The 220,354-nt window shown below is 41.2% G+C and overlaps 3 protein-coding genes and 2 non-coding genes across 17 annotated transcripts; 2 read left to right on the forward strand and 3 right to left on the reverse strand.

Annotated features, from left to right (window-relative positions):
- Window positions 1-288: 288 nt before the first annotated feature.
- On the reverse strand, window positions 289-15,437 carry PIGP (phosphatidylinositol glycan anchor biosynthesis class P). Of its 6 annotated transcripts, none has more exons than XM_055313582.1 (6): window positions 15,210-15,343; window positions 14,249-14,352; window positions 8,664-8,736; window positions 7,997-8,115; window positions 6,533-6,666; window positions 317-3,024 (listed from the first exon to the last, which is right to left on the reverse strand). In XM_055313582.1, the coding sequence occupies exons 2-5, from the start codon at window positions 14,328-14,330 to the stop codon at window positions 6,536-6,538; spliced, it is 405 nt and encodes a 134-aa protein (XP_055169557.1). In that variant the 5' UTR covers window positions 14,331-14,352; window positions 15,210-15,343; the 3' UTR covers window positions 317-3,024; window positions 6,533-6,535. The 6 variants fall into 6 exon arrangements, with proteins under 6 accessions (XP_055169560.1, XP_055169557.1, XP_055169558.1 ...); XM_055313583.1 differs by lacking the exon at window positions 317-3,024 and adding an exon at window positions 4,078-4,350; XM_055313585.1 differs by lacking the exon at window positions 6,533-6,666 and having other exon boundaries at window positions 289-3,024.
- An 84-nt stretch (window positions 15,438-15,521) lies between these two features.
- TTC3 (tetratricopeptide repeat domain 3) lies at window positions 15,522-133,559 on the forward strand. Of its 8 annotated transcripts, none has more exons than XM_055313574.1 (46): window positions 15,522-15,714; window positions 28,045-28,199; window positions 28,814-28,856; window positions 29,362-29,512; window positions 30,011-30,098; window positions 30,886-30,939; window positions 32,610-32,730; window positions 35,047-35,132; window positions 36,311-36,405; window positions 37,503-37,565; window positions 47,554-47,608; window positions 56,606-56,768; window positions 57,705-57,750; window positions 58,565-58,685; window positions 60,021-60,084; window positions 63,049-63,109; window positions 64,839-64,923; window positions 68,949-69,083; window positions 69,744-69,824; window positions 72,283-72,395; window positions 75,445-75,565; window positions 77,798-77,920; window positions 78,679-78,780; window positions 80,530-80,622; window positions 81,270-81,334; window positions 82,993-83,129; window positions 85,044-85,370; window positions 87,883-88,134; window positions 91,175-91,221; window positions 92,160-92,216; window positions 92,730-92,803; window positions 94,152-94,316; window positions 100,487-101,549; window positions 102,504-102,569; window positions 102,717-102,866; window positions 112,941-113,080; window positions 115,913-115,981; window positions 116,951-117,047; window positions 117,377-117,477; window positions 120,514-120,604; window positions 121,040-121,141; window positions 124,652-125,013; window positions 126,482-126,608; window positions 126,924-127,064; window positions 130,763-130,855; window positions 132,009-133,559. In XM_055313574.1, exons 2-46 carry the CDS (start codon window positions 28,056-28,058, stop codon window positions 132,060-132,062), a joined length of 5,988 nt encoding a protein of 1,995 aa, XP_055169549.1. In that variant the 5' UTR covers window positions 15,522-15,714; window positions 28,045-28,055; the 3' UTR covers window positions 132,063-133,559. The 8 variants fall into 8 exon arrangements, with proteins under 8 accessions (XP_055169549.1, XP_055169548.1, XP_055169553.1 ...); XM_055313573.1 differs by having other exon boundaries at window positions 15,522-15,708; XM_055313578.1 differs by having other exon boundaries at window positions 15,522-15,708; window positions 94,155-94,316.
- Window positions 73,219-73,321, forward strand: LOC129502262 (U6 spliceosomal RNA). The gene has a single exon (XR_008662915.1). It is a non-coding gene; the product is annotated as a U6 spliceosomal RNA (small nuclear RNA).
- Window positions 133,560-146,565: 13,006 nt separating the features above from the next.
- LOC129502257 (U6 spliceosomal RNA) lies at window positions 146,566-146,672 on the reverse strand. Its single transcript, XR_008662910.1, has one exon. It is a non-coding gene; the product is annotated as a U6 spliceosomal RNA (small nuclear RNA).
- Window positions 146,673-169,531: 22,859 nt separating this feature from the next.
- On the reverse strand, window positions 169,532-219,146 carry VPS26C (VPS26 endosomal protein sorting factor C). The gene is made up of 8 exons (XM_055313431.1): window positions 219,015-219,146; window positions 189,300-189,443; window positions 187,745-187,894; window positions 180,429-180,509; window positions 177,329-177,403; window positions 173,118-173,268; window positions 172,713-172,865; window positions 169,532-170,798 (listed from the first exon to the last, which is right to left on the reverse strand). Exons 1-8 carry the CDS (start codon window positions 219,069-219,071, stop codon window positions 170,716-170,718), a joined length of 894 nt encoding a protein of 297 aa, XP_055169406.1. The 5' UTR covers window positions 219,072-219,146; the 3' UTR covers window positions 169,532-170,715.
- Window positions 219,147-220,354: the final 1,208 nt, after the last annotated feature.

Genomic DNA, 220,354 nt, shown 5'->3' on the forward strand with positions numbered 1-220,354 from the left:
ATATGCAGTCCATGGCCTATTTCCAGCAGAATCTCCAAGGAGGTTTGTTAATAGGGCAGATTCCAGGACCTTCCAGACTTACTAGAGCTGGGAACCTGCATTTTAACAGCTCCTCAGGTGATTTTTGCCACTTCAAGGTTGAAATTAGACATCCACGACCGTTCTGGCAATCAGCAGGACAAAGATGATGGCTTTGTGCCTGAACGCTGTAGAGAACTGTATTTTATTGTTAGGCTTAGATTTGGCTATGATTGGACAACCCAAAATACGGTGGCTGAAGCAAGATAGAAGGACATTTCTCTGGCCAAGTCCAGAGGTAAGCCATCCAGGGCCGGTAGGATGTCAGGATTTGGGCTCTTACAATCTTTTTGCTCTGCTGCTGTGTGGTTTCTATTCTTAAGGTCACTTCACAGTCTAAGGGGCACCTTGATGTCCACTCATTAAATCTACACCCAGGCAGCGAGCGAAATGAGGAGGGCCAAAGCAGGGCATGACTCTTCCTTGAAAGACGCTTTACAAAAGTGTCCTTCCTTCCCCTTCCGTCCAATGTACTGCCCAGAAAAAAAACTGAGGTCACAGTGTCCTGCTGCAAGGGAAAGCGAGCTTTATTCCAGGTCATCATGTACCTCATTGAAAGTGGGGAACCACTTCAGAGAAGGCTGAGAGATGGAACACCAGGGGATGCCAAAGCCCGTCTGTTGGGTTGGGTGCCCACCCCAGCACTGATGCCTGGGTGTCCCGAGACAGGGACAGAGGGACAGAGGTCTGGGAGAGGGGGGCCTTGAGTAGGTGTGGTCAGCAGGCGGTCTGTGGACCCCGAGCATGAGCCTCACGAGCCCAAGGCAGTCTGTGATCAGAGCAAGGAGGAGGTGTGGCAAGAGGTCTGGGAAAGGCACAGTGGCAGAGAGCTAACAAGCATGACAGATGAAATGCTTGTTCTTGGCTAGCATAAGCATACACAGCCCAAGGAAGAGTGAGGAAGGCCCCCTCCCCCTCATCCCTGAATGAATGATTATGAAATTCCTATCAACAGTGGACAGTGAGAAATCAAAACATACTTAGTAAGATTTGGAAAAGTGGAACATGGTGGCATTGCATATACTCCAGAAGCGAGGAGCACTTCATGGCCAGTGTTAGTCATGGCTTTCCAGAGAAACAGAACCAACAGCAATACACATAGATACAGAAGAGATTTGCTTATACAGAAGAGTTGGCTTATGTAATTATGGGGCCTGCCATAAGCCACCATCTGCCATCCATGAGCTGGAGAACCAGGAAAGCCTGTTGTATAATTCAGTCCAAATCTGAAGGTCTGAGAACCAGGAGTTCTGAGGTCCAAGGAGAGAAGACGGATGTCCCAGCTCAAGAGAGAGAGAGAATCCACCCTTCCTCCACTTTTTAGTTCTATTCTGGGTCCTCAAAGGATTGGATGCCCACCCACACTGGAGAGGGTAGGTCTAATTTACCCAGTCTGATTCAAATGCTAATCTCTTCTGGAAACACTTTCACAGACTCATTCAGAAATACTGTTTTACCAGTTGCCTGGGCTTCTTTTAGCCCAGTCAAGTTGATGCATAAAATTAACCATCACACCAGATTAATGTTAGTGAACTGCAGGGATCGTGTTTATAGATACCACCTTTTTGGAGATCAGTCTATTATATATTAAGTATCTTAATTTTATTTTTTTATTTTTTTATGATAGTCACAGAGAGAGAGAGAGAGGCAGAGACACAGGCAGAGGGAGAAGCAGGCTCCATGCACCGGGAGCCCGATGTGGGATTCGATCCCGGGTCTGCAGGATCGTGCCCCGGGCCAAAGGCAGGCACCAAACCGCTGCGCCACCCAGGGATCCCATATTAAGTATCTTAAAAATGTTCAAGCCCTTTGACCCTGTAACAAATCCAACATCAAGAACCTAGCCCAAGGACACAACTTCACAAAGCTTATCCACAAAGAAGTTGTTTATAATAGGGGAAAACAGGAGACAACCTAAATGTCCTGTGTAGGAAACCATGGTCTTTCTCCTCATATTTCTGCCTCAGTGACTAAAACCATTCTGCCTTCCTGGGGAAGGATTAGGGAACACACTCCTGCACTCTATCCCACACTCCTTAACACTCAACGGGGAGGGGGTGTGACTTATCCAATGGGTGAGAAGATGGGTGAGAAATGGCAACTAGTGGGATGTCTGCTATTTGCCAGGACCACCCAGGTGGCAGCCCTCCATGGTCTCTGGTGCATGCAGATGGCTGGGACAAGTCTAGAGCTGCAGGCCCAGCCCTCCTCACATCTGACTTAAGGAAGAAAGTTTGGTTTTGGCTTCATTTTTATGCAGCACTTGACCATCTGGCCCCATCAATGATAAAGTGGACACTGAACTTTAATTCCTGTTGGGTGCTTGTCCTTCATGGGATAGTGGTGAGGGGTGGCTATGCTTACTCCAGCGCATGCCACCCCGTGGTTCATTGAGAACAGTCAAAAGAGGGGGTCCTGGAAACCAGTGTCAGAGGGCAGGATGGGGCCTCTTGAAGCCGCCGCAGCAGCTGGTGCAGACTGACTCACAGCTGTTTGTAATACGCAGGGGCCATGTAAACAGGCTTTATAACGCAAGTGAGCCAGCCTGGCCAACCATGGTGAGATTGGAGAGTGACATTTGAGTCACTCTGAGGCTCTGGCTGGCGTCATCCTGCTCTGGCCATATGGCTTTCTATGACTGTGACCTATACAAGCAGAGCTTCAACACTGGATTTGCAGAAATAGCCTGAGACAGGTATTAAATTATTGGAGAGAGTTTTTCTCCTGGCCCATGTGAAAGATATAAAATCTCAGCCCACAAATGCCTCTGCTCAAGAATTTTCACTGATTTTCAATAAGGTCATCACTTCGAACTCCGTGGCTCCTTTGGTTCCTGAGATCTCTATTGTATTTCCAGCAGAGAAGAGTTGGTTGTTGGTCATAAGTCCACACAGGTGACCACTGAGATATCCACTGGCTCTATGTGGCTCCATTCTGATTTGGTGGCTATTTTTTGAAAAAAAAAAAAAAATAGTGTTTTTTGAAAAATGAACTTTGGTTGTGTCTAGAACAATTAGAAAAGGATGAGTAAATTTCTTTTGAGAGGGCGATTGAGCGAGCAAGAATGAGCAGGGGAGGGGGATGGAGAATCTTAAGCAGCCCCCACCCATGCCCAGCGGAGCCTATTGCAAGGCTCCATCTCATAACCTGAATCGAAATCAAGAGTCAGATGCTTAACTGATTGAGCCACCCAGGTGCTCCTAGGGATAAGTAAATTTCTGCCTGTTCCAAAGTAGTACCACAATTAACCAAACGGAGTTTTACGCTAAATGAGAAGATCTTGACAACTGCCACAGCCTGACCTGCACCTTGGGAAGACAAATCAAGAAGAGCCCCTTCTTTTCCGCCTCCCCTTCCCCACATCCCATCCAGGCTGCACTGTAGTGACTGGCTAGGAGGGGGATCTCTATTGTCCAATGTACTGGGTTTGGGACAACTGTGCCAGCCCTGGATTTATTCAGGTTTTCTAAGTTCTGTGGGTATGGGGCTGGTATTATATATTGGTTGTCCCACTGACTCCCTGAGAAAGTGGGACATAGAAGTTTGGGGTTGGATCAGTTTGCTGAAGAAGTGACACCTATTCAAATGAGACCCTAGGCATCAGCTTCTGGGGAAAACCTAGGCTCCTGACTGAGATCCTGCTCAAACAGGGAAAATCAAGAAATTAGGGTGGGAAGGATTTTGGATTTGAATTCTCTTGGCTTATCATTAAGGTGGTTTCATATTTGGACTTCCATAATGAAATTCTTATTGAGAATCTAATTACTGGAGGGGGTTTTCTTAAGACTGGAAAATGTTTATACTGCATACATTTTGGGGGTATTTTATACTATTACTTGGGCTTATTGTAAAACAGTGTTTTTTTCAAACATTTTTCTTAATTACAATATGCAGCAGGGAAATGCATTACATATCCTGGCCCTGTAACTGAAGCAGTTTTTTACAAAATAAAAACATCTCAGCTGGGTTTCCCATGAAAGCAGAGCCTATGACAAAAGCTTGTGTGTGGGCAGTTTATTTGGGAAGTGACACTGGGGAGGAGTGGGCAGCAAGGGAGCAAAACTGAAGAGCCAATACAGGCATGCATTGCTGAGGTCACCGTTGCCATGGTGACTGCAGCTCAGTCTCCCAAGACCTTCCGGAGCTGACGAAAATGAAGCTCACAACTGCTTTGATGGGGGATGGATGCCTGCCACAGAGAGCTCCATGGGGTCCTTTGGGTGTTGAGCCGCCTTTCTCCAGGGTGCACTGCTGAGTGGCACCTGTGCTGACCTGATCAAAGGGCATCAGTAGCTGGAGTAAGGGGTGGACTAGAAAGGATCTGACGTGGCCAGGTCTTCAATCAAGATATTTATCCGTACCAAGTACAATACTGTATCCTACGCTAGTTCATACATACACACACACACACACACACACACTCTCATCACTCACTCACTCCTTCTTTCTCTAGTTGAGGCCCACTAAGCGGCGGTTCTCAAAGCGAAGTCTGGAGACTCTGTTTCAGGGGGTCTGTGAGGTCAAAACCAATTTCATAAAACCATTAAGGTGCTATTTCTCTTTTCCGCTCTCATTCTCTCACGAACGTGCAGTGGTTTTCCAGAGGCTTTGTGACATGCGCTATTGGAATGGATTGAATACAGAAGCAGATAGGAGAACCCAGCTGTCTTCCATTAAGGCAGACATTTAAAGAGATTTGCAAAATTGTAAAATAATGCTACTCGCCTAGCTAAATTTTAGGAAATATAGTTATTTTTCATAAAATGTTATTTAAATATATCAAAATGTAATGGGTTTATTATTTACAAACAAGTATTTTTAAAATTCCTATTTTAGTCTACGTATATCCACATATATGAAAGCTCTTTGGAAACACTCTGAGTACAAAGGAGTCCTGAGATTTTTTTAAAAATAGTGAGAATCGTTGCACTAAACTGACCAAGGCCCTGGAAAGAATCGAATCCCATAATTTGAGAAACATGGACATAATCTCTTGTGAGCTATAAAAACAATGTCGTTGGGAAACAATGAAAAGTTAATAGGAGGCTTGAGGTGGGTGGGATACTGGAGTTAATTAAGGGCCTTTTCTGACCCCTTTCAAAACCTTCTTAGGCCTATCACTGGCCTGAGGGGAATACAAAAGGATGATTCTGAACTGGGCAAGAGTCTCACAAAGGTGGGAGGACTGCTCTGCTAACTATTCATTCTTCCAAAGAAACAGCTGCTCTCTGTCACAGTCAATAATACTGTAATACCTTTACATGGTGACGGATGAGAACTAATCCTGTTGTGGTGAACATTTTTGTAATGCATAAAAATATCAAACTGCTACCTTATACACCTGAAATTAATATAATATTGTATGCCAAATATAATTCAATGTTAAAAAGCACTAGTTACATGATATTGATGCTATGCTTCTGTTATAGGCAAGTAACTACAACCCAGATCAAGACTAACCTCTCAGCAGGTTCCCTCATGCCTTTCCTGGTAAATACTGCTATTGTGTATTTATCACCAAAGGTTAGTTTCTCCTGCTTTCGAGTTTCATATAAATGGAATCATACAGTATATATTCTTTTATGACTATTTTTTCCCCCTAACATATGTGTGTGATATTCATTCATGTTTGGCTCAGGTAGTGATCCCAGGGTTCTGAGGTCGAGTCCCACACAGGGTTCATTGCATGGAGCCTGCTTCTCCCTCTGCCTGTGTCTCTGCCTCTCTCCCTGTGTCTTTCATGAATAAACAAATAAAATCTTTAAAAAACAAAAACAAAACAAAAAAAAATACGTAAGCACTTTCAGAAAGAATCTTAACATTGCTACAATTAGAAAAATACCTGGTATGTGCTAAGTACTCAACAAATGATTCTGAGACGCAAATCTGATGGCAAGAACACACAAATTAAACGTACCCTTCTCCCAAATCTAAGAGTTTGAATTCTAGGCCTTTAAGAAAAAACAGTAGGAAGGACATAATTGCCATTTAAAAATTGCAACATGAACGCTTCTCTGGAGGGACTTCTTGCTTTTACTGATATTTATTTTTTAAAAAGTCTGCTATATGGTAATGCAGTATTTTATTTATTCTGTTCATTAATAACTAATATTTTAAAAATTGGTTTAAAAGAAGCAATTTACTTTTTTTTAAAATTTTTATTTATTTATGATAGAGAGAGAGAGAGAGGAGAGAGAGAGAGAGAGAGAGAGAGAGAGAGAGAGAAGCAGAGACATAGGCAGAGGGAGAAGCAGGCTCCATGCACCAGGAGCCCAACGTGGGATTCGATCCCGGGTCTCCAGGATCGCGCCCTGGGCCAAAGGCAGGCACTAAACCGCTGCGCCACCCAGGGATCCCGTTTTTAACATTTCAATATGGTGTGTAAGAATCAAAATAATTATGGTTAAAATCATTACATCAAAAACTTAAATGCGTGTAGTGTGAGTCTACATACAATTTAGTTTTTGGCATAATGTTCTTTGGTTGCAAGGAAGAACATCTGGTTTACTTCACTAATAGGAATATCCCTTAATGCTGGGATGGCCTCTTCTTGATATTTCTTCTGCTGTTGATTTTTAGCATAGTTATCTGTAAGAAGAGGACAAAAAGTTCTGTTTACCCAAGCAAGTTCTTCTATTCTTTCTGTGCCTTATGGAGATCCACCACATAGTTTACTAGGCTAACATCTGCATAATAACAAATACCATGTTGAACATAATTAAAAGGCTACTTAAATTCTCTCTTTAGAAGAAATGTCCCAATTAGAATGAAAATCAGGAAAGTACTTTCTGCATCTCTAACTAGTTTGAGAAATTAATATTTCATTCATCTACACAATGATGATTAAAGTCCCATCTGTGGGGATCCCTGGGTGGCTCAGCGGTTTAGTGCCTGCCTTTGGCCCAGGGCGGGATCCTGGAGTCTCGGGATGGAGTCCCACGTCAGGCTCCCGGCATGGAGCCTGCTTCTCCCTCCTCCTGTGTCTCTGCCTCTCTCTCTCTCTCTCTTTCTCTATCATAAATAAATAAATAAATCTTAAAAAAAAAAATAAAGTCCCATCTGCACATTTCTCATAGGGACAGAATTATACCCAGGCTTAGAAAATATATTTAACCCAATACCCCCACATTATTAAATCATTTGGTACATTTGTGCAAACTTAACAATGTCCCCTCTTTGCACAAATTGTCTATTTGCTGTAATTCTAGGCGAGAATGCAGGGAATACACTAGCTTACCAGAAAGAAGTCTAAAAATACTATAACTGGTTTTCAAAATACATTGTATAGGCTGATGAAAAAAAGGTTTTGAAAAGTTAAAAAAAAAAAAAAAGAAAAAAAACAAAACCACACCAAGCAACTTAGAAACATTTCACTTCCAAAAAAAACCCCCTTTACTTCCTAGAATCTAAGCAAGGTCAGTTATTTATTTTAATCTTTAGACTTAGGGGAATTAAAAAAAAAAAACCCTCCAAAAACACACTGTGGCTTTTCTATCTACCATCATTGGGGTCAGGTGTATACAAAGATCCTGAGAAACATGCACACTCTCGTATCCTTCTATTGCATAAGGTCTGCATGGACCTATTTGCTATTCTTTGATCAACACTGCCCATTTAGGATGAAATATTTTTCTCAGGCACAGTTGCTAAGGAACATATATACTTGTGGTCTTTATGGAAAAATATACCTGGTGACTGCTGCTGTAAATAGCATATTCATCAGAATTTATTTCTGCCACATAAACATTTCCTCTGGTATAACTTTGTATTTATTTCTCCTGGGTTCTTTTTACTGTGGTGATGTGTATTACCTACTGCAGTCTATTCTTGGTTGCTTTTCTTGATAAAACTGCTAATACCTTGCTCTTCCCTCCCCGGCCCCCTCCCCAGCAGCTCCCTTTGATATTCATTTATTTACCTGTGATTGTATGAATGGAGTTGAGTGGAGAGGTACTCATCATGTTTATTCCAAATAAGAGTACATAACCAATTAATATAATAATGAGGAGGTAGACAGGCAATGCAACTGCCCAATATCTGCAAAAGAATATTAAAGTAGGTAACTGTCTAAAAAGTCATCATTCTCAAGAGTCCATCACCAAGTTAAAATGCTTTTTAAATTTGATTTTTTTAAGGTAATACATGTATATAAAATAGTCAAATTGTTCTACAAAGTCTGTAATGAAAAGCTGCAGTCCTATATCATTCTCTACCACAGCACCATGGAAAAAGTGGGAACTCAGTCAGTTACCTCTCACCTGTCTGCAATCCATTTCCTTGAATTCTTTTGATACTTATCTGCTATCCCATTATGTGTTCCTGTAGGTTTATATCTTAAATATTTTCCTTCTATAGTGTTATCTTAGCAAGATGTTGGGAGGAAATGGAGAAAATGATGTGTGTTCACCTCACTATCTTGAATTAGAGGTGTATAGATAATGACCTTTGAAAGCTTTACACTTCTATACGGCTATTTGTGGATCTTAAAAGAATAAATATTTAAAATTAGGGTAGTCATAAGGAAAAATTATGATCCTTAAAAACAGGATTAATATATATTTATTTAAGAAAAACATTAAACTTACTTTTGAGGCCAATAGGTTAAGCCTAAGGAGTTTAGCCAAGATTCAGGAATAAAAGCCCACACGAGATATAGTACTGCAGAAAGGAACAAACACAAGAATAAAGAGAAGTCAGTAAGGCAGGCATCTAATTTATCAAGGTTCAGATAAAACAGTAAGCTCCTGGGGTGCCTGGTGGCTCAGTCAGTTAAGCATCTAATTCTTGATTTTGGTTCAGGTCATGATCTCAGGGTTGTGGGATGGAGCCCCCATCAGATTCTGTGCTCACCAGAGTCTACTCATGATTCTCTCTCTTCCTCTCCCTCTGGCCCTCTCACTCACACATGCTCTCTTGCTCTTTCTCTAAAATAAATGAATCTTTAACAAAAACCAAAAACCTTTTTGAAGGTTTCCTGATAACCTCAGAAATGAATTTTCTTTCCTTTCAGTCTCCTAGCTCCTTACTTACATCATTCTTATAATATCTGTGATAAAGTGGTATGTTTTGCCTTGCTGTGAAACGGACGCCTAAAATATCACCATCTTGCAAATCCAAAACTCTGCGCCCATTAAACAACTCAGTTTCCCATTAGTCTTTTCTTTCTTTTTTAAAGATTTTATTTATTTATTCATGAGAGACAGAGAGACAGAGAGACAGAGAGACAGAGAGAGAGAGAGAGAGAGAGAGAGAGAGAGGCAGAGACACAGGCAGAGGGAGAGGCAGGCTCTATGTAGGGAGCCCGATGTGGGACTCAATCCCAGGACTCCAGGATCATGCCCTGAGCCAAAGGCAGACGCTCAACCACTGAGTCACCAGGTGTCCCCCATTAGTCTTTCTTTTAAAACATGTCTTAACTCTCACATTGTATGTTAAGCAATTTAAGGGCAGAAATCACGTCATAGCAATTGTTGTGTTACTTGTAGCACCTAGCAATTGGCTATAAATAAATAAATAAATAAATAAATAAATAAATAATCTACCGTTGTTCCAATCCACCTCATCTTACAGAATATAATCTTATTTCCCTCAAGCCCAGTCTTTGTGACACCTTTTATTGGTGTAAATACGTAAAAACAACAGCTAACCCCCAAGCACTCACTGTGGGCTAAGCACACTTCAAAGCATTTCACACGCATTATTTAATTCAATCCTTAAAACAATCCTAGGATATGTATGCCATTTTTGCCATTTTTACAGATGAAATGAAATCTCAGAAATGTCACGGCATCTGCCCAAGGTAAGGGGCAGAGACAAATTTCAAACTATCCATATCAATGATGTTGAAGGAGTCATATTCTACATCGGGAGCATTAGAGACAACGCTGAACCCAAAAGACATGGCTCTGCCCTTCCTGAGCTTAAAATCTAGGGGAGGGAATAGAGACGAGTAAATTGGTATTTTCACCACATTGTGGTAAGTGCTAATGCGTAATAAACGGTGATAAAAGAGCACATAAGAAGGACCTTAGCCGAGCAGCTTGGGTGGCTCAGCGGTTTAGTGCCGCCTTCAGCCCAGGGTGGGATCCTGGAGACCCGGGATCGAGTCCCACGTCGGGCTCCCTGCATGGAGCCTGCTTCTCCCTCTGCCGGTGTCTCTGCCTCTCTTTGTGTGTGTCTCTCATGAATAAATAAATAAATAAAATCTTAAAAAAAAAAAAAAAAGACCTAGCTCACACACTAGTGCTGATAGAGGTGATGTTAATGGTTTCCTGGAGGAAATGACTAAACCAGGGCCTAAATAATCAGTAGGGGATTAGCCAGGTTAAAAATGTATACATCTGGGGCCTGAAGATAAGGAAGGAAGGAAATACATGAAAACGGTGATCCCTGCCATGATCCACAGAGAGAACACAAGGGATCTGGTGAGGGAATTGGTGTGATTAGATAGTAGAGAGAAAAGGTGGCATGGGACAGGGTTGCAGCTTGTGATAGCTTTTAAGATGAATGAAATACAAAGAGTAGGGAAGCATAACCTAAAATCATAAATGGAAGTGACTGACTTTACTTAATTGACTGAATGAACATTTATTCAACATCTACTCTATGCCAGGCACTATGTAAAAGTCAAGGCTATATAGAAATAAGAGAGTCCCAATTCTCACAAACTAGTGTGTAGGACAGAAATGAGTCAAATGTGATGGTAAGAACTTCCCATGCCTTAGCTCATTTGACCCTTTCCAAACTCTCTAGGGTGCACGGTATTATTATCCCTAATCCATTAATGAAAAAAATCAAGGCACAGGGAATTTCAGCAACTTGCTTCAGATCTCCCAGCTAAAAGTTACTGCACTGGAATGTGAACCTAAGCAGTGTGTTCATACTATACTTTCAGGCATAGCAAGAGCATTAGTAAAAACACGCAAGTGAGGAGGAGTATGATGCATCTTGGGGAAACTTTAAGCCATTTAGAGTGAATGCGGCATAAAGTGTAAGGCTCTGAGTGCTGAGAAATAAAGATGGGAATGTGAACAGGTCCCAGATCATGAAATATATTGTACAAGGAACTTGGACTTTATGCTGTAAGCAATGGAGTGAACTGGATATTTTGTCTGCTTTAAACTTTAAAGATATAAAAACTACAAAGAGAAATGACTATTCATACCCCAACCAGGGGTTTTAAGCAGAGGAGTCAGGGGATCAGCCAGATTAAAAAGGTATATGGTTGGGGTCTACTGATGAGGAAGAAAGTAAACAGGAGAAAATGGTGTTTCCTGCCATGATCCAGAGAGAGCGCTGTAATAATTTTTTTTTAAGATTTTATTTATTCATGAGAGGCAGAGACACAGGCAGAGGGAGAAGCAGGCCCCATGCAGGGAGCCCGACATGGGACTCAATCCCGGGACCCCGGGGACCATGACCTGAGCTGAAAGCAGATGGTAAACCACTGAGCCACCCAGGCATCCCGAGAGCTGTGATGATTGTGTGCAGGATGGATCTGTGGAAGAGCAGAGGCAGTAAGAAGCCCCACCAGATATGGCAGAAGCGGATGAGTTACGAGAAGAAAAAGTGTACGTGAAGAACAACTCCTAGGTTTTTAGAGTGGATGTCTAGAAACTTCAAGCCATGGGGCACCTGCGTGGCTTAGCTGGTTAAGCATCTGACTCTTGATTTTGGCTCGGGTCGTGACCTCAGGATGGTGGGATCAGCTTCATGCTGGGTGAGGAGCCTGCTTAAGATTCTCTGTTCTCTCTTTCAAAAAAAAAAAAAAAAATCAAGCCTGAGGACACAGAGTACCTGAGCACTCCTCTACACAGCAATAAGTGATCTTCCAGAAATATAAATCCGACCAGACTGCTTGTCTGCTCAAACTCTTAAAATAAATTAGATACCTTTAGAATAAAATCCAAACTCCTTGCCAGGGCTTGCAAGAACTTAAATGTCCTGCCCACCTCTCCAATGTCCAGTCTTGGTGCCCCATGCACCAGCTCCAGACAATGTCTCAAGGCCATTGAGACTGTCTGCCTGGAATGTTCTTCCTTTCACTCTTTTAATGGATGGCTCCTTCTCTTCCATCATGTCTTAGTCAACTATCACCTTCTTAAATGAGGTGTTCCCCCTCACTTGCTATTCCAATTGTGTCCCATCCACCACACTCTCTTTACTCCCTATCATTTCCCTTTATTTCCTTCAATGTTATCATCAAAATCCGTAATTACTGTTAGGGACTGGATGTGTTCATGTTCCCCAAATTCATACATTGAAGCTCCAATCCCTAAACCTAACTACTTCCCAAAATCACGAGGGTGGTGTCCCATAATGGGATTAGTGCCGTTAAAGGAAAATAAGAGACCAGGGCTTCTGTTCACTCTCCCTCCACTCTGTAAGGACACAGCAAGAAGGTGGCTGTCTGCAAGCCAGGAAGAGGGCCTTCACCAAGAACCCAACCTGCTGGTACCCTGATCTTGTACTTCCTAGCTTCCAGAACCTTGAAAAATAAATGTCTACTGTTTAAGCCTCCCAGTCTATGACATTTTGTTATAGTGGCCTGAGCAGCCTGAGAAAATTGCCTTGTTTTTAATTCAGTAAATATTTAAATGTACAGAGAATTGTGTAGTCCTACTGCACCCACTACCTAGTTTTATCATAATTGCCAGGTATGGCCTCTGACTTCTCTATCCTATTACTTTTGCCTCACTTTCTCAGGCTTCAACCTCACTGACCTGCACCTGTTCCGTGAACCCACAGGCATGCTCTTCTAAAGGCTTCTGTACTGGCTATTCGCTGTCTGGGTGACTCTTTCCCCAGATTGCCCCATGGCTAACTCCCACTTTTCATGTCTGTGCTGAAATCTTATCTCTTAGTGAGGCATTTCCAGACTGCTGTATTTAAAACAGCAACCTCCTCCCATTTCTTATCCTCCTTTCTTAATTTTTCCCCATGGTACATGTTATCGTCTGACATCCTATTTGTATTACTTATTTAATTTGTTCATTGGCTATCTCCCCCTACTAGAATGAAAACCCTCTGAGAGCAGGAAATTTTTGAATATTTTGCTCCTCCTTTGCCTATAACAGTGGCAAGTAGTAAGCACTCAAGAATTTGTAGCATTAATTTTTGGTTGCGGGCCATAACAACTTCTTACTAGGTATGTCTCCGGAGGCAAGGGAAACAAAAGCCAAAATAAACTATTGGGATGTCATCAAGATGAAAAGCTTCTACTTCTATAGGGAAGGAAACAATCAATGAAACTAAACGGCAACCTACAGAATTTTATCACCACCCTTTTAAGATGAAGAATCTGAAGGTTGAAGAGCTTAGACAAATGGTCCCGGGTGACACAGCTAGTCCCTGGAGGAGTCAGGATTTGAACTCAAGTCACAACTTCTTTAGTCCATACACTACCCTTGCCAACAGCATGGCTGGCTGTACTGATGAAGTCAGAGTTCAGAAATACTACAGTCCCTCACCTCCCTCGTATTCCACAAAATTCCAAAAAGTTGGATGGGGACACTCAATCTTTCTCCTGTTTTCCTTATAATTCCTACATCCTTTAGAGGAGAGACCTTGGGCCTGCTGTGCGAACCTGGGCACATTACTGTCTCAGTAAGCATCAGTTTTCCTTATTGGAAAATAGGATTTTCCAAGAACTAAGCCAGATCTAGCAAAGTAAAGTGCACATAGCTTCTCCAGCCCTATAATTCTCTTCACTTCCTGGCTCCCATAAGCTGCACCTGCACCAACTTACTCACTCTAAACCTGTCATTCAAAACCTTCCCACACCTTTCTTCTTATTGCTGGGGAGAAACCTCACCCTGATTTCCCAGTCTGATTTCAGGTCTCTCTACTGGGTTCCCTTGGCTCTTTTCACACTGTTAATTGTAGATTTACTGGTCTTGTCCAGAAAACTATGACCACAGGGACCGGGTATTACCTACTTTGCGATCCTGTCTGGTGCTGTATAAATATTTATTGAGATTATTTACGCTAGTGTCGGACATATCAATAACACCAAGTGCAAATTCCCTTCAGGTTTTCTTAAAAAAGAGACAGAGGAGTAGAAAAGAATCACAGGTCATCACGTGCACATTCTAAGAACAAATGCAGTAATATCCTTGCCGTTGAACACAAGAACAAAAAGGCACTGGCCATCCATCAGGGAAGTACTTACTGAAGCCAAATTGGGAGCTTAAGAAAAGAACAAAGCCATAAATCGCTCTTTCTGGCAATGGCGACGGTGAATTTTCCACCATTTTCCCTGTGGCTTTAGACAATCTGTGGGAAGGAAACACAACCATCATCAATGATTTACTCCCCCCTCCTCACATTGGTCTGTTGCAGCCTCATCGCTTTGCTAGGGGCACAGCCTCCGCAGCTTCCCGCCCCCACCCCCCAGCCTAAAGCAGCCCCCTGCACGCACACCTCCAGCACGGACTGGCCGTGCACGCGCACGCTCCCCCCACACTGGGCGGGCGCGCGCTCCCTGCGGCAGAGGGGAGGGGAGAGGAGGGGAGGGGATGGGGAGGGGAGAGGAGGGGAGGGGATGGGAAGGGAGAGGAGGGGAGGGGATGGGAAGGGAGAGGAGGAGAGGAGAGAGAAAGGGAGGGGAGGAGAGGAGAGAGAAAGGGAGGGGAGAGGAGGGGAGGGGATGGGAGAGGGGAGAGGAGGGGAGGGGAGAGCAGAAGAGGGAACAGGAGAGGAGGGGAGGAGAGAGAAAGGGAGGGTAGAGGAGGGAACAGGAGGGGAGAGGAGGGGACGGGAGGGGAGGGGGACAGGAGAGCAGAGGAGGGGACGGGAGGGGAGGGGACAGGAGAGCAGAGAAGGGGAGGAGAGGGAAGAGGAGGGGAGTGGACAGGAGAGCAGAGGAGGGGAGAGGAGGTGACGGGAGGGGAGGGGGGAGGAGGTGATGGGAGGGGAGAGGGTAGGAGGGGAGGGGAGAGCGGAGGAGAGAAGAGGAGGGGAGGGGAAGGTCGGGGAGGGGAGAGGAGGGGAGGGCCGCGCGCCGCTCCCGCCCCGCAGGCTTCGCCTCCCAGCAGAGAGGTCACAGCAGGGCGGGGACCGGTCCTGCCCCCCCGGGGGAGCTTCCGTTTCTCATTCTAGGGTAGAGACGTGGGGGGGGGCAGGCCCTCGACCTGAGGTGTTGGAAGCGCCCACGCAAGCCCCTCCCGACAGCTCGGCCGCCTCCGCGCCCAGTCCCCTGCGCAGGCGCCTTCCGAGGAGCCTCCGCGGGGGCGAGAGGGGAAAGCCGAAGGAAAGGCCGGGCGGCCGCGGCGCCCCCTCCCCCGACCCCGGCGCAGGCGCAGGCGCAGCGCGACCCTCGTCCGCCGGATCGCCGGGCTCGCGGCCGCGGAGGGGGCGGGGCGGCGCGCCTGCGCCTGCGCCTGCGCCTGCGCGCTGCCCACGTGACGCGCCTGCCGCCCGCGCCGCCGCCCGCTCCGGCCCGCCCGCCCGCTGACGTGGAGGGCCCGAGGCGGCGGCGTCGGCGGCGGCCCGCGTCCGAGGCTCGCGGGCGGCGGGCCCCGGTGAGTGCACATCTGGCGCGCGGCGGGGCTCCCGGATGTGTCACCTTGTCGCGCTGCAGCCGAGATGCCCGGGGAGAGGGGCCCTGCACACCCCCTCCGTGGGTGTGTGGTGAGTGTGGGTGTCGCTCGCTGTGGTGCCCGCGGTGTGTCTGCGTGGGTCGGGGTGCGGGGGCGCTGGGGGGTGTGGCCGCTCCTGTCGGACCCGGGGGGTGTGTCCCCTTTGTCTCACGGTCCCCTCCGGCGAGCTCGGACCCCCCCCCGCCGCCGCCCCGGGGTGAGGGTGGGAGTGGCCCCTTTGTGCGCGCGTCCCCCTGCCCCGCCGCCCGCGCACTCGTCGGGAGGGCGACCCCCCTGCAGGCCGCGGGGGCCGGGGCCGGGCTGCGGGCACGCGCCTGCGTGTGGCTTCTTTTGTGTCGCGCCCGTTCTGGGTCGCGGCGGGGGCGCCTCGAGCTCGTTGGGGGGGGGGCGCCCTCTGCGTGTCCCCGCCCCGCCCCCTCCCCCTTCCGGGGACTGCGCCTTCTGCAGTCCTGACCCCGTCCTAGAGCATCCCCCACCCCCGTGCCTGGGCCCTGAACCAGGGTCTCCCTTCCCCCGTGCGCGTTCCTGAACGCTCGTGTGCCTCCCGTCTGCGCCCCCGGTGTTGGTGACCACCGCAGTCGAGGCCCGGGGGCGGCTTGCCTCCCAGGGAGGGGACCTGGAGGTGGGAGGTGGGGGTGGGTGGGAAAACCAACCCAGCGCTCCCCCCTCCCTCCTCCCGGGAGCATCCTCCCTCCCTCCCTCCCTCCCTCCCTCCGCCCGCCCCCGACGAGGGTGGGAAGGGGGAGACGGCGGCGGGAGTGTTGACGACGTCGAGTGTGGCTTGTGCAGCCAGCTTTTTCTGGGGATGGAATTGGGGGGGGGGGGAGTCCAGGGCCAGAAATGGAGCCAAAACGTAGGTGAATTTTGGCTGGTGACGGTGCAGAGTGCTTTTTCCAGAAGCGCCGTAGATGCCCTGAGCCCTTCAGTTGCAAAGACTCCTTTTGCAGAATACACACACGTACACGCCAGTTGGGCAAATGCGTTGTCGCTGTGCCTGGGCGTCCTTGGTATATACTACGTAACGGGTTCGTCTAGCGTTTGATGGCGTTCGCATAAATTCCCTCTCTCGATTCTGCCCAACATCCTGGCGAGGGCACTCAGTAGACATCGTGCGGATTTTTTACTCCTCCCTTGGCAGCAGTTTTCTCATAGTCACAGCTCTAGTTAGGACATTTTTTTTTTTTTTATTGCAAGAAATGGGCATTTTATCCTAAGGGAAATGGGGTTTGTTACAAGGACACACAGGGAAAGAAACCTCTCGGATCGGTTAAAGATCCACCTCCTACGCTGCTTCTTGCTCAAAGGCTCGTGCTCTGCGCTCGAAGGCTGCGTTTTGCTATTATTTCTTTCTGTTCATTTGATCAATTTTCTTACCTTTGCCTAACTTCCCTTTTTTTTTTCTTTTTAATTTCTGGAATATTTCTCATATACGATACAAAGGGGGAATCTAACCAACCCACGATCAGATTTGCAAATGTAATTATTTTGCCAAATTTGCTTCAGATCCTTTTTTATTTTAAGAGATAAAATTGCAGATACTGGAGGCGCTCCGAGTACCTGCCCCTCCTTCTCTAGAGGTAGCCACCGTCTTCAGATTTGTGCGTATCATTCCCTTGCGTATTCTAGAGTTGGTTCACAGTGAATCCATAAACAATATGCAGTGGTATGTGTTTTAAATCTGAATGGTATTAAATGATATTAAATCTTTTTGCAACTTGCTTTTTTTGATCAGCATCAAATTTGGGGTTTTATATACAAATTGGTTAATTGTGTGATCTCTGGTTCATTCATTTTAATTGCTGGTATAGAATTCAATTGTATGAATATACCATACTTTATCCATTTCCCAACTGATGGACTTTGAAGTTGTTTCTGGTTTTCGACTCTAAAAACAATCCTGCAGGAAACACCTTTGTACTTGTCTGCTTGCGCACACATTTGAAAGGTGTATCTAGGAGATAACACCTCATAGTCGAGTTGCTGGATAGTAGAATATGTGCATCTTCAACTTAACTAAATATCACAGAAGCTCTCAGAATGATTGTACTAATTTTCACTCTCACTGGTATTGAGTGAGGACACCCATTTCCTCACATCCTTGCTAATATTTTATGTTACTAGACTTTTACTTTTTTTGTCTCTGCTTTACTGACCAGCTTCCTTATAACTTTAGCTTATGGCTAAATTTGCTTGTAGCCACCTTGGCTTTTGCTCTAGCTATGTGTCAGATGGGTTCATCTCTCACAGCTAACTGGCTCAGTCTTTATCTCAAGTGGTCTTCATAAGATTAAATCCAGTAAAAATTTATTTTGCACCTATGGTTGATGTAAAGATAGTAATTTCCATAGTATGTTTTATGTACCTCTCTAGTGGCAGTTGAGGTGATGTAATTTTAAAAATATGAATGGTTTTGAAAAATCCTTTTTTCTTCTTTAATGTAATATTTGGTACAGTCAAACCATACGTAACAAAAATAAAAAATTATATGTGACGTATATGCAGGTTGTGAAGCAAAACAGTAAAATGAACACCAATCAGTACACCACTCAATCCAAGAATCAAAATGACCAGTATTGTATGTGCTCACCTCCAGAATGACTATCCTGAATTGTCTGTCATTCCTTGCTTTTTAAAAATGATTTTGTCAGATATGTGTGTATCCCTCAACAATGTATTTTATGGTTTCTGTTGTTTGAGTTTTTAAAAAAAGGAATTCTGGATACAGTTTTCTAAGACTTGCTTATTTCATAAGCTCAATGTTTCTAAGAGTCACTGATATTGAGTAGAGATACAAGTCATTAATTTTCACTGCTGTGTAATATTCCACAGGTGAATATAACACAGTGTATACATTCTTGACGGTTTGGCTATTTCTAGGTTTTGCTATTATGAAGATTCTTGTACCTATCTTCTGGTACACAGTTATAAGAATTTCTCTTAATTTTCATCCTGATATATGACCCCCAACGGGATAATGATATTTCTAGGGAGTACTTGGGGGAGAGTAATATTATTGAATCAATTTCCACTGTGTACTCTTTCTTAAAATTGATAATGCCCGAGGCCTGTGTTAGAGGCCTCCCGTTCTACTTTCCACCTTATCTTTCCTAGTAGCACTTCTACCTTAAGATAAGGAAGGCATACCACTTGTCCACATGGAGTATTTCTAAGGCATTGTCCCAAGCAGAAAAACTCCATGGAAAACAAAGAGGTAATTCAAAATCCTATATTCAGTATATAAGTAAACATATTGTATATTACATATATAATTAAATATATTGCAGGTCCGGTATATAAACAAATCATATATATATGTAAGTCATATATGTATATAGTGTTAGAGAAAGCTTTTTCTAATCCAGGTGCTTTCCGTCTCAAGAGTGACATTTGCAATACATTTCACATTTTATGTCTAATTATCGGTGTATATAGTAATTTTTGATCAATTCTATGCTATAACAGTTTAGGCCAATGGTACGTCAGTTTTTTTAAATATCCCAAGAAATTCATCATTTGCAATTATTTAAACTTGGGCTGAACACTTTTAGATGTCATCTTAGTGTGAAAATGATTTAAAACATTTTTAGTGGTTTGTGAGTAAAGAAAGTTGGAATACTACGATGGTAAGCTATTTGCTAGAAGTCAAATCCCTGGGTTATGGGGTATGAATGTTCAACTTTACCAAATGGTTTTCTGAAGTGATTGTACCACCTTGTATTTTGGCCAGCAGTTTTGTCAATTTATATACTTTGATAAGCAGTGTATAAGAGTTATAGCTGAGTCATATCTACTTCAACACGTATCCTCAGATATCTTGATATTTGCCAACCAAATGATATGAAAGAATGTGTCATTGTGATTTTAATTTGCATTTCTTTGTTAATGAGTTTGAGCATCTTTTCATATGTTTATGAACTCTTTCTCTTTTGTGAAATATCTGGTCATCTTTTACCCATTTTTCTCTTGGGTTGTCTTTTAAAACTAATAAACTGGTAACACTGATCTTTTATTGATTGTATGCACTGTAAATATCTTCTTCCAGTTCATGGCTTGTCTTTTTACTCCTTATGGTGTGTTTTGGTGAACAGAAGTTCTTAATTTTCATGTAATCTAATTGGAGACTTTACCTCGCTTTGGAATTATAAAGACATTCTCCTGTGTTTCTTTTTAGAAGTTTTAAAATGATGTCTTTCACATTTAAATTCATAATTCATCTGGTATTGATTTTTGTGTACAAGTGAGGCAGTGATCCACATTCATTTTTTTCCTCCCTTTGGCTGCAGCTGTCTCATACCATGCATGGAATTGGCCCTCTGTTTACCAGCATGGTTTTGTTTCTGACCCCTTTCTGTGCCACTTGTCTCCTTCACTGTCTCTGTGTTAGATCACGCTGTCATAATTAGTCCTTTAGCTTTACCAGAAATCTTGCTATTTGGGGGGGGCAGGAGGTCTTGAGTCTCAGATGTTCTTGGACCTTTGTTCTTGTTTTAAGAATCAACTTATCACATGATGTGAAAAACTCTTTGGGAATTAATTGGAATTATTGAATCAGTATGAGGGAGAATTGAAATCTTTAAGATTTTGAGCGTTCCTGTCTGAGAACATGGTATGTATTTCATTTATTTAGGTTTTTAATGTCTTTTAATGTGGTTTTACGATTTTCTCCATACAGATCCAACAATTTTAAAATGTTGATTCTGATGTTTCTAGTTTTGTTGCTTTTATAAATGGTGTTATTTTTTAAGATTCTATTTTCTCACTTTATTGTTAGCTAAATAGAAATTTAATGGATTTTTATATTAATCTTTAGCCATCACTTGAAAAACTTTCATTATTTCTAATAGAATTTCTGTAATTCTTTTGAGTTCTGTGTGAATAATTGTATCATTGCAAATATTGACACTTGGTTCTTCCTTTCAATTATTTTCCCTTCAAATTTTTTTTTCTGGTCTTAATATGATGGCATACTTTTACATCTGTGTTCAATAGAAATGATTATCGTTGTTAGAAGTGATTATAGTAGGTATACATGTCTCATTCCTGATTTTAAAAGGAATGTTTCCCCATTAAAAATGTGTTATTAATTAGGGGAGTCTTTGCAATTTTGTCACATGCTTTTCTACATGGGATAGAAAAACTGAGTATTTTGTGGTTTTCTTTTTTAATTTATTAAATGTAATGGGTTTCAATTAATATATTTTAAAATTCTTAATTCTCTTTTGTGTTCTTTACTAAGATAAACCCAAATTGATTTTAGTGAATTGTCTTTTCATGAACTACTGGAATGAATTTGCTAATATTTTATGTAGGATTTTTGTATCTGAGTGAAATCGTCTGTCATTTTTCTTTATTGACAATTTTGTCTGATTTTGGCATTAAGGTTACACTGGCCTTATACTAATCAGACAATAGTTCTTTTTGTTGTTCCCTGGGACAGTTTGCATTAGAGTGATTTGTTTCTTAAAAGGTTGGTGGAATTTACCTCTAAGATCATTTGGATCTAATGTTTTCTTTGTAGGTGGATTGTAAATTGTTAATAATTTGGTAGTGATTAGCAGTTGAGTAGTAATAGGACTACAGATTTTGTTTCTTTTTAATTTGGTAAGTTTAAGCAATTTGTCTTTTCAACAAAAATTTTAAGTTGTCATCAGGTTCATGGTATTTTCTTAATTACTTTTTAAATTTCTGCTTTATCTATTGTTAACGTTCCCTTTCTCATTTTGAATATTATTTGTGTGTGACTTTTCTTTTTTCTTTATTAATTTTGTCAAAAGTCTAGTTTAGTAATCTAGGCAAGTGATTAATTTTTGGCCTATTTCTATTACATTTTTGTGTTTTAGTTCATTGATTCTTTTTCTTTTACTTACCTCTTTTTCTGTGTTTGGACTTACCCTTATGTTATTTTTCTAACTTAAATTGCATTCTTAACTCATTAATTTTCAGCCATTGTTATTTCCTAGTGTAAGGAAGTTATTAATAGGCTGTAAACTTGCTTAAAATTTATTTTGATTTATCTAACATTGTTTAATTTATAGTGTTTTTATTGTCAAATCTAAGTACTTTTAAAATTTTTCATTTTGGTTTCTTTGACTTACATGTTTTAAACTTTCCTTTGAAACATGTTTTTTAATTTCTAAATGTATCTACACTAACATTTCTATTATTCATTTCTAGATTGTGTTATCAGAGAATATAGTATGTATTTTATCTTTTAAAAAATATTTGCTTGCCCTGGACTTCTGGCCCTGTACATAGTGAATTATAACTTTTCAGTGTGTACTTGTGACAAATATATATTCTCTAATTGTTATGTTTCTGTTAGATCAAGGTTGTAAATTATATGCTTTAGACTGTCTTTATTAATTTCTGCTTCACTTGTTATTGAGAGAGATGTGTTGCAGTCATCTTTTTCTTGACTTTTTGTAGTTTTAACTTTTTTTATGTATTTTGAGACTTTGATTAGATATGTAAAAGTTTGACATTATTTTCCTCATAGATTGAACCTTTTCTATTATGCTGTGATCCTCTCCTTGCCTAATTTTGCTTTCTGTCTTAGCATCTATTTAGTCTGTCCCACCTTCGTTTGGGTGGTAATACACCTGGAATACCCTTTTCTCTTATTTTACTGTCATTTTTTTTAATGTCCTTAAATTTTAGGTGTCTGTTATAAAGAATATATTACAGGGCTTTTCTTTTAATCTAGTCAGCTAGTTTGTGTTTTAATTAGTATTTTTTTTTTTTTAGAAATTAATTCAAATCTATTGATAGCTCAATTTTTATCTGAAACTACTTTCCACGGTGCCTGGGTGGCTTAAGTCAGTTAAGTGTCTGACTTTGGGTCAGGTCATGATCTCAGGGCCCTTGGATAGAGCCCCGAGTAGGGTTCCATGCTTAGTGGGGAGTCTGCTCCCTCTCCCTCTGCTTGTGCGCATGTGTATTTTTTTTCCTCTCTCAAATTAAAAAAAAATTTTTTTTTCATTTTACCCTTGTTCTTGAGAGATAGTTTCATTGGGTATGTAGGTCTATCTAGGTTGATAGATTATTTTCTGACCACATGGTAAAGATATTCTACATTCAAAGCCTCTTGCCAGTTTTATTTTTTTTACTTGGAAGAAAATATTCTTTTTCTTCTGGTTGCATTGAATTTTCTATTTTTGGTCCTATGTCATTTCCTTTCTAAGTCTGCTGGAGATATATTTTTATTTATCCTCTTTTGAATACACGTGTTTCTTGATTTTGAATTTTGTCTTAAGTCTAGAGATTCTGAGCCTTGTAATAAATATTATTTTATCTCGCTTTGATTTTATCTATTTTCTTCTTCTGGAAGTTTAATTGGATGTACATGTGTTGAATTGTTGGCAGATCAATTATTTTTCATCTTTCTTAGTTTTCATTTCCTTGTTTCTTTACCAGAATTTCCTGTGCTAGGTGATTTCATTAGGCACATCTTGTAGTTCATAATTTCTCTTCATCTGTGCTTAATTTTCTTTTAAGTGAATCTATTTTTTTCTTTTTACTTTTAACAGTTATATTTTTTATTTCAGAAGTTCCACTTCTTTTTTTAGATTCCCAAGTCTTTTATAGTCTTATGTTGCTTGCTCTTTTTTCTGAATCTATGGGTATTCTGTAGGCTGTATATGGCAGTCAATCCAATGTCTGATGTCTTTAGGGGTCTAAATTCATTGCCGTTCTTTCTGTTGTCTCTCCCTCATGGTGGGTTGTCACCTCCTTTGCTTGATGATCTTTGGTTATGAACTCCTATTTGATTGATCTTTCCCTGAAGCATCTTGAGTGTTTGATTTGTGCTTTCCTCCTGATTTGTATCTGCTTCCATTGGAAGCCAGGGAGTTTGCATGGCTCAGTTTCCTCACTTTGCTTCTGGTCCAGAGCTCAGTGTCCATTATTGCTCTTGGCATTACTGTTTGTAGCTCCTGACTGTCAGCTTTAGTTTTTAGCTAGAGGTTTATTCCTTTTGGGGGGGGGGGGAGAAGGGTGGCTTTAAATGTTCCCTATTTCTATGAGCTATGAGCTCAGCAAAATTATAAATTTTTAAAATCTAGAACCTACTTTGTTTTGCAATGAGAGTCCCCCACTAGTTCTTTGTAACTGTTGGGATTAGAAGTCCTTTACATTAATGTTTAATTTTAGCAGTGTGTTTACTTGAGTTTGTATTAGGAAAAACAAACAAACATGTCCTACCAAGTGTAAGATTTATTGTGATACCAAATTTTCTATTAAAACGAATTTACATCTAAGTTAGAAGTTGAGTTAGTCTCAAGAAAAAATATTGAATAACAGTACCATAGGTGGTGGGGTGGATTTTGCAACATTAGAAAACGTTTATTTATTTAAACGTAGAAACTTGGGGAGTGTGAATAAAAGATTTGGGAAACACTGAGCTAGGGAATCAAGATGAGTAGGGCACAGTGTATCCTCTGGGCTTAACAAAGATAAACCAGTGATGACCAGTGTGAGAACTGCTGTCAAAGAGATATGGACCGGGTACTCTGGGTTTACAGAGAAGAGATGCAGAAACTTGGTAGTAGTGAGAAATGCATCCCAGAATTAAGTATTAAGGATTGGTAAACAGGTGGTTGCAGAATAAGGTTCATGAATCAGAAGCAGTTGAGTATGAATGGCTTCTAAGTTGCATGGCATGAAGTGACTGAAAATAAAAGCAGGAACAGGATTACAAAGGCCTTACATGCTATGGATGGGAGTTTGAACCTTATTCTGAAGATGAAGGGAAGCTACTGGATGATTTTTAAGCACTGAAATGTTACCAGAGTTTTAGAGGGTGCCAGAGTCAAAGGCAAGTCACCAGCTAGAAAGCTGCTTGTTCAGTTAGTTCAGAGGAGAAAAAATGAAACAATTAAGGCAGTGTCACTGGCATGAAGAGGTGTACGTGTGCCTATTTTAGGTTTCTTTGGTGGATGAAAATGACAGGGTTTTGTGGTCAGGTGAATAGGAATGTTGAAAAAGACTGGGGAGCCTAGATTGAATCCCAGGGAGCTACTCTGGTTAACTAGGTAGCATGTAGAGCAACTGACTGCTAACACACAGAGGAAAGAGGAAAGAACTTGGTTTCATCCGTTTGTTTTTGAGGAAAAAGATAAGTTCATTTTTGAACTTAATCCGAGAGGCTTGTGAGACATTTTAAGATTCAATAACATGTTGACAGGGACTATAGAGATGCAACACAGCCTGGAGAAATTAGAGATTCAGCATTTGGGCATGTGTAGCCATTGTTTGCTACAATGAAATATGAGATATTTAAAGTGGCATGTAGATTTTTTAATAGTTAAGAATTTAATGTGTATGAAAAACAGAAGTTGTACATCAAACCTATGATGTCATGGATATCATGTAGGCCAAGTGAGCCCAATAAAAGAGAAATACTGGGTGAATAAAAATACATGTGTTATGTGGAAATGGTAAAAATCATGGTGAAGCTATGCAAATGATGGAAGTTCAGAAAGTGCTGTTTTAAGCCATGGGTGTGGTGGATAAGGTCACCGAGGAGAGAGTAAGCCTGAAAAGAAAAGAGAGTTAACATTTGGGTGGCGGGGAATGGAGAAGAAGCGCCCATGGAGACTGAGGAAAAGCAGCCAGAAGAATAGGAGGAGAACCAGGAGAAGATGGTCTTTGGAGTCCAAATGAAGAGTTCTGAGGAGGAGGAAGTGGTCAACAGCGTCAAGTAAGTTGTAAGCTGAAAAGTGCTCTTTGGACTTAGCATTAAGGCAGACCATTTAGCTGGAAGCATCCAAACAGTGGATTTTTAGAAATACTCCTCTAATATTAATGTTAACAATAGCTGATATTTCTAGCATTTCCTATATGGCATGTACTATTCTAAGCACTACAAATGTGTTAACTGGTTAATCAGGTAGGTAGTATTGCTCTTGCATTTGATACATGAGAACTGAAATACAGAGAGGTTAAGTAACTTGCCCAAGATCACACATTCAGGAAATGGGGGAGCCATGATTCAGTCCCACGCAGTCTGGTTCCAGAGTCCATGCTCTTAATTAACCTCTGTGCCAGTCACCTTGTTGATTAAAACAAAATAGAAAATAATCATATCAGTGTCTAATTACAGTGTAGTGGTATAGGGTGTGCTATCACTAAAGTCAGCCAGGCTGTGAATGACCAGCATGATGTCACAGTGGCTTAGTCCGCTGTGTATGAGCACATTAACTATATTGTAATCCATGCCACAATGGTGATGTGTGGGTTGTGACAGAGTTTTTTGTTCTTTTTGTGTGTATATGTATATATATTTATATATATATATGTATATTGCTGTGAGGATATATATGTATACACATACACACACAAAATGTAAAGCGAATGAGTTTAAAAGTGTATTTATTTCCCAGAGAGCATGTGTTCCATTTTACATGCCACACTTGGGTCCTAAAGTGTCTGTTTTTTTTTTTTTTTCACTTTTGGAGTTAAATTCCCTAAACTCTGGAAATATTGCTCATCCAGAACAGGTCAGGTTCCAGACCTGATAACCAGTTTATTGTAGAAGGTCACTAATGATCTCATTGTAAGCAGTTTCCCTTGAATGGCAGAGGTGGAAACCCATTTGCAGAAAGCCAAAAGTGAATGAGAATGGAAGATTTGAATGGGAGAGAAGGGAGGAACAATTCGTGATGAAGATGAAGACTGACTGTGTAGGAGATAAGGGGACACAAGAGCTATATGACTCTTGGCTGTGGTCAAAGGAGCTAATCAGAGTTAAAGATTTAAAAACTGGTTTAGACCTGCACCATGATCTGAGATGTAGCCTTGGGAAGGAAGAGCCTGGGTGTCCTGGGCAATGAAGATCATTTTAATCAAGGAGGTGAACAGGAGGCTGGGGTCTTGAAGGGATTGTCTTCATGGGCCTTGATGTGGCTGGGATGTTGAGAGTTTGGAAGAGAGAGGGGAACACTCAACTAATAGCCAGTGTTCTTGAACAGGACAACAAGTGAGAACTAAGTAGGTGGCAATGACAAGGAAAGGTAGATGTGGTGAAATAGAGTGAGACTATGGAATCAGAGGACCTATGTTTGAATCCTTTTAGCTTGATGAGCTTGAGCAAATTACTGAATTTTACTCAATGCTTCCCAGCTGTACCCTGCAGGTGATGATAATTGGACCTGAGAATTGCTGTGAGGATGAACGAGATAATGTATATAAAAATAATTGGTACAATGTGTGACAAATAGTTAGCTAGGAAGATTGTTATTGTTGTTCTCATACTCTGAGGTTTTCAAACAGCAAATTGGACCTAAGAAGAATTAAACAGATTTGTATTTTAAGGACTGATGGTGGTTTTGCTTAGGAAAAAAGAAACTTGGTTTGTCCTAACAATAGCCGGATAATAGTGGTGATATGGAAAGGTCTAAGAAATGGTGTTGATGTGGTTCTAGTGATGATATGAAAAGGCGGCCATTACTTGGGCAAGAGTTAGAAGTGCTGCCATGCTGCATTTTTCAGTGATGTTTAGGTTTTGTAGCTATTCTCTGATAGCTACAAATCTTTATTATTGAACTTTATTCCAGAAAGAAGCCTTAGTCTAAAACTCCAGCCCTAATTTCCCTTTTCCCCCATTGAAATAATCCTTTTCAAAACACAGATGATATGTTTGATAATACGAGGCTGTTGATAATATGAGGTTTTTGCCCACCTTTGCAATCTAGCAGTGTTCTGTGTTGCAGTTGTGAGAGTGCCAGATGCAGCAATTGTTAGGAGGATGGAAGTCTGGATGTGGCTCTGGGGAGTTAGGAGATTGACGAGCTTGCCCTGTACCACTCCAACTCTGCCCCTTTGCCCGAGACAGGAACACACATAGATGGACGGATAGGAGAATGAGCAGCAAATACACCATTTTCTCAGTGGAGTCAGGATTCACTTCTGGCCAGGGGGTCGAGAATATGGCAGAGTTTGTGTGTGGTGAAATGGCATATTTCACAGGATGCAATAAAAGCAGATGGGGTAAAAGGGCAGCAATGGAAAGATGTCTTTTGTTCATTCAGCAATTATTCAAGGGTTTTACCATGTGCTGGGCACATACAAAAGTGAGTAAGATACCCTTAATTATCTTCCATCTAAAGGAGACATGTAAACAAATAAGTTCAGGGAAGAGATGGTGACTGTGTGATCCTAAGCGAAAAAAGAGATTAAACTGATATTTGAAGAGAGTTGGGCAAACAGTAGCTGAGGATGAGAATCTTCCAGAGCTCAGTGTTCTTACTGATTTTTTGGGGAGGCCTAAGTTCGAAGGATTTTTCTAATAAACCATATAAGCCAGGAAAACTGCTTCTCATATTATCTCGAATGATTTAAGTACTGATTTGGGTTTGTGTTGTTTCCTTAGGATGGTACAGCATGGATGATTTTGCCCTGGGAGATTTCACTATAGCAGATGATGCTTTGTCAGAAGATTGCCCTTATGTGGACGGTTGTGTCTTTGCTCCTGAATTTATGTCCAATGATTATGTTCGTGTGACTCAACTTTACTGCGATGGGGTGGTAAGATTTGTTGCTCTTTTGTTTTAATGCTGTGTCTTAAAGGCTTATTATTTTGAGAGATTAATGTGAGATTGTATTAGTTTCTGGCATACAACATAATGACTTAAAATGTGTATATGTTGTAAAATTATCACCCCAAGAAATCTAGTTAAAACTATACCCATCACTATTCATAGTACAGATCTTTTTTTTTATTATTATGCTGAGGACTTAATGTCTACTTTTTAAAGGTTTTTTGATTTAGAGTTATGGGAGTAAATATGTTTTTGTGCTACAAAACTTTTCACAAGGAGGTACAAATTCGATTTCATAAGGGAAAGGAAGCAGTGCCTTAACAACAAGAATGTGCAGTACCAGAGAATGAGTGATGGGGAAAGATGGTTTTCTGACTGGAGATTAGAAAGGCTCTCAAGAGACAGCTGTAGATGCAGACCCCGGGGGAAACACTTGGGAAAAAAGCCTAAAGATTCACCGGTTGAAGATATAATCAAAGTATATAAGTAAATGTGCGCTGAAAAATTTATTAGTTTAGTACTGATAGTCCTCACATTAAAAATTGAAAACTACTTTTGCATTTCACTAGAGAAAAATAAAAAGAATTTTTTTTTGTTTAGGGTATGCAGTATAAAGATTTTACCCAAAGTGAGAGAAACTTAGGTAAGTACATTGGTATTTTTTATTTTATTTATTATTATTATTTTTTACATTGGTATTTTAATTTGTTGAGAGATTGTTGTAGGAAGTTCACCCATTCACATCAATGTAACAGTCCTACATAGTTTTCATTTTTATTTTTTATTTTTTGATTTATGTATTTTTAATTGAAGTATAGTTAATATGCAATATTTATTAGTTTCAGGTGTACAACAGAGTAATTGGCATTTATACATGTAAATGAAATGCTTACCATAAGTGTGGTTATATGTTACTGTACAAAGTTATTACTGTTACTGACTATATTCCCTATGCTGTCTGAACTTTACATTCCCATGATTTATTTTTTCATAAGTGGAAGTTTTACCTCTTAGTCCTCTTCATCTATTTTGCTCATCCCCTTCTTTTTTACCTTTCCATATCCATTGTAACCTTTTCTCTATTAACAGTGTTGATTTATTCCAAAATGAGGCATAAAATATTTATTCAAAACTTTTTCTTAATTAAGAATTTGACATCTGCAATATGTGGTGTAGTAAACCAGTTTCTGTCCTGCAAGATTATTGTGATGCCATTAAAATATACATCTTCTGGCCACTTCTGTTTCAACGTCAGCATAGTTCTATAATATCACGGTTACACCCCTGTGTGGAGGCCACGTAAGTTGCTATATGTCATTTGTTTTGTATAAACACTAATAAACATGTTGACCATTCTTGAGGAATGCCAAGTACAAGGGAGGGCTTATGTCTTATTCTTGTATATACTGTTCAGCTTCATTCTTACGTAATCATGTGGGAAAAGTTAATGTTTTGGATTTCTTTCTTTCTTTTTTTTTTTAATGTTTTGGATTTCTATATGTATGACTAATCATGGTGACATGATGAATGAACCTCTGAAGAGCGTTAGATGGTAGACTTGAAACTGAGTTATGGAAAATTAATATGCTTGTTTATAAGTAGCAGCATTGTAGTATAGAAAAGAGAAAAAGGTACAGTATTTTGTCAACTTAGTAAACAACTTATGGTTACCTAGAATGAAGTAAAAGAGAATTAAATTTTTTCAAGTAGCTTAAATCAAGATATAACAAGTAGGATATAAAATTCAGTGAATATATATGAGAACCTAATTTTTTAAAAAATGAATTTGTATTTAAGCAACTCTCATGCTTCTGAGATAAGTTTGAAGAAATTACAACATCTAGAATTGATGGAAGATATTGTGGATTTGGCAAAGAAAGTCGTGGTAAGTGGTAGAATGTGTATTTCCCCCCCTATATCTAAAGAATATAAATATTTATACGGTGTCAAGCCCATGTTACTAATTTATAGTGGTTAATGGATTATGGTTTCAGTTTGGATTAATCTGAGATCATTCTGCTACCAGTGAGTTTATGCTATGTATTTGAGAAATTAGATAGATGGCTGTCTTTCTGGTTCTGACATGAAGGATGAGATCCAGGACCATTCCTTATCATTAAAGGATAGAAATTGGAATTTGTCACAGATGAAAGTATGCTCCTGGTTCACAGGAACTTTTGTCACTGAAAGTGATGGATTCTCTCTTAAAAAATCATGCCACTGTCAGCATCACAACAAATATTTGTTCTTTGGGATAAACTTTTATTATACAGTATTTGAGGCAGTTTCCTGTTCTGCACTGAGGATGTTTTCCCTTGGAAAACCTTTGATCCTTTTTCTTATTTCGATTGGTTATGAAGCCAAGTGTTTATTTCCTGATAATCCTTTGCTATACCTTGTATCAGCCAATGTAGTTTCATAAGAAATCTTAGTGTAGTGAACTTTAAAATCCATACATCTAAAGGTTATACTAAGTCATTTTATTTCTTGAAGCCAATGTAGGATTACTTCTATATTCTTAGGTAAATTGGGCATGAAAGCGCTTGTGGGAAGTAGACTTTATGTATACATAACAGTATTCTTGAAACGTAGGATTTTTTTTGTCCACTGGAAAATTGAAGTGTAACTGATTAAAGATGGAAATAAATGTGTTTTATTGTTTTGTTTTGCAGAATGATTCATTCTTTATTGGGGGCTTATTGAGGATTGGTTATAAAATAGAAAATGTAAGTGATTTTTTTTTTTTTTTTTTTTTTTTAGAAAATATAAGTGTTAAAACACAGGAAGCAAGCACAGTCATTGCTGATAAATGACAGTTGTCTCATGGCTCATTGCCACATGAATTGGGGTCACATGTTAGTGATTTACATGTATTTGCTAGTATTGATTTCTATATTTTGCTTATACAGTCTCCTTATTTTGGGGGTGTGCATCATGTCCCCCCATATGGGTAGTATAATTTTGGGCTTCTTTTACATATGATTGTTTTTTTCTTCTTTAGATTATTTATCTGGCATATATTCTCCCAAATGAAATTATTAGGTCCTCGGTATGAACATTTTTGATATGTCATTATTAGATAATCTCCAGCTAAAATGATAAGCCAATTTTTTTTTTTAATTTTTTTATTTATTTATGATAATCACACACACACAGAGAGAGAGAGAGAGGCAGAGACACAGGCAGAGGGAGAAGCAGGCTCCATGCACCAGGAGCCTGACGTGGGATTCGATCCCAGGTCTCCAGGATCGCGCCCTGGGCCAAAGGCAGGCGCCAAACCGCTGCGCCACCCAGGGATCCCGATAAGCCAATTTTTAATGCTACTGGTAACATAAACATGTTTCCCTTAAGCCTGACATGAGCATTGATAACTCTTCTAATTAACTTCTGAAGTCATTTCAGACTAGATGTATGAATAATATTTCTGTGAACTCCTACTCTTCATGAATATCTTTGCACTGAGTGCTTATTTTCACAGCTGCACTCTCCTATTGTTTGTCTCCTTACTCTTCTATTTGCCATAGACCATTTAAAATACACAGTCCCGGGGATCCCTGGGTGGCGCAGCAGTTTAGCGCCTGCCTTTGGCCCAGGGCGCGATCCTGGAGACCCGGGATCGAATCCCACGTCAGGCTCCCGGTGCATGGAGCCTGCTTCTCCCTCTGCCTGTGTCTCTGCCTCTCTCTCTCTCTGTGACTATCATAAATAAAAAAAAAAAAAAAAATTTAAAATACACAGTCCCTTTCAGGAACCTTAATCTTTACCTTTAACCTTGTGGTAAGGATGGAAGTCCTAGTTTAGATAAGTTCTGAGACCTCTCATTCACCTTGTATTATTGTACCCTCCTGCTATGCAGGGCAGCTCCTGGCCAGGTTGTAAACCTCAGCTTCTAGGTCTGTAATGATTGAAGCACCATCCTGGTCTCTGAGGGTAGCCTGAGGTTACTTGAAGATATACATATGTGAGTCCATGGTATCAGTTAACTTATATATATTGGGGTCCAGGTATTCTAGGTTGCGTGCTAGAGTAATGAAAATATGAGATTGTGTAAGTTTTTATTAAGAATCTGAAATACTTAGGGGGCCTGGGTGGCTCAGTTGCTTAAGTGTCTGCCTTTAGCTCAGGTCATGATCCCAGGGTCCTGAGATCCAGCCCCACATTGGGTTCTCTGCTCAGTAGGGCGTCTGCCTCTCCTTCTCCATCTGCCTTTCCCTCTCCATCTGCCTCTCTCCCACCTCGTGCTCTCTGTAGCGTGCGTACATTCTTTCTTTCTCTCATAAATAAATAAAATCTTCAAAAAAAATCTGAAATACTGTATGTCTAAATTTATGGTGCCGTGTGTAAATTTAAAATTAAAATTAATACCCAAACCACATTCTTCATCTTTTTGATACAGAAAATCTTGGCAATGGAAGAAGCTTTGAATTGGGTGAAATACACAGGCGATGTAACAATTCTACCTAAATTAGGAGCAGTTGACAATTGTTGGCCTATGTTAAGTATTTTCTTTACTGAATGTAAGTATAAATGCATTAAATTGTTACTTGACTCAGATTTAAGGCATTATTTGGGAAAATGAAATGTATGGTTATGTGATTTCTTATTTATCTAAGGATTTTAAAAAATCTTTTTCTCAAAATGCTTTTTATAAGAGAATTTTAACTTTGTAGTTAGCTTTATCCTAAATTTTCTGTCTTAATGATTTCTGACATCATACTTTTAAAAATGCTACCAAGTCGGGGATCCCTGGGTGGCTCAGGGGTTTAGCTCCTGCCTTCGGCCCAGGGCCTGATCCTGGAGTCCTGGGATTGAGTCCCGCATCGGGCTCCCTACATGGAGCCTGCTTCTGCCTGTGTCTCTGCCCCTCTTTCTCTGTCTCTCATGAATAAATAAAACCTTTAAAAAAAAAATGCTACCAGGTGAATACCATAGGTATTATATATGATACCCAAAAAAAGAGTTCATGACTGGGGCCTCATGTATTTTCATTCAAAAGAGAAGTAAGTAATAGAGCTAAGATTATAATTTTCATTTTCCTGATGACTGTTATTCTTTTGTATAATGAAAACTGCTTTGTATATTTTTTTAACTTTGTGAAATATGTTTCTTTAAAGCATTTGAATGTTAGCAGTGTGTTTATATTATGGCTATAGGGATCTTGAAGGAGGAAATACTTGGCTCTTTAGTTGGTGACTGGCACCAGTGCCATCACCACTTGAGAAGAGGCCAAATCTTATACTATTGATCTAAGTGATGGAGAGAAATTAAGCTTAAACATGAAGACAGTTTTTTCTAATATTACGTACTGGGCTATATTACATTGATAGATGTGGTTCTCATTGTTCTGGAGGCCTTTAATTATAGGTTTCTCATTGATCTGGAGGTCTTTAATTATAGGGTGGATTTTTTTTTTTTTAAGATTTTATTTATTTGTTCATGAGAGACAGAGAGAGAGAGAAAGAGAGAGAGAGAGAGAGGCAGAAACACAGGTAGAGGGAAAAGCAGGCTCCATGCAGGGAGCCCGACATATGGGACTCCATCCCTTGTCTCCAGGATCAGGCCTGGGCTGAAGGCGGTGCTAAACCGCTGAGCCACCCAGGCTGCCTATAGGGTAGATTTTATGGTAGAAGTAGAGGACCAATATCACGTGTTGGGCACCAGTGTGGGCTTGGTTCTGACATTCTCTCTCTGTTCTCTTTTATTTTTTTTTAAAGATTTTATTCATTTGTTCGAGAGAGAGAGAGAGAGAGAGAGAAAGGCAGAGACACAGGCAGAGGGAGAAGCAGGCTTCATGCAGGGAGCCTAGTGCGGGACTTGATTCTGGGACTCCAGGATCACACCCTGGGCCTGAAGGCAGACACTCAACTGCTGAGCCACCCAGGGATCCCCTGTTCTCTTCTTTAGAATAGCTCAAAGGTACCTGCTGTTGTACCTATTTTAGAAATAAGACTAAGGCATTGGCAGGTTAAATGATACTTCTGCAGTCGAGTGAGTGAACCTAGATGAGAAGTCAAGTATCCGTGATTTCAAGACTTAGGTTTTTATCCTGTAATCTTACTCTGCCCCTTATTAATTACTTTATTTGGTGACCTTCCGAAATTCCTTCTTAAATTTAGATTTTTAGGTACTTTTTTCACCTTGGAAATGTGTTTGGCTAGAGGCTTGACTAGTTTTGTTGGGATAAAATTATTACCACCTAAAGGAATCTATGGAACAGTAAAAAATATAGAAAAAATATAGAAAATGAGGTGTGGTAAACTTTTAACATTAATTTTGGTTATTGCCTACTTTAGTTCATTACATTTTTAAAAGAACAGTGTTTCAAGTAGCATTTTAACATGGCATTCATGAGTGTCAAAATGTTGAATTAAGATATTAAAATTATTATATTAAATGAAAGAAAGTTTTCCACATTTTTATCTTTAGACATTTTTATTGAACATTGTGCTGGGTACACCACAGGCGCTCAGTAATGTTTGTTGAACTAACTGGAGTATTTATGAGGCCTATTTGGAATATTATGTCCAAGCATTTGTTTTAACTACAATTGGAACTAATGTAATAATAAGTGCTTTTTTTAAATGCTAGAAGTAAAACAGATTAGGTTCATCAGCAATGAATCTAATATGTTGTAAAACATTTTTTCAGTTCACTTTAAGTTGTACTATTTGATACATGTAAAAGACTGCAAGAAACATGTTATTAGAAAGTTTAATAATTAATTGACCTTATGGACTGACCTTTGTAACCTAAGTTTTAGAACATTAACAATACCAATTTGCTTTTTTTTTTAAATAAATGTTCTCTCACTCTCTCCTAAAAATAAAATTTAGACAAGTATCACATAACTAAAGTTGTAACAGAAAACTGCAATTTGCTTGAAGAATTTAAAACTCAAAATTGTGCGGAATGTATAGAGGTGAGAATAAATATTTACTTGTAAGTATATTTTAAAATTTATCTGTTAGAACTTTTGTTAACATCCAAAATAAGTTCAGTAAAACTGCTGTTAGCACACAAGGAACAGCCGTAAAATTTAATAATAACACATTTAAAGAAAGATTTCAATACAATTTGATTGGAATATTTATTTTTCCAGAAGAGGAAGACATCTTGGTCAGAATTTAAAAATTTTATATGTGTATATTAAATATATATTTACATGTTATTAAATTTATAGAATATTAAATAATAAACATTTAAATATATGTGTTTTAAAAGTTAATTGAAAAATAGAAATTTGATTTTTTTTTAAACTAAAAGATTTTTAATTTGAGGAAATATAATTTTCTTTGGTAACAGCTTTTTTGAGATAGAATTCATATGCCATAGAATTCACTCATAGGAATTTTTTTTTTTTTTTTTTAAGATTTTTAAGTAATCTCTATGCCCACTGTGGGGCTCAGACTTATAGCCCTGAGATCAAGAGTCACATGCTCTATCGACAGAGCCAGACAGGCTCCTGGGAAATATGATTCTAACTAAAATTTTTAAAGGATTTAGGAAAATATTTAATGGTTCTATTTAATTCACTAACTAAAGTTATATAGTCCAGTTTATTTTAACCTGTTTATTTTGAAAATTAGAAAGTTTGAAAAGTTTCCATTATACTTACAGCATCTTTGATTTCATTCTTGCTGATTTTGCTGCCTCATTTTTTGGCAATTAACCTATTCAACGTTGCCTATATTTTTTTTTAGCAGTCAGGATTACTGAATAATACATTTTCTAACTTAAAATTTTACCTTGCATCTGTTTTATTTCCCTGCTATATGGCAGGCTCAGTAGGCATATTTAAAAGTAGGCCTGCCAAATAATATACAAGGAGATAAATTGTTAGTAGTTATCCATAATGTGGTGGTTTTATTTACTTTTGATATTCCTTTAACAAAGTTAGCCTTTAGTTATCAGAGATAGGTTTCTTTAAATAAGTATACCAAAATATTGGGTATTGGGTTCTTGTTTTCTACATAAAAAATCCCCCAGCTTATTTTTGTTATCAAAGATAAAAGCCCAGAGCCCTTATTTCTCAGATATCGGGGTTCTTGGTTGTCTTTGCTTTTAATTGATGGGTCTTCTTTCACCTTGGTTTCTCAGCAAGGAGAACTAATGAAAATGAAAGGAAATGAAGAGTTTTCAAAAGAAAGATTTGATATAGCTATTATCTATTACACCAGAGCCATTGAATATAGGTAAGAGCAAAATAGAACATTGCGATCCTTTTTTTGTGGCAAATCAAATTAGAATGCTAGTCAGGAGAAATAAAAGCAAGATGAGGAGCTGGAGAGAGTATCTTCTACTTGCTATGTATAATACTTGGGCATTAGAAGTGTTAGGGATGGCTGGGTAGATGAATGTAACCAAGTCATGCAGAACTGTGAATATGATTCTACCCAGGTGCCCCATTTTCTCAAGCTTTCCAGTATAGTGTCACTTGTTTCTTCTTGTACTCATTTTGCCTACAGCTAATCCCTTCCAAATTATCAGCTGATCAAAAAAGGGTATTTTGTTACTAACTAAAGGTATTACTAACACTTAAGATATCCCCTGTTCAGTAAGTTTTGCTAAGAGAGAACTTTTAAAGGATAATAGTTGGAATTGTTGAGTGTATATTTTCTCCTCCTCATCTTCTGTTTGCTCAGCTACTAGAATTTTGTAGCATTCCTGCACAGTGTGCTTCATACTTGGTTCCTACTGACATCTTTGCTGGGAGTTCTAATATTGTAGCAAGGCTTTGGAGGATGTGCTGTAGATAGCTACTCTCTTTCCTGCCTTGCCTGTTTCCATGGGGAATAAGTGAATCAGGGTAGCACACCACATCTGGAAGGCTGCTCTGTTCCAAGGAAAGAACAGATTAAACCCCTAGGAAAGACAAAATTTGAAATGAAGTTATTTAAATTATTGTTGCAGTTTACAGATTTTTTTTGTCAGAGTTCTTTGTCAAGTGGTATAGTCCTGACTTATATAATTCTGTCCTTTATACCATACTTGTGATTTGCTAGCTTTTTAGTATGTGTCTCATTTGATCTTCACCACATCCTTAGCAGTTAGGCAGAAAATGTAGGACATTTTGAATACAGTGAAGTGTAGGTTGATTTGAACAAAGTTACTGGTAGGAAATGAAGAAACTAGGACTTAGCCAGTTAGGTCTCCAAATCTTATATTCTTTCTGCTCTGCCACACAGATGTAAAGTTTTTGAGAAGTTTTTCATGCCCTATGTTTTCTGTGTGCTTTTTATTTGTTTTGTATGTGATGTCCTTTACTGACTAACCATTATTTCTTTTAAAGACCTGAAAATCACCTTCTTTATGGTAACCGAGCTCTTTGTTTTCTTCGCACTGGACAGTTTAGGTAAGTTGGTTAGAGTCACTGTTACACTAAATACTCAGTCACTGAGCTGTTATACTGAATACTCATTTTTGAGAAATATTTGTTCTGCAGGCATACAAGAAAATCCTTCAATAATTTTTTGGCAGAAATAGCCAAATGGTTAAAGGGGTTCTGTAGGCTTTATACATAATGACAATGGCAGCAGCAGCTGTTCTGAGTAGATAACGTATTATATGCTGTTTTAAGTACTTTACATATGTTCCTTAATTCTCACAACATACTATTAGGTAATGTTATTCACATTTACATTTAGGTGGACTCATGCCATTACTAAGTAGTGATGTCAAGATTTGAACACAGATCTTCTCTGATGATGTAGAAGTCTGTATTTATAATACCTGTGTTATATCCTTTTGCTCTCAATCTGTATAATTCTGGAAGCATTTTCACTGTTTCCTATATCTTGATATAAAAAAATTAAGTAAATCTCATTTGTAAGTGAAAGAAAGAAAAGAAATTTAATGGTTTTAACCATCAAAGTGAGATCATAATTCTTTTAATTTCTTACATAATTAATTCTTAGTTTCTTATGTTGCATTGAGCTTTTATTTATTGGTCAAGAAAGATTGTTGACACTGCACCAACCATGATTTTGTTGTCTCACAGTTTAAAATTTTTAGTATAGGGCAGCCCTGGTGGCTCAGTGGTTTAGCGCCACTTTCAGCCCGGGGTATGATCCTGGAGACCCGGGACTGAGTCCCATGTCAGGTTCCCTGCATGGAGCCTGCTTCTCCCTCTGCCTGTGTCTCTGCCTCTCTCTCTGTATCTCTCATGAATAAATAAATAAAATCTTAAAAAAAATTTAGTATATAAATTACAAGCATTAATATTGAGCAGTGTATATGCTCTTACATTTAATTATGTTCTTCTTAGGGCGGCTTCAGGAATATATCTGCTCAGGAGAAGAATATTAAAAATACAACAAAACAAACTAAAAAACCAGTTTAGAGCTGGGGATCCTTAGGAAAAAGCTGCATAGTCATAAGGTTCTGCAGAGTTATTAGTTATAATTTATATTTGTGTTTGACGTTTTTGTTGCTGAAAATAAAAGGAGAAACCTGACAAGTTATATGATTCTCACTGTCCATGAAGAAAGAGGACAGGAGTTGCTCAGGTGAAACAGTTTTCCTGATGCTTAGTTCTGGAAGAAATTTCTTACATGGCCTACAAGTAACATGACTGGGTGTTGGAGTAGAGAAGACCCTCAGCAACGTTCCTACTCAAAGCAGAAAATTCTCTGAAAGTGCACTTTTGGGTTTCTGATGAAAGCAGAGAGTCTTGTACTAGTGTTTTTTAGTTAAAGTTCTTATGTTGGAGTGTGGGAGGGTGGGAGTGGGAAAAAAGAGTATATTCCAGGTATGTAGCTTTTAAAAATAACATTTGTTTTTCTTTTATTATAAACAGAACACATTCTCATGGTAGAAAATTTGGAAAATACAAGAGTTTAAAAAGAAGAAAATAAAAATCACCAGTAATCCAACCACCTCGGAGAATACCGCTGTATTAACGTTATGCAGCTTTTAGATGGCTTAAGCCGTGGATAAAGCGAGGCTATCTAGACTAGAGGAATGGATGGGCTGGACACAGTCTTCCATCAATACCACTGTCCTCAACTGGTTCTGACAAGAAATGAGCTACAAATGTCCTTAGGTTATTGCTTCTGGCTAGGTCCAGAATTGCAGATATCCTATGCTGTTTGATGGTAAATCGGTGTGCTTTCAAGATGAATAGGTTGGCAACTTGACTAGCCTCTTGTGAAAATCGAAACCTTGATTGGGCGGAAGGTCATCCACTCTGCATAGGGGAGCTCCGAGAGCGGAGCAGCAAGCCGGGGGGTTTCTACCCTCTTTCATGAGTGTTGAATGCTAGACACTCAAGGAGGATCCTCTTAAAACTGCGCTGCAAAGGAGGTGCATCAAAGTAGAAATACAGAAGCCAGGTAGCCTGGTGAGGAAAAGGTCAAGAGCAGGGTTGTGTGTCCATCCTTGTACCTACTTCCTGATAGTCTAGCTTGTGGTTCAACACCATTGAAATTTTCACTAGAGGCAGGTCAGCCGCATTTTCTTCTTAGGGAATCACTGATATGTATTGGATGCCAATGTAAAGTCAGAAACATTGTGCCTCATAGTTTTGTTGGTGTTTCCTACCTTTTTGCATACTGTTTATATGACTTGTTCAGTAGGGATAATGTTTTCTGAGTCTATATAGTACATCTCACTCCTGATCAAGTGAGTAGATAATGTGACTTCAGAAAGGAACATGTTGCCAGCGATTCACTATTGCTATTGACAAAAGAGGACCCCAAGCCCTTTAGCTGAGTTACCACGATTGAGATGTTTTAAAGCTCTCACACCTGAGGTTTGGTAGATCTGTCAAGGGAATCTGGCAGAGCAGCTGTGGGACACCTGGGGGTAAAGCATCTAACCTCTGTGGCACTGTTGTGAGCACTTTATGCATTCAAGCTCAAAAAGCCCTTATCTCTGTGAGGTGGGTGCTGCTGTCTCTATAGATGAGGAAACAGGAATGGGGAAGTCAAGCAAAGTATTCTCAGAAACTAGGTGGGTGTGATGGAGCCAGAATATGAACCCAGGCAGCCTGGATACAGTCTTTACCATTAATCCCCATTGGAAGGGGATGGTAGACTTAAAGGACAATATGAAAAAAAATTTTTTTTAAATAAATGGTTCAAATAGTCAACAAACATGAGTATCCTTATAGAACATGCAGATTACAAACCTTGAGTCTCTTTCTCATGTCCATCAGATTGGCAAAAATTTTAAAAACCTCATAATACCAAGTGTTTGAGAGGATGTGGAACAAAGGAAACTTGCATACTCGACTGGAGAAAGTGTAAATTGGTGCAATCACTTTGGACAGCAATTTGGCAAGGTGAAGATGTGCATACTCTGCAGCCCACTTCTAGGCTCCTATTCTCCAAACTCAAATGTGTACCCAAGAAGATACATACAAGCCTTCATGATAGCACTGTTTGTAAGAGTAAAGAAATGGAAACAACTTAAATGTCCATCAGTGGGGGAATGGATAAATAAATGATGGTATATTCATACAATGGAATTTTATGCAGCAGTTAAAATGATGACAATGTTGAGTGAAAATGCAAGTTGCAGAATAATTTGTATGGTATGATGCAATTTATATAATGTCAAAATATGCAAAATGACATACATATCCATAGTTAATACATAGTATGTATTAAAATGTTTTTGAAATGCATGGGCATGTTAAACACCAGGGGAGTGGCTGTCTCTGGGGAGGGAAGGATGGGAGATGAGAAAGTGGAACACAGTGGTTGTGGACTGTAACAGTTCTGCAAAAAGATCTGAAGTAAATATGGCAAAATGTTAAGATCTTGCTAAGCTGGTACATGGGTGTTGACTTAATGTTATTCTCTGTATTTTTGTGTGTAATTGAAATATGTGATAAAAAGTGATATAGTGAAATTAAAAATGCACATGGTAAGATGAAAAAAAAAACCAAAAGCAATGGTCACTAAAACATCAAGGATAAAGTAAGTGAAAAGTAATCTTGTAAGAAGAGAAATAGAAGTGTTTTAAGACTGATGGTGGGGGAGCCTGAGGTGAGGTGTGTGTGGGGAAAATGCTTCATTAAGAAATGGTCAAAGTGGTGGTGGTGGTTTTAATGCCAGATAGCACAGTTTGTACCACCTCTGGGGGGATGTAGGTGAGGCTGAGAGCCCATCTGAACTCTTAACATTCATCAGACGTGTGCACCTCCAGATCTGCGGATGTCATATCTGGGAAATCTTTGGAATGGGGTTGGAATGGGGGGTGCTGTGTGTGGAAATACACTACCTTCTGCCACAGCTTCCACTGAATCTGAATCCTTCACACTCAGGACTGTGTGCAGTGTATCCCAGATGCCCGTTGTGGCTGAGATGTCCTTTTATTCAGGTCTTCCAGAAGTTCACTTTTCAAATACAATTTGCCATTTATAGGGCATTTTAGAGTAATAGTTTTAATTGAAGTAATCAGATATATTCTTGTTTGTTTTTTTTGTTTTTTGAATAATCAGATATTTTTAAAGGAGAATCTAGAATAGGCATTTAGGCATATCTGTGGCTTCTGTAGTTACAGTACTTACGCAAGGTATATCATTAGGCTGTGCCTCTTTATTGTTTCATTTCTCCTAGTTCTCACATGTGGAAATTTGAATTCTTTGATGGGACATGATAAACTGTAAGAGGAAATGAAATTGGAGAAAGGGAAAGCTCAGCCTTGGATGTTTTTTACATTTACTTTGGAAAATTATGGAATTTTAAACTTGGTATTTGCTTTGACCTTCAGTGTTTAACTACCCATCATAATATGTTCTCTTCTGTTAGATCCAACTTGTGATTAATCACCGGCAGATAGACTTTAAATGACTTCTGGTTTTTGTTTTCGTTTTGTGTTTTTCTGAATTTCTCTGAGGCCAGAGGTATAAATTAAGTCAATTGTATGTTCCTATGAGAATTTCAAAAATCCTAGTGTGGGGTGCCTGGCTGGTGCAGTCAGGAGAGCATACGTGACTCTTGATCTCAGGGTTGGGAGTTTGAGCCCCATGTTGGGCTTGGAGCCTACTTAAAGAAGAAAAATCCTAGTGTGTGTTTGTAGCTTCAGTGTGAGCATTTTGGTTTGGTAAATTACTAAGCTGCTCTCTTTTGTGGGCTCTTTATTTTTACAAGCTGCTAAATTTGCTTTTGAAGAAAACATTTTTTCAATATTGGTGGTGCACTCGCTTTTTAAAGAGCAGTAACAAATGCATATCATAAAAAGTTAAGAGTATGAAAGGATAAACTGAAAACTCTTGCCAAGCTCAGACCCCTGCCCTGATTCCTGTTTTCAGATACTTAAATAGTTCCATAATATTTTTTATGCCTATATAAGCACTTAATATGTTGAACCAAATGGAGTTGCCATTTTTATAAGTTAGAATATAGGCAGTTTTGTTTGATTCAATGTAATGTGTATATATGTGTAATCGTGTGTGTGTGTATATATATATATTTTTTAAATATACGTGGGAGCATACTATACATACTGTTGTCCTTTTGGTTTTTTAAAAAATACTTAACTTTTGGAGCTTGTTGCATATCAGTGTATATAGAGGTATAACCTTATTTGTATTCATGGCTCCATAGTCTTTTACTCATGGATTACTCCTGCTTTGGTTAGTTTGTATTAGAATATAAATTATTTCCAGTTAAAAAAAATTATGTACAGCTCTGTAATGATATCCTTTTACTTATGTTCTACACTCAGGTGCAAGTATATCTGAATAGATAAATTCCTGAGTGCTTTTACTTGGATGAAAGAGCTTATCTAATTTTAATTCCAGACACTGACTTTTTTTTTTTTTTTTTCAGACACTGACTTTTGATTTAAAGTATATGTGTTCAGTTGATGGTTGTTACAGCTGAGTCCTGCTTTTATTGCTTCATTGTAAGATCTAGGAACCTGGGAGAGTAGTAGTATTATTTATTGGTCTGGTCAGGTCTCAGAGGGATGATTTACAATAGGGAAGAAAAAAAATGATAATCCTTTTATGGCCTGTGAAATTCTTACATATATGGTGGTTTGAGAATCAGTAAATAGCATCTCCTTTCCTCCCAAGTCCAGAATCAGTTAAGAAATAGAAACAGAAGACAAGGCAAATGGTGATCCAATCTTGCCTCCAGTACTGACAGTTTTCAAAGAACAGGGCTTTATCAGAACAGTCTGATAGCCAAGTGACTTGTTATTAGTTCACCTATGGTCACAACCGGCAACAGAGACCTTTGTGAACTTTAAGCTTGGAGAATAGGGAATCTAGTATTTTGGTGCTCAGTATAAGATTCCAAGAGAGAAAAAAGAAGAGGCTAAGCTACATACGATTAGTGCCCCTCCCTACCATTAATTACGTTATTATCCTCAGGAAATGTTAGTGAGGGGTGGAGAAGGAGAGAGCTCAGAAATGATTAGCAAATCCGCATGGAAGCTGGAAGAAGGAGAACTACATATTCACTCCTAACATATTTTAGGGCAAAATGTGGCATATCCTATATGAAGAAATGGGTGAGAGGGCTGGAAAAGTAACACTTCCCCCATATAATATGTATTCTGTTGGAGACGCTGTTTGGTACTCTCACCATTATGTCACACAGTCTTCAAGAGTAGGTGACCATTTGCATCTCGAGTTTTCCTGTTCATAGATATATTATGCAGTTATATTGCTGTTGATAAAGTTGTCCCTACTCTTCACAGAGTGTTTATGCCTTAGCCGCACTAGGTTTGATGAGCAATCACAGTAATGTAATTTATTATGCCCACTTTGTTTTAGTAGGAGGATTTGGTCATACGCTAATAAATGTGAAAATATGTTAGTTTTTCTCTCTATATACATACACATACTAATAATATATATGGTATTTAGAATTCTGTGATTATAACATAGTACCTATAATTTTGTATATTGATTACAATAACATTCAGCATTGATTCAACAAATATGATTGGACTTCTGCATCTAGCTATGTCAGAAATAAGCAAAACCAGACATAGTCCCTGTATTCTAGACAGTGGGCCAGCACTGGGAGGGAGGATGTTGCATTCATGGAATTAATAGTATGGTGGATGGCCGAATACAGAGGAGGGGAGAGGTGGTCAGGAACTAGACCAAAGAGGCTCTTGTAGGCTACATAAATATGGCCTTGAAGAGCATCAAGAAGTAAAGGATTTTAAATCGAGATGAGATGGCATGATTAGTTCTTTAGAAAGATCAGTGTAGTGAGAATGGGTTTGGATGGGGTGCAACCTGAAGGTGGGTTAGAAGGCTGTTGCAGTACTCTAGGCCAGAAGTGATGGTAGCTTAGAGCAGGGTAATGGTAGTGAAAATGGAGAAGTGGAAGGATTTGAGAAATTTTGGAGGTAAAATGGATAGAAGTTGCTTATGGTTTGGTGTTTGGAACTATTTTGACGTTTCTGCCTTCAGCCACTTCATGGATTATAGGCTTGCTCCCTAACACTGGGATCACTGGAAGAGATACAGGAAGTAGAACTCAACTTCACTCTTAGACATCCTGAGTGGAAGTGTACTTGAAGGGTCTTAATTGGAATGTCACATTGGCAATGAATTATGTGGGTCTGGGACTCCAAGGAAAATATTTGGGTAAGAGATGCATATTTGGGATAGTTAACCTAAATGATTTGACGTTGCAAATGTGAATGAGGTTAGGTTATTTGGGGAGATGGCTCTCAACTTTGCACCCTGGAATTGACCTTGGAAGAAATACCCCCAACCCAGAGATTTTGGATTTAATTAATTGGGCATTGGGCTTCTAACAGCCTCCCAGGTGGTATTCGTGTAGCCAAGGTTGAGACTATTGGTGTAGAACAAGTATAAGCTGAGAACTGGGACTGCGCGTTGAGCGACACAAATAGCGACCAATTAAGGGAAAATGAACCTGCAGGGGAGACTTACGGGTAGCCAGAGAGGTTAAGAGGAAAACTCGAAGTATGATATGGAAGTAAGAGAAAGAGTGAACCAGTAGTACCTGTTGTTGCTGAGAAGCCAAATGTAATTTAGATTGAGCAATATGAACATCTTTTAGTTATCATAGGGAGAGTGTGTGTGGGAAGCTTGGAATAGATCCTGGGTTGGAGTGGGTTGAGATGAGAGGAAATGGAGATTGTATAGGCAGCTGTTAAAAGTATTTGCAGAGGGAAGCAGTGGGGAGACGAGTTGTGCTTTTGAATTAGGATGTGTTTGGTCGCAAATAACAGAAAACCCTGTTTAAATGGTGAAGAAAACTTAACCTCATTCAAGAAGTCCATATGAAGGTGGCTCTAGTGTTATATATTTAGTGCCTCAGCAATGTCATCAAAGACCTAGGATTTTTCTAGCCCCATTGGGTCACTTGGAGCTCAGGCTGCCTCCTCTGGCTATTGTGATTCAGATCATAAACTGGACATTACCATCTCTAGCAAAAGAATGGTTCTTGTAATCTTCAGAAAAAAATAACATACTGAGAAGTGTGTATTTCATAAGTATATAGGTTGAATTTTCAGAAGCCTTACATGTGTAATCAGTACCCAGAAATTCCCCTTTTCCCTCCTAGTCTACCCATCTTCTTCCCCAGGATAACTACTGTCCCATCTTCCAACACCATGGGTTAGTTTTGCCTGTTTTTGTGCAATGTAAACAGTCATGGTATGTGCTCTTTTATGTTTGGCATTCAGCATTGTTTTCGAGATCCATATTGTTGCATGGAGTTGTAAAGTGTTCATCTATTGCATGAATATACCACATTTTATCCATTCTAATGTTGATGGACATTTGGGTAGTTTCTAGTATTTGGCTTTTACAGATAGTATCATTGTGAACATATGTATTCATTTCTGTTGAGAATCTAATTAAGGAGTGGAGTTGCTGGAACGAGAGTATGCTTATATTCAGCTTTCATACATAATTTCCTATATGGTTGTATGGTTTTACACTCCTGCCAGCAGCATATGAGAGTTTCAGTTCCATGTCCTCGCTAACACTTATTATTTTGTGTCATTTCATTTAGACATTCTGATGGGTATGTAGTGATACAGTGCTGTGATTTTAATTTGCATTTTCTTAAGTCCATTAAGGATATTTAAGTTGAGCATCTTTTCATATGCTTATTGACCACTTAGATATTTTCCTGTGAAGTGCCTGTTTGGATCTTTTGCTGTTTTTTTTTTTTTTTCTTTCTTTTTTGAGTTGAATGTCTTATTAAGTTTTTAAAACTTTTTTTGGATTTGAGTCATTGGTCAAATATATGTATTAGAAATAGCTTCTCACACTCTGGCTTGCTTTTTCACTTTTGATTTTTTTTTTTTTTTCACAAACAGATGATGCCAACTTTAAAATAATGCCATTTATCAGTTTTTCTTTCTATAATGAACACTTTTTTGGGTTCTGTTTGTAGTCTTTGCCTTCTCTAACATCACCAAAATGTTCTGTGTTTCTTTTAAAGGCTTGATTGTTTAACTTTGTATTTAGTGAGATGAGAGGTAGAGTTCAAGATAGGTATGAATGTCTAATGGACTCATCACTCTTTCTTAAGAATATGTTTCCTCCACGCACTGCAGTGGTCATCTTTGTCGTATAGATCAGGTGACGGTATGTAAGCATCTGTTTCTGATTTGTTTATCCTAATCTGTTGGTCAGGTCATCTGTATTTAGATAGACTTTTTTTTTTTTTAACTATATATATATAGCCTTTTAGTGGGTCCTGCTGTCTGATAGTGTAAGTTACCTAGTTTTGTTCTTCCTTGTAATCTCTTTTTAAGAGTGATGAGTTCTCTTAGCTCTCATTGGCCAGCACTGGGTCATATGACTCCCCAAACCAGTCAGTAGAAAGGAGAACGAAATTGCCCTGATTGGCTTAAACTAATTAGAATTATTATCCTCATTTTACATATGAGAATGTGGGCCAGAGAGGTTAAAAACTTCCTAAATAATCCCGAGGAGAGTTAGTGATTGTATTGAACTTAATTCCCATCTGTCTCAGCTTTTATGCTCTGTCTACTGTAGTTTACCTGATGTATGAAAGATCTGGGAGTTATCTTTCTGGAGACCGGAAGTCTTGCTGATGTGCAAAAATAGTGTAGAAAAACTATGCAGATAGTAACAAGTTAGATATAGATAAGATGTAGACAAGATGTGTAGGAAACACTCCAGAAGTAGGAAAAGTACTTATTCCTGGGTAGTTGTGATTGTGACTCTGGGTGACTTTTTCCTTTTGTTTTACTTTTCTGTATTTTCCAAATTTCCTATAATGGACATATATGGATTTTTAAAAATTAAAAATATTTTTAACTAGGTTATTTCTAGAAAATTCAAGAAGTACAAATAGATACACAATTTATACTGCCTTTATTAAAAAATAAAAATGAATATTTCTTGTTTTTCTTTTTAGAAATGCACTTGGTGATGGAAAGAGAGCCACTATCCTGAAGAGCAATTGGACGAAGGTAGGTTTCTTTTATCTTTACATTGGGCAGGTAATGCTGTATAACTTTATGAAAAATCTGTGTACAGGATGTAAATTTATATGTAAAAACAGTGGATAAAATGCCAAACTCAAGAATACGAGAGGGGAATCTTCAGTTCCATAATCAGAAAGGAGACTTAATGCAGCAGTGAGAAGCCATATGTGTCTGAGGAGAACGAGAAGCAGGTAGAAATGTTGAGGATCTGGAGGGTACCTTAGTGTTTGAGATGTCAGGATCTGTACATCCTGGGTGGATTAAAGACTTAACTATGAAACTTAAAACTTAGGAGGAGAATTGTAGTAGGAAGCTGTCTTTACAGCCTTCAGGTGGGAAAGGATTTATTATGTAACATAAAATGCACAATTTGGTGTTGGGGGGGTCCTTATAAATTTGATTCTGTCAAACTTAAAACCTTCTGTATGTCAAAAGACATCATGAATGTAGTAGTCCTAGTCTGAGAGGAGATAATTTGTCATATAAATAACATATATAACTGATGGGGATTATATCCAGAATACACAAAGAATTGCAATAAATAGGAAACCCAGTAGAAAATGGGCAAGTGAATAAACAAGCGTTTTACAGAAGAGAAATTCTGAATGGGCAATAAGAATAAACTATGTTCTATTTCCTAGCACTTAAAATTGTACAGTTAGAAAAACAAAACCAAGAGAGCAGAATAAAGAGCTTCCAAACAGATCTGCAAGTACTAAGTAAAAGTAAACCAATATGATATTGTTTAGGTCTTTAGAGAGGCAAAAATTAAAGAGACCAGTAGTCCCAAGTATTGGTGAATGTGTGTACCAACAGGAACCTTCCATAAACCAGTGGGTGAGAATTGGTTGCAACTGAAGTGGAGAACACTCTGATGTGCATATGCTGTAATTATTTGATTCTGAGTGTGTGTACCCCACAAACATTTTTGCAGTGTGTACACATGGTAAGATATGCAAAATGGTCATTGCAGTGTTGCTTTAATGGCATAGAACTACAGATACCTACATATCCATTGATAAGGCAGGGATGGTCTGCTCTGATCTGTCCCTCTTCTTAAACACCCATTATGTCTCCAACCTCACACCTACCACTCTCTCCCTACTTCACTGTGTGTTGACCTGTTGGTCTCTTCATCTGTTTCTTAAATATACCAGGTCCACTCCCAGTTTTTACTTGTTCTGACCTCTGCCTACAATTAGAATGCCTTCCCCCAGAGTATGAGCTAGCTCCCTTATTTCCTTTCATGTTTTACTGAAAGTCTCTTAGGTGGAAGCTTCTTGGCCACATTACTAAAATGACAAGCCTGCCCCTGCCTATCCTCTTTCCCTGCTTTACTTTTTCCTCTTGGCGATTAACATTATGAACTACTGTTTGTATTATTTAAGCTATGTTTAGTGTGTGTCCTGTACAGTGTGAGCTCCACGAGGACAGATTTTTTTGTTTGGTTGATTCTCTCTTGAATCTGGACTGCCTGACAACTGCTTGGCACATAGCAAGCACTTAGTGAACGAACAAACCAAATACTGGATTGCAGATGGAATAAGTTAACTGGCTTATCAACATTTACAGATTTAAAAAATGGTGTTGGATGAAAAAAAAAAACAATAAAAGCGTCATATAGGCCAGAAAAACACTTAACTCATGATAATGTTTCCTCCTGAGCAGTTAGAGAAGGAAAGATAGAGAGGGTACAAAGAGGATTGCAGCCATATCTGTTTGGTTTTATGTCTTCTAGTAAAAAACAATCGAAAGCAAATATAACAAAATGTTAGCAGTTAATTCTGGGTGTTTATGATACTAATCACTGTATGTATTCCTAAATCACACAAAAAAAATTTTTTTAAAGTAAAGCTTTAGATAAGACACAGAAAGATACATGTTTCAGACTTCATTCCTGGCTTTACATTATTTGTTTTTAAATTAGAATGAATATTAGTCATAGAATTTTAGAGTCCCCCAGATAATGATTCATGTGGCCAAGATGTGTATTGGGGCCTAGGGATTGTGAAATGCCCCAGGTAGACTCCTGCATCTAAATTTTGGAGTCTTTTTAAATGCTTTATTTTACAGATGAAGAGATTAGGCCCAGAAAGGTAAAGGCACTTTTACAAATAAAAGACAAAACTGGATTGACTATCCAGCACTGGATATGCTTCTGTTTGAGAGTGAATAATTTGTTGCTATTTTTACTATGAGTCATCTTTGTACTTGATACAGAATCTTTGTTGATCACTGACCCTGACATTTGGCGTGTACTCCTAAAATACTTATTCTATGGATGATAGAATTTTTTTTTAAAGATTTTATTTATTCATGAGAGAGACAGAGAGGCAGAGACATAGGCAGAGGGAGAAGCAGGCTCCCTGCAGGGAGCCTGATGTGGGATTCGATTCCGGGACCCTGGGATCACGACCTGAGCCAAAGGCAGATGCTCAACCACTGAGCCACCTGGGCATCCTGGATGATAGAATTCTTAATACTGAAACCCAGACCCTGAAGTTAGTCTTCTAGAGTTACCATTTGGTATTTTAGTCTATTGTCAATTTAGAAAAATGCTGAATTACATTGAGGACTTCATGTAGAATATTTATTTCTGGTTTAATTTATCAAACGGAAAATTTTCATTTTTTTTAAAGATTTTATTTATTTGAGAGAGCATGAGACACAGCAAGAGCGCATGAGCTGGGGGGAGGGGGAGAGGGAGAGGGAGAAGCAGACTCTCTGCTGAGCGTGGGACCTGATGGGACTTAATCATGGCCCAAGCCAAAGGCAGATCCCTAACTGACTGAGCCACCTAGGTACCCCAAATTTTTACTTTCTAAAAAACCATTTTTAGAGCAAGTTTAGGTTCATAGCAAAATTAAAAGGAAGGTAAGCAAACCCCTTACACATGCATAGCCTCCCCCATTATCAGTATACCCCAGCTGAGTGGTAGAATTTGAAAATTGATAAACCTACACAGGTTTATAATTTATACCTACATTGTAATCACCCAAAGTCCATAGTTTATCTTAGGATTCACTTCCTAAGTGTTTTATATACATATATTTTAAGATTTATTTATTTATTCATGAGAAACACAGAGGGAGGGGCAGATAACAGACAGAGGGAGAAGCAGGCTCCCCGCAGGGAGCCCGATGTGGGACTCGATCCCAGATCCCAGGATCATGTCCTGAGCCGAAGGCAGATGCTCAACCGCTGAGCCACCCAGATGTCCCCCTAAGTGTTATATATGATGTGAGTTTAGACAAATGAATCATGACATTTACCTATCATTTAAACAGTATTTTCACTTTCCCCCAAATTCTCTGATTTGCCTGTCCAAACCCCTGGCAACCATTGATCTTCTGTTTCCATTAGTTTTACCTTTTCCTGCATATCATAGAGTATGTAGCATTCTTAGATAACCTTCTCTTTCCTTTAATAATATGCATTTCAGTCTCTGCTGTGTCTTTTCATGACATGATAGTGATTTCATTTTAGTGCTGAATAACAAATACTACATTGTCTGGATGCACCACCAGTTGATTTATCAATTCACCTACTGAAGGACATGTTTGTTGCTTTTGAGTTTTGGCCATTATGAACAAAGGTGATATAAATACCTATGTGCAGGTTTTTATGTAGACATGTTTTCAACTCCTTTGGGTAATTACCAAGGAGTATGATTGCTGGATCATATGACAAGAATATGTTTAGTTTTTTAAGGAAATGCCAAACTGTTTTCCAAAGTGACTGTACCGTTTTGCATTCCCATTAGCCACAAGTGAAAGTTCCTGCTACTCCATATCCTTCTTGGCATTTGGTATTGTCAGTGTCCTGAATTTTGGCCTTCCTAATAGGTATATGGTAGTATCTTGCTTTAATTTGCATTTTCCTAATGACGTATGTTGTAGAGTAGCTTTTCATATGCTCATTTGCCACTATATACCTTCCTTGATGAGGTGTCTGTTAAGATTTTTGACTCGTTTTTATATGGGTTGTTTTCTTATTGTTGAATTTTTTTTTTAAAGATTGTATTCATTTATTCATGAGAGAGACAGAGAAGCAGAGACACAGGCAGAGGGAGAAGTAGGCTCCATGCAGGGAACCTGATCGAGTCCCTGGGCCAAAGGCAGGCGCCAAACCTCTGAGCCACCCAGGGATCCCCATTATTGTTGAATTTTTAAGAGTTTTTGTGTATTTTGCATAATAGACCTTAACAGATTAGTCTTTGGTAAATATTTTCTCTGGATTGTGGCTTATCTTTTCATTTTCTTGACAGCAACTTTCAGAGAGCAGTTTTTAATTTAATTTAAGTCCAACTTATGGGGATCCCTGGGTGGTTCAGTGGTTTAGCACCTGCCTTCAGCCCAGGGTGTGATCCTGGGGTCCCAGGATTGAGTCCTGCATCAGGCTCCCTTCATGGAGCCTGCTTCTCCCTCTGCCTGCGTCTTTGCCCCCCCCCCCCGCCACCCCCGCTTCTCTCTCTCTCTCTGTGTATCTCTTATGAATAAGTAAATAAAATCTTTTATAAAAAAAGTCCAGCTTATCAGTTATTTCTTTCATGGTACTTGCCTTTGGTATTGCATTTTTAAAGTCATTACCTTTTTCTTGCATTTTTACATTTAGTTCTATGAGTCCTTTTAAGTTAATTTTTGTGAAGGATGTAAGATCTGGATGCTTTTTTTTTTTATGTAGATGCTTCAGTATCACTGTTGAAAAGGCTGTCTTTACTTCATTGTATTGCCTTTGTTATCATTGTCAAAGATCTGTTGACTATATTTATGTGGGTTCATTCACTTTATTTAAATAGGGATGTTCTGTGATTGTAGAAATATTTGTGTAGATGCAAAACACAAATCCTAGTACGTATTAAAAACATTTGGTTACTATATCTAGGTCATTTTTTTTTTCATTTTATTTTACTAGAAAGAAGTGCTCATTAAAAGGTGGCTTAAGCTTCAAAAGCAAAGGTGAACTGTGCAAGGTGCATTCTGTACTTCTACTTTAGATGAACTATGAGCCTATGTCTGTTGAGTCTCTCCTCTATGATATAAAGCTGTATAAGAAGGTTCTCTTTAGATTTCTGTGAAGGTGAGCCATTGTTCTTCCTTCTTTCCAGATAGAGAAGACTGATACAATGCCAGCTGCCCTACACGTGCTTTCAGGCTCAAGAGAGTGTGTGTCATTGTATACCAAAGAGTGGGAATTTTTCTGGTATTATCAGTAGACATTTGTTGACATTTCTTTTTGCATTGCCTTCTGATATGGTTATATAGCATACAAACTAGTAGCCTCACAGATGTCCACAAGAACCTTTTAATATTGAAGGGTATATTAAGACTCTTGTTTGTGAGTGACAAAACCTAACTCAGATTTGGCCTAAGTAGTTGGTTCACATAATTGAAAAGTCTAGGCATTACCTGTAGGCATGACTGGATCCAAATCCGTACACATTTTTTTCCCCATTTCTCAGTTTTGGTTTTTTGTTAGCTTTGTTTTCAGTCTCCTTTATCCCTTTTAATTCTGTGTTTCTTTTTAGGTGGGTTCTATTGCTGTATTGAGTTCACTGATTTTTTTTTTCCTTCTGCAATGTCTAATCTGCCCCAATTTTCTTCCAATGTATTTTTCATCTTAAATGATGAAACTTCCATCTTTAGAATTTCAGTTTGAGTATTCCTTATGTATTTCACATCTTGATACATTAAGTCTTTCTTTTAGTTTCTTGCACATATGGAATATGTTTATAATTGTTCTAATGTTCTTGTCTACCAATTCTATCATCTGTGTCATTTCTGACTCTTTTCGATTGTTTCTTCCTTATAGATCACATTTTCCTTCTTTGCATACCTAATGATATTTTTTTGGATGCAAGACATTGTTTTTACTGATATTTTTGTGTATCTGTAAATATTTTTGAGCTTCATTTTGGGATGCGGTAAAGTTACTTGGAAACAATGTAATTCTTTGGAGTCCTGTTTTAAGCTTTGATAGATTGGGAACATAGTGGTATTTGGTCAAGGGCTATCTTTTTATCTATAACTGAAGCAAAACGCTTCTGAATACTCTGCCTGTTATTCCATGAATTATGATGTTTTCCACTCTGGTTGGTGGAAACAAGTATTGTTCGTGGCCCTGTGGGAATGCTGACTGTTGTTTCCTTATTAACCTTTCTAGTGGTTCTTTCCCTGGTTTGAGTTTTGGGAAGTTGTCCCACATGTATGTACTGATTAGTACTCATCTCAAGACTTAACATGGGGGCACCATGTGAGGATCTCTGGAGTTCTCTGTGGAGCAGCCTCCTCTCTCTTCCTTTGTGCTGTGAACTTGCACTGCCTTGGCTCTCCTGGACTCCTGTCGCTGTCTCCTGAACTGAAATTGCAGTCCATGCCTGGGTTCCTTCTCCCTGTGCTATAGAAATTCTATTAGAAATTAGAAATTTAGAAATTCCATTCAGTAAGCTGGACCAATCAATCATAGGGCTTTTGTTTTATGTGTTTCTCATCTCTTGGGGGTCACTTTCTTTTGTTGCCTGATATTCAGTTTCTTGCCAACCTTTGTTTCATATATTTTGTCCTTGTTTGTTTGTTTTAGGCAAGAGTGTAAATCCAAATCCCTGTTAATTCCATCTTTACCAGAAGTGGTAATCATAGTGTAGGCTCTCTTGGCTTCATTTTTTAAAAGACTTTTACCATGTAGTAGGAGCCCCAAACTCATATCCTTAATAACTGTTAATTCTAGTGGCAAGGGAACCTAATCTTTTATTTTATTTTTTTAAAGATTTATTTATTTATTTATGATAGAAAGAGAGAGAGAGAGAGGCAGAGACACAGGAGGAGGGAGAAGCAGGCTCCATTTCAGGAGCCCGATGTGGGACTCGATCCCGGGACTCCAGGATCGCGCCCTGGGCCAAAGGCAGGCGCTAAACCGCTGAGCCACCCAGGGAACCCCGAACCTAATCTTTTAGTACCTATATATTACAGCTAAGGGATGCCTCAGACTGATCCTGATCCATGTATCCATGAATAGACTGATCCTATGACCTGGAAAATGGTGCATTTCGATTGGTCAGTCTCCTGGGTACTTCTCTCCCTTAATTTTTGAGATGGAGCACTAGTCCCAGTCCTGCCATTACTATGGGGTGTTGGGACATGGTGACACCTAAAAGGAGAGGATGCTAGGCAAATGAACAACAGGGAATTTCTATATATGTGATAGAATGAGGTAGTGTCAAATAAAAGCAAAACTGTATTTTTTTTTAAATTTTTATTTATTTATGATAGTCACACAGAATGAGAGAGAGAGAGAGGCAGAGACATAGGCAGAGGGAGAAGCAGGCTCCATGCACCGGGAGCCCGACGTGGGATTCGATCCCGGGTCTCCAGGATCGCGCCCTGGGCCAAAGACAGGCGCCAAACCGCTGCGCCACCCAGGGATCCCAGCAAAACTGTATTGTTTTGAGTTCTGGAAACTCTGAGATGCCTTTAATTTAAGCTTCATTCAGATAAATTTAGCAGTGAGATCTGAATAAACTCCTTTCTCAACCAGTAGACACTATACTACGTTTTACAGAGTTTAGGGAATCCAGCAAAAGATGAGGAAGATGGGAGATTAGGAGGTGGGGATGAGGAAAAGAAAGAAAAAATGTTTTCTACAAATTTAGCAGGTATGGTTTATAATCTATCATATTTCTTATGCTGTGACTTATTTTTTTTATGTAGTTACCTAAATTTTGAAGTTGGAATATTCCTGGAGGATAGGATGTTAGTCTTATAGTATATCTGAGAAATCTGTCTTCATATGCCTTTTGAGGAAAAGTGAAGTTTAAGCAAATGCAATCTGAATTGGAATCTTTGATCTGAGCCTAAATAGTCTGGCTAAAAAAGTGCTTCAGAATTTACAGATTGGGTTGGTACACAGAGCAGGATTATATATGGATGGAACCTGCATAAACAAAGGTCCCTGTGGTTGCTTCTGGCCTTTTTTTTAGTGAAAAGCTCATTTTTCCTAAAGGGGTCACTTATTTCTGACTCAGTAGTTTCTCATAGAGTGAGAATGTCCTTTGTTAAATCTGTAGTAAAGAGGAAGAAACTCTGGACTCAAAGTCATAAGGTCAGTATTCTTTGGTTTGCCTCTGAGTAAGTGTGACAGTAGGCCAATTTCTAGCGTCAATTCTCAAGTGGAGATACTGTGCCTTCAATGGAAGTTCAGTTTGTGAGTAGCTAGAAGAGGAGGTGGTTGAGTTAGTATCAGGTTTGGTTATATTAGCTTTCTAAATTAAAATATTCATCCTTGGTATAGAGATTTCCCAAAATGCATAAATCAGGCCAGACAGGACTGTGTGGTTCTGTAGCAAACAAAACAAAACCAAAAGCCCTGATAATTGGAATTGAGCAAATGAGTGATTTTCCGATCTTTTCTTAAAACCAAGCACAACACTAAGAGATGAAATAATTAAAAGTTGATTAAGAACAAGCTGAATGGAAGATCTAACCTAGATGCACCCCTTATTTGTGACCATGCTCTTCAGAGGGGGCGAAAAACCACTTAAAAGCTGATTGTTCCTTCCAGCTCTAAAATTTAATTTCGAAAATGTAGGGAATGTGATGACTTAGAGACTATTACTACCTTAAAATATTTTTGAAAAAAATAGTTATAATGAGTGTTTTTTGTACTTTATTTGGCACAAAGTAATATATTTTGTTCTTTACTAGTAAACTGTAATAAAGGTTGAATTATTTTCTTTGGGGTACAAAAATCTCATAAGCAAAAATACTGATTTCTAGTTAAAATTATTATAAATACTTTGATAATTTCACTTTTAGTTCATTTAGGTAATTTTATTTCCTGAGAGGTATTAACATTTAAAAATTTTTTTGGTAGGATCCTAATCTAACATTTTGAGTAATCAGTTTTCAAGCAAAATATTTTTCCTTATCTATTTTCTTTAACTTAAGCATATTTTTGAGAAAAAATTAAATTTATCTTTTGGAACAGGGTCATTATCGTTATTGTGCTGCTCTTTCTATGCTGGGGGAATATGACTGGGCCCTGCAAGCAAACATAAAAGCTCAAAAACTCTGTAAAAATGACCCTGAGGGAATCAAGGATCTAATTCAGCAGCATGTAAAGTTACAAAAACAAATAGAAGACCTGCAAGGTATTTCACCTAAGATTCTTTGGTTACAGTTGAATTCCCTTTAAAACTCTTGAAGGTGGGTTTCTTGGATTAATGGAGGATCATAAGTCAACTCTCAGGTGATTTGTGCTTATTTTGTTACATTATCTTGGTCAAGTCACTGAAGTTTTCCATTTCTGTTTGTGTGGAAGTACGTACATTAGTGTTATATTCCACTAGGTAATTATAAGTTATTTGTATTTTTATTTGAAACATAAATGATTATTTTTCTATAGAAAAATATGCCTTGAGATTTTGAAGAAAATGAAGCCTTTTGAAACAAAATTGTTTAAAATTTTTTCCTCCATTTTAGTAATTTCTTAAAGACCCTTCAGTAGAGTCGTTTGATGTTTTTGCACCAAGTGTGTGGTTCATTCTGTAGCATGCTGAACACATACGCTTATATACATCTGTATGTGGGTACAGACACATATATCAGAAATCAGCTGTTCGGGCTAGGAATTCTAGATTTTCATTCACTTGTTTTCTTTCTTAAGTGATTTGCTTTCTCCAATGCCTGAAATTCCCTTACTCTATACTTTGAGTTTATAGGTCTTTTCCTATGTTTTCTGCTTTGGGTATTTAGTGTCTTAGGAAGCTGAGCTGTTATCATCCAACATAACATGATTATAAGATTGTGAGCTCCTTGAAGACAGGTACCATCTCTGATTTGGATTTATATACTGCTGCATGTAGTCAATGATCAATGTAATGGGATGTCAAATAAGGCTGTGTAACATTTTGCTGAAGCTATCCTGAAAACTAAAAACATCTGGAAATAAGAATTATTTAGGTTTATTTTTCAGTTCTGTAAATTTGATGTTCTTACTGTCAACTTAAAGGATATTTGAAAATCTCTTCAAAGTATGTATTGCCAATCCACTGATTACTATGTATGTGTGTGATTGGTTTTTATAGGTCGAACACCAACTAGAAATCCAATTAAAGCCTTTTATGAAAGCAGGTGAGTCAATACCAATCAGATCAGTAGCTGTTACTTGGGATGGCTCTGCCCTATAAATTTCAGAATTACTGTGTCTGATGCTTTGTGGCTCATAGCAACCACAGTAAAGTTGGGGAGAGAAGGAAGAAGGGTTTGTGTCTAAGATCAGGTGACCTGTGAATGTCAGATATATTTTGTGGACTGTTTTATTGAGCCATTTGCATGTGTATTTATGGGAGATCAGTAGCCTAAACCTCTGGGAAAATATGGGTGAAGTGTTAATTGGATGTCATTGTGCTTGGATAGGAGTACTTTTTTCAGTGAGGGTCATGGCAGCAGAGAACAGAACACAGTCTGTACCTTTAAGCTCCTGTCCTGAAAACATGTACATCCAGCCTCTTGGTTCTTTTCTAAGACTAGGACGCTTTCTGTTAGAAATAGACAACAGACAGATTCAAGTATGCTCACAAGAAAACAAATAGCAGCCAGGGTTCTATATTTATTACTTGGCAATTAAAATAGATGTTTTTTTCCTCAACATATGTTAGATGCCTAAGATACTGAAGCTGTTAAATTTAAAACCAGAAGACTTATTTTAATATTAGAAACCAGAATATATTATTGAACTGTTGTTAATCTATTTTGAGTTTTTACTATGAAATTTAAAGTAATATTTGTATATGAAACCCAATGTCAGAGGTAGATTCTTTTTAAGTATTACCCTTCTTCCAAGGAAAAAAGGCAATATTTGCTGGAACTTGTTTATTTGAAGGATAACTTTTAAAAATGCATGCTAATGAACAGAAATAAATTATTTCTTTTATTTCCTATTCAGGGCCTACATACCTAGTTTATCAGCACCTGCATTTAGTACTTCACTTAACTTTGTGGAAACTGAAAAAGATTCCAGAAAAACTAACCGCGAAATGGCAAACGGTGGTAATCAGAATCTAAAGGTAGGTTCAGTAAAAAACGAAAATTAAAATGATTTCTTCAACTATAGATAGTCTCATGTTTTTACAATAGTATTCCAGTAATAATGGAAATTAAATATTTTGATGATATGAATTCCTTTTTCCAATGAAAGCAAAGAGAATGATTCCTTTTTTTTTCCTCTTAAAGATTTTATTTATTCATGAGAGACAGGCAGAGACTCAGGCAGAGGGAGAAGCAGGCTCTGTGCAGGGAGCCCGATGTGGGACTCGATCCTGCAACTCCAGGATCACGTCTGGGCTGAAGGGAGATACTCAACCACTGAGCCACCCAGGTGTCCCGAGAATGATTCTTTTAAATAAATATTCCACTATGTCCTTTGTCTACATGAGGAAAATATTTCAGTGTCACAGAGTTTTTTTTGAAATCACATTGGTGTGTTTTCAAAATGTGTTCTTCTAAATATCATTTTACCACTTGGGTAGTTCTCTTTGTATGCCTTTCCTGCTTTACATGTCTCTCAAACAGTCCCTTGGGAATGAGTGACAGTGAGATCTGGTGGCCATGTCACCTCACTTCTTACAGTGCTTCCGATTTTTCTTTTCCTCCCTTTTTTTTTTTGCAGTCTACTCGGCTGCCTGGCACCACATGAGCTCTCCCACAGGACTTGTGTTATATTGGGCCTGGGGGCATGCCTTCCCCATCTCTGCCTGAGACATTTGTGTGGCATTTGTGTAGCCTCCTGTTGCTCTTCCCAGCAGTGGTCTCCAGCCTTGACTCCCTACTGTGCTTACCAGCACCCAAGCCTCTTGGTTTTTGAGGCACCTCTAGGCCTTCTATCCTGATTCTAATTGATATCCTAGATATCCTGAATTGGAGTTTTCCTCTGACAGTTGTATACTAAAAGCTCAGCAGATATCACCAAGTCCACGTTAAGATTTCTCTCCAGGGTTTTCTAGGAAAAAAGGAAATGATATTTTGGAGTATGTGGCTGGTAGGCATTTAAAGGAGCTTTTCCAACTCACTGTGTAGTCCTTTTATTGTTAATAATGAAAATCTCGGAGGCTGTATTCAGTTAGAGAGAGGAGCATACAGGGAAGGATGCAATAGTATTTATTCAGTACACTTATTAAATAATCTGTCAGGCATCATGCCAGGTGTTGGAAGTAGAATTATCATTAGAGAATTTGTCATATTATCACTAGATATCATTTTGTTTGTTTCCTCACTTAGGCCTAATTATCTGTTGATTTTAGGCCATTGGGTAAATTCTGTTCCATTCTGTTTTATTATTTAGCAATTGAGTGCTTTATGGCTTTATTTTTTGAAAATCTCATGAATTTTGTTTTCATGGATAGGTGGTAGATGAAGCTTTGAAGGTAGATGATTGTGACTGTCATCCTGAATTTCTACCACCATCAGGTAAGTTTTTTCCTTAGTAAGTTGTTGCTGAATTAAGGTAGCGTTTTTAAAACTCCAGCCCCGATGTTTGCACGAACCTCACGTACATTTGCTGTTGCTCTTCTTTTACTTTATAATGCTTCTATGTTAAGAAAACATTGAATACTTATTTGAAATCAGTGCTCGGTCTTTTCATATGATTTAATACATTTAATTTCAGAAATTCAAATAAATCTAGTAGAAAGGGAGGATGAAACTCTTTGATCTGCTACCTAATTTCCATGAGGCCAGTTTTTTTTTTTTTAATTTTTAAAGATTTTATTTATCTAAGAGAGAGCTCAAGCAGAGAAAGAGCGAGAAAGAGAGGAAACACTAGAGAGAGAGAGAGAGAGAGAGACCTCAAGTAGGGGGATCGGCAGAGGGAGAGGAGAGGGAGAAGCAGACTCCTTGTTGAGCAGGGAGCCTGACTCGGGGCTTGATCCCAGGTCCCAGGGATCATGACCTGAGCTGAAGCAGAAGCTCAATCAAGTGAGTCACCCAGGTGCCCAAGGCCAGTATTTTTCAGCTTTAATTTCATTAGTTGCCCCTGTCCATGTCCCAGGTGGCTTTTTAGACATATTTTTTTCCTGTTTGCCCTCCTACCACAAATACTGTTTATCCATTTATGTCCTGTATGTACATTTGTGCTTTATATATTTAAAAAGTTAGATTTTTTTTTTCATCTGTTAAGAACTAACTTTCACCCTGTTGGGGGTGATGTTGAAAATGCTTTAGGCTGATACCAGTTTAACTTGTATGTGCTTAGTGCATCTGTTTATTTCTGCATCTAGTAAATACAGAGACACACAGTGGGACTTTGTTTGCTTGGCATCATTGGGAAATTAAGGGTCCAGAGAAGCAAAAATTCATGCTCCATTTATTTCTCAGTCTCCCTTTACAGGGCCAGTTTTTGTTGAAAATCATCCTAAACTGGATTATATGCTTCCCTGGCTTTTAAAACAGAGTTTAAGAAAAATATGGATTTTCTTGATGACTCAAGGTTGCTGTTAGATACAAGTATTTTGTCTAAGGCTTCCATGTGCTCATCCCAGGTTTATTTTGGTGAGATTGCTGACCTGGTTAGTGATCATCTCGCTCTCTTTTCCTTTTTCTTGTTTGTTGGCTCTTCTGTTTTCTTTTCAGTGTTTCTGTTTCTGGCAACCATTTCTGTCTTTTGCTTCCCTCAGTTCTGTCTTTTCTTAGGCTCCAGGGCCACATTTCCAGCTATTTACCCCTAGCCATTCCCATTTGGCTAGCACATTGGAAAACTGTAAAGAGGGAGACTCAGGTGATTCTCTTACCTGATGTAAGTCTAATAGCACGTGAAAATATCTTTGAAGATAAAACTTTTCTTTTGGAAAACGCCTTTTAATTTATTAATATTTCAGGGCACATGAGTGGCTCAGTGGTTGAGCGTCTGCCTTTGGCTCAGGTCATGATCCCCAGGGTCTGGGATCAAATGCCATATTGGGCTCCCTGCAGGGAGCTTGCTCTCTCTGCCTGTGTCTCTGTCTCTCTCTGTGTCTCTCATGAATAAATAAAATCTTAAAAAAAATAATTTATTGGGAACCCTGGGTGGCGCAGCGGTTTGGCGCCTGCCTTTGGCCCAGGGCGCGATCCTGGAGACCCGGGATCGAATCCCATGTCAGGCTCCCGGTGCATGGAGCCTGCTTCTCCCTCTGCCTATGTCTCTGCCTCTCTCTCTCTCCCTGTGTGATTATCATAAATAAAAAAAATTAAAAAAAAATAATTTATTGATGTTTCTTAGGCTGTTAGTATTGGATAGCACATTTAAGTAAATAAATACCATCCACATTTCAGCATCTGTGTTCAGTTAAAGAAATTGAGGTCCCAGGGTTAAAGTTACAGTTTTGCCCAAAATCAAACTGCAGGAATCAAATTAAAACTCTTTTGCCTTTCCAGAAGCCACTTTTGTTTTCTAAGGCCATCCACCAGCTTGGCTCTGATTCTCTTCTTAATACATTGGTTCTGACTTGCCTCTGCTGTCTCTCCCCAAAGTTTCCATCAAAAACACCCTGTCCCTATTGCTGTGCTCCCTTCTACTCAACTTTATGCATGTTTCCCCCAACTCTTGCCCATGGGACCAATGCTGGGCTCATAAAGCTGGAGTATCAGGAGCAAAGGACCTCCGAGCACTCCCCTCAGCTGGCCTTTGCCGCCCCTTTCCAACCTTCTCTTCTTACCCAGCTCACCAGATCACACAGGTTTATTACTTAGAGTTTCTTAAAGTGAATGTCATTCTTGGGTTTGTCCCATCCTGTCCAAATCCTACTTGTTTGTTTCATTTTTTAAGATTGTATTTATTTATTTATTAGAGAGCAAGCACAAGCAGGGGGCCGAGGAGTGGGGGAGGGGGAGACACAAGCTGACTCCCTGCTGAGCATAGAGCTGCTGCAGGCTCTGTCCCAGGACTCTGAGGTCATGACCTGAGCCAAAATCAGATACTTAGCCAACTGAGCCACCAGGTGCCCCAAGTTCTACTTTTTTCTTAAAGCTAAATACAAATGCTGCATCCCCACTAATACTTTTCCTGGCCACTCAAATTTAATGATTTCCACCTCAGTGAGTTTATAAGAGCAGTTAATATGGAATTAATATGTTAGTAATAGCATGCTATCTTCTCTTCTTCCTAAAGGTGGTTGTTGTGTAATTACTGGTGACTGTCTTTTTTTCCCATCTGATTATAGACTACCTGAGAATAGGAACTATGACCTATCTAAATAATATTGTGATTTACGTTCACAATTTTATAGTATACATAGACCTGCGTCATCGTAGCTGGTTTTTTTTTTTTACCTGTTTGTAGTTACATAAAATGTTGCTTCCTTTGCTGTTTATTCCAATTTACATATTTTCAATTAATTTGCTTTCAGGCTTGTTGATTTTTATGAACAGGTTTCAGGAACAAATACTTTGTATTCACAGGTCAGACTCCAAAATACAAAGGAAAACAAAAATCTCGAAACAATGAATTGGAGAAGTTCAGGTATGTTTTTTATTTGTGCCCCTCCCCCTCATAGCCTCCTCTTAAGAAAAAAGTGAAAGGGGAAAAACAAAGGATCTTTTATGTAGTAGCTATAATGAGTACTAAAATCCCTTTCAAATATCAAGGGTGTATCTTGTGGAGTGTGTCGGTTTTAGCCAAAGGATTATTAAATCTGAATGTTAGCCAATATCTGAAAGGCATAGAATATGAGATCTATCAGTGTTAATTCTTAAAAATCACAAAATACATGCTCATGAGAAGAAAAAAATATTCAGAGAAGTATAAAGTGAGAATTATGTCTTCTCCCTATTTACTTACTTCACCTCTCGCACAGTTGCTTCTCTAGTGGCTTCCTTTAGGAATTCTCCATTAATAAGTTCTTGGCCATCTGGTGCTTACTCTGCACATACAGGCATGGGTATGTGTGTTTTTAGGGGCCCTTTTAAAAAAGTAGTTCTCCTTAAAGGAACGTGTTCACTAATGAAACAACCACTTAAAAGTTCTATCAAATATCCCTTTCCCCCTGCAAATTAACAGTAGGAACACTTGCCACCTATCTTTATAATTAATGCCCCCCCATTGCCTACAAAGACATATATTGATTGCAAGTGAGATTATAAATCTTAAAATGGATACAGAAAATCATGAGGTCAAGAAAAGTGACTCTGGAGGCCCTGCAAAATCATTTCTGCCATAGTTACACCAGCTGTCAGCTTTCTCTTCTTCGTGTAAGGCTGATTCCTTGGTAGGTGCTTCAAGAAGGGTTTGAATAGCAAAGCACTAAGCGAAATAGTTAAGCCTCATTTTTTTAAAAAAATGATGCTGCTAGGAAAATTAAATTTAAAGCAGGGGCATAGGTACTATATTGTTCTATTATTCAGAAGGAAAATCCTAAGTCTTCCCCTTCTCCCTACTTAACCCTCAAAGGAGACCAAAAACATACAGGGTCATGCATAGTTATAATTCTAACTATAGAATTATATAATTCTAATTCTGTTCTGCTAAAGATAAATTTATTTTTCTGATGTTTTGATTTTGTTTTCAAATTGAGAATTGATGTGGAAAATGGCAACTATTTGGTGTCAGCAAACACCACATAGAATTCCTGAATCTTGCTTATTATCCTCACCAGCACTGGGAGTCAGACTTTAAGAAACAGTTCTATCTTATTATTAGATTTTCATTAAGAGATGGAGCATCTTTGCAGTGTTTAATGAGCACATTTCTTGTTTCAAGGCTGTGTTATTGATGACCATATGTGGAATAACTTTTGATGATCAGTGTAAATCCTCCCAATTTCCTATTTTTCTTTAAGTTATTGTATATTATCTTCATAATTTTTCTGGTCTCCCTCCATCTCTAATTTTATAGAGATTTTATTGCGATTTCATTGTATTAAGAGATTAATTTGAGGAGAATTGACTTTTTGGTAATATTTCAAAGGAGGAACTTGTGACTCCATTTATTCAGTGTTTAAAATGACCTTTACCTGCAGCACAGGGAATGTAGTAAAAAATATTGTAAAAATGTTTGGTGACATGTCATGGTGACTACACTTATTATAGTGAACTTTGTGTAATGTATAGTATTGCTGCATTGTATGCTTGAAACTAATGTAACATTGTATGTCAACTACAGTTTTTAAAAAATGGCCTTCTGTAAATATATTCTCTTTATATAAGCAAAACTATTTTATTTTAAGATAACTCAAAACATTTTTCTCTATTAGTTCTAGTTCACAAGGGAGTTTACCAGTAGATTTGAAGAACATCTTGGAAAAACAATTCTCTAAATCTTCCAGAGCTGCACATCAGGTAAAGGAAAAGGCTTATTTCTTTTTCTTTCTTTCTTTCTTTTTTAATTTTCTCCAAAGATTTTATTTGAGAGAGAGAGAGAACGAGTGATGGGGAGGGATAGAGAGAGAGAGAAGCAGGGCAGCCCTGGTGGCTCAGCTGTTTAGCGCCTGCCTTCAGCCCAGGGTGTGATCCTGGAACCCCAGAATCGAGTCCCATGTCAGGCTCCCTGCATGGAGCCTACTTCTCCCTCTGCCTGTGTCTCTGCCTTTCTCTCTCTCTTTCTCTGTCTCTGTCATGAATAAATAAATAAAATCTTAAAAAAAAAAAAAAAGAAAGAGAAGCCGAATCCCCGCTGAGCAGAGAGCCCATGTGGGGCTCAATCCCAGGACCCAGAGACCATGACCTGAAAAGGCTTTATTCCTAATGAAAAAAGCAGCCTTTGAACAAAACATTTTTCATATGAATGCTAATCATGTACATCTCTAAGATGTATTTTTTGTAGTTTAACTTATGGACATATCTTATATATGACTGCTAAGAAACCAAACTATCACTAATTTAAATTTTTTTTTAAGATTTTATTTATTCATGAGAGACAGAGAGAGAGAGAGAGGCAGTGACACAGGCAGAGGGAGAAGCTGGCTCCATGTAGGGAGCGCAAGGTGGGACTCCATCCTGGGTCTCTAGGATCAGGCCCTGGGCTGAAGGCAGGCGCTAAACCGCTGAGCCACCTGGGCTGCCCACTAATTTAGATTTTAACTTGATAATCACTTTAACCAGAAATTTAACTAATGGTTGACACTGCAGAATTGTTTGCTTCCGAGAGATTTAAAAATTTGAGATTCTTTGCTTTCCAGAGTTTTAACTTTTAAGATAATATACTTTAAGGCGTGCCTGGCTGACTCACTTGGTAGAGCCTGTGACTCTAGATCTCCCAAGTTGTGAGTTCACGCCCCATGTTGGATGTATAGGTTTATTAAAAATAAATACTAATGAAAATAGAAAAGCATTTTAAGAAGATTTAAATTATTTTTAAAAGTTTGAGCACTCGCAGTTTTATTATACCTACCTTAAAACTGTTACAGAGCAAACTTTATTCTTTGAAAGATTTAAGAGTAATCAAATAACTTTGTATATAAAATTCTGTAGTATTTAGGAAGTAATTAAAAAGTATACATTAAGGGGAAAAAGATTACTAGGCAAAGCACAGAGGATTTTTAGGGCAGCGAAAATTCTCTGTATAATATTATAATAGCAGGTATATGTCCTTGAACATTTATCCAAAGCTGTAGAAGTACAACACCAAGAATGTATCCTGTGGTATACTATAGACTTTGAGTGATTGGGATGTGTACATGTAGTTGATCTTTGGTAAGAAATATACTATTCTGGGTTAAAGAAAATGTGTACACACACACACATACACACTGGAGTATTACTTAGCCATAAAAAGAATAAAATATTGCCATTCTTGACAACATGGATGGACCTAGGGAGTATTTGACTAGGTGAAATAACTTAGAGAAAGACAAATACCATCTGATTTTACTAATATGTGAAATTTGAAAAACAAAACAAAAATGAACACACACACAAGGTCTCAAATATAGAGAACACACTGGTGTTTGCCAGATGGCAGAGGATGAGAGAATGGGTGAAATATGTGACAGTGATTGAGAAGACTTCCAGTTATGAAATAAATAACCATGGGGTGAAAAGTACAGCATAGAGAATATAGTCATTAACACTGCAATAACTCTGGATGGTGACAGATGGTAACTACACTTACTGTGGTGAGCACTGTATAGTGTTCAGCAGTGTCTAATCACTAAGTTGTATACCTGGAATTAATATAACATTGTATGTTAATGATACTTCAATAAAAAGTTACATATACTGTTCTGATGAGTGATATAGTGGGGTTTGCATGGAAGGAGGCAATGGGTATTTGGATATTTCTGTACCTCCTTTTCAATTTTGTTGTAAACCTAAAACTAAGAGAAAAAGTCTTCTAAAAAATGCAATGGATACAGCTAAAAGATTACTTTGAAGGAAGTTTATCAAGCTAAATATGTGTAGTAAAAGAACAAAACCTTTTAAATTAATGAAGTATTTATCCTAGGAACTAGAAAAAAAGAAAAATAGCAAATAAACCCAAAGAAAGTAGAAGGAAGGAAATAATAAAGATCAAAGTAGAAAATGATGAACTAGAAACAAACATAAAAGAAAGAATCCACAGAGCTAACAGTTGATTCTTTGCCATTATAAATAAAATTTATATGCTGGTGTTGTAACTGATTAAGAAAGAAGACATAAAACAATTTCAAGAGTGAACAAGGATGCATTTCTGAAGATTCTTGAATATTACAAATACATCAAAATACTATTATGAATGATATCATACCAAGAAATTTCAAAATGTAAAAAAATGAAATGGATGAATTCCTAGAAAAACCCAACTTCTAAAAACTGATTCAAGAAGAAATAGAAACCTTGATGAAATCCAGAATCTACAGAACCATGACTGATCTCTGTTTTAGTCACTGAACATTTGTAGACTATGTAGTACTAAGTGAAAGATTGTCTTTTTTTGGGTAAACATGATTCATAGTCTGCTTTGAAAAAATTCATCCTTTATGTAAATACAATTTTCTTTTTTCTAAAGTAGAATATTGGATTTAAATTTAACTCCAAAAAAATGTATATTAACCTAGACTACAATACTTATTTTAATATGGAGGTCATTTTAAATTTCGTCTATTTAGGTACATATGACAATCTTACAGAGGACTGTAGGAATGAAGCATGTTTCAAGCAGTTTATGAAAACATTTCTTTTTTTTTTTTTTTAAGATTTTATGTATTTATTCATGACAGACACAGAGAGAGAGAGGCAGAGACACAGGCAGAGGGAGAAGCAGGGTCCATGCAGGGAGCCTGACGTGGGACTCGATCCTGGGTCTCCAGGATCAGGCCCTGGGCTGAAGGTGGCCGTAAACTGCTGAGCCACCCAGGCTGCCCTGAAAACATATTTCTAATCCATTGCATAAAAGCATCTTTAGAATTTCTGACAGTTGGAGATTTTTTTAAGATTGTATTTGTTTATTCACAAGAGACACACAGAGAAAGAGGCAGAGACCTAGGCAGAAAGAGAAGCAGGCTCCCTCTGGGGGAGCCTGATGCAGGACTTGATCCTAGGACCCCAGGATTGTGACCTGAGCCAAAAGCAGACACTCAACCCCTGAGCCACCCAAGTGTCCCTGATTTTGTTTTTTATTTTTTATGCTTTTCCCTTTGCATTTAACCTGATAGTATCTCTCCTGATACTTTTATTGTGTTCAGGTACATGTTGTGTAGAAGTAGAGCCAAAGATTAAAATATGCATTTCTTGCTGAGAATTGAGGTTTGTTCCAGAGCATGAGGGCAGATGTTAAAATCTGATAGTGATCAGTAAATTGATTGCTTGTTCTTACTTGTCTAAATCTAGTCAGCCAGATAGTTATTTCAATGGTGGCTGGTGTTTTCTGTGCTGTTAAAACTTCTAAATGCTGTCTGTTCAGTGAAAAGTGAGCAAGGCTTAGAACCATGTAGTGTAAAATGAACTACCCTTTCTTGTTATGAGTAGCAGCAGGAGTGTTAGAAATAAGATGGTGAAGCTGTACCTTTCGATTTTCACTATAAAGGTGCCATGTATGGGCAGCCCGGGTGGCTCAGCGGTTTGGCGTCGCATTCGGCCCGGGGTGTGATCCTAGAGACCCAGGATCGAGTCCCACGTCGGGCTCCCTGCATGGAGCCTGCTTCTCCCTCTGCCTGTGTCTCTGCCTCTCTCTCTCTCTGTCTCTCATGGATAAATAAAGTTAAAAAAAAGGTGCCATGTAGAGAAAGGAGTATAATGCAAAAAGGCAGCTTTGGATATTTATTGACATATTTTATGATCAGTTATAAAATATAACTGTCCTATGATGAACCTTGGCATCTTAAGTTTTAGGCTAAACACATACAGCTCTGGATTACTTAATACAATTTTTTTTTTTTTTTTTGCAGGATTTTGCTAATATAATGAAAATGCTGAGAAGCTTAATCCAGGATGGTTACACGGCTTTGTTGGAGCAGCGTTGCCGCAGTGCTGCACAGGCCTTCACAGAATTGCTCAATGGTTTAGATCCTCAAAAAATAAAGGTAAAATTGCCTTGCAGTTTGTTTATCAGTGCATATACATTTCAGGTGAATGTAGAAGAGAACCAAGGCTTTAACTTCATTGTATGAACATACCTTAGTCCAACCTCAGATTGGCTGTATCTGCTCCAGGTTGTGAGAAGCTGTACTGCTCTCTCTGTCTGATTCAGCCTTTATGGTTTCACTTAGTATATTACCCAGGTTTAGACTCTCCTTCTCTACTTGGTGTTCATTAGAATACTTAGCTTCTCCTACAAAAGTCCTGAACCAAGGTTTTGGACTTGCGTTAGTTCCATTTTTTCATCCAGAAAGAATTAGATAGATATATAATTTATGCTAGATTGTAAGAGAGCAAATGTCTTAATCCATCACTAGTACCTACTTACAATGAAAAGAATATGACTCAGTTATTCTGATCTGCTGTGAACCAACGACACCTTCAAGGAACTGAGACAATGTTTCTGTGTTTTAAATCCATGATTTCATTATAACTGTAGCTTTGCAAAATATATTTTCTAATTCTGTTTGGCCTTTGTTTCAGTCATAGTGATTAGAGAGATATCGTTACATTTTTTTTTTCTCCTGTTGTGGCTAACAAGTTGGTATGATGTAAATTGGGCAAAATTATGTTCACATTTTTAACTGGACCATTTTTATTGACAGCAATTGAACCTGGCCATGATTAACTATGTCTTAGTAGTCTACGGACTTGCTATTTCTCTCCTTGGAATAGGACAGCCTGAGGTAAGATTTGTAAGAGAGATAATAAATAGTTAAAATGTGCCATTAATTTTAGAAGATATGTAAAAAAATTTTGCCACTTTGGCTTAATTCTTTTTGTGTATTTTCTTGATAATTTCTTCTGAAGTACCTGTTTAATTTGTGGTGTTTTTATTGAAAAGAAAATGTAGTTTGTGATTCTATTAGAAAAAAGGTGTGTCAGATGACCAGTAGGAATCTTTTTACTTGTATAAAAAGTAAAAGGCCTATTGTAGCATCATAGATTTAAGAAAATAGGTTGAGTGAAAAAGACAAGTTGCAGAACATAATACACGTGATAACACTATGTACAATTTGGAAAACATATGGAACAATAGCATACATTGTTTATAACTATCTCTGCCTCTTTTTTTTTTTTAAGATTTATTTATTCATGAGACACACAGAGAGAGGTAGAGACATAGGCAGAGGGAGAAACAGGGTCCCTATGGGAGCCCAATGCGACACTTGATCCTGAGACCTCAGGATCACAACCTGAGCCGGAGGCAGATGCTCAACCACTGAGTTACCCAGGCGTCCCTTATCTCTGCCTCTTGTAAAGGTGACAAAAAACATAGGCTAGCCCAACATCAAGTTTAAGATAACGGTTGCATTTAGTGATGGAAGGAATGGGCCTGGGGAGATAAGAAAGGAGACTTCAACTTTGTGTTAAGATCTGTTAGTTCTGGGTGCTAAGTATTTTGGTATTTTATTATCTTCTGGAGTGTAGGCTTCCCACAACCACAATCAGTGTATATAGGTGTGAGCACACATGGTTTCCATTACTCATGATTCTTCGGGCTCTCCTGGAAAGTGAGCTTATCTGCACTGTACAGTATTGTACAGTTGACCCTTGAACAATACGAGTTTGAATTGCATGGGTCCACTTACTTCTACATGGATTTTTTTTTTAAACATAATACAGTACTGTGAATGTATTTTCTCTTTATGATTTTCTTTTCTCTTGCTTTACTATAAGGATACAGTATATAACACATATATAAAATATGTGTTAATCCACTCTGTTATTGATAAGGCTTCCAGTCAAGTAGGTTATTAGTAGTAAAGTTTTTGGAGAATCAAAAGTTATACCTGTATTTTTAGTTGCATGACCCTCCATTGTTCAAGAGTCAGCTGTACTTTGCTTTCTATGGTTTTCTTTTAGTTTTTAATAAAAGTTAAAATTGCTCTAGAATTACCTCAGGTATAATATATCCTTTCTGTCAACTAGGGTTCAAGTGTCCTTGAGGAAATGAAGATGTAACCATAACTGTCACCTAATAAGGATCCAGTCATCTGTTAGGTTCTACTCTCAGTGTGGTCCACAGTGTCTGAGGTTCATTTTCCTTGTTATATGCTTCTTTCCTCGTTCTTGCTGTGACAGATGAATGTCTTCCATTTGTTGGAAACAGAACTTCATGATCTCAATTCTTCTATTCTTGGCGGAGTGATAATAAATATCTTATCATACTTTGCTTTATCAAAATAGAAGAAATAGAGATGCCTGGGTGACTCAGCAGTTGAGCGCCAGCCTTTGGCCCAGGGTGCAATCCTGGAGTCCTGGGATCGGGTCCCACATCGGGCTTCCTGTGTGAAGCCTGCTTCTCCCTCTGCCTGTGTCTCTGCCTCTCTCTCTGTGTGTCTCTCATTGATAAATAAATAAAATCTTAAAAAATAGAAGAAATAGTTCACTAAATTTTTAATTTACTTTGAATTACTGAGACTGATTAAAAAAAGAAAAAACAGGTATGATAGAACTTGGACATTTAAAAGAATGTCATCATTCAGAGTAGCCCCAGAAGTAAGCAATGTATTTGCTCCACTACAGCTCTTGCTTAAAACATTTTTGGAATGCTTCCTTTGGAACTGGCCTCAAAGCTTCTTAGAAACTCCCATTTTGTAGTGATACATCTTTTTTCACCCACAGTGGGGTTTCCAGGATTGCCTTGAGCTAAGTGTCTTTGTGGATTTTTTTCCAAAACCATTCATTCAAAGTGTGCAGCAGTTTCCACTGTCGAGAATATTCAAAAGAATGTACTCTAAGCTATGAAAAGCTTTCGTTAAAGCAGTAGTAAGGTTACATGTCATGGTGTGTTTACATCTAGTCAGTCTTCTCCTATGAATTCACACCTTTTAGTGTTAATGAGCACATACCAGGCCCTCTCTGTGTATTAGTAAATGTTCGTGTGGTTTGTTGTCTTATGTGTTCCATGCCAACTTTTCATTCTCAAGCCAGATCACTTTGGTTGTGTCTCTGTATATCCTGTCGTCAAAATTTGCATATTTGCTAAGAAAATAAAATGCAGAAGGTTTAATTTTGCCATAGAAATATTTGGATATACAGTTGTTTGTTATATTACACAAAAAAACCAACCTTCAGATTAAATCTGTTCTAGTGTTTCTTTTGTAGTTTAAGTGATCATTATTTTTATTGCTACTGAAGGAATTATCTGAAGCTGAAAACCAGTTTAAGAGGATGATTGAACACTACCCCAATGAGGGACTTGATTGTTTGGCCTACTGTGGAATTGGAAAAGTATATTTGAAAAAGAACAGGTTAGTAGAATCTGTACTCTTTTACACTCAGGGTGGAAAATTCATTGAAGTCTAATGTTGTGGAGATCCCTTTTCTGGAATTACATTGTTATCTTCTCTGTGGGATACTATTATTTCCATGTTTGCTTGGAGGTCAGCATTTCTAAATCAATATTAATTATTAAAATATGGCCAATCATTTCAGCTTCTAGTACTTCCTTATTTTGAATCTTATAAGAAAGTTAGGAATAAGGTGATTTGACACAAAGCATTTTGTATTTTTTCTGTTAGTATATGTCACTTATAAATGGTGACTGAATGGATATAAATTACTGCTTTATAAGTCTGATTGTATAATGTTTTTGGTTACCAAAATACTTATTTCCCCCCAAAACCTATATGAAAATGGTTTTATTTTTTTTATTATTATTTTTTTTAAATTTTTTATTTTATTTATTTATGATAGGCACACAGTGAGAGAGAGAGAGAGAGGCAGAAACACAGGCAGGGAGGGAGAAGCAGGCTCCATGCACCGGGAGCCCGACGTGGGATTCGATCCTGGATCTCCAGGATCGCGCCCTGGGCCAAAGGCAGGCGCCAAACCGCTGCGCCACCCAGGGATCCCCTGAAAATGGTTTTAATATGAGATACGTATCTGTTCAGAGACACCATGAATTAGAAATAAAAATCTCTTCTTTGAACTTCTTCTATAGTTGGTATTCTTACTCGAAGTTTAGAATGTGGTTGTTCTGCAAATGTTTCATATCTTATCTTCCCAGTTTCTGTATGACCCTTTGGGGATAGGGTTATACATTGAACTTAAAAAAAAAACCTCCCCTGTTCTGTGCTTGCTTGGGCAGCACATAGACTAAAATTAGAATGATACAGGATTAGCATGCCCCTTGTGCAAGGATTACGCACAAATTTGTGAAGTAGTCCATATTTTTGGCATGATAAAACAGTATCATTAACTGTAAAACAGTAGTGACAAAAAGAAAACCAAAAATCTCCCTCTTCCTGTACTTACATCCAATAGAGTGGTAGATGTGGTAGATTACTTTATAAAGAAATAATTGTTGACTAATTGAATATCATTTTATAGCTTTTGATTCTTGAATTTTCATCTGTCCTTTTAGAGAAAAAAATTTTTAAGATTTTTTTTTTAATTTTTATTTTTAAATAATCTCTATACCCAACATGGGTCTCAAATTTATGACCCTGAGATCAAGAGTTGCATGGTTTTCTGACTGAGCCAGCTAGGTGTTCCTAAGGAAAATGTTATCAGACCTTTGGGACTCTTTAGGAACCCAGTTTTGGAATGTGCCTAGAACTTCTTTATAGATTTTTTAGTGATTAAAGAAAGTTCTTTTACTTCCTGAAGTTACTGTGTGACCAGGCTGAATTATATTTAGAATTAGATAGAGGGAGCGGTAATGAGGATTTAGCAATCATCTGTATAGTAATAACAAATGAATTTAATTTCAAGCTTAACATAACTTGTTTAAGATATACATTTTTTTTAAAGATTTATTTATTTATGATAGAGAGAGGGGGCGGGGGGCAAGGCAGAGGAGGAAGGAGAAGCAGGCTCCATGCTGGGAGCCCGACGCAGGACTCAATCCCGGGACTCCAGGATCGCGCCCTGGGCCAAAGGCAGGCACTAAACTGCCGAGCCACCCAGGGATCCCCCAAGATACACATTTTTAATGTAGTGGTCACATGTAATTATTCATAAGACCTAGAGATGTATCATAAATATGGAACATCATAGGAATTATGGTAGATGAAAAAGTGCCATTTTGAAAAGTTTACATTTTAATTTCAAAATAGTATGGTGTAGGGTTCAGTGTCTGATAATGGTGGTTTTGGCTGTTGCAATGCGCAGTTTCTGGTAAAGGCCTGCTGTTCTCTTAATGGTGGTTGGTGGTCTAGCTTTTTGGCAGGTGAGTTTTTCTTATCCATTAGCAAAAAAAGTTCTTAAACTGGGAAATTTTTCAAGATTGGAGAAAGCAGGAAACGTTTCTTCTCTAGTCTGAAGAGAATAACAAAGACTTATTTAACTTTATAATCCAGTGTATTTTTTTAAATATTTTTTTTATTTGTATTTTTTATTTATGATAGTCACACACACACACACACACACACACACACACACACACAGAGAGAGAGGGGCAGAGACACAGGCAGAGGGAGAAGCAGGCTCCATGCACTGGGAGCCCGACGTGGGATTCGATCCAGGGTCTCCAGGATCGCGCCCTGGGCCAAAGGCAGGTGCTAAACCGCTGCGCCACCCAGGGATCCCCTATAATCCAGTGTATTAATATTCTTTTGTTGGATTTTAGGAATCTGTTGACATTTTTTAAAAACATAAATCAGAACCAAAACATTTCATGTAGTTAAAACAGTTTACATATCCATTTGTTCTGTTAAAATACTTTACTTCTTTATGGTTGAAGAATTATGTCTAGTATACATGATCTCTTTATAATTTTTTCAAAAAGATCTTTTTTTTTCCAGAATGATCTTTACTACAGATCAGATGTCCTAATAAAGTTTTTTTAAAAAGGAATTTATTTATGATTAATTAGTTGAAGTGTGAAGGGTTGTTATTTCTCTATAGGAATCTAATTAGCTTAGTAAATGAAACATAAAAATGGAACAACGAAATTCTTCAATTTTCTGTTGTAATTGTTGGAAACTTTAAGCAATAAATTACAACTTTAAAGGACCAGTATGCACCTACCATAATAAAGTCGGTGGCCAGGCAGATTTGTGTTTAATTTATATTATTTTTATAGCAAACAGTGATTAATGCCTTCTTTTTTCTTTAAGTTTTTATTTTAATTACAGTTAGTTAATGTACAGTTATATTAGTTTCAGGTGTGCAGTATAGTGATTCAACATGCCTTTGTTTTTTTAAAGAAACTACAGGTTCCATAGAATATTTCTCTACAGTGATTTATCACATGTACTCTTACTAGTAAACTTGAAATTTCTGTAACTTTATTGTGGGGAATTAAAATTCTTATCATAGCTTTAATACCTTCTTTCTTCATAATTATGACTTTAGATTTCTAGAAGCTCTTAATCATTTTGAGAAAGCAAGAACCTTGATTTGTCGTCTTCCTGGAGTGTTAACTTGGCCCACAAGTAATGTGATTATTGAAGAGACTCAGCCGGGGAAAATAAAGGTAACGATTTATTTCTGCAGAGAGCTTCTTATTAAATATAAAAGCCCATCTGCACTGATGACTCAGGTATCAGAAGATAAAGAGGTAGGGGCACTCCGGCCTCAGCATCCCCACGTGTTTCCCCTTTAAAGACAAGTGAGAATCATTAACATTTGTTAAATATTTCCTGTGTGTCAGTCACACAGCTTCCATTTATCATACTTTGAATCTTTACAGTATCCTACAGGATGATGACTATGATTATTCTCATTTTACTGAAGAGGAAGATTAAGTTAGAGAGGTTAAGTGATGAGCTCAAGGTTAAACGGCTCGAAGTAGTGGAGATGAAAATTGAATCTAGGCATTCTGACTTCACAGCATGCCTTATTAAGCAGTATGACTTACTGGTTATACTTAGAGAAAGGTATAGCATTATTGTTTCATCATAGTGACTATAATTATTAATATGGCACTTGAAGACTGGAACATATAAATTTGGTCTCATATCCAGAGACATAGGGTGCTTTGCTAATTCTAGAAAAACTAAATTATGTGTGGATTGACTAGAATAGGCCTTTACTTTTGGAGAACCCTGGCATGTATACAGAACTTGCTTTTGGCTAAAGCTTTTAAAAGCACTGGCGTCAACTCTTAAAACTCAATAATAAAAAGACAATTTAATTACAAGTAGCCATTATACTAGAATTAGAAAAATAAAAAAATAAATGAAAAAGTAGCCAAAGGATCTGAATAGACATACCTGCCAAGAATTTCTACAGATAGCCAATAAGCGTATGAAAGATGTTCAACAACATTAGCTATCAGAGAAATGCAAGTTAAAACCATAATGAGATACTACTTCACACACTAGGTTGGCTATTCTCAAGAAGGAAGATAATCAGAAGTGTTGATAAGATGTGGAGAAATCAGAACCCCATATGTTGGTGTTGGACATGTAAAATGGTCTGGCAGCCCCTCAGTAGGTTAAAGATGTAGTTACCATATGACCCAGCAGTTTCATTCCTAGACTTACACAGAGAAAGGAAAATGTTCTCACAAAACAGTGCACATGAATGTTTATAGCAACATTATCCATAACAGGTAAAAAGTGGGAATAACTCACATGTCCAAGTAACTGATGAATGGTTAAATAAAACTGTTCATAAGACCATACAGTGGCCTACCCATACAATTGAATATTATTTGCCCGTAAAGAGTAATGAAGTGCTGACAAGTACTACGGCATGGATGAACCTTGAAAACATGCTAAAAGAAGCCAGATACAAAAGGCCACATGTTGTATGATTGTATTTATCTAAAATTTCCAGAAAAGGCAAATTTATATGTAGAGAAAAACAGATTAGTGGTTTTGAGGGGCTTGGGGATTGGGAGGAAATGAGTTTTTGTTGGGTGATAAAACTGTTCTAAATTTGGACTGAGGCACTGGTTGTATAATATTGTGAATAGACTGAAAACCACTAAACTATATACATTTTAAATGTGTGGATTGAGTGGTATGTGAATTATATTTCAACAAAACTATTTTCAAAAAAATCACTGCATGTTCTCTTTATAGTAGATTGGGATGGAGACAGAGGAGCTCTTGATAACAAAAGCCAGCACTGGAAGCATGGCACGAGTATCTTGGGGGCTTCAGTAGTAGTGGATAATTCTCCAGGGAATGTACAAGATGCGTGAAGGTGGTAGGATCCCAGGTGAAGTGACATAGGGAAGGAGAAGAGTAAATTCCTAACAGTTATGCTTCCTCATTTAACTCTCTCTGAGTGCCTAAAGGACACTTCTAAGATTGACACCTTATGAAATGAGGCTTGATGATAATAACATGGGATAAGATTTTGATTCTGACTCTGAAATTCTGAAACTTTTTTGTTCAGTCTTTTTTTTTCTGGCTTTATCTCTGGATAGGCCTCTTTATCAACCTTTTTTTGAGAGAGAGAGAGAATCTCAAGCAGTCTTTGTGCCCAGTGCAGAGCCCAATGTAGGGCTTAATCTCATGACCCTGAGATCATGACCTGAGCCAAAATCAAGAGTCAGGCACTTAACCAGCTGAACCACCCAGGTGCCCCATGTATCAGCCTCCTTCTAAAAAGAAATTATATGTAGTTTATTCTTCACTAAAAAAACATTTAATCATTCCTATGCTGAAAATATTTTGATGGCAAGAAGTTATTGAAATCATAAGCATTTTTATTGACAAATTAATGTTGTAATACTGTTTTTATTTTTGTTTAGATGCTGTTAGAGAAATTTATTGAAGAATGCAGGTTCCCTCCAGTGCCAGATGCCATTTGTTGCTATCAGAAGTGCCGTGGATATTCCAAAATCCAGATATATATAACTGATCCAGACTTTAAGGTACATAATGTACAGTAGGACAGTAACTTGCAGAATTGTGCCTTAAAGTGGATTCAGAACAAATTCTCTAATTGGAGGTACCCAAGTTTTCTGCTGTCAGGAGTTTGATGTCCTCTTGTCTGTCATATCCCCTGGACTTCTGTAGGTCTGCATCATCTCACGTGGGGACCCAGAGTCACTAAACACTGAGGGCAGGGACAGTGACCTAAGACGTCAGGCTAGCTAATTCTATTTCCCCTTTCTAGCCACTGTTTATATAACTTCCCTATTTCTTAGAGGCACAGGAAAGAAAATGAGATTGTTACCTTTGATTGGTTGCAATTCTAATTTTTTGTAAAATTTGAGACCAGGAATATAAAGGCTGTTTTGACTACTGAATTAGCTTCTGGGAACCTAAGTCTAACACCAGGTCTGCCACTTAATTGAGTTATGGGCCTTACTTTATTCAAGAAGACAGTAACTGCCTACTCTCCCTGGTTAGTAGATCAGATGAATAATGTCTATAAAATATTTAATATTGTAAAGGATAATGCAGCTGTATACTATGGAAATAAACATGTCAGTCAAGTTCTCTGTCTCTAGCATTTAGGGGTATAGAAGTATTGTACTTACTTAGGAGAGGATGTGATATCATCTAGTTACGTTTGCCAGGTGAATGCAGACAGTTCTCTTGATCTTAATATGTGTGTTGTTACTGTGAAAGACATTATGTGTAGACACCTTTAAATGTTTATTAAACATTGTTTTAAATCCCCTAGGGTTTTATACGAATCAGCTGCTGCCAGTACTGTAAAATAGAATTTCACATGAACTGTTGGAAAAAGTTGAAAACAACAACTTTTAATGATAAAATTGACAAGGTAAGTTCACAAAATAGTCTGAATTTTGTAGTATTCTTATTGTGTGCTGATTTTTTTTCCTTGAGGATCTTTAATTTTAAAAGTTTTAAGTAAATATAAATTCGTTTCTGTGCATTCTAAGCATAACTAAAATGTTTTAAGTTAAAACTTTAATGATAAATTAGAAAATCAGTTCTTGTTTTTATTTTATATTGGCATAAGGGCAGTAACCATAGAGGCCGTTAATAAATTGTTTAACCAGTTTTTACATTGGGAATCTTATGATCAAAAATAAAAGTTTGGGATCCCTGGGTGGCGCAGCGGTTTGGCGCCTGCCTTTGGCCCAGGGCGTGATCCTGGAGACCCGGGATCGAGTCCCACATCGGGCTCCCGGTGCATGGAGCCGGTGCATGGACACCTCTGCCTGTGTCTCTGTCTCTGTCTCTCTCTCTCTCTCTCTCTCTCTCTCTCTGTGACTATCATTAAAAAAAAAAAATAAATAAATAAATAAAAGTTTAATTTTTTGTAAAGATTTTATTTATTCATGAGAGAGAGAGAGAGTTTGAAGCAGAGACATAGGCAGAAGGAGAAGCAGACTTCCTTCAGGTACCCTGATGTGGGACTTGATCCCAGGATCCTGGATCATGATCTGAGCCAAAGGCAGACACTCAACCACTGAGCCACCCAGGTGCCCCCAAAATAAAAGTTTAAATGTCTGATGTTAACGTTCTGATGTAGAATTGGGGTCTCAAATTTTTTATTTCTACCAAATTTGATGAAATAATTTGTACTAAAAAGTAAGTTAAATTTAGTATTGCCACTTCTCATTGTGGTTTTTCTTAATTAGTAAGGTAATAACGTTAATTACCACTAGCTGGATCTACTTTGAGAGAAGGCTCAACTTGATAATCTTACTTGCATTCATTTGTTTCTGATTGCTATAAGCTATGAACTTAAAAACATTTTTTTGTACACTGCTTAGCCTCATATAAGCCCCTATTCTTGTGTGGAAAAAAGAGTAATGTGCTAGTGTTAGATGTTTGTTAGCCAGAGGAATTATTTAAGGTTGGTAGAAATAGATTCTCATATTTTATGCATTTTCACATAGTTAACTAAAGATACAATGATATGACCAAGTAACTGTTGCCATTGAGTCAGTCACTTTTGCTATGTCTTTGTCTTACATTAACTCAGTTTCTCTAGTTACTTTACACATGCTCTCATAGTGGTTTTAACCATTCTTGTGGGTTGAAATACTATCTGTAAATTAGTCAGTTTGTACTAGGATATACTGAACTAATACACAACTCAAGTATCTCGTGATTTATAATAAGAAAAGTTCATTTCTTGCTTACGTCGATTGTCCTAGAGGTCTGCAGCTGTGGGCCAGGGTTGGGCCATAGCAGCTCTAGTCTGTGTAGCTGTATTCTTTGTTTCTGAATTGAGGCTAAAGAGTGACTGGAACATGTTCTTGTGGCAGAGGGTAAAGAGCAATGGCCAGTCCATTCAGTTTTCTTAAAGCTTTTGCATGGACACAGTTTACATTATGTCAGCTCACTCTGCATTGACCTAAGCAAGTCACTTGGTCAGCCTTACAGCTGGAAGTATATTCAACAAGGGAGGCTCCGAAAGTCAGAAGACAAGGAGCAGGAACTTTTAGTGCCTCCATAAAGAAGGTTTTAGATGTATTTTAACTGCTCCTGATTGTTAAAACAGTATACATATATAGATTTATTCTGAGATATAGCACTTGTTTTTTTAATCAAATAGGATTTTCTACAAGGAATTTGTCTTACCCCTGACTGTGAAGGAATCATTTCTAAGATTATCATTTTCAGCAGTGGTGGTCAAGTTAAATGTGAAGTAAGTATTGAATAGAGGGAAAATATTACCAAATTGTTAACCAAAACATTTGTGACTTTTAAGTATGATTTAAGTGGGTAGAAGTTTTATAATTTGGATCTTGTGTTTTCCAGGAAAAAAAGTTACTTAAGAAAATATAGAATGTCAGAATGTATCTTTGCAATGAAGGATTCTCACATTCTTTTATTTCATAAAAGGGGAGACTTTTTACATTTTAGTTTTACTGTTTGTACTCTTTTTTATAATCTTGTTTTCTTAATCCCCAGTAAACTTTTGGGTATTAATGAGGGTGAAATTCCTAGGGAAGGGGAAGACGGTTTTGAAGGATTACTTTTCACTTTACTATATGAGATGTGAGGAGTGGGTTGTTCTAATGGTATTTGTAGTTTATTCGATCTGCTTACTCTTAGGGGTTTTTTTTTGTTTTGTTTTGTTTTGAGCTTCCTAAATTGTGTCTATTGTTCCTCTTTTTAGTAAATTGCTTTGCTAAAATTTTCTGAGCTTTTGTCTGGGTCAGAACATCATCCCTGTTCTCTATCAAATTGAACCTTGACTCTATGTGCTTCTGACTGCTTGTTACTTGTGGTTTTGTGCTTTATGTCATGGGAGTATGAGACAAATTTTGGATGTCTTTGTTTTATTTAAAGTTTGAACACAAGGTCATAAAAGAAAAGGTTCCTCCAAGACCTATTCTGAAACAGAAATGTTCTAGGTAAGATTTTTAACAATCAATCAGTAGTTTAATGATGTCTAATTCCTGGAATATAATTCAATTAAATGCAGATTTCTGAATTACACTTTTTTAAAATTGGCTGTATACACATACCCAAATAAGTGATGTTTAAGTGAATTTTACGGGTATTTAAAACTTAAAGAGAACTAACCTAGAATGTTAAATACTACTAAAAGCTTGAATAAGAAGCATTATTTGGTGGTTGAATTTTTAGTAAAATTATGACACTTGATGCTATGAAATGACATGTTTGATTAATAGCTTTGGCATTTATCTATCTATCTATCTATTTATTTATTTTTGAAAGATTTTGTTTATTCATAGAGCGAGCGAGACAGAGTCACAGGCAGGCTCCATGCAGGGAGCCCGACGTGGGACTCGATCCCGGGTTTCCAGGATCACACCCCAGGCTGCAGGCGGTGCTAAACCACTGTGCCACTGGGGCTGCCCAATAGCTTTGGCATTTATTTTTTATTTTTTTTAAAGATTTTATTTATTTATTCATGAGAGACACACACACACAGAGAGAGAGAGAGAGAGAGAGAGAGAGGCAGAGACACAGGCAAGAGGGAGAAGCAGGCTCCATGCAGGGAGCCCGACACGGGACTTGATCCCAGGTATCCAGGATCACAACCTGGGCTGAAGGCAGAACTAACCGCTGAGCCACCCGGGCTGCCCAGCTTTGGCATTTAGATAAAATTTATCTATTTAGCTGTCAGCTGTTTAAACTTTAATTCAAAAAGCATTTTTCTTTTTTCTCTCTCTTCAGATATTTTTGAACCAATGACTATTTCTCACCCCGAAAAACTCAATATACTGTCAAAATTATTCACTTTTATATATTATTGTTTAGGTCAAATAATCCCAATCCTTTTTTTCTTCTTCTTCTTCTTTTAGAAATTTTTTTAAAGATCTTTATTTATTCATGAGAGACACAGAGAGAGGCAGAGACACAGGCGAAGGGAGAAGCAGGCTCCACCCAGGGAGCCCGATGTGGGACTTGATCCCAGGTCCCCAGGATCATGCCCTGGGCCGCAGGCAGGTGCTAAACTGCTGAGCCACCCAGGCTGCCCCTCTTCTTTTTGGTTCTGCTTCTTGTCCTCTATTCTAAGAAGTGATTTTTTTCATCATTTGTGACCAAGAAAAAAACAAGAAAAGATGAGCAGAATTATTTGTTGAAGAGAATTTACTGTAAACCATATCAACCAAATTCCAGTGTTGTGGGCCATTATTGAGATGTGAAAATAATATTTTACGGTGGGATCTTTCTTTGAAATGAGTGTACATATGTATTATGTTGCAGGGTAATTTTTATTTTATTTTTTATTTTATTTTATTTTTATTTACCCTAAGCAGTAACTTACATACATGGAAATAATATTTGTACAATATGTGTGTGCCACCCTTGATTTATAAGTTAGTCATTGAGTTCTTGCTTTCATGAAATAAGTATCCTAATTTTAACTGAACATGCATCAACAGTTTTGATATTAAAGAGAAGATGCAGGCCAAGTTCAAAATTAAAAGGGAAACTTTCTAGTTTACTACTTAGAGAATGGTTTCTGTAATAGGCAAAAGAAGGTAGTTAATTAGTTTATGACAAAGGTGGATTATCACTAATTGTAAATGCTTATCAGCCTAGAGAAGCTAAGACTGAAAGAAGACAAAAAATTGAAGAGAAAGATCCAAAAAAAAGAAGCAAAAAAATTAGCACAAGAAAGAATGGAAGAGGACCTAAGGGAAAGTAATCCACCCAAAACTGAAGAGCAGAAAGGTATGCGGAAGTTAAAGGCACAATGAGAATAATATATTCTAGCCTAAAAGTATAAACATAAATACCTCTCTTACTGGATATTGTGTTGTTACTGAATTGAAGTTTAGATTTCAATTAGTATTTTAGTACCATCACTTTTTTGTGTTGCTCTGAGATGGGGAAAAATTGGTGTAAAGAGCATCAAGTTTGGAAGCAGTGTGTACACAGGGATTCAGAATCCCAGTGCACAATAGCAGTGCACTAACTTGGAGCGAGCTCTCCGTCAGTTTGTTTATCACAGAAGTGAAGGTGGAAATAATAGCTGACTTGCATATTGTGTATTTGATAGTACTCTATGAACTCCATTGTGCAGATTTCGATTCTAAGACATTGAACGTGAGTTAGCTCCTAATTATCTGATATAGTCCTGCATTCAGATATAGTCCTTCATTCAGTCCTGCACACGGTTCATAAAGAAGCTGTAGAGATTACCTAGCTCAGCCTTCTGTTTTATGTTCATCTTGTCATTATTCCCTGATCACCCTGGGTATGTGATTATACTGTTCCTGTGAGTATATTTACTTTCAGGTTTTTTCTTAAGGTCTTTTTTTTTTTAAGGACATAACATTTTATGAGTTTCAGGTGTACACTGTGATGTATATATTGCATATTTGTATATATTGTAAAATAATCACCATAGTAAGTCCAATTAACATCTATCACAATACGTAGTTACAGAATTTTTTTTAAAGATTGTATTTATTCATGAGAGACAGAGAGAAGACAGAGACATAGGCAGAAGGAGAAGCAGGCTCCTCACAGGGAGCCTTATGTGGGACGTGATCCCGGAACTCCAGGATCACGCCATGTGCTGAAGGCAGACGCTCAACCACTGAGCGACTCAGGCACCCCCCAGAATTCTTTTTTCTTATGACAAGAACTTTGAAGATCCACTCTTTTAGCTACTTTCAAATTTGAAATATAGTATTATTTTTTAAGGTAAACTCCACACCCAGCATGGAGCTCAATGCAGGGCTTGAACTCATGACCCTGAGATCAAGACCTGAGCTGAGATTAAGAGTCGGACACTTGACCCAACCAACTGAGCCACCCAGGCGCCCCACAATGTAGTAGTATTAGCTGTAGTCACCATGCTGTGCATTACATCTCTAGGACTGGTTTTAGCTTTCAGTTGAAGGAAATTATTCTTTTTTATTTTCTACTGTGATGGCTGTTCCCAAAATGAAATACTTCCTCTTGTTTTTATTTTTTACATAGTATTCCATTAGTGTTTCACAAATAAGTCACAATTATCTTTCCTACTATAGAAGTCTCTGGTGAATGTTTGTGTTTTAACTTTGCATGCTTCTTGTTTGTGTTTTAACTATCTGCCATCTATTAGGGAGATGCCTGGGTTGGAAAGATAAACTTCGGAGAAATTTTCCAGTTTGGAATCAACACCATGGGATCCTGTGGTTTAGGATCCAACAATTAGATAAATAACATAACAATAACTACCAAATATTAATTGAATTCACAACTAATAAATTAACCCTTCAACTCCAGAAAAAATGCTTTGCATTCTTAATGATTAAACATAGTTATTGAATGTGAAGTATAGGTAGTGATGAGACTGGGTTAGGGTTGTTGAGGAAAGTAACCTTACTTTAGAGGAACTAAGTTTTTAGATATTGCATGAGTGGTACAGAGTGAAGGAGGTAAGATACTTTTGATGTTTGATTTAATGTGAACTTTGTATCTTGTCAAAGGTATTGTTAAGTATATTCCAAATTTAAAATTTCTTGAGTTTATTTGAGACATTAAGAATCCCTCTGAACAATATTTTATATTATTATGTAATACCATATTCTTTCTCAGTTTATATCTTTACAAATTAGTACATTGCTGACTTTAACCATTTTTATTTATCCTTAGAAACTGTAGACAGTGTTCAAAGTTGCCAGTTCCTTGACGACAGAATTCTGCAGTGCATAAAGCAGTACGCTGACAAGATAAAATCTGGTATTCTGAACACTTCCAAGCTTCTCAAAGAATTGCTTTCTTGGAAGGTTTTAAGCACAGAAGACTACACAACCTGTTTTTCTAGCAGAAATTTTCTAAATGAAGCGGTGGACTACGTCATTCGTCACTTGATTCAAGAAAAGAATAGAGTAAAGACTAGGATATTTCTGCATGTTTTGAGCGAACTTAAAGAAGTGGAGCCAAAATTAGCCGCTTGGATCCAGAAACTTAACAGCTTTGGTACGCCACTGAACTCTAGAGCCTATATAACTCAGTAGAAGGGTGGACATTGGCGTCAGATCCCCTTTTTGTTTTTCTATTATCATTGATGATTTTTTAAAGAGTAGGACTACAGAGTTGTATGGTTAAAAATACTATTTCCTCCCAACTCACAACTTAGGTTATTTTATAGATAGGTTACAGTACACTTTTCAAAAAAGTATAAACATGAAAAAGTTTAGTCAGAAAATCCAGTCCTGTAGTTTGCTAAACTATTTGTAAATGTGTAAACTAAGTAAATACAAGGCAGAGTCATGAGTAAATAACACTTTCTGGAGGCAGTTGTTTGAGTGCCCTCTGGGATTGTGCAGTTCTGTAGTCAGAATCCTTAGAAAACTTGGAAGAGTGGACGGAACAAACTGCTTAGGATCACTGAAGGCAAATCTGTATCTAAGGACTATGAGGAAAATACTTTGAGGTTGAATCACAGGATTATAGAACTCTGCTACTCTTCCTAATTTTCCTAATGTGGTAGAGGAAGACCCAAGCTGGCTCTTTGCCTAGGGCCATGCAGGGACTGTAAAAGCTGCCACAGATAGAGTTGTTGTCTAACATTAGATTGAGATTTCTCTGAGTACCTACCAGAGCACTGTTTATCTTGGTGACCATGGTGGTAACTGGCCTTGGACTAGGTAGGTGATTCAGTTGGTAGTTGTGGTACACAAGGCCAGCAGGAGCAATAGTGGAGCAGTCCAAAGAGCGAGCCAGCCAGGCCTCTGAAAGTCTCCCCAACCTGCCAGAATTTTTAAGGACATGGAGCTCTTAGAATTCTGGAATTTGAGAGAATATATTGATAAATTTCTGTCAGTAGAAACCATGTAAGGTGGTAGCAAGCTTGGCATAGTTGATAACTAAGTGTTGCTGCTTTAAGCACAGATCTGCACAGGTTTCTGGTCCCAGAAAACCACTCTTAAGTGCTAAGGTTGTCATCAGCGTCTATTAAAAATCCAAGTAAATTATTATGTTATTCTTAATTTTTATCTGCTCTGGAAGATAGACTCAGGAGAAGTAGGCTTTCTGGTTATGCTTACCCAGGCAAGAGTGCCTGTCACTGTTCTCTCAGGTAAAGGGTAGCATTTGAGCCTTGTAGCTCACTGATGGATCATTTTGTTATAAATGATATACCTTTCTGATAAAGGTATTCTGGTATTCTTTTAATAAGTATATGCATCCTATTTAAAGTTGCAGTTTCTTTTTTTTTTTTAAGACATTTATTTATTCATGAGAGACACTGGGGGGGGAGAGGGAGAGAGAGAGGCAGAGAGGAGAGACATAGGCCGGGGGAGAAGAAGGCCCTCCACAGGGAGCCTGATGCAGGACTCGATGCTGAATCCCAAGGTCACGACCAGAGCCAAAGGCAGCCACCCAACCTCTGCGCTACCCCGGTGTCCCTAAAATTGCAGTTTCTAGTTAAAGTTTTAAAATGACTTCAAGCATGTTAATTACTAAGGCTGTACTATATCCCTGGTGTAAAGCATATTTATTTATTAAAGGCAAGTAATTTCCAATTCCTGGAATTTTACTTCCTTCTCAATAAAAAAAATCGTCCTATAGGGTCACATCACGTACATATTTAACATGAGACGTCAGTTTATATGAGGGATTGGGGAGAGAGTATCATTTTAATACTAGAAGTGATCTTTTGCCTTCCCTTCAATGAGCACATTTTTCATGCAACATGACCTCTGCAAGGTAACTGTTTCATCTGGAGGAAACAGCCATCCAGGTTAATTCTGACTCAGTAGTCCGCTTCATATGCTGACTGAGAAACCATGACTGGCATAAGAGGCTACTGTACTATATTTGAGGCAGGTGGGAAGATAGACTAGAGATAGTCTTTGCCTTTTGGTGGCTATGTTAGTAAGGGTAGGGGCTCGCCATCCCTTCAGTAGCAGTGGTATGAGGTTGCCGCTACTTCTTTTTCTGGTTTGTTAGAAGTTGGAATAAAAGTGGGAATAGTGACCATCCTGATTTTTGGAGGGGGATAAGGAGCCATTAATGGAGGTGTTGTTTTAAAGGCATTTGGAATCATTTGCATATTATTAATGTTTTGTTACTATGGAATATATGTAGAAAAGCACTAAAATCTTGCTAGTTTGTACTAAGTAGAGTGAAAATCTTTTTGAATTCGTGAAAAAGTTGTTACATTTTTACAGGAATTTAATGCTTTGCTTTTACTGCCTAAGTCTAATAAAAATGACCGTAGAAGCTTATAATATATGAGCCATTATATAAGAAGACTTTGGCCCACCTTATTCAACTAATAGATAAGAACTGTTGTAATTAGTCTGTCCATATTAAGTGGTATTCCTAAAATGCAAAATAACTTGAACAAGTTTGTATTCAGGTATGTGTTTTCACTGAAAATGTCAGCAAACTATAACTGAACTGCTTTCAGAGATGTAGGATTGAATGTAATTTTATGGTAAATGATATTCCTTTTTTCTGATTTGGATTTTGTTTTTATTTACAGGTTTAGATGCCACAGGACCTTTTTTTTCTCGTTATGGAGCCTCTCTTAAGGAGCTTGATTTTAGCATCATGACTTTTCTCTGGAATGAGAAATATGGTCATAAACTAGCCTCTATAGAAGGAAAGCAACTTGATTATTTTTGTGAGCCAACATCAGTGAAGGAAGCACGGTGTTTAATATGGCTGCTAGAAGAGCATAGAGACAAGTTCCCAGCGCTACACAATGCTCTAGATGAGTTCTTTGACATAATGGGTGTGTGGGCTGAATTTCAATTTATATTATATCTGGGCTGGGGGGTGGGGTACAAATCTGTGAAGGATCTAGCTTATTTAATACTTGACAAAATAGTGAGAATTATTATGGTACAGCCAGCTTATTTGGAAAAGTTAGTGATTAAAAATAGTGATTTTTTTTTTTTATGTTATAAAATGTTTTTACTCTGTTGAGCTAAGTGGTAGGGTGCTCATAGGGGTGTGTTACACTGATTACACACCTAGTATTCTCATCTTAGATACATTGACAGAATCATGGCAAAGATTGCATATTAAATGGACAGAGTTTATTAGTAAATGGTTTAATTTGTAACCTTCAAGAATACATTGCCCTGCAGAGGAGGTGATGTTTGCAGAATCTGGAAATAGCACATCTGTTGTGGTGGGAAGAGCTTAGAATTGGGAGATCAGGAAGTCGACTGTGGCCCAGCTTCTTCTCTAATTCACCTCATTAAAAACTTTGTTTTTACTACTGCTTCAAGGTCCCCTCCAGAGCTGGGTGTTAACTAGGAACTCAGAAATGCGTATGCTAGCCCCTGCCCTCAGGAACCTTATATTGTAGAAAAAGGAATAAGGTGAATATTCAGTAACTATTATGAGCATCAGCTCAGTAAGAGAGGTCCAGAAAGGGTGCTGGTGGTTTAAATGGAGGATCAAGCTCTCGTGTTCTTCCTGGGGAAGACAAAGCCTCGATGCAGGGCTAGATAGAGTCTGAGCTGTGAACATGGAGGTAGTTGGACAGGTTGACATCTGGGCTTAGAGATAGGGTTGAGGGGAATTAGGTCACCTGTTCGGGTAGCAGCATGGAGCCCAGAATAGGTTTGGCAGAATAGGATAACTAGTAGTTAATTCTTTAGCTTCTTTTGTTTTTTTGTTTTTGTTTTTTTTTTTTTTTTAATTTTTTTAATTTATTTTTTTTATTTATTTATGATAGTCACAGAGAGAGAGAGAGAGGCAGAGACACAGGCAGAGGGAGAAGCAGGCTCCATGCACCAGGAGCCCGATGTGGGACTCGATCCCGGGTCTCCAGGATCGCGCCCTGGGCCAAAGGCAGGCGCCAAACTGCTGCGCCACCCAGGGATCCCCTTTAGCTTCTTTTGGATCTTAGTTTCTTCATTGTTGAAGTGATAGGATTTGGAGCCAGTGGTCTGTGTGGTCCCACTTTGCTTCAGAATTCTAATATTCTTAGATTCTAAGTTAATTTTAACTTCTCTTTGGTACTACATGTGTGTCTTATGGTAGCTCTCCCCCTCCCCTTTTCTTCTTCAGCATTCCTCAGCATCTGCTTTACAGACTGTCCAGAGCTAGACTTTTAAATTTCATGCTTTTTTTGAAAGGGCGCATTAAAAGGTCTGGCTTTGTACAAAGCTATCACATATTAAGGAGTTCATATGTATAAGGGACTGAAAAGCTTGTTGTGTTTCTTAGGAAGGAGCACATTCAAATACAGATGGCTTTATTTTTCTAGGACAGCTTCATGACTGGAAGTGACGTGCTACTTGATAGCCTGAATTTATTGCCATCAGTTTGCTGCTGCTGGTAATATAAAGCCTGATGCATGTTTGGATCACACAAGAAAATAACTAAAAAGGAGACCCTCTTAGTGTGGATTTTTTTCTGTAACTCAACTGTGCAGTCCATCTGGCTGTGACTGTTCCTTTTAGTCAGAAGCCACCAACCAAATGACCAGCCATCTCAACAGATTTTCCCTTCAGTAGTAGCTCTGCTTCTCACCATTTTCCTAGATATTTTCAATTTTATCTCTTTTCATTTAAATTGATGATTATAGTTCTTAAAACTCTTCAAAATCCACTGATCTTATAAATAGAAGTATTTAATAATGTCACCAATGCTATGATAATTTGGAGGTCCGACCTCTCTTCTGAACTCTGCATACAATTTTCTGTTGGTATTTCTTTGTAGACAGCTAAGACCCCCCCCCCTTTTTTCTCCCGAAAATGTCTCTTAAGAGCAATGTGGCTGAACCCACTTATTATATCCCTAGAAATCTGTTTTTCCTAGATTATTCCTAGTAACATGGTTGTAAATCTTCTATCTAAGCAGGAAACCCTGAAATTATTCTCAATTCTTCCTTTTTCCCGTTACCCTATATCTACTTTGTCATGTGTTCCAGTAAGCTGTATCTTTGATTTGTACTTTCTGTCCATCTCCACTTCCCTATGTCAGAGCCTTAGTAATCTTTACATGATTAGACCATCCTAATAGCCTCCAAACTGGTCTCTATGCCTCTAGACTTTCCCACTCCAGATCTTCGTCTTACTTTGCCACTAGTGACTCTTCTGGAACATCTGACACAATAATGATTCTGTTAGACACTTACTTCGTTTTGCCTACACATTAAATTCACACTATCTACCTGAGTTTATCATCACTCTCCCCATCTGCCCTCCGTGTATACATCTAACTTCTTGAAGATGTCAAAACCTTCCTTGTGCTTTTCTGCCTTGTGACTTTGCTCATGCATTTTCTCCAACCACGTCCTATTCCTTTGCTTGTTTATTTAAAGTCTTACTTTAATATTGCTTCCCCAGACCAAGCCCTCCCTGACCTCTCCTTGGGCCTTTATCCTTGAAAACTTTATTATTCCATCAGCTTTGTTTCCATTGTATTTATTGAGGCATGTAGCACAGTGGGTTGCAGGTATTTGCCTGTTTGAGTATTTTGCAGAATACAAGTTAAGAACACAAGTTTATCTGTGGCAGGGATTGTACTATGCGTTTCTGTATTCTTGGCACCTTGCATAGAGTTTGACACATAGAAAGCATTCAAATTGTGCTGAATTGGATTTACATTTTGCGATTATCTGTGGTTGTTTTTCACTTAATTGGCCATTTGTGTCAAAGCTGAATAAGGAATAGAACATAGTTGATGATTGTAGTATCTGGAGAATAGAACATAGTTGATGATCGTAGTATCTGGAGTGGTTCTCTTTAAGGGTTTAGTGTGTTTGGCAGTGTAAAATTATCATCATCTCACAAATCACTGGTGTTTTCCTACAGACAGCCGCTGTACTGTATTAAGGAAACAAGACAGTGGCGATGTGCCGGTAAGTTATTTGATCACTTTAACCTCAGTGTGCTAATAATCTGTGTTAGCCAAAGAAGAGAGGGGTACCCAGGCCAGTATTTATTACATCACAGCTAGCATTCTAGAACCAAGTCTAGAGGATTTCTGACTAATGTATGCTAATTTATTAGAAAGTTAATGCCCAGTCTTTCTCTTAGAGCAATAGTCAGCAAATTCAGAGGCTTAAATTAGACAGTATCCATAAAGTTTTGTAACTAATAAATGTTAATCTCAGAAATAGGGAATGAGTTGCTGAGTCATCTCCTGGCATAAAAATGAAAAGTTATCTGTAATTAAAATTTTAATGTTTTGTTCTGTAAGGAAAACAAAGAGACTTTGTTTTGAATGGTTCCAAAGTTAAAATAAATCCAGAGTTTTTCTTAGTAGGTTGTGGCAGTTTTCAAACAGATGCTTATTTACTGATCTTCAGGATCAGACCATCTGTACTTGAAAGTTTGTCTTAATCTGCTGTTAAGTACTGCCAGCTAAGTATGGAAACACCTGTAACACAGCCGTGGGAAGTTAAATGTCTCATCAGTCCACTATGCCTCAAAGTTTGGCCACGTGTAGAAGGTCAATTTAGCTTAGTAAGAAATGTCATTAAAATACTATACTAGTAGCATATAACTGGAATTACTCTAAAAGACTGATTAATTACTTGAAATAACATAAACCTTACAAATGAGTTTTAAAATGTTGGGGCAATTTTAGTTATTACACCTTTGTTATTGAGCTGTTATTTTCTATTATAAGTCATAACACCAGGGCTGACATTCTAAATGTTACTTTTGTTTAGCAATTTTGTTACTTTTGTTATGTATATTCAACTTGTGGCTGAAACCAGTATGATATCTTTATTTGGAGCTTTGTACTGCTGTTATTTGAGTTTTCATTGTTTTTCCCCCACCATTTTTCCAGTTTAATTCCGCCAAGATAAAAAATAAAGGCAAGAAAAAGAAGCCAAAAGATTCAAAGGTATATTTTCTATATTCTTGCATAAAATAATTGAATATATAAATTAGATTAACCAATTTTGGAGGATATTTTGAAGCATTTTTAGAGCAAGACTTTTTAAATATTTAATCTAAAGATTTGTTCCAAGCCCATGAGATAAATATCGTGCTGTTTGTCTTACTATGGATTCTCCTTGGCTCTCAATGTGTTAGGAGATCAGACAACAAGAGGGCAAGAGCTGAGGCAGGAAACAAATATTAGAGGATGAGAGCAGCTGTTTCTAAATTCCACTAAAACTTGTCTTTTTATCTTTGACATTAAAAAAATTTTTTGAGGCCTAAATGTTAATTTGGGCCTATTTGTAGTTGTTGAAACTTTTATTACTATGTGTTCCTGTTTACAAAAAAAATTTAGATAAGTCTTATATATTGGCAGTTTGTGTATTTATATAAGCATTCATCTGTTTTAATGCTAATTTTTTTCATGGGATTTTAAGGTAGAAAATCATTTTCATTTTTCTGTCTTTTAAACTAGCCTATGTTGGTGGGGTCTGGGACAGCTTCTGTAACACCAAATAATGAGACTATCACTTCGGGTGAAGAACATAAGTAAGTATAATTAAAATTTTTTGCTTCATTTTAACTCCTGTGTTAACTTAGCAAGTGGTGCTAATTTAATGTAATTTAAACTTGTATTTTATTTCCCTAATTTCACTCTCTAAAGATGTACATCTGTTATAACAACCTGATGTGATCCATCTTGGTTGAATTTATAGCAAGGCTTGTCCTCATTAGGAATTCATACAAACTAAATTAAAATCATTGGTCTAATGGCATTCATTAGATAAGTCTAGGAACTTACTATGCACAAGATACTGTGGGAAAATCCTAGAAAATAGTACTTAAAATATTCAGTGAAGAGAATGTCCTATTGACAATTACTAGCATATTTGCTGTAATAATAGGAGAGGAAGATGTTTTGGAAACTGTATATGATGTTGTGGTTTAACCTTAGATATGAGTGATTTTCAGTGGTGTCTGGGTGTTGAAATTAAGTTTTCAGGATATGAATAGGCATAGGAAGAAATAAAAGTAGTGAGTAGCAGTGACTTTTTGATGTCTAATTCCCTTACAGACTAGAAATCCACAGATTTTTTTTCTCATTTTTTAAAGGAGTTGTCATAACAACTGCTTTTACAGTTATTTTCATGGATTCTTTTAAGTGGAAGAATTATTTTGTTAAAATAGTAATAGCTTATTCTTATAAATGTGTCAGTTACTATTCCATTGGTTTTACGTATATAAACTCATTGAATCCACTCCTCCACCCTAGGAGGTAAGTACTGTTATTATGTCCATTTTATAGATAAAGAGACTTCTTATGCACAGTATAGTTGAATGATGTGCCCCCAAACCTGAAGCTTCTAAATATCAGAGCCAAGGAATTAAACCCAGCAGTCTGGTTTTAGAACTCACACTCGAACTACCACATCTCTTTAGAATGTTAGAATTTTATAATTTAGAAAAAAAGTCTTTTTATTAAGTGTCTCAATCTCACTTTAACTAATAGCAGTTACAATCTTCCATTTTTCTCTGTAACAAGTTATAAATTAATGTAACATTGATACTTTTAAAATCAGGAGTTTCAAAAAATTTGCTCTTGGGAGCAAGAATAGGTAGTTAATTAAAGGTGCTTACTCAGTGGTCAGGCATATATATATATATATATATATATACACACACACACACACGCACACACACATATACACACATGCATATACACACGTAATACGTATATATGTAATTGTGGAAGGATACCTTTTCTCATATAATTTTCTGATAGTATTTTTTTGCATTGTAAAGCTAAGTAATATGTTACTGTCTTTATATTTATTTCAGTTTAAATATTCTGGATCACCTTAAAAGTTTATGATTCACAAAGTTGTTTTTTTATCAGCAGACGCAATTCAAATTCTGCAGGGCCATTTGTGGTACCTGACCACCTTCGGCAAGATGTAGAAGAATTTGAAGCTATCTATGAGCAGCACAGTAGTGAATATGTTGTCCGTAATAAAAAGCTGTGGGACATTAACCCAAAACAAAAATGTTCAACTCTGTATGAGTAAGTAGTTTAACATTCCTACAAATAGTATTTTATACGAAGCTGCCAGTTAAAGATCTCAGTTGTTGAATTTGTGTCCCTTGTGCTTATTAAAGGAATCATTTATTGGCTCACAAACCTGGATTTACAGCCTTTGTCATGTATTACACAAAGTTTAACTCTGTTTTTAATTATTAAATTTAGAATTCTAATTATTATTGGTTTTGTCAGTTTGAGCTGCTTAATATAGATATTTTCTGTTTCTAAAACTGACCTGGTATATGCTAATAGGACCTATAAAATTTCCAGCCATAATCTTTTTTTTTTTATTAATTTATTTGAGAGAGAGAAAGAGAGACACATACACACATACGCATGTGTGTGCATGAGTGGAGGCAGGGCAGAGGAAGAAAAACTCTTCAAGCTGAGCATGGAGACTGATGCCAGCTTGATCTTACGGCCAATGAGACCATGACCTGAGCTGAAACCAAAAGTTGGCCGCCTAACCCAGCTGAGCCACCCAGGCGCCCCCCAGCCAGTCTTTTTTTTTTTTTTTCAGCCAGTCTTTTATCATGAATTCCAAGATATACAGTACTCTTACCTTATTCTTAGTTTCGCTTTTCAGGGTTTCACTTTACCCACAAGCAACCCCTGCCTAGAAGCCCATGATCCTCCTTCTGACATATTGTCAGAAGGTCAGTAGTAGCCTAACATTAGATCACATGCCTGTGTCACTCACCTCACTTCATCTCATCATGTAGGTGTTTTATCATCACAAGAAGGATGAGTACAGTGCAATAAGATATTTTGAGAGACACCACAGTCGCATAACTTTTGTAACAGTATTATTATAACTGTTCTATTTTATTATTAATTGTTGCTGTTAATTTCTTATTATGCCTAATTTATAACTTAAACTTTATCACAGGTATGTATGTGTAGGAACAAAACAGTATATATAGGGTTCAGTATTGTCTGTGGTTTCAGGCATCCCCGGAGGTCTTGGTATCTCTCATGGATAAGGGTGAAGTTAAACATTTGACAAGGAGTAGTATAATTATTTGATCTTATTGTTCCTTTGTTGATGGATGTGGATGTTTAGCATCTTATAAGTCCAGTGATAAGTTAACAAGTCTTAGTGGGGTGGATAAAATACTGGAGTAAAGAGTTCAGGAAAATCTAGGAAGCAGTTAAGCTTTTTGAGCTTGATATTATTAAGGTATTGCTACCTTCCTTAAGAAATGAGGGATAAGGGCAGCCCCCGTGGCTGCAGCGGTTTGGTGCCGCCTGCAGCCCGAGGCATGATCCTGGAGACCCAGGATCGAGTCCCTCGTCGGGCTCCCTGCATGGAGCCTGCTTCTCCCTCTGTCTGTGTCTCTGCTTCTCTCTCTGTCTCTCTCTCTGTGTTGCTCATGAATAAATAAATAAAATCTTTAAAAAAGAAAAAAAAGAAATGAGGGCTAAGACCTACAATAGAAAATTAATTTAAAAACTAGCTATTCTCCCAGAAAACCTGTCACTCATCCATAATTTGGTCATTCCTTCTATCCTTCCCAGTTGCATTATTCCTGTTCAGTCTAGTTATGCTCCTAGGTACTTCTTCATAGTTTTCTTTAGAGTTGAAATGCTGAGCAAATTCTATTTCCAGAGAACGCTCCTGGATGACCATATGGAAACAGTTATAAAACTATACTAGTATTTCTTAAAATATGGTGGACTTTGCTTCTGGCATCTAAAACTGAAGCTAAACTGTGTCATTTTGAGGACCTTGCTTCTTAAACAATTTATTACTGTTATAAGTGGGAGGAAATTAACTTCATGAGGAAAAAAATTAGGCTGATTTGTATTTTGAGATAAAATTTCAAGTCAAATTGCAGGAAGTTACACATCAAAATGGTTGTTTCTTTGAATTTTTGGAAGTAGACATGTGATAATGAGCTTAATGATTTTTTTTTAAGATTTTATTTATTTATTCATGAGACAGAGAGAGAGAGGCAGAGACAGACAGAGGGAGAAGCAGGCTTCCTGCAGCCTGTTGTCAGACTTGATCCCAGGATCCCAGGATCACAACCTGAGCCAAAGGCAGATGCTCAACCACTGATCCACCAAAGCTTTCCAAGAATGATTTCTTTTAGGGGCACCTGGTTGGCTCAAAGGAGTGTGTGACTCCTGATCTCAAGGTTGTGAGTTCAAGCCCCAACCTGGGTATAGAGATTATTTAAATGAATAAATAAATAAAAACTTTAAAAAGAAAAAAGAATGATTTCTTTTAGTGGCCAGTGGGCAAAAGAAATAAAAATGAAACTACAATTTTCTATATGATAGGAAGGTAGAGGAGTAGAGCAATTATTAGACAAGGAATTAGGAATACTGCGATAACTGCTATAAACTTGATCTTGAATTAAGTATTTCACTATGAAGTAGGGGAGTAGACTGATAGTTGTTTAATTGACCTGATCCTTCTAGTTCTAGCGTTTTATGATTTTAGGTAGTTGAAGCAAATGAAATTTCAGTGGTTAGTATTCTGCATTTAGCTTTTCCTAATACCTCATTAGGGGTGTTAAGTATTTGGCCAGCATTAATTAACCACTTAGGGTTAAGCACTGTGAAAGATTGCAGAAAAACTAGGAGATACAATCCTTTCATGCAGCTTGCAAGTAGTAGGAGAGCTGAATTGATCATTGGTCAGGTCACAGTGTATCGCAAATAAAATAACTTTGTGAAATAACAATCATGAACTTGGACAAAACAGTGATTTTTCAAAGGACCACAGCCAGAATACTAGGTTGGGGATGCTTTCTGAAATGTTTTCTCCATCCTTATCCCTTGCCCATGTGCCAGCAGTGACATGTAATGGCACTGTGGTTGGTATGACTAACCATGACCATTTCAGACACTAATGGTCGTCATCCAATGACAAAAATATAATATATCTACATACATACATAACATAAGAACTATTAATATCTCTGGTGTAATTAGCTTTTTTTTTGTTTTAACTCCTATCACACACAGTGTGCCTCATTTTTACCCCTGGTTCTGAAATACATAGTCTGAGACTTTGAACAAGAACAAGCAATGAGGGATCCCTGGGTGGCGCAGCGGTTTGGTGCCTGCCTTTGGCCCAGGGCGCGATCCTGGAGACCCGGGATCGAATCCCACGTCGGGCTCCCGGTGCATGGAGCCTGCTTCTCCCTCTGCCTGTGTCTCTGCCTCTCTCTCTCTCTCACTGTGTGCCTATCATAAATAAATAAAAAATTAAAAAAAAAAAAAGAACAAGCGATGAGAGCAAAGATGAATCTTGTGTAACTGGGTGGAAGTTGAGTCAGTCTCACCATTCCAGTTGTAACTCCGTCTTTCAGCAGAGCTTTGGCCTCTTTCATGTCTGCTAAGCAGTCACACCAGTACCAATGTTCAGAGTGCACTGATGGAGGGACTCCAACCCCTGTGAAGCACTGGATTATGAAGAAATTGTATTTATGCTGTTTGGACCCAGTGTTTATCTTACAGAGATGATTTTTCAAGGCTAGAAAGATGTATAGAGTTAAAATTCATTTTGTGTTGCGTTTCAAATAATAGTGACTATAAAAATTTTATTCGCAGTATGGTTATAAAATGGTTTCCCTTTGGGCTAGGGACCCAAGTTAAGTTAAATTTTGTTCTACTTCAGTGCTTGAAAAATTCATTGCAAAAAAAAGAAAAAAAGAAAAATTCATTGCCACTTAGCCAGTGGAAAAAATGTGGAGGCTCTCTTTGAGAAAAATTTTTTCTGATTATAAACATAATAATGTAAATTAATATGGAATTTTTTAAAAATAAAGGAAAAATTATGAATAATTCTATCATCCAGTTATAAGTACAGTTAATTTTTGGTGTATATTCAGGCTTTTAGAATGTATATGTGTAAAACGTAGGTCTTAACATTTATAAACTGATTTTACTATACATTCAGCTTTGTCATAATTTTTTTTCACTAAAAATGCATAGTGAGCATCTTTTCATATCCTTGACTGTTTTTCAAGAATGCAACCTTTATTAGTTGCTTGGTAATCATCACCAGATTTGCACTATCATTGACATTGCCAGCTATTGAAAAGCTCATTGCTGAATTACTTAGAGTGGTTTCCTTGTAGGTAGTCTTTGCTCTTTAGTTATCCTGTTTTGATTTAAGTGCTTTAATCCAGGTGGAAAAGCTTTGTTTTTCAATGATTCTCTTCAGTGTTCATCATGAAGAGCAAAAAGTAAATACGCGTACACCATTCATGAATTATTCTGCTGTTGCTTAATGGCAGGTAAACACAAATGTGGAAGGATCTCTCTTCAGAGAGATGGTAGAGCCAGAGTTACAGCAGTCAGCTAAAATCCTCAGCAAGGGTTACTGTTTCTGAGACTACAATGTTTTCTTTTTACCTCACTCTCCTTCAAGCCTCTGATTTTAGATTTCTCATTAAAAATGAAGTTTGAGGGGCAGCCCCGGTGGCTCAGTGGTTTAGCGCCGCCTTCAGTCCAGGGCATGATATATATATCATGATATATATATATATATATATATATATCTGTGTGTGTGTGTGTGTCTAATGAATAAATAAAAAATCTTTAAAAAAAAAAAAGAAAAATAAAATAAAAATGAAGTTTGAGGGGCACCTGGGCTGCTTAGTTGGTTAAGCAGCCATCTCTTAATTTTGGCTCAGGTCATGATCTCAGGATCCTGAAACTGAGCCCCGTGTTGGATTCTGTGCTCAGTGAGGAGTCTGCTTGAGGATTTTTCTCTCTCTTCCTGTGCCCCTCTCCTTCGGTTCACTCTTGCACATTCATACTGTTTCTCTCTTTCAAATAAATAAATAAAATATTTTTAAAAATAAAAGTGAAGTGTGATGGGAATCTTAAAGCAAAGACATTTTTTTTTAAGATTTTTTTATTTATTCATGAGAGACACAGAGAGAGAGGCAGAGACACAGGCAGAGGGAGAAGCAGGCTCCATGCAGGGAGCCTAATGTGGGACTCGATCCTGGGACTCCAGAATCACACCCTGAGCTGAAGGCAGGCACTAAACAGCTGAGCCACCCAGGCGCCCCAAAGCAAAGACAGATCCAACCTGCTATCTTGCAAAACAAAATGTATGTTATAAAGTTTCAATTGTAGAGATTATTCTAAGGGGAAAATAGTCATCAAAAAACCCTTTAAGTATTTAGAGCAGCATTGCTGACAAAAAAAGTAGTAGCATTTGGTCTTTGAGCTTCAGAGTATCAGTTACCTTGAATAGAGGTTAAACAAAAATAGTCCTATGCCTTTATCTCCAGCCACATCTGCACATAAAGTGGTTTCTTTTGTTTCAAAGAAATGTTTTTACCTTCCTCTAAATAAATTATCTTCTTGGCTAGTCTCAATTTACTAAGAAAATCCCTTTGAAAAAAAAGAAAAAGAAAATCCCTTTGGATATTTTTGCTCTGGAAAAAGCAAATCTTTTTGGTGGTGTGTGGTATATGTCTTTCTTGCTAGTTATACCACTGTTACAGACTGAATATCAAATTCAAATGGAGAAGTAAGGCTCTTTGAGGCAGACACAGAATGGGAACAGAAAAATAGCCCCAGAACTGGAGTGAGCCCCAATCCAGAACTGGTAGTAGATTAAAGGATTGCCCCATTACTGTGTGTCTGATCCTGTACTGTATTGGTTTATTGATCAGACAGGATTAATTTCAGTACCTCTAAATTATTGCATATTCTTAAACAGAAAAATATTAAGAGACTTACTACTTGGAAATTCCAGTTGGATTTTAATGAAATTTCATCTCTTATCGGGCATTCTTGTTATGTTTAATTAATTTTCTTTTCATTCCTTTTAAAGTAGATTGTGTAATGATGTAATTGAAATTTATAAAAGAACTTTTTAATCCCTTTTTTTTTCCCAAAAACATTTTTAAGGATTATTTTCTGAGAAGTAAACAAAATTTTGCTTTTATTTATTTATTTATTTATTTTCAAAATTTTGCTTTTAGAGTATCCTTGATTGCAGTTAGCTTTTGTCAAATTTAACGTGAATGTAATATGTTTATTTGGGAGATGTTGAAATCAGTTGGAAGTGAAATTGTATTTTGCTTTGGGAGAATTGTGGGGAAAATAATTTTTTTCAAATGAACATATAAGAGTACTTCCTTATAATAACATGTGAACATAATTTTTTTTTCAAGTTATTTCTCTCAGTTGTTGGAGGAGCATGGTCCCTTGGACATGAGTAATAAAATGTTCTCTGAAGAATATGAATTCTTCCCAGAAGAAACTAGACAGATACTAGAAAAAGCTGGAGGTTTGAAATCTTTCCTCCTGGGATGTCCTCGTTTTGTTGTGATTGACAACTGTATTGCTTTGAAGAAAGTTGCTTTACGGCTCAAGAAAAAGAGAAAGAAGAAAAACATTAAGACAAAAGTGGAAGAAATTTCAAAAACAGGGGAGTATTTACGAGTTAAACTACCACTGAATCCAACTGCTAGGGAATTTAAACCAGATGTAAAGTCCAAACCAATGTCTGATTTATCTTCAGCAACAGCTTCTGAGAATGTGAAGCCCAAACCTGTAGCTGCTAATTCTCCCAAATCAACCTGTGAAGTTACGAAGCCAAGACCAGTGTCTGATAATTCTAGATCAGTTTCTGAAGATGAGAAGCCCAAAGAAGTCTCTTCTGATTCTGCCCAACCTGTATCTGAGGATGCAAGTCACAAGCGAGTATCCTCTAATTCTCCCAAACCAGCTTCTGAGGATGTGAAACCAGCCTACTGGACTCAGCCCCATTTGGTCACAGGATACTGTACATACCTCCCCTTTCGGGGATTTGACATTACCCAGACACCACCAACATACATAAATGTGTTACCGACTTTGCCCCAGTACACTAACATTTACACACCTCTGCCCAATGTTTCTTCTGAATATCAGCTGCAAAGATCAGTGCCAGTGGTGCCGTCTTTTATAGCCAGTGAAAGACTAGATGAAAGTGCTACTGTGTACTTTGAGGGTCATCATTTGAATGCTGAGAATGCCCCTGGGAACCAGATTGTCCCTAAAACACAGATCCTTCAGAACTCTATGGAAGTGTCAGTAAAGACAGAGTGCAGCACAGATGGTGCTGATACAGCCCTTAGTGAGTCTAACAGATACGATGGTCACTGTGGAAATTCTGCCAACAAGTGGGAAGTAAATCCAGAAAAAACCGATGAAGTAACAAATACTCCACATACACAAATGGTTGCCATACAGGTAAGACTTGAATTAGAAAAAAGTCATCCTAATACTGAAATTTTCCCTCTCATCTTTTCATTGCCCTTAGGTTTTACTAAAATTCTTTTAAATTATTGGCTTAATATTGGTTATGAAGTTTTTGTCCCAAAATGTTTTAAAAATATATGAACCCTTTTGTAGGGCATGATAGGCAACCCAGAAAGAATTCTGGGGTCTAGTAAATAATGTACTACTTCCCTAACCAAGTTTTGTACCAATTGGAAAATAAGATCAAGGAATCAGCAGATGGAGCCAAAACATTACCTTAACAATGAATAATGGCATCATAAAGATGATGTGGTTTATTTCTGTACTTGAAGCCTATGCCACACCAGCTTACCCACCTAGTTACAGCAGTGCTGGACTAGGAAGCCTCCCAACTTGGAGTGCTGCCCCACAAGACCCAGTGCATGGAGAACGAAGGGAAATGTACTTTTTGCTCAGATGGCCCCAAAAAAGCAGAGTCTGGGCTGTATGTGACCAGTTTTCCTACCAAAACGGGAGGAATGGGGGAGTTAAAAGACAATCAGGTGGAGAGAAACGAGAGCTGCAAATGAAAGTTCCTACCTAACAAGCATAAAATAAATTGATGTTCTCCTATAGTTTATGCTATAGAATATGAATTCATTAAACCATTGTTGACTTATCCCCCTCCTTACTACATTTCCTGTTTTCTAGAAAGCTTTGAAAGAACGTGTTAAAAATAATGAACCAAAGTCATTTTTATTACATGATAATAAAATAAATTCTACGTGATAGCTCTTTCGTTACACAAGTATTTGTAGAGAGCATACAGCATTACTGAAATTGTAAAAAAAAAAAAAACTTGAAAAAATTGTGGGCATGTCTTAAAATGTCATTATATGATGGATTTATTTATTTTACTAGAGCAATTGAGGTAAATTGAATTTGAGTATTTGTTTTGCCCCAAAGGTGTCTTGGAATATAACACATCAAGAAGTCAATACTGAGCCATATGATCCTTTTGAGGCACAACAGGTAAGTCAAAATGAATTATCATGACATTTCCCTTGTAAATTTTCATCTGGCTTTTATTCCTCTCTATTTTAAGAGACTGTTCAGAACCAGATCAGAAATAGACATTTTAAACTATTTTTAATAGTTAATTTTGTAATTTGCCTTTAGGGAGATATTTCACAGATTGAGAAGGAGTTCCAGGTTTTACAAGAGCAGCTTAACGAGGCATGTGAAAATTATGAGCAGAGAAAACTCAAGGGCTCAGAAGAGACCAGGGATCTGGAAGAAAAATTGAAAAGGAACTTAGAAGAAAACAAGGTAATCCTGTCTGAAAGTTAGTAGCATATGTTATGATCAGAAGGTCTGTACTTTGGTAACCTCAGCTAAGCCACACCACATTGGCTGAGCAAAGGATTTCTAAAATAATGCCTACTTAAATTTCTCTGTGACATACTAAAGTGGCAGTGTTTTTACATGTTTTAGAACCTCTACATGTTGCCATCTAAGTAAAGGGTTATGAATTTGGGTTTTCATTTTTTATACTTCAGTTTACTTCCTTAACTAGCTTACTTCATTTCATTAACTAAACTTCTTTTCTGATGACTAAGTTTTGAGTTAATCCTTATTTATAGTGAGAAGCAGTGTAGCATTAGCGGTTCACAGTGTGAGCCTTGGGGTCAGACCGACTAGGTTCAGATGTAAGCTGGGCTCCATACTAGTTCTCATTTTGAGCAAGTTATTTAACTTCTTTGTGCTTGTTTCTGATCTGGAAAATTTGGTGGTAATAGCTCCCATTTCTTGGGGTTAGAGTAATACTTGTGAAGTACTTAAAACTGCTTGGTGCATAGCAAGGGCTCTGTGAGTATTGCCTGCCACTCCTACTACTGTCTTCATCTCACTGTTAAGAAAGTATAAGAATAACACATGGAGCTTAGGCATAGTAGATCTGTAACATGACTTAGAACATCTTGAGTCTATTGATCTTGAATTCCATTAGCTAAGATAGATTATAGTAATGTGTAACTGGTTATTAGAGTAACACTAATTATTGGCAAGGCCAGATGTGAATTGGTGGGGAAATGGAATTGTAGATGTAAGGGTATCATAGTCTGTTTCTTTTTTAAAACTGAGGTCTTCTGTATAAGTGTAACAAAGGGATATTAGTTAATTTAAGAAAGGAAGGATTTACACTTACGGGGGAGTATTACGAGTATTATGTAACATGTAGAATTATTGATTCACTATCTTACACACCTGAAACTAATATAACATTGTGCGTCAACAACACTTCAGTTAAAAAAATAAAAAAGGAAGAATTTGCTCCAGGAGTCTGGATCAGTACTGAGGTACCATATTCAACAGAAGAAAGTTAGCTTTGTGGGACCTTAATCCCACAAATTGATTTATTGAGATTCAAGTACACTTGGCAGAAAAGAGTCAGTTTGTAAAGGTAACTGTTACAACATTCCTATTATAACAGTTATAACATTCCTGTTACAACTTGTTTTCACTTGGGATGGGACTGAGGAAATTTGAAGAATGAGAAGAATTAGAAGGAACTACACTTTCTGGTCAGTTGTCTGGTTGAATGAGATCTTCCTAGTTGGGAGAGGAGGAAATGAGCAAAAATAAAACTCTGCATGGTGACTCATAGAACGCTAATTTGAATAAGCTGCTTGGGGGGGCTTAACAAAATAAAATATTTTTATAAAGTATTACCTCAGTAAAATTCAGTTTTACTAAGTTTGTATAAGAATGCTTGTGCCCCCCCTCCCCCGATTAAATGAGGAGAGCAGATTTTCAGACTGCCACTTAAGGTGGGCATCTGGTGAGTGAGGTTTTGTTCTGACAGGCTTGTCCAGCTTTATAAACTGCTGGTCTGACTGGGTTCTGTATTTGTGCTGTTTATCAAGGCATCTTTGTAAGTTTGACCAAGAAATGGGCAGTTAATCTGGCCCACAGGCAGGAGGGCTGCAAGACAGCAGCAGCTCTGACTGGGGCTGAGTTCCTGATACACTTTTTTTTTTTTTTTTTTTTTTTACCTTCACTGAGGCTCTGGGTCTGCTTTCTGTGGTTCTTAAGAATGTAGTCAGTCTGTGTTAAAAGAGCCATTATTGAGTCCCCAAATTTCAGGTCTGGTAGGTTATTAGACTGACTTCCCATATCAATTGTAGACCTGTTTCCTATCAGGATAAGTTGTTCGTCTTAGTTTTTAGATAGTTGTCCACACAGGAGCAGATAAGATGTAGCTGTGGCCATTTCTTTATTAGTCAGGATTATGTTCATAATTAGCTTATGGAGAAATCTTTTATATAAACATAAAAAGACTTTTTTGGCTTTTATTGATCTTTCCCATGGCCTTAGACCTTCTAGTCACTGAGGTTTCAGCTAATACTTTTACTTGAAAGTTGCTTGATACCAGGTAATGGATGTATTAGATGCAACAACCTTTCAGGCTACCTGGGTGGAACTCAGCACTCCCATCTCATACCTTTGTGACCTTAGTTCACTCAATCTCTTCGACCCTCAGTTTCCTCATTAGTAGTACAATCTCTACTTTGTAGGTTTGTGAGGACTCTCACAGGGTATTTGGACAGGGGTGGGGTGGTTGCCTGGAGATACTAAGTCTAGTAGAAGGAAGAATTGTCCCACTTAAAATGCCACTCATGCCCCTACTGAGAAAAACTGTTTACAAAGCAGTTAAAGAGTGCTTAGCACTTAAAAAGCATCAATAAAAATCTGAGCTAGCTATTTTATATAGCTAATGGGGTTTTATTATCATGAGCTAGGAATGGCCTTAATAGATAATTGGGCCAGTTATGTATTGTCAGAGGAGAGTACCTATTGTAAAGCCAGAGTCTCCTGTTGTTTTTAATGTACCTCTAACTTGCAACTGTCAGTTTGTAATTGCAGTATTGCTTGAGGGCATATGTTCTTCTTAGTTTATTAAGATAGAATTCATCACTTGAACCATTATAAAGTCTGTAATTCAGTGGTTTTCAGTAGACTCATAATGTTGTATGACCATTACCCCTGTCTTGTTCCAGAACCATTATAGCGCCAAAAAGAAACCCTGTACCCACTAAGCAATCACTCATCTCCCCTAGGATGTGTGTTCTCAAGGTGCTTTAATGAGATTTTCTTATAGCTAAGATGGGTATTTAAGTTGACTTTGGCTCTTAAAACATAGTCAAAATAATTTTGGCCTAGAATAATTTATGGAGTAGAATTTTGGAAATTTGTCCTATTTTTGTATTAAAACAATCCTGGGCCCTGCCTGCCAAAAATTTCTTACCCCACATCTTTGTAGAAGTGGAGTTATCCTATTCAATCACAATCTTTGCCAAGCTCAGCCTTTTTAAATCTAACATTTATGGAGTCATTATGTGCCATACTCAGTTGTAAATTTTTTACATTAATTGTTTTATTTAATCTCAATTGTAGTATACTAGTGCTATAGTATAGTACACCAGTATTGTCTCCATCTTATTGTTAAGGAAATGGAGGGAGGAGCCACTAATGCAACTTTCTCATAGTCACTCACACCAGTACTAAGCGGCAGAACAGATAGTGTCAGGCTCTAGATCCCTTGCCTTTGTCCTCCCTTAAGGGAATGTCAATTCCTCAAACAGTTAAAAAACATTTAGCACAAACAAAAAACAAAAAACAAAAAACATTTAGCACTTCATGAGCAGCATAGATGTATCAGTTAATTTATGCCATACAGTAATGCTGAGTAACAACCACCCACAAAACCTCAGTGACAGAGGATAGTATACATCCAGTGTGTGAGCCTGTGGGTTAGCTTATCCCACTTGGACTTGGCTGGACTGTTTCCCCTTTGGATCAGATAGGGCTCTGTTCTTGGCTGTGCTTGCTCACATATGTGTGGTCACCACATTCTGTGTCCGCCTGCATCCGAGGACATCAGGCCTGCACATTCTGTGAAGATTGTTGCTTGATTTTTTGCTAGTGTGTTGTTGAGGATATTATCCATTATTTCATTTCACTTGACAAAATTTATTGGATGCTCCCTCCAAAGAAGACATACAAATGGCCAACAGACACATGAAAAAAATGTTCAACGTCACTCGGTGTCAGGGAAGTACAAATCAAAATCAATGAGATACCACCCCACACCGATCAGAATGGCTAAAATGAACAACTCAGGAAACAACAAATGTTGGTGAGGATGAGGAGAAAGGGGAACCCTCTTACGTGTTGGTGGGAATGCAAACCGGAGCAGCCACTCTGAAAAACAGTGTGGAGGTTCCTCAAAAAGTTAAAAATAGAGCTACCCCATGACCCAGCAATTGCACTAGTAGATAATTATCTAAAGGATACAAGCATACACCCCAATGTTTATAGCAGCAGTGTCCACAACAACCAAAATTTGAAAGAGCCCAGATGTCCATGGACAGATGAATGGATAAAGATGTGGTATGTATGTATAATAATGGAATGTTACTCAGCCATCAAAAAAGAATGAAATCTTGCATTTGCAACAATGTGAATGGAACTAGGGGGTATTATGCTAAGTGAAATAAGTCAGAGAAAGACAATTATCATATGATCTCACTCGTGGAGTTTAAGAAACAAAACAGATAAACGTAGGGGAAGGGAAGGAAAAATAAAATAACAAAATCAGAGGAGATAAACCATGAGAGACTCTGAACTATGGGAAAGAAACAGGGTTGCTGGAGGAGAGATGTGAGGAAGGATGGGGTAACTGAGTGATGGGCATGACAGAGGACACGTGATGCAATGAGCAGTGGATGTTGTATATGATGAATCACTAAATTCTACCTCTGAAACTAATACAGTAAATGTTAACTAAATTGAATTGAAATAAAGAATTAAAAAAAAAAAAAGATAAGCCAAGCTCTGTGCTGGTCTTCTGGGACTTTTATGCAGCATCCTCTTTCCTCTGCTTTCACTACCTAGTTTCTTTGTGCAACAGATTTTTTTTTTTCTGTAGATATAGCTCACTGTATTTCCTCCGACTTTGCTGCTAGAAAAGTTTTAATGCTGTTTCTAAAGAATGGTTAGGGCCTCATGCCATTCTTTTTTTTTTTTTTTAAAGATTTTTACTGATTTTATTTTTATTTTTATTTATTTATTTTTTAAAAAGATTTTATTTATCCATTCATGAGAGACACACAGAGAGAGAGGCCGAGACACAGGCAGAGGGAGAAGCAGGCTCCATGCAGGGAGCCCAACACGAGACTCTATCCCTGGTCTCCAGTATCAGGTCCTGGGCCGAAGGTGGCGCTAAACCACTGAGCCACCCGGGCTGCCCGATTTTTACTTACTTTAAAGAAAGAGAGAGTTTACACACATGAGCAGTGGGAGATGGAGAGAAAATCTTGAGCAGACTCCACACTTAGTGTGGAGCCCAACTTGGGGCTCAATCCCACAAACCCAAGATAATGAATGACCTGAACGAGACCCAGAGTGGGCCACCCAACTAACTGAGCCACCCAGGTTCCCCATATATATGTAGTCAAGGGTGCCTCAGTTGTTTATTTTGGAACAAAGTTTAAATTTAAGAAAAAGAAGTATGGAAACCAAATGTTTTCCAGTGGAGAAAAAAAAAACTATCAGGAAATGTTTATAATTATGTCAGTAAGCTGTACATATAAAGAATGCAGTTGTATATAGTCTTTTTTTCTTTCCTTTTAGGTGTTTCAAAGAAAAGGATTCAGACCCTTTTTTTAATGTAGTCAGGCTCATGATAGCTGACCTAGTTAGCATTGTGAGGTAGCTATGTTATTAAAGGGTGGTTAGTTTAAACAGCAGATAAACTCATGTAGCATCTTCTATGGCTGAGCTGTGTGTGTGTGTGTGTGTGTGTGTGTGTGTGTGTGTTTAATACTTTGTGCCTTTTGGGCAGCCCGGGTGGCCTAGCGGTTTAGTGCTGCCTTCGGTCTAGGGCGTGATCCCTTTCTCTCTCTCTCTGTGTCTTTCATGAATGAATAAATAAAATCTTTAAAAAAAATACTTTGTGCGTTTTGATAACTCCTGTTGGTACTTGTTGCCAAGTGGATTCTTATGCCCCCCTATAAACTTATGGTTACACATCGTCTCCTGGCCAAGAGGCTTAGCCTGAGGTGAAATTTGGCTCAGAATGGAAGCACGGAATAGGTGAGAAACAAGGAAGGTTGACTTGGTTAATAGCAGAAAGGCTGTGTGTGGACATTGGTCGTGGTAGAAGTGAAGCAGGTGGAACACATGATTTTAAGTAGAGTAGACGTCATTTCAGTCACAGTAATGATTCGGTGAATTCAGGATTCACAGTGTAGCAGCAAGGAAGAATGTGAGTAAAACTGTCCCCATGCTAGAAGGAATGTCATTGAAATGACATTGAACCTCTGCTGCCTAAAAACCGTTAGTTTTATGCATCTCAGTGCCAGTGAAATCAACCCTGCTTTGTGGTAGGACCTAGACTATTAGCAAATCTTTCACCCAAGCACATAACAAGCCTTGGTGTCTAAGGCTTAAGAGGGAGAAATACATGGCATGCCTGGGTAGCTCAGCAGTTAAGCATCTGCCTTCCGCCCAGGGAATGATCCTGGAGTCCTGGGATCAAGTCCCACATCAAGTTCCCTGCATGAAGCCTGCTTCTCCCTTTGCCTGTGTCTCTGCCTCTCTCTGTATGTGTCTCTCATGGATAAATAAATAAAATATATAAAAAAAAAAGAGGGGGAAATGTCCTTCCTCTAAGTTAAGTGTTGCCTTTGACTAGAAGACCATCACTTCCCATGGAGTCTGTGTAGGTGGCTTCAGGTATTCCATTCTCTTTCATGGAGGAGGCCCATTTCTTTATCTGAGCCAATGCCCTCAGTAACCTGGTCACATTCTAAGCAGTTGTTGATATTAGTAGAATTTAAATATTTAAATCTAAACTTGTTTCTTATAAATATTGTTCTGTTCCCTGATTCACATATTATTAGAAATGTGAATACACAGAATATTTTACTTATAAATGATATGTATTTTTTGTGACTATTTTTCTTTTTTTTAATTTTTAAAAATATTTTATTTAAATGCAGTTTGCCAACATATAGTATAACACTCAATGCTCATCCGGTCAAGTGCCCTCCTTAGTGGCCATCACCCAGTTAATGACATGTATTTATAAGCATGTACCCCACCTATACCTCTGCCAGCATTGAATGGATGGCACTTTGAAAAATGACATAAAATGTTTATTTATTTATTTATTTTTTAAATTTATTCATAGAGACACAGAGAGAGAAGCAGACACACAGGCAGAGGGAGAAGCAGGCTCCATGCACGGAGCCCGACATGGGACTCGATCCCAGGTCTCTAGGATCATGCCCTGGGTGGAAGGTGGTGCTAAACCTCTGAGCCACCAGGGCTGTCCAGACATAAAACTTTTAGAGAATTTATAGATTCAGGAGAAGTTTGAGAGAGCAACACTTGCATAAGAAAGCTGACAGGGGGGATCCCTGGGTGGTGCAGCAGTTTGGCACCTGCCTTTGGCCCAGGGCGCGATCCTGGGGACCCGGGATCGAATCCCATGTCGGGCTCCCAGTGCATGGAGCCTGCTTCTCCCTCTGCCTATGTCTCTGCCTCTCTCTCTCTCTCTCACTGTGTGCCTATCATAAATAATAAATAAATAAATAAATAAATAAATAAATAAATAAATAAATAAATGCCGACAGGGAAGGCTGGGTCTCAGGTGGTGTTTAACCAAACTGGGGGAAAGTAACTACCCCTGCTTCAAAATACAGGTTTTCACTTCTGTTTGTTACACTGCCTGAGAATCTGATGGGTATCTCAACCCAGATGCCCCTGTGACCAGATCAGAAACAACACATTTATATTCTAAAAAGCAAACAGAAACTATTGGACTTGCCAAATAAAGCACATATGCAGACTACCTCTGGATTAGGAAATCATTTAGGCTGAAGAGTGAAATGCAAACACTTGTAGGCAAGCTGTGCGGGTTCTTCAGCATACCTTAGTGCAGTCAGGTCTTCTGAATGCCGAGAGACATGAAAGAGAGGAAAGAGGGATCCCTGGGTGGCGCAGCGGTTTAGCACCTGCCTTTGGCCCAGGGCGCGATCCTGGAGACCCGGGATCGAATCCCACGTCGGGCTCCCAGTGCGTGGAGCCTGCTTCTCCCTCTGCCTGTGTCTCTGCCTCTCTCTCTTCTCTGTGTGTGTGACTATCATAAATAAATAAAAATTAAAAAAAAATTTAAAAAAAGGAAAGATGTTTAAAGTATGCGCTTGGAAGGTGGGCATGCCCTGGGTCGGGGGTGCTTAAATCAGGGGTCCAGTGAAACTTGAGGGTATTGCAGAAGAAGGGTCCTTGGAGGATGGAGTGAATGCCAAAAGGAAGAGGGAGACTACTGCAGACAGGAATCATTTCAAGCAGGTTTCAGAGGAAATTCTTAGCTTTCCTCTTTGTCTTTCCTATACCAGATCTCTGTCCCCAGCACCCGGGTAAGACTGCATTTTACACAGTCATATAGACTCTCATGGTCTGGGGACTCACCCTATTAACTCTGTAGTCCTCCTTGTATCCACTTTACCTCTGTAACCAGGAACTTCCTGGAAGGAGCTGTGGTGGACATTTAACTGGTGTTTCTAACATGGCTTTTCATAGGGAAATGCATTCTAAGTTACAACCAACCAGGTGGTCAGTGGACTTTTGGAATGGGGTGGGAGTTGCTCATATTGGGACTCTTTTGAAGAGCAAAGCACACCTGATTTGATCATGTGCGAATCTGTGCTAGCATAGCCTGTTAGAATCCAAGTGCCTGTTGTATGGAGAAATCAGACTTAGAAGCATGTTGTTCCTTTTTAACTGGTTATGTTGGAAGCTATTTGAATTCAGTATTTTTATTCCTCTGATTTCTTGTCTCTGTCAAACACTTGTAAATTTCTGCTCTGTTCCAGCAGAATGACTGCAGGGTCAAAACTATGGAGTTTTCACATCTTTTATTGTTTATTCATAGATTTATTTAAATATCCAAATCTAGGTTAACATCTCTGTTTTCATATCCTAAACAAGTATATCTTCTGTGCTCTCCTTTTTTGTTAATGGGATTTTTTAACTATTCATTAAAAGTAGAAACCTATCTTTAACTCAGTCAACTTCTGTTTTATATCCCACACATGGTCTCTTATCTGTCCTTTTCCTCTAAAGTTTCCTTTATTTCTTTTTATCATCCCTACTGTTACCACCATCATCCTTATTGTCTCTCACTTCAGCTATTACAGTGAGATCTTAAGAGATTTTATATTGAGAGCACCTGAGTGGCTCAGTTGGTTAAGATCATGCCCTGGGCTGAAGGCAGGCACTCAACCACTGAGCCACCCAGGCGTCCTTGGAATTGTTTTTAATATTTGAATAGAAATATCCAAAAGCCTCTCAGAAAGTAAGGCAATTCTCCTTCAGTTGTGTGTGTATATACATGTGTTACATACATATGCTATGGATCATTATTAAAATGTATTTGTTATTTGGGGTCACATTCAAGAACATGTGAAAGGCCATTGTTTTGGTCTAACACTTTCACATGCCTTCTCAGATGCTCCTAATCCATCTCTGTCTTTCAGAACTATTTTTCTAAAACCAGAATCTCATCATCTCACTGCCCTGGTTAAGAGTCTTCACTGGCTCCCTGTGGTCTACAGGACAAAGTCTCCCCTCTTTAGCATGGCTTCCAAGACCTTTCATAATTTGAACCCAAGGAATCTCGAGTACCTTTCTCCCTGCCCTGCCCTCCATATGTCCACCTCATATCCCAGCCGTGTAGTGCCTCTTGCTTTTGTTCAGATGCGCTATATTCTTTTATCCTTCTATCTTGCCATTCCCACTGCTTGGAATCTCCACATTGCAGCTCATCTTTTTATTTTTTTATTTATTTATTTTTTTAGACTTATTTATGTATTAGAGAGAGAGAGCAGGAGAGAGGAGCAGAGGGAGAGAAGCTCAAGCAGACTCACTGCTGAACACAGAGCCCAACTCAGGGCTTGATTTTCCAACCCTGAAAGCAGACCAGAGCTGAAATCAAGAGTCAGATGCTTAACCGACTGAGCCACCCAGGTGCCCTTGGCATCTCCTCTTTAAAGACATAAATGAGAAATCACTGATTTTGAGAAGGTCTTCCCCAGTACTAGATAGTTTGTCATGCCTGCCTGCCTTTTTGTTTGACAGCCTCCCCCAGTTTGATTGTGTGAGAGTGGGTGAGGGCTGGGGCTGTGTGTGTTCTGCTAAACTGGAGTCATTGATTAAGCTAATACACCACCACAGTTCTGGGCTTTGGAACTCTTTTTTTTTTTTTTTTAGTAAATCTTCCCCTTTTTTAAAGTAAATCTTTCTATTTATTTAAGTACTTTCTAAATATGTTTTTAGATCTCAAAGACAGAATTAGATTGGTTCCTTGAAGATTTGGAAAAGGAAATCAAGAAATGGCAACAGGAGAAAAAAGAAATCCAAGAAAGTCTGAAAGCGCTAACAAAGAAAATGAGAAAGGTTTTAAATGCCAACGAGATGTAAGTAACAACTGAAAGGCAATGATTTTTATTGCTTTTTATTTTATTGGGGTTTTTTTGTTATTTCAACATTTTTGATAACTCAGTTTCAGAGCATGTCAGGTAAAATACAAATTTAAATATTGTTTTCATCTCATTTTAGAGAACATTCAGTGGGGAATTATCTTACCTAAAACTTTTTCTAAACCTACCGTGTTGGCAGATAAAGTGGAATTATGAATCAGCAAAGAACTGACTTCCTTCCAAGTCAGGACACCATCCCTTACTGTGAACATTACCTCTGACCCATTTCTTCCTTGTCTGTAAAGTGAGGGACTTGGTCTAGATCTAAAGGTTCTTTCCTGCCCTAGGATTCTCTGATGATTGTCATTACTTTCATCTTGAATCTTTAAATTATTAAAACTCAGCTTTGTGGTATGAAGGATTTGGTAATGCATACAGATAATGCAATTGTCAGATGGGCCACATTTGTTTTAAGATTCTCTGTGATCCATTCGTAACCCGTCTCTTCCCTAAAAAGTGATATGTCCCATGATTCCTCAGCTTAATTGTTACCTACCACTGTGTAACAAACACGCATACTTGGTGGCTTAAATTAACAGCTGTTTTATTTGATCCTGATCTTGGAACTTGTGCTGATTTCTGCTGGGCCGTTATGCCGGTGTTGCCAGTGGTTTCTCCTGTGGCTGGGAATCGGCTGGGGGGCTAGGCTCAGCTAGGATGCCAGGGTGTCCTGGCCTTTTCTCTCCATGTAGTTGCCGGGCTGCTCTCTTTCCATGTGACTTTTATTTGTATGGTCTCTCCGTGTGGCATGTGGTCTCCACCATGGTAGCCTTCTTAGTGGTACCAAAAGGCTCCAAGGTTACAGGGGCAGAAGCTGCCGTATCTTCTGAAGGTTCAGACCGAGAACTGTCAGAGCATCCCTTCTACCACTTTCTGTTTAAAGCAAATGGTAGGTTTCGTTTAGATTTAAGGGCATGAAGAATGGGAGGCATGGTTCACTTGGGGCTGCACTACAATACTCACCATTCAGAACATTTGTGCTTTTTCCATTTGTCATGCCATGTGATCAGACGACTTTCATTATGAGTCTTGCTAGCATTGCATTTGGGCAGTTTTTAGGTAATCCTTAAAAGAAGGATGACACATAAAACACTGCCTGTGCATGTCATTTTAGCATGCTCAGAGTAGAGTATTTCCATCAGAACACATTTATGGAAATGATCATTTCTGTAAAGCTCTTTACAGTATCCTCCTCTCCCCCTATAGTTTTCACTTTCCGTGGTTTCAGTCACCCACAATCCGGAAGCTCAGATGATGCCCCTCCTGACATATTGTTAGGGAGTCAGTAGTAGCCTAACACTATGTCATACACCTCACCACATAGGCGTTTTGTATCTCACGTCATCACGAGAAGGGTGAGTACAGTGCAGTAAGATATTTTGAGAAAGACCACGTTCACATAACTTTCATTACAGCATATCATTATAACTGTTCTGATTATGAATTATTGTTGTTAATCTCTTACTGTGCCTAATTTACAACCTGAACTCTATCATAGGTATGTATGTGTAGGAGGAAACTTAGGTTTGGTACAGTCTGTGGTTTCAGACATCCTTGGCAGGGGTAGTCTTGGAACGTATCCCTCCATGGATAAAGTGAAACTGCTATGCTTCTTAATATTTGAGCAGTAGGTAGGTTATTAAAAAATTCAGGAATATTTATATTTAATATATATTTCTGTATGCTCAGTTCAGATTTACTATTGAACTAGACAAAGTAAGTGAGGCTATTATAAAAATTTTCTATACTAGCATAAAAATGGTTTCTGTTGAATAAAATTTTTATTGATTTTTTTCACTTTATTAATATGTTTTTTATGCTTTTTTCTGTCCCGTTTAAAGCTGCAGGCTTCTCTATGTGTGTTGGTATTTGGACTTTCCAAGTTAAATGATTTAAATCTAAATTTTTATTTTTAGATTTCATTTATTTATTAAAGATTTATTTATCTTTTTATTTATTCATAAGAGACAGAGGGAGAGAGAGGCAGAGACATAGGCAGAAGGAGAAGCAGGCTTCTTGTGGGGAACCTGATTTGGGACTCTATCCCAGGACTCTGGGATCACACCCTGAGCCAAAGGCAGATGCTCAACCTCTGAGCCACCCGGTGTCCCTATATTTAGATTTTAAAGTAAAATCTTAAAACCTTTTGGATCTCTTAGGGAAGTACAGAAGAAGTGAAAATGGCATTTAAACTGCTTCTTAATGGAAACGTGGGATTTTTAGCAAGTAGAGATGGCTGAAAAGTGTGAGAGAGCATGAAAGAAGAGTCAGCGCAACTCGTGCAGAGTTTTGCTTTAAAAATCAAAGATTTAGACACTTTGTTTTATAGGATTATCAGACTAGATGTGTGTGTTAAGTGGACTTTAAGACCTGTTTTAAAGACTAGAAAGTTGTTTTCATTTTGAATAAGAACCACTGGTTATACTGATGATGATCCACAACACCTGAATTCTTCTGGTTCATATTGAACCACCTGGGGGCACTGCTTGAAGTGAACTGAGATAGGATGGTCTACACTGTAAGCATATGACCAAGCGTAAAGAAGAGGTTTCTGCTCTCCAGATGTGAAAGGAAAACAACCCAGATTCTTTGCCTATTTAAAAGATACTAGAAATGGAATAAAAGTGTAGAAATTTACAAAGAATTTAAGAAATGTTTGCATGGATATAGGTAGGATTTACTGTGTGGGACCACATCTTTAAAAATCATTGAAACTTTAAAAAAAATCATTGAAAATTAATTAAAATTTCATGATTTTCTTTCATATAGATATGCCCAGAAAAATGGTGGAGAGGAAAAGGAACATGAATTACTTCTGGATCAGTCCCTTGAAATCAGGCAAATTAAGCTTAAATTTATTTTTACTATCTTATACTTTTAATACCAGGGGCACCAGCACTCTAGGCTTCTTTTTTTTTTTTTTTTAGGCTTCTAAATCTGTTGTTGGGACTTGTCTATTTTTTAAAAATAATTACGTGTCTCTTTTTTTTTTCTGTTTTTATTTTCTTTAATATTTAAATAAATGTATTCTTTGAGTATTTTTATTTTATGATGTTCCTACTACTTTGTTTCATCTTGTCAATATAAAAATCCTGAATTTATTCTGTTGATTACTCATTTTTTGTTTTGAATTCTGAAACTGAGTGTGTTTTTAAAACTTTTGTGTTACTTAAAATAGCATTCTCAACCTTATTATGGTAGTTTGTTGCTCCACAATTATAAGTTTACTAATGATTTTTATTATGAACCTATAAAAAGTTTCCTTTTAACCTTTATTAATGGAAATAATGTTTTTACATACTGGTAGCCAATATACTCTGTAGTTAAGCAGTTGTGTTCCACATTTCTCATTGAATATTATTTCACATACACATTTCCATTCATGTCATGATTCATGGCCTCTTTTTTTAGCTCTTATGAATGTATTGCCATGAATAGCTCTGTATAGATCACTTTTTTACTTTGGGTTATTTCTTTCTAATATATGTCAAAATAAAATTTTGACTGAAAGGATAAACAGTGTTCTATGAAGTTTATTAATATAGCCCGATTGTACTCCACCTACCCTCATAAAAATGATGAATTGGTTTCTCAGTATTTCCACCAAGCACTCTTTAATTTTATTTGATCAGTTTTTTGTGAAGTGCAGAAAGCACAAGTCTCTGTATTAAATAGTCAAATAATAGGCAAGAATTTACTTGAGAGGATATTATGTAAGTCTTCGCATGGCATGATTCAAAGCTGAGCCTTTGGTTATCTCACTGGTCTTTATTTTTCCAAAAAGTTTTTTGTCATTAATATTTGCAGTAATACGTTTACAAATGAGAAAATGAAATTAGAAGAATGTATAAAGAAAGGGAAGGAGAATTATGAAGAGAGTCTTCAAAGAGCTGTGGCTGCAGAGGTGAGTCCAGGACACTTGGATAAGGCAAGATGCAGATAAGGCAACATACATTTACTTTCTGTTTAATTAATTATATATGAGGCATAACAGCATTGCCGAAAAGTGTGGAGTCCAGGGGATATTCTGTCACTCATAATCCTGCCTCCCAGAAATAGCTACTTTTTCCTTATTTAACACTTTTTAATGTTTTTTACCCTTAAGCTTACATTGTGTTACATAGCTGTACTCATAGTATACACCAAACTTTGCAATCTGCTTGGAATGTTTTAACAACCTTAAAATAGTTTCACTGTCTTAAAATCCTTAAACATTCTCTAATCTAATGGTAGGTATCTGTGCTTGAAAACTGGAAGGACATTGAAGTGTACAAATTACAGATCATGGAATCACAAGCAGAAGGGTATCTTAAGAACCTGAGGCTACTGAGCAGGTACTGTGTGGCATCTCAGATGTTCTTTCTGGCATGTCATTAGTAAATCAAGTTAGAGCTGATTTGAGGAAAATGTTTATATTAGGCAGGACCTTTTGATTTTTTTCAAGTAGGCTTCATGCTGGGAGCCTCCCAGTGAGGAGTTTGAACTCATGACCTGAGCTCAAGACCTGAGTCGAAATCAAGAGTCAGACACTTAACTGATTGAGCCACCAGGTGGCTCAAGCCCAAGACTTATTTTATTTTATTTTATTTTATTTTATTTTATTTTATTTTATTTTATTTTATTTTTTATTTTACTTTATTTTATTTTATTTTTTTATTTTATTTTATTTTTTTTATTTTATATTTTATTTTATTTTATTTTATATTTTATTTTATTTATTTTATTTTATTTTATTTTATATTTTATTTTATTTTATTTTATTTTATTTTATTTTATTTTCAGATTGTATTCATTTATTCATGAGAGAGAGAGAGAGAGAGAGAGACACAGGCAGAGGGAGAAGTAGGCTCCATGCAGGGAGCCCGATGTGGGACTTGATCCCAGGACCTGGGATCACGCCCTGAGCCAAAGGCAGATGCCCAACTGCTGAGCCACCCAGGCATCCCTCAAAACCATTTTTATTTTTAATAGTTATACATTCAATACATGTTCAATTGTAGAAAAATCCAAGCATACAAATAAAACTGATAAAGATGATCCATAATTCTAAATTGATGTGTAACTAGTTTTTTGGAATAAATCATTGTGTACTTGGGGAAAAAAATTATATATATATATTTTTTCATAAAGTAATATATATGAAACTTAGTTTCTTATCAATAATTACATTCTCAGGCAGCCCGGGTGGCTCAGTGGTTTAGCGCTGCCTTCCACCCAGGGTAGGATCCTGGAGACCCGGGATTGAGTCCCACGTCAGGCTCCCTGCTTGGAGCCTGCTTCTCCCTCTGCCTGTGTCTCTGCCTCTCTCTTTCTCTGTGTCTCTCATGAATAAATAAATAAAATCTTTAAAAAAATAATTACATTTCTCTGACTTAATTTTGCAGAGTTGAATAGTGTTCGGCATATAAATGTGTTGTGATTTATTAAACATTGGGATGATATAGTTAGGTTATTTGCACATTCTGTTCATAAAAGCTGTACTTCAGTAAGTTTTCCTTGTAGCTAAATTTTTGTGCACACTATTAATCATTTCCATGCAATAAATTTCTGGAATGCAGAGCTCATTTTCAAGCTTTTAAAAAATTATCTTCTGTAAGAACAGTCACTTTAACACTCTTAGTGGTAGACTAAGAATGGAATGTGACTTCAAAAGATATTCACGTATGGCGTCCCATTCAGTTTTCCCTGCCTTCTCCTATGATTCTCCATGCTGTTTCTTATATTCCACATATGAGTGAAGCCATATGATAATTGTCTTTCTCTGGTGGACTTATTTTGCTCCGCATAATGCCCTCCAGTTCCGAGAAAAACCAATGAGAGTCTCTTAACTCTATGAAACAACAACTCTGAAACTGAGAGTTGCTGGAGTTGGGGGTGGGGGGGAGTGGAGGGATGGAGTAACTGGGTGATGGGCATGAAGGAGGGCATGTGTGATGGGATGAGCACTGGGTGTTATACGTAACTGATAAATTATTGAACACTACATCTGAGACTAATGATGTACCATATGTTGGCTAATTGAATTAAAAAAAAAAACATTCACCTATGGTCATTTTTTCTACTCCATAATCTTTACCTGTTTTTGTTTGGCTTCATTTTTGGAATAAGGTTTACCTGGGAATTTCAGAGGCTCTTCTTCAGTCTAGCCTCTTTTCTGTATGGATTTTCACACAAGGAATTTCTTTTCACCTGGTCTTTTTATCATATTCCACAGTCAGATTTTTTTATCCTTCCTTGTGCTTTTTGTTTTACAGTTCAGACCCTTGGTGTTGACCCTCTATGGGTCATGGGAAAAATCCTAATGTACTGTTTTTATTTCTTCATTTTTCACATGAGAAAACTTTTCTAATGAAAACTAAAGCTGATTCATTACAAGACTGGTACAGCTGAAATAGAGGCCAGTGGTCTGAAAGGCCAGTGTTCCATCTTGCCACAGGCTGCACTTTATGGCCCTTCTGGGAAACGGAGCTCTCAGACCTTCATTTGATAGTGTCCACTTCCTCATTAAGCCTCGTGGTACACATAGCTTCTTTTTTAGGGATTCTATGCTAACTCTCCCATTCCACCAAAGGATAGCGAAAGAGAAAAGACATAAAAGGAATGTTCTGATTTTTCTTTAAGATACATAATGAGAACTGACACAATCACGGATTGATCTTCCCAATTAGGAAGGGAAAAGCTTCTTTGTCACTTTCAGTAGAGGTGCTGAAGTATAAGTTTAACCTAGTCTGCCAGGCCCCACCCTTTATTTTACTGTAAGGCGAGGATGAGGTTTTACTGGAATGTTTTAAGTGTTCCAGGTTGCCCCCCCCCCTTTTTTTTTAACTGTAAAAATAGCCTTTGTTAAACACGAGGATGTTAAATGCAGAATGGTCAGATCTTCACATTTAGGGCAAAAATTAAAATTCAGGAGAATATTTGCTCTCTGCCCACCAGTTTGGGAGGTTTGGTTGACCAATAATTAAGATTTCCTCAAATGTTTCTAGTGGTGAGTCTGTAGGATATATAATTCTTTAAAAATAGTTGTGGGGGTGGGGCTGGGTAGCTCAGTGGGTTAAGCTGCCGACTCTTGATTTCTTCTTAGGTCATGATCTTAAGGTCATGAGATGGAGCTCGAGCCCCAAGTTAAGCTCCACACTCAGTAGCGAGTCTGCTGGAAGATTCTTTCCCTTTGTCCCTCCCCCAACTATGAGTGTTCTCATGCACTCTCTAAAATAGATAAATCTTTTAAAAAATAGTATTGTGTGTATGATCATGTTAAATATGTCTCTCATCTGTAAATGTTTTCATTTGCACGTTAGTGGTTTTAACTTTTGAAAACATTTCTATAGTAGACATTAAGCACCTCCATGTTTTTCCATTTTTTTCAGTGATTCTGCAACTTACCCTGATATGGAATCTGATGTACATTCATGGGAATCATTTCTTTCTAAGGTTAAAAAAGAAATTGAAATAGCAAAGGTAAGTTATAAAATATTTTGTAATTCTGTCAAAACCTGTATGATGATTATAGTTCTCAGGAGAGGTTAGTGTCACTGAAACTTTCTTTTTTTGAGCTGTTAAAGGCAATATATATTTTTTATTGTAATTATTAAGAAGAGTGTTTTCTGAAAGTAATGCTATTTCCTTAATTGGCTGTCTTAAATTCTGCCCCTAATTGATAAAATTAGAGAAGTTATATTTGATAAGGCGGTACAGCATTCCAATTAATGAGGTCTTATTTTGAACTTCTTTGCTTCCAAGAAATAATTGTTCTAATACTTTGCATCTCTGTTACATTTCCTGGAAAATTGGTGACCATTTGTAAATATATAATAAGAAAAAAAGTATTAATTAGCAATTGTGATTTTCCCTGGATTTATTAGAAAAACTTAACACTTTTACTTCTACCTACAGTCTCAGTATGAAGAACAAATTCAAGCAATTAAAAATGGCTCTCGACTCAGTGAACTTTCTAAAGTGCAAGTTCCTGAGCTTTCATTTCCTGTCTGTAGCACAGTAAGTCTATCATACCGTCTTTGTTTTTTACTTTTTTCTTTTTGTGTGTATGAAGAAAACAAAGAATAGTAAATCACAGTTTCTTATTTGGCTGGAGTAGATTTTTATTGTTTGTATTCTGGGAGTGGGATGAGCTGGATTAATAAGTTGTCTTTAATGTTTTCATTATTGATGCTTCTGATTAACCTTTAAGCTTTATAATAAGCATTTTTTAAAGATTTTTATTTATTTGAGAGAAAGAGAGCACAAGCAGGGGGAGGGGCAGAGGGAGAGGGAGAACCAGACTCCCTGCTGAGCAGGGAGCCCAATGTGGGGCTGGATCCCAGGACCCTAGGATCGTGACCTGAGCCAAAGGCAGGTGCTTAACCGACTGAGCCACCCAGGCACCCCATAAAAATTCTTTTCTAGGGATCCCTGGGTGGCGCAGAGGTTTAGCGCCTGCCTTTGGCCCAGGGCGCGATCCTGGAGACCCGGGATCGAATCCCACATTGGGCTCCCGGTGCATGGAGCCTGCTTCTCCCTCTGCCTATGTCTCTGTCTCTGCCTCTCTCTCTCTCTCTCTCTCTCTCTCTCTCTCTCTCTCTCTCTCTATCATAAGTAAATAAAAAAAAAATTTCTTTTCTGTAAGTGGAAGATGAGTCTTTCCACATCAGTGTCTGAGGACAGGACTGAAGTAAACACAGGGCTGGTATGTCTGCTTTCTTTTCTGGATGGTGGTGTGTGCTACATGTGAATGAATAATCCAAGAGGAGCAGGTGCCTGTGATTTTAAACCAGCTCTCTCTACAAATACTACCTCAGATATAGTCTTATTCCTAGATACTTGGGAGGCATAAGACCAAAATTAAGATTTGTTTCTTAAAAAAAAAAAAAAAAAAGATTTGTTTCTTGATCAAATACAGAGTAAAAAGTGCTATACCTGAGATATACAAATGTTTTGTTGATATGATCTGTCATATTTTACTGCTAGTTTGAGATATTTGCTGAATCTTTTGAATAGTAGTGATTAGTAGTGATTGCCAAGCCTGGCTTTATATTTTAACATACGCAGCACAGTAAAGAAGAACATTACTTCTACACTGTAGACTTTAAAATATGACTATACGTAGTATCACTTTATTGTATTCTGGGGTACATATTTCTGATTTGGACACAGAGCAGATTGTCAGCCAAAACTAAATTGAAAAGAATTAAGCCCAAAGGAGATCAGGATTGTAAGAATTTAAAGGAGTCCACTCAAGAATTGATTTGAGGTGGGTTTCAGAATATTTTTGGCACAATATTAAAACTTTCTGGTTGTGAAATCGTCTGCTCTAAGGAGACTGTTTTCCTTCGCTCCTGATTTGTGCCTCCTGCTACTGCCAGACCTTTGCCTGGGCTGTTCCCCAGCCTGCAGCACCATCCTCACTCCACATTCTGCCTTTCCCTGAAAGCCCAGTCGAGGCTGCCCACATTCGCCCCGCACTCTGTAACCCTTCACCATGTGCGTTCAGTCTCCTTAATGTGGATGAGTGCAGTCAGGAACCTCATCTTGAAAGTCTGTTTCTACCCAGTACCAGCACAATAAACATGCAAACTTACAGTGGTTTCAGCTGCCAAAAAATGTTTTTAAAACATTAAAAAGTTTGGCCACCTTGAACTGAGTAAAATAATTCTATTGAGATCCAGTTTCTTCTCTCCAAAGAAAAACATTTTTCTCTCCATTGAACTGAGTAACAAGTAGAGTTTTATGTAAAATTAAAGATCACTTATCATTTATAATGTTTCTAAGTTCTTTTTTTAAAGATTTTATTTATTTGTGAGAGAGAATGTGGTGGGGAGGAACAGAGGGAGCAAGAATCACAAGCAAACTCTGCAGTGAATGCAGAGCCTGATTCGGGGCTCTGTCTCACAACTGAGATCATGAACTGAGCTGAAACCAACAGTCAGATGCTCAATCAACTGTCTCACCCAGGCACAGCCCCTTCTTTTTTTTTCTTTTTTTTCTTTTTTAGAGAGAGTGTGCATTCCTAAGTTTTTATGGCAGACATGGAAGGGAAAAAATGTGAGATCTCGTTAGAATATCTGCTATTTTTAGTTGTAGCTTATGTAATTTTATAAGTACACAAAAGGATTTTAATATCCACACGTTGGGAACTATTAGGGTGCCAGAAACTTAAGTAATAAATATCCCTAAAAACCATTAGCTTTGTGTGTCATTTCTCCCTCATTAATTCATTGGGTATTTAGTGGTGATCAAGATTAGATGTGGTCTGTTCCCTCAAAAGGCATATGGGTTTGGGAAAAGACATGTTAAGCCCATAATTATAAGTAAAGTGTGCCAAGGTTTTTCATAGGAGCATAAAATGCTATAGCAGCATAAATTAGGAGACATTAACCTAACCTAGAGGTCTAGGCCTCAGCAGAAGATTCCCTGTTGGAGGTCTCAGTGAATGAGAGATCTGGAATAGGAATTAACCAGGCAACAGGAGGACATGGGTGTATGTATTTGAGAAAGGATGATGGTGTGATATTTGGAGGGTCAGAGTGTTTCAAATGGAAGAAACAGCATATTTGGAGGCTAGAAAAATAGAAAACACTCCTTTCATGGATATGAAAGATGTTCAGTATGGCAGAGGGGGGCTTTGGTGAGAAATATCATAGAAGTACCCAGCGGCCAGAGTGAAGGGAGCCTTATTCTGTAAAAATGTGTTCAGCAGTTTGACTTTTCCTGAGGTCACTAAGAAGCCAATATAGGTTTCACTTAAGGGGATGCCAACAGCTCTGTTCCTGTCGGCTTGCCTGCAGTGTGGAGAAGTGGGAGAGGAGCTCACTGTCGGCAGCCGTGCCTGGATAAGAGCATGGCAGTGGAGCTAGAGGAAGACAGCAGATACGAGAAGATTTAGGATGAACAGTGGAAAGAACTGCTTATGAGATTGGGGGCACAGCATTTGGGGGAGTCGAGACAAACCTGGGTTTCTGTCTGTGAGGTGGGCACCCAAGGAAGAGCAGGATCAAAGACTGAGCCAAGCCTGATTTTGAAGACACTGGGTTTAAGTGGCCTTGTATTTGCAGAAGTTTGGATTTGCAGGTTTGGATCTCAGGAAAACATTCAAAACTAGGATCTTTTAAAAAGTGGACATTATCAGCACCAAGCACACAGTCACTGAGGCAGGAAAGAATGTGCAATATCCTGGGGGAGAGGGTGTAGCAGGGTGTTGAGATTCAACCTCCAACAGCATCCTAAGGAACATCCACATTAAGGCACAGACAAGCATTAAGAACTGCAGGGAGAGCCTGGGAAGGGGCTGCAGAGAGGTAGGAGAGGAGGCCAGCAGTGTGGAGTCCAGAAGAGCTCATTTCAAAGTGAAGATGACCAGCAGTTTTTTAAAAACAAAACTATTTAACTTCTTGTGTTCAAGTTTCCTGTGCACTGGAGCACCCAGATGTTATTATAGCCATACTTAATTGTCAGTCTTTGTCCATAGACGTTGCTCTTAGTGATCCAGCAACTATGGTATATTCTCCCCAGATTCTTCCTACATCACTTCCTGAGTCTTCAGGCCATGAAGATCACAGAGCCTCCATTTCTACAAGTCATGAGGCTGGAAACCAAACAGCAGTTCCTAAGGACTCAAGTCTGGTCTCTGCCAGTGATGGCCCAGTGGGGGCTTCCTCTCCACCATTGACAGGATCGCTCTCCTGTCAGCCCGAAGTCACCCAGCTGCCAGAGTGTAAGAGCACAGGCCAGGAAACTCCGCCAAAACAAAGCCTTGTGGCTGATCAGAAACTACCTGTTCTTCCAGGACGTGCTACCCGCTCAAGCCAGTCTCCAAAAAAGCCGTTCAACAGTATTATTGAGCACCTGTCAGTGGTATTCCCATGTTACAACAGGTATGGACATAAAACGTTTGTGACTCTGTTAAATACTTTATTGAGCCGAGGTCTCCTGAGCAGATAACACTATGGCCAGTTAGGGGCCAAAGTGAAAATGACTCCATAGTTCTACTCAGAAAAGACAGGTGCTACTAAACATAGAGGTGAGCATTTTCAAACCAACTTTGTGATGTGCGTATCTAGATTGAAAACACTGATTACTGGTTATCCACACTTGTCAGAACCCGGGGCAGTTTGCTAAGATTTTGATGAGATCAATAACATGCTCCAGTTCTAGTTGTGGAATCCCTAAATGAACAACAGAACTGCAAAACACTAGTTTCATATTATTTGGGGGAAGAAGTACCACCTACCAAGGAAGACAGCAGCAACCTAGACCTTGCTAGAGAGCACCTCAGATTTGTTGGAGGTGTGAGGTGTGATTTGATAGTGGATCAGGGCTGCAGATGTGCTGGTGTCCGCACCTCAACCACTGACCTCGATCTCCAGGTTGGTCTGTGGGAGTAAGAAGTGCTCCTTATCTCAGCCAAGGAGAGAAGCAGTGAAGGCAGTGTCTCAGGGATACAGCTAGGAAGAGAGGAATCCATATCCCAGAATGACTCTCTGTACTCTGTCCTATGTTATTTCTCTCTTTGATATGGTACTAGTTACAAGTTTTGAAGTTATACTTTTGAAACAAAGTAGTGATGAAATTATGATTGGCCGGAATTAATGTTTTGGTTCTGTTGGTGGAGCCCTGCTTGTTTGAAAATAAGTGTATGCCCAGGGGCATATTTAGCCCTGCCTAACTTTGAGAAACATTTTAAGTTCTCTCCATAGCAGTTCCCATGCCAGTTGTAAATGCTCAAGTTAGAATTACCAAAAGTACCTTAAAATGGTTGGCAATCCTGACTAAATTTGGGAGAGTTTAAACAACCGAATAGCAATGCATCCTAATTTTCTGGAAGTTAAAACATTTGAGATATTAGTGCTTCAAATATCAAATTCCTGCTGATTAATGCTTTAATTCTATCCACTGGTACTTCTGAAACATTCAGGCTTTGAAAACCCCTTGTCAGGTTTTTTTTTAAGGGAGGCAGTCAATAAACCTAGTTTCCCCTTAAGTAGAAAGAGATTTTATTGATTTCAGGTCAGGACCAGTGTTGCCTGATGAGTGATTGAGCATAATGCTACAAGATATCCAGCCTGTAGGAAATCTGGTTTCTAAGTAGAGGTAGATATCCCAAGTGGATCTAGTAGATATACTGTTACTTTGAAATTCTAGTGAAACAAGTATTTAGAAAATAGTATTGGAATTTTCATAACTGCTTGGAATGGTTCTCCTGCTTTTATATATAGTTGCTATTGTTTAAATTTGTGTGTATTTGGTTTGTTTCTTACAGCTGTTGAGTTAATATTGGCACATACTTCTTTCACAGTGGAAAACTTTGACTTTCTCTTGTCATTTATCTCCACTTCTTTTTAGCACTGAGCTTGCTGGTTTTATTAAAAAAGTGCGAAACAAGAACAAAAACTCGCTCTCAGGATTGAGTATTGATGAAATTGTCCAAAGAGTGACAGAACACATTCTAGATGAACAGAAAAAGAAAAAGGTTGGCGTTTCATCCAGATACAATAAAACGGTCCACTTTAAAGGGAGGTGGGTGGGGGGTTGGGGGACTGGGTGAGGGGCACTGAGGGGGGCACTTGACAGGATGAGCACTGGGTGATATGCTGTATGTTGGTAAATGGAACTCCAATAAAATAAAAAAAAAGTGGTTCACTTTATTTACAAAATTTGAGAATTGTAAAAAGCAAAAAACTGCATCCAGCCATAATGTGGAGAGCACTTCAGTAACGACAGAAGATGAGCAAGCTTTTGGGTTACTAAACTTGCTTCCCCTTCTCTTCCTGCATTATCTCTGTAGCCAAATTCAAATTCAGCAAAGGACAAGAGGTTGTCTGAGCCCAGCTCCACTGCTTCTGTGAACAGGGCCTCCCAGGGTCCACCCTCCGTGACTGCTGGACCGTCGCCCAAAACCAAGGGACAAAAGATAGAAGATGCCTCTGTGAGTGTTGTATGTGTGACGGTGGAGTCAGTTTTGTTTTTTTAATGAAGAAGAAAGAGACAAAATAGTTAATCCATGATTTAGATTCTTTTCATTTCTAGACCTAATTTATTTGATCTTAAAATGAGAAACCAGGGGCCCCTGGCTGGCTCAGGCTGTGGACTATGCAACTCATGACCTTGTAGTTGTGAGTTTGAGCCGCATGTTGGGTGTGGAGCCTACTTAAAAAACTAATTAGGGGCACCTGGGTGCTCAGCAAGGAGTCTGCTTGAGATTCTCTCTCCCTCTCCTGCCCCACCCCGACTTGTGCTCTCTCAATCTTTCTCAAATAAATAAATAATCAATCTTTTTTAAAAATTAGAGACCAAATTTAGATCTACTTGAGTGTCCATTTGAATAGTCAGGTCACCTCTGCTTTTGTGGGTGCCTGTGACCCCTGTTGGGAGAAACCCCTGCACTAGGGAGACTGGGAGAGCTCTGGCCACACTACGGGAACTGGGCCTGCAAACAGTCAAATACAACTTAATTTTTTTAATATCAAGTGTGATTATTTTGAATAGTTAGGGAAAATGATTTTTGGATCATTTTATTCCATATGTCACCACGGGCTTTGGAATCACACAGACGTGGTTCTGTCACTTAGTAACACTGTGAACTCAGATCATAACTGCTTGTTCAGGTTGTTGTCTGAATGAAGTGCTAGAATAGAATGATCAGGTCAAGCTCTGTGTTCAGGAAAGTCTGGTGGTTTCCCTGCCCTCTCGCCTTGAGGGTCTGGAAGAGGTGTGTGGGGGGGTGGACACTAGAATGGGCTAATATTGCCTTTAATTTGATATATGGATTTAAAATGTTTTTTGTTCTATTAAGAATGTTAGGTTTACATAGATCTTTTTGATAAAATACTATGGTATTTTTTTTATCTCACTTGATAAGGCATTATAATGGTCTTTATTTTATAATGAAGAAACTGAGGCACAGATGATTCATTAGAGCTTGCCAGCATTCCTTTATTTGATCTGGGTATATGGCATGTAATTCCTCAATCCTCACCACACAGGCCCAGCCGATGCTCAGGACTGTGTAGTAGGAACCAAATATGGTTGAAAGAGGCTGTCACCTGTGTGGCTCAGGGCCTCAGGCTCCAGTTTGAATTCTGATGTAATGCATTTTTTTCTCTTTTGTCCAACTATGGTATCAGAGTTTAGATTAAATGAAAATTAGAAGTTTCTGGCCCCATAGTAGTCAGTGATGGATGATTTACAGAGTACTAGTTTGCTGACTTAACTAAGGCTTAGTAAATCTTTGTGTAAACTTATGTTTTCATTCCTCCTGTACATTTTCACTTTTCACTGTTTTTTGGAGATTTTCCAAACCATATACATTCAGTTTCCAGAGCATCTAACTCCAATGAGAGAGCATATGAGCTTGCGGAACGTTCCTGCAAAGCCTGTCTGGGTTTGCCTCTCTTTCCGCAGGCTCCTGACTGGCCACGCATGCTGTGTGATCCACCAACCAGGCTGAATTCTCAGAACATCCTCACTGACCACCTCACCCCAAGATAGACTGCAGTTACCTTCAGCAGGGGGAGATTACTTTCTCTTCAGTTTTTGTTGATAATAAAAAAGTTGTAAAGCTGACTTATAAGAAAAATATGTATTCAAATTGGGACTTAATTTGATAATTATAGGTAGTTTTTTAAAAAATAAAAGTAGTTTGCTTTATCTTTTCAAATTACAAAAGCAGTATGTGTTCATAGTAGGAAATACAAATAAAAAGCCTTTGAAGAACCCCAGAGACCCACCCCCTAATAAGGTAACCAGTATTATGATATTGGTGTATATTTTTCTTAAATTCTTTTATATGTGTGTGTATATGTGAATTTAGTTAAAATTGTGTCCTTTTTTTCCACTTAGAAATGTATGTACCTTCTTTTCATGCTAGGAAATAAGTTAACTGTTGGTATTTCAAGCCAAACTTAGTTCTGAGCTTTGCAGTGGCCTTCACCTGCCCTTCCCTGGGACTGACACTCCCATTGCTCCCCTGACCCTCCCATCAGGGGCCACAGAGTGGAGCTAGAACGCCTCATCCTACTGCATCTACTGCATCAGGGCCAGGGGAGACAGAAAACCCCATTCAGCAGTTCAGGGTCTTCAGAGCCTTTAGGCACTGTCTCCATCTGCATCCCTGACCTTAATCCCACAGCCAGGGCTGCTTTCATTCACTCGCCTGACAGTTTATGAAGAATCCTGTTGGGGCCAGGTTCCTTGCAGTTGCTAAGGATATAGATGAACAGGGCTCCTTCCTTGCCTTCAGGGTGCTCAGAGTTTGTTGGGGAGGAGGAGTGGGAAATAATGGTGCAGTGTGTGTGTGTAGGTGCTGTAAGCTGTAGGGGGAACTTGTGCCTGGTGTCCTGGGTGGCATGGTGGCTCTGCTTTCACAGAAAGTGCTGTCTGTGCTCACCAGACTGTGTGCTGCTTGAGCCGGAAACTCCCATTCAGCTCTGTGCCCTCGCGCCCTGCACAATCCCTGACCACGGATGTTTGCTGAATGAGCCATCAGTTTGTTTTGTTTTGATTTGCACATGTAATCCACATTCATAGAAACTTTAGAAAATAGCAAATAAAATAATTAAATCTCTCTTAACTGAAAGTAACTGCTATTCACATTTTATGTTTTTCCAGGCTCTTTACTAGGTTTCTCTCTCTACACGCATTCTCTTTATTTAAAAAAAAAAAATGAATTCCATGATTGTGATACATACTGTTTTGTAATCTGCTTTTATTCATTTTTTTTAAATAATTGATTAACATGTATTTTTTTAAATTTTTTTTATTTATTTATTTTTAATTTTTATTTTATTTTATTTATTTATGATAGGCACACAGTGAGAGAGAGAGAGGCAGAGACATAGGCAGAGGGAGAAGCAGGCTCCATGCACCGGGAGCCCAATGTGGGATTCGATCCCGGGTCTCCAGGATCGCGCCCTGGGCCAAAGGCAGGCGCCAAACCGCTGCGCCACCCAGGGATCCCAATCTGCTTTTATTCAGAGGTTGTTGCCACCAGCTTTTGTGGACTTCCACCACGATTTCAGTCAGCCCCACTTCCGTGGTGTGGATGTGTCATAATTTATGTTTCTGTCCCCAACTGTTAGGTAATTAGATAAAGGATTAATTTATAATAATTCATACCGTAGTTTAGGTATGGGATGGGATAAATAGAAATTTGTAATAATTTCCCGGGAACCTATTAACCATATAAAACAGGGTTTTTTTCTGTGAGTAAATTAGAACTTTAAAAGTATATTTTTTCTTTCGTATGTTTATAGTTTTTCTTAAGAAATGCTATTCAAGGGATCCCTGGGTGGCGCAGCGGTTTGGCGCCTGCCTTTGGCCCAGGGCGCGATCCTGGAGACCCTGGATCGAATCCCACATCGGGCTCCCGGTGCATGGAGCCTGCTTCTCACTCTGCCTGTGTCTCTGCCTCTCTCTCTCTCTCTGTGACTATCATAAATAAAAATTAAAAAAAAAAAAAAAAAAGAAATGCTATTCAAAAATAAGTTGTTCTCGCAGCCTGCTTAGTTATAATTGGGAGTAATTTGCCACTTTAATGACAAAGTGTTTAAAGGCCACTTGTAGAAGAGCTCCTGTGGCAAAGAGGAATGTAGCTCTTTATTAATTGAGATACGTTTCTTCCCACAGGCATCGGGTGCAGCTTCCTGTGAACTGTGCCATGAGATATTCAAATCCAAAAACGTGCGTGTACTAAAATGTGGGCACAAGTTTCACAAAGGGGTAAGAATTCTCTTTGGCCATCCTCATATGAAGTATTTTGAAATTAAAAGGGACTTTTTTTCATAGGCATCAATACTTCTTGTGTTTTCAAAGCATTTTCCTTATAAGCCTTCTTGTGCCAGTGTTCATTGTCTCCCTTTCCAAAGATTGCTGCTGTGGAAAGGGGGAGAAGCCTCTAGGCTCTGGGTTTGCAGCTCTGCACACTGGCCTTTCCATCCATCACATCATGGGTAGAGGAACATAACCCTAGTCGGCTCCATCAACTGTGTTGGTGCTGAAATTCAAAACAGTATTTGTTTCTTAAAAGGTAATTTCTTACATGGCTGAATAGATGCACAATACAACATTTTGTCAATTTAGTGCAGTATATAAAGTAAGTTTAACATTTTAGAGTAGGAAAGCTAAACCTATCTGGGTCCATTGTGCCTTATCCTGGGAGATCTGGGTTTGTACCCTTTCCAAGATCTGTGGGTGAATATTTTGGGTGCTGTGGGCATTCATTCTACACCCCTGCTTCTTGTTGGAATAGATCAAGTCTCTGCCATGTCAGTTTATTAATCCCTTGATAAGGGGAATAAATATAATATACTTAACTAGGAGAAGTCAAGACAGCTTGCAGTCTCTTGCATGGCCTGTCTCCTGCGGGTATAGAGCTGTTGTGCCTGGGCTCTCAGACTAACACAACACCCAGCTCTGTAGCAGCAGCAGGCCACCCATGTGCAACTTAGGACCACAGTGGGTAGGCAGGCTCCAGTCAAGGCTCTGGTGTGCAGGCTGGTGGGATGTACAAGAACCAAGACCAGGATGAGACAAGATTGGTTAAAAATTGAGTGAATCCCAGGACCAAGGAAATGCTGACCCCTGGAATGAAATGCCAAGACTGAAGTTGGAGTGTAGGGAAAGTGGAGGGGCAAAGCTGTCCCCCCTAAGATGAGGTCAGAGGCCCAGAGTTCTTGGGTCACATTCTGAGGTGAGATGATTTATTCCTAGGGCTTGGGGCACACTCCTAGCTTGAGTAACCTTCAGTGTTCCTGAGTGTTGGGCAGCTTCAGGCCCCACCAGACTTGGAGGTGATGTCTATTGAGCAGCACAGGAGAGCGAAGGCTCCACGTGATCCTGAAGAGACTAACTGGTTTCATTTTCTCATTTTCAGTGCTTTAAGCAGTGGCTGAAGGGGCAGAGCACTTGCCCGGCCTGCCTCGAATAGGATCTCCTGTAAGAAGAGTAGTGGCACCTTCTGGAAGAGGCCAGCCTGCTTTTCTAGGTAGTCACAGGTTCACTGAAGAGTAATTTACTGGTTTGTTGGATTGGAAGAATAACAATTATATTACTTCTGGTATAAAAGGCAAACATTTGAAGATTCTTTGCACTGTGTGTCACAGCGCTAATAAATGGAGATCTTTAATACAGTTGATAGTAATTTCCCTGCTCTTATTAAACACTTTTGATAATAGCAAATAGTGGCTAATAAAATTATGTGTAACCACATCCCTAAATTGTTGAGGCTGCTTACAGAGATGCTTTCTGAAATGGAAGGCTTCTTTTGAAAGTATTGTGAGCACCTCAAAGCAGTACTTCAATTGTAAGTATTCTGATCTCTTACAGTGCCCCAGGTTAAAATTTTTACAAGTCAGTATTCCTTAAAATATGCCTACATTTTTCTTCAAAGATTCTGCATTTAAATGGGTTTAAGCAAACACATTTTAATAATCTGTACTAAAGGGTAACATACTGACTGATGTAAACCAAAAGATTCAAATCTCCTTTTTAGCAAATACCATGTGATTTTTGCTTTTTCATTTCATTGTTTTATTCCCCCCAATAGATTTATAGAGAGCTTATTTTTTATCACCTAAAGATATTATTTGATTTTTGAAAATCAATTACAAATACTTTATTAGTGTCAGCCAAGACCTTTTTTTGCCTTGAAAACTGAGGCTACATATTCATCACCCGAATCCTACATTTGGAATTTTTTCTTTGAATATCATACTCTTATTAGGAGCATTTGTCCTCTTCATGAGAGATGACTAATGTTGGGGTGTCTCTAACACATAGTGGGCACCGTAGGGAAACATTCACCATCATTCCCCTCCCTATCCTGACACCAGGAAGAGGCACTTGTGTAATTAGACAATCTTGAGGTGTCCTTGTTTCACTGGTTCCGTGTTTGACATTTGTGTGAAGTAATGCATGCACTCTTGTACTGTGGTGTGAGAACAAAACTTTAACTGCATTAGAATCTGTTAAAATATTAGATATCTTTAGTGACTTGTAGACCGTGGCAAATATAGAAACATGAATTCTGGACACATTCCATAGTCTCTCAGACATCAAAAAATGTTTTTCATCGTGTTCTTTGTTCCCCTGGAAGTTCACAGTCCCAAGTTCGTGATGAGTTAATTTGGTTGCCTTCCTCAGCCTTGGTTCCTTGTGAATTTTGATGTCTTAGTGACTTAGTCCATAGGATGCTCACTCTGTATTTTGAAGCAGATTCTCCTTGCAGGTCCCTGAAACATTGTCTACTGTTCATAATAACTGAGAACTGTAGGTAGGAAGATATGTAGGGACCAGCTTGTAGCAGCAGGTACAAAGGAAAAGAGCAGCTGGAGAGTGAGAAAATGTGTTTTGTGCATCAAATACTTGTGAACATGCCTTACACATGTCCTGGTGTAAGTTTCAAAATAAAGAGCATTCTAAAATAGTTTACCGTTGTGCTTGTCCATTTTTCTCAAGTAAATTTTAAAAAGGATTCTACTAGAAAAGTCAAGACACATATTTTATCTTCATTTGGAAAAGAAGAGCCATGATTTGTCCAAAGAATTGTAGGATTCTAACCAAAAATCTTGGGAAATTTTAGAGCCTGGATCAAAACATCCCTTTGTGCCTAAATAAAGGTTGCTAAATTCAAGTTCATATGCTTAGCTATTTAATTTATGAATAGAAAGTTTATACACAGATTATAGTTTACTATTTTAGCTAATGTAAGATTTGGCTAATTAGCTCATGTGAATACATAGAAGAATGTTGAAGTTAATCAAATTACAATCCTCAGTATCTGTTTTCCTTTGAGGCACTTGTGGATTCTGTGGACAACTGAGGCTGAGCAGTAGGGTTTCTCTTCTTGAGAATCTTCTGGTGAGTTCTGCGATGATTGAAGAAAGCCAATATTATCAGCGTATTTTTTTTTTAATGATAGTCACAGAGAGAGAGAGAGAGAGAGAGAGAGAGGCAGAGACATAGGCAGAGGGAGAAGCAGGCTCCATGCACCGGGAGCCTGACGTGGGACTCGATCCCGAGTCTCCAGGATCGCGCCCTGGGCCAAAGGCAGGCGCTAAACCGCTGCGCCACCCAGGGATCCCTCAGCGTATGTTTTTAATCTGATAGCATTTAATTCAAAACATGTATAACTAAAACAATATTCTAGGAGTTTATTTTCTCTGCTGAGCAGCTTAGTCTATAATGGATCATCCAATATAAATTTGAAATGGTACCCTGGGGGATCCCTGGGTGGCGCAGCGGTTTAGCGCCTGCCTTTGGCCCAGGGCGCGATCCTGGAGACCCGGGATCGAATCCCACGTTGGGCTCCCGGTGCATGGAGCCTGCTTCTCTCTCTGCCTGTGTCTCTGCCTCTCTCTCTCTCACTGTGTGCCTATCATAAATTTAAAAAAAAAATTATGAAATGGTACCCTGGCAATGCAAAATGTTATTACATTTTTAAGGTAAATTCTAAGACTGTATAGTGGAGGCAGGTGGGCAAAGTGTTCACACCAAAGCCCAGAGACATTGAAACTCAGGCGGTTTTTAAATCGGTTGGCCCTCTCGGAAGACCTGGATTAAAGAAACAGGCAGAAGAGACAGTAGCCAAGGTAGAAACTCTCCTCTTACCACAAGAGGTACTTGTGATGAGGCTGATGAAAGGCAGACAGTAAAGTCTATCAGTACAAGGACCAAACATATCTCTAATAATGATCCTTCATGAAAGAAATAGGAAATGCATATAGGTGTTCTAAATCTTAAAAACTGTATTAAAAGAATAATTGTAGAAACAGTTGATCAGTCAAATCCCTTTTTTATTTTCTCCTCTCCACTCTGCCAAGGATCTGAGAAGAGCGGTTGGTCTGCCTTCATATAGCCATATACCTGAAGTGCTTTGCTGAGAAGGACGGGATGGGCAAGGTCTGGAAACCAGTGAAAATGAATGTGTATTGAGTACATACGACGTGCTGGGCACTGGGCTAGATGTTTTGATACAGCAATAAACAAGAAATCAAGACTTTGAAACTGAATAGACAATATATGGTATGATTCCTGCTGTTAAGGGCTTTGAAGAAGTAGGTATATAGACTAATAGTAATATTAATAATCTCATAAAGTGTTTAGCCTAGTGCCTAACATAAATCCTTGATAAAAGGAAAGTAGTAACTAAGATTAGAGCCTGAAGGGGCATCCAAGTGGCTCAGTTGGTTGAGCTTCTACCTTTGGCTCAGGTCATGATCTCAGGGTCCTATGATCAAGCCCCATATTGGGCTTCCTGCTCAGCTGGAAGTTTGCTTCTTCCTCTCCCTCTGCTTCCCCTCCTTGTTCTCTCTCGTGCATGCTCTCTCAAATACAGTCATTTTTTAAAAAAGAGATTAGGGCTTGGAAATTATACAGAGAATTTTGTGGTCCTATGTAAGAAGGGCTTTGTTAGATTAGGAAGTAGAATTTCTAGTGTAGTCCAGACTCTGGAATGTGATCAAGTGGATAAAAGAACAGAAGAAAACCAAATCACCTCAAAGTCATTTGAAAAATACAGCTTTGTTCCTGAAATCTCTCTAAGATGACTTTGGATAATGTCGTGATACAGCAAAGGAAAGTTCAACCTGTGGCTTTCACCACAGATTACCTGGACAAGCAGTTTTGAGGCAGCCTTTCCAGTCAGTTGAGATTGAGGGCCAGAGCTGTAGGGCTGGCTCACTTAGGGTATTTGTGCTGTAGCATAGGAGGGGTCAAGGTGAGGCTAATTCGAAGGTGTGTGATCTTGACTCCCTGGTTTGGGGTGAGAACTGTGCTCATTCATGCTCTCATTGCCTCTAGGTCATACTGTCTCTCCTTATTTCCCCTTCAAGAGTGAAAGAAAAGGGCACCTGGAAGTACCTGACTCAATTTCAGCTCAGGTCATGATCTCAGAGTCATGAGATAGACTCCACAACAGGCTCCACGCTGGGCTTGGAGCCTGCTTAAGATACTCTCTCCTACTCTCCCTCTGACCCCCCAACCCACATGTGTCCATGCTTGCTCTAAAAAAAAGAAAAGGGAAAAACGTAAAATATTATTTTGCAAAAATGTAGAAATTAGCACTTGGAAACTGGAAAATCCTAATGAAACAACCATCAATAATCAGAAAAGGTAATTTTGGATATACATATGGAAAAAAGTGAACCTTGATATCACACCATACATAAATATGAACTCCAAATGGATCATGATCCTAAGCATGGAAAGTAAAATAGTAATAAAGTTTCTGAAGGAAACAGATGATCTTTCTGGCCTTGGACTAGGCAAAGATTTATTAGGACACAAAAAAACACCATGAGGGTAAAAATATGAAAAATTGGATGTCATTACAGTTAACTCATTATCGAATTACCCTTGAGAGAAAAGTCAAGCCATAAAGTGGAAAAAATTCAAAAGACCCCGACATACAAATGTTACATATCAATAAAAAAGACAATATTATTAAAAATGAGCAAATAGGGATCCCTGGGTGGCGCAGCGGTTTGGCGCCTGCCTTTGGCCCAGGGCGCGATCCTGGAGACCCGGGATCGAATCCCACATTGGGCTCCTGGTGCATGGAGCCTGCTTCTCCCTCTGCCTATGTCTCTGCCTCTCTCTCTCTCTCTCTGTGTGTGTAACTATCATAAATAAATAAAAATTTTTAAAAAAATGAGCAAATAATGTGGCCTTTTCACAAATATCCAGATGGTTAATAAGCATTTTAATAGCCAAATTTTTTCAATATCCATCACCAGAGAAGTGTAAAAATTGGAATGAAATACTGCTAGATACCCACCAGGATGGCTAAAATGAAGAGGACTGACACTACAAAATGTTAGCGAAGACAAGCTACTGGAACTCTCCCAGGCCGCAGTTGGGAGTGTAAATTGGCACGCCCTCAATAACCATATTTACTAAAGCTAGCACTATAGTACTCATGGACACAATTCCACTCCCACACATACGCTTAACAGAAATGCATGCAATAGTACGAGTATTTTTATACTGTCTTTGTTCATAATAGCCTCAAACCAGAAACAACCCAGAAATGGACAAATTGTGGTCTATCTATACAATGTTACATCTTAGAAATGAAGGAATTAGCACTATACACAACACTGATGACTCAGGATACTGAATAAAGGGGCACCTGGGTGGCTCAGTGGTTGAGCGTTTACCTTTGGCTCAGATCGTGATCCCGGGGTCCTGGGATTGAGTCCCACGTCGGGCTTCCCGCAGGAAGCCTGCTTCTCTCTCTGCCTCTTTCTATGTGTCTCACATGAATAAATAAATAAAATATTTAAAAAAAAAATACTGGGCAAAAGCAGCCAAAACAGAATTCCATATATGTGAATTTCAAGAACAAGAAACCAAAGTGGGAGAGGTCAGGGTCACTGACCTCTGGGGTGTTGCTGCCGACAGGGAAGGGGCTTGTCCACCTGGTTCTAGAAATGGGTATCTTCCGCTGAGTTACTCTTAACCTGAATAGATCATTTGGAAAATTCATGGAGTGGTATGTTTAAAATTGTGCCCTTTTCTGTAGTTCTTTTCAATAAAACTAAACGAGTGCAAGAAAAACAAGATAATCAGCCTGGGCCCAGGAGGCCTAGTGATTACTCTGGTCTCTGGGCAGAGCTCCTGGAATGGCTCATCACACACGTGTACCCATGGCCCTCATTACTGTTAGACTAAATTCCCACCGGAGGCCTGGGGCTGATCTACATGCCCCACCACAAAACAACTCCCTTCTTGGGTTGCCGGCTCCTGCCACCTCCCAGCTACGACCACAGCCAGCCAGCAGTTCTTCAGGAAGCTGCTCTGCAGGATAGTAAAGAATGTGAGCCTGATTCCAAGTTTGTAACTGCTGTTGAATCAAGAGAAGAAGCCAAAGAGCACACCTTGATAGGAAGGTAGTGCAAGTTGTCTTGGAGTTGCCCGGTACTGGCAAGTGAGACCATTCTCTTTGCAAGGACCAGTTTTGCCATCTTCCTTGGCCTGCGGGAGGTCTGGGACGCTGGTGGCCCAGGTAGCAAGCACCAGTTGTAAATTTTCGGGAATTTTTGTGAGCTGGCTATTCAGCACAACTGTTGAAAATTGTATAGACTTCCCATTAAATTATATAAAAAGCAAAGGTAATTCCTGATTGCTCTAAGTTTATGCTTTTGGGGTTACTGATGAATGTAGAATTTGTATAGTGCAAATATGTATAGTGGGATCCTATGCATCTCTTCCCAACTCTGTTCAATGCTGGGAGTATTTACACCATAGAAATTGGTAAATGCTACATGTCAAGAATTCCCCTCCCTGCTGCCCTCCACCCTAAGAAACAGCTGGTCTGATGGCGCCAAAGGTGCCCTTTATGTCTTTCTCATTTCACATTTGACACGGTGATTGGGGGTTTTAATACCTCAGCCCTTTGAGATGATTTCTGCTGAGTGAGCTCCTTCCCACTGCTCTGTGTGGTGAGCTCCTCACTCTCACTGCCATCCCGGGAAGAAGATTGCTCGCCACAGTGCCGCCACTGCAACACACAGGCCCGGAGACAGAGGCCAGAGTCTGTGCTGGAGTCGCCCCTGCCCCTTCTCAGCACCTCCCAGCAGCCACTGTTCCCGTCACACCTGGCCCTGCTGTGGGTCCTCTACAGAGAAAACCCAGGAAGCTACCCTTCTGCCTCTGCTGAGGCCCTGTCTCAGGAGCTTACAGGTAAATCCTCAGCAGGTGTGCTTCAGGGCTGCCAAACAAGCATCGGACGACCCCAAGCCAGAGCAACTCGTCTTACCTCCCTGGAAGCAGGAGGTGGCTTGAAATCGGGCCAGCCCTCAAATCTTACCACGAGAGCCTTCACAACAAAGCGGTTGGTATTTATTACCCAGGCTTCTGTGGCAGGACACTTCAAAGAGGAAGGCTTGCTCTTTCTAACATGTGCTTTTGTGTCGGACAGAGGTGTCATTGTTTTCAGCAAATACCTTGGGACTCCAGTGAATAAATACCATTCTGTTTTCTAACTTTTTTCCCCCTCCGTTTTTCAAAAGTTATGTAGAAAGGCATTTTGCCTAATTCCTTCAGCCTTCTATTTCAGCTTCTATTTATTTGGTGTGATATAAAGGTCTTAATTTAGATCTCCCTGCTACCAGTTCCAAGAAATCCGCCACCAGCTCCAAGCTTCGTGTCCTGAAGTGCCACCCCATTCCAGCGGGGTGAGCCAACAGCCTCCGAAAAAAGAAAGCAATTGAACAGATCGACATTGTGCATCCAGACGCTGGACGCTGCCCCAGCGCCAGCGGGACTCCAGCTTTGATTGGGGCCTCACTGGAGGCCACATTGCTGTTGCTTCCAGTTCCAAAACCACCACAACCTCTAAATTGGCCAGACTTTTGAAAGCCGGGGCACAGCACTTGCTACAAGCCTTCCCCGTGACAGACACGACCATCAAGACCTGCTTCTTGGGCCTTTGTGAGACGGCGGAGCCCATGTCTCCGTTCCTTCTCTCTTGTCCCATAAGGGCCCTCTCCCGGAGGCCAAGGGCTTTGTCTCCCTTTCCACCTTCACTTCTCTCAAAAAGTTTCAGTGCATCCTCACTGTGCTTTCTGGAAATAAGCCACGTGGCTCTGGTCACTGATGAGCTGCTGAACCACAGCACGTCCACTATTCATTCATGCATTCAGTCACTCATCAAATCTTCATTGAATGCCTAGCATGTGCAGGCATTGTTGTGAGTGCAGGAGATGTTCCAGGGAACAGAAGACACGAGAGGCCTGTCCTCAAGTCTTCCAACGTCCCGGTAGGGGAGGCTGGCATTAACTAGGATAGTAAATTACATGGTATGTTGATGACTGACCAGAGAAGAATAGAGCCAGGAAAGGGATGGGGCAGTGTGTCTGGGAGGCTAGGGGTCACAGACTTAGAGGGACCAGGGAAGGGAACATCTGAGTGGAGCCCTGAAGGAGCCCGGCAAAGACCCGTGGAGGTGAGGGAGAACTGCGCAGCCCAGGCAGGCAGGACAAAAGCTAGGCCAAGAGAGGACCTGCTGGATGTTTAGGGAGAGCAAGGTCAGTGTTCCCTTTATTCTGGTGGATGGTGCAGGGACAGGAGGTCCCCAGGACAGAGATGGGGAGCAAGGGGTGGAGTTGGGGCTTGGGGTGGAGGTATTTCAATATCTGGCAGGCAATACAGCTGATGGGCCCTCGTTAAATATCAGTCCTAAGTGTGGGCTTGGCCTAACAAGGGACTTGACCTGGGGCAGCCAGCGGGCATTTCTGATGCAATTTGGACTGTATTCTATCAGGCTCCTAACTGAGTGTCTGCTTCCACCTCCACACCCCAGCCCCACTCCCTTTCTTCTCCAGTCACCCGACGTTCTGGACTCAGACCCCACAGACCTCCAGTGGATCTGCCCAGCAGGACTGCAGGTATACCAGTGGGCTCATGAATCCTGAGCCCCTTCACCTTTATTATATTGAGGAAATTCATTTGTATTCTTGGTTTGCTGAGGTTTGTGTGTGTGCGTGTATGTTTTAAATCAAAACCACCCCCCCCCAACCTCAGGTCATCAGCCTCATTCTTTCTTCTCACACCTGTAACCCAAACCCAGCCCCTGACCTGAAGCCACCAGCTCCCAGTGCTCCCACTGCCAGCTAAGACACCCAGACCTCCCCTTTCATCCTGCTGCACTTCGCTCCCTGAATGTTATAGTGTGGCCTTGGTAAATTGTTCAACCTCTTAGAACCTTGGTTTTCACATTCACACAACCAGGATTATTGAGAGTGTGCCATGCACATAGTAGCTGCTCAATAAACATTTTTTTAAAAACCACTGCAGCCACAGGATAAGAGCCACACACTCCAAACTGGCTGTGGTGGCCACCATGTCTGATGCCCCCAACCTCCATCTCTCCTTCCTCACAATCCCCATCACAGGCCCTGCCCTTCACTGTCTCCCAATATTCCTTTTACAAATAACCATTTCTCAAGTGTAATAAAATGTTCTGGCTACTGCAAGTGATCACAAACATTACAGCCTTTAATTTCTCCAAGTACTCTAAAAAGTAGAGATCACTTCTACCCCCATTTTCCAGAAAAGGAAACCAATCTAAAGGGTTAAATTAACTTCACTAAGATCACAAGGCTCAAAAGTGAGTCAGGATTTATACCTCTAGGCCATGATTCTGCTCAAGCCATTCATCAGTTGGCCACTTCCCATTCAGCCCAAACAGTTTAGCCCCCACACACCAACAAAACATCCGACTGTGTAGACTACAAAATCCTTGGAATTCTCAGTTCACCTGCTGCATGCACCTACACCACAGCTGCAGTGGATCCCCTTTGTATTACCCCGTGAGGCCACACAAGTGGTGTCCCATGGTTATGTGGCTTTCTCCATGGTTACAGTGCTACAACCCAGGTGTCACTCATGTTGTCAGGAAGAAAACTTCACAGAGTCTTCCATACCTTCTTATTCTATTTTCGTCTTATCTGTAGATGGGAGACAACTCTGTTTTTGCTTGGAGCCCAATGACTTCTAATTAGACCAGTCTCTTTCTTTTTTTCTGAAAATTTTGGTTGCCTCTCTTTCCCTCTTTCTTTGGTCCTCTCTTATTCCATTATGTGCCTTTAGCCTATTTTCTCAGCCTTTTGTCCAGCTTCCATCTTATTTTTTTTTAAATATTTATTTATTTATTTATTTATTTATTTATTTATTTATTTGTGAGAGACAGAGAGGCAGAGACACAGGCAGAGGGAGAAGTAGGCTCCATGCAGGGAGCCTGATGTAGGACTTGATCCCAGGACTCCAGGATTACACCCTGGGCCGAAGACAAGCTCTAAACTGCTGAGCCACCCAGGCATCCCCAGCTTCCATCTTAGAATTACCTTTATTGCTATCTTGGGTTGGACCCATACCTTCCTCAGTGCATGTTTTGCTCTTAGTTGGTTTACAACTCTTTTTAAGATCAATGTGTTAACTTCTACAAAAATAGCCTGCTTGGATTTTAACATGGATTTAGTTAAACCCATATATCAATATGAGGAGACTTGACATCTTTACAATATTCAATCTTCCACTCTATGAACATGGTACATCTCTCTATTCAAGTCTTCTTTAGTTTCTCTCAGGAATGTTTTGCAGTTTTCAGAGAGAGAGATCTTACACATATTATGTCAAGTTTATACAAGCATTTTCTTTTTTTGATGCTGTTGGTAATGATTTTTGTTTTAATGTCAATTTCTGATTCCTCATAACTAGGATATTGAAATGCAAGTGATATTTGTATATTTATTTTACATTGTACAAACTTGCTAAACCAACTTATTCTAGTAGCTTTTTTATAGACTGAAGAACTTTCTTTTTCTTTTTTTTTTTTTTTAAGATTTTATTTATTTATTCATGAGAGACCAGAGAGAGAGAGAGAGAGGCAGAGACACAGGCAGAGGGAGAAGCAAGCTCCATGCAGGGAGCCTGGCATGGGACTTGATCCTGAGTCTCCAGGATCACGCCCTGGGCTGAAGGCGGCGCTAAACCACTGAGCTACCCAGGCTGCCCTAAAGAATTTTCATTGATAATCGTATCATTAGACAATAAAGACAGTTTTAATTCTTCCCTTCCACCCTGGATTTCTTTAATGTTTTGTCTTACTGAACTGTATAAAATACTGAATAGAAGCAGTGAGAGCAGGCAGTTTTACCTATTCCTCATCTTATGCTGAAAGGACTCAGTATTTTTCCATGTTTATAATGCTAACTGTTAGTTTTTCAGAGATGCCCTTTATTATATTGAGGAAATTCATTTGTATTCTTGGTTTGCTGAGGTTTGTGTGTGTGCGTGTATGTTTTAAACCAGAAATATCAAACTCAAACACACCACACAAAAATAAAATTACAGGCCAATATCCCTGATGAAGGTAGATGCAAAAATCTTGAACAAAATATTAGTAAACAATACATTAAACATTAAATACATTAATACATTTAAATACATTTAAATACATTTAATACATTTAATACATTAAAAGGACTATGCACCATGATTAAATGGGATTTACTCGAGGCAGCAAGGATGGTCCAATATCTGGATATCAATCAATGAATGTGATACACCAAATTGACAAAATGAAAGATCAAAATCATATGATTATCTCAATAGCTGCAGAAAATGCATTTGACAAAATTCAACATTCATTTATGATAAAAAATGAATAAAGTGGGTGTAGAGGGAATGTACCTCAACATAATGAAGGCAGTATATGACAGACCCATAGCCAACATCATACTCAATGGGGAAAAACTGAAAACTTTTCTTCTAAGATCAGGAACAAGACGAGTTTGCCTGCTCTTTCCACTTGTATTTGATAGAGTAGTAGAAATCCTTGCCACTTAGACAAGCAAGAAATTAGGCAAGAAAATTACACAAGAAAAAACAATAAATGGCATCCTAATTGGAAAGGAAGAAGTGAAACTCACTATTTATAGATGACATAATACTGTATATAGAAAACCCTAAAGACTCCACCAAAAACTATTAGAACTATAAATGAATTCTGTAAAAATCAGAAGGTACAAAGTTAGCGTACAGAAGTTGGTTGCATTTCTATACACTAATAATGAGCTATCAGGAAGAGAAAACAATTCCATTTGCAGTTAAATCAGAAAAGAATAAAATACCTAGGAATAAATATAACCAAGGAGGTGAAAGACCCGTACTCTGGAAACAATGATACTAATGGAAAGAAATTGAAAATGATGTAAATAAGTGAGAAGATACACTTTCCTTACAGATTAGAAGGATTAATATTGTTGATATTAATATCCATACTATCCAAAGCAATCTATAGGTTCAATGCAATCCCAACCAAACTGCCAATGGCATTTTTCACAAAAGTAGAACAAAGAATCCTAAAATTTGTATGGAACTTCAAAGACCCTGAATACACAAAACGGAAGGAAGAACAAAGCTAGAGCTGTTATGCTCCTGACTTCAAAATATGCAATAAAGCTATAGTAGTCAAAACAGTATGGTACTGGCACAAAAACAGACATACATATTAATGGAATAGAATAGAGAGCCCAGAAAGAAACTTTACATATACACTCAATTAACTTATGACAAAGGAAGCAAGAATATACAATCAGGAAAAGACAGTTTCTTCAATTAATGGTGTTAGGGAAACTGGACCACTATCTTACACTAGATACAAAAGTGAATTAAAGACTTACATAAACCCATAAAACTTCTAGAAAGAAGCATAGGCAGTAAGCTCTTCGACATCAATCTTAGCAATATTTTTTTGGACCAGTCTCAGGCAAAGGAAACAAAAACTAAAACAAACGGGACTACATCGAACTAAAAAGCTTTTGCACAACCAAGGAAACCATCAAAAAAATGAAAAGGTAACCTACTGAATAGGAGATGATATTTGCAAATCATACATCTGGTAAGGGATTAATATCCAAAATACATAATGAATTTACACAACCTAATGTTAAAAAATTTTTAAATGGGCAGATACTTCTGAATAGACATTTTTACCCACAAATATATGTAGATGGCTAATAGGCACATAAAAAAGATCATCACTAATTATCAGGCAAATGCAAATCAAAGGGAGCCACAGCCACAATGAATTACCACCTCACACCTATCAGATTGGCTTTATCAAAAAGACAAAACGAGTGTTGGAGAATGTGGAGAAAAGGAGACCCTTTTACCTTGTTGGTGGGAATGTAAATTGGAGCAGCCACTATGGAAGACAGAATGGAGGTTCCTCAAAATATTAAAGAGAGGACTACCATATGATCCAAGAATTCCACTTCTGGATATTTACCTAAAGAAAATGAAAACACTGATTGGAACCCCTATGTTCTTTGCAGCATTATTTTAATAGCCAAGCTATGGAAGCAACCTGTGTCCATTAATGAGTTGAATGAATAAAGATGATGTGGTATAAACATATGCAGTGGAATATACTCAGCCATAAAGAAGAATGAGACCCCTGGGTGGCTCAGTGGTTGAGTGCGTCTGCCTTCGGCTCAGGGCGTGATCCCGGAGTCACAGGATCAGGTCCCACATAGGGCTTCCCGCATGGAGCCTGCTTCTCCCTCTGCCTGTGTCTCTGCCTCTCTCTGTGTGTCTCTCACGAATAAACAAATAAAATCTTTTCTAAAAAGAAGAAGAATGAAACCTTGCCATTTGTGGCAAAATGAAGGGACCTAGAGGGTATTATGCTAAGTGAAGTAAGTCAAAAAAAGACAAATACTATGATTTCACTTACATATGGAATCTAAAAAAACAAATGAACAAACAAAACAGAAACAGACTCATAGTTAGAAGGAAAAAGCCTGTAGTTACCAGAGGGGATAGGGGTTGGAGGGAAGGCAAAATATGTGAAGAAGATTTGGAGGTAAAATCTTCCAGTTAAAAAAATAAGTCATGAGGATGTAATGTACAACATAAGGAATAGAGTCAGTAACATTGTAATAACTTTGTATAGTGACAGATGGTAACTAGATTTATCATAGGGATCATTTAGTAAGGTATGAAGATCTTTAATCACTATGATGTACACCTGAAATTAATAGGATATTATGTCAGTTATATTTCAATTTAAAATTAAAGAAATAAAAAAATTAAATTAAATTAAATTAAATTAATCAGTGTTGGATTTGTCAAAATTTTTTTCCTGCATCAGTTTGGATGATTATGTCATTTTCCCTTTTTAGTCTGTTAATATGGTAAATTATGTCAATCTTACTTTCCTGGGATAAATCTCATTTGGCCATCCTTTTTGTATTATTGTTGAATTCAACTTTCCAATTTGTTTTAGAATTTTTGCATCTATGTCTATGAGGAATATTAGTATGTAATATCTTTTTTATAATGTCTTTCCCTAGTTGTGATAATGGAATAAATATTTGGCCTCATATAATCAGTTTAGAAGTACTCTCTCTTTGATTTACTGGAAGACTTTATGTAGAACCAGTACTATTTCTTTCATAAATGGTAAAATTCATCATGAAGCCCCCTGTAATGTACTGTTCTCATTTTGATTCAGTTCAAAATATTTTTTCATTTTGATTTTGATTTTCTCTTTTACCTATGGGTTATATTATTGGGGTACCTGAGTGACTCAGTGGTTGAGTGTCTGCCTTTGGCTCAGGTCGTGATCCCAGAGTCCTGGGATCAAGTTCTCCATCGGGCTTCCTACGGGAAGAGGGAAGCCCTCTCCCTGTGTCTCTGCCTCTTTCTGTGTCTCTCATGAATGAATAAACAAAATCTTAAGTATATATATTATTTAGTTTCCAATTATTTGGGTTTTTAAAAGATATCTTTCTGTTATTGATTTCTTTTTTTTTTTTGCATTTTTAAAAAATTAAATTCAATTTGCCAACATATAGTATAACACCCAGTGCTCATCCCATCAAGTGCCCTACTCAGTGCCTGTCACCCAATTACCCCCCCCCCCAAATATGGAACACTTCATGAATTTGTGTGTCATCCTTGCTCAGGGGCCATGCTAATCTTCTCTGTATCATTCCAATTTTAGCATATGTGCTACAGAAACAAGCACACTCCGTTATGATTTCTAATTTAATTCCAAGAGTCAGAGAATAAACTTTGTGTGCTTTGAATCCTTTGAAAATATTGAGTTTTTAAAAAATACTCATTTACTTGAGAGAGACAGAGGGGGAAGACAGGGAGGAAGATAATCCTCAAGCAGACTCCCCCACTGAGCTCCGAGCCAGACACAGGTCTTGAACCCAGGTCCCTGAGATCCCAACCTGAGCCAAAACCAAGAGTCAGATACTTAATCAACTGAGCCACCCAGTTGCCCCAAAAATATTAAGAGTTTTTTATGTCCCACAACATGGTCTGCCATGGCAAATGTTCCATGAACAATTAAAAAAGAATATGTATTCTGCTGTTGGTCAGTGAAATATCAATCAACAAATTAAATTGGTTGGGAAAATTTTTCAAGCCTTTTATATACTTTCTGATTATCTGTCAATTCATTCTCCTAATTACAGTGTGAAACTTCTGACTATAATTGTGGATTCGTCTCTTAGAGTTCCAACAGATTTTACTTTGTGTATTTTGAAGCTGAGTTATCAAGTGCATAAATATTTAGAATATGTCCTCTTGATGAATTGATTTTATATTACTATGAAGTGACCGGGATCCCTGGGTGGCGCAGCGGTTTGGCGCCTGCCTTCGGCCCAGGGCGCGATCCTGGAGACCCGGGATCGAATCCCATGTCGGGCTCCCGGTGCATGAAGCCTGCTTCTCCCTCTGCCTGTGTCTCTGCCTCTCTCTCTCTCTGTGTGTGTGACTATCATAAATAAATTTTAAAAAATTAAAAAAAAATGAAATGACCAGTTTTTAAGGATCAAGTCTCCTAGTGATGAACTAATTCACCTTTTCAGTGTCTGAAAAGCTATTTTACTTTTTTGTGAAAGATACTTTTCATGACCATAGAGTCCAGGTTGATAGCTTTGTACTTTCAATGTGTCAATATTTGTTCCATTGTCTTTGGGCTCACATTGTTTCCAATATGACATCTCATGTCATTCTTATCTTTGTTTCTCTGAATGTAATGTGCTTTTTTTTCTGGTTGCTTTTCAAGATTTTCTCTTTATCAATGTTTTTGAGCAATTTGATTATGATGTGCCTTGATGTAGTTTATTCATGATTCTTGTGCTTATAGTTCCTTGAATTTCTTGGATTTGTGGGCCTAAGTTCCTTGAATTTCTTGGGTTTGTGGGCCTAAGTTTGTTTCATCAAACTTAGAAAATTCTCAGCTGTTATTTATTCAGATCTTTTCCTTGTCCACCCACTTTTACAGTGGTGTCCAATTACAGATATGTTAGGCTGCTTGAAGTTATCTTATACAGCTCAATGATATTCTATTCACCTTTTTTTTCCAGTTCCCCCCACCACCATGCTTCATTTGGGGTAGTATTTTTATATTTTTTAATTCACTGATTTTTTTTTATCCCTACAGTATCTGATCTGTTAGTAATCCCACCAAGCATATTTTTCATCTCAGACATTGTAATTTTCAAGTCCAGAAGTTCATCTTAGGTCTTTTCAATATTTCTGTGTCTCTATTTAACATTCTTACCATTTCCTCTACCTTCTCAAACATAAAGTATATGGTTATGAGGACTATTTTAATGTTCTTGTCTACTAATTCTATCATCTATCTCCCTCTTTTTTCTGTTTTTGTTGATTGATTTTTCTCATTACTATGGATATTTCTCTACTTCTTGGCATGTCTGGTGATTTTTGGTTAAAGGTTAGACAGTATAAATTTTATTGTATGTGGCAGGTAATTTTCTATGAATATTCTTGAGCTTTGTTCCATAGTACAATTAAGCTTCTTGGAAAAAGTTTGATACTTTTGTTTTTTTATTTTAAACTTTGTTAGTTAAGACTTGAATAGATTTGAACTGGGGCTTTTTTTTTCTCCATTGCTTCTGGATATTCTATATGATGATACTTTGTAAATTATGAACCTTTGTATTCTAGATATTATTGCTCCTTTTTTTAAAAAAAGATTTTATTTATTTATTCACGAGAGAGACAAAGAGAGGCAGAGACATAGGCAGAGGGAGAACCAGGCTCCCTGCAGGGAGCCTGATATGGGACTCGATCCCGGGACCCTGGGATCACCACCTGAGCTGAAAACAGATGCTCAACCACTGAGCCACCCAGGTGCCCCACCCCTCTGGTCCTTTTTTACAAAATATTTTATTTTTAAGTAATCTCTACACCCAACATGTGGTTCAAACCTACAATCCCAAGATCAAGAGTCACATCTTCCACTGACTGAGCCAGCCAGACACCCCTCCCTCCAGTCCTTTTGAGTGATTCTCCAGTCTCTGTTGGTGTCATCATATGCATGTGTTGATCAGTAATCAGCTGAAGACTCAAGGGGACTCTCCACAAGTCTCTGGGACCCTCTCTATATGATTCTTTTCTCTCCATGTACTCTGCCTTCTTCACTCTGGCTGCCTTGGCCTCTTTGACTCCCAGCTGCATTTTCTCAATTCAGGGAGACTACTGGCCTCCATCACGTTTTCCCCTCCCAGTGCTATAGTCTGGAAACTCTGGGGACATTGTAGTAAATTGGGGACATTGTAGGGCTCTTTTGTTTTCCCTTTCTGAGGGATTATTGTTCTGTGCTGCCTGATTCCCACTATTTGCATGTCATTTTTCTGGTGTTTTTTAGTGTTTCAAGAAGGTACGTTTTGCCCTTGTTCTTCCTGGAAGCAGCAGTCTAAGAGGGTATTTTTAAATATTGTAGTAAAATAAACATAAAATAAAATTTACTATCTTAATTATTTTCAACTGTATGGTTCAGTGGTGTTAAGTACATCCACATTGTTGTGCAACCATCACCACGATCCTTCTCCAGAACTTTTTCATCTTCCCAAACTGAAACTCTGTACTCATTAAACACTATCTCCTTTGGATTATATGTCAGATATTGTGGATGCTTCTTTGTTGAGAGTCTGTATTTAGTTGTCTTCCCTTAAATAATGCATCATTTTATTCTGAAAGGCAGCTAATTTGTTGATAGATCTTAACCTTCCAAGTCTTAATAATAGACTTTGTGAAGAAATGCTTAGAGTGGCCTTACCCTGGAGCAACCTTTTCTAGGATCTCAACTAAATGAATAGGATGCTAAGCGAAGTGTCCCCAAGCAGAAAGCTAGGATGAATGTGGCACTTAACTAATGTTTCACTTTCCTCAGGGACCATAGTCCTCTAATGGCTTTTATCCAATGTCTTAAAGCAGTTGCTTTACCTTTGTCCGGTTTTATTTTTTTGTGATAGAGTAAGTCCAATACCTGTTCTTCAGTTCTGAGCAGACCTGAAAGTCCTGGAAGGTATTTTAAAAACAAGGTGTCTAATACACCATTTGAAGTTGTTTGCATTTTTGTAATGTAAGTGCCTCCTTCTCAACCCTCCACTTCTTCTATTATAGTTACAGATTCTGTTAGTTGAACTCTATGGAAAGTACGTATTGAAGAAGAGTTTTATGATTCCATGAGTTGTGGAACAGAGCAGCAGAAACTTGGATAATGAGCTGGTCTAAAGAAGAAGCCCTCTGGAACTTGATAGTATATTTAAGGGAAATTTAGACTTTCACAGGACAGGGCAAAGAAGAGATGGATTCAACTTAACCTTTCCCGACTCAGAGATCTGAGAACTCCTGCTGACACCTGGGTTATACTTACATTGCTCACAGCACCTAAAAAGGCACCTTACTTAGAAGATGATAACAAGCTATCATAGAAACATAATGAATAAATGAATTAAGTTTATGTTCTTACTTCAAAGGCAAAAGATAATAGTTTCCTATGTGTATCTGCAATTTTTTTCCCAATGGTCAAAGGATTTTAGACTTGTTTTAAGTTCTAATGTCAAACTCTCTTATATCTCACTTTTTCCCTATGCCACACTTTGAAAGAGGTGGGCCTTCTCTGTCTCAAGAAGGATCTGCATGTCAGGGCAGCCTGACCACCCAGAGACAGGTCATTAAGCATTCTAGAGCAGCTGCTCCTGACAGGCCAGAGATATTCCAGCATGCCTTTTCTTGGCCGGGCAGCTGGCGGAAAAGCACCTCAAATGGCAGGGAGATAAGGCAAGGAAAATGACTGTGCAGAATGGAATCTACTACTTGTCTCCAACTTTCTGCTGGTATGAACCAAAGCCTGTCAGGCTCTGCCAGCCTGGGGACCTAGCCCTGTGAAAATGGCATGCCCATCTCTGCTGTGAGCAGCCTCAGAGACTGGAGCTGAGGAGACTGAAGAAAGAGGCGAAGTGGGGAACTCGTGGCTGGGATACTGACCCTCCTGCTTGGTGGCCTGCCCTGGTTTCCTTTCTTCTCATTGACTTTCTCATTGGCTTCTCAGCATCCTTCTCCCCTTCCTGCCTTAGGACTCCAGAATAGGAGCTGTGGGCAGTGGCGGAGCCTGTGGAGGGAGCAGCCCAAAGTTTGCTGGGTAGAGGGGTAAGAGCCAGACTGAGACAGAGCTGGGGTGGGGGCAGGAGGGAGGAGCCTGCAAGCCACCACCCTGATGATATCAACAACAAGGCATGAGGTGAAGCTGGGCTCAGATAAAGTAGATGCAAATGCTGGAAACTCCTTCCAAGTCCCTTGCCAGTTGTCACCTCACCAATCCTAAAAATAGTTCCCTTAACCCTGAGGAAGCAAATAGAGAAATGGACTATGTTTGTTTCTAAGGCTTTCACATATGTTAGATTGGCTGTGGGGTGCCCCATGGTCCTTGCTGACAAATCTTTATCTGTCCATGCAGTGGAAGTAGCAAGAGGTGGCTAGACCATCTGTCACTAAATGGCTCTAGTTAGCACACCCCCAAAATGACAGCATACAAACACAGGAACTTTAACGTGAAAAAAAAAAATTCACTAGCACCTAAACGCTGGGGCTTCTGACTACATAATATGAGAATATTATTGCTCCCCCCTCTCTTTTACTGCTAGGCTTCCTCACATCATGGAAATCACTAGGGTAGAGTGGGAAAAATCTGGATCTTTGAGTGGAGCAAATGTGAAATTTAGTGCCTGGCCAATGACTTCTATTTAATGAGCCTCATTCTGGGCCTGACATTGGGCTGAGTATGTTACACGTTGATCCCAGGACCACACGAGGTGGGGAACGTGTCTGAAATAGACTCTTTCCCAGCAGGCACTTATTCACAGGGTATCTGTGCAGGTGTCTAGTTGATGTCCTCAATCAGAGTTCACATGGCCCAAGAGAGCCTCCGTGACTTCCGCCCCTTTGTGGGGTGAGACCCTAGTCCTCACTTAGTGGTTATCAGCTGTGGCGACTCATGTAAGCATCCTATAACCAGGATCCCCAGCACAACTGAATCAGACTCTTTATGGGCGAGATCCATGTTATAGACTGAATTGTGTGTCTCCCCCAAGTTCACATGTTGAAGCCTTAACCCCTAACATGACTTTATTTGGAAATCGAACCTTTCAGCCAACCAAGCCACGGATGTAACTAAGGTTAAAGGAGGTCATAAGGGTGGAGCCCTTATCCAAAACTGTTGTGTCCTTATGAGAAAAGGAGAGACCCCCTGGGATACACATGGAGAGAAAAGACCATGTGAGGACAGAGTGAGAAGGCGGCTGTTTGCAAGCCGAGCAGAGAGGCCTCAGGAGAAATGAAGCCTGCCGACACCGTCATGAGGGACCTGGGACCTCCAGATTCCAGAACGGTGAGAAAATAAATCTCTGTTGTTTAAGCCAGCCAGCCTGTGGTATTTTGTTATGGCAGCCTGAGCAAGTGAGTATAGTCCAGCATCAGCATTTTCCTTTTTCAAAATAACTTTGGCTATTCTAGCTCTTTTGCATTTCCAAGTACAATTTAGACGCAGGTTATCATTTTATACATAAGGCCCTCCTGGGGGTTTTGCGATTGCCCTGAATCTACAGATCAATTTTTGAAGAACGAATACGTAAATAGCATTGATGATTCCAACTTGTAAACATGATATATCTCTCCATTTATTTAGATCTTTTAAATTTTCTCTCATTAATGTTTTATAGTTTTCACTCTGGTCTTTTGTATCTTTCATTAAATACATTCCTAACTATGCTGCACATTTTGATACCCCTGGAAATGCAATTAAAAAAAAAGATTTTACTTATTTATTTGACAGAGAGAGAGAACACAAGCAGGGGGAGTGGCAGGCAGAGTTAGAGGGAGAAGCAGGCTCCCTGCTGAGCAGAGATTCCTACGCCTAGGCTGGGTTCAATCCCAGGATCCTGAGATCATGACCTGAGCTGAAGGCAGATGCTTCACCGACCGAGCCACAGATGTGCCTCTGGAAATGCCATTTCTAAACTTCATTTTCCAGGAGATTTTTGCTAGCGCACAGAAATATAATTTCTGTATATTGACCTTGTGTTCTGTCCCCTTGATTAATGATCTTATTAATTCTCATAGTATTTTTTTTTACTCCTTAGATCTTTTGTGTAGAGAATTATGACTGCAAATAGAGGCATTTTCACTCTTTCCCTTCCAATCTTATGCTTTGTATTGTTTTTTACTTAAACTGTATTGGCCGGGACCTCTAGTATAAAGCATTCTTTGTTCCAAGTTTTAGGAGGAAAAAATTTAGTTTTTCATCATTAAGTATGATGTTAGCTGTGGATTTTCCATAGATGCCCTTTATCCAGTTAAGGAAATTTCCTCCATATTCCTAGTTTGTTGAGAGTTTTTTGTTGTTGGTGGTGGTGTTGTTGAGAGTTTTAAAAATCATTAATAGATGTAGAATTTTTGTCCATTTTTTTTAGTGATCACATGATTTCTCTTCTGTTAATGTGGTGAATCACATCTGATAAACCCTGTTAATTCATGATGTATGTATTTCTATATTGCTGCATTATACTGGATAATACTCTGAAGATTTTTACCTCTATGTTTATGAGGTCGTATCAATTTGCAAACTGTACTTGGAATGTCTCCTTCAGGATGTGGTGTCAGGGCTGACCTCATGAAATGAACGGCAGAGTGTTCTGGTTTCTGAAAGAGTTTGTGTAATTTGGGTACTATTTATTTCTCTGTTAGATGTTGAATAATTTGGAATTTTCTCTGTGGAAAAGATTTTTTTTTTTTTTTTTAGATTTCATTTATTCATGAGAGACACACAGAGAGAGGCAGAGACATAGGCAGAGGGAGAAGCAGGCTCCTTGCGGGGAACCTGACGTGGGACTCGATCCCAGGACCCCGGGGTCATGACCTGAGCCAAAGGCAGATGCTCAACCACTGAGCCATCCAGGTGCCCAGATTATTGGTTTTAAATGTACTGTCTTTTCTAATATATGCATATAGAATTATGAATTTCCCTCCAAAGAGTGCTTTAGCTGCATCTTATAAATTGTGATGTGTTGTTTCCCTTTTCATTCAGCTCAAAGTATCTTCTAAATTCCCCAATGATGCTTTGTTTGATCCATGAACTATGCCGTAGTGTGTTTAGATTCCAATACTTGAAGTTTTTCTAAATATCTTACTTCAATATAATCTAATTATATTGAATTATTGTGATCTAACACAACTCTGTTGTGATCTGAAAACATAACTGTATATTATCTGAATCCTTTAAAATAGTTTGAGATTTGTTTCATTGGCACAGTTTATGAATTACCTTGGTGAACATCCTAAGTATACTTAAATGTACTAGGTGCCTTGAGTCTGTGTGACCAGCAAGCGATTTGAAATATTATCCAGATGGAATTTAGAAGCAAACTTGGGGTGTCCATGGAGCTCGGGGCTGCTGAGGCATAGAGTATGCGGCCAAAGCTGTGTGAGGAGCCTGGAGAGAGTAGCTGGGAACTTCATCCTGTAGGGAGAGTGGTCCACACCCTGTGACCCCAAGGTAAGTATTTTGAAGATATGTGCGGTTGTCACAACGACTAGAAGTCAGGTAGGGAGGGCCAGGAATGCGAGATATTGTGCTGTGAGCCAGATAATCCCACAGAGTGAGGATTGGCCCCTCTCCCAGTAAGATTTTTCAAAGATCCATCAAACCCAGTCTACACAAAAGTGCTGCTGTCCAATATTACAAGTCACATATTATATTTTAAATGTTCTAATAGCTATGTTTAAAAAAGTAAAAAGAAACAAGTAAAATTAATGTTGGCACTAATCTTATTGTATATTTTTTAAAATTTTACATTTATCCAAAATATTATTTTAACATATAGTCAATATAAACATTAACATGGAGATATATTACATTATTATTTATTATTTTATTTTTAAAAAGATTTTATTTATTTATTTATGAGAGACACAGAGACATAGGCAAAGGGAGAAGCAGGCTCCCTGCAGGGAGCCCGATGTGGGACTCGATCCCACGACCCTAGGATCACACCCTGAGCCAAAGGCAGATGCTCGGGCAGCCCGGGTGGCTCAGCGGGATAGTGCCACTTCGGCACAGGATGTGATCCTGGAGACCTGGGATCGAGTCCCACATCGGGCTCCCTGCATGGAGCCTGCTTCTCCCTCTGCCTGTGTCTCTGTCTCTCTCTCTCTCTGTGTCTCTCATGAATAAATAAATGAAATCTTAAAAAAAAAAAAAAAAAAAACAAGGGCAAGAGTTCAACCACTGAGCCACCCAGGCGTCCCTGAAGAAAGAGAATCTTAAGTAGGCTCCATGCCCAGTGTAGAGTCTGATGTGGGGTTTGATTGCATGACGCTGAGATCATGACCTGAGCTGAAATCAAAAGTTAGATACTTAATTGAGCCACCCAGATACCCCCCTTTTTTTAAAAAAATTATTCCAAGTCTAGTAGTCTACAATATCCAGAGTAATCGCATTTCAAATGCCCCGTAGTCACACATAGCGAGTGGCTTGTGGTCACTGAGTTGGACAGTACAGATTGAGACCCTAACTTTGTGTACGAACACCAAGCATTGGTGTTTTAGTTTTTATTTTTAAATTTTTTTTTCAGAAAGTATTGGTGTTTTAATGTACTTTTGAATTTTAATGTACTTGAATTTGCTAGGAATGCAATTACTGTGCAAATAGAGGTTTGAGGTTTGACTGTATTTTTCTTTTCTCAGAATTTTTTCAAGAGTTGTTTACCATTTTGGAAAGTTATATCCTCCAATGGCACCGTTCTGTGGTTAAGTCCCCAAACAGCACATTTGTAGCTGTCACGTTCATGGTGATTCTGTGCGTACGGGCACTGAGTACTTCAGTATTGTCTAGGTGTCTTCTTTATCTGCATCTAAGCAACTACTTGTTGAAATATGTATTATTTTACAATTTATCACTTTTATTTCTTCTTTATATTAGATCTGAGCATTATATTGGTTTTTTAAAAAATTATGTGTATAGTAGCATATATGTATATATTTCTTATCAGGTTACCATAGGAGCTATTTAAACATATTTGACTAATATTAAACTACTGCTAATCATGAAAATATTGGCTGTAAATACAAATATAAAAAATACTAGTTATAAAAAGGAATGTTAGGTCCCTGTAGCAGAGAAGGGGCCCCGATGAAGGCTTTAAATCTCTCTCCATCTAGAAGCAGAACAGAAACTAAAACTGGTATGAATTATAGGGATAGATAAAAAAGCACTGATAATTTGCTTTATTCATTTTTTTATATGAAACACGCACCAAAGTTCTCTGATTATAGAAAACTCGATGATGCCTTCAGATTATTTTAGAAGGTAAAGCTCTCCCCCAAAATATTATTTCCTGTGATGTTAAAATGACCTTTTAAATGCCAGTTTTTCATATTATATGTTTACTTTAAAATATCAGGACCTCCTTTCATCCTCTCATCTTGGAATCTGTTTCCTGGTCTTAATTTAATTACATCCACCACATCTGATGAGTTTCCTCTGTTGAGAACTTCCCTCTAGAGCTCTTAACATTGGGCAGAGCTGTCAGCGGTTCCTCTGAAGACCCAGGGAATTCTACGACAAAACACTCAGTCTCTCGTTAGGCGCTGCATAGGAAAGTACATTTTATGCTTTTACTTTTTTCTCAATGGCAGTAAAAATAAAATACACCGCATGTGAGTATGTGTGCAGTAACTAGCAGGACAAAATGATTTATTTTTAGGATTACAACAACAAATTAGAAAGTTCTCAGGCCCTGAACCTGATTTCTAGTCTAACTCCAGAGCTGATTTCATGGGCCGTGAAGACAGGCGCCGGCTGCTTGGCCAGGGAGCCCCCAGCACAGGGCGTGCCCACAGCCAGTGAATGCAAAACTGCTGATGAAGTTGCTCTATTCATACCTGCCTCCTCATTGCACATTTTGAGGGAACAATAATGGCCACATTTACCCAGCTCCTTTTATGGGCCGGGCCCTGTGCCAAGTGTTTGAATCCTTCACAGTAGGAGTTACTGTCCATATTTTACAGATGAAAGATTTATCTTTCTATTTGCTTCGGAGGCAGGCCTGGGGATTTACATGCAATTACTAACTAAATATGGGTTGAGCTAATTTAGGTTTTAACCTCATCTGTTTTTCAAAACAATGGCCGATTCAACTGTCCTAACCGCAGGTTGGTGATCTCATCAGCTTTTCTCCAGGCCCTGCTTTGCATTCTCCTTCCTTAGTCAACCAACATTTGTTGCATACCTGCTCCAAGCAAGACCCCCAGAAGCTTACAGAAGCCGTTCATACTCTGCAGTGTGAGGTGGGCCCAGGGGCAGGGTAGGAAAATTTTGTTTCCCTCAGGAAGGGTGAAGTTACAGAGCTCTCGGAAAGCACCGTTCTCCGTCTGCTGCACATGGGAGTCACAGTTTGGGCTTTCTTCTCAGTAACTGGGATAAGTAGTAAAATTGTGGCCTCTGGGGCTCTTAAAAGCCCCATCCGGGTACTTCCAAGATGCAGTCAAGGCAGAGGACCAGGGTACCTAGAGGTAAGGAATTAACAGATGTCAGCCAGTTGGACAACTGAGTCAATCATATGCCAGTTGGGCCTGGGAAGAGCTTCCCTTTGGAAAGGGATCTCGTTACCTCCCACCCTGCTGTCAGGGCCCTAATGGGGATAGCAGTGGCTCCTCACCCTCGTATCGGCTCCAACACTCCTCACTGGGTAACCTTGGGCAAATTACACTGATCTCTCCATGCTTGTTTCCTCATCTGTAAGATGGAGACAGAGTAATCTCTTCACAGGTTTGTGAGAATTAAGAACTAATGTGAGGCACCTAGAATGGTGCCTGGCACGTGGTAAGGCCAAGATAAGTGTCAGCTGTTTTGTTATAGGCAATGACTAAGACAAGAGAGTCTACCTCTCTTACCTTCAGACACTTTCAAGCAAAGCAGAAGATACAACCCTCCTTACCTGTCCTCCCTGCTACCCTGAGAGGCTTCATGTGGACATAGGCCCTCCTGCCTGGTGTGGACTGGACCAGTGGTTGCGGATTTAGGTGTAATGGCGGGGGCCTAGCCACTGGACGGCTATCCTGGAGTCCCCACCAAGGGCTCTCAGGGGTGAATAATTTCTTCTTGGGTTTTCTTTTTTTTTTTTTTTTTAATTTTTATTTATTTATGATAGTCACAGAGAGAGAGAGAGAGAGAGGCAGAGACACAGGCAGAAGGAGAAGCAGGCTCCATGCACCGGGAGCCTGATGTGGGATTCGATCCCGGGTCTCCAGGATCGCGCCCTGGGCCAAAGGCAGGCGCCAAACCGCTGCGCCACCCAGGGATCCCCTCTTCTTGGGTTTTCACTCATTTCTCCAGCTCTTTGTTCTATTTTCTTCTTTTTTTAAGATTATTTTTCAACAAAGAAAGTGCAAGTCAGGGCAGGAGCAGAGGGAGAGGCACAAGCAGATGCCATGCTGACCAATAAGCCCGACACGGGGCTTGATCCCACGACCCTGAGATCATGACCTGAGCCAAAACCATGAGTCAGACACTTTAACGGCGCTACCCAGGCGCCTCTACTCCATTTTCTTGTGTTTCAGGTTTATATACATCCCTGGAAGAACTATGTATGTTGACAAGGATTTGATGTCCTCTGTAATGTGAAAATTATCGTAGCATACTCTCTTCACCTTAAAATTTTCTTTGTAGATTCTTTGTATTTTTTCTTAATCTGTGTCACATGTATTTGTATTTGTGTATATGCATGTGTACATATATGTACCAATTTACAGCCCACCAGCAGTACATGAGAACGCGTCATAGATTTTATATTTTTAAATTGTGTTTGTTATAAAAATTAAAAAAATATATATGGGTAGGAGAAACATTCAAATACTACAGAAAATAAGCAAACTAAAAATAAATATGAATCTTTTCTGTGCCTCTACCCTGATCCCCTGTTCCAAAGGAATCCACTTCCACAAGTTTAGTGTGGATACTCCTACATTCATTTCATATACAATAGTCCTTTTCAAAGTTACACAAATGGGACGATTCTATACCTATGATTGTATACCTTGCTTTTCTTTAAAATATATGATTTTTCCATATATAAATACATACAAATCTACCTTATCCAATTTAGCAACTCTCTAAGTATTATATTAGATCAATGTTGATGTAACAAAATCTATTTGACTATTTCAATTTTCACCAAGTTTGGAAATTTTTCAGTCATTATTCACATAAATATATTTCTGCTTCCACTCAACACTTTTTTCTAGAACTTCCGGGATAAGTGATAGACCGCTTAACATCATCCCACAGGTCATGAGGATCTTTCTTCATTTCCTTTCCCTCTGTTTCTTCCTTTCTCTTTTTTTTCTGAAGATCTAATTGGCCTTATTCAATGATCCACAAATCAGTAGCATCCCTTCTAGTAAATAGGTGCTCAGCATCTGATTCTTTTTTATGTCTTCAGCTTCTTTTCTCATCATGCTCTGGTTTTTCATAAATCCTTCAGCATATTTTATTTTATTTTTTTTAGGTTTATTTTTATTTATTTATTTATTTATTTATTTACTTATTTATTTATTTATGATAGTCACACACAGAGAGAGAGAGAGAGAGGCAGAGACACAGGCAGAGGGAGAAGCAGGCTCCATGCACCGGGAGCCCGATATGGGATTCGATCCCGGGTCTCCAGGATTGCGCCCTGAGCCAAAGGCAGGCGCCAAACCGCTGCGCCACCCGGGGATCCCCCCTTCAGCATATTTTAAATAAATATTTTAAATTTCTTGTTTGCTAATTTGCTTTCTCTGCCAATTCTGGATCTCTGGATTTTGACCGAATTTTCTCCTGTTTATGGATCACATTCTTCACTTCTTGGAGTGTCTACAGTAATTTTGATTGGATACTAGATATTGTGTGTCATACCACTGAGGGTCTGGAGTCTGTGGCTTCCTTTGGAGAGTGCTGAGTTTGTTTTGCCTGATAGTTAAACTGCTTGAAGATTAGCTTGAGCTCATTAAGGCTTGTTTTTAAGCTTTTTTGGGATGGATTTAGAGTAACCTTGCTAATTATGTGTGATCATTCTGGAATCTTCTCTCTGGCTAGTTGGAATCCAAATGCCTCTCAGCACTGTGTCAGCTCTGGAAACATTCTGACTTATAGATACCTGGTATTTCCTTGCCTTTTGGAGTTTCACTGTACGTGTATATGACTAAATTTTAAGCAACAGTTTCAAGAGGATTCCTTTTGGATTTCTAAAGTTTTTTCTCTATGTATCTTTCTCCTCTCCAGTATTCTGAATCTCAAATTCCAGCCACTTCAGTCTGCCTGAACTCCGATCTCTAACTCCTCAAATCTGCCCGTCCCCCCTCCATGTGCCAAGCCTCGGTATTCCTAGGACTCACTTTGTGTGTTTCTCATTTCTCAGGGATCTCAGTCCTGCACTGACTATTCTAATGTCTAAACACTGGTGTTTTCTTTATTTTGTCCAACTTTTGTTTATGAAATGAAGGTAAGTCTGGTACCAGTTGCCCCTTCATGGTGTAGAAGCAGAAGTTCCTAAACACTATTTTAGAAATTCACATCTTTCATTATCTGTAATTATAAACTCCATGAGGACATACATGTTGATCTCTAAACAAAGATCTGGTATATATTTAGGCTTAGTGTGTAAAACACTTTAATTTTTTTAAAGATTATTTGAGAGAGAGAGCATGATTAGGGGAGGGGCAGAGGCACCCCTAAAACACTTTAATTTCTTTATAATAGGTCTATTATACTTTTGAAAAAGGGAGATAATAAATCATGGAAACTATCACAGAAAAATGGAAGCTTAATGGAGAACAAAGAAAGCAAGAGAGAAGATGTGATTTCATTTATAATTTAGGTGAAAATGACAGACATACAGGGGCACCTGGGTGCTCAGTTAAGCCTCTGCCTTCCCCTCAGGTCAGGATCCCAGAGTCCTGGGATCGAGCCCTATATTGGGCTCCCTGCTCCGTGGGGAGTCTGCTTCTCCCTCTCCCCCTCCCCCTCCCCCCTGCTCGGTCTCTCTCCCGCTCTCCCTCTCAATAAGTAAAATCTTAAAAAAAGGGGAAATAACAAACATATAATTCATGACTGAGCACTACCTTACTTACATTTTTTAAAATTTAAAATTTGAAAAAAAAAACCCATACTTTATATCAAGCAATTGATTTAAGCTAAGAGGTTAAAGAATACATGGCAGGTGTTTAAAGATCATTTATTATTTTGCAATACTGCTTAGCAAAAAGGCACAGCACAGAAAATGTAGTTATGATGGAGCCAAGCCAGGTTTTAGGCTTATTTAGTGTTCCTTGCTTGTTTCAACCTGATTCATCACAACAAGGTCTTTGTTTATCTCCCTGAGTCATAAATATTTTGTACTTAGTTTCTATTGTGAGGAAAGAACAGAAATTTGTAACACAGAGCCTGAACCAGCCAAGGATTATTAGGCCATGTGATTGGCATTACCACTTTTCTTTAAATGAAGATTCTCACATACCTGATTTCATACATTTCTGAATCAAAGAAAGGGCTAATATAATTTTGTTCCCACATTTAATACAGAGAACTTATGAACCTTTAGCTCTCACAGACACCATGCTTTTTATCCCTTCCGCTAGGTATCTTAGAACAACGGCTGACAAATAATATTGCTTAATAAATATGTTGCATAAATGAGGAAATTCATGAGGTTGACCCTTTGTTTTCATGAGTTTGTTGGCTACACGCTTTTTTCCCTTTGATGAATTGTCTTTTCCTTTCTTGACCTGTTTTCTTTTGGGGTGTTCCTATTTTTCTTACTGATCTGTAAGAGTATTCCTATATATTAACGACACTAATCCCTTTCAAGTCATTATGATAAATGTTTTTCCTAATCTGTCTCTTCTTTCTTGACTCACAGAACTCTTTTATGTACTGAAGGTCTTTACCATCAATACTTTTCCTGATGACTTTTGTCTTTGCTGTCATATTGTAAAAGTTTCACCCTATAAGTTATATATTATCTATATCTTCTTCTTTTAAAGGTTTTTATTTAAATTCCAGTTAGTTAACATACAGGGTGATATTAGTTTCATGTGTGGAATTTGGTGATTATTCACTTACAGTATCCTCTTCTGGTATTATTATTTCGTTATTTACTTTCACATTTTTTATACCTTTGGAATTTACTTTCTTTTTTTTTTAAAGATTTTATTTATTTATTCATGAGATACACAGAGAGAGGGAGAGAGAGACAGAGACACAGGCAGAGGGAGAAGCAGGCTCCACTCAGGGAGCCCGACGTGGGACTCGATCCCGAGACTCCAGGATCACGCCCTGGGCCGAAGGCAGATGCTTCACCATGCTGAGCCACCCACGGATACCCTGGAATTTACTTCCTTTTGAGGTGATTATTGGCAATATAATTTTTATAATTTTTATAGTTTTTAATTATAATTCAGCGTAATTCTTATCAAAACCCTAGGTAACTTTCTTGCAGAAATTGACAAGCTGATCATCAGATTCATTTGGAAATGCAAAACACCCTAAACAATTTTATTTTTTTTATTTTTTTTTTTTTTGTTTTTTTTTTTTTTAAATTTATTTATTTATGATAGTCACACACACAGAGAGAGAGAGAGGCAGAGACATAGGCAGAGGGAGAAGCAGGCTCCATGCACCGGGAGCCCGATATGGGATTCGATCCCGGGTCTCCAGGATCGCGCCCTGAGCCAAAGGCAGGCGCCAAATTGCTGCACCAACCAGGGATCCCCCCTAAACAATTTTAAAAATGAAAATAAATGTTACAGAACTAACACCTCACAATTTCAAGACTTACTACAAAGCTATAGTAACCAAGACAGTATGGTACTGACAAAGAAAATAGAGATATAGATTAATGGAAAAGAATCCAGGGTCCAGAAACCCATACATTTATGGTCAACTGATTTTTTATCAGGGTGCCAAAGACAATTCTTGAGGAAAAAATTGGATTTTGACAAATGGTGCTGGGACAACTATATATCCAGATGCAGAAGAATGAGGTTAGATCTCTACTTCACATGATATAAAGAATTAACTCAAAATTGTTCAGAGACATAAATCTAACAGCTAAAACTATAAGACTCTTGGGAAAAAAAGCCATTAGAGTAAATCTTCATGGATTTTGGATTAGGCAGTAGGTTCTTAGATATGACACCAGAAGCTCAAGCAAGAAAAGAAAAAAACTGGACTACATCAAATTTTAAAACTTATGCTGCAAATTATGTATTAAGATGGTGAAAAGGCAATCCACAGAATAGGGGAAAATACTTGGAAATCATATATCCAAAAAGAGATTTGTAAACAGAATGTACAAAGAACTCTCATAACTCAATAATAAAAAGGAAAATAATCCAATTAAGTAATGGGCAAAGGATCTGAATAGACATTGCTCAAAGATGACATACAGATGGCCAATAAGCAGATGAAAAGATGCTCAGTGTCATTAGTCTTCAGAGAGACGAAAACCCAAATCACAATGAGATACAACTTCACACCCACGGGGGCGGCTACAGTAACAAAAGATGGACCATGGTAAGTGGCGCGCAGGACGTGGAGAAACCGGACCCTGCTGGATTCCTGGCGGGAACGTAAGGTGGTGCAGCTGCTCTGGCAAACAGTCTGGCAGTTCCTCAAAAGATTAAACGGCCTCCTATGATCCTGAACTTCAATCCCTAGACGATCCAAGAAGAGTAAAACACATGTCCACATAAAAGCGTGTGTGTTTATGAGTGTTGGTGGCAGCACTTTTCTCGATTGCCAGAGAGCGGGGTTCGAATGGCTGTCAACTGATGAATAAACGCCATACGGTACGGCTATGCGGTGGAATGCTACTTGGCCATAAAAAGTAACGAGCTCCCGATCCACGCTGCCATGCGGGTGAACCTCAGACACGGGATGCCAAGGCAGAGAAAGGTCACACAAGGCCACATAATCCAGGCTTCTGCGTAGACGAAACGTCCAGGACAGGCAAAGCATATGGAGACAGAAAGGAAATGACTGGTTTCTCGGGGTGGAAGACAGGAAGTGACTGACTACTGATAGGTTGGCGGTTTCTATTTGGGGTGAAGAAATGTTCTAAAAAAAATTTTTTTTTTGAAATGTTCTAAATTTAAATCGTGATGGTTCCGCTACTCTGGGAGTAAGTATACTGTGAGACCGTACACTGTGAATGGGTCGAGTCCTAGCTCAGTAAGGACATTAACAAAAAGAATACATATTTTTTGGATATGACATAATCTATAGGATTCTCTCCTTTTGCAGATGTTGGAAACTTCCGAAATAAAAAGTTAAAAGGATACACACCCTATGGGATCCATCAAGATGGTTTCTTTCAACACACTAAAGTGATACATTGTGCTGGTAGATTTCCTAGGGTTGAACTGCCTCTTCATACTGGAACCCCCCCCCCAAAACACCCCCCCCCCCCGCTGCTTTCTGGTCCTGATATATTGGTTTTTCAATACATGGAAAAATCAACTTGTATTTTATTTAGGATCTTTGGATCTGTATTGATAAGTGCAATAGGTTCGTGGGGTTTTTCCTGCTTTGTCAACGTTCAGTTGTCCCTTGTGAGACCTGATATTTTTCAGTTTGGCACATGACCACACAGAATACTGTTTATTTCTTGCTTCTCTGCAGCTATCTGCGGCCATGTAAGTTTCTGATTATAAGATCTAGGCAGAAGTGTCCTATATGGTTTTAGAAGCCATCCTCAATGGAGCTGGCACCTGGCCTTTGCCTTTGCCCACCGTCCTGCTTGCTGGCATACAGGCGTAAGGCCTGGAGCTAGCTGTTACTGTCTTCCAAGGTGAAGACGAGGTGGCACGTGTGAACCAGAAGTAGCCTGGATCGTGAGGCCATCGTGGCTCTGTGCTGATGTGCGGACTCTGGACTCCCTACCCTGGACGTGTACGTGAGTCTTGTTTAAGTTACTCCAACCGTGGGACCGCCTCACTCACCTGATAGGTCAGATTTTGATATTAGGGTTACACTCACTTCATACAATAAACTGGGAGGTTTTCAACTTTCCCTATAGCCTGCAGTTGTTTATTTTTTTATTTTTTTTTTAATTTTTATTTATGTATGATAGTCACACAGAGAGAGAGAGAGAGGCAGAGACACAGGCAGAGGGAGAAGCAGGCTCCATGCACCGGGAGCCCGACGTGGGATTCGATCCCGGGTCTCCAGGATCGCGCCCTGGGCCGAAGGCAGGCGCCAAACCGCTGCAGCACCCAGGGATCCCCTTGCAGTTGTTTAAATAGCGGAACTATTTGACCCTTGAAGCTGTTATAGAAGCCGTCCAACTGGGCAGCCCGGGTGGCTCAGCGGTTTGGTGCCTCTTTCGGCCCAGGACATGGGATCGAGTCCAACGTCGGGCTCCCTGCATGGAGCCTCCTTCTCCCTCTGCCTGTGTCTCTGCCTCTCTCTCTCTCTGTCATGAATAAATAAAATCTTTATTTTTTAAAGATTTTGTTTATGAGATACACACGGAGAGACAGAGAGTTCTCTATGGGGGGGGGTGTTTCGTTTGTTCTATTAAAGACGTGCCAATTGAATCAGTCTTTTCAAAGTACCAACTCATGGACTTATTAATAAGTTTCCCAATCGTTTGGCTTTCATATCAGTTAATTCCTGCTTTTGTTGTTATTCTCAGGTTGCTCTTGCTTTTCTAGACTTTTGAGTACCTAACTCATTAGTTTTCATTCTCTCCAGTATAATAATGAAAACACACAAGGCTATGAATTATCCTCTGGCTGCAGCACTGGCCAGAGCGCAAAGCTCTTTGCCATATGGTATATTTATTTTCAATAAATTTTAAAAGTTCTGCAAATGAAGCTTTGGGTTCCTTTTTGAAGGATATTACACATTTACAAGTAGTTATACTGAATTGGATTTTCCCTTTGGTATGAACTTCTCATTTGATTTTAATATGATAGACTATACGCCTTGGGCAATTTCTACTTTTTAAATTTTATTGAGATTATCTTTCTTTTTTGGAAGAATATATAACTGATTTTTGCAAATTTTCCATGGATTCAAAAAATACATGTGTTTTCTGTAAGATATAAAGAAAGATGGCGGTAAACACTTTAGGAAGTAAATGCTCATCTCTTAAACACATATTTTTGTGTATTGGGTTTTAAATTTTGGTTTTAATACATACTACTTCAAAACCAAAATCTGAAACAGGAAAGCTGTGCCATTCTGTCACTTAAGACCCAAAGGTGATGGTTTTGAAGCTCTAGCCTTTGTCCCCTAGATGGGCGACCCCCAAGAAAGGAGGTAACCATATCACACTTCCCAGAGCCCTCACCGAACAAACCCATCACTGGGGGAAATGACAGTTGATATTGATTATAGGCAAACCAAACATTTTGGTGTTTTTTACCCCCTGGTCTTGATCAAGCAGGTGCTCCCCTAAATCCGACAAGGGTCTTACAGACACAGGCACAAATTATACCTTTGTACTTCTCTAACTTCTTAAAACCTAGAGTATGTGTCTTATATGTGACCTGCAAGGTTTCAGAGGGACTGGCTCGGTTTGGATATGAAAAACCTCACAGCACTTAGAATCCTGTCTACCCTGACGGGGGTGCAAGGTGTCCCCATTTTACCGGTGACATTCACAGGAAAGCATAGTAGGGCATCAGGGGTCCTCACCGAGTTTTCATTCTGTTTTGCCTTTACTCCATCACTCGACTGCATTTTGTGTTAAGTGTAGTTGGATCAGCTTGGGTCTCCAAATTGGGTGGCCTTAGGTTTCTTAGTAAAGTCACATTCTCTGAATATCCCAGCCCCTCTGACAGTCTCGAATATAAACAAGCTTTTGGTGGTCAGAGTGGAGAAGACACTGACCCAGGAGACTTATTCTCACCTCCACCCCTTAGACCTCCGTGCATAACTTTTTTCACACCCGCGGGTCCAGTTTTGACTTCTTTGGGGTTACAGAATTGTTTATACACAGAGCAATTTCCCGAGCAGCTGATCTGCTTTGCGACTTCCCACCTCCACTCGTATCCATTAGCTTGGAGAAGCCTTACCGTGGAAAGGGATTTCTTCACAGAAAATGGCTCTCCGACCTCTGACACTCAGCGGGAAGGATGAAGTGGCTCTGACGGCAACGGTCCATGAAGAAGAATGCATGGCTGCCCCCGGGAACAAGAGCACCTGCACCTTCGGCAATGGCTCTCCACTCTAATGCTCTCTAGTGTGGGAAGTTGGGGCTGTTTGGGGGGATGTGGGCCAGGAGATGGGCAGAGCGAGGCAGCTTGGGCAGGTCCCAGCCCCTCTGTGCCTCAGCTTGCTTAGCTGTGAAAGGGGGATAACCCCCCGCCCCTCGGAAGGCTGTTGTGAGGTCATTACTAAAGGACATCATAGTGGTCGGGAGTGGTCTAGAACTCTCTGATATTTTCACTTCCCATAAAGGAAATCAGGATTAGAATGTGATTTACCTTGGACTTTTGGGCCTTTCATCACATCTCATCCCTAAGCTGCATCCAGCTGCAAACGATTTCCTGTCTCCTGCTCTCATCTTGCTTTAATTCACTTCGCCAAAACCGAGGCAATCACTGTGAACAAAGGTCAGCAGAGCCCTCGGCTCCTCCAGCAGATACGGTGGCCTGGCCCACGCGTGATGGGGAACAGGAGGAAACAGGAGGAAAAGCATGTCGTTGACACGGTAAGAGAAGCCCAAATGAAGCGAGGCGACGGTGGCCTGGGCTTCGGGGCCAGTGAAACCTGGACCAGGTGAGGCGAGCCCCGCCGGACGGCGGGCAGGTGTGCGGAAACCCGGACAGATACCTTCCATCGGCGACAGCCGGTTCAGGAGAAGGGGGCAGCGGCTCCCTCCTCGTGGGACTCCCGGTTACGGGGTGCAGCACCAGAGCAGAGTAAGGAGCCCTCGCTCTCCCTGCCCCCGGAGCCGGGCTGGTGTCTCCTAACAGGCGGCACCTCGGAGCGCCAGGGCTGCGGCCCCCGGGCAGGGCATCGTGCGGCCCGTCCCTCCCCGAGCACGGCCCGCGAGCCCGGCGCAGCTGTCCCCGGCCAACGGGGGACCGAGGGGGAGGTACCTGCCTCTGGGGACACCGGGAACTTGCGTCTGCGTAACTGCCTGACTAGGAAGAGTGAAAACCTGCCCATCTTCTGGCCTCTCAGGTCAGGAATTCCGGGTAGGGCTGGGTCCAGCGGGGTCCTGCGGCCGCTGCACAGGTGGCAGCGGTGGCTGCAGGGAGCGCCAGGCCACACTGCCCTGGCGCGGGCCCAGCGGGCCCCAGCCAGGTCCTGGACCTGAGTGTCTCCAGGTCGCCTCTCGGCTCAGAGGAGGTCATGGAGGTGGGCGCAGTACTCCCGTCCTTCGGGCACGTGTCAGGCTCTGGGAGCCACTAGGCCCTGGCCAGGGCTCCTGCCCTGCTCATGAGCTCTGGGGGCCCTGGGCTGCCAAGGGCCCAGCAGTCGGTGCCCTGGAGACACGTCTCTCCCTCTCTCCTGCGGTGACACGGGGTCGGGAGGTGAGCCTTCCGCCGACACATTTGGGGGTGGGTGTCCCCCTTCTCTGCCCTCCCCGACGGCGTCGAGCTCCGGCACAGGCTGGGCCGGGTCGCAGGCCTGTTCCTGCCCGGCTGTGGGAAGGGGCCCGGGTCCTGGTCACACGACCGCACCCAGCAGCAAAGGAGTCGGAAGGAAGACCCCAGCCAGCGGCCACGCTTCACGGCAGCCTTGGTCCAGACAAGTAAGGGGGCACCCGAAAGGGGCCGTGGGATCCCAGATTGCAGCCATCTGCCGCAGCCCAAACCTCTGCCTGCGCGTGGAGGTAATCCTATCCCCCAAAGTCTTAGGAGAATTCGGGCCCGGGGATCCGGAATCAGAGGCTCCAGTGATGGAGGCAGAAGCGTCGCCAGGGCTCCACCTCCCACCAGCCACCGACGCCGACTGGAGAATTCAGGCACAAGTGCGTTGGCTCTGTCACGTCTTATTTCTGATTTACCTCTTAGGTGGCTGAGAACGGAACCAGGCCCCATTTCTGGGGAGCTCTGCCGGCCACAAGGTGTTCCTGCCTATATGGGCATTTCCCAAACAATACACTGTTAGGGACTCACGGTACAGACTCCCCCGCTTCCCCTCCTTCCCCCACCCGTCCCCTCCCCTCCCTCCCCCTGCCCCCCCCTCCTCTCCCCCCCTCCCCTCTCCTCCCCCTGCTCTAATGGGAGGATCTGACACCCCGGGCCTCCACAGTGGACACCCCACCTCCGGCCAGGCAGGGCAGCCCGGGCTCTCCCTCCTTCCTAACGGGTGGGAGGTGTTCCTTCCCTGGAAGGAAATGGCCAGCCTGGGGCCCTTGTCGGCGCCGCTCAGGATCGAATGAAATGAAAATGAAGGCAGCCCGGCTGCTGGCAGGTCCTCGGTTATTCCCGCAGAAGAGCCCTCGTCGTATTTATATCCACAAAAGCAGTTTACTGAAGAAATTATACAGCAGTAGACATCCCAAACCTTTTCTCAAAATTCTCATTTAGGTGGTGTTTTTTATTTCATTAAAAATGATTCCTACCTTTGAAATCTCCCAGAAAAGTACGGCCTCTTTGGTTCCCGACGTCTAAACACGTCATCAAAGACAGATCATTATTAATGTCATGTGAACCTAAGAGGAGGTTCCTAAGCCAGAAATGTAGTCTCCGGGAACCAAACTGGAAACGACTCGGTGAATAAGCTGTATCGGTCCCAGGGGCGAGGCCCCGGGATAGAGCCGTGCCCGAGTCGGTCTGTTGGCTGGGGGCGGCACACGTCACCGGGCGCTGTCCCAGGATGGTGGCGGCCCAGCGGGGCCAGGGGGCGCCTGGCTCGGGCCCGCCCAGGCGCAGGGGCTGTCAGGGAAGGCGGGGCCGCCAGAGCCGACGCCTCGTTAGCTGTGGCCCCGCAGAAACGGCTGCGCAGGCTCCGCATCCACTGAACCACAGGGCTTCACCTGACACTCGGCGCCCGGGGCCGGGGCGCAGGCCCAGTGCAGCAGGTCCGGGCATCCTCCCGGCACCACCCGGTGCGGGCGGGCCTCCACCTCCTGCCCGGCCCCGCCGCCCGCCATGCAGGCCATGCAACGACGACAGGTGCGGACGGCCGCTGGGTCCTCCTGTGACAGCAGGGACGCCGTGTTCCCGTTCCTCCGAGTTCTGAAGTCATCATGAAGCGTGTTGTAAAAGGACGACGGACCAGAGCGGAAAAAATGCCCCAGGGCTCCAGCGGCTGCGCTCTGCGGCCATCGCTCTGCGGCCGTCGGTGGGACCTGCCAACACCGTTTGCGGCCCGGAGGCCGCTGTGCTGCCGCGGGCTCGGCCACCTCGGGCGGCGAGGGTTCCCTGTCGCCCCCAGGACCCCGCTGCCCGGCCAAGCTCCCGCGGCCGTTCCAGTTCCACTGCTCCCTGAAACGGCCCGGGGGGTCGGAGGCAGGGACTTCTGCTGGCCGCGGCACGATCTGGCCAAAAACGGTTGACAAGTCCTGCGGAACTTTACAGGAAAGGTCTGACGAGAGGAGCCCCCTGGACGCAGACGCCTCAAGGAAACGAGGGACAGCAGTGGCCGTAATCTGAGGGGTCGGGTTCGTTTCTGATACAGAATCCTCAGGAACACGAGCCGCGCGGCCGGCTCCGCGGCTGCGGCTCCCGCGGCCTCCCCGCCCGCGCTACGTCCTGCAGAGCTTCAGCGGGAAGTTCTCCGTGATGAGGTGATCCGCGTGGAGCAGCACGACGACGTTCACCTCAAATTCTGGGAAGAGAAAGAAGGGGCTTGGTGCTCACCGGGCCCCGCGGCAGGAACCACAGGCCAACCGCGCTGCAGGCTCGTTGGGAGGGGGGCAGCCGGGTGCCCTGGGGGCTCTGTACCCGCGTCCCACGGACGCACGTCGCCCCGAGCCTCCAGGAGAAGCGGCCACGGCGGCTGCACGGCCTCTGCCCGCCTCTGGCGCACTTGCCCCACGTCAGTGTCCCTTCGCCCTGGGACGCTGTCCGCTTCCCAAGCACACTGCCCTCGTCCTCGGTCTTTACCAGAGGGAACCTGCCATAGTCCTTGCTGTTCACTCATACTCGTGCTCATTTGTACACTCCTGACAGTTCTTTTTTTTTTTTATAGAGTTTTTTTTTTAATTTTTTTTATTTATTTATGATAGTCACAGAGAGAGAGAGAGAGAGAGAGAGAGAGAGAGAGGCAGAGACACAGGCAGAGGGAGAAGCAGGCTCCATGCACCAGGAGCCCGACGTGGGATTCGATCCCGGGTCTCCAGGATCGCGCCCTGGGCCAAAGGCAGGCGCCAAACCGCTGCGCCACCCAGGGATCCCCGACTCCTGACAGTTCTTAATGGGAGAGAGCACGTGCAGACGGCCCAGCTGCCGGCGCAGGTCTCCCAGCCAACAGAGACCGTGTCCAGCGACAGCGCGCAGCCTAACTGCTGTTCTTGGGGAGAGGGGCGGTGAACCCACCTGAGGCACCTGTTTAAAGAGCCATCTCTTGCTGCCAAGAGAGCAGGGAGCTTCGTGCCAAAGGCAGGAGGCCGAGCACCGAGCAGCTCGGCCCCACGGAAGGGGCTCTGCAGTTGCCTCGTCTGAGGCCCCAGGCTGGAGTCCCAAGGATGACGTCCCTGTTGTGGGGCTGGTGGCCTTCGCCACGCATCAGCCACAACAGGAGCTGGGCGCCAGCAGCACGTCCCACTTCTGTGCTCAAGTTCCGCCCAGGCGCCCTGCACGCGGAGTGGGTTCCCGCTGAAGGCCGGGTGGTCAGCCCAGCAAAGGTGAAGGCCGACACTGGGCGTCGGGCCCGAAGGGCCTCGCTGCCACCCCGGCTGAGGGGCGGGCGGCCAGATTCTGGGGAAGGATCCCAGGGCACACGTGAACGTTACAGGGATGCCTCCTAAATCTGACAGACATAGCAGGCAAAAATTTAGGTGCTTCGAGTACAGCAGGGGGAGAAAGAAGTTTAGGCCTCTTCAAGTTTACGGGAGGAACTAAGTGAGGACTGAACAGATGAGCTCGACCCTCTAGCTTGGACTCGGAGTACTCTGACCTAGACACCTTGGCAGCGTGCCTCCGGGAGGGTACGAGGCAGGATGGGCAGGGGCGCTGGGCTGGGGGTCTGGGGGTGCCGAGGGCACTCACCCTGCGCCCCGCTCCCAGTGCCACAGGCTTATACCACCTGTTCCACAATAACCACGCTCGCAGGTCCTGAGGGAAGTCCTGGCAGCCTAGCCGGGGCCACACCTGAGCCCGGGCTGTCTTACGGCAGGTGGCCGGCCTGGCCGGTATTCGACAAACAGCTGAGTCTGTGACCCTCTCTGCTCTGGACGCAGTGTCCCGACCCCTTCTGTGCTCGCTAGGCCACCACACTGCCGACAAAAGCCCTCGAGGGGCTCCCCAGATATTAATCCTGGGCAGTGACCACGACATCCCAAGCTGGGGGTGCAGAGGCCTCCGCGATGATGAAGGCTAATGCTGGGCTGTCACAGGCAGGTCCCTGCTCAGACGCCACCTGTCAGAGGAGCCTCCCTGGCCTCCACATGCTCCCTGCTGGCGTCCCTCCTGCACCTGCCATCCCCGCCTGGGGCCCACACCCATGGGTGCACCGTGGGGGCTAACCAGCCTGTGCGGGGGACTCGGGCAGGCCCCCGGGGTGGGGAGCTGGTGCACTTACCCACTTTGAAGTTGGTGGTCTCCAGCGTGGGGCAGGTGAACAGCCGCGGGAAGACCATGTGGATGGGGACCGAGAGGCCCCGACAAACATCGCCGTCGGCGATCTGGATGTTCTGGATCTCCGTGGCGTCTCGGGCGTATCCTTCGGCGCACCCTGCGGGGAGGGCACCGCGCGGTCAGAAACAAGCAATCCACCGACCCTTGGGGACTCCGCGAGCCTGGGTCCGCACACTCAGCGCCCCTGCCATTGGCTCTGCAGGACCTGGAGTCCACCCCGCCCCCGCCCCAGGTCTCACTTTCTCAAACACACAGTTCTCGTAAGGGCGGGGGGGGGGGGGCTCTCACTTCCGCTTCCACCCACGGGTCAGCTGCTGGGCAGAGGGCAACCGGGGCGGGAGGCCCTTACCGCAGGTCTCCACGCGGACCAGCTGCAGCTCTATGCTCTTGATGGCGGCCTCCGAGCTCTCGACCACCAGCTCCCCTGTCAGCGGCTGCGTGATGACGCAGTTGGTAGAGTTGAGATGTCCCCGGATGAGGAATTTGGGGAGCAAGGCTCTCTGGAACACAACAGAAAACATAGGGATGGAGGGCCAAGGGAAATTGTTCCACAGTCAGTCACTTGGTGCAAATAAAAACTGAAAACGGAGTTGGACCATTTCTATAAAACCTGCTGGGACCCTGTTTTACAAAATGGGAGGCCCTGTTTTACTTCCTTCTTCTGTCAAGGTCATTAACAGGCTGAATTATTCAACAACGGCCTGCAGCCACCGGGCGGCCAACACCGCCTGGACAGAACGGCCAGCAACCAGGGTCGGCCGATCCTTGGTCAGGTCTGGAACGCTCCTTCTCGCCAAGCAACACGACGTAACAACACCTGAGGAAGTTGCCAGGACTGTTTACGGGGAACCAGTCACGCTCCCCAAAAAGGTTTTAAAAGGAGAATCAACTGAAAATGCTCCCAATTACACAACTTTGAAAAGCCAAGGTACTTGTTTCATTTCAAGGACACATGAAGAGAACAGTTTTCATCAATGTTTGACTAAATAAAATCTCCTGGACCTTTTCCCTGTAGTCGTAGGAACCTGGTCACGGGTGGATGACGCTGTGTTTGTGGGAAGAGGATCGGAAGAGTCAGAGGCAACGGTTCTAGCAGCTTCGCCTCACTGGTCCCGGGTTCTAGAGCTAAGTCGGAGTTTAGAACACCACGTCTCACAGAAACAGAAATGCAGCTGCAAACGTGAGCCACGTATGTAACTTACAATTTTCTAGTAGCTCTATGTTAAAAAGTAAAAGGAAACAGCTAAAATCAACCAATATGCCCTAAATATCACTTCCACATATCATCAATATTAAAAAATGACGTTCATAGTGTCTTTCTCTTTGAAATCCAGCCAGCACCTCACCCCTGCAGCCCAGCGCCGACCAGCCCCCTGCAGGGCTGGTGGTCACTGGCTGGAGCTCACAGGGCACGCGGCACAGCGCAGGAAGCCGACAGCCCCGGAGGTGCAGAGCTCGAGGAGAGTCTTGATTCCAAACTCTAGAAACAACTACAAGTAAAGAAACTATTTGTTTAGTAAAATAAAAAGCAGCAGCAATCTATGTTAAAATTCTTTCAGGCAACTGATGGAAAAGAAAAGGTCTCAAAATCCAGCCTAAGATCCTGACTGACCATTCGTTTTACCCTCTCTTCCGAGGGGGCACGGTGTTAACATACACAAACGACCCCGAGAAAGGCTATGCGGAGCGCCACGTGGACACAACCCCAGTGACGTGTTTCTGTGCCTGGAAGTGCCCAGTGAGGCTCCTGAGAGCTCAGGGGGCCGTGTCCTGAGGTTGGCGGCAAGAGCTCTGCACGTGAGCGTCCCCTGGGCAGCCCTGAGATCAGAGGCGGTGCCCACCCAGGAAGGGAGTAGTTGGTGGTGCCCATGAGTGGTCTCTGGAGTCAGCACATGCCCAGGCTGGCACCACAGCTTCCCTCGAGGGGGACTTCCCACCCAGCACGCTCCCAGAGCAGGCCGGGCGAGGCAGGGCAATGCTCCTAGTCATTTACAGCCACCATGCAGGACAACGAGGCTCTCGCCCCAGAAGACAAGCTACCTGTGCACCCTAACAGAGAGCCCACAGGGCCGGAGGCCTTTTCCCCAGCAGCTCCTCTGTTGGAGTGCACGTTTACAACCAGAAGGACAGACTGTCATTTGGGTTGAGGACAATCTCGTTAACAAGGCCGCATGTATTTGATCCTCATCTATGAATATAAGCTGACATCCAAGAATCAACAAACCTTTGAGGAAAATAAAAGCAAAAAAAAAGAGTCACACATTCAGCAAACAGAATGACCAACCACTAGGAAACGGAGGGGAAGGGCCGTGCACCTGCAGTAGAAGAAGGGGCTATCTTGGAAAAGAAATGGGCTTGGAGATGAATCACACTGCTGCGGAGGCAAACATGTCAGCAGTCGGGCTACAAACCAACCGAAGAGCAAATGAGTGAGCTGAAAGACTGCGCCCAGACTCTCCCATGACACATCCAAGAGAAGTTCACAGAGCTGAAGGAAAGGCGGCCGGCAGACTGACTAATTAAACACCAAGATCCAACAAAGGCTTTGGAATTCCAGAATACTAAGGATGGGGAGAAGCTGGATGTTCTCGGGGCTGGGGGGAAGGGAGAGGGAGGAGAACAGATGAGCTCACACGAATTTGGGGACCAGATCATCAGTATCACCAGGCACGAGAAAACCAGGGTGCTACTCTCCAAGTTTAAGGGCAAATGAAGTTGAAGCCAGAAGCTTCCATCTACCAAGACAATAGAGGTCAGTGTGAGAGCAAAGTCAGGTGTCTGACCTCCATTCAAGGATGTAAGTCCACTCCTACCCTTTCTGAAAGAACAGCACTAGGATGTACTCCAGCAGCACAAAAAATACACTGAAGAAAGAAAAGGCTGAGAGGAAGCAGTGGTGAGCAAGGACATGGTGAAACTTCCAGTAATTAGTGACGGCTAAGTCATCACTGTGACACTTCGGGCAACTATTAGAAATGGTTTCTTAGTCGACAGAAGCTCAATACTGGGAAAAATAAAACAGATAAACTGGAGCATGGATTTCTGACCATTCCAACAAATAAAGGGTATATGTGGGAGGAAAATGCAAAAATGTTACAAACCCTCTGGCAGAAGGTTCTTGTTCTCAGTGCTGTTCCTTAAACTCATGATTGTCTCTGTATGTCTGAACATTTGGGGGTGGACTATTAGGAAAACAGAGATAGGATGTTAGAGGAAAAAGGAGCAAGCAACGGTATAAAAACAGAAAAAAAACAAAAACAAAAACAACCCTTATGACCTTAACCAAGGAGAGTAAGGACAAGTAAAAAAAAAAAAAAAAAAGAAAAGCAATAAAACAAAGAGGAGAGTACAGGACACGATGTAAGGAACACCACAAACTGTATTTCCCAAGATCCGGCCAGGAGCTCCTTATGAGACGCACTGGCTTCCGCTCCTCTTCCTCACTCCAGTCCTATCACTAAGTTTTATATTATTTAGGTTCTTGGCAGGAAGAAACACAAACCCACCTAAGAGCATGGGTGCTACCTGGGGAGCTCCTGGGGAGCTGTCAGGCTAACGGCCAAAGCTGGGGACAAGCGGGGCAGCGAGATCCCAGCTGGCAAGCCAAGGCCTGTGGCGACCACCCATGCTCCCTGCATGTTCCCAATCACGTTAAAATCCTTTTGAAGGAACAAGCTGACGGGCCCATGGGGGACTCGTCCTCTCCAGAAACTGGAGGGGGGGGATGGTAAATGGATTTTCAGAGAGGCCCCCAGGATGCACCCCTACCTCCCCAGGGAGGCCGATAATGACTCCTGGGCCTCGGACCTCCCACACTTGCTGATCAGCAGGATCCAGAGCAGAAAGTGGCAGTAGAGCAGGGGGGAAAGCCATGCCCTTGGATGACAGAGAGCAGGTGGCCAAATAAGAAGTAAAGGGGTGTGGCTCCCAGGCTGGGCGGCAGGGGGTGACTGGGACTCAGGGAAGTGGGGCTCTGGGCCCTACGAGGTAGACGGGGGGGCGGGGGGAGCACAGTGGGCAGTCAGCCCCCCGAGCAGCTTTTATGAAGCTGCTTCTTCTAAGTACTTACTTCTTCTTCTAAGTACTTACTGAGTTTAAAAAGAAAAAGAAAGAAAAAGAAAGAAAGAAAGAAAGAAAGAAAGAAAGAAAGAAAGAAAGAAAGAAAGAAAGAAAGAAAGAAAGAAATCAAAATTGAAAATCCAGTCTGGGGATCCCTGGGTGGCTCAGTGGTTGAGCATCTGCCTTTGGCTCAGGGTGTGACCCCGGGGTCCTGGGATCAAATCCTGCACTGGGCTCCCTGCAGGGAGTCTGCTTTTCCCCCTGCCTGTGTCTGTGTCTCTGCCTCTCTCTCTCTCTGTGCCTCTCATGAATAAAATCTTTTTTTTTTTTTAATAAAATCTTTAAAAAAACAAAGAAACAAAGAAAATCCAGACTGTTCTGGGTACGGACAATAATCAGAAATTTCGTCTTGCTGCGACTTGATACACAGACACAGAGCGTGTCCGTGGGATGCGGTCCCTAAGCAAACACCCCAGCTGGCAAGCGTGAGGAGCACCGTACCTCTTTGACGTTCTGCAAGGTTTCAGGCGTGATGGTGAAGTCCACGGGACTCGGGGTCAGCTTCCCCTTCTGAGGCTAAAACGGGAGGCAAAACCAGAATCAGCCGCTGGAAGCCAAGAGTTCCGCAGGCCACGGTCCCCGTTCCCCTTTCAAGGAAACGAAGGGCGGCCTAATGAACCGGGGAGGACTCGGTACTCCGAGGCAGGCAGGGGGTCTACAACCACTCTGCCGAAACACTGTGCTCCGTTCTTTGTCACATTTCTCCACCCCCCCATGACTCAGTTTCCTCATCTGTAAAACGAGGGAACTGCTTTCTCAATCTCTCAGGTCCAGAAATTACAAAATTAGACCTACGAGCCGAGAGTAGTGTCATTAGAAGGTGTTTATTTTAAACCTCTCTCGGAACGAGGGCTGACACCGCGTATCATATCCACCGACGTGCTCCTGAGTCAGCACGGTGACCCTAGGCGGTGCTGTTACTGTCACTGTCCACTTCACAGACGCGGACACTGAGGCACAGCGCGCGCACATGGCTTTCTCAAGTGGCAGAGCCGAGATTCAAGCCCAGGTGGTCTGGCTCCGACGCCAGCGCCGTGACCACTCGGCTGCCACCTGGAAGACTCCCTCCGACCTCTGCACGTTACCGCAGTCACTAACGGCGGTCATCTCCCCGTCACACAACCGCAGGACGCGCCCGGATGGCCCGGCTGCGTCAGGGCCGGCCTGGCCTGCTTCTCCCCGTGCTGCAGGAGGGACACCGGCCACCCTGCCAAGGTTACTCATCTGCCAAAGCAGTACAACGGACTTCCGGTCAGTTCCAGAGCTGGAATTCTAAGGAATATTCTAAGGAATATTAATTACTCTTATTAATACGTTTGTGAACATCCTCTTTTGCGAATATATTCTTCTTCCTCACAGCATTTAAAGGACTATTGGACTTGTCAACCAGAGATCACACGTGGTTTGGCCTCGTGAAATCAGTCCCAAAGAGCAGGCTTCTTGGAGGCCGTGAGCTGGTAAACTGCTGGGAGCAGGGAGGAGGCCCCGAGAACTCAGCCCCCACTGCCTGCCCCGAGCTGGCCTCCGTGGGGGCTCTGCAGCCATGAGCGGGCTGTGGGCCCTGGGTTGGGGGCCAAGGGGGTCCTGGCCTGGAGCCCAGCTCTGGGCAGGGAACTGAATTTGGGCTCATTCTCCTTCACAAAGGTGGAGGCTCTTTTTGCAGAAGACATAAAAGGGTATATGTCTCTTTTAGGGAATAAACCACATTAAAAAAAATTTTTGTTTGTTTCAGTTTGATAGAAAAAAGGAAAACATCTCAATCACATCATTTCCAAAAAAGATAACTATTTGGGGGATCCCTGGGTGGCTCAGTGGTTTAGCGCCTGCCTTTGGTCCAGGGTGTGGTCCTGGGGACCCAGGATCGAGTCCTGCATCGGGCTCCCTGCATGGAGCCTGCTTCTCCCTCTGCCTGTGTCTCTGCCCCTCTCTCTCTCTCTCTCTCTCTCTCTCTCTCTCTCTCTCTCATGAATAAATAAAATCTTAAAAAAATAATAACTATTTTAAATATTTTCTATAACACACTTCTCACTGAAAGAGTCAAACACAGTAACCACTAAAATTAAGAGGGAAACTATAAATGTCAGAAGTCCTAAAAAGTAAGAACGATGCAAATAAAGGACATCAGTGACTACCAATCTTATTATATACAGGAGATTTTACAATATTACACTTTTGCTTAACCATGACTAAAAGACACCTGTGGATATTTCCGAACAGTGTAAAAGAGATGGAATTGCAAATTTTCCACAAACACCAACTGCCTCACCTCGGAGCTCCATCGAAGCCCCACTTACTAAGGCATGTGGCAAAGATCATGGGATACGTGTGGGTTCCCCAGAATGCTGAGTCCCGCTCATGCCAACAAAGCTATAGGCCACGCTGGGTGAATGAGCCAAGGAAGGCTCGTGGCTCTAGTGTCTGTCCAGGTGGGGTGGCCCCTTGACGCGGCCTGCAGCCCCAAGAGTCCGTGCCCTCAGGAGCACGGGTCTCTTCTAGCCTGGCGAGTTCAGAATCGGTGTTTCCGAGGTGGCCCAGAGAGATGTGCTCCCGCACAGCCGGGCTCTGTTCACCTGGGCGCCTCTAGGAACCCCGGTCTGGCTCTCTCCTCTCCCTAAACTGCTCAGAATAAAAGCAAAGGCAGATGGACCACACCTAGGGCAGGCGCCGTCAGTCACTGCTAAGTGTTGCATGATGACCAAGGACTAGCACGGATGGGCTGCAGAGGACTCTGCTTTGAAGTCACCCAGAGTCACCTACAGCCAAAGGGAGGGCGCTCCAGTCCCCTAAGTTGGCACGTGAGAGGAAAGTTTTTTTTTTTTTTTAAAAAGATTTTATTTATTCATGATAGACATAGAGAGAGAGAGAGAGAGAGAGAGAGAGGCAGAGACACAGGCAGAGACACAGGCAGAGGGAGAAGCAGGCTCCATGCCGGGAGCCTGACGCAGGACTCGATCCCGGGACTCCAGGATCACACCCGGGGCCAATGGCAGGTGCCAAACCACTGAGCCACCCAGGGATCCCCTTGAGAGGAAAGTTTTAAGAATGTGTCATCACTGCAAAATATTAGCAGAAGGTGTTGGGAGAGGCAACCTGCTCTGGCCCGGAGTGTCCCCACGCGTCCTTGCTGGGCAGACCAAGAATGTAAGGCCCTGACCGTCCCTTATCTGGGTCAGGCCATTTCTCTGGGTTGTGTTCGCCGCAGCCACCTCGGGGAAGGATGTCTCTCTCCGAAACGGCCTTGCTCACTGCTTGCTCTAACACAGGTGGGCTCCCAGCCTGGTGCTCCTTAGGGGCACCTCAGTGGCATCTGGGCCATGGCATTGCCCTGTGGGATTCTGGGCCCTGGCGAATAGGGCACACGCCACTGTTGGTGCTCTGACCCTGCCAGGAGAAACCAGGTCCCTCATCTCCGACCCAGGAGTCTTTCCCCAGCAGCCAGGACACGGCACCAGGCTGACTTATCAGCCTACAAATGGGATAAAACACCAGACCCTACAGAGGGTCCCCATTATTAAGCCCGGGGCCCCCGAATATAGCTTACAGCAGAGTGAACGATGAATTCGCAGGTCTTTGTCAAGTCCTTGGCCAACAGAGACCGCCTCATGTCACAGCGCAGGGTATACTGGAGGGAGAAGTCGGAGAGGACAAGGTTATGTTCGTGTGACTCACTTTCATCGCGGAATTACATTCAAAGACACAAGTCAACATTCTTAGGGAAACTGGGTCCAATTACCGTGTTATCTGAAATTAACATACCTAACGGGGAGCCAACGCTCAAAACAAAATTCCTCGGCCTATGCCCACAGCCGTCCCAAGGCACAGGGGCTCAGCTGCAAGACAGGGGAAGACCAGGGTGACAGAAGAGAGCGTGCACTCCGAAGCAAGAGCTAGCTCAAATCCAGCTGTCCGCGTTGCTGGGTGAGCGCTGCCAGTCAGACAACTGCTCTGAGCTTCGGCTTCCTGCTCCATGAAATACGGGCATGAGGATCTGCTTGCAGCAAGAGCCCAGCGGGACCGTGGGGGTGGGTGTGTGGGTGTGTGTGCAGGGTACTGGCACATGGTCAGCCACAGGGCAGCTCTCCGTGCAGCGGCCGCTATTTAGTAGTAAGGATTGGGAAGCACACAGAAAGGCCTGGAAGCCCCGGACAGCATCTCGCATGGCACAGAGCACCCGGGGACACAGGGCTGAGCGCACCTGTGCGGCGGTCACCGCACCGGGGGCCGGACTGAGACCCCGCGCAGGACCTGCAGTTACGGAAGAGCAGCGGTGCTCAAGGAGCCAGGACCCCAGGGCAGCTCAACACCGGCTCTCCGTACTTTAACCTTACGGAGGAATAAAGAAAGGAAACCCCTTTTAGAAGTTTATTTTGGAAAATTCCAACATATGCAAAAGTAAAGAGAAGAGAGACGTCCCCCACGTCCACGAGGCAGCTTCCAGATTGGTCGACGCACAGCTCGCCTCACTTGACCATTCTCCCCGGCTGCCCGCGCACGGATCCCATGTGCAAACGGAAGCGGACAGGCGAGGCAGCGGGCGTCACTCTAGCTCTTGGCTGCGTTCAGTTCCTCTGCTGTCCCTCTGCTACTTTTCGGCACCAGCCACTCCCGGTTACCTCCTGCAGGACAGGCCCTGTTCTCCCCCAGGGAGAGCCAGCCCCTCTGCACAGCTGGTGCCCCAGCCACGAGCTCCAACCCGGGACTACTTCTTCCCGTCCGTCTGTGGGCTGACAGCTGATTGGTAACAACATTCTACAGCATTCTACACACGATCGCTGTCTTCAGGCTCATTAAAAAAAAAAAAAAAATTGGGGGCGCCTGGGTGGCTCAGTGGTTTAGCATCTGCCTTTGGCTCAGAGCGGGATCCCGGAGTCCAGGGATCGAGTCTTGTATTGGGTTCCCTGCATGGAGCCTGCTTCTCCCTCTGCCTGTGTCTCTCATAAATAAATAAATTTTGGGCGGCCCCTGTGGCGCAGCGGTTTAGCGCTGCCTGCGGCCTGGGGTGTGATCCTGGAGACCTGGGATCGAGTCCCACGTGGGGTGGGGCTCCCTGCGTGGAGCCTGCTTCTCCCTCTGCCTGTGTCTCTGCCTCTCTTTGTCTCTATGAATAAATAAAATCTTTAAAAAATAAAAATAAAATAATAAATAATTTTTAAAAATCTTTAAAAAATAAAAATAAATAAAAACAAAACCACAGAATCCATATGGAAGAAAGTCAGCTGTTGTCTTAAGGATCATGTTAAAAATGATCTGTATGACTGGGACTATGTGCATGGGTGAATCAAGAAGCTGCATCATTATGAACGCTCTATCCACATTACACAGGAAGTCACTCTACATTTAAGGTAACACTGGGAGATTAAAGCACTTTAAAAAAAAAAAAACCCTTGTCTGCAAGGAAGGACCTTTTCAGGTACATATATGTATGAGATTCTTTTGAGATATCAATCTAGTCTCCCCGACCTGATAAGCTCCAAGAGGCCTGGTGCTGTCAGATTCATATAGGTGTGTGTGCATGCACGTGTGTGCACACGTACATCTATGCACGCGTGTATGTCTGTATGTGTTTTCATCTTTCTCCTGTACAGCCCACACCCTGTCTAGCACGGGCAACATTTTGTTCAGGCTTGCCTGCTGGCTCGGATTCTTTTCCCATCTTTAGTCTCAGGGGTTTGGTGGGCGCAGAAGGGACTGGTAAGCCAGGGCTACTGGGATCGCTGGAAAGAATTCTTTTGGCCGGGGATGCCAACCCAGTAGATGGGAGGCTGCAGCCGCTTGCCAACAACCAGCCTGGCCACGGCCAGGGAAGAGCCTGAGAGGGAGGTGTGTGCAGAAGGCCAAGCCGAGTCACAGCTGGCTTCCCTGGAACGGCCAGCTCGACGATCTATGAGATCTCTTTCTAGGCTAAGTCAGTTCGAGCTGGATTTCTATAACTTGCAAAGGAATCAGAACAACAGGCATCAACTTCTGGTCACGAAATGTTTTTAAGCATGAAAGCAATAATTAGTAACATGGGGCAGCTGCTAAGTGCATGCGGGGAGAAAGGTGGAGAAAAGAGGAACACGGTGATGTTCTGTTCTGGGAATCACGTTGATTCTTTCACATGTACCATCTCAGTGGATTATAAGGACAGTCACCAAATAACTCCCTCATTCAGCCACTCAGCAAATACGTACTTGGAGCATTCTCTCTGCCCGGCCCCGTGCTAACTAAGCACTTCGTGCCAAGGCCTCATTAATCTCCTAGGAGGAGAGGTCGTGGAGGCTGCCCAGGGTCACAGAGGTGGGATTTGAATTTATACCTGCCGGTTGCCAAAACCCATGCTCTGAACCCTTACGCAATGCTGTGACTCAAGCCCAGATCTGTCTGCTGCGAAGCCCTAGATCTTTTTACTTTTCCTGATCTTGCCCAACTGCTAAGGAGTGGTCCAGGTGGTAGGAGCCACTGCGGGTCAGAGGGGGTCAGGCCAGTCAGACCACGAGCAGGGTGCCAGGAGGTCCAAGACTGGATCTTCTTCTTCTTCTTTTTTTTAAGGTTTTATTTATTTATTCATGAGAGACACAGAGAGAGGCAGAGACATAGGCAGAGGGAGAAGCAGGTTCCCTGCGGGTAGCCTGGTGCAGACCTCGATCCTAGGACCCCGGGATCACAACCTGAACCGAAGGAGGATGCTCAACCGCTGAGCCACCGGGTGCCCCCAAGATTGGATCTTCTATGACCGTCAGTTAACATGAGGCCAAAGGAAAGAAGAAAGAAGACATGGGCAAATGACTTGAGGCCGACTCCTGGAAAGGATATTCTTAACTGTGAGAAAGGATGACCAGCAGGTGGATAAATTAATTCTGAATGACAGTTTTGCAGACATGCTGGTACTGCCGTGATGCTGGGCTACAGCATAAAGCCTTGCTAGTACGGCCACGAGAGTAGAACAAACATAATAAAATTTGCTTGTGATTTACATGACTTTCCAAAGAAAAGGCAGTTGCACAAAGGACAACTGGGGAAAGCGGACAGGTTCTCATATGCACGATCTGATCACAAAGGGGAGGAACGAACCCAGCCTGCCTGAGGAGAGGAACAAGGGCAAACGCCACCCAGCAGCCTCTGTCGACCGAGTAAGGAGGAAACCTGGACCCTGCAAGCTGGAAATGTAATACTTGCTACACCTTATACCCTTTGTTCTGTCTTATGGTTCTTACTATTTTTACATTACGTTACCATAACACAATTCAAATTCTAAATGTGAAATGCCTTTGCGCCCACATCATTTGAGAGAGAGGATGTTACTAGGTTCAACAACACTTTCTTTCCAGAGGAATGTACCTATAAATCTTCAGGGTAAGCACGGCAAGCGACGGCCCCATGGGGCCACGCTGAGGCCAACCCTGTGCCCACGAGTGGTCGCCATCGGCCATGGGTGGCACTTGCTCTGCTATAAAACACAGAGGCTAACAAAAGACCCCTCTAGAAACTGAATGAATGATCAATGAATGAAAAACTGATTTTAAAAACCCAACATCCCAGTTTCTCTCAAGAAGTGTATTCTCAAGGGGCGCCTGGGCTAGCTGAGTCGGGGGAGCACACGACTCTTGGTCTCAGGGTTGTGAGTTCGAGTTCCATGCTGGGTGTAGAGATGACTTAAAAATAAAATCTTTAAAAAAAGCAGCAGCATATTTTCTCAAAAGGAGCAATAATAAATTTGGATATGAATTGAGGGGGCGCCTTGATGGCTCAGTTAAGCGTCTGTCTCGAGTCATGATCCCAGAACCTTGGGATTGAGTATTCCATCAGGCTTCCTACTCAGCGAGGAGTCTGCTTCTCCCTCTCCCTTTACTGTTTTTCCTGTTTGTTCTCTTTGTCAGATAAATAAATAAAATCTTTAAAATAAAATGAGTATGAATTGGGAATGAGATGATATTTGAGAACTTTTGTTAATTTTGATGGGTGTGAAGATGCCGGCTGTGATTATGTAGGAGAGCATCCCTATTTTCTGGAGATGGATATTGAAGTAGCTCAAGATGAAGTGTCGTGATTCTGTAACTAACTTTGAAATGACTCAGGAAAGATAAACACAGATGAAATAAAAATGGCAAAATTCTAATAAATGTTGAATCTAGGTGATAAGCTCTTCTACATTGGAGGTTAGGATGAGAAGAAATCTCTACATTTTTAGAAACCTGTGAGATATTTGGGAAGGTAGGGAATTCTAAGTTGTAGCAGTCTGAAGTTAACCCTCACGGGGTAAAATCTGATGAAAAAAGGGGGATCCCTGGGTGGCGCAGCGGTTTAGCGCCTGACTTTAGCCCAGGGCGCGATCCTGGAGATCCGGGATCGAATCCCACGTCCGGCTCCCGGTGCATGGAGCCTGCTTCTCCCTCTGCCTGTGTCTCTGCCTCTCTCTCTCTCTCTGTGTGTGACTATCATAAAAAAAAAAAAAAAGAAAAGAAAAGAAAAAAGGTTGGGTCAGGGTGACCATACACCTTACTGAAGAATTCACCACACACTAATCCTCCAATTGCATTTTTTAAAAGATTTCATTTATTCATGAGAGAGACACACAAAGAGAGGCAGAGACACAGGCAGAGGGAGAAGCAGGTTCCCTGTGGGGAGCCTGATGCAGGACTCGATCCCAGGACCCTGGGATCATGACCTGAACCAAAGGCAGACACTCCACTTTTGAGTCACTCAGGCATCCTCCTCCAATTGCATTTTATTTTATTTTATATATATATTTTAAAGATTTTAGTTATTTATTCATGAGAGACACAGAGAGAGGTGCAGAGATACAGGCAGAGGGACAAGCAGGCTCCATGCAGGGAGCCCGACGTGGGACTTGACCCTGGGTCTCCAGGATCAGGCCCTGGACTGGAGGCAGCGCTAAACTGCTGAGCCACCTGGGCTGCCCCTCCGATTGTATTTTAAAGAGTTTCCAACTTACACACAGCCATGCAGGACACAAATACTCAAGATTTTTATATGCAGTTGACTTTTGAACAACGCGGGGTTGAGGGGTACCAATCCCCGCACAGTCAAAACTCCATGGATAACTTGTGACTTCCCAAAAACATAACTACTGAGAGCCTACTGTTGACCAGAAGCCTCACTAATAACATCAACAGCTGGTTAACAGTTATTTTGTAAGTTATACGTACCATATACTGTATTCTTACAATAAACTAAGCTAGAGAAAGAAAACCATAAAGAAGAGAAAATACATTTGCACTCTACTGTATTTACTGAAAAAAAAAAAATCCATGTAAAGGGGACCCACAAGGTTCAAACCCATGTTGTTCAAAGGTCAACTATATATATCTGCATGCCCTTCTTGGCAATATTTGGAAAAGGATGAGATTTCCAATTTGATTTTTTTATAAGACTTTATTTTTTATGGTAATTTCTACACCCATCGTGAGGCTTGAACCCACAACCCCGAGAGATCAAGAGTCACATGCTCCGCCGACTGAGTCACCAGGCACCGCTCCGATTTGATTTTAAACAAACTAATCTAACAAGAACAATGAACACAGGCGGAAGTGACAAGAAGCATGACCAGTGAAACCTGAATGTTATTCTCTTTGGTTTCTCATGAACGAGCGCTTATGTTATTAAATCAACAGTGTTAAAGAGCTACTGTGTCGAGCAAGCAAGGCAACGCTGATTCTGGAAAGAGAATAACTGTGATGTTCAAATGACACGTTTGGGATTTTGTCAGTCTTGCTAAGAAGGCATTGTGCATGGACTGCCTTTGGCGGTGAAAGGACTCCCGACCTAGGAAGCTGGTCAGAGCGCTTGCACTGCTGTGCACGGGCAATTCGCAGGTCTACACAGCCAACTTCCTGTGAATCCGGACACTTCCCTGTCATTACGGTCACTTCCCATGGGCTGGCCAGAGCCTTTAGTGTACAGACTGCACACTGAAACAGGTGCACCAATAATGAAGGACGAGACGCAGTTTTTCTGGACGGAAAGGTAGTGACTGCAGGGCAGGATGTCACTTGGCACCTGCTTCTCAACTCATCTTTCGAGCACTTCATCGAACTCGCACACAGACAAACCTTGAGGTGACACTCTCACGAGGGTTTTGAGGATCTGTATTTTTAAAGTGGTATGTTTTAGGCAGGGGAATGGTCTCTGACTGAGACCAAATTATCAGCTACAACTTAATAAATCAAGAAACTTCCTAACTTTCCGCCCTGTTGCACGTATGCAAGACAAAATGGTTTTGTCTCATGGAGCAAGGGGAACCCTGCAAGGCTGATATCACAAAAGTACCTTTCTTTCCGCTGAATAAAGGAAAGGCTCTCTCTCACCCGCTCGCCCTGAGTCATGACTCCGAACTGTGCCGGAGACAATAGTGGCTGTGAAAGGCGTCCTGGGCCAGCGGAGGTAGACAGGAAGTCATAAATTCACTTCCCCTCATTTACAAGGTTTGTTCAATAAAGAATACAAGCCTATGTTAGAGTAGTAGCCTTTGGATATCTAACAAAGAGATATTTATGCGTATAGAACAGACAATTAGTGCGGGTGCCAGAGAGGAGGGCATATCTGTCACCAAACACTACCAGCACCCCTCACGGTGTCAATGTGGCCTGAATAGGGCCCAACAGAAACAACAGAATTTTTTAAAAAGAAGCTAGAGCAGGGGTCTCAACGGGATTCCTATCAAAAATCATGGCCACACATAAAATGTGTTCTGCACAGCAAAATGAGAAATCAAAATAGAATATAGATGGGTGGTCTTGGCATGATTACAGTATTAAACTCTTGGGTCCATCTGGTAACTTTCAGTGAAAGAAAGACGGAGCCATTTTGCAGAAGAAAAGCCAGGAAGCCACCTGCACGGGATTAGGAAACTCTCACCTGAATGTTGACGAACACGCCGTGGTAAGTCTCATACAGAACTTTGTTGCCCTTCACGTGCAGAGGAAATTCAAAAGGAATTTCTGTCTTGCCACTGGGAAACTTGCCTGGCTTCACCATTTCGATGGTACTGTTGATAATCTGGATAGGCTGTAAAGGAAAAGCAACCCAATCTCTCAACGCGCACTTTTGGATGCACTTTCAAATTACCGTGTCTGTTAATGATCTCTTGAAAGCCCCAGCCCCTGAGCCCTCGGGGGCTACCCTCCCTGTGTCCTGGCCAGCACCATGCTGTGTCTGCCGGGGAGTGGCCAGGTGGCTCAAGTCTCTGGCACAATTATGGTTCATCCACAGTTCTGGATGCTTCCATGTCTGGGGCACATCTGAAGCCATATTTCCTCTCCTATCCCCCAAAAGCTCAGTTAACTGTCCTAACAACCATCCTGACAGGCATTCCTACCTTCAGTCAAGGTAGGAGGGCCCGGTGGGCTACCACCTGAACCCATGGTTCCTCACCACCCTGTGCCCATCTTGGACGCCAGCCTCCTGGGAGCCTTCCCACCACCCACCGCGCGGGGAGGAACAGGCCCGTCCTCAGCCCTGTGCACCTCAGCGTTACATTGGGACTTGCCCAAAGGCAGCCATCACACCTTCCTTAGTTCACATATTCTAAGCTTTGGTTTTGTATCACTCGGAAAATCTACAGCTTTTGAAGTGAGTCTCTAAGTGCTTCCGGAGGAAAATGGGGAGATTGTGGAAGATGACAGGGAGGCCCTGGATCTGAATGTGGCCAACTAGAAACCATCCTTCCTCTCACCTCCTGCCCCCTCAAAACTCAGCCTTATTATGTCCTTCAGGAAAATGAAACTATAGTATAGAAAAGGAGTTTATATTCTGGAACATACACCTCTACCCAAAATGACAAAAAGGGAAGAATGGCCACTGTTCTATCTGCATTTTACCCGAATATCAAATCCAAGAGCTGCCATGTACACAGTCAAAATAACAGTTTTGTTTGAGGAAGGTAAGTGCCAGAAGCCACAGGCACTTCTCAGAAGAGCTCTGGTCTCTTTAAAAGCTGAATTTAGTGCACTTCTACTTCTCCTAATCCTACCTTATTGGAATAAAAACAGGCAGACTTCTAAGAGCAGGATATATTCAGAATCAAAACATGTGAATGCTTTTTCAGTTTGATTAGTCAGTATTAAAAGTAGGACCACTGCTATACCTTGCAAAATACCGACAGGTTAACAACAGTAAAGCCAGAGAGCAAATTAAAAACCACCACATGGGACACCTGGGTGGCTCAGTCGGTTAAGTCTCAGTCTGCCTGCCTTTGGCTCGGGTCACAATCTCAGGGGTCTGGGGTCCAGTCTCGCATCCCATTGGGCTTCCTGCTCAGCAAGGGGTCTGCTTCTCCCTCTCCCTTTGCCCATCCCCACTGCCGTGTGCACATGCTCTCTCTCTCTCAAATAAATAAATAAATCTTAAAAAAAAAAAACCACCACAAACATTGGGATAATGAACTAAAAATGTGCAACCTAAGCGTTCTTACCTTAACGGAATTATAGAAAGCCTCAAACACACCCACACTCTTGGCACTGAGCTGGAGGTTCACGCTTCCTTCCACTGTCAAAGACACTCCCTGGTGCTGGATTGAATCTTTACCAGATATGACCACCACGCCTGAGAGCACTTCCTAGGAGAACAGAGAGAGCCACCAGTCACATTAACATGTCTTTGCATCCACCTTGTTTATTAGCAGAGGTAGATCTCCTTAGCAATCAATTTGTTCTAAGATATTCAGTGAGCACTTATTGCAGACTAGAGACCTGGATGCTGGGATGAAGAAGGCAAAGCCTTGGGTAGGGGCTGGAGAGCCAGGAAGGATGACGGGGCAGGGCCGATGCACAGTGCTTGGGAGCACTGCTGGGAGCACTGAACTGGGCAACAGATCTCAGGCCATCACAGCCTTCCAGATGCTTCTGCACTCCCCGCTGGGAGAATCCCAGCAAATGTCTGACGCCAAAGGGCAAAGAGAAGGGTCAGAGGCAAGGGGCAGGTTCATGGCCACGTTACCCACAACCATGTATAAACAACCTCTTCAGGAAAAAGACAGTAAGATAAAACCCTTTTCTTTGGGTTCTTTCTCAGTTATGCTAAAATGACTACACATTTTCAAATGCACAATTTAACACAACCACTGGCCTGGTGCTCTTTCTGCCCAGGCAGCCTCACGGAGGAGGGGTCTCGAGCTCATCCACAGAACACAGGGGGCACCTCACTGCTTTTGCGAAGTCTTCCCCAATCTCTCCCCTGCCTGGGTCACTCGGTAGACATTCGAGCCTAGATTTCCCTGGATCATAAATCATTTAAGAAAGATTTCACAACAGATCATCTATTCATCTATCTGAAGATAATTGCAGAGTAACAAAATATGGACATTATACTCTCTCCTGGATGGCAGTTCCTTCCCGTCACCAAAGAACCCGACGGTCTCAATTTGCTAAGGGGGTTTTGTGTGGAAAAGGAAGTTCAGGAGATTACACAGCATCCACTGGAGCGGAAAGAGAATCCACAATAAATTCAAACAACATGTTGGTGAAACGACCATCAGAAATGGAGCACGACCACTGTCAAATGGTAATATGATTGCAGAAAATGTAGCACGACTGCTGTCAAATGCTAATATGATGGTAATACAATGGCAAAAAATTACAAAGAGAGGAAAACCAGCAAAATTAAAATGAGCCTGCAGATCAAAACATTAAAAACCATCTGTCCTACTGGTGTTTAAATCTTATTTCCTCTGGTCATCCGGTGAAAAAACTTTTACCAAGTTCTCAGAGCATGAGAAATTTGGGGAGCAGGGAATATTTGATGTCCCTTAAATGTGCTAATATTTTGTGTTTGTGTCCTCCTTTCCCATAAAAAGTGCATAAGCAAATTTAAACGAAAATTCCTCTGAAATAATTTAAATTCAATTAAAATTAATTCTATTACTTCTTGTACAACTGAAATTAAGTAGAAGTCTAATTTTTAAAAGTTTAAATCCACAAGTACATTTTTAAAAATTTACTTGACAACTGAGTCTCAGAAAGTGAGCCAAAATAATTGCATGACCTTTATCACTTAATATAATACAGGAGCACTTGGGACATTCTGCTCCTATCTAATCACATTTTCTGTTAATCTCATGGGAACAGGATCTGGACTGACCACTGATTGGCATATTATAGTCGTGACATCAATAGAACCTTTCCTTCCCAGATCCCTATAGCTCAAGAAGGAAAAGGAAGTAAAGTTCTTGGAAGGAAGCAGAGTAAATATTTGATGACCCAAGGGACTCTTTTGTCACTTTGATTTAATTAAGAAAGAATATAGTAGAGGGGCGCCTGGGTGGCTCTGGTCATGATCTCAGGGTCCTGGGATCCAGCCCCACACTGGGCTCCCTGCCCAGCAGGGAGCCAGCTTCTCCCTATCCCTCTGCCTGCCCCTTCCCCTGCCTGTGCTCTCTGTCTGTCCAATAAATAAATAAAATCTTACAAAAAAAGAAGAAAGAAAGAAAGAAAGAAAGAAAGAAAGAAAGAAAGAAAGAAAGAAAAAAGAGAAAGAAAGAATGAAAGAAAGAAGAAAGAAAGAAAGAAAGAAAGAGAAAAGAGAAAGAAAGAATGAAAGAAAGAAGAAAGAAAGAAAGAAAGAAAGAAAGAAAGAAAGAAAGAAAGAAAGAGAAAAAGAAAGAAAGAGAGAAAGAAAGGAAGGAAGGAAGGAAGGAAGAAAGAAAGAAATGCTTGGGTGGCTCAGTGTTGAGCATCTCTGCCTTTGGCTCAGGTCGTGATGCCAAGGTCCTGGGATCAAGTCCCACATCGGGCTCCCCACAGGGAGCCTGCTTCTCCTTCTGCCTGTGTCTCTGCCTCTCTCTCTCTCTCTGTGTCTCTCATGAATAAATAAAATCTAAAAAAAAAAATAAAAAAGGAAAAAAGAAAGAATATAGTAGAGAGAAATACAAAATTAATAAAATATTTGTAGGTAAGTTTGGCAGGTCTATTCAATCAACACCAACGAAAGAGGGATAGAGAATTTGTCCAAGTGTTGCCCAAGGAGCCAAGAAACAGAATTTTACGTTTTATTATGACTTGTTTATTCTTAAGAAACAGAACTTTAGAAACAGAAGACAGTTCAACAAATGGGTAAGGCCCATGGTAATGAGGAACCGATCCTTTGTTGCTTTTTCATTGGAAGATCTTTTTTTTTTTTTCATTCCAAGACAACTGACATGTAAGACCTCACTAGTTTTAGTCACTCCGGAAGATGCTTGAGTAATTCTGGTCCAGGAGCACAGATGAACCTGAATAACTAAAACCAAGGGAAAACTCAAGGCCTCACCAACTTTTGTCCGGAATTCTCAGCAGGGAGGAGGTAAGATGTGGCTCTGGATGGTGCTGGGAGGCCAGCCAACCTCATAAGCAGAGGTCACTCAGGGACTCAAGGAGGGGAGCAAACCCCAGAAATGATGCACAGAAGCCACGGGCTCCGGCGGTGATCTTCGGGGGAAGGGCGGTGGCCGGCGCAGCATCACAGGGGCCCCGGGCTGCGCAAGGCCAAGCAGTGCAGCCGAGAGCCACGCGGGCCCCACACCTGCCCGCTGGAGACTCGGGGGCGGGGGTACCCGCTGCGGCGCCACCATCCCTGGCGGGGACTCCGGGCCGGGCCACCGGAGCTGACACCCCCCGCCGCCGGCAGCCGCGCAGCCAAGCTCGGGTTGGAAGAAGCACCGAGAAGGTACCGGCCGCACGGGGTCTCAGGCGGAAGCCTCACCCGGTCCGCTCCGAGGCCTCGGTCTTCTCGAAGTGTAAAAGCCACTGCGCCCACCACCACCTTTGCCTCTTTTGATCCCCAGAATTAAATACTGAACTCGCAATTTGGACTCCGGGGGGTCCGGTGAGCATCCCCGCTCCCGCCTCCTGGAAATCACCCACAAGAACAAGAGAAATAAGGCACAGACCCCGCTGGTGGTGCAGCGAGCACACAGGCGGGAGCCAGGAAGGCGCGACGGAGCCGCTAAGAGCAAGAGCTGGGGGTCACACCATGCAAAGGGGCAGGAGCCAGACCCTGGGGCGGGGGGGGGGGCAGTGATTCCAGCAGGGGCACCCGTCGGAGCCTGGCCCCGGGGTTGGGAGACAGTGCTTCCAGTGGGGGGCACCCATGGGAGCCAAGCCCCGGGGTCAGGGGACAGTGCTTCCAGCGGGGGGCACCCATGGGAGCCAAGCCCTGGGGTTGGGGGACAGTGATTCCAGCAGGGGGCACCCTGGGAGCCAGGTCCTGGGGCCGTGAAAACCTCCCCCCGCTGCTGCCCAGGTGGAAGAAGAGGAAAGGATAAAGGAGCTCACACATCCACCCTCGGCCAGCCTGGCCTAGCGACACTCACCTCCTGCAAAGAGACAGAATCGATGTAAACATGAAGGAAAGAGGGACAAGAGGGAAATCCAAGTGGCAGGTGATGAATACTAGACGGATCACGCCACTCTTCTACTTAAAGGAACTTTGTGGCAGCTCCCCATCTCACTCGGGGTAAAGGCCAAAGTCATTTTGATGGCCTATAGGGGGGGTCTCTCTTACCCCCTCCAGTCACCCCCCCTTCACTCTTCCCTCCCTGCCTCCTTGCTAGTCTTAGATGCCTGCAAATTCTAGCCTCAGGGCATTTGCACAAGTTCTTTGCACCACCCAGATGCTCCTCATATGGCTTGTGACTAAAATCCTCTCCTTTTTTTTTTTTATAAATTAATTTTTATTGGTGTTCAATTTACCAACATACAGAATAACACCCAGTGCTCATCCCGTCAAGTGTCCCCCTCAGTGCCCGTCACCCATTCACCCCCACCCCCCGCCCTCCTCCCCCTCCACCACCCCTAGTTCATTTCCCAGAGTTAGAAGTCTTTATGTTCTGTCTCCCTTTCTGATATTTCTCACACATTTCTTCTCCCTTCCCTTATATTCCCTTTCACTATTATTCATATTCCCCAAATGAATGAGAACATACATTGTTTGTCCTTCTCCGGTTACTGTGGCCAAGTTCAAAAAGGGTGTTGCCTGAGTTCTCCTCTGGGATTTTGATGGAATCTTGTCTCACATTTAGATCTTTCATCCATTTTGAGTTTATCTTAGTGTCTGGTGCAAGAGAGTGGTCTAGTTTCATTCTTCTGCATGTGGATGTCCAATTTTCCCAGCACCATTTATTGAAGAGACTGTCTTTCTTCCAGTGGATCGTCTTTCCTCCTTTATCGAATATTAGTTGACCATAACGTTCAGGGTCCACTTCTGGGTTCTCTGTTCTGTTCCATTGATCTATGTGTCTGTTTTTGTGCCAGTACCACACTGTCTTGATGACCACAGCTTTGTAGTACAACCTGAAATCTGGCATTGTGATGCCCCCAGATATGGTTTTCCTTTTTAAAATTCCCCTGGCTATTCGGGGTCTTTTCTGATTCCACACAAATCTTAAAATAATTTGTTCTAAGTCTCTGAAGAAAGTCCATGGTATTTTGATAGGGATTGCAATGAACGTGTAAATTGCCCTGGGTAACATTGACATTTTCACAATATTAATTCTGCCAATCCATGAGCATGGAATATTTTTCCATCTCTTTGTGTCTTCCTCAATTTCTTTCAGAAGTGTTCTATAGTTTTTAGGGTATATTTTGAGAACCATTTGAATGGTAAATGGTTCTCCAACCTTTTATTTTCAGGTTGTAGGTGTCCTTCTGTCTAAAATGAGTCTCTTGTAGACAGCAAATAGATGGGTCCTGTTTTTTGTATCCAGTCTGAAACCCTGCGCCTTTTGATGGGGTCATTAAGCCCATTCACGTTCAGAGTTACTATTGACAGATATGAGTTTAGTGTCATCATGATATCTATTTAGTCCTTGTTTTTGTGGATTGTTCCACTGAACTTCTTAAAGGGGAATTTTAAGAGTCCCCCTTAAAATTTCTTGCAGAGCTGGTTTGGAGGTCACATATTCTTTCAGTTCCTGCCTGTCTCGGAAGCTCTTTATCTCTCCTTCCATTTTGAATGAGAGCCTTGCTGGATAAAGTATTCTTGGTTGCATGTTCTTCTCATTTAGGACCCTGAATATATCCTGCCAGCCCTTTCTGGCCTGCCAGGTCTCTGTGGAGAGGTCTGCTGTTACCCTAATATTCCTCCCCATGAAAGTCAGGGACTTCTTGTCTCTTGCTGCTTTAAGGATCTTCTCTTTATCTTTGGAATTTGCAAGCTTCACTATTAGATGTCGAGGTGTTGAACGGTTTTTATTGATTTTATGGGGGGATCTCTCTATTTCCTGGATCTGAATGCCTGTTTCCCTTCCCAGATTGGGAAAGTTTTCAGCTAGGATTTGTTCAAATACATATTCTGGCCCTCTGGCCCTTTCGGCGCCCTCGGGAACCCCAGTCAAATGTAGGTTTTTCTTCCTTAGGCTGTCATTTATTTCCCTTAATCTGTCTTCATGGTCCCTTAATTGTTTGTCTCTTTTTTCCTCAGTTTCCCTCTTTGCCATTAACTTGTCTTCTATGTCACTCACTCGTTCTTCCACCTCGTTAACCCTCGTCGTTAGGACTTCTAGTTTGGATTGCATCTCATTCAATTGATTTTTAATTTCTGCCTGATTGGATCTAAATTCTGCAGTCATGAAGTCTCGTGAGGCCTTAATGCTTTTTTCTAGAGCCACCAGTAGCTGTAGAATGGTGCTTCTGAATTGGCTTTCTGACATTGAAGTGTAATCCAGATTTTGTAACCCTGTGGGAGAGAGGGCTGTTTCTGATTCTTTCTTTTGAGGTGAGGTTTTCCTTCTAGTCATTTTGCTCAGTGCAGAGTGGCCAAAAACAAGTTGTATTGGAACACGGGGGAGTATCACTGGTCCGTCCAGCTGGTCTTCTGGGGGAGGGGCCTGCTGTGCTGATTTTCAGGTGTTAGCACTTGGGGGAGCTGCTCTGCCCCTGCCTGCTGCCGGGCTCAGCGGGGGTTGTTTACCCCGTGGGGCCCCAGGAGGATCAGCCGCAGTTGCTATGGCAACTCTGGAAGCCTGGAGTCAGCCCCCGCAGGAACTACGGGGCTCTCCGTCCACAGGGCCTGGAGGCTCCGGGGGCGGGGCCGCTGATCTGCTCAGCTCGGGGCAGGAGCGTCCTTGCTGTCCTGGGCCCTCCCGGCCTCTGCCTGTCCCGGGGGAGGCCGGATCCTGGGCTGTGTCCCGGCGCCCTGTGCTCCGGGGCCTGCGCTGTTGGACTCGCGCTCCCGCCCCCGCAGCCCCCTCCCTGGAGCCGCTCCCGCTCCCGAGCCCCTCGGAGCTGCTCCGGCTCCGCGGTGCGCGCTGCAGCCCTTAGGGAGCTCGGCGCACTCTCCCGGGGCGCAGGTGTCTGTTAGTGTCCCCGGGAGCCCGAGGGCATCCCCGCCCTCCTGGGTCCTGCTCTAACTCCCTGCGAGCCCCTTTCCGCCCGCCCGGGAAGGTTGGTGCAGCTCCTGCTCCTCCGGGACGGGGCTCTCCTGTCCTGGGGACACTCGCCCCGGCCTCAGCCCGGCTCCTCGCGGGGCCCCTCCCCCTCGGAGGCCTTTTGTTCCTTTATTTCTTTTTCCCCGTCTTCCTACCTGATAGAAGCGCGAACTCTTCTCACTGTAGCGTTCCAGCTGGTCTCTCTTTAAATCTCAGGCCGAATTCGTAGATTTTCAGGATGATCTGAAGGTTATCTAGGTAATTTGGTGGGGACAGGTGACTTGGGGACCCTGCTCTTCCGCCATCTTGCCCCTCCCCCCCTAAAATCCTCTCCTTGACCAAACTCTACTCAGCCTTCCTAGAGCTCTTCTCAACCAGGCCTCGACGTCCAGACTTCCACGTTCATCTGGGCATTGTCACAGCGGCAAGAGTTCTCCTAATGGCTCTAGCCATCATCCCCCATAACTGATGACCTTTGCTTGGGTTTTACCCTCCTCAAGCGCCCCAGACAAGCTCGGTAACCCTGGCCTGCCTTCAGCAAGAATCCTGTCAGGTTGGTTTAGCCAGAGTCCACTCTTAGACTTTGTCCCTGATGTCTACTGTAATTTCCCATCCACTGATGTCCCAGGCCCCCGCTCCTTGCCCACACTGTACTCGGAGTGGAGTCTGTTCTCTCTCCTACCACAATGCTCCACTGCAGTGGTCCCCGCACCCACCAAGACAGTTCCCCTTGAAAAAGCCTGCCTGATTGTCTTTAACAAGCATCACAGATCATTTTTAACTCACACTCCCTCATTTCCATCAAGTCATTGTGCAAATAACACCATTTTAGAGAGGATTTCCCTGACCATCCTATTTAAAACTGCCCCCTCCCCACCACTCCCTCAACTCTGCTCTGGAGCACTTGTCACCTTCTAAAATATACATAAGTGGAACCCCTAGGTAGCTCAGTGGTTGAGCATCTGCCTTCGGCTCAGGGCATGATGCCAGAGTCCTGGGATTCAGTCCCACACTGGGCTTCCCCCAGGGAGCCCACTTCTCCCTTTGCCTATGTCTCCCTCTGTGTGTCTCATGAATAAATAAATAAAATCTTAAAATATATATATATACATATACATAAGTTATAATCCCTTAGTTATTATCTGTACTCCTGGAGTGTAAACTCCACAAGGGGCAAGTGAAAACAGGCCCTTGAGGAATGCTTACTGAATATTCATTACACAATATTCAATATTCATAAATGACCATTCACCAGAAAAAAAAAAAGTATCATGAAGCAGATGAAAATCATCAACATGCATTTTGCCATGAATTTCCTAAGTTGTTTCTATAAAAGATGGACACAAAACAGCTGTGAAAGCTCAGGAATGATGAAGTGATGAGGTCACAGAAAGAAAAATAGAAGAAAAACTCAGAAAAGAAGTGGAAGAAAAAAATAAAAACACTACAGAAAGGGAGGTGAAACTCAAAGAGGCAAAAAGTACATATAGGCAGAAGTGAGAAAATTCAAATTAAATAAAAATTTAAGTATTAAAAAGAATCGCCAAAAAAGTGACAAAATGAGGGGTAGTGAGGAACATCCAACCCAACACGTGCATAATGAAATCCCCAAATGAGAAAACTGAAAGAATGGAAGAGAATACATATTTACTAATAAAATTTTAAAATACTGAAGGAATGGTACTGATATCATTTAAAAATACTGAAGAGTCTGGGCACATAAGTTGGTGAAGCATATGCCTTCAGCTCAGGTCATGATCTTGGGGTCCTCGGATCCAGCCTCCTGTGTGGGGCTCCCTGCTCAGTGGGGAGTCTGCTTCTCCTTCTCCCTCGGCCCCTCCCTCCAACTCATGCTCTCTCTTCTCTCAAATAAGATCTTAATAAATATACTGAAAGGGCAAATGAATCAGAAATAGTCAAGAAAAGGACAGATTTTAGTAAAATTATTCTACTTCAAAAAACAAAGAATCCTTCAGGAGTCAGGCAGAAAGATCAAGTCACTCATAAGAGGGAAGAAAAACCAGACTTCTCCATAGCAAGATGCAATTCAAAACGAAGGTACGGCCATGTCTATTATAGCGCTCGAATAACAAAGCGTGATCACAGAATTTTATACCCACCTAAACAGTCACTCCAGTATAAAGGAGTTTTAAATGTGCAGAAACAAACAAAACCCAAGGAGTGCTGTGTGAAAATCCTCCTTGAGGAATTTACTACATATACAAGCATCCACAGGATGGCTAGAAAAACTGAGTCAAAAAAACTGTTTGTGAAGATTGAATCCATTTAACTCTAGTAAGACAAGATAATGATGATGATGGTAGACGGACAGAATGCAAAATACAAGACCTGACAGTGTAGAGGTGACTTAAGTAACACCAGCTGGGACAGGAAGGGAGCGAAAATCTGAGTAGTAAGCATACTGTCCGCGCTTCTCCCGCCTGACTCTCACAGCTGGGGCTTACAAATACTTCATGAAAACCATGCTCTCTGGGGCTCCTGGCTGGCTCAGTTGGAAAAGTAGGTGACTCTCAATCTTGGGGTTTTGAGTCTGAGCCTCACGCTGGGTATAGAGATTACTTACATAAATAAATACACTTAAAAAAAATACTCCTCCAAGATAGCAAGCAGCCCCAAGCCATATGTGGCTACTGAAACTCAAATTTATACTGATTAATACTAAACAAAATTTCAGTTCAGCCCCTCAGTCATACCACATATTCAAGTGCTTATAAGCCAATTTATGGCCAGAGGCTGTCATAACGGATGGGACAGACAGGACAGGCACATCACCACGATCTCGTGGACAGTGCTGATCTCAAGTTAACAAACCAAATCACAGAGTACAAATAAGCTTCCCAAAGGTAAACGCCAACCAGTAAAGGTGAGATCTGTAAATAACTGAGACCAATTGGTAGAAGAAAGGAGGAAGGAAAGAAGAGGAGATACAGTATTTTCATCATTGTTCACAAGACGGAATGATTAAATAATGGCTAAAACATAGCAGATGTAGAGCACAGTAAAAAACTGCAAGGGTAACAAATATAACTAACAAAACTCCCAAGTATTAGAAAAATCACGCAAACAACATAAAGCAAAGAGGCTGCAGAGAGGAAGAAGTTTTAAAAGCCCCTTAAAAAAAACATCCCCTCAAAGTGACACCAAAGCAGCAGTGACAGAACTAATGCCAAACACATGTCATGTTAATAAATGGGTTAAATTAACGTCTATTAAAAACAGACGCTCAGATTATATCTCAAAGCAAAACTCAATTTTCTGTTGTATGACAGGGACGCACCTACAAGAGAAGGAAAGGCTAAGCAAAGGGCTATGAAGCAAGAGTGAAGAGATCAATCAGGGCCTGTAATCTTCACATCAGACAAGGCTGAGCTCAGAGCGGGAAGGACCGAATGGGACAAAGGAGGACCCTGTGCAGGTGGGCGCCGCGCAGCTTGCAGGGAGGACCCGGGGCAGGACGCTCTGCGATCGGGTAACACGGCATCTGCTCCTAATGCAGAAACTACGGTGGACACAGGGGAAATTGAGGACACATCAGGTGTGGGAGCTGTTAATTCACCCACTTCACTCACGACAGATAAAAGTCCAGAAGAAAAAAAGACATAAAGGAGCTACGTGATACATCAATAAGGTATGACTAATCGGCACATGTGGAACACTGCACCCTGGACACGGAGCCAATGCTCTTTGTTGTGTTCATGGTTCATTCACAAAAACTGGCAAAACTGGCCCGTAAATAAGTTCAACGGTTCTTTTTTTAGGGAAAAAAAATATCTATATCAAATTATTCAACTAATCAAGGAAAAAAAGAGGAAAGCAAACACAATCTTTAAAATAAGAGGAAAATATCAGAGATATAGAGGTAATAAAAAGACTAAGAGAACACACTGTTCAACTGCATATGAGTCAATTTGAAAAGCTGATAAAATGAGTTATTCTTTTCGGAAAATATTATTAACCCAAACTATAAAGGAGACATGCAGCCTAAGCAAAATGGTCACCACAGGAAAAGCAGAGAAAGTTATAAATAAGCCCCCACTCAAAGCACCAGGCCCAGAGAGTTTCAGAGATCATTCCCAAATGTATAAAGAACAGAAAATTCCAATATTAAACTACTCCAAAACAGAAAAGTTAGGAACTTCTTTTAAATAAAGCTAATAATGACACCAAAATAAAACAAAATCTATACACATGCATATACCCATTCCCACAGAAAACTAGATTTTTCTCACTTGTAAGTATCCATGCAAAAGTCCTACATAAAATATTAGCAAATACAATCCAGGAGCAACTTAAAGGAATATTACACCATAATCCCATGGTATTTTAGTCTGGGAATGAATGGATAGCTCAATTATTGAGAAAAAATACTAATTCAACTCACTATATTGATAGCTTTCTAGAGAAAAATCGTATTTATCTCTAGAGATGCTGAAAGGTCACTTCCTAAAATGTAATATCCATTCATGGTAAAATTCTTAGTAACTAACATAAGAAGGTTACTTCCTTGGGATGCCTGCATGGCTCAGTGGTTGAGCGTCTGCCTTGGCTCAGGTCATGATCTTCAAGTCCCGGGACTGAGTCCCGCATCGGGTGCCCTGCGAGGAGCCTGCCCCTCTGTCTATGTCTCTGCCTCTCTCTGTGTGTCTCTCATGAATAAATAACTAAAATCTTAAAAAAAAAAAAAGAAAAGAAAAAAAGGATACTTCCTCAACTTGACAAAATAGATCTACCTTTCCCAAAAGCCAGCATCATACTTGATAGGAAATGAGATACACTGCATTTAAATCACGAATAAAGCAAGGATGAAACAGCCACCACTATTAATGGGCTGAAAGTACTAGTTAATGTAATGAAACTAGAGAAATAATATGAAAATTGAAAAGGAGAAAGTAAAACGGTCATTACTCACAGATAATATGACCATATGCCTGAAAGAATCCATGACATTGGCATCCATGAATTGTCATGGATTCTTTCTAGTTTCAATTCACTGAATTCAATTCTAGTTTCAATTTTCACTGAAAACTATCAGCATGAAGAGAATTTCAGGAAGACAGTTGGATACAAAATTAATGTACAGAAATTAGTAAGGCATCATGTACAAAACAAAAACCAATGAGAAAATATGCTGGAAGAAAAGTCTTTTCTTTCTTCCTTTATTAAAAAATATCTATTGATTTATTTATTCATGAGACACAGAAAGAGAGGCAGAGGGAGAGGGAGAAGCAGGCTCCCTGCAGGGAGCCCGATGCAAGAATTGATCCCAGGACCCTGGGATCACGCCCTGAGCCGAAGGCAGATGCTCAACCACTGAGCCTCCCGGGCGTCCCAAGAAAAGTCTTTCTTTTCAAAAGCAACTAGAAGTTAAAATGTTATAAATTAATTTAACAGGAAATGATCAAAACACTGATAAGACAAAAACTTAAAACACAGCTGAGGAGCACAGAACAAATGGAAAGCCATACCATGTTTTTGGATTCAAAGTGGGTTTTTTCTGTCTTAGATTTTATTTGAGAGAGAGAGAGAGAGAGAAAGAGACAGGTAGTATGAGAAAGCACAGTGCGGGGGAGTGAGACACAGGCTCCCCACTGAGCAGGGAACCTGATGTGGGGCTTGATTCCTGGACCCGGGGATCATGACCTGAGCCAAAGGCAGACATTTAACTGACTGAGCCACCCAGGCGACCTGAAGTTTTAACACCCTCGATGTGTCTACTTTCCCAAAGTCAAGTCTATAGAGACAACAGAATCCTAAAGAAAATAATTCCTTTTGGGGGTGTGTGGTGAGGTGACATAAACCAGATAGGCAGATTTGAAAATTCTAATAGCACAGTCAACAGATGTTGAAGAAAAGAAAAAGGAGACTAGCTCTATGAGATGTTACATCACCATGATAATTTACAACCTGTGATGCATGGTACGTGCTGGCTGAGAGATCAGTAGAACATAATGGAGGAGTCCAGAAATAGATCCAGATAGTAGGGAAATTTAATAGATGATAAAGGTAGCATTTTAAATCCAAAGGAAAAGGAATAGTCACTACGTGACACTAGAAAACTGGCCACAGAACTGGAAAAAAAATTTTAACTTGGAGCCATACTGTGAATCTTCATACATGGAAAGTCCACAATGCATCTTGAATATAAAAATTTAAACCACCAAAATGTTAGAAGAAACTATACGGGATGATTTTTATCAAATTAAAGTGACTCAAAACTCTGAATAAATACCACTATGAATGCAACCCAAAATAAAGTTTGTTTTGTAAGTAATTAGGAGCAGTATCACTTACATAAATCATAAACTAGGGAAAGAATGCAACTCAGGGTAACAGGCAAAGGGTTGATTTCTCTAATTAAGAACTTCTGAAAAATAGGGTGCCTGGGTGGCTCAGTTGGTGAAGCGTCTGCCTTTGGCTCAGGTCATGATCCCAGGGTCCTGGGACAGAACCCAGCATTGGGCTCCCCGCTCAACTGGGAGCTGCTTCTCCCTCGGCCCATCCTTTCACTTGTGTTCACCACCTCCCTCAAATAAATAAAATCTAAAACAAAAACCAAAAAGTGAAAAAACTCCTAAATAATAGATGGAAAAGATAAACAACTTAGCAGAAAAATTAAGATGTGGGCAAACGATACAAACAAAAAGTTTGCAGAAAAAGAATGCAAATTGTTCTGAAGCCCAAGAAAATATGCCCAATCTCAACAATAATATGAGAAATAACAATGAAAACTATCCTAAGTGCAATTTTCCACCTATCAAATTACCAAAGGCCAAAATATTTGGGCACACTGTGTTAGGGGAGGCAGTAATGGGTACTCTTAGACGTTTCTGGTGGGAGTCTGGAATAGTGTGATCTCGTAAAGAGCATCCATCTGGCAATACCAAAGATATCTTCAAACACCTGGGCCCGGCAATTCCATTTTAGGGATTTTCCTCAGATACATGGGTATGAGTGAAATGACTTATGAACATAGTTCCTCAAGGCAACACTGTTTATTTAAAAAAAAGACTGTAAACAATCTAAATTCCAACAATAGGAAAATGGTGGTCTTTTCCTTGAACAATATCCTGAAGATCATTCACATTAACAGATACATGTGTTTTTTTTTTTTTAAAGGCCGCATACCTCACCAGTGTGAGAAAAAAAAATTGCCATTTGTACATATCTAGCTATATATGCATAAAATATCTTTGGCAGGATCACAAGAAATTGAGAGCCCTGATGAATGATGAGGAGTAGATGCGTCCATCTTGAAACTCATGAATTTTAAACGATGTGAATTGATTAACTATTAACATAAAAAACAAATCAATTTTAAAGGAAGATCAATTCCAGAATGGGTGGCCTCTGGACCTAAATGTACAAAGATTTAAGCTCTTTAATAAATTCTCATAACCCAAGGGCACACTGCTTGCCTGGGGAGAAGATCTAAAGGCTGTGTGCTAGAAAGTCACAGTTCTGGGGATTATCTCTTGCTTTGGACTTGAACATGACTGCCAGAGAAGCCAAAGCCTCTTACTTAATGCCTCAGCCCTCCTCTCTCCAATGTCTTCCCTTTCTGACGGTCCCAGCAGCATGAGGAGCCATCATTGTTCCCGAGAGTCCTCCACGTACCCAAACACATCCTTTCTTCCTAACAGTGCTCAGAACCACCACATGTGGCCTGGAGATGGTGTACGCCAAGAGTGGGCTGTTCCTTCACTTCTGACAAAGAGAATCAAACGCTCAACAAAATCAGAAGGTAAACCAGTGAGCTGGGTGGGCAAACACAAGCTAGACAATTAAGTGCTAGGACAACCACTGTCTTTCTTAGTAGCACTCAGAGACCCATTTTGGTTGGAAAACAGAAATCAGAAACATTAGGGACATTTCAACACTTTAGGTACCCCCTTCTCCACGATTCTGTATCACAACTGTTTTCCTTCCTGTTTGGAAAAGAGAACAAATGACCACCAGATATTTCTCCAATAGTCAGTAATGGCCAATGTTATGTGGTGTTTACTGAAGTTCTAGAAAGGAGACTGTCATCTCTAATCTGTCATTAAAACCCATAATGCTCCTTAACAATCCCATTCCTAGACTGTACTCAAGTGAAATGAAAGCTTATGTCCACACGAAAATCTGTGCACAAATGTTTCTAGTATCTTTATTCCAAGTCCCCGAAAGTCCTTCAGTGGGCACATGGCTGAACACACAGTGGTACATCCACACCAGGGAAGGCAACGCAGCGACAGAATGGAACCAACCACTGATACGCACAACAACTGAAAGGGTCTCAAAGGCATTATGCCACGTGATAAGGCCAGATTCAAAAAGCTACGTATTATGTCATCACATGTATGCCACTTACAGGATATTCTGGAAAAAGGCAACCAGAGGGACTGAAAGTGGATCAGAACTTGCCTGGAGGGCAGCCCAGGTGGCTCAGCAGTTTGGCGCCGCCTCCAGCCCAGGGTGTGATCCTGGAGTCCCACGTCGGGCTCCCTGCATGGAGCCTGCTTCTCTCTCTGCCTGTGTCTCTGCCTTTCTCTCTGAGTCTCTCATGAATAAATAAATAAAATCTTTAAAAAAAAGAACTTGCCTGGGGCTGTGCGGGCCTGTGGGGGGCAGTGAGGGCAAAAGGAGAAGAGGGGACTACAGAGGACACAGGGAATTTTGGAAAGTGACAGAACTGTCCCACAGCTTGACTGTGGTGGTGGTTATGGTTTCGAAAGAACTCTATGCTGGAGAGTAATCTACTGTATGTGAGAGCCTCAACTGACAAACCCACAGAGAGGGACGCCTGGGTGGCTCAGTGGTTGAGCATCTGCCTTCGGCCCAGGGCGTGATCCCGGGGTCCCGGGATCAAGTCCCGCGTCCGGCTCCCTGCAGGGAGCCTGCTTCTCCCTCTGCCTGTGTCTCTGCCTCTCTCTCTCTGTGTCTCATGAATAAATAAAGCCTTAAAAAAAAAAAAAGAAACCCACAGAGATAATAAAGTATAGAAGGAAATAGTCATCTTATTTTCTTGACAACAGAGTCATAGTCTGAAAGTGGTTAATAGCTAAGTAAAAATCTAAGAAAAACAACAACAAAAAATCTATGAAAAACAATCAGTTCATTAGCAATGGAACTGCAACAAAATACTGAGGTACTAATTAGTTTGGCTTACATACACACACTTCCAAAACAGCAGAATAATGGAAATAATATCATGTATTCAACAAATATTTTTGGCACACTTCCCATAAGTCAGACACTGTCCCAGGCACTAAGGACAGGGCAAGGGACAGAAGAGACAAAGTCCCTGCTCTCAGGGCCTTACATTTTATTTTATTTATTTTTAATTAATTTTTTTTGAGAGAGAGAGCGTGAGTGGTGGAGGGCAGGCAGAGGGAGGGAGAGAGGGAGAGAGAATCCCAAGCAGGATCCAGGCTCAGCGTGGAGCTCGATCTCACAACCCTGAGATCACGACCTGAACTGAAACCAAGAATCAGATGTTTGAGGCCCCCAGGTGCTCAGATTTCAGTACTGCATTCTGCTGCTGTACAACTACGGTGAAAGACCCCAGGTTTCTTCTCAGTACAGTGCAGTAGAAGTACAGGTGTAAATACTAAGTAAAAGGAGCTGACAAAACTCACGGCACTTATCCAGTGGAGAGCTCTCTGACATTTCCAGTTCTGAAACTTTCTTGAGAGTCTGGAAAAGAAATCTGAGCCCCTGAGTAAAAGTTTAGAAGGGGCAAAATAAGATTGCCGATAGTAGTCACAAAAAGGTAAAAATTTAAAAAGTGAGTAAATAGGGAGTCTCCCGTGCAGGAGTGTTACATTAGAATCCTGGTGTGCGGTGTGGTTTCAGGGGTTGAATACTACATATAAGCAAAATTATGAGTTAATTGAGATTACTGGATTTCAGATTTCAGTAACAGTAAAACTCTCGTGGGAAGTTTGGAAGGCTGACATTTGTTTGAGCTACTGACATAAGTGAATGTAAAGACTGCAGCCTGTACGCCAAGAGTTTCCGAGAGCTCTGATTTCAGGAGGCTGGGGGCTGGCCTAATTATGTGCCAAAGTAATGACCGTGGAACACAGGGAGCTGGCCAAAGAAAATGCCTGGAGTTACATAATGAACAACTCCAACAGCCACCAAACTGAACCCCAGTCAAAGTGAACTCACATGTGAATGGGAACAGTGTAGCATCAAATCCAAGGCAGGGCCTGGGCCCAGGAGCAGAGGGCCAGAGCTGAGCGGAGCAGGGCCAAGGGGCTGCCGACAGGTCGCTGCGGGACCACAGAGCACGGGGCCGACCTGCTCCCTGGCACAGCAGCAGCCTCTGCTCCAGGTGGCCCAGGGGCTCCCGGACACCCTGCCCACGGCGACTGCGGGACCACACTGCGGGAGGCTGGCAACGTCAAGTGCTAATTCTCCAGCGTGCTTATGGGAGCAGTGAAGGAGGAGCATGGGGAATGTTACTTCTCATTTGATTCTCCTTCCTATCACTTGAATTTTCTTAGGGAGTGAAAACATGGAAAATTTTTAAGTTTACAGAACAAATCTGAAAAGTATGATTGAATTTATTTTTTTAACTTTTTTTTTTTTTAAGATTTTATTTATTCATGAGAGACAGAAAGAGAGGCAGAGACACAGGCAGAGGGAGAAGCAGGCTCCATGCAGGGAGCCTGATGTGGGACTCAATCCTGGGTCTCCAGGATCATGCCCTGGGCTGAAGGCGGTGCTAAACCGCTGAGCCACCTGGGCTGCCCTAACTTTATTTTTTTTTAAGATTTTATTTATTTATTCATGAGAGACACAGAAAGGCAGAGACATAGGCAGAGGGGGAAGCAGGCTCCCTGCGGGGTGCCTGATGCAAGACACGATCCTAAGACCCCCGGATCATGCCCTGAGCCAAAAGTGGATGCTCCACCAAGGAGCCACTCAGGCCCTTAAACGATCTTTTCTAATAAAACAAAGAGCAGGCCAATTTTTGGCTATCATCATGCCAGGCGTATGACAGAAAACCAGGAGCATAAAGAAGAATGTCAGCACAGAAGACGGGTGGTGGTGATGAGTAGAACCCAGCCATCGTCAGAAAGCACACGTGCCAACGTCATACACCAGGAGATCTTGCCCAATAGCCAGGAGGACAGCTGGTGTAAGCCCTCGATTTCTCAGAGGCACGCTCTTGTTGAGCATCAGCATCCAGGGTCAGAAGAGCACGGACAGGTACGGGTTCCCAGCAAGAACCAAAGGCCGCTGACAATGTCAATTTTCTGCAAATCCTATAAATGAAAGAGTGGCTGGGCTTTCATTTCCCATGAGCTGAGGCCCAGATGAAACTCCTGTGAGCAGAAGCCTGGTGACTTGGTTGCTAGTTGCATTCGACCCAGACTGGAGACAAAGAATTGCACTGCCCTTCCCAGGGCAAATTTAAACACCAGGAAGAACAACAGTGAAGGTGGCCTCACCCCACCAGCTGCTGCTGGGACTCCTGGCCAGAGAACCCCAGGCGAGCAGGTTGTCAAGGAGGAAACCGAGAAGACGAACCGACACTGGTGGGTCTGTCATCTGCGTGGAGTAGAGGGCTATGTTTTTTTACTTAAATCCTCAAGTGGGAAAAAAAAAGGCAAAATGTTTGCAGCCTGGTGGCATGCACTGCATGATATCTGAAAGTTAACAGAGCTCTTAAGTTTTGGCATAAGACAAAATAAAATGGGATGGTATGAAAAACTTCAACCTTGTTGGCTCTGGCTGGTGACTACATCATACAACCAGTATTTTTCAGCTGTGAGCCTCTGGGCCCCAGGCCTGTGCAGATGCCTCAGCAGGCACTTTGGGATTTGAAGAGGAGTTGGGAAGGGGGGTGGGGAATCATTTCACATGGAAAAGCTCTGATTTTATATGCTTATAAAGCAAACTATTTTAAATAGGTATTACAAGAATTGCTATCTTAGAAATCTGTATAAGATTTCATTTAATAGGGATGCCTGGGTGGCTCAGCAGTTGGGTGTCTGCCTTTGGCTCAGGGAGTGATCCCGGAGTCCCCGGATTGAGTCCCACACCAGGCTCCCTGCATGGAGGTTGCTTCTCTCTCTGCCTATGTCTCTGCCTCTCTCTCTCTTTCTCTCATGAATAAAAAAAAAAAAAAAAAAAAAAAAAAGATTTCATTTAATAAAAAAGTTTCACTGCTTAAATTTCTTTGGAAGATCTTCATCCTGAACAATGCTGTTCATCTTCTTGAGTTGTTTATAAGGAAAAACTCACTTGAGTGTTCGAGATGAAAGGTAATATATATTTTCCATCACCTTGAGAAAGGCACCATTGCTCTGAGCCTGAATTTTTACCTGTGAGTGAGAAAGTAGACTTTCTCTTCAATATAGACAATAAAAGACCAAAACAGTCTTTTTCAGAGTTGCTCACCATATAAATGTGTCCAGAAAGTCTTGTGCGCAAGCAGGGGACAGCGACTGAAATTGATAGGAATTCTGTAATTTTCAATAGTTGGACCTTTAGCTGTTTGTGTCTGTATGGAAAGCACCCGAAAGGACCCGGAACCCCACAGCCAGAGAGCAGCCGTGCCCAACACACCACAGAGCCCATCACCCTGGATCTGCAACCACACGTGGGAATCACGGCAGCTCTGAAGCAAGCCGCCGCGTTAACTGACCTCTCCTTAAACCAGCCATCCAGATGGGGCAAAGTTTATTTCTGAGCTTCAGAACACTGTGCTCTCCTTGTGGGCATGATACTCTCAGCTTTGCTGATTTGTTAATAATGCTCTTCGGAAACGTCCACGTCTTCGTCTGCTTATGGGGAGGGGACACAGGTCAGCCCACCTGCCCAATGGCCAACGAGGGACTGTTTTCTGAACAAAAGGGGAAGCCTAGAAAACGAACCGGGGGTGGGGGGTGAGGTTATACATTTGTCTACTAAAAGAATTCCATTTATACATCACAACTACTAGATTAAAAGGAAAACGGAAAGAGATGAAGAGATACTCAGCTGGGTGTTAAAAACTGCCAAAGTGTAGCTGAAATGAAATGGGGAACTGACTCCAACTCCCAACTTCTCCAGGAGGTGCCTGTGCTAAGGGGGCAGAGAACGAGCAGGGTGGGCAGAGGTGCAGGAAGAGCGCTGGAAGGAGGAGGGGGCCCAGGACAGGGGGAAGGGACACCCAGGGAGTCCCACAGCTGAGGGAGTTAGGGGCGCATGGGTCCCAGAAGCAGGAGGACCAGGAGGCGGAGTAAGGACACGCAGGGGAGTCTAGATGGAGGGTCAGCACGGCTGGGAGTCTGCAGAACAGACCAGTGGGGCACTGCCCAGCTCAGGGTGGGGCAGTAGTGGGGAAGGGGTCAAGAGGGGGAACAAGAGGAGAGAGGGGCCATCCCCCCGAAACCTGCCCCTGCCACCGGCTCTCCAGACTGGGAGCTGCACCGCTGCGGGAGGTCAGCGCTGGGAGACAATCGCCCACCGGCAGTAGCTGAGCCCTCGGGGAGGGCGTGACGGCTCCACCAGCAAACTCCACCAGCAAACCCAGGACGATGCGAGGTCAGGAGGCCCTAGCTGCGCACTGGCATCAAGAGGAAGGCAGAGGAAACCCAACCACCTGCTGGAGTCAGAGCAGCCTGCCGGAAGTCAGGGGTGTCCCTGCGGTGCTGAGCCCGGTCCCCCTGCTGCAGGGTCTAGAAACCGGCACACCCACAGTGGTCAGGCGGCCTTTACTAATGCTCAGGCCAGTACAAGACCTGCTGTGACAAACACCAAACGGAGAGCGACGTGAATCATCTTACTGTACCCGGGCTTCAAATAGGCTTGAATAATCGTGAAAATGCCTCTCTTGCGTTGCATAAGGGTTAGGTTATGATTTAGGAGACAGGGCTTTGCAGGGGCATCTGATTATTCAAGGGAGAACAGATCCACTCAAAGTTTAGATGACAGCGATTCCTGAGAGGTTCGTGGCTCCCCCAAGTTATCTTGGGATCCCCCCTGGCTCAACAATCTACATTTCTGTACCCTAAGTACTTGCAACCGTATCCACCAGGATTGACCATTCATGTATCAAGAATCGGTAATACAAAGTACAACAGTTATACTTTTTATTCCATACCTTTCTAGTCTGACAACTTTTTTCATAATACTGAACTGTTAAATATAAGATTTTACCTCTTTAAATTTGTTTTAAAGATTTTATTTATTTGAGAGAGAGAGAGAGAGAGAGAGCGCGCGCGCGCGAGTGAGCAGGGGGAGGCACAGAGGGGAGGAAGCAGACTCCCTGCTGAGCGGGGAGCCCGGTGTGGGGCTTGACCCTGGGATCATGACCTGAGCTGAAGGCAGCCGTTTAACCGACTGAGCCATGCAGGCGCCCCTCCTCTTTAATTTTTTTAACAGGAAATTACATGCAAGCCAAATAAAACAAAATGGAAATCTAGAGGTTCTTGTGGTCACGGTAACCAGCCCGCTGTGCAAAGATCCCTTATTACTGCAACCTGGTTATGCTGAACAGCAAAGCTCTTACTTAGGCTTTTCACAACCACAACAGTGTCACTTTCATGAGTACATGTGCCTGGATTTTAGAATGTAAAACGTTCCGAATTTGTACAAATGAATCATGTTTATGTTACAAAAAGATTTACTGCAGAGTTCTCTCAACCAATAAGCGCCTCCGATACACTGAAAACATAGCCTAATTTACAATGCAGTTGAGTCAAACTTTTTTTTTTTAATGATTTTTATTTATTCATGAGAGTCACAGAGAGAGGCAGAGACACAGACAGAGGGAGAAGCAGGGTCCATGCGGGGAGCCCGATGTGGGACTTGATCCCAGGACTCTAAGATCACGCCCTGGGCCGAAGGCAGGTGCTAAACCACTGAGCCACCCAGGGATCCCCTGAGTCAAATTTTTGGATCGGGGGCACCTCTACTGCACCACACAAGCGGCATACAGGAACCCAAACCACACTCAACTTTCAGTGCCAAAACCCGCTGAGCTCCTTCTCAGGCAGGGCTCCTAGGGCACTGGTTCTCCCTCCTCCAAGCCCACCGTGGAGAGACCTCCGACAATCTGAGAGGCATCTGATATGCACTTACCTGGACGCCACTTGGATGGTGTACTAACCTTATGATCAGCATCGTGGCAGACACAGCAATTGTGTGAACAGACATTACACCAACAAGCCTACCAATACCTACCCTCACCATGTGAGCCTCTGCTAAGGGTCAAAACCCATAATAAAATGTCTTAAAACATTATCTTATTTAATCTCACAACAAAACCTTTGAGCAAGTATCAGCTCCATCCTACGGATGACAAAAAATTAAGACCTGGAGAAGGCACACAGAGGCATGATTTTAAATATTTACTCTTACCAGTGCCCTTGGCAGGTCACTGAGTTCCCTGATCCTCAGGCTTCTGAACCATAAAATGAGATGACCCTTCAGTGTTAGTGGGAATTATAGCAGTCCGTGAGTTGGAAAGGGCCATACTAGTTAGTATATGTTATTATAAAACAGTATTAGCTAGGTGCTCTCATGGGATATTAGACCATTCACTAGAAATAAGGAATTAGGGATTTTTTATTAATCATATATTCCTGATGATCTTGTACCATATATGGGGCTTTGGAAACACAAGTCAAGTTTCTAGACTCAGTGAGGACTCTCAAAGTGGAATGGCAAGGATGCTGCAAACTGAGGAAGATCTATTCACTCTGAGCTGTGTAAATTATGATGAAGATACCAGGAAATCAAATTTTGGACAGTTTTCTATTATTTTCTATATCTGAATTTGAAGGGAATCACACTGACAGTCCCCATTGGAAGTCCCCATTCTCATATCCATTTGGATCATTCTCTTAAAAATGATGTCCCAGGGATCCCTGGGTGGCGCAGCGGTTTGGCGCCTGCCTTTGGCCCAGGGCGCGATCCTGGAGATGCAGGATCGAATCCCACGTCGGGCTCCCGGTGCATGGAGCCTGCTTCTCCCTCTGCCTGTGTCTCTGCCTCTCTCTCTCTCTCTGTGACTATCATAAATAAATAAAAAATTAAAAAAAAAATGATGTCCCAGAGCAAACACAAGTAATGGGAGGTTCATGTGTTCATGTGTAGTTCTGGGGCTATGCCAAAATAAGAATCTCACCAACATCTCTCTGGAATTTATGCCTAGAATATTATTTGTATTTACAAAAGAAAATCTACAGTATACCTATAAGACCATAGCTTTACCTCCTGATCTATGTATTTATAAAACTACTAGCTTTATGAATTTTGTGTAAATGTTTTAACTCTTCACCTATCATTTAATAAAGCTTTTGAGTGCCTACCAAGTGGGCAGGTACTGACAGGCCTAGGTACATAAATATAAACAAAATAGTATTTTAGTTAGGCTGACTCAAAGAACCAATTAATCACAAGTTTAATCAATGCAATGACAGAGGTATATAAACGTATTACAGGTCACTACTAACGTATAACAGGTTACTACTAAATTACTGAAAACATTGCATGATACTAAGTCTATTCCTAACCACTGGACCCGCTGCTTCTCTGCTCCACCATGATTTCACATTCCAGTACAAGGTACTCTTCTCATAAGGAATTTTCTAAAATTTAAATTTACAGATTATTGTAAGTCTATGAGTGAGAGTTATTAATTTTTTTTAAGATCTATTTACTTATTTGGGAGAGAGAAAGCATGTGTGAGAGAGCAAGTGCACAAGTTGGGGGAGAGGGAGAGAAAGAATCTCAGGCAGACTCCCTGCTGGGCTTGTGGGTGAAGGGAGCCTGATCTCACCACCCTGAGGATCATGACCTAGCTGAAATCAAGAGTCAGTCGTTTTAGTGACTGGGCCACCCAGAAGCCAAGAGTTGTTTTTGTAACAGAAATGAAAACACACACTTCTAAAGAACTCATGTATCAAAACAAAACAAAACACGGACCTGGAAGATATTTTAGTACAATTCTAAAAATGCCACAAATCACATCTCGTGGGACACAGCAGTAGAGCGGTATTTGGGTGTCTTCCTGTATCCACAGAGTGGAAGGTTGCCGCGCCAGGCAGCCACGGCAGGGTCCTTCGGAGCAGCATCCTCGGCAGCAGGTAGGCAGAGCAGTTCTACTTCTTCCTATCTCTCTCCCACGCCTGGCCATCCCCCTCTCTGGCAGGAGCTGGGTGGGGTTACATGGGTGCTGCTTTACAGTAATAAACAAAAGACCGGTGGGATGCAACTAAAGCAGTCCTTAGAGGGAAATGCCTGCCATTTTAAGTAGAGGCTACAATTGAATAAGCCAAACGGCCAACTTAGGAAGGTAGAACACAACAACAGGAAAAGAGCCAAATAAATTCAAGGAAAAGAGAAGAAATCTCTGGAAAGATGATAAAGTGAAACCCCTTTTAAAAACTGCCACATCAGACGGTAGAAGCAACTGGTAAAGCTTGGAGAATAGAGGAAACGAAACTTTTCACTGGACTCGGACTCCTTGGCACAGATCTGTGAGTTCTCGTTCACTCTGCTGCACTGTCTGCTCCCCCGGATGGGAACGAACAGGGGCATCTCTGGTATCTGGTGGTAAGGGAGGGAGACCCCAGACTGATACTCACATTTCAAAACTAGGCTCAAGCATGGCCAACTCACTGAGGCTCCAGTGACCCCTATCACTATCCCCCTCCCTCAAAAGGTCAATGCCCTACTTTGTGCTCATCAGGTATCATAGGTGCTCCTATTGGAGTGCCTGATCACCTTTGGTTTATGTATTTACCTGTCTCTCTCTACAACCTGCAAGCCTCATGAGATCGACAGACACTGGCTGCATAAATCTGTTTGGATTTAATAAAAACCTAAAAAAGATTGACAAATGTCCAAGATAAAGATAAGAAGGACACCGTTAAGAAGAAAGGACAAGGGATCCCTGGGTGGCGCAGCGGTTTAGCGCCTGCCTTTGGCCCAGGGCGCGATCCTGGAGACCTGGGATCGAATCCCTTGTCGGGCTCCCGGTGCATGGAGTCTGCTTCTCCCTCTGCCTATGTCTCTGCCTCTCTCTCTCTCTGTGTGACTATCATAAATAAATTTTGAAAAAATTTAAAAAAAAAAGAAGAAAGGACAAGTGTGGATGTGTGTATGCGTGCATGTGTGCGTGTGTGTGTCCACACATGCACATGTACACCATTCCTCACAGGAAATGCCTAGAAAGTGCATAAACTGTCAGCAGCCACTTCCAGGGACAGAAAAGGGGGAAAAAGAATTACTTTTCACTTTCCAGCCTTCTGTAAAATGTTAAGTCGTTCATACGGCATATACTACATTTCTATTTTTTTAAATGACTCAACAGTGATTTTTTTTTAAGTCCATAATTTTGTCAATAAACCTTTTTTTTTCCCTAGGGAAAAAACCCAAATGCCAATTTTAAGCCCAACTATAACTCAGGTTCTCTGGTATGCACAGAATCAAAACCACTTTGAAATGCTTTCATGACAAACCAAGCACTGAACAGCACAGGAACAGAGTCAGGACATTTTCAAAGTCGAAGTCATAGTTTTTTAAATGAAACTATTACCATACCATTGACAGGACTCCCAGGAAATTGATAACTATTTCTACATTATAAATTCCTCCATTTTGCACAAAAATGGCTATTCTTAGGGACACAGTATAACAGACTGTTGGAAGGGCAAACTGACCAGCTGGAGCTGGAGTTCAGGCAGTCGTGAGTTGGGAAGCCTTGAGCAAATTCCACAATCTGCTCAAGCCTCAGTTTCTCTTTAGTACAACGGAGTGATGCAGCCTGGCTGACGAAACTCTACCCCAGTGCTTCCCAAGTACTTCTGAGCACAAGAAAGGATGCTTTATGGGGCTACAGAGGCAAACACGTTTGTGTGAACGACACTCACTTGTGACCAAGGATCAGGCTAACATGGGTGGCAGCCCCATGTTGAACGAACTATGACAATTACAGGTCCTGCGCTTTGGCAACCCACTGAGAAGTCAGGTCCCCAGTAACGGAATCTTTACCAATGCTGCTGAGATGTACAGAGAAAACTGCTAACTTGTATGTTATTAGTTCCACTCGCAGCCAGTAAGAGTGGGGGGACTGGGAAAAACAGGCCACCCCTCGCACAACCATGGTGCAAACCATGCTTGAAACACACTCCGTCCACAGGCACTGAGCCATCAAGCAACTGGACGGCAAGGGTCCTGTCACTGTGCCAGCGCTGGCACCTACTCCCTCTATCCTGAATCACAGATCAGAGACTAACACCTGAGTCACAGGCATATACGTCCAAATATATAATTTTGTTGATTACTTATTGGTTTTGTGACTTTTTTTTTTTGGCTTCTAAAGAAAATACATAGCAACCATCTGTTTAGAAGTAACCCTGATTTTTCTTTTATAATCACCACCTAAGGTCTCCCAACACGAGATTAAGAAACACGGCCATAAGCCAGCAACTGCAGATTCTGTTCCCGTTAATGGCACCAAGGGACGTGTACTGCTTGGGCAAAGTTGACAGCACCTTCAACTCTGCCGACCATGAGACCATGAGGACTGGTCCTCGATGTGTAGGACTTCCACCTGGGCCAATGTTACCATTTCCATTTCCGTTCTTGCAGCTTTTCTAAATGTACTTTTCATTCCTTGTACCAATTACTTAAAACCACAGAAAACATCTCAGCCGGAACAACATCTCTGAATGGAACGTGTTGACCTTTCGATGAAATAGTAATTATTGGGATGCCTGGGTGGCTCAGCAGTTTTAGGCATGATCCTGGAGTCTCCAGGATCGAGTCCCACATCAGGTTCCAGCATGGAGCCTGCTTCTCCCTCTGCCTGTGTCTCTGCTTCTCTCCGTGTCTCTCATGAATAAATAAATAAAATCTTTACAAAAAAAAAAAAAAAGAGGAATCCCTGGGTGGCTCAGCGGTTTAGGACCTGCCTTCAGCCCAGAGCGTGATCTTGGAGTCCTGGGATCTAATCCCACATCAGGCTCCCTGCATGGAGCCTGCTTCTCTCTCTGCCTGGGTCTCTGCCTCTCTGTGTCTCTCATGAATAAAATCTTAAAAAAAAAAAAAAGTAATTACTAAAGCAAAATGTATATAGTCTCCTATCACTGCCTCCCCCAATTCTTATTTTCAATGTCCAAGCTATAAAAAAGTTAGGAGAATACAAAATAGAAAGGAAGCTAGAATCCTTGTACACTGCTGGTGGAATGTAGAGCAGGGCAGGTGCTTTGGAAAACGTTTTGGTGGGTCTTCAAAAAGTTAAACATAGTGGGGTGCCTAGGTGACTCAGTTGGTTAAGTGTCTGACTCTTGATTTCACCTCAGTTCATGATCTCAGGGTGGTGAGAAAGAGCCCCAAGTCAGGCTGTCTGTACTGGGCATGAAGCTTGCTTAAGATTCTCTCTCTCCCTTTGCCCTTCCCATCATCTCCCACCCCAGCTCCTATACCTGCATTGTCTCTCAAAAAAAAAAAGTTAAACATAAAAGTATATCACCCAGCAATTCCATTCCTCTGTATATATCCAAGAGAAATGAAAACCTATGTTCACACAAAAACTTGCACTAGAAGGTTCATAGTAGCCTTATCCATATAAGCCAAAAAGTGAAAACAATTCATTTGTCCATCAACAGACAAATGGGTAAATGAAACATGGGTCTATCCATTCAATGGAATATTACTTAGCCATAAGAAGGAACCAGGAACTAATACCCGCTACAGGTATGAACACTGAAAACATTATGCTAAGTGAAAGTCGTCAGTCACAAAAGGCCACGTATATGAAATTTCCAGAATAGGCAAATTCATGGAGTCAGAAAGTAGATCTGTGATTGACAGAGGCCAAGAGGTAGGGGGAGGATGAAGAATATCTGCTAATGGTTACAAGGTTTCTCTTTAGGTGGATCAAGCTGTTCTAAAATTAATAGTAATTATTCGAGCAACTCCGGGAATATATTAAAACCACTGAATTCTACACTTAAATGCATACATTTTATGGTATCTGAATTATATATCAATAAAGCTTTATTTAAAAACAAAACAAAGGGCAGCCCGGGTGGCTCAGCAGTTTAGCACTGCCTTCAGCCCAGGGCCTGATTCTGGAGACCCAGGATCAAGTCCTGCGTCGGGCTCCCTGCATGGAGCCTGCTTCTCTCCCTGCCTGTGTCTCTGCATCTCTCTCTCTCTGTGTCTCTCATGAATAAATAAAATCTTAAAAAAAAAAAGTAGACTCCTATAGCTTTCAATTAGAGCCCTCAATTACACTCCACCCCATTTACTCTCTCTGCTCCTCACATGCTTGCACGCACACAATCTTTGCTTGGACTATTTAAAATTTATTTATTGCCATACTTTACTCCTGGATGTTCGGTATGGAGCCTATTCTCCCACAGAGCCAAAAATACAAACATCACACTGGGGAAATTTAACACCAACGCAACACTATTATTTAAATAATCCACACCCAAACTTATTTATCAAAAATCATATGCTGCATTTGGCTGTCATATCCCTTTAGTTTCTCTTAATCTAGAAAAACTCCCTTTCTTTTTTTTCATGACATTCACATTTTTTTTAAGAATGCAGGCTAATTATTTCAGAGCCTTCCTCAATTTGGAAATGTCTGTTTCCTTATGAACTGATCTAAGTTGAACCCTTTTTGGTAGGATACTACATAGAAGAGTTGATCCCTTTTCGGTGCATCAGGCCCGATGCTCTATGATCAAGCCAGAACATGGTGTCAGTAGCATCATGAGCGGTGACAGTGAGGTGATGCTGTTTGGTCGTGGCTAGACTGGTGATGACCTGATTCCTCCATTATAACAGTCGCTTTTTCCCTTCTGAAATTAATAACTTGGGAGGTGACCGTTTGAGTCTGTGTAAATATCAGGATTCCCCAGTTTTGCACTCAAAAGGGTTTAGCATCTGTTCATGATCTTTGCCTGGTATCCTTAAAAAAAAAAAAAAGATTTTATTTATTTATTCAGGATAGACAGAGAGAGAGAGAGGCAGAGACACAGGCAGAGGGAGAAGCAGGATCCATGCAGGGAGCCCGATGCAGGACTCGATCCAGGGTCCCCAGGATCACGCCCTGGGCCAAAGGCAAGTGCTAAACCACTGAGCCACCCAGTCTGCCCTCCCTATTCAATCCCTTTTGACACTGCTCTGCATTTATGGGACCAACCACCACCCTCAACTTTATTCCCCAGTGTGCAATCATACTTTAAAATCCCCAGGGTGCTTGATTCTGATACACAGTAGGGCTGAGCTACAGGAATCTCAAATCATCCTCGTTTTGCAAACAAGGAAACTGAGGCCGGAGGAGGGTAACGGACTGGCGAGGGGCCCAAAACTTGCTGGTGCCGTTAAGAGTTTGATTTATTGATTTATTTTTGTTCTTGCATTTTTTTAATACGGCATTCCTTCTGTCGATCGCTCAAGAGAATAAAACCGGAGGAAGGAGTTAAGTTTCGCGTGGTGCCAGAGCTGACCGGGGCCCAGGCGGGTTCATGGAGGCCTCGGCAGTCAGGCCGGAGGTGGGCTTGTGGGCGCCGCGCTCCTCCGCCCTCAGCGGACAGTCAGGCCGGGGCCCGGGGCCCGGGGCCGGGCGGGGGCTCGAGGGGCCGGACGGTGGACGGTGCGGCTCAGGCGCCCGCCCCCCGGCCCTCGGCCCTCGGCCCTCCCTCGTCTGCGCGGCGGGGCGCACCTGGCGCGGCCGCACCTGGCGGAGCGCTCTGCCCCGCCCCCCGACCCCCCCCCCGAGTGTCCCCAAGACGCACCTGCAGGCCCGCCCTCCCTACTTACCCCGGCGTGATACACCTTGTTCGCTCTCTTAATCTTAATGTCCAGGGACGTGCCCATTTCGATCACTCCGCGGCGGGCGCCACTTCCGGCCGCGCGTGACCCGCGGGGACGGCGACTCGCCCCGCCCCTCCGAGCCGGGCCCCGCCTCCTTCTCCCCGCCACCCGCAGCCGTTTCACGAGACCTCGCGCCCCCCCCCCCCGCCGCCTTCCTTCTTCCGGTGCCGGGGCGGGCCTTCGCGCGGAGCGAGACGCTGTCACTCTTCGCCCCGCCCCTGCCGGGCGTGAGGGGCGGGGCCATGCCGGCCCCACCCTTTCCGCGAAGACTGTCTTAACACCGGAAATACCCTCCCCTTTCTTGTTGGGGGGGGGGACGGAAAACGGCTCTCTCCCGGCGTGCCCCGCGGCGGGGGGCGGGGCCGAGGCCGCGTCGGGCGCGGGCCCTGCCTGTGCCGGGGAGGGGAAGCTCCCGTCAGGCAGTGCGCGAAGGAGTTGGCGAGGAGGCGGCGGTAACTGGGGGGCCGCGTTCCCGCCCAGCCCTCCTTCCTCTCGCCATCTCCCCAGTCTCTTCCGGGGCTTCTGAGGGCCGGCGTCCCCTCCCCGGACCCCGCGCTGCCGCCGCCGGGCCGAGGGCCCAGGCCGAGGGGAGCGCCGGGTGACCTCGCCCGGCTCCGAGCGGCGGGGCCGCGGAGGCTTGTGGGTACTCCCCCGGCGCGCGCCCTGGAGCGGGTGCTGAATATTCATGAGGGAGCGCGGGCTGCGGGCAGGCGCGGCGCGCAGGCGCAGAAGGCCGGCGGCGCGCGGAGCTGCCCGGCGTCCTAGTGCTTCCCCGCCGGCGCCGACGGTCGGGGCTCGGCCTCGGGGGGCAGGTGCCTGCAGGCAGGGCAGCCGTGCAGTTAGGGAACGCACTGCCTCGAGCGTCATCAGGCTCCTTGTAGGGGTTTTAAACCAGGGCTTTGCCACCACGCAGAAGGCTGACGTTTCGTAATTTTGGTAACCGGTAGTGCAGCGAAGAAGTGCTTTTATGTTTTTAAATTCCTTAGTTCTTGAGCTCCAATTAAATAAAAATGAATTCCTTAGTTCTGAGGTCTGTTTTTTAAAATGCATCACTTTTAGGGTTATATTGGAAATTTGCTGTAAGGGGCTACCCCAGGTGGCTCAGTGGTTGAGCATCTGCCTTGGGCTCCGGGCATGACCCGGGGTCCTGGGGATCGAGTCTCCCACCTGCCTCCCCGCAGGGAGCCTTGCTTCTCCCTCTCTCTGTGTCTCTCATGAATAAATAAAGTCTTTAAAAAAAAATTTTTTTTCCCCATATAAAACAGTTTCATGAATCAGTTGTCACT

The sequence above is a fragment of the Nyctereutes procyonoides genome, unplaced genomic scaffold, assembly GCF_905146905.1.
Source record: "Nyctereutes procyonoides isolate TBG_1078 unplaced genomic scaffold, NYPRO_anot_genome, whole genome shotgun sequence".
NCBI classification, from domain to species: Eukaryota; Metazoa; Chordata; class Mammalia; order Carnivora; family Canidae; genus Nyctereutes; species Nyctereutes procyonoides.

Coding starts and splice junctions, on each gene's coding strand:
- PIGP (XM_055313582.1), bottom strand. CDS start 14,330: ATGGTGGAAAATTCACCGTCGCCATTGCCAGAAAGAGCGATTTATGGC. Junction 8,116..8,663: donor TTAACCTATTGGCCTCAAAA/GTAAGTTTAATG, acceptor ATTCTTTTGCAG/ATATTGGGCAGTTGCATTGC. Junction 6,667..7,996: donor CTCCATTCATACAATCACAG/GTAAATAAATGA, acceptor CTCTTCTTACAG/ATAACTATGCTAAAAATCAA.
- TTC3 (XM_055313574.1), top strand. CDS start 28,056: ATGGATGATTTTGCCCTGGGAGATTTCACTATAGCAGATGATGCTTTG. Junction 58,686..60,020: donor GTGGTAATCAGAATCTAAAG/GTAGGTTCAGTA, acceptor TTTCATGGATAG/GTGGTAGATGAAGCTTTGAA. Junction 117,478..120,513: donor AACCTGAGGCTACTGAGCAG/GTACTGTGTGGC, acceptor CATTTTTTTCAG/TGATTCTGCAACTTACCCTG.
- VPS26C (XM_055313431.1), bottom strand. CDS start 219,071: ATGGGCACGTCCCTGGACATTAAGATTAAGAGAGCGAACAAGGTGTAT. Junction 177,404..180,428: donor AATTCATCGTTCACTCTGCT/GTAAGCTATATT, acceptor CTCCCGTTTTAG/CCTCAGAAGGGGAAGCTGAC. Junction 173,269..177,328: donor CCTTGCAGAACGTCAAAGAG/GTACGGTGCTCC, acceptor GTTGTGTTCCAG/AGAGCCTTGCTCCCCAAATT.